At 39.9% G+C, this 288,358-nt stretch overlaps 1 protein-coding gene, 1 long non-coding RNA gene, 1 other non-coding gene and 2 pseudogenes across 3 annotated transcripts in view; 4 read left to right on the top strand and 1 right to left on the bottom strand.

Moving 5' to 3' along the window:
* LOC128563625 (uncharacterized) overlaps positions 1 to 7,814 on the top strand; it is an 8,130-nt gene extending 316 nt beyond the window's left edge. Inside the window, exons 1-3 of the long non-coding RNA XR_008373842.1 lie at positions 1 to 167; positions 266 to 366; positions 7,378 to 7,814. The exon at positions 1 to 167 is cut by the window's left edge and continues 316 nt beyond it. This is a non-coding gene — a long non-coding RNA (uncharacterized LOC128563625). The remainder of the gene's footprint in view (positions 168 to 265; positions 367 to 7,377) is intronic.
* Positions 7,815 to 43,711: 35,897 nt separating this feature from the next.
* Positions 43,712 to 44,488, bottom strand: LOC128564024 (eukaryotic translation initiation factor 1A, X-chromosomal-like; annotated as a pseudogene).
* Positions 44,489 to 60,232: 15,744 nt separating this feature from the next.
* LOC128564136 (uncharacterized) lies at positions 60,233 to 60,343 on the top strand (annotated as a pseudogene).
* A 1,858-nt stretch (positions 60,344 to 62,201) lies between these two features.
* LOC128564134 (U8 small nucleolar RNA) lies at positions 62,202 to 62,341 on the top strand. Its single transcript, XR_008374008.1, has one exon. It is a non-coding gene; the product is annotated as a U8 small nucleolar RNA (small nucleolar RNA).
* Positions 62,342 to 123,922: 61,581 nt separating this feature from the next.
* CA8 (carbonic anhydrase 8) lies at positions 123,923 to 242,955 on the top strand. Its single transcript, XM_053559306.1, has 9 exons — positions 123,923 to 124,217; positions 125,460 to 125,651; positions 137,556 to 137,680; positions 176,271 to 176,366; positions 192,003 to 192,065; positions 194,348 to 194,396; positions 195,689 to 195,801; positions 207,108 to 207,281; positions 242,511 to 242,955. Exons 1-8 carry the CDS (start codon positions 124,118 to 124,120, stop codon positions 207,240 to 207,242), a joined length of 873 nt encoding a protein of 290 aa, XP_053415281.1. The 5' UTR covers positions 123,923 to 124,117; the 3' UTR covers positions 207,243 to 207,281; positions 242,511 to 242,955.
* The last annotated feature ends 45,403 nt before the right edge of the window (positions 242,956 to 288,358 follow it).

The raw sequence follows: 288,358 nt of genomic DNA, 5'->3' as shown, positions 1-288,358 counted from the left end.
CTGTTCCCCGGGCACCCTGATGCTGTCTTTCATCTTGCTCCACTGAGCCTAGGCCCTAAGGCCCCAGGCCGGGTTCTGTTTCTCCCCCGTGGGGAAGGTGTGCTGTCGGGCTGTTGGACAGCACGCGGGTCCAGGGAGGGCCAGCTGGCTGACCTCTTTCATCTTCAGTGAGTTGATGGCCTAGAATTCTTAGCTAATGATGAGAAAGAGGGAGGGTAAAACAGAGCATACTGGAAACGCGGGATCCTTGTTTGCTCGGCACTAGGCACCTTTCCCGAGGCCTGTTCTGTCCTGATCTGGTCTGGGGTCTCCCTGCTGCCTCGTTCCTGCCCCCGGACTGCAGAAAGAGCCGGGACCTGGGAAACCGTGAGTTCAGTGTCAACACAGATTTGGTGCATTGTGCACTGGTCCCCGTGCCTGGTACACGCGTGTCCCCCACCCGCCCCCACCTGCCATCTGGGACCAGCCTCCCCACCAAAAGGCGGCCAGGTGGGCCTTACCCAGCAGCTGAGCGTCCCCTGACCGGCACTGGGCATCCTCAGGGCTAGGGTCTGCTACTAGGGGGGGTCTGGGGTATAACTCCTGGACACTCCCAGATTTCTGCAGCACAGAAAGGTTTTCCTGGGGTGAGGGGACACTTTAAGGGCAGAGAAAACCCGCCGCAAACCCCCAGGGACGCGGCCAAGAGCAGCATCAGGTCTATGTTGCCCCCTCGTGGTCATCCTTTTTACTACGCTTGGCTAGCACGTGAAAAATTGCAATTCTTCGGTGTTCCCGTTATTGTCTTCTGTTGTACAGTCCGGAAATCTAGAGCTATGGAAGTTCAAGAAAGATTAAGCTTAAGGGTAGTAAAATTACAGATCCAAATCTTTTCATGGGATTGAAGACAAAGTTTTACTGTGAGAGCCATTCTGTATTTAATAATGAGCATGGACTGGTAAATAATAACAGAATAATAATAATGATAATAATAATAGTAATAAATGCCAGAATAAAAAAGAAAAAAAGATTTAAATTGATTTTGACAATGAATATTTGAAATTATGTTTCAAATTTTGACTTTTACCAAAGTTTTCTTTGGAATTCCACCTTATTTTCCCTTCTTATGTGGTTTGGGAAGAAGAGAAAGCTATGTTTTTAATCCTTATTTCATAGGCTTGGAAACAAGGACAGACACTTGAAGTCTTTTCAAAGTCAGTAGCAGACAGGCATCCTGGCTGCTGCTCCTAAATCAGAAATGGGACATGAGGTAGAGAGCTAGGTCTGGGCAAGGCTGGAGAGCTTTAATTTTGGATTAATGTTTTCTTCTTTACTTTTCCTCATTCTCATCACAGCTCTCTTGGAACAGTTTTAGTCAGCTGTGTATGCTATGGTAGGCATTTCAAATATGTTTCTGGAAGTTGTCAATGCTGTTCTCTATGAGGCCTGAAGGCAAAATTCAATGTTTGTGGTAAACAAAGTACTAAAATTATATCAGCTATTAAGGGCATGGATTATTTCCAAGTTGCTTAGCCATATTGGCTGAGTGTTGATTTCAGCTGTGGTGCCAGTATATTAGGTGCAGGAATCTTGTATTCCTGGGTGATGAAAGTTACACTGAAGATGGTGGTGCAGGGGAGGCTGGGTGGGGATGTCACAGGGTGGTCAGCAGGATTCAAGAAGGGTTTATGGAGATCCATGAGAAGGTTCTGGAAACTTTGCTAGTATGGGCCCTCCACTGAACTAGTTCCCAGGGAGGCTGATTTGCAGGACACAGGCAGCACCAGAAGCTACACAAACAGCATTTTACAAACAGTGAACTTCCAAGGACTATATTGAAGGTGTATTTGTATGATTTTTTTACTCCCCTCTCTCTGAGTCTCTGTTATGGTCTGATTGTGTGTCTCCAAAATTCATATGCTGCAGCCCTAACCCTAGTATCTCAGAATGTGACTGCATTTGGAGACAGGGTCTTTACTGAGGTAATAAAAGTAAAATGAGGCTGTTAGGGTTGAGCCCTAACCCAGTATAATTTGTGTCCTCATAAAGAGAAGAAATCAGGACATGGACTCACCCCAAGGAAGGGCCATGTGAAGACACAGGGAGAAGATGGACATCTATAAGTTGAGGCTTCAGAAGAAATGGCCCTGTCAATATCTTGATTTTGAGCTTCTAGCCTCTGAAACATTGAGAAAATAATATTTCTGTTGTTTAAAACACCTGGTCTCTGGTACATTGTTACAGCAGCTCTAGCAAACTAATTCAGTCTCCTTTTGAATTTAGGGAGCATGAGATGGCCATCTACTCAGCATCAACACCAGCCAAGCAGAAACCATCAAAGCCCAGTCTAGAAGAACTGAAAGTCTTAAGAAACAGGCCAGTGCCTTATGTGAAAGGCATCCAGTATCTTTAACTAGACAAAGTATAGTAGCATGATTTCTGGAGCAAAACACAAATACATGCCCCCAAATGTCCACACCACAATTATGAGCAAATATAAACCATTTCCTTCTGCCTCTGTGGCATCCTGGGAAAGGAATCCAAATAGTATGAACAATGTGCTCACATCTAAATAAACCTTACAGCTTAGCTTTATGGCAACAAACTACAAAGTTATCAATTTTTACAAGAAAAAAGTGTTCACTTGTGTTACTCCTGCTTTTTCTATTTTTTTTTTAAACATATACATGTGTTTATTAGGTTTCCACTTTTGCCTTCACAGAATTAAAAAGGCTTAAAATTTAATAACAATAACAATGTTTAAGATAAGGACTAGAAACGAAAACCTCGTAAAGAATGAACAATAATATATTCAGAAAAGAAATCAGACAATTGCTGCATCAAAATATTAAGGAATAATAATAATAATCCAAAGAAAGTAACATTCACTTGTCAGATAAGAGTATGTCTATTATAGAATACTTTGACTCTGAAGTTCAAGTATGGAGTCATCAGTTAACTACTTCTTATTTTTTTCCCAAAGTCTCAAAAAATAGACAACTAATATTTATAAATAAAAGTAAAAGATAATTTCAAAAAACAGATCATGCCAAATCTTATAGAAAAAGAAGAAATACTTCAAAATCATTCTGCTTAATCTGGATACACCTGATATTAAAATTAGAGAAAATATATTATTATAAAGGGGAAATTACAAACATTTCACTTATAAATGAGAATACAATATCCTAAACAACATATTAACAAGTTGAATTAAAAATGAATGTTTAAGTAATGTACTTTGGTCAAAATTAAATCCAATTTATGTGAGAATTAGTCACTATTCTAAATGAGAATTAGTAACTATTCTAATGATTGAAGTCACTCCTGCTTTTTCTTTAGCTCTTCTGAGATTCTTGGGGTTTAGTCCATGCCTCACATGATTTGATGAAGCTCTACAAAGAGTTAGTGAAAACAGGGACCTCAGAGCTGAAGCCCTAGAATCCTGCTCATGCCTGTGTCCCGCAGGGCATCCATCATCCAAGGTGGTGAGGAGGCTGATGCTGGGGCGTGAGCTGTCCTCTGCCGAGCACTTCCTGAACACTTCGGTAGATCAGGTGACTATTTCCCCAAGGTGTCACAGAAACACTGGGAGATGAGTGTTTAAAGTAGCAGTTCACCTCTGATGACCTTGAACAAATCGCTTCGCTCTGTTTGCCTTGGTCTGCTCATTTGTAGAAAGGTTGTTGGTAAGTCACGTAAAGCCCTCCAAACAGTGTCCGGCACTGATGAAGGCTTTTGGTAAGTGTTAACTTCTAGTATTTGTGCTAATATATTCAAATGGGGGAAACAAAGAACAGTGGCCGTGTTAATACCTTGAATACTATCATGAAGGGAGAACCAGCCAGCACACTGGGCTGCTGCCTTCCTGAGGCTTCCCACTGCCTCCCACTGGGGCAGACTATCCTTGCAGAACCTTGTCACCTTCTTCCTGCTGAGGCTCACATGACGATGACTTTAGTATGTAGAACACAGGCTCTTTTACCTCCCAATATTTAGTGTGTGTTTTCTAAAAACGAGGACATTTTCTTACAGAATCCCCATAAAATGATCAAAATCAGGAAATTAACATACCTAATCTATGGATCTTATTTGAGTTTTACCAACTCATTTATGTCATTTATAAGAAAAGAAAATTATTGTTTCTCTGCTTCAGAACCTGATAGGCAATCCAGGGTCCTACGTTTCACTTAATTGTCTTTAGTCTTTTGCCTTATTTTTTTTTCTAACTTTTAAAAACTTGGATTTTAGAATATAGGCCATTTATTTTGTGGACTGCCCCTGAATTTGAAAATAAATTTTTTCTAGGTAAAGTGCCGTCATAGCTCACAGCAACCTCAAACTCTTGGGCTCAAGTGATCCTCTGGTCTCAGCTTCCCAAGTAGCTGGGACTACAGGCCATAACACCCAGCTGGTTTTTCTATTTTTAGTAACGATAGAGTCTCTCTCTTGCTCAGGCTGGTCTTGAACTCCTGAACTCAATGAATCCACTAGCCTCAGCCTCCAAGAGTACTAGGATTACAGGCACGAGCCACTATGCCCTGCTGAAAATAGATTTGTTTTTAACATGTACTTTCTGGAGATGTAATAACTTTACCCAAAGAAAGGAACAAATAAATCATGGGGACATAATAGACATTGTAACAGACACCAGGTGAGAATCTTTGCAACAGGCAGATCTTCTGAATAACATTTAACTCTGACTATATTTGTGGATATCATGGTTGACCCTGCTATTAAAGTTGTTTACAGTTTGTGCTAGCTAGTAAATCAGTTTCCTTACATGTAAGATCATGATTTACATGGTCTCTAATATTCTGCCAGAAATTCTTGTAACATGAAATTCTGACACCTCATTCATGATGCTATTTTTATGCTTTCTCTGTGTCAGCCTTCCCACACTGGCTGCCTGTGGCAAGGAACATCCCAGTATCACTCACCTACAGCTCTTCAAGTCCTTCCCTCTTTCTCTAACTTTTACAATTTTTATTTCACTTTTTTTTTTTTAACATACATGCCTTTTAAAAATCATGTTTCTAGGGACTTTACCTAACACATGCAAATATTATTCATCTGAAATTAAAAAAACAAAAACATGTTTCTGCCATGTGGTTGTTCTTGGAATGTAGGAAGCATATCACATGCTGCGACTGTGATTCCAAAGCTTTTCTCTGCAGAGGAAACTACAGCCACCGGGGAACAGCTCTGTGTGTGGAAGCCTCAGCTCACCATCATCGCCTAAGGGTGTTTCTTCCAAACTAAGCTGTAGTTTCTTCTTCCCCCAAATCAACTGTTCTATCTACATACCTGGCAGGAACTGACCCACCTGCTGAAAACCAAGGCAGGCAAGGGGTTGGCTTCCATGTCTGTGTCCCCCGAGTGGCAGTTCTCAGGTGCGCTTCAGACATCTTTCTCCCAAGGGGTTTGTCTGTTTGGTCCAAGTTTGCTTTTGGTGGGGGAGAAGAGATAGATAAAGGGCTCATTGTAATGTTACAGCTCAGAAGGGGGTCTGAGAGAAAAATTATGCTCAAAAAAAGACAACATTTTGCTGATAATTACATAGGGAAGATGTAGAGTTTCTACCTGTTATTGAAATGACAAAGAATTGGCTGCCTACTTGGAGGGCAAGGAGGATGGGGTCTGGGAAAAAAGGGAAATTTGTATGTGATCATTATAAAATGAATGGAAATGCACCTTACACAGCGCATTCCGCCATGCATGCATCATGCTACCGTCTGCTGTTTATTTATTCATCTCAGGTTTTATTCTAGGCCCTGAGAGTACACAGAGGTGGAAAGAGGAAGATCTCAGTCCATTTGGTGAGGCAAGCATCGCACAGGTGTGATGTTCTAAGAACTTTAAAGAGGCCTTTGTTAGGATAATAGGGGTACAGGAGCAGGACTGAGTCAGGAAACACAGAGAGAGGGAACATTTGGTCTGGATCTTGCAGAATGTGTAGGACTTTGCTCTGTGGAGAAGGGTAAGAGCTTGTTTTAGATATAAGCAAAGGCCTGTAGTTACGTACAAAAAGGAGCTGATGTTGGAGGTTGTGGGAGGCAAAGCTTTTGATTTTGACCAACTCTGTAGGCATCAGAAGCCCAACAACATCTGATTGGGCAGAATTAGCCCAGCTAAAATCAAGAGATGGGAGAAGAAACTCAGCTGAGCCCCCTTACTGTGCCTCCAAGGACTTTCATTTTTTTCAAAGAGGGACTTGGCTTGGAAAATGTTTAATGAGAGAGAAATACAAGTTAACAGTTTGAGAGAGTCGTTCTCTTCTATGGCTGTACCTCGGAATCTTTTGGGGCATTTGTGAAATTTACATAGCCAGGCTCGAGGTCCTGGCACTGGGAATCAGAGGCCCAGGGTGTACCCGTCACTGACATGCCCAGCTGGGCTTCTCCAGGCGTCCTCAGTCAGGTACATCTGTCTGTTTCCTCTGCATGGAGTAGCTGCCTGTTGCAAGAGCACAGGTGCCACACAGCAGTCTCTGAAGACAGAACCTGAGCGATCTCTCGGAGCAGCCACACCCTTTCTCCTGTCAAGCAGAACAGGAGCTCTAATGACAGGAGTGTCAGACAGTGTTCTCTGGAAGGCTGGCTCAATTTCAGGAGACACACTTTTTTTTTTTTTTTTCGAGACAGAGTCTCACTTTGTCGCCCTCATAGCCCACAGCAACCTTGGGCTCAATGTGATTCTTTTGCCTCAGCCTCTGGCTCAGGCTGGTCTGGAACTCCTGAGCTCAAGCAATCCACCCACCTTGGCCTCCCAGAGTGCTAGGATTATGGGTGTGAGCCACTGCTCCTGGTCAGGAGACACTTTAGGAGATTTTCTGGTCTCCCCTAGAGTCCCAGAAGACTATTTACACTATATTCCTTTGATAATTTTTATAGTCCATTTTATCATCATGTGAGACATGGAGGTATGTGCTGAGGACCCTGGGGTGCAGGCAGCAGTTTCTTGGCCGGATATTTATTCCATGAGATAAGCTCACACTGTATACACTCATTGAGCTGCTCACTGAGCAATTGTGTACTTTTCAGTAAATATACAATACTTCATTAAAAAAGTCGATTTAAAAATAAGTGAATATTTTTAAGAGTTGAAATTATAGCATAACGAATGCAGAGAACATTTTCCCCTTGGCTGAATCCCTTAAGGCCGGCATACCCCTAGGATGGCTAGCACGGTGGCTCTGCCCTTTGCCAAGAATGCAGTTTAGGGCCTAAGCCGGGACACAGGGTCACCTGTGTGTGGAGAGCTTCAGTGGGCTGTGGGAATGGCAATCTTGGATTTCCTGACTTTTGTGCATTGATGGCTTTGCTCACAGAGTCACATTAACCCAGTTCCTTAGACTGAATGAGACCATTGGCAACTTTCTGATTTGTTTTTCAGCAGGACTTGAAGCTAGTAAAGCAGCCAAGAATTCCCAAGCTTTCCCAGGCAAGCGTGGAGGAACACTGGGACGCCTTTTTCTTCTCCTCTGTCCATCTGCGGGCCAAGTGTGCATCGGTCACAGGCAAACTCTGAATCGAGCTTTGTGCAAGTCTCTGGAAAGAAACCCAAGATCGTGTGATGAGCAAAAGTTACAGTGATGGTGGCCGCGACATCTGCAGAGTAGCCCTATCCCTATCTGCAGCAGAATGCGTGTGGGCATCTTTCATGAGAACAATCCACCCAAGTTAGAATGGGGCATTTGACATCAGCTGAGACCCACGCTGCCTGACAATGAGAAGCCTGTTGGTCAAAGGGAGGACTGTCTAATGAACTGAGAATCAGAGGCCAGCTCTGGCCATCTGTACTTACAATCATTAGAGCAACTCTTTACTGTAATTCACCACGTTGAATGGTATAATAAACTCATATTTCAAAATTGTGTACTTTAAAGTTTACTTGTATGTGTAATGAAAAACATATAATGTTATACACTACCATTTCATTAGTAAGCAAGCCTAAAAAAGTATCCCTCTTTTGGCTCTGAGGTCAATAATGATAATGGTTTTCTCCTTACACCAGAAAGCAATGTTCTGTCAAGGATATGAAAGCAGTTTATGAAAATGAAATTCATTAATAATCGGGTAAGGACAGCAGGTGCTCACGATTGTCACCCCTTGGTGAGTGAACACACTCAGGCTCAGGGAGGACAATGACTCAGGAACAAGGTCAAATTGCAGGTGGGAGGTGGAGCTGATATTTAATGGTGTCCTCCAGCCCCCGGCACCGGGGAAGGACACACGAGGCTTACGCTGCCTTTTCCTGGCAAGCTTGTGATTTCCAGCCAGAATGCAGGTGGCAATGTTGTGATTCCTGGCGTAACCTTCAATGCTTCAATGATAATCTCTGCCAGTGCCAGACACCAGCTGAGTGTCACTGCACAACTCCCAGGCTTAAGTGATGCATGCCAGGGTTTTCAGAGCAGCCTCTCATTAGCTGTGTTGGAAAGAAATCTCTAACACCTAACTAGATACCTCTGGATTTTAACAGCTGTGGTTTATAAAAATTTGGGAGGGAGATTGTTTTCAAAGTGCCTTTCAGAAAGTCTCACCTTAGATTTGAGTTTCTGTTCTGTTCCAGTAGGATAGCTTGCAACGCTTCTATGCTCAGAAACCCAATTGTGCAAAAAAAGGCAGGTTGTGTTTAAATACACCCTGTTTTGGCACATGTGCCTTCACACCACTTTCCTTCCTCCTTGTCCTTTATTGGCAATGGTTCCCACGGAGGAGTCTTATGTCAAATATGGAGTATTTTGGAAGGTGTCTCACAAAGACATGACTTCTTGGCTGGGTGCTGGAGAGTTGTCATTGGACTGGGAGACTCTGAAGGTCCCTTCCAGTCTGAGATGTTATGATTCCAGAACTAATTAGTCTTAACTCATAACCCAAAATGATAATTGCTACCATTTATTGGGTGATTTTATGTTCCAGGTTCTGTGCTAAGATCTTAGCATCATTGTTCTGATTGCTAACAGAACCCCTGCCAATACTATTTCCATTATACACATGAAGAAACTGGGGTTTAGGGAAATTAAAATTGGCATAAATTTAAGATTCAGTAACTGATGCCCATCTGGAAATCAATTATAGATCTTTCTAATTCTATGCTCTAAACCACAATTTAATCAGAATAAAATTTGGATGCCTTCTGGTTTCCCTCTTCCTGGATTAGCTCACCACTCTCAGGGTGGCTGGTACTGATTCTCTGGTCAGATTCAAGTGCTAGCCTGTCCAGGCTGTGACCATCTCCCCTAGTCAGAGAACCCAAGAATTAATGTCAGTTGCCGGTTAGAGAGCCCCAAATTCTAAGCAAGACAAATGCCCTTGAAGAGATAATGCATTGTTACCTATTAGCAGCACTGTGTGATTTAGCAAATGCCCAGAGGCAAGAGACTCAAGCTCCTAGGATCCTCCTTACTCCCAGGGGGCATCCCCAGGTACAGCTCTGGGAGCTCCTAGGAAGTCTTTCTCAATGCCTTGCATACAACTCCCGTTCCATAACTGTGTATTGACTTGTTAGTTCACAGTCTTGCTTTCTAGTGGGTCAAAGTGTGATGTTTATAAGAAAATATTCAAAATTCTGACTTGCGTGTATACTGAACACATACAATAAGAAGACTATTATCTATTTTTAAAATGTAAATAAGTCATTATTTATAGTTTTACAGCAGATAAATAATATAAATATATATCCCCCCTTTTGCAGAAAATTACTCTTACAATTTGATCCCAAGGGGTTCTTATATTTTTTCATATCCAGTGTATGGCTAAATGTCTTAGAAAGGAATGCTTTCTGTCTTTCCAGAGGCAGGCACAGTAGCCCTCTGTACTCACTGGTTTAAAATTTTTTTTTTTTTTTGTTAAGGGAAGACTTTATTTGAATAGATTATTATAAGGTGGGGAGGGGAAGAGTTACTGCAATAGGAGGGGACTTTTTTTCTTAGCCTGGGTGAATTGGAATGTAAGGGTGACTTGATTGGGTAAGGTGATAGGGCATTTCACCCTGAGGCCAGCCTGTTCTCAGGAGGGACTAGTAAGGGGGGGCGACATCCTGGCTCAGGGTGATGGTGGGTTAAACTTCAGAGGCCTGGGGGAAGGTGAGAAACTTAACTCAAATTTCTTAACATGCATTTTGTTCCAATCTGTCAGCTGGACCAGCAGTTCAGGCAATCATTTATATGATGAAGAAAGAGAGATTGGGGAATCTGTGTCCAGCCTTGATTTAGGTAAAAAAGGGGAGCATTCTTGGGGGCCTTTCTAAGTCATATGGGGAAGGTGTTTGTTTGCACTTTGCCATTTATAGGAACACAAAAGGGTGGGAGATTTCCTAGGTGGCAGGGTGGGGAGCACCCACAGTCCCAGCTACATGGGAGGCTGAGGCAGGGGATCCCTGATTTAGAGCCCAGAGTTCAAGGCCAACCTGGGAAACATAATGAGACCTGTCTCCTAAAAAAAAAAGGAGGAGGTTTCTTATCATTCTGTTTCACTATTTTCCAGTAGTACAGGACTCAGGTAAAATTAAACACTGTAAATAGGCAGGGTTTAATTAGTTGTTTGCTTTACAAAAATGACATGATATTAAATGTGCTTCTAATGTCCTCAAGTTTCATGATGTGGTCGTACCATAACATACTATCAGTCCTCTAGGGATACCATGTTCTTAGCTTTCAGGTTTTTTTCCCTCCCGCATTTCACTTCAATAATTTTCAAAAAATAATTTCTTTTTTCTTTTCTTCTTCTTTGTTTTTTTAGAGACAGAGTCTTATTTTATTGCCCTCGGTAGAGTGCTGTGGTGTGACAGCTCACAGCAACCTCCAGATCTTGGGCTTAGGCGATTCTCTTGCCTCAACCTCCCAAGTAGCTGTGACCACAGGCACCCGCCACAATGCCCGGCTATTTTTTTGTTGCAGTTTGGCTGTTCAAACCCACCACCCTTGGTATATGGGGCCCAAGCCCTACTCAGTGAGCCACAGACGCAGCCCATCAAAAAAAATTTTCATTTAAACATTGGGGTTCCTGTAGTTGCTAAATTTGGGGTTTCTAAAGCTACTTTTGTTTTCAGAACCTACTTTTTTTCTTAGAATCTTCTTACAGAACTGCCAACTGGTCTGCAGTGGCTGTCTTCTCCAACACCTGTCCATTTCATGTCCCTATTCCCTCACCTCCTTCCCCAAGGAGGTGGCCAGGATAAAAAAAAAACTGGTCCCAGCATCTTTCCTTTTGTCTTCTGCATCTCCTTTTCTGGAAGCAGGGGAACAACCAGACCCACTGACTTCCTTCTGTCAGGGATAGTCAGGAACTTTTGGACCCCAGCTTCTCATCCCTCTCTGGTCCATGGGAGCAAGCAGAAGGTGTGGCCCAGGCAGGGATCCAGGCTGAGCTCTGGGTTGGCACCTGGTCCCTCTCTCCACTGCCGAGACAGCTCTGAGCGCTGAAAGGCTCAGCGAATGCTCCTAGTGGGTTACACGGCCCACTGCGTACCACGAAGACACACCTCCAGGATCTTACCCATTTTTAGGGAGAAAAAGAACAGAACTGAAGGGCCTTCAGTCTTTTGCACTCGCTGTTTTTAACCTATAAATGTCTTGAGGTTTTGGAAGTTACTTATCTTCCATGATAGGTCCTCAATGTTTTATTTAAAAAAGAAAACATCCTGGCTAGGCACCTGTAGCTCAGCGGCTAGAGTGCCAGCCACATGCACCGGAGCTGGTGGGTTCGAATCCAGCATGGCCTGCCAGCAACAATGACAATTACAACCAAAAAACAGCCGGCATTGTGGCAGGCACCTGTAGTCCCAGCTACCTGGGCGGCTGAGGCAAGAGAATCACTTGAGTCCAAGAGTTTGAGGTTGCTGTGAGCTGTGATGTCAAGGCACTCTACCCAGGGTGACAGCTTGAGACTGTGTCTCCAAAAAAAAAAAAAAACATCCTTTTGATAAATGAGATGCCAGTACCTGCACAGTTATGTGAAACATACAAGGGGAATCTCACAGGGTGAAAAATACAGTAAGGACATTTTGAGTTTTTCAGTTTGTTTTAACTTTGGATTTAAAATCAACTCAAAAGTCAAATAAATGGAAAATGGCTTTATTCTATGTCAGGATATTGAGATAAATGTACCAGACATGGCAAGAAAATATGCTTCATCCTGTCACTCAATGCCTATTAAAAATAAATACTAAATGCATATTTCATCCAGTAAGCTAATATTTTCTCTAATATTGTATGAGGACATTTTTTTTCAACTCTGATAGTTTCAAAAATTACCTGGGGCTCAGTGGAAGCTGTGTGGTGACACTGCCTCCTGCTGGCCACCAAGATGATGGGTTGTTTGAGCGAACCAGGGACTGTGTCCGGTACCTCTGCGGAAGCGCGAGACCTGCCGGTGTAAAAGGGATGTGATCAAATGTTAACAGCTCGAGCCCTTCGGCTTCTGCAATGACATCACAGAAGCTCTACAGATCACGCTAACAAACTCCCGCATGTGTCTCTCTCGCTACTTTGCCATTTGAAAAACGTCATCATAAAAACTTCAAATGGATGTGCAGAAAGGAGTGTTATTCCTTCTTTGAGATCTATGAACTGTTTTGAGTTTTTTTTTCAACAAGCAAGGGGAGCATTTATAAAATGGCAAAAATTATTTTGAATAACATCCTTACTAGTAGACGTGCCTCATTATATAGGGAGTGGCAAAAGGTGAGGGGTCTTAGGGGGGTCAGGGTTGAGATAGCATCTGACCCCACTCTCACTCTGTCTTGCCAGTCCTTAAGCTGTGCTGGCTCATCAGAGCCTCCTCCTCCTGCAGGGCAAGCAGCCAGCAGCATTTTAAGGCAGCTGTGTGCTCTGAGGCCAGTGCTGGTGGGTGGCAGTTCCACAATTTCAGCTCTCCTCAGTATCTGCAGACCATTTCTAGACCTATTGCTCTTCCCTTATCCTTTACTCAGTTTGAATCTTGGCTGCCTTCCCAAGCACTAAGACTGCCTCAGTGTATAGGAAGGGGTAAGTTTCAGAGATGATGTCAATCCATCAGCCAATCACCAAATCAATGTTGAATTTATAGAATAAAATGTTCACTGCAAGAGAGGCTAGCTAAAATGGGATTTTGAAGGGGTTATTTCTGAAATTTAACTACTAATCTGTGTATCTCCAACACTGATATGTTAATGCACGTATCAGTTCAATGTCTCTAATGCTTGTTGTGTTGCTTGTTTTTATTTCTTTATGCTTATTATCTTATTAAGGTTACAGTGTAAGTCTTCCAAAAGTATTTGGAGCTGATAGGGTGAGTAAATCCTAAATTAGGGAAAGCACATATATTTATACTTGTAGTTCTGTCATATCAAACCCAGCAAATTCCATATCAAACTTATGTAGTAGCTACTCCCTTCTCAGTTCTGTTTATGATTTTTCTTCTTTTTTTAATTAAAAAAAATTCTTTTGAGGGGAAGAGCAAGATGGTGGACCATCTAAATGAAGGGTCATTTATCTGAGCTCTCCAAGAATGACTGGGGAAAAAGAGAATCCAGCCATACCTGGTGCAGGGACCTTATGCAGGGTTCTAGCTCAGGGAGCATAGTGAGGAGGTGGTGAGCTGGATACAGTGTATGATTCAGAGGGGTGGAAATCTGATGAATAAGGCAAGTGTTTGTGACTGGCTAGGATCAGCTGCTATCCCCCTCCCCATGGAGGTCTGGGATGTGAGGAAGCCTTTCCAGAATTTTCAGTAGTTGGAGGAAGCTGTGTGTTGAGTGGAAAGCTTGGAAGAGTGGGCAGACTTGAACAGTATATAGCAATCAGGTTTGAATGCTGGTTGGACTGGATTTGCCATAGGTTTGGTGACTGGAGAGGCAACCATACTAAGGTCTTGGTGGCCAGGGAGCTGCCACTGTGGGGAAGGTTGTGAGAAGGTCTTAGCAGGGGCCTAAAGCACAGCTGTCTTAATTACACCTGCCAGGATCAGAACTCCCTCTTGGGAAAGGCTGGGGAACTCCCACACCCCACTGGAACTGGGGGCATTGTGAAACCTGCCCCTGAAGGATTCTTGTGAGCTTTAAGATTGCAACCTGACAGGGTCTGAATACTGAGGGAACAATTAGGCAATCACCAAAGGCAACTAAATTTGGAATAAGGACCACAGAGGTTGCTAGCTGTGTTCTCTGTCTCCTAAAAACCCACAGTGCCACGTGGTGTCCCGGCAACGTATTGCAACATATTGTCACCAAGTGGAAGGACTTCTGTTTGTTTGCCCTCGAGGAAGAATTTGTCTTTGCTCAGGCTGAGGCCACTTGAAGACCTAAGCTCTGAGACAAGGTAATTTGAAGCAAAATAGGCAGTGATAAGGTAAAAGGAGGACAAGGAGTTGAACAAGAAGAACGAGCACATGAGGAGGAACCAACAGAAAAATTCGAGCAACATGAATTCAGGCAACATGGATGATAAAGACAATAAAAGGGCAGGAGGCAGAGCACGATGGTGGACGGGATAGATGTTTAGCTCAGCTCTCCAAGAACAACAGAATAAGGGGGTGTGGGGGATGATGGCTGACTAGAGCCAGCTTTCTAAGCTCCAGTCTAGAGGGAGAGATAATGGCCAGAAAGAACCCACCAAAGCTGAAGGGTGGGAGCTGAGCTGAGAGAAGAGACAAATAATTACATGTCTTCTCTGCTGAGGCAAGCTGCGACTCCAAGGAAACAGCTGAGACTTTGACCCAGAGTCACTGATTCACACAGATCAGCTGAATACAAGATAGAGCCACCTAGCCCCACCACACCGAGCAGGTCCCCAGTCTCAGGTGGTAGTACTGTATGAGTCCTTTGAAAAGCTGTAGGGGAAAAGCTGCAGTCACCAGTCCCAGCTCTTTGGCAAAGGGCTGGTTAACCTCAACCCCATAAGCCCCCAATCCAGCTTCACCTTACCTGCTTATCTAGCCAAAAAACATTCATGGGGTGGAATCAGCAGAAAAACTCTGGCAACATGAATAATCAGAGTAGATCAACAACCCCAAAGGAATGACAAAGCAGCCACACCAGAAGATCCCATTCATAAAAAAAATGGCTGAGATGCCAGAAATTGAGTTTAGAATTTGGATGGCAAATAAGATTAACAGAATGGAAGTAAAGTTGGAAATATAAATTCGAGGAATAATTCAAAAGTTGTCTCAAGAATTCAATGAATTCAAAGACAAAATCATCAAAGATTTTGACACATTGAGAAAAGAAGTTGCAGCCCCCGAAGATATGAGAGATATAGTAGAATCCCTCAGTAACAGAATTGAGCAGGCAGAAGAAAGGATTTCTGATAATTGAAGACAGAGCTTTTGAATGCTCCCAAACACACAAAGAGGAAGAAAAGTGGAGAGCAAAAACGGATCATTCTCTCAGAGAGCTGTGGGATAATTCAAAAAAAGAAAACATTTGCCTTATAGGAATTCCTGAAGGTGATGAGATTGTGTTGAAAGGCCCAGATGCTATACTCCAAGAGATAATCAAGGACTTCCCAAACATGGCAAGAGATTCTGAAATTCAGATAGCAGACAGTTTCAGAACCCCAGCATGACTCAATCCAAATAAAACATCTCCCAGACACATTATAATTAACTTTGCCAAAGTTAATATGGATAAAATACTGCAAATAGCCAGATGTAAAAAAACCATCACCTACAAGGGGAAGAATATTAGAATGACTGCAGATCTCTCTGCTGAAACTTTTCAAGCCAGAAGAGGTTGGTTGTCTACCTTCAACCTCCCAAAACAAAATAATTTTCAACCCAGGATCCTTTATACAGCTAAACTGAGCTTCATTTATGGTAGAGAAATTAAACACTTTAATGACATTTACATGTTGAAGACATTTGTCATAACTAAACCAGCTCCTCCAGGATATTCTCAGACTCATCCTCCACAATGGCAAGCACGATGTTCTACCACCAAAGTAAACTCACTTAGAATCTTTTGATCAAATTCCAACTTCCACAGTGGTGAAAGGATTAATAATGTCCACTGGACTTTTGAAAAACTCTACACCCCAAATACTACCAGGCTTATTAATACTCTCAATTAGTGTGAATGGCTTAAATTGTCCTCTAAAGAGTTACATATTGGCTGACTGGATACGAAAGCTCAGGCCGGATATCTTGCTAAATACAAGAATCTCATCTTACCTTAAAAGATAATTATAGACTCAGGGTGAAGGGATGGTCATCTATAATTCAGGCAAATGGAAATAAAAAAAAGCAGGTGTTTTAATTTTATTTGCAGATACGATAGGCTTTAAACCAACAAAAGTAAGGAAAGATAAGGATGGTCACTTCATATTTGTTAAGGGAAACACTCAACATGATGAGATTTCAATTATTAACATTTATGCACCCAACCAGAATGCGCGTCAATTTATGAGAGACTCTAACAGACATGAGCAACTTGATTTCCTACAGCACCATAATAGTCAGAGGTATTGACACCCCTTTGGCAGTGTGGAGTAGATCCTCCAATAAGAAACTAAGCAAAGAAATTTTAGATTTAAAATTAATCATTCAACCATTGGATTTAACAGATATCTATAGAACATTTCATCCTACCAAAACTGAACACACATTTTTCTCATCAGCCCATGGAACATCCTCCAAAATTGATCACATCTTAGGTCACAATTATAACCTCAGCAAATTAAAAAAAATAGAAATTATTCCTTGAATCTTCTTGGACCATCTTGGAATAAAAGTTGAGCTCAGTAACAACAGGAATATGCAAACTCACACAAAGACATGGAAACTAAATAATCTTATTTAGTTATAAGGTTATAAGTTAGGGTTATAGATGAGATTAAGAAAGAAATTATCACATTTTTGGAACAAAAAGATAATGAGGACATGAACTACCAGAACCTGTGGGATACTGCAAAGGCAGTCATCAGAGGGAAATTTATAGCACTGCAAGCCTTCCTCAAGAGAATGGAAAGAGAGGAAATCAACAACTTAATGGGACATCTCAAGCAACTGGAAAAGGAGTAAGACTCCAAACCCAAGCCCAGCAGAAGAAAAGAAATAACCAAAATTAGAGCAGAATTAAATGAAATTGAAAACAAAAGGATTATATAACAGATCAATAAATTAAAAAGTTGGTTTTTTGAAAAGGTCAATAAAATAGATAAACCTTTGGCTAACCTAACCAGAAATAAAAGAGTAAAATCTCTATTTTCATCAATCAAAAATGACAGAGATGAGATAAAGACAGACTCCTCAGAAATTTAAAAAATCCTTAATGAATATTACAAAAACCTCTATTCTCAGAAATATGAAAATATTAAGGAAATAGACTAATACTTGGAAGTGTGCCACCTTCCTAGACTTAGCTAGAATGGTGGAAGTAATGAACAGGCCTATATCAAGTTCTGAATAGCATAAACTATACAAAATCTCCCCAAAAAGAAAAGTCCAGGACTAGATGGCTTTACATCAGAATTCTACCCAACCTTTAAAGAAGAACTAGTACCTATATTACTTAACCTTTTCCAAAACATCGAAAAGGAAGGAATACTTCCCAACACATTCTATGAAGCAAATATCACCCTGATTCCCAAACCAGGTAAAGACCCAACAAGAAAAGAAAATTATAGACCAAATATCTCTTATGAATATTGATGCAAAAATATTCAATAAGATCCTAGCAAACAGAATGCAGCAACAAATCAAACAAATTATTCATCACGACCAAGTAGGTTTTATCCCAGGGTCTCAAGGTTGGTTCAATATATGTAAATCTGTAAGTATAATACATCACATAAACAGAAAAGCAAAGACCATATGATTCTCTCAAATGATGCAGAAAAGGCTTTTGATAATATCCAGCATCCTTTAATGAACAGAGCACTTAAGGAAATGCGTATAGAAGGGACATTTCTTAAACTGATAGAGGCTATCTACAGCAAACCCACAGCCAATATTATATTGAATGGAGTAAAATTGAAATCATTTCCACTCAGATCTGGAACCAGGAAAGGCTGCCCACTGTCTCCACTGCTTTTTAACATTCTAATGGAAATCTTAGCCATTGCAATCAGGCAAGAGAAGGAGATCAAGGGTATCCATATAGGATCAGAGGAGATCAAACTTTCACTCTTCACAGATGATATGATTGTATAAATAGAAAACCCCAGGGACTCAATTTCAAAACTCTTAGACATGATCAAGGAATACAGTAGTGTCGCAGGCTACAAAATCAAGACTCACAAGTCAGCAGCATTCATATATACCAACAATAGTCAAGCTGAAAAAAACAGTCAAGGACTCTATTCCTTTTACAACAGTGCCAAAGAAAATGAAATATCTGGGAGTGTACCTAACAAAACATGTGAAAGATCTCTATAAAGAGAACTATGAAACTCTGAGAAAAGAAATAGCTGAAGATGTTAACAAATGGAAAAACATAATAACCATGCTGATAGCTGGGAAGAATCAACATTGTTAAAATGTCCATACTACTCAAAGCAATCTACAGATTTAATGCAATCCCTATTAAAGCACCTCTGTCATACTTTAAAGATCTGGAAAAACTAGTACTTCATTTTATATGGAAACAGAAAAAACCTTGAATAGCCAAGACATTACTCAGAAATAAAAACAAATCAGTGGGAACCATGCTACCATAATTCAGACTATACTATGAATCTATAGTGATCAAAATAGCATGGTACTGGCACAAAAAAAGAGAGGTAGATGTATGGAATAGAATTGAGAACCACATGATAAATCCAGACACTTATCATCATTTGATCTTTGATAAGCCTATCAAAAATATAAATTGAGGGAAAGATTCCTTATTTAACAAATGGTGCTGGGTCAACTGTCTGGTGACTTGTAGAAGACTGAAACTGGACCCACACCTTTCTCCTCTAACACAAATTGACTCTCACTGGATAAAAGACTTAAAATTAAGACATGAAACTATAAAAATTCTTGGAGAGTGTGCAGAGGAAATACTTGAAGAAATTGGCCTGGGAAAAAACTTTATGAGGAAGACCCCCTGGGCAATTGAAGCAATACTAAAAATACATTACTGGGATCTGATCAAACTAAGAAGCTTCTGCACTGCCAAGAACACAGTAAGTAAAGCAAGTAGACAGCCTCATACTGGAAGAGGATATTTGCACGTTATGTTTCTGGAAAAGGTCTGATAACCAGAATCCACAGAGAACTCAAACTTATTAATAAGAAAAGAACAAGTGATCCCATTTCATTGTGGGCAAGAGACTTGAACAGAAGCTTCTCTGAAAAAGACAGGTGCATGGTCTACAGGAACATGAAAAAATGCTCATCATCTTTAATCATCAGAGAAATGCAAATCGAAATCACTTTGAGATATCATCTAACTTCAGTAAGAGTAGCCCACATGACAAAATCCCAAAACTATAGATGTTGGCATTGATGTGGAGAAAAGGGAACACTTCTGCACTACTGGTGGGGATTCAAGCTAATACATTCCTTTTGGAAAGAAGTTTGGAGAACACTCAGGGATCTAAAGATAGACCTGCAGTTTGATTCTGCAATTCCTCTACTAGGAGTATATCCAAAAGATCAAAAATCACTTTGCAACGAAGCTATTTGCACCAGATTATTCATTGCAGCTCAATTCATAATTGCCAAGCTATGGAAGAACCCCAAGGCCCACTGACCTGTGAATGAATTAATAAATTGTGGTATATGTATACCATGGAATACTATGCAGCCTTAAAAAAGATAAAGACTTTACCTCTTTTATGTTTAGATGGATGGAGCTGGAAAATATTCTTCTTAGTATAGTATCTCAAGAATGGAAGAAAAAGTATCCAATATACTCAGTACTTTTATGAAACCAATTTATATTTACTCACACTTTCTTATGAAAGATAGATCACAATAACCCAGGATGAAGGAACGAAATGGAGGGAGAAGGGAGGGGTGAGGGGAGGTTTGATAGAGGGAGGGTAAATGGTGAGACAACACCTATGGAGCATATTGCAAGGGTACAAGTCAAATCTATCAAGTAAAGAACATAAATGTCTTAACACAATAATTAAGTAAATGAGGTGAAAGCTATATTAATTAGTTTTATGTAAGCACTCCAAATTGCATTAAAAAATCAACACATTGAACCCCACATATACATAAATGTATTCATGATCTACATGTATATGACTTCATAAAAGGGAAAAAAAAAGACAATAAAAGGAATGGACAAGAAAATGGAAAGACAGAACCAAAAGTTGGATGAGAGATATGTAGAATATACAAAGGATATGGTGACGCTTAAGGAAATGAAGGAGACAAACGTGGAATGTAAAGATGCAGTATAAAGTATCAAAAATAGGTTAGAGCAGGAAGAAGAAAGAACCTCAGAACTATAGGATAAAGTTTTTGAGTTAACCCAGGTAGTTAAAGAAGCAGAAAAGAAGAGAGAGAAAGCAGAATGGATGATTAGAGTACTATGAGACTCCATGAAGTGTTCAAATATATGAATAATAGTGATTCCTGAAGGGGAAGAAGATTGTCCCAAAGGAACAGAAGCCCTACTGGAGATCATCATAAGGAAAATTTCCCAAGTTTTACTAAAGACCCTGACACACTCCTTTCAGATGGATATCAAATCCTGGGTCATCTCAAACAGAGCCTCTCCAAGACACATTGTAACAAACCTGTCCAAAGTCAAGATGAAAAAAAAAATTCTGCAAGCAGCCCGGAGTAAGTGTCAACTGACCTATAGAGGCAGAGCCATTAGCATGACAGCGGAGTTTTCAACTGAAACCTTCCAAGCATCCACCTTCAACAATCTTAAACAAAATAATTTCTAGCCAAGAATTCTGTATCCTACTAAACTAAGCTTCAAAACTGATGGAGAGGCTAGGTGCCCGTAGCTCAGTTGGTATGGTGCCAGTCACATACACTAGAGCTGGCGGATTCAAACCCATCCTGGGCCTGCCAAACAACAACAACAACAACAAAGCCGGGTGTTGTGGTGGGTGCCTGTAGTCCAAGCTTCTTGAGAGGCTGAGGCAAGAGAATTACTTAAGCCCAAGAGTTTGAGGTTGCTGTGAGTTGTGACGCCACGGCACTCTACCAAGGGCGACATAGTGAGACTCTGTCTCAAAAAAAAAAAAAAAATTGATGGAGAAATCAAATCTTTTGCATATATGAGCACTGAGGAAATTAGCCACAACAAGATCAGCCCTACAGGAAATACTTAGACCTATCTATTCTCAACACTGATCATTAGAATGGACCACTAGCAATGTAAACATCCAGAAGCTAAAGGTTGAAACATAGCTTCCACAATGGTGCAAAGGATAAAACTACACAACTTTCACAAAATAAGACAAGTAGAATTCCACCACACTTATTAATTCTCTCAATAAATATCAATGGACTGAATTCACCACTGAAGAGGCACAGGCTGGCTGACTGGATAAAAAAGCACAAGCCATTCATATGCTGTCTCCAGGAGACACACCTAGCCTTGAAGGACAAATCAAGACTCAGGGTTAAGGGATGGAAAATAGTGTTTCAAAAAAATGGAAATCAGAAGAAAGGAAAGGTTGCAATCTTATTTTCAGATACAAGTGGATTTAAAGCAGCTAAAGTTAAAAAAGACAAAAATGGGCACTTTATACTGGTCAAGGGAACAATACAAGAAGATATTTCAATTTTAAATATTTATGCACCCAACTTAAATGCTCCCAGATTTATAAAACAGATTTTGATGGGTCTCAGCAGTATGATATCCCATAACACCATAATTGCTGTGACTTTAACACTTCTCTGACAGGACTGGACAGATACGCTAACAAGAAACTAAACAAAGGTATGCAGGACTTAAATGTGACGCTAGAACAAATGAGATTAATAGACATATACAAAACACATGATCCCAAAGCTAAAGAATATGTATTTTCACGTCAGCCCATGGTACATACTCCAAAATCAACCACATGTCAGGATACAAATCAAACCTCAGCAAAATTAAAAGAATAGAAATTATACCTTGTCTCTTCTCAGACCACAACACAATAAGGTGGAACTCAACTCCAACCAAAAACGTTCATCACAAAGACTTGGAACTTAAACAAACTTATGCTGAATGATAGTTGGGTTCAGGAAGAGATAAAAGAGGAAATCCTTAAATTCCTCAAACATAACAATGATGATACAAGTTACCAAAATTTGTAGGGTATAGCAAAAGCAGTTTTAAGAGGAAAATTTATCACATTAGATGACTACATTAAAAAAATAGAAAGAGAGAGCATCAACAAAATCATAAACCATCTTGTGGAATTGGAAAAAGAAGAACAATCTAGTCCCAAACATAGAAAAAGAAAAGAAATAACCAACATTAAATCAGAGATTAATGAAATTAAAAACAGAAGAATCATTCAGAAAATTAACTAAACAGGGCAGCGCCAGTGGCTCAGTGAGTAGGGTGCCGGGCCCATATACTGAGGGTGGTAGGTTCAAACCTGGCCCTGGCCAAATGGCAACAAAAAATAGCCAGGCGTTGTGGCAGGTGCCTGTAGTTCCAGCTACTCAGGAGGCTGAGGCAAGAGAATCGCTTAAGCCTAAGAGCTGGAGGTTGCTGTAAATTGTGATGCCACGACACTCTACCAAGGGCGACAAAGTGAAACTCTATCTCTAAAAACAACAACAACAACAAAAAAAAGAAAATTAACTAAACAAAGAGTTGGTTCTTCAAAAAAAAAAAATAAAATTGATAAATCTTTGGCCAGATTAACTAGAAACAGAAAAGTAAAATCTCTAATAACCTCAATCAGAAATGATAAAGGGGAGTAACAATAGATGCTGCAGAGATACAAGAGATCATCTCTGAATACTACAAGAAACTTTATACCCAGAAATTTGACAATGAGAAGGAAATGGATCAATATTTGGATTCACACCCTCTTTATAGACTTAATCAAGAAGAAATAGATCTCTTAAACAGACCAATTTCAAGAACTGAGATCAAAGAAACAAACAAAAAAAATCTCCCAACCAAAAAAAGCCCTGGTCCAGATGGCTTCACACCAGAATTCTATTAAATCTTCAAAGAAGAGATCATACTTATACTGCAGATATTATTCCAAAAAATTGAGAAGGAAAGAATCTTCCCTAATGTTCTCTGAAGCAAACATCACCCTTATACCAGGAAAAGACCCAACTAAAAAGGAGAATTTCAGACCAATTTCACTAGTGAATATAGATGCAAAATTTTTAAATAAAATTCTAGCCAATAGATTATAGCTACACATTAAAAACATCATTCATCACGATCAAATAGGTTTCATTCCAGGGATGTAAGTCTGGTTTAACATATGGAAGTCCAATAACGTAATTCACCATATCAACAGAAGCAAAAATGAAGATCATATGATCTTCTCAATAGATGCAGAAAAAGCATTTGATAAAATTCAGCATCTTTTACTAATTAGAACACTTAAGAATATAGGCATAGGTGGCACATTTTAAAATTTTTCTTTTTTTGAGATAGTGTCTCACTATGTTGCCCTCAGTAGAGTGCTGTGGCATCTTAGCTCACAGCAATCTCAAACTCTTGGGCTTAAGCAATTCTCTCACCTCAGCCTCTCAAGTAGCTGGGACTATAGGTGCTTGCCACAATGCCTGGCTATTTACATTTCTTAATCTTGATTGAAGTCATGTACAACAACTAACTGCTAATATCATACTGAATGGAGTAAAACTGAGTTTTTCCACTTAGAACTGGAACCAGACAAGGATGCTATCACCACTACTGTTCAACAAAGTGCTAGAAGTTCAAGCCAATATCATCAGGCAAGAGAAAGAAATAAAGGGCATCCAAATGGGTGTAGAGTAGGTCTAACTCTCGCTCTTTGCTGACAATGTGATCTTATACTTATAGAACCCCAAAGACTCAACCACAAGACTTTTCGAAGTGATCAAAAAATATGGCAGTGTCTCAGGATATAAAATCTATGTCCACTAATCACTAGCCTTTGTATATGCCAATAATAGCCAAGATGAGAAGCTAATCAAGGACACAATTCCCTTCACAGTAGTTTCAAAGAAAATGAAATACCTAGGATATACATACAAAAGAGGTAAATAACCTCTATAAAGAAAATTATGAATCCTTAAGAAAAGAAATAGCAGAAGATATTAACAAATGGAAGAACATACCATTCTCATGGCTGGGAAAAGTCAACATTGTGAAAATGTTTAAGCTACCCAAAGCAATCTACTGACTCAATGTAATCCCCATTAAAATACCATCATCAGGGCGGCGCCTATGGCTCAAAGGAGTAGGGCACTGCTCCATATGCCGGAGGTGGTGCGTTCAAACCCAGCTCCGGCCAAAACTGCAAAAAAACAAACAAACAAAAAAAAAAAACCATAATCATACTTTCAAGATTTGGAAAAAACAATTCTTCATTTTGTATGGAACCAGAAGAAACCCCATATAGCCAAGGCAATTCTTAGTAATAAAAATAAAGCTGGAGGGCAGCGCCTGTGGCTTAAGGAGTAGGGCGCTGGCCTCATATACCGGAGGTGGTGGGTTCAAACCCAACCCAGCCAAACACTGCCAAAAATAAAAAATGAAAAAATAAAAAAAAAAATAAAGCTGGCAGTGTCAACCTACCAGACTTTCAGCTCTACCCCAAGACCACAGTGATCAAAACAGCATGGTATTGGCACGAAAATAGAGACACTGACATTTGGAACTGAATAGAAAACCATGAAATGAAACTAACATCTTACAGCCACCTGATATTTGATAAATCAAGCAAGAACATACACTGGGGGAATAAATCCGAGAACTGGATATCCACATGTAGAAGACTGAAACTGGACCTGCACCTTTCTCCACTTACAAAAATTGATTCAAGATGGATAAAAGACCTAAATTAACACATGTAGATGTATAGAGAAAATAAAAAAGGGAATATTGGAAAAAATATATTATTATAAAGGGAAATTACAAATATATTTCACTTAAAAATGAGGATGCAATATCCTAAACAACATATTAACAAGTTGAATTAAAAATTAATGTTCGAGTAATGTACTTTTGTCAAAATTAAATCCAATTTATGTGAGAATTAGTCACTAGTTTCTTTTCTTTTTTTTTCTAAAAAATATTATTATTTATTTTTCAAAAAATATTTTTTGTTCTAGATGCTGGGAATACAGCAATGAACAAAACTGATAAAAACATCTGCTTTCTTTAGCTTACAGATTAGTAGAGCAGACCATCAACAAGCATGATAAATAAATTTTATATTGGATAGTGATATATCTTTTGCTGTTATTTTTCTTTTATTACTGTTTTTAATTGACACATTAAGTTTGATACATTGTGATTCAATATTTGGAATCACACCCTCTTCCTAGAGTAATTATACATATTTATGGATACTGTTTAATATATATTTTTTCAGGGTGAGACAATCATTTATTTTTTGGATAGAGCAAGGCCATTTAGAGAAGAAACACTTCCCCCCCAAAACGTGTTTAGCTTTGTGTTTCAGGCATCAATGTTCACAACACACAACACTAGTCAATACATCATGGAAACAGGACACGTACAGCCAGGAAGATGTTGTCATGCCACTCAGAGAAAAAAAGCTACAGTGCTTAGGAAACACTCATTGGGAAGGTACAGAGTATAACAGTACCGATAATTCACTTATCTGCGTTTTCTGCAGCTGGGCCATTAGCCCATACTATTTGGCTAGTTCCTTGGTTAAAAGTGAATCTTCCCATATTTTAGAGAGCTGCAATTTATACACACTTCTCAATGTCACTGAAATCATAGTCAACCGCAGTGTTAACTAGCTCACTTCACTTATTTTCTTTAACTACCTTAGGCAGTAATAGACTTTCATAGTACTGCAAATAAAATTCTGTACTTAATACATTTAGCAGTGCTACAATCAGACTATATGTACTCAAATCATTTTTAGTCCTATGATACATACTTGAAAAAAATAGCACAAATTCAGTGAAGTCAATTAAAAAACATTGAGTTCACCTGATATACAAAACAGGTAGCAAAGGTAGACACACTTGACAACTAACATGTCAATTATTTGACAAATTATTTGGCATCATTTTTAGCAGGACTTTCTTTTCTGACCAAGCAGGATTAACCTTTATTTTTTTGTTTGTTTTTTTTTAGAAATGGAGTCTTGCTCTGTTGCCCAGGCAGGTCTCATGCTCCTGGCCTCAAGCAATCCTCCCACCTCAACCTCCTGAATAGCTAGGATTACAGGCCACCACATCTGGCTTAGCCAAAATGTTCTAAGGAGCAGTACATCATGAATGTTTGGCTAGGATTACAGGCCACCACATCCGGCTTAGCCAAAATGTTCTAAGGAGCAGTACATCATGAATGTTTGGCTGGGATTACAGGCCACCACATCTGGCTTAGCCAAAATGTTCTAAGGAGCAGTACATCATGAATGTTTGGCTAGGATTACAGGCCACCACATCCGGCTTAGCCAAAATGTTCTAAGGAGCAGTACATCATGAATGTTTGGCTTTGAGGAGAAATTATTCAGCATAAGATAAACTGAGAAACCTGTTAGGTATCTGGCTCTCCCTCAAGTCTATTGATTTTACCAACTACTTCCTTTCACAGCAACAAGCATTCTCAAGATAGGAAGAAAAGTCTGTCACTCCACATAGAGTTCTGTTTATCTGAAGTGACTACAACAGACAAACCTACAGAGATAACTATAATAGATTAGTGGTTCCCAGGGGCTAAAGCCCATTGGGAGGAAGGTAGAGGTGACTGCTAAGGGTTAAGGGGCTTCTTTTCTGTGTAATAAAATGTTCTAAAATTGTGGTCATGGTTTCACAACTTTGTGAATATTCTAAAAACCACTGAATCGTACCCTTTAATTGCATGAATCATAAGCTATATGAATTACAGCTGGATAACATTGTTAAAAAAACACATTAGGAAAGGAAAACAACCTCCCCAACAGCAAACACGAGGCTCTCTCCAATCAAGTCATACCTGAGGAAATGGTAGATAAGCCTGATGGGAGGAGCTTGTTTTTCACATGTATTTTCATTGTCATCATTTTAACCCCTGATTTCACACGTTTAATTCATTCCTAAGTCATTTTAGGTTATCCAATTTCTAACTTTGTTCTCATTAGAGACCATAGTCAGTGTTCCACAGACAGACTGTGTTGGCAAAACAAAATTAAACTAAACAACAGTAAAAACCCAATGACAACAATCTTGTGCTTTGGGGCTATGTGTTACCAGGCAGCATTGAAGAGCTGAGGTTCATCTCTAACATGTGCCATTAAGTGTCATTAAGTACGGGTATAAGGCCATTTTATGACTCTTGCCTAAAGCATATTTCCTTTTCAAATCGGTGTGCAGTTATTCCCTTAAGACTTACACAATTTGACAAAAGCAATGTTTTTATACCTGTACAATTCAACAAGAGCAATATTCTCTATAAAGAAATGTTGAGTTCCCTGCAGCTTCCTAACTCAAAGAACTAGCCAAAATTTCCTACGGTAAAATTAACGTTTCAAAAAAAATTCATCTTTGTATCCTCATCACCACCTTCGGTAACATAAAGTGAAGATGGGAAACTAAGTCTGCTACAAATTAGTACTACCAATTTCTTTTTTTTTTTTTTTTTTTTTTTTTTTTGTAGAGACAGAGTCTCACTTTATGGCCCTTGGTAGAGTGCCGTGGCCTCACACAGCTCACAGCAACCTCCAATTCCTGGGCTTAAGCGATTCTCTTGCCTCAGCCTCCCGAATAGCTGGGACTACAGGCGCCCGCCACAACGCCCGGCTATTTTTTGGTTGCAGTTTGGCCGGGGCTGGGTCTGAACCCGCCACCCTCGGTATATGGGGCCGGCGCCCTACCGACTGAGCCACAGGCGCCGCCCAGTACTACCAATTTCTTAAATGACCTTAATTTCCTAAGTAAAAAATATCATTTAGTTCCAAATATTTAGAACATATTTGGCCCAGTTTTTTTGAAGTCTGTCTTTAGATTAAAGAGAAGTTTCCTTATTTTCACTAACACTTTTTCACTAACATTATTTCAGTGTGAAAGAAATAGAGACTTTGAATAAGTTATACTTGTTAATGACAGACAAGTAATCAGTTCTTCTCCATGATTATTATTCTTTTACATAGGCGGATAATGAAATCACAAATGGCCTTTTTAGTTTATCTCCCACTATTTTCACACTACATAATCAATTAGGGAAAATTTTTATAGATAAATTGAGAACACATGTAGCTTTACATCAAGTTGAGCTTGTTAAGTATATTTGTTATGACCAAGAATTTCTGACACAAAATTGCTCACTATAAAGAACATGAGAAGTACTGAAACAAGACAGCCGATGTTAGAATTTATATAGGAGTGGGGTAGGGTGAGAAGTCATGGATAAATTAAAAGCTGGCAAGTATCTGCTGAAGCAGAGCCACTTTTTAGGGAGATACAAGAAAAACTGATAAATCACCATTTTGGTCTCATTAGGGAAATTCGTATGGTGAGAAGTAAAGACCATTTTGCTACAATTCATGCTGCAAAATGCAGTAGTCACACAGTATAAAGAATTCCAAAAGCTGTGGTGCAAAAGGAAAGAAATCTAAGAAAAGAAATAATTGCAATAATTGCAAAAACCAACATTTTCTAAGAAAATGTGCTCAAAAGAGTGTTTTACAAAAGATGTAAATTTGATTTAAATGAAAAAAAAATTACGTGAAATACCAAAAACTCATTTCATGGATAATGTAAACTCCATTAATTATTTGATTAACTGTGTATAAATAAGTGCCATAGTTTTTTTAAAAATTAGGTCTAAAAAATCAGTAAAAATACTGATGGGGGGAGTGCTTTATACCCCAAGCTCCAATATTCCAGCTCTGTGTCCTGTCCTGTTATTATAATTTGTAAAAATCTTAACGATGCAGTGATTCATGTTTGCATAACTTCAATGATGTGTTAGAGTGATACTGGAATTTCCTCTTCAGTAGGTTCTTGGTCTCCGTGATTTGAAGAATAAATCCTTACACCACAGATTAGTGGTAAGACAGGACTTATTTACAGAAAAGAATACAAAAACACCAGAGCTCCTGGCAGAGTGGGAAAACTCGAGTCAGGAGAGAAAAGTGCTCTCTCTCCCTTTCTGTCCCGGGCTCTTTGTCTAGGGGTATAGTCCCACGCGGCTCTCTGTAGTTACTTACATTTAGAGGGACTCGGTAGTTACATTTAGCGTATCTGGGACCCTCTGTGATGTATTTGGGACACTCAATAATTACATTTAGTATGTCTGGGACCCTCTGTGACGCATTTGGATACTCTGTAGTTACATTTAACGTGTCTGGGACATGTCTGGGACCTGGAATGGCTACAATGCCTTTCATTCCCAGGCCTAGGAGACTTACGTGAAATTGACCAGGCCTACAAAATGGGGTTCCCTGTTCAGCCATAAATGCAAGGGGAGGGAAACCTAAGGTGCTGGTGTCTCCCCAGCAGTTGTCTGGCCCCTCTGGCTACTGGAGCCTCCCGCAGGGCCCCTGCTTACCCTCCAGTCTGCTGGTTCCTCTGCTCGCTGCCACCGCATCAACACGGCCCAGGCAGAGGCAGCCATCTGCGCCCCCACCAGCTCCACAAGCTGGCTGGGACGCCGCTTGTCCTTTACCAAGAGGACAATGCATCTTGGTTTGAAGAATTCGATGTATCTGAAGGCCGGAACAGTACTTGACCACGATGATTAAATACATAAAAGGATGGGTGATTCCTTACTGTCTCAAATGTCTTATTTTTTAGCTCTGAAGTGGCATCCATGTCTTTAAACTCCCCTGCAATATGAACTATACCATAACAGGTAACTGCGAAGGCCAGAAGTGTCTGAAGGACTATATCTACTGGCAGTGATTCATCTTCCTTTTCTGTTAATCGCATATAAGAATGATGCTGAGCAGCAGAAAAGGCGACGTGGGCTAGGGCAAAGAGGCCAAGGCCCACCAGCCCCTTCCACAGCCACGGCGCCATGATTCCGAAGGAGCTGCACCCAACAAAACAAGCCAAGGGCGGCGGAGCTGCTGCCACCGCCCGGTGTCCGCGCGGCGCAGGAAGATGACGTCAGCGTAGCCCTGAGCCTGTTTAATATTTTAATACGTGAATACAATGCATAATTATCAATTCAGAGTAATTAGCATATCTATCACCTCAAACATTTATCCCTACTTCATGATGAAAACCTTCATAAGTGCTCTTCTAGCATTTGAAAATATACAGCAAATTGTCGTTGATTATACCAAGTCTGTAAATAGTGATATATTTTTAAAAAAATAGTGATATATTTTTGCATGGCCATCTTCACATAGCCTCATCTTTTGGACTTGTTTGTTTTGCTTTTTTTTTTTTTGCAGTTTTTGGTCGGGGCTGGGTTTGAACCCACCACCTCCGGTATATGGGGCTGGCGCCCTACTCCTCTGAGCCACAGGTGCCGCCCTTTGCTTTTGTTTTTTGAGACAAACTCTTTTTCTGTTGCCCATGATCATAGCTCCCTACAGCTTCAAACTTCTCGGCTCAAGCAAATCTCTTGCCTCAGCCTCCCAATTAACTGGGAACACAGGTACCCATTACTCTGTTATATGAGGACACTTGTCATTGGATTTAGAGCCCCCCTGGTAATTCAAGATGATCTTAAGACCCATAGCTTAATTAAATTTACAAAGGCCCTCTTCCCAAATAAGGGCCCAATCACAGATTCTGGGGGGCAGAACATACATCCTGGGGGGAGGGGACGCTATTCAACTCATCATAAGGGAGAATAGTAGGATTATTTTATTTCTTCTTCTTTTTTTGTTTTTTGAGACAGAGTCTCATTTTGTTCCTTCGGTACTAGAGTACCAGGGCATCATAGCTCACAGCAGCCTCAAACTCTTGGGCTCAAGCATTTCTCTTGCTTCAGTCTCCCAAGTAGCTTGGGGCTACAGGTTCCCGCCACAATATCTAGCTATTTTTTTTTTTGTAGAGACAGGGTTTCACGTTATCGCCCTTGGTAGAGTGTGGTGGCGTCACAGCTCACAGCAACCTCCAACTCCTGGGCTTAGGCAATTCTATTGCCTCAGCCTCCCAAGTATCTGGGACTACAGGTGCCCACCACAATGCCGGGCTATTTTTTGTTGCAGTTTGGCCAGGGCTGGGTTTGAAACTGCCACCGTTGGTATATGGGGCCAGCCCCCTACCCACTGAGCCATAGGCCCCTCCCCCTGCCCAGCTATTTTTTAAAGAAGGGGTCTCACCCTTGCTCAGGCTGGTCTCCAACTCTTGAGCTCAAGCAATCCACCTGCCTTGGCCTCCCAGAATGCTAGGATTACAGGCATGAGCCACCTTGCCCAGCCACTATTTTCTTCAGTTTTAAATTAGGTGTTTTATAGGAAAGGCCTTTCTGAAAAAGTCACATTTGAATAAAGAGATGAGGGAGGAAACCTGCAGACCTCTGGGGCAGAGTAGTCAGGAAGCAGGAAGTACGGGTGTGAAGGCCTCACCTGTGCTGTTCAGGAACAAAGAGACCAGGTCTGGCCAGTGTCGGGGCCCAGGTCACAGTCTGGCTTTTTACCATGAGCGTTCTGGGGAACCAGCGTAGGGCTATAACAGGGAAGTGTCATGACCTGACTTCTGCCTTAGCCTTGAGATGTTGGCTGTGGCGTGAATGGACAGGAGGGGCAGGGGCAGAGACAAGGAGACTGGTTTCACACAGGAGTGGATGGTGACTCAAACCACAGGGCTGCTATGGGAATGGTGAGAAGTGGTTGGATTCTGGACATGTTTTAAAGATGTTGCTGAGAGGATTTGCTTATGGATCAGATGGGGGTGAGATGGAAAGAGAGGTCTACAGAGACTTTATGCTTTCGGTCTGAGCAACTAGAAAAAATAAAGTTATCATTTACTGAGGTACAGGGGAGCTTCATTGCGGACCACTGAATTGGGAGATTCCTACTTGTCCTCCAGATTGGGTACAAGTCTCAAAGACAGGGCAGGGCCGAGCTGGAGATGTAAATTTGGGATTTACAAGCGCACAGAAGATTAGAGAAGACCCTTACAGCTTCAAGACAGGTGACACCACGGGGCATGAGAGAGAAAGATAAGTGGTTCACAGGCTGGACTCTGCCACAGGCCGCGCGCTGAGAAGTCCAGGAAGGGAGGAGTCAAAGGAGTCGGAGCCGAAGCAGAGGCAGGTGGGAGTCAGAACCATGGTGCGTGGCAGGCAAGTGGAGAAAACTTTTGATTTTCTGCTTACTCGTTTTTTAATCCAGATTACCCTGACTCACACCCCCTGGCGTCCCCCACAGCGGCTCTTTCCTTCTTTTGTTTCTTATTGCTCCCCTGTCCCTCCTCTTCTCATTCTCTTCCTCATTTCGTGACCTCCCCTTGAGGTCATAGTGCCAGGATCAGTCTGGGTGGGATTTTAGAAGCCCATTCGCTCCCCGGCGTGCGCGGGCCTCCCCTCCCAGCACAGCTGCGCGCTGTGGGCTGGGATGGGGGGAGGGGAGGGGAGGGGCCGCGGGGACGGCCCTAACCAGGCAGGGAAGGCCGAGCTGAGCTCCAGGTTGGAGCAAGCTGAAGCTATTCTGGGACCGCTGCGGCACTCGGTCCCAGTTGGCTGGCCCTGAACCACAGCGGGACGGGCTCCCGGGGGCCATCGCTGGGGTGCGTCCAATCTTTCTCTGTGCGGGAGGGAAAATGGCACGTGGGTTCAGGAGCAGGGCACCCGGCCACGCGGCGCTCACAGGCTCGGAAAAAGTCTGGAGATCTCCAGGGCTGAGCAGGCTGGAGTGGGAGCAAGCCGGTGGACACCGGCGTGCAGGTCCACTTTGTTTCTCGCTCTAGAGCCTCCCGCACGCCCGGAGCGCCGACCACGCCAGAAGAAAAGCAGCAGCCAGCTTTGCCCTGGCCACTCCCGTGCCATGGTGTCCGAGTCGAGGTCACGGGGCTCCACTCACCAAGGCTACTGTGCTTTGAGTGTCCATCTAAGACCAGGGCTGAACCCCAACACCACACGATTCCTCCCAGCGGCCACCTCTGGCAGACAGATCCCACTGGTCTCTGTTCTCCTGGGTCACACAGTTCAGCTGGCCCTGCCCTCAATCCCTCTCGGGTGTCCTTGCTGAAAGCACCCCAGATTAACCTTCTGCCGGCAAATATCCGCCTCCAGTCCTTCCTGAGAAACCTGCCCTAAGTCAGGAGAGAGAGCCACTCTGAGACATCACCTGACTCCAGTAAGATTAGCCCACGTCACAGTCCCAAAACTGCAGACGCTGGCGGGGATGTGGAGAGAAGGGAACACTTCTGTGCTGCTGGTGGGATTACAAACCAATACAACCTTTTTAGAAAGAAGTATGGAGAATTCTTAAAGAACCAAAAGTCAACCTTCCATTTGATCCTGCAATTTCATTAATAGGTTATCTATTCAGAAGAACAAAAATCATTTAACCGCAAAGACATTTACACCTGGATGTTTATTGCAGCTCAAGTCATAATTGCCAAGTCCCGGATGCAACCTAAATTCCCATCACACCTTGAAAGGATCAACAAACTGTGGCATATGTGTACCATGGAGTACTATTCAGCCATAAAAGAAGATGGAGATTTTACATCTTTTATATTTATCTGGATGGAGTTGAAATACATTCTTCTTAGTAAAGTATCTCAAGAATGGGGAACAACTCCAATGTGTTCAATACTGATTTGAAACCATTATATCAACAATCGCATGACCATATGCATGATGAAACACAAATATAGTCTAGCCAGGGAAGAGGGGAGAGGACAGAGAGGAATGGGGGATAGAGGGAAGGCAGTTGGCAGGATCTCACCTAAGGTGCACAATGTGAGGGTGTTCAGCACACCCCTGGGTGAAGGGCTCAACTTGAAAGTGAGAACAATGTAACCTAAAAATTTGTACCCTCATATTAAGTTAAAATAAAAAAAAAAAAAAGAGAGAGAGACACAAAAGGAAAAATAGGAAAGAAGAAAGATTGAGCATTCCAGAGGACGGGCATCACTGATTAACTTACACAACGCTTACCCCTTCTCTCTGTCTGTTTCTCTTCCTCTCTGTCAGCATTGTAAACACGTGTGCACATTTTGGATTTTATTTCACAGTTTCCAAAACACTCACTAGGTGGAGAACTTGCATCAAGTTTGCCGCTGAAATCATGCAGCTGGTCTAGACTGGTGGGAGGAGCTGTATTTATTTATTTATTTAGCCATTATTGGAATAAAATCAGAGGTTCTAACAACAGTGACATGCATTTGTAACTCTTCGTGGCCTAAGCTTTTCATACATTTTTGGCCAGAAAACCTTACATAGAATTACATATCTCTTGTGATTGACTATTACTGTGGAACGGTTTAAGCAGAAAGAGATGAACTGTCTGAGGACATGGCTAACATGATAACATCGCTATGTAATCATTTTTCCTGAACACTGCCTCTCAATTAGTTTATTGTGATTTATTCTGAGCTATTTGCAATTTGTGATTTTTTTAAAATTCTGGAAGTGAGTATTGATTGGAAGATAATTGCAGATTCAGAAAACAATTTTATTCATTAAAAAGCCTTATCCATGGAAATGCCTTTACATTTTAATTTTTAAACATTGGATAAAAGAATTTCTTTCCACATGTGTTCTTATTCTTGCTGATTATTGAGAAGGTTTTATTGAGGTCATAGAATGTAGGTTAATAGAATTTAGTATACTCTGCATTCCCAGTCACAGCTCCAAGCAATAGGAATGTGGCCCCAATTCAGCAGCCAGTCCTGCTTCAGGGACATTACACCAGGACCTTGCTGCATTTGGGGATGTCCACTCTGTGGGCTTGTTTTCTGTCATCAGGGTCCAGAGCCTTCAGTAGCATCTAGCAGTGGTCAGCCTCGTGCACAGTCCCAGGAGGGTTTCCAGAAGATAGTCTAGACTGGAGTCTCTAGTTCTTTAGAACAGAGGTTAGCAAACCTTGGGCCGTGGGCCAAATACAGCCCACTGCCTCTGCTTGTAAGACCCTTAGACTAAGAATGATTTCTGCAAACAAACATCTGCAATTAATCTGCTGACCGGGAATGCTAACTTGGAATCACAGTTCAGTGAAATGCTCTCCCCCAACCTCCATTCTTCTTGTGAGACCTGTATAACCAAAAAAAAAAAAAAAAAAATCCTCAACTAATATTATTATATTTTGAATTTTATCAATTAAAATTTGCAAGAATTTCTCTTTTGTTACATATATAGCTACATAATATCCATTATTTTGCCTCTTCGCCCACAAAGCCAAGAGTTTGAGGCTGTGGTGTGCTGTGATAGCACTGGTGGTTCCAGCCTGGGAGACTCCATCTCTACAAACAAAAACCAAAAACTCCACAACATACCCTTCATTTCTGGTGCTGGCTCAGATTCATCCTTTCTGCAATGATGGCTGGAAACCCTGGACATTTATCCCACCTGTCCATTGGCATGAACTAGGGCAGAAAGGAAAAGAGTTAAAACCATTACTTGGAATCAAAGGCAGCATATTCTTGCCCAGCAACCCAGGAAGTGCTGTTTCAAATGACTCTCTTTTTCCCCCCCTTTTCCTCAAACAGGATACTTGCTTCATTTTATAAAAAGAAGGAGATTTGCACAACTTTTTTGATTGAGCTGTTTATGTTGGTATGAATTCTGGCAAATGTCTCTCAGGGCTTAGCTGAGTGACTTGGTTACAACATCATAGGCTGTTCCCATTGAGGAAACTCTCATGAGATTGCATTAAGAAAAACAATCTGCAGACAGGTGCAGCCCTGTAGTGCTCCAGTGCTCTAATCTGAGTTCTGCTTGGCAAAGCTCTGCTAATCCTCTTGTACCCTGCGGTGGCTAGCAGTCTAGGAAGGGCAGCAAGAGCAGAAGCTGCAGGATACAGATTTAATTCAATCTAGCAAACATTTTCTGAGCATCTCTGGTGTGCCAGACCCTGGGCCAGGTTCTGGGGATACGAGGATTAATAGGATGTGGTTCCACAACTCCAGGAGGTTGCCTTTTACAGGCAGAGAAGCACAACCATGGAAATAAGAGAACAGAAAGAGGAGGAAAGGGAATTCATTCCTGAAGGAATGACACGGACATGCCTTCAATGATAAGGAGAACTTAACGGGTAGAGAAGGGCAGGTGGCCATTTCAGGCAGAGGGAAAGTTAAGTTAAATATCAGCAAAGTTAAGAAGGTATCAAAGTCCATGGTCTTTGGGGTGAGAGCTGAAATAACTTTGGCGGAAAGGTAGGAGAAAATGCTAGCAATGCGGACTGAGGCACAATTGTTGATTCATTCAACAAACGTTTGTTTACTGCTAGAGATACAACAGCAAAAATAAACAAACAAATCCCTGTGTAAGTGGAGCTCACCTTGAGAGGTGGGAGGTGGGTGGAGTAAAGACAGATAATAAATACAAAAATTCAGGCAATAGTGTATGTTTTCATTTTCTAGGACATAACAAACTAGGTCATTTAAACAACAAAAATTTATTGTCCAGTTCCTGAAGCTGGCAGTCCCAGATCTCTGGTGTTTCTCGTGTGGTAGCCGCGTAACCCTGATCTCTATCTTCCTTTTCACACGGCTTTCTCCATGTATGTGTGTCTCTGTGTCCCTGGTTCCTTTCTTATTTAATAGTTACACTAGCTACATGAGTTACAATAGTACACGATTGCATTGGATTAGGGCTTGTTCACTCTAATGACCTCATCTTGATCACTTGCAAAGACTGCCTTTTCAAATAAGGTCACATTCACAGGTACTGGGGTTAGGACTTCATTGTCTTTCAGAGGGGACTGGTTCAGCCCAGAGCAGGGTGCTAGAGGTTAATAATGCTTTGGAGAAACATGAAGCAGCGTGCGTCGAGGAGGGCTCTGCGTGTGGCACAGGGAAGGGGGAGGTTTGCAATGTTCCATAAGGGCCCCTCTGATATGACTCACTGGGGAGGAAAAATTTGAACACAATCTGGGAAGAGATGAGTACAGGCACTCATTGTGGTGGGCGCCTGTAGTCTCAGCTACTGGGGAGGCTGAGGCAAGAGGGTTGCTTGAGCCCAAGAGTTTGAGGTTGCTACGCGTTATGATGCCACGGCACTCTACACAGGGCAACAAGTGAGACTATGTCTCAAGCAAACAGACAAAAATTTTTTTTAAAAGTTATTTTTAGGGTATTTCCCCTAAAATATGAAACTGATGATAGATATCACTCCTTGGTTCTCCTCGAAACCCTTTGACGACACTGTGATGTTTTGAGGCAGCTGCTTTCTCTGTCCTGGACCATGAAGCTGTCTCGTCCTGGCCCAGAACTGCCTTCCTGGCCTCCCCTACACTCTGTTGACCTCATAACCTGTCCCTTTCTATACCAAGAAGAAAACTCTTAAATCATGATAGGGAGCAGCTACCATGATTTTTAATGTCCTGCCTTTCTATTGATGCTCGTCATGCTGGTATCACAGTGAAAAGAGCATGGATTTCTGCACCAGCAAGAATTAAGCCTTTGGCAATGACCAGCTGAGTGACGCTGACCACACTTTGATCTCCAACCACACAAGGGAAATGATGATGTTTACCTTGCAGGAGTGTCATAAAGGTGGAGATGATGGTGTTAAATTCACTGCTCAGAGTCAGATTTGTCAGGAGTCCCCCGTGAGTGGCAGCTATTGGTACTAAATATACATGTGGAGTTCAGGGGAGAATCTATCTGGACTTTCAGGAGTTGTGAATATCTGGGGAAGCTTTGGGCAATTTACAATTTCCTGGGTAGATGGTGCAGGGAAAGAGACAATGACCCCAGATAGAACATGCACAATTAATTGACATTATGTTTTAATTGAAAGTGTACTCACACTTCACCCATTTTAATTCAACTAATTTAGATTTTATGATATTGCAGGCAAAACTGGGTTGCCCCTTACTTTTGTGCTACTTATGAGAAAATTAATAGGGAGAACATGATTCAGAGCTCTGAATGTGGGGATGTTTAACCTACTTAAGCAAATAAACTTGAAAGTTTTGTGAGAATCCATTTAGCAGGATCAGTTTATGGAGAGGCCACGTGCTACTTGAAATGATTTAGAGATGTAAAATTAGAATTTTGGAGTCAGAAAGAATACAAAGGTCATTAGCACATTTCCCTCATTCTACAGAAGTGAAAACAGAGGAATAAAAAGGTCAACTTATGTAGAAAAACCCACACAGAATAAACAAGAAAACCAGGATGAGAATACAGGCCATCTGACTCCTAAACAATGTTCATTTGGATATGCTGGACATCAACTTCTATCTTAAAAGTCGTGTTATTTTTCCCTAGGTCACACCTGGCTACTAATTAGTGTTTTAGCAAATGCTTATTAGCAATTAAGGAAGTGCTATTTACAAGATACTGTGTAGTTCAGATTTAATTCATGCTGGTGCTCCCAGGGTGGCTCTGGAATGGACCAAAGGATTTGGCTGGTTTACTTGGGCAGAGCTGTAAAAGAGAGACCCTGTACGATGAGTAGAATCCTGATGGCAGCATCACACTGAACAAATCTTCTTTATTTAAAATCAAAAAAGAAATTGGCCTCTAAGCACTCAATTTAAATCACTGGTCCTTCATTAGGGCCATTAGAAGTATAAGATTTGTGTCCTGAATAGATTTTCTGAATCCTAAGGTCTGGCTTGTTTAGCAACTCAGTCTCGGCTAAGACTGACTATATTTTACTGACAACACATCGCCCTCCCCTAAGGAGCTGACAGCAGAGTGCTTTGGTGGACATATTTTTCAGCATCGAACCTATTTAGATTTCCTCACTGGCTGAAACATGAGCATGTACACATTTAACTCACTGGGTGTGTTCTGAGAAAAATTAGCTCACTGAGGCAAATGGCCTTAAAGGATGAATAGTTTATGCAAATTACTGATGGCCATAAAACTTTTTTGGCCAAGCATGGGTGGTCCCCAGAATTCTCATTACCCGGCTTCAAGAAAATCAGAAGAAGGAATCTAGTGTGATTCATTTTCATTCATTTTCTGTGGTCTGTTTACTTCTTTGATGTAAAAATTTGTACCCTCAGCACCATTGCTCCAGACTACCAAAACAAAATAAATCAGTGTGTTAATTATTTGACTAAAATAACATAGAAAAACAGCTACAATGAATGGAAAGAAAACAAATGGAAGCTGGAAGTATTTTTCCACTATGGAAGATTACAAAGTAGGCTGACATTATATACATTTATTTTTGACATGGAATCTCACTCTGTTGTCCAGGCTAGAGTGCTGTGGTGTCAGCCTAGCTCACAGCAACCTCAAACTCTGGGTTCAAGCAATCTTCCTGCATCAGCCCCTACCCTCCCTCCATAGCTGGGACTGCAAGCCCTTGCCTGGGCAATTTTTTCTGTTTTTAGTGGAAAGGGGATGCTGCTTTTGCTGAGGCTGGTCTCAAACTCCCATCATGGGATCCTCCTATCTTTCCTCTCAGATGCCAGGATTACAGTCTTGAGCCACCACACCTGGCATGAAATTATATACATTAAGAAATTGACAAAAGTGGACATTTCCCACCTCTGCAAACCGCATAATCACAGTTAAATCCTTTAGTTTTTTTTACTAGAGATGAAGCAGACAAATTACCACTTACCTTTAACATGTACTGCTTTCTCATCCCCCCCCTTTGCCTTTATTAATTATACTTGGAAGAAGAATGCAAATAAGATTTAGACGTATATTTTTGGTCAGAAGGACAAAAAGCATGTGCAAGATGCTGGCATGAACCCTACTGCACTCATAGTTTTTACAAACTCGCTCACACTTTAGCATGTGGCTAGGAGGCTGTGGATGCTCCAGATGCCCTGTGGCCAACCTCTCCTGCTGTGGGATATTCGAACTTGTGTTCCCTCTGCGTGGAACCCTGCCCTTTCCTTGGCGGGGTAACTCTGACTCATGATCCAGAACTCAGTTTACGGGAGACTGTCCAGTGACCCTCCGCATAGCTCAGGTCCCCCGATGTGTGTTGCTGTTGTTTACTGTACTTTCCCTTTGTAGCCCTTCTGAGACATTGTAATGATGGATTTGTGTGATGGTTTGATCACTGTCTGTCTCTTCCTCTGGATTGTAAGGTACATAGGGCAAGGTTTAGGGTTGCTTCCATGACTTGGAAATTATGAATTGAGCTACAATAAACTTTCTGGTGCAAATGTCATTGTAGTAAAATGATTTTTGTTTTTCTGGGTAGATACCTAGTGATGGGATTGTGGGATCAAATGGAAAACTGATTTTAGTTCAGTCAGGGGTCTGAAATGCAGATTTATGCCCTTCTCCTAGAAAACTCCAGATTCAGCATTTTGTTCTCAGTGTTCTGTTTTACTTACAGAAATCATATTGAGTCTATTTCTGTAAGTCATTTCTAGGACATCCCTATTTAACCGTGTTTGTTCTCTACCTTTGATCATGAGGGACAGGACTGTGTTGATTACAAGAAGCAGAGACATCTTCTCATCGTGGGTGTCTATTTCCACACTAGCTCCTAAGGAGCTGAGGACGGGGGGTGCTGTGGTTAGGGCCCAGGGCCCAACACATAATAGGTACGTAGGAAGCTTTGCTGGGCGCTAAACGAACACTTGGGGGCTCTCTTCTGGGTTATTTGGGGACCCACAATGGACCCTGGCAACTATTTCTTCCCTTTGGCTAATTACTTAGGAAATTATGCTAATTATGAGAGATGCTAATAGGTTTCACCTGTAAAATTAGTTACTCAACTCTGCCATGGATTTCAGGACCAACAGGACTACAGGAGCAAACTGTTTATAAGTAAACTCTAGCTAGGCAAAATGGAAAGTTTTCAGAACATTATTGAAACATTTTGGAAACAAGACCTAAGAGCACATTCACAGGAACATGTTTTAGTTTATAAAATGATTCATAAAGTTCATGATTCTTTTTTACTTCCCGTTACTTCAGTTTGAAGACTGTCTTTTGCACAATCACTGGGAGTATTCATGGAAATACTGAATCTCGGTTGTCAGGACTTGGCCTGCTCTAGATATCTTTTGTTGTGTACAGTATTCCATTTAGCACATTAATGGCCATGTGAGTTGTATTTAACTCACACTAGTTTTTAGCCCACGGCCTTGTGTAGCATGTGGAACTGGTGGATAGGCAGGGAGGTCCATAGTGTGCTGCTCCTTGAAACCTCTGCTCATTGTGTTTGCTGTCAATCGGCATGACTCCCCCACCTCCTGTCACCCTGCTCCAGCCACCCACCTAAGTACCCCACATGTGCTGGACTGTGTGTCTAATTACCTTAACTTCTGATTCTGCATTTTACCTTGAATGTTTGTCTGGCCTTTGAACAAAATCAATAAGATTGTAAGCAGCGATATGAATTTTTTCACATACTTAGGGGGTATGATTCAGAGGTGATTACCCAGGACCACCCAAGGTCCACTCCAGACACAACTGAATACTTGTGGAACAACTAAAGACCCAAATCTCAGAAACAAATTCGATAAGTATGTCATCAGTCACATACAACTCACGCATCATGGATTCTAGTGCCACGTGAGTTGCATATAACTCAGGAACGAAAACAATAAAAAACCCCAAGTTTTCATTAATTAGAAGGATCATTTGTTTTTGAAGCTTTTATTTTATTTTCATAATTAAACACTGTGGCCCCAAGAGAAAAGTGTTTTTTTTGGCGTAGCAAGTCAATGTATGAACAAGCCTGGTACTTCAGCTAGAGGTCTGCAGCTGATAGGGACAAGGATTCTTAACAGTGAGTTCTGACCTCTGCTCCTTATATACCTGCTGGAAGTAGGTTCAATTTTGCAGACTTCTATTTGGCATTTCAGCCACGTCTTCCTGTACTCTCCCAAATGTCAATTGTTCTCTTTGTAAAACTTACAATGAATTTTTTACTGGCACACAAGTGTAGAGTCAACCTTTTTGCTTTTTTCTCCAATCTCTATCAGCAAAATGAGGTTTGGAATTGGATGGGGTCGTGGCAGAATCAAATTCCCTTAATTCAGATTCTAATGCAGTGTTCCATCTAGTCGAAAGGTCTTCTGCTCTCCTGGCATTTATATCTTCCACATGAGATGTAGCTGAGAAGGAAGTGTTAGTCTCAGGTTTTACACACCAGTCTGAACTCTGTCTGGCAGGGTTGGCCATGTTACCTTCCCTTCTACCGTCATAGATTTTTAGCTGTAGTATATGAGTTGGAAGTTGTAATTATTGAATGACAATTTAAAATGACTTTATAAGTATCAAGTGTTAATTCTATTTCCAGCTTTCATTTGTATTTCAATGAAGTTTTTTGTAAATTGAGAGACAGGGTATCACTCTGTTGCCCAGGCTGGAGTGCAGTGGCACAATCAGAGCTCACTGAACCCTAGAACTCCTGGGCTCGAGCAACCCTCCCACCTCAGCCTCTGAAGTAGCTGAGACTATAGGCACTTGCCACCATGCCAACTAATTAAAATTTTTTTTTGCATTAGACATGGGATCTTGCTACCTTGCCCAGGCTGGTCTTAAACTCTTGGTTTCATGCAATCTTCCCACTTCAGCCCTTCAGTCTCCCAAAGTGCTGGGGTTACGAGTGGGAGCCACCATACCTGGTTTTATTTCAGCCAGGGTTATTGTTTCGTCTTGTAATACATATTTTACAGTAGCGCGATTATACTGTCAATCTCAAGTTTACAGTTCGATGATTCACTTATTCAAAGGAACAGTATTATTTGCTATTTCATCATTGATTTTCTGATGTTTTTAGGACCCATTTTGGTGGCTTTATTCTGGATTGTCTTGGAAATGTTTTTTGGGGGGATCTGGAGAAAGAGCATGAATTTTTCTTACCTCAGTGTCTTCTCTGGCAAGAGTAAGATTATACCTAGAGTACTTGGACTAAATTATTTGATTTCTCCTTCTTAAGCCACAAACCGTAAATGATGTTGAAATCATCTGTTATGGAAACAAAGTTCATAGTGCAAAAATCTGGCTCTAATGGTCAAATAATAAATGAAACTGAGATAAGGGGGTGGGACTGTGTGAGATGAATGGAAATTTGGCTCCAGAGTTGACGCCGGAATGAAAGAGTTTACAGATACAAAACACAGTTCAAGGGTCAATTTCCATTTTTTTCTATTTTATTCTTTCCCAGGACATTATATTATAGGCATCTATAGAATTAGGCATTTTTCTTGTTTTGCATTGGTAAAGAGGAACAGATGATGAAAGGAGGCCCATTAATAGAAAGTTGACATTGCTTTTCCCTAAACAGTTTAGTGGGTTTATATATTAAAGATAACACTCCCCTCTCCCCAGTCTTCATCAACCCTGACTTTGGGCCATGGATGTGTTGAAATTGGGGAGGAGGCTGTCTAACCGCAGATAGACATGGCTCTGAGCTCTTCACCAAAGAAACATTCCTCTCTGCTGAAACAGATAGGAAGAGACAAATAAGCAGCCCCTCAGTGCCCAGGAACTAGCCTGCTCTTTTTGTTTACTTAAGCACAAAATAAAATCACAGTATCTCACCAGAACCTTCAAATGGGGTTTGTTATTGTTTTTCTTTTAAAGTGGAATTTTGAAATTTGTTTTTTTCTCATGCTAATGAAATTTTACTCTTCTTTAAGGGTCATGGCAAAAATTGAAGCCATAGGACAATCTTTAGAAAAATTTGAGTATAAAATGCTGAGTTCTATTTAGATATCATTAATGTCTTCCCCATCATCTCCAATGTCATCATCGTCTCCAGGACCAAATGCATCAGTCCCTGGCTTTTTAGCACACTCTGGAAGTTCACCATGTGACTTCAGACCTCTAGCTTCAACTCTATTGTATTTTAAAATTTCATCAGCTTTGTTATCCTGGTAGTCTCAGAGACCAACAAATATAGTTAACGTCTGAAGTATTTATCCAAACCATGTTTCTCAATTTCCCTCTGATGTGACATAACTTCTTTTTTTTTTTTTGAGATAGAGCCTCAAGCTGTCACTCTGGGTAGAGTGCCGTGACATCACAGCTCACAGCAACCTCCAACTCCTGGGCGCAACTGAGTCTCCTGCCTCTGCCTCTGCCTCCCAAGTAGCTGGGACTACAATGACCTCCAACTCCTGGGCTCAAGTGAGTCTCCTGCCTCCGCCTCCCCAGTAGCTGGGACTGCAAGTGCCCACCACAACGCCTGGGTATATTTTTTGGTTGCAGCCCTTATTGTTGTTTGGCGGGCCTAGGCTGGATTCAAACCCGCCAGCTCAGGTGTATGTGGCTGGTGCCTTAGCCGCTTGAGCCACCGGCACCGAGCCGATATAACCTCTTTACATCATCAAAACACATCGATTCTGAATGTCCATTTCCTAACATTTTAATTACCTGAGCACACTCGTGTCCACCTTCTAGAAATACTAGCTCTCTTTTCTCAGATTCATTCTCGTTCTTACCTCCACATCTATTTTACCTCCTTTACCATTATTCTTGAGCATGGTGGAGATGGTGGCCTCATGGCGGAGATGGTGACCTCATGGTGTCTCTGATTTCTTTGGGGGTGGTGGTGGTGGCACTAAGTCCTCCTAGGGGTAACAAGAACTTTTACTTTTGAATTTTTTCTTTTTGAGACAGTCTTACTCTGTCAGCTGGTCTAGAGTGCCGTGGCATCAGCCTAGCTTACTGCAATCTCAAACTCCTTGGCTCTAGTGATCTTCCTGACTTAGTCTGCTGAGCAGCTGAGCACCCACCACAACACCTGGCTAATTTTTCTATTTTGAGGAGAGACGTGGTCTTGCTTTTGCTCAGGCTGGTATCAAACTCCTGAGCTCAGGTAATCCTCCCGCCTCAGTCTCCCAGAATGCTAGGATTACAGGCTACGTTTGAATTATTCATGTACTTCTTTTAAAAAAGTAATGAATTTCTACTGGGTTTGCAAGGGGTCTACATTTTTTGGAAAGTTTACACAGGAATAGCATGGTTGCTTTTTACCTGAATACACCTAAACTGAGACTCAATAAAATTCCCACCCTGAGACTTTGAAAGTAAATATAAGCATTTTACCACATGCAGATCACTTGGTTTAGTTTTATGAGTGAGTTTAATTGACAAGTGGCTTTACTTTGGAAGTATTTTCAGAAAAAAAGACTTCAGAAATAAAAAACTCTTAATTTTTAATAGACTCCTTCAACCTACAACTAGCTAGTAGGTAACAACCCCATAAAACAGGTAGATCCAGTTAATTAGGTTGTAGTTCATTCAGCCCACAATCTCGGGAGTTCAATAGATAGTTATACTACTTAAAGTTGGATGGTCAATAGATACTTTCATGAAGTTTTGTTGTTGTTATTATTTATTTATTTTTGCTGAGCTTTTGGTAAATAATTTTCTGTGCAAAGATTATTGTCAACATGTTCTAAATAACAGAACTTTGGGACTTGGGGAACCTTCAGCCTCAAGGCCATCCATGGCCTTCCAGATCCTTTATTAAAAAGATCTCTTCTGTAAAATTTGGACTCAGTCAAAAGGCAGCACTCAAGGATCCAGAAGGCCACATGTGGCCCCATGGCCACAGGTTCCCCACCCCTCTCTCAGCACACCTCGGTGCCTCAGTGGAGGGCTTCTGTTTTGTCTGTGATACTTTAGGGGCCTAAGCTTTTAAAAACCTGTCAACCTTACTTCCTACTCAGCTGACTGTGGAAGCACATGTGTTGGCTTTTAGACGGCAACACACAAACTTGCACTTCTAAGTCAGGACTTGCCAAGAAGGTTTACGCTGCCTCCAGGATGTTCTGAAACAGAATTATGGAGATGCGCCTGAAAAATACACAGACCGTTTTCTAGATATTCACTTTTATTTCTTCTTCGCACCTAAGCCACATGATTTCTCCTACATCAAAATTACTGAACTCAGTTTATACAATATGTCATAAATACGCTTTGAAGGAATATTCAAATGACCTATGAATATTTGTATTTATTTATTTATTTTTCAGTAACAGGGTCTAGCTCTGTTGCCGTGGCTGAAATGCAGTGGTGTGATTATTGCTCATTGCAACCTCAAACCTGGGCTCAAGCCATCCTTCTGCCTCAACCTCCAGAGTACTAGGACTATAGGGACATGCTACTCTGCCTGCTTATTTTTTTTATTTTTTATTTTTTGTAGAGACAGGGTCTTGGTATATTGCCCAGCCTCCCCTCAAGCTCCTTGGCTCAAGCGATCCTTCCTACTTGGTTTCCAAAAGTGCTTGGACTGTAGGTGTGAGTCACTTCACTCAACCTAATATTCTTGTTTTTACTAACCTGTTTTCTGAAAATAAGACATCCTCCGAAAATAAGACCTACTTATAGGAATGATAAGACGTCCCCTGAAAATAAGACCTAGCTCATCTTTGGAGCACACCTTAAAATAAGACAGTCTTATTTTCAGGGAACCGGTATTATACAGTAGAACCTCTGTAAGCTGACCACCCCAGGGACTGCAACAAACTAGTCAACGTACAGAGGTGGTCGATATAAAGAACTAGGCATACTGTGCTGATAGGGACATGTGCCACATGTTCCATCTATGAATAGTAGGTCAACTTAAGGAGGTGGTCATGTAGAGAAGTGGTTAACTATGGAGGCTTTACTACCCTGTTTTCCCGAAAATAAGACATCCTCCGAAAATAAGACCTACTTACAGGAAAGATAGGACATCCCCTGAAAATAAGACCTAGCGCATCTTTGGGAGCACACCTTAAAATAAGACACTGTCTTATTTTTGGGGAAACAGGGTACAAGAATAATGGGGAAGGTAAAAGGTACTTAATTAAAAATAAACTCCCTTACAAAGATCTAACCATAAGGAACATGTCTCCTAAATTTTAGAAACTGAGACTATAATAAATTTTATGATTCACTTTTTGTAGTGACTGCTTGATTGCTCAGAGTCAAATATTGAGGCCACCTCGAGAAAGTGTACATGATCATATGGCATGTGCTTTATGCGTTGATTTACCTGTAGTTTTATTTTGATCTTTCTGACATTATGTTTCTGTAAACTCACTTCTTACTTGTTATCTGGTCTCACTGTATATATTTCTAAACTTTAAATCCTTTTGGAAGTAGATAGGGTACAAGTAAGGAAATAGGGCAGAACTAATTATACCTTTTGGGGTTTAGAAACAATTAAAATGTCTGCAGGGTACAATCCCAGTGGCAGGAGGTGGCTCCAGTATTCATGGCAGTGGGTGAGACCTTTGACAGCTTGGAAGGCAGCAGGCCATGGCCCTCACTAAAGGGGATGGGAGCAAAATAACAATAAAATGGCAGGTGCAGACAGGATATTAGCCCCCACACCCCAACGCAAAACCGCCCAGAGATAACTGGGGAGGGGGTTTCTCATGGGGGATGGTACAAACACAGATGGATTGAGAAGTCGGGGACACACATGTAACTATTATATATATAAACACACAATATATGTATATATATATAGAGAGAGAATAAAAATATAATATATATATTATATATATATATTTTTAGAGAGAGTCTCAAGCTGTTACCCTGGGTAGAGTGCCACGGCATCATAGCTCATAGCAACCTCAAACTATTGGGATCAAATGATCCTCTTGCCTCAGTTTTTCTATTTTTTAGTAGAGACGGAGTCTCAGGCTGGTCTCAAACTCGTGAGCTCAAGCTATCCACCCACCTTGGCCTCCCAGAGTGAGCCACCATGCCTGGCTGGAAAGTTCTTTTCTGAACCCCAAATCAGGCTAAAGAGACATAGGAGACACCAGTGAAGTAAGAAATTCTTCATAGTGGATTTTGAGGGAAACTCCATCTTCTCCCACCTGCTACGACGACTGACAGACCATGATTAAAACTTATTCTTGGGATCAAAAGTTGCATATTTTCAGGAGTCTCTTGTTAAGGACCAGATGTGTCTGAAGGTAACATGGTGAGATTTGGCTATACCACTGGGACAAGGGAAGGAGCCTATCAGATTGTTTCATGTCTGAGAAGGAATATGAGACAAAGTGTGTTGTAGAGGAAAGTATTTGGGACATAAAGCCTAGGTAGGAGAAACAGGAAGTAGTCCACTTCTAGGAGAGACAAGAAATACCATGAGAATAGAAGACAGGATTTTTTTTTTTTTTGGGTGGCGCCTGTGGCTCAGTGAGTAGGGCGCCGGCCCCATATGCCGAAGGTGGCAGGTTCAAAGCCAGCCCCGGCCAAACTGCAACAAAAACAAAAACAAAAAAAAAAAAAAGAAGACAGGATTTTTTTTACTGTGTAGTATGGTTAAAAACCTGTTCCAGAACTGAGGAAGCTGTAAGTCCTCTGCTGGGGCAGTTGGCCCTTGGTTTTGAGTTCTCGTTTCTTCTAACAATGCCTCAACCTTGTTTTTAGTGATGGTAACCCTCACTCGGCTCACCGTCTTCCTTTACTTTCCCTGCCTTTTATCTGCTTTTGAGAGCACATGGCTCTTTTCTGTACTAACGCATCTCTATAACTGGCCACCTCTGCAGAGATCCAGCACCCAGACCTCCATGCCTGTGAAGCTGAGGGAGGCAGCCACCCCCTTGACTACCGCACCTTGGCGACATGCTCTGTCACTGCGCCTGTGCATGTAGTCCCAGCTACTTTCGGAAGTAGATAGGGTACAAGTAAGGAAATAGGGCAGAACTAATTATACCTTTTGGTGAGGCCAAGCCACACGCCTCATTCTATATTTGTCAGGAGAGTGTTAAAAGAATGCACCTGGGGCTCCAGGGCGCCCTCTATCTTTTTCTGATTTCAGCCCCTTGTTCCCAGGGTCTCACATATTTCATCATAAAGTCTGAGCCCTGAGTCAGAATAGACACAGATCTTTTTCCAAATAATATCTTGGGGTCCACAGTCAGTTCTCCCTGAAAGAAAACTTGCATTTCACCTTGAAGCTTTGACTATAGGCACAGAAATCCACCCCATGGACCTGTTTTAGTTGTGATCAAAATGGCACACAGGTCTGTCTTCCAAGGCCTGCAGCCCAGGGCTTGTCGTTGGCCCAGTATGCTGACCACAGTGCTCCTCCATATGTGGTCAGGCTGACTGCTGCCTTTTATTTTTGCAAATCAATTTGCCAGATGATTATCCAGTGTGATATTTAATCTGTAGGGAGCTCTTTCAATTATTGCAAACTGATGTGTAGGTTCTCTAGCGGTTTCCTACATAGTGCCAGCAGCCCAGTTTTTCAGAAGAGGAATCTGTTTACTTGTAATCACTTGTAAATGAGTCCCAGATGCTGTATAAAGAATGTCAGCGCATCATTTTAATTTTGACTTTACAGGACAATGGGCGGAGGTCGCATGCGTCTGCCAGATATTCTTAGCATCCGGCATCATAAAAATTCTTGCTGAATACTCTCTTTTGCTTCCCAGTGGTCCCTGTCTACTCTCCTTCTCAGGGAAAGCAATTAAATTGACTAATGCCTGTCTTAGTCTGTTTGAGCTGCTCTAACAAAATACTATAAACTGGGTGACTTATAAACAATAGAAATTTATTTCTCATAATTCTGGAGATGGAAATTCCAAGATCAAGGTACCAGCAGATTTTGTGTTTGATGGGGACCTCACATTATGTCCTTACAAGGTGGGAGGGATAAATGAGGGTCCTTTGGCCTGTTTTATAATCACACTAATCCTGTGAGAGCAAAGTCCTTATGACTTAATCACTTCCCCAAAGTTGCCACCTCCTTATACCATCACCTTAGAGCTTAGAATTTCAATAAGTGGCTTTGTGGGGGTGCAAATATTCAGAGCTATAGAAATTGTTAAGACTTTATTTTTACTTTTGATGCTTAAATTTCTGGTGATGGTGGCCCTGTCCTGTTAGCCATTCTCCTGACACAGACTCTAGAGTGTTTAAAGGCCGGGCAGCTCCTCTTCTATTTCTGAGTGTGGGTTGTTGTTGACAGAGCTGGGAGCTTCGGGAAGCCAGGCTCCCTCCATTAGAGCCCATGAGACCACCCAGATGATGATGATGCTGAACTAACCAAATGATTACGGGACCCTGGGGAACACTGTGAAATGTCACTTTTGGGATATCCCAAGGAAGCAAATGATACCTGTTTGAGCCATCCAAGTGCCCACAGGTAAAGGAATGCAGCCGTGAGTAACCTTTAGAGCTCCTTTTCATCCTCTGACTATGACAGTGAGACAACTCAGATGAATCATTGCTATTTAAATAACGGGAATCTTTGTTCTTTGAAGGAAAAAACCCGTATCCTTGTTTTTGATATTCAAGGGATATTAGTTGATAACATATTGTCTCTAAAATCCCATCTGCTAACTGCACAGTTAATGAGTCTTTCATAGTTGACATTTGTCAGGAATTCTCTACAGCCACCTGTAATAAGTTTATCTTGAACAAGAATCTATTTGATATCATACAAACTCATTACAATTACACTTGCTGTTACATGGGATTTAGAGCCATCAATATTCATATAATTTGGGACCCAAAGCCATATTCTATTTCGGATGCTGCCTTAAAAAAACAATTTATAATCCCCACAGTTATGGGGCACAGGAGGGGGTGTTGATCCTGGGCTCCAGAAAGTGCTTTGTTTGTTAAGCATTGTGAAGATTATGTTTGAAGATAGAAGATAGAGATGGGGCAAGGTGGACTTGTTCCGTGTAACAAAGAGGGGAGGCATTTGAGGTTGGGGGAATAAAGCCAGGAGGAAGGAAAGAAGAATCACTGAAGCTGGGTCCTGAGCAGGGAAGAAGTGAAGAAAAACTACCCTCATGGGTGACCTGGGCGAGGACTGAACTTCTTTGGAGAATGATGATTTTTCTTAAGTAGTATATTTTGCAGCATGGGTTTTGATCTTTCTCTCCCATTTCTTCAGTGAAATCATCATGATTTCAGTATAACTACAGTGTTTTCTGGACTTGTGAGGACTGCTGAGTTCAGAAATAAGATTGGCACAAAGAAAAACAGGTGGTTCAAGGGGTAGAGCTCACACTTGGGCCCAGAGTGAGAAGACTTGGTGGATGGGTTGTGGTGTATGGTAGGGGACCAGGAAAGAACCTTTAAGGACGGACCATGCATGTAGCTGATATGTATTCTAGAACACATTCAAAACCAGAATTAGGAGACATAGTCTTTAGATTGAAATTAGTTGTACAGGAGGCATGAACCACGTAGAAAGAGTTGATAGGGGACAGAGTTACTGTCATGTTTGGTGTGTGAGTGAGCAGGAAAAGCTGAGCGAGTTTCTGCGTGGAAAAACACTACACTGAAGAAGGTCTTAGCTTGTCGCACCACATTCCCTATTACTACACCGCAGAGGAAGCAAAAAGGAACCACCTACCTCTAGAATCAAAAGGAACAGTGTAAACACACTGAGATAGTATCCTAGGTGTTTCCGTCGAATACAATAGTAGCGTAAACCAGAATCTCAAATTTATCACAGGAATCACATGGTGCTATTTGTGTGGTGTGTGTGTTTGTTGGATGGTCTAGGATAAGGGAGGGTTCTAATAAGCAGGAGGCACCAGGCTGGCTCAGAGAGAATGGATTTAAATCAACAGAAGTGTAGGCAAGAGCGTGAGAGTTAGTTTTCTTCCTCTACTTTCATATGTTTTGTTTTGGAGACAGAGTCTTATTCTGTCATGCTCGCTAGAGTGCGGTGGCATCATCGTAGCTCACAGCAACCTCAAACTCCTGGGCTCAGGCTATCCTTTTGCTCAGCTTCCTGAGTAGCTGGGACTATAAGGACCTGCCACAATGCCTGGCTAATTTTGAGACAGGGTCTCACTTTTGCTCAGACTCATCTTAAACTTCTGAGCTCAAGTGATCCTCCCTCCTTGGCCTTCCAAAGTGCTAGGATTACAGGTCTGCACCACTAAGCTCAGCCTAAGCGTTTTCTGTAAAAGAAATCTCATGAATGCTAGATAATTCATAAAACTGATCCAAATAAAGCTTTTCTGTTTGAAATGGCCAATAATGAGGCCCCCATAGCCAAGGGCCCTCTTTCACCAGACTTTTCTCTGCCTCCTGTGTTCCGCCAAATCCAGGCCCCTTTAAAACTCCTTGAATCTGGGGAACTATTAATGTCTTCAGAATTGTTTTGTATATAGGTTAGTCAGACCTTCAAGAGTTTCCACTTCCAACCCCAGTGGTTACACATGTATGCAGAAATGAATGTCACGATGTAGCAACTACTTCAGAAGCTTAATTACCACGTGATTCTGGCTTGTTGGTTATTATACTTAGAACATGAAGTGATTTCTGGCTCTGAATGGTCTTCTTGAATCAGAGAGTCACCCAGGCTACCTGGCCCTGAGCACACTATAAGGCTACAGGTCATTTTCTTGTTCGTTTTATTGATGCTCAGTTTTCTGTATTAAACTATTGCCTGAAGGACCATGAACCAAGCATAACCATGATGGAGCAAAAAATATACATTAATAAAATAAATAGAGACTATTAATCTGGTCTTCTGGCAGTGAGTCTGTGCTATGAATTTTTTTCTGGTTGTCAAATCCTACAAGTTATATTTTAAATAATAGTTCAACATGTTGAAGCATATTCCACTTCATTATGTCAAATAATTATTTGTCTGTCATCTGTTACATCTGTGTGACAACTACATGTCCAAATCTGGCAACACATCTTAACTTCTTCAATTCTCTGGAATTCAGCGTCATTACCCCTCAACATGCTCCATACTTTTGTTCCAAAAAAGATATCTGTATTTTTGTTAAAATATGTTATTCTGCATGTAAGAGGTACTATTGGGATATTATTAGATGGTAAAAGCATGTTAGTTGCTGGGTGAGGTGGCTCACGCCTATACTCCTAGCACTCTGGGAGGCCCAGGTGGGTAGATTGCCTGAGCTCACTGATTTGAGACCAGCCTGAGCAAGAGCGAGACCTCGTCTCTAAAAAATAGCCAGGTGTTGTGAGGTGCTTGTAGTCCTAGCTACTCTGGAGGCCGAGGCAAGAGAATCACTTGAGCCCAAGTGTTCGAGGTTGCTGTGAGCTAGGATGCCAGAGAACTCTACCAGGGGTGACAAAGTGAGACCCTGTCTCAAAAAGAAAAAAAGTATGTTAGTAACATTAGATCACTTATACATTGTCTTCAGAATCCCATCTGGCCATTAAAGTAAGGAGGTTAGTTAAAGATATTATCCATATTACCTTTGGATCCCATCATTCAGCATTTTGGTGCACAGAGACAGCCAGTCAGGGTTAAAAGTGATTCAGCACCTCAAAGTGCCATCTATTTTTTAATGTGGCCGTGTGTGTGTGTACATGGAATGTAATCTATAGTAACAGAGAGTTTATTGCATTTAGATAGTGTAAAAAAATAGCGTGCACCCATCCTTAGAACTGTGCTGTGTGGCGCTTATGAAATATCTAAATTTTATATTCTGGATCTTTCTAGTTCTCTCCATCCTTACTCTGTAAACATGTATCGGGGTGTGGAGCTCTCCAGTATGCAAATGTTACTTAGTCTCAGCTCCTGACTTCCAGGATGTCTAAGGAAGGAAAAGGATGTGTAAACAGAGTTATGTAATGGGGAGAAAAACTCTAAGAGAGGTTTGTGCAGAGCTATGGAATAATGCATTTTGGTCCCTAAGAGCCATCTTTCTTTGTTGGTTTGTAGTAGTTTCCTATTACTGCTGTAACAAGTATCCACAAATTCAGCGGCTGCACACATTCCGGAGGCTCTGCTGGAGAAACCACATCCTTGCCTTTTCTGCTTTCGAAGGGTACCCCGTTCCTCGGCTGGGGGCTCCTTCCATCTTCAGAGCTGGACGTGGCCTTACCCTGACCTGTGCTTCCTTTCCTTCTGACTGTAACTGCCCTCCCTCTCTTTTCCACTTACAAGGACCCTTGAGAAGACACTGGACCCACCCAGATAATCCAGAATGATCCCTCTCTCTCTCAAGGTCAGCTGTTTAGCAACATGAATCCTACCTGCATCCTTAATCCCTCATCTATATGACATAACACACTCATGGGTTCTGAAATCAGGTCGTTGACAACTTCCGAGGCCATTATTGTCCATCTACCCCAGGGTTACTTCCTCCAATTCATATTTTATATCTTTAGTGTCCATATCCTTAAAAAAATAGCAATTCTTTGATACCATCAATTATATAATCAGCATTCCCATTTCCCAGGTTGCCCTGTAAACACATATTTGTAAGGTTTTTCCCCTGGCAATTTATTGTCTTGTTACTGAAGAAACCAGATGGCTTCTGTAAATTTTCTAGTCCGGCTTTTGCTCGGTTACCTTTCTGTGGTATGAGAAATGTGTGTATGTTTCTCTGCTCCCTGTATTTCTTGTAAATGGGTCTCTAAATATTTCCTTAGATTCAGATGCAGTATTTTGGCAAAGCTTTAATAGGTAGTATTGTCTACTTGCACAGCATTTGGGGTTCAATTTTGGCAAGAAGACGTTCTTCACAGGAAGTGAGTACATCCAGTGAGGAGGCAGAAGCCACCCACGACTGAGAATTTAGCTTGAACGATAGTTAACGAGTAAAATGTTAACAGGTAAGTGCACAGATAAGCAGAGAACCTGAAGTATCACAGAGTGACAACCACAGAAACAAGCTACACTCTTAAAACTGGAGAGAAGAAAAGAAACAGGTTAGAGTTGTTAACACTTAGGAGGAGCCGACAGGAACCCTGAGAAGTGAAGCTCTGAGCGGGGAGAGGAAGTCCGGCCTTGGGTGTCTGAGCTTGGAAACTGCATCTGTTAGTATTTCATTTCTTTCTGTTGCCAAACAATATTCCATTTTATTTATACTACTGTGAACATTTATATACAAGTTTTTGAGTGGAACTAGATTTTCATTTCTCTCACAGATATCCTAGGGGTGGGACATCTGGGTCATCTGGTAACTCTATGGTTAACGTTTTGAGGAATTGCCAGACCATTTTCCAAAGTGCTTTTACCATTTTACATCCTCACCAGCCATGGATGAGGGTTCTAATTTCTCCACATCCTTGTCAACACTGGTTGTTATATACATTTCTGATTAGAGCCAAACTAGTGGGTATAAAGTGGCATTAAATTTTGATTTCAGGCGGCACCTGTGGCTCAGTGAGCAGGGCGCTGGCCCCATATGCCGAGGGTGGCGGGTTCAAACACAGCCCTGGCCAAATTGCAACAAAAAAATAGCCGGGCGTTGTGGCGGGTGCCTGTAGTCCCAGCTACTCGGGAGGCTGAGGCAAGAGAATCGCGTAAGCCCAAGAGTTAGAGGTTGCTGTGAGCTGTGTGACGCCACGGCACTCTACCCGAGGGCGGTATAGTGACACTCTGTCTCTACAAAAATAAAAAAAATTTTTGATTTCGATTTGCATTTCCCCGATGGCTAGTAATGTTGAACATCTTTTCGTGTGCTTAATGGACATTTCTGTATCATCTATAGGGAAATGTTTATTCTAACGCTTTGTTAATTTTAAAATTAAGTTGTCTTTTTATTGTTGAATTATACGAGTTTTTTGTATACTCTAGAAAAAGTCCTTTACAAACCCATGGTCTGCAAAAATGAGTTGGGAAGTATTCCCTTGTTTGCCCCTTTTCTATTTCTGGGAAGAATTTTTTAAGGATTGGTACTAATACTTCTTAAAATGTTTGGTAGAATACACCTGTGAAGCTATCTGTTCTGGGCTTTTTATTGTGGGAAGTGTTTGATTATTACCTCAATCTCTTTGTTAAAGGCTTGTTCGTATTTTCTATTTCTCCTGAGTCAGTTTTGGTAGTTTGTGTCTTTCTTGGAATGTGTCTATTTCATCCAATTTATTTAATTTGTTGGTATACAGTTGTTGATAGTGTGCACTTGTGATTATTTTTATTTCTGAAATGTTGGCAGTAATGTCCTCTCATTAATACCTACAGTAATTAGAGTCTTCTCTTTTTCTGTTGTTCAGCCTAGCTAAAGGTTTGTCAATTTTGATCTTTTCAATGAACCGGCACTTGATTTAGCTGCTTTTCTTTATTGTTTTTTCTATTATTTAATCTTCACTCTAATCCTTATTATTTCCTTTCTCACATTTGCTCTGTGATTATTTGCTTTTCCTTTTCTGGTATTTTGGTTCCATTCTTCCTTTACTGCATCCTTTTACATTAACCTAATATATTTTATTGTAGCATTTTAATTCCTTTAATAAAGCTTTCACTTTTAAAACTTTCCTTAGGGGTGGCTGCAGGGCTTACCATATACACCTTAATTTATTAGAATCTACATTATATTTAGATTAATAGTTACACAGAGAAATATAGATGTCAATTCTATGTAGTTTTATTATCTCTTCCTGTTTTTTCCTGATATTATTATATTATGGATAATAATAGTATATACTAGTAATGTAATAGCATTATATTATATATATTAATAGCAATATATTATATATTAATATATTAATATTATCATAATATTATATATTATTATAATACATATTACATCTTTTTATTTTATAAACCCATAATACTTTGCTTTAAGTGTTACTTTATATAATTTTATGGCTATTAAGAAAAGGAAGAGGAAGTACATGTTTATAGTTTGTTAGATTTGCCCCCAATTTACAATTTCTGATTCACTTAATTTGTTTCTTTATGTTTAATTTGTTTCCCCTGAGTGTCATTTCCTTACTCCAATACAACTATGCCACCACCCACTTCCTTCCTGTTGTCATTTATCAATATATTACATTTATATATGCCATGAACACAACAAAACAATATGTATCTACTGTTTTATACAATTGGCTTTTAGATCAGTTAAGAGAAGAAAGGAAAATGATTAAGCATTTATACTGTCTTTTATAATTATTTAATTAAAAAATTTTAAATTTACTATTACTGTGTGTGTGTGTGTTCAGATTACTGTCTGGGGTCATTTGATTTCAGCCTGAAAATTTTGCTTTAATATTTCATGTAAGTTAAGTCTGCTAGCAACAAATTCTCTCAGATTTTTTTTTAACCTGGTGATATCTTTATTTTGATTTCATTTATGAAGATGTTTTTGCTGGAAAAGGTTCTTGGCTGACAGTTCCCACACCTCCACCACTTTGAACGGGACACCCCATTGCTTTGTAGGCACTGTTGTTTCTGGGAATTTAGTTGTAATCTTATTGGAGATTTATTGCATATGATAAATCATTTTTCTCTTCTCCTTTAAAAATTTTCTGCTTAATTTTATCTTGTAGTATATTTACTATGATGCGTCTCGGTGTGGACCTCTTTGGATTTATTCTATTTGGAGGTTGTTGAGCTTCTTGAATGTGTAGATTAATGTTTTTCAGCAAAATTGGCAAGTTTTCAGCTATTATTTTTCTCCCCCTTTTTCTTTCTCCTTTCCTTCTGGTACTCATGTTATACATATGTTGGTACACCTAAAGATGTCTAGCATTTCTCTGAGGCTCCGTTCACTTTTTTTTATTCTTTTTTTCCTCTCTGTTATTTAGATAGTGTGAGCTAGAGATAACCAAAATGAAAATTGATCTGTAGCTCTGCTTTCTTTCCCATGTTTATCTGGACTGCCCCTTTCTTTGTTCCACATGTCCTTGGCCTGCTCGACTTAGCAATTTCTCCTCAGTGAAATTTAATTTCTCCTCAGTGAGGGTTCTATAGACTGAATTATGTCCCCTTCTTGCAAATCCATATATTGAAGCCCAGTTCTCTATGTGGCTATGTTGGAGACAGTGCCTTTAAGATTGTGATTAAGATTGAACGGGATCATAAGAATGGAGCCCTATTGGGGATTCTCAGAGAAATAAACCAAATAGGATAGATGTAAATAGGATATACATAAAATAAAGTATTTGTTCATGTGATTATAAAGGCTGAAAACTCCTGCGATCTGATTTCTGCAAGCTGAAGACCCAAGAGAGCAGATTGTAGTTAACTCTTTGACTGGAGAGCGCTCAGAAATGATGCATATCAATTGAGGGGTGCAGTGATTGCAACAACCATTATAATACAGCAAGCATGCAAGCAAAGAACTAGATGTTCTTTGGTTTTTTACTAGTCAAAATAATTCAGTATGTTATATTTATACTTATAAAAAAGTAATATGCAAAAATGTTAAATTTTAAATAGGATCTACATTTAGGTTTTTAAATCAGATTCTGAAGTACTTGGCAGTTTATGTTTTTCTATGAGAAGGTTTTTTTTTTTCTTTTTTTCAGTTTTTGGCTGGGGCTGGGTTTGAACCCACCACCTCCGGGCTGGTGCCCTACTCCTTTGAGCCACAGGCGCCACCCGAGAAGTATTTTTAAAGCTACCTTTGCATCCAAATTCTCCAACAATGATCAAGTCTTTTGAACTTGATGACTCTTAAAATTACTGTACTCCATATTTATATGTATTGCCAGAAGAATCCACTATTTGTACAATGTATTTCAGGCACGACTGTGATAAAATATTGTGACCGAAGGGTATGATGTTTATAGACTCAACTCAGGTAACATAATAGTAACACATGTCCTCAAGGTTTTGTTTGTAAAATGAACAACATCTACGTGTCATTGGCACCAAAGGAACATCTCATTTGAATGCCTAAAGGCATGCTCATTATTTACAGTCAAAAGGTTAAAAGGTCTGAAAGCTAGGGAGTCAATGATGTAGATTCCTACCTGGGACTACAGCTTTGAGAATCAGAAGTACCTGGGGAAGAAGACTGATGTTCCAGCTCAACAATCAGATAGAGAGAAAATTCAACCTCCTCCACCTTTTTTGTTCTATTCAAGCCCCGAATAGATTGGATCATGCCCACCCACACTGACAAGGGTGACCGTCTTTACTCAGTCTGCTGATGTGAATGTTTTTGTCTTCTGGAAACATCTTCACAGACATAGACAATGTTTTACCAGCTACCTAAGCATTCTGTTGCCTAGTCAAGTTGACACATAACAAAACCAACTGTCCATAAGCCTTGATCAGATAGAAGTGGAATCCTTTGAAGAAGGCCCTCACCAGAAACTGAGTTGTCTGGAAGCTTGACCTTGGGCTTTTCAGCCTCCATAACTGTGAGAAATCAGATTTTGCTGTTTTAGCTACCAAGTCTGTGGGATTTTGTTATGCTAGCCTAAGCAGACTAAGACAGAAGGGTTTGCTCTAGAAGTGACCTCAGGATTGCAAGTTTTGAGAACTCCTAGGACCAAGACCATTTCATCACCTGCTGGCCTTCCCAAGTGTCCTTGCTGTCGCCTGTGCATGAGAGTTTGTATAATCCTCTCTGGTGCAATTGCTATGCTTAGGCAGTTACTACTGTTGGTGATTTCAGATGTTCTGGTTCTCAGGGTACTCACATGTCCATTTCCCTCTTTTCCCTTTCTCTCACATGAATGTGGACACCACGTGGGACTTGTCACTGTTAGTGGTTCATCCTCACTTCTCATTATTTGGGGTTCCTACCCACCAGTATTCTGTTTTTTTTTGGCCGGGGCTGGGTTTGAACCCGCCACCTCCAGTATATGGGGCTGGTGCCCTACTCCTTTGAGCCTCAGGTGCTGCCCTATTCTTATGTCCTTTTGATGGTGTTTTTACCCTAGAGACCACTATGTGAATAAATGTGTGACTTCCTTGGACTTCTTAGATCACACCTAGAAACCATTTTGTACTTTTAAATCTTCATGTGAATTGCATAATACCACTTCTCCCTCAGAAGGGCGATAACAGGCTGTCTAGGAGTTTTCTCAGAGTGGGGGTCCTCTAAATCTGGTAAACCTGATGAGCTAGTTTATCTAAAGTTTATTGTATTTGAACTTCATTTCCGAGCCAGTTCTAATGAGTATCAAAAAGGAGAAATGGGAGTGTGGGATGATTTCATTTCTGTGTTAAAAATTATTCTCTCAACGTAAGAAAATATATGTCTATATCCAATGAAATTCTTAGCCTCTTGATATTACTCTATTAGCTAACTAGGCCTTGGTCCTCCATTAGAACTAAAATTTACAATTTTTTAACTGTAGAAGTGTCTGATGATTTATTTTCAAGATAAGTCTAAAGTTATAAGTTAATCATATAAATAAGGAAAGAAATCACAGTTGAATCATAGTCAATTTTTCAGAGAAAAGTCATAAAATTTATACTGGTTCTCTAAGTTGGTGACTTTATGTGTGTATGGGTTTAATATAGTGGACATTTCTTTCTGAAATACCAATGCATAAATCTGGGGCATATTCCTACTTTAGGAAGTTATTATGTAATAAAACATAAGGCTTGGAGCTATTAAAAAATTAATGCTCAATCATCGTGTGGGATAACCCTTACCTATTTCTCCTTATGAAGAACAGATTAGAAAATGATGATTGAAAGACTGAAACTGGACCCACACCTTTCCCCACTCACAAAAATTGATTCAAGATGGATAAAGGACTTAAATTTAAGGCATGAAACAATAAAAACCCTCAAAGAAAGCATAGGAAAAACACTGGAAGATATTGGCCTGGGGAAAGACTTCATGAAGAAGACTGCCATGGCAATTGCAACAACAACAAAAATAAACAAATGGGACTTCATTAAACTGAAAAGTTTCTGTACAGCTAAGGAGACAACAACCAAAGCAAAGAGACAACCTACACAATGGGAAAGGATATTTGCATATTTTCAATCAGACAAAAGCTTGATAACTAGGATCTATAGAGAACTCAAATTAATCCACATGAAAAAAGCCAACAGGATGCGGAGAAAAGGGAACACTTCTGCACTGCTGGTGGGAATGCAAATTAATACATTCCTTTTGGAGGGATATATGGAGAACACTCAGAGATCTAAAAATAGATCTGCCATTCAATCCTGTAATTCCTCTGCTGGGCATATACCCAGAAGACCAAAAATCACAACATAACAAAGATATTTGTACCAGAATGTTTATTGCAGCCCAATTCATAATTGCTAAGTCATGGAAAAAGCCGAAGTGCCCATCCATCCACGAATGGATTAATAAATTGTGGTATATGTATACCATGGAATACTATGCAGCCTTAAAGAAAGATGGAGACTTTACCTCTTTCATGTTTACATGGATGGAGCTGGAACATATTCTTCTTAGTAAAGTATCCCAAGAATGGAAGAAAAAATACCCAATGTACATAGCCCTACTATGAAACTAATTTGGGACTCTCACATGAAAGCTATAACCCAGCTACAACTTAACAATAGGGGGAAGTGGGAAAGGGGGGGGATGGGTAGAGGGAGGGGAATCGGTGGGATCACACCTGTGGTGCATATTACAGGGGTATTTGCGAAACTTGGTAAATGTAGAATATAAATGTTTTGGCACAGTAACTGAGATAACGCCGGAAAGGCTATGTTAACCACTGGGATAAAAATGTGTCAAATGGTTTATGAAGTGAGTGTATGATGCCCCATAATCATATCATTGTATACACTTATGATTTAATAAAAAAATTAAAAAAAAAAAAGCCAACAATCCCATATATCAATGGGCAAGAGACATGAATAGAACTTTCTCTAAAGATGACAGACGAATGGCTAACAAACACATGAAAAAATGTTCATCGTCTCTATATATTAGAGAAATACAAATCAAAACAACCCTGAGATACCATCTAACCCCAGTGAGAATGGCCCACATCAGAAAATCTCAAAACTGCAGATGCTGGCGTGGATGTGGAGAGAAGGGAACACTTTTACACTGCTGGTGGGACTGCAAACTAGTACAACCTTTCTGGAAGGAGGTATGGAGAAACCTCAAAGCACTCAAGCTAGACCTCCCATTTGATCCTGCAATCCCATTACTGGGCATCTACCCAGAAGGAAAAAAATCCTTTTATCATAAGGACACTTGTACTAGACTGTTTATTGCAGCTCAATTTATAATCGCCAAAATGTGGAAACAGCCTAAATGCCCACCAACCCAGGAATGGATTAACAAGCTGTGGTATATGTATACCATGGAATACTATTCAGCCATTAAAAAAAATGGAGACTTTACATCCTTCGTATTAACCTGGATGGAAGTGGAAGACATTATTCTTAGTAAAGCATCACAAGAATGGAGAAGCATGAATCCTATGTACTCAATCTTGATATGAGGACAATTAATGACAATTAAGGTTATGGGGGGGGAGCAGAAAGAGGGATGGAGGGAGGGGGGTGGGGCCTTGGTGTGTGTCACACTTTATGGGGGCAAGACATGATTGCAAGAGGGACTTTACCTAACAAATGCAATCAGTGTAACCTGGCTTATTGTAGCCTCAGTGAATCCCCAACAATAAAAAAATAAATAAATAAATAAAATAAAAAAGAAAATGATGATTGGAGATCTTATGATACGTGATTATAAGTGTCTGTGTAACCAGGACTTGCAACACCCTGGTTACTCTTATCTGATTTTTCCTGACGATCTGTTTAAAAAAAAAAAAAATTAATGCCTGAGTATAATTGAAAGCTTCATTTTTTCAGGGACAGAATAAGTGATGGGGCTTAAAAAATCAGATTCATAGTTTCTTTTGTCCACTTATTAATTACTTTAAATGTCACTTAGACTTTTCTCTGTATTTCTCTATCCAGTAAAAGCTTTCGATGTGGAATCATGTAGGGACAAAGATTAAAAAACAGAAAAAAATGAAAGAAAACAGAAAATGAAAATTAGAAAAAGATTTGCTTTTCTATACAGTAGAACTTCCATAGTTGACCACCTCCTTAGGTTGACCTGATTTTCACAGACATACACCACATGTTCCTATCAGTACAGTAGTCCCTAGTCCCAACCTTCGTATGTTGACCAGTTTGTTACAGTTCCCTGGGTGGCCAACTTAATGAGGTTCTACTGTATTTTAAATACTTGAATTCATATATCCTAGTAAACTGTGTTTCTTTGAAGACTTAGAAAAATGGCAACTTAATGGTACTTAAGTCTATATAAATAGAGTGTTTTATTCAATTCTGTGTGTTTTATAGGATTTTTCTCCTTTAGTAATCTAAAAGTTTCTAATTTGGTCCCCAAATTCTTTAGTGATGTGTCTACGATGCTCCTAATATCTGCTGAGGTAGAGAATAAAGGGAAGTGAGGAAAGTAAGATTCAGGATCTCTGCATCACATGGGAGAATTATCACCACGGGAAGGGAGCACAAAGGGTGCCAGGAGTAGCTCATCACTGGGGACAGCCCCAGCCCCTCTCGTGAGAGCGCCCTCAGCCTTGTGTCCTAAGTTGTGAGTCTCCAATATCCATTAATATCATGCTGCATGCCTTGTGGAGCCATAGTCTAGCTCCCACTGATAAGTGAGAACATGCTGCGTTAATTTTTCTGTTCCTGAGTTATTTCACTTAGGATAATGGCCTCCATTTTCATACAAGTTGCTGAAAAAGACATTATTTCTTTCTTTCTTATCACTGAGTAGTACTCCACAATATGTGTGTATCCCATTTTCTTAATCTGCTCATCATTTGATGAGTATTTGGACCGATTCTATATCTTTATCATTGTGAATTGTGCTATGATAAGTGTATAAGTGCAGGTATCTTTTTGCTATAATCTTTTCTTTTCCTCCTGATAGATATCCAGTAGTGGGATCCCAAGATTGAATGACAGATCTATTTCAGTTCTTGGAGAAATCTCTATACTAATTTCCATAGAGGTTCTAGTAACTTACATTTTCACCAATAGTGTATAAGTGTTCCCTTTTTTTATTTTATTTCGTTGCTTATTTTTTATTTCTTCACTTTTTTTTTTTTTTTTTTTTTTGTTGAGACAGGGTCCCACCCTATGCCCCTGAGCAGAGTGCAGTGGGCGTGGTAGCTCACCACAACCTCGGACTCGGGCTGCGGGCACCCCGCTGCCTCAGCCTCCGGAAGCCGCTGGGATTACAGGCGCTCGCCGCGGCGCCCGGCTGGGTTTTTCCATTTTTTTCACGAGTCGGGGTCTCACTGTTCCCTTTTTCACTGCATTCACACCAACATCCCTTGTTTCTGACTTTTTATTTAGTGGCTATACTGATTGGAGTAAGATGCTATCTCATTGTGGTTTTAGTTTGCATTTCTCTGATAATTAGTGATGTTGAGCATTTTTTATATGCTTCTTAGCCATTTGTATGTCTTTTGAAAAATGCCTGTTCATGGGGTGGCTTAGTATTCAAATGACAGGATCTACCTTTATAGAGTTACTGCTATAGGGGGGAAGACTGTATGTATTTGCCAGCTCAGAACTTGGGTTATTTTCTCTGTAGTATTTACCCTAAGGGAGGGCTTTGGCCTCTAACTTTTAATCCTCTCCTGACTAATGCGCATCTTCTGGCCCTCCTTGATCCCACCGTGTATGCTCATTGGTTTATTAGGACAGATTCTACCCGGTTTTCCCGAAAATAAGACATCCTCCGAAAATAAGACCTACTTATAGGAAAGATCAGACATCCCCTGAAAATAAGACCTAGCGTATCTTTGGGAGCACACCTTAAAATAAGACACTGTCTTATTTTTGGGGAAACAGGGTACCAACAGCACTGAAGCTTTAGTTCCCTCATCATTTTCTTTCAGATACTGTTTTTATTACATTTCTCTACTACAGAGACTGCCTTACTGAACCACAGGATCAATAATAGTCAGAGAATGGCAATTTTCCCTGAGTAATTGCTGGGTAACTGAAATAAGCAATATTAATCATTCCCCAATAAGCAGTAAGTTTCTTTTGCCTCAAAAAAAATTTTTTTTTATTACATAAGCAATACGTGGTTGTGAGAAGTCAGGCTTAACTGGGTTGATAATAGATGGTATTTGATTAAGGGATACAAATTCCTGAATCCTTTGTTTTGTTCCATCTACCTCATTTCCTCCTGGGTTACTGAGAGAGATTTAATCTCAGGGGATAAGGGCATATCGAGTTGCAAAGAGATGCCTTTTCTTTAGTTGAGACGTTAGCTACAAACATTTGTGTAGACAGCAGGAAGCCAGGCTGGACCCTTTGGAGAGCTCTGCCTCCCTCAGGCTATGACACTGATGGGGGAGGACCAAGGAAAGATGAAGGCTTGCCCTCTTTAACTTGCACTTTTGCATATATACAAGTCTAGGACTTACAGTTCAATGGGATAAAGACCCACCCTGCCAGCCAGACATAAAAGAGTAGGAAACATATTTTCTCCTTATCAGCTCATTTAAACTCCCTTGTAACCATCTCTAAGATCTGAGCAGTCTTCTTTTTAGAATAAAGGGGGTGGGATGGCAAGGGAAAGACTGCCAGGGCAGGGTTCTCAGCCCAGCCTGCTCATGAGAAGGGCTTTAAAGCCTGGGAAATTGGATAGCCACATGTAGAAGATTGAAACAGGATCCATATTTCTCACCACTCTGAAAAGTTAACTCAAGATGGATAACAGGCTGAAATCTAAGGCATGAAACCATAAGAATTCTAGAAGAAAAATTTGGAAAAACTCTTCTACATACTGGCCCAGGCAAAGAATTTATGAAGAAGACCCCAATGGAAATCTCAGCAACAACAAAATAAATAATTGGGACTTGATGAAATTAAAAAATTTCTGTGAGGCCAAGGAAACAATCAACAGAGCAAATAGACAACCTACAGAACAGGAGAAATATTCATACACTCTACAAGGCTATAGTATAAAGGGCTCTTTCACTCTTTTTCACCCTCTCTTTGCCCTTCCAGTCTGGAAATACACAGCAAAAAGGTTCTCACTGGATGCTGGCCCCTCAGTCTTGGACTTCTCAGACTCTAGAACCATGGGCCAATAAATTTCTGCTTGTCATATATTATGTGGTCTCAGATATTCGTTATAGTGCAACTCTCAGACATGTGGCTCTGTATTTAAATCCTTTTCCCATCTTGTCCTTTTTATATAACATGTTGCCCATGAGCTGGAGCTGGAGTTTGAGTTCTCTGACACGCATGGGATTACCTTACCCTGAGCATCTCAGGTCTCATGTTCCAGCCATGTGGTTCCCTCCTGAAACAAAGATGATCTTTCTACCACACTGTGTCCTTACCCTAAACTCTTTTATTAGGAATCCTTCAGTTTTGTAGCTGTGATGTTTTCAGAGCCCAAACATAATTTTCCATTTTATCTAAAATATCTTCCTTTTATGGATTAAAAATTATCTTCTAAGAGATTGGGGGACCATTGTCCTTCAGTTCCCTTGTAGAAAATGATTGCCTGAAGATAAGAAAAGGTTGGAAGATGATTACTAAAGAAAAGACCCTCTGTTGTTCTTCCCCAGAGCACTCTCAGGATATATTTGATATCTCTCTACTCCAAATTTCATTCCTTTTGAATGTTTCATTTCTCATTTCCCATCCGCAATGTATGAAAAAGTCTCTATTCACCCGGTTGAAGAATCTCATGCTATTAATAAGATATCTCTACTACAACAAAGCAAGGCTACAATGAGCAGGGCTCAGAGGGTGCACTTTGGCCTCAGGAGGAAAGTCAGCTGTGGGAGCCTGAATTAGAAGAGGTGTCAGGGAGCAGGTGGCATTTGAGTTGGGCCTGCAATGAACTTTTTTAGCAGTGGAGCACCCAAGAGTTAGGGCAAAGAAAAATGTAAGCAGGAGGAAGGTAGTAGGAGAGGGACAAAGTCAGGATTTCAGGCTGCAAGGACAGACAGCTACAAAAGGTTGCTTTTGCCTGGCCCAGGTTTCAGGAAAGACAATAGTGAGAAATGCGGCTGTGAAGGAGAATTGTGGACAGGTGCGTGAAGAGTCTCACTGCCAAGCAGAGAAGTGGCACTTTATTCTGCGGGTACTAAGAAGCTATTGAAGAATTCTGAGCAGGGTGTGATAATAAAAAAGTCCTTTATAGAGATGAACTTGGTGGTGGTTATATATAAAACCATTGCCTTGGCTCAGGCAGTAAGACCTGAGAGCCTCAACTAGGAAAAGGGCAATGGGAACGGAGAAACGAGGATGGATGTAATGAGCAGGGCAAATGCAGTCTCATCAAGTATGAAGTAATTGGATGAGTTTGGCATGTGGCAATAAAGAGGAAGAAAAAAAGGGGAACCCAAGGTGGTAAACCTGGGCATCTGTGAGAATGGTCACCCCATAAGGGAAACCAGGAATGTTGGAAGAGTAGGTTTATGAGTTGAAACAGTTATAGGATGTTAGAGATCCTACACAGAGACTATTACAAGTGTCTTAGATAACTTCAAACCTCAAAGAGTTCACCAAAGTTTTGAACTTCAAACCCTGCAGAGAATGTCATATTGTGAAGATGAGTTGGAAGGAAATGCCAACCCAGCCAACATTTAGAAGTTACTTTAATTTTTAAATCACCTCAATCCATTTGTCTCAGGCAGGTAAACTTCCCCAAAAGTCTCTCAGGAAATTGTTTATATCTCCTTATATAATCATCAAATACTTACTTTCTGGCAAGAAAATTTTATGCTGAATAAAGGAGATCCCTTGTGTTTACTGTTATAGCAAAATAAATTCCAAATAAGGTGGCTCTTAAAGTAAAAATAAACTGTGAAACACCATTTAACGAGTCCTAGTAATATTTTGAGGAAATAACACTGTTTACTTCTGAGTAAAGGGTGTTAGGGATTAGGGACCATTTTTATCGCAAAACTATTTGCTCCCCTTTCCCCATCCTGGTCTCCTGGAGGTCTTAATTTTAACTCAAATAACCTGCTATGAAAAACATGTAGGTAGTTTTATTTTACGTGTTTTTTTAAAAGTTAATTTTAAAAAGTCATGGCAAAAATTGAACTTGTTTATCAGGTAATTTTATCATTAGGCTGTTTTCATAGTCTTCTTTCTAGAGTGTTCATTTACAGTATATGTCACTATGTATAATTATATACTCAACACCTCAATATGGGCTTCAAATATTTTGCAAAAACAGCTATTTTTTCAGTACATATTTGATGCATCTGTACCACGTGCTGTGTTAAATGTTTGACATGAATTATTTCATTTATCTTCATTATGATTTGCTGAGGTAGCTAATGTTATTATTATTTTTTTTTTTTTAGAGACAGGGTCTTGTTCTGTTGTGCAGGCTAGAGTGTAGTAGCTTGATCATAGCTCATTGTGACTCTAAACTCCAGGGTTCAAAGGATCTTCCCACTTCAGCCTCCCAAGTCTGGGACTACAGGCATGCACCACCATGCCCAACTAAGTTTTTGTTTTTTGTAGAGGTGGGGTCTCCCTATGTTGCCCAGGCTGGCCTCAAACTCTTGGCCTTAAGCGATCCTCCTGCCTCAGCCTCCCAAAGTGCTGGAACTACAGGCCTGAGCCACCATGTCCAGCCAGTAGATACTATTATTACACTACTACAATAAATCATCATTATTCATTACTTCTGCATTTGCAAATTTACATATTTGAAAAAATTTATTTCTAACCCCCAAATCAGTACCAGTGGCATGTTTACAGTCATTCCTGAACATGCACAGAGCAGCAAAAAATGAGAGTGACTGGGCATCCATGTCCCCTGCTTAGGGGAACAAGGCATTGCTGTGCCTTTTAGCTTATCTTCCTACAATCTATTCAGTGCTATGGTTTCCACATTTTTGTGGTTTCTTTGGTGATTTTTCTGTTTAATATGGTTCCCAAGCATAATGTTGGTTAGCATTCCTAAGCACAAAAGGCACAGCAATGTGCCTTGCAGAGAAAATACAAACATTAGGCAAGCTTCCTTCAGGCAGGGGTTATAATGCTGGTGGCGGTGGGTTTGCTGTTAGTAAATCAATGACATGCTGTCTGCTCAATATGGCATCTTTAAACAGAAACACACAAAAAACAAGATTGTGGATACATCAGATGATGAAAGTGTTGTGATGAAGGGCTTGCAGGAAACTAACCTGTATTTCCCTTGGAAGCAGTGGTTCAGAATTCCTGGATTCAGTGTTTGCTGCAATTTAGAGTAAAACTACTGCAAATGACAAGAATCAACCGTCATCTTCATTTTATGGATGAGGGAGCTGAGACCTAGAGTCATATGCCCAAAGGCTTTTGTATGTAAGTGGGATCTACCTCAGTTCAATTGAACAACATTGATGCCCCGATGCCTCCAAAAATCTAGCCTAAAACTGTTCTTTTGTTCCTTTCATGATTTCTTGTTGTTTTCTATCTTCTATTTCAGCTGTTTGAATTTGGAGGAACATTTTTTTCCACTTCAAGTGTGCAGGTTTCACTTCCCTAGCCACCATGGTGCACAGGAACTGGAGCTGCCCCAATGAGAGCCTGTGGTTCGGTGTTGGGACTCGTCAGCTGCAGTGTCACCTGCTTACCCCAGTCCACAGGGCAAGGACTCCTAGATTGCCTTGAGGTATGGGGAGTGGCACAGCAGGGGCAGAGGGAGCTCAGTCCTCATGTTGAGGTCAAAGGATTTGTCAGTCTTTGTTCTTATTCCCAGGAATTCTGGTTACTGCATCTTCATCCCTGATGTTATTGTTAGCAGCCTCTGAGGGAAGGGTCTCTCACCTCCCCCGCCCACCTCCAGCATCCATGGTATCTGGTGTTCCACTCCTTACTTCTATGAGATCAATGCTCTTTGCTTCAACTCGCCAAAACCATTCAGTGCTTATCCATAACTTCCTGAAAAAACTTGTCTGTCCGAATCACTTGAGGGAATTGAAGCATTACATGTTAAAAGCACAAATGTGTTAGCAACAGCACACATTTCTGCCTAACATGTTACCAAGGTGGCACACACACATCTTAATTTGAAATACTCTGCTCTTCTGGAGCTCTGAGCTCTCAGTGACTGACATCTGCACTCCTCTCACTTCACTTCTTGTTTTAAAAATTAATTACTTTTTTCTGAATACAAAATTAATACATATTCCTTGTAGACTGCTCGAGAAATACAGAAAAACAAAGAGAAGACTATAAAAGGTATTTGTCAGTTCCATTACTAATATTTTAGCATGAGCTGTGCCCTTTCAGTTTTTTCTCCCCTATGGTTTATATAATATATATAAGCTTTTTTATTTAATGTTAAACTACAAATATTTCACTATTTTATTAGGTATAGTTAATACTATTTAAATGACAGCAAAATATTCTAGTGTATGGGTTCATCACGAATTATTTAAGAATTCCACATTGCTGTATAATTATGTTGTTTGCTTACTTTTGGTATTATGCAATAACTCCACAGGGAGAATCCTTGTAGCAAAATGTCTGGTTATTTTTTTGGAAGTATTATTAGAAATAAAGTCGATAGATTATGCACATTTTTGAGGACTTTGAAAGACTTACACCCACTTGCACTGTAAATATTGGTTGGCATCCAAACATCTTCTACTGTTTAACTAAATTTCCTACACGCAGCAAACATCTTTGTGGTATAGTGGACAGGCAGGGTGAAGCCTAGAGAAATAAACTTCAAGGACAGTGTTTTAGAAGAGAAATCACTTCTTAAGTGTTGATGGACAAAGATAAGGGGAAGTTACAACCAGATTTGGGCTGGGACCTATGTCTGTTTGGGTAGCTGTCATAGAGACCCTTTTTTTTCCCCACAGCAAGTTCCAGATCATACTGACATAGGACGCATAGTTGAACTTGCCTAGAATAGCTGCTATAATGGAATAGTGACTTTTGAACACCTTATACTGATTTTTTAATCAAACCTGCCTTCTCACCTTTAACTAAGCATATCCCCAAACAATACTGGGTCAGGAGTCTGGAACACAAAGGAACTTTTGCAGGTGTGGTTGCCACAGGGTAGGGCTCGGGTGAGTAAATTCTCTTTAGTGATGAAACACAATCACTTAGTACAGCCGGTATGTATCTGCAGCTGCAAGTATCTATTTTCATTTCTTGGAAAAATAGCCATTGCATCACCAGTGGCTGATATTATTCACTTGTGACCAGTATGCCTAAAGAAAAACCACCACCACATTTGTCTTCCTACAGAGGCAGAAATTAAAGATCACTGCCTGGGAAGGGATATGTGTTGCTTACCTGTGGCAATAAGGAAGTAGCCAGGCCCACTCAGCTGCCTCTTCTCTAGTGTGTGAAGTGAATTAGAAAGTATTATGTAGGGTTTATATGCTAGATCAAAAGTTCTTTTGGGGGGTACTGACAAATCAGATGGCAGAGATATCAAAAGTTCTTTTTGGGGTACAGACAAATCAGATGGCAGAGGTGACCAAGGAAACTTTTACTGCTTACATTCTTAGTTCATGCTTGCGCGAATTTATCACAAGGACAAGAATTTGGTCCTTCCCTGTCTTCTGAGGAGCTGGTGGTGGCCACAAATGATATTTACTCTGGGAATTGTGCTTGTGATAAAACTCATTTATGTGCCAATGAATGAACCATTCAAATGCTGGCTGTTAAGGGCTGGCAGAGCAGTAGGCTGTTTGTCTCTAAGGTCACTATTCTCCTTTCTTGGACACTTTCTTCACTTTCTATTTTTCCCACTTCTTGCAACCTATTTCACAGAGAAGGATCTGATAAACAATTTTCAGTAGGATGATCATAATGTATATCACCCCTTCTAGGAATATTTTAATTTTAAAGTAGGACTACAAGAAAAAGAACACCCTTAACAAAAACTAATTTATTTCCAATGTGTGCTTCTATGATATTGTGATGTGTACATGTACGTTTGCAGAGATGCATATTTATTTTAGTGGTAAGAGGCATGTGAGGAATGTCAAAATCAAGACTAGAAGAATGTATCTCTATAATTCATTTGTTTTTATTTTGCCAAAGGGATTGTTGATTAGCCTGATAAATTGTTCATGTAAATAGCCAGGTGGTTGGTGGAAGATTCATGCCTTTTTCATTTATAGTTCACACTGTATCCACTGTCCTGCTATTACAAGAGCAGAATTTAGAAGCTGTAAAGATTTGATTACTATTAAAATCACCGATGCTCTTGCCTACCACATTTATGCCTGATTATACTGAATATGTTTCCATAGCTCATTGTTTTCTTTTTGAACTAGGGACAAATATGTGTACTTCAATTTAATTTGCTACAATTCCTAGTCAGTAGTGAAGCATATAGGATTTTAGAAATGATGAACAAGATATATGTATCTGGTCCTCCATGTCTGCTCCAGCTCATACTCGTTTTTTAGAATTCAGATTTCTTTTTAGGTACAAGTATGTACTTGTAAAAGGCGTGAAAGATCAAAGAGATTGCACACAAATAATTTGGACCTTTCCTAGGACGTATCTTTTAAATTACTTCATTTGTTTTATTAAGAAAGAAATCTCATTTTATCTTTTTGGAAATAAGCAGCAAACATTTGAATCTACCCGGACATAGGAAGCATTACCTGTGTGCAGGTTTATTTGCTTTTATTTATTTATTTATTTTAGAGCTGGGCTCTTGCTATGCTACCCAGGGTCTGGAGTGCAGTGGTTATTCACAGGTATAATCATTGCATGCTGTAGCCTTGAACTCCTGAGCTCAAGTGATCCTTCTGCCTCAGCCTCCCGAGTAGCTGGGACTATAGGTACATACCAGTGTGCCTGGACCCTTTTATGTGTCTTTGTTTTTAATTTTGTTTAGAGGAATAAAGTCTCAAAAATAACTTAAAATAAGTTCTTTGTCCTTTTAGGACAGTTGCTGGTACATATTGTAGAGAAAAGGCTCCATGCATGTTTTCATTTTATTGTTTGGCCATTGTTAATGATGATATTGAATGTTGGTGTACTAGGAGCTTCTCTTAGGATGGATTAAGCCATTCAAGTTCTTCATCATAAGGAAATATTTCAGTGCTACAGAAGAGAATGTGCCTTAAAGATTTTGTTATGTTTACCTTACATAATTCAGTAGCTAAAAATCAGTCACAGTAATACAGTTATGTCCTGGATGACTGTGTTTGGTCCACAATGGCCCAAATGGATGGATATAAGATGGTGGCCGCCTAAGATTGTAATGGAGCTAAAAAATTCCAATCACCTAGTGACACTGTAGCCATTACGACATCATAGCAGAAGACGCTACTCATGTTTGTGGGGATGTCAGTGTAAGCAAACGTAGTGGGCTATTATGTAAAAGTATAGCACGTACAATTATGTATAGTACACAGTACTTGATAATGATGATAAACATCTGTGAAGTTAGATAATTAAGTTCATAAACTCATCCTAGAATAAGTACTATATACCTCATAGACTATTACTATGGTCGCCTTTGAAGTACTCCGGTTGGCCATATGGTGACTGTAGTGGACATTTAGCAAAGAGGTATGTAGCACTTTTTCTAGGATGAGTTTTCAAACTTAATTATCCAAACTTGTATGTTACTTGTTTACGTATTTACTACATTATACTTTTTATTATTATTTTAGAGTGTACTTTATCTACTTATTAAAAAAAAACTTAATTGTAAAACAGCCTGGGGCAGGCCTTTCAGGAGGTATCTAGAGGAAGGCATTATTATCACAGGAGGGGACAGCTCCATGCCCACTATTGCCCCTGAAGAGCTTCCAGTGGGACAAGATGTGAAGTGGAAGACAGTGATTCTGATGGTCCTGACCCTGTGTAGAACTAGGCGAGTGTGTGTTTGTGGCTTACTTTTTAACAAAAAAATTAAAATATAAAAAATTAAAGATTTTAAAAGTAGAAAAAGCTTATGGAATAAACATATAAAAAATATTTTAATATAATCATATGATGAGTTTGTTTTTTAAGCTCAGTGTTATACAAGAGTCAAAAAGTTTTTAAAAAGTTAGAAGTTGATAAAGTCAAAAAGTTATAGTAAGCTAAGGTTAATTCATGACTGAAGAAAGAAAAATAATTTTTTATAAATTTAATGTGACGGAATTGCACAGTGTCTAGGAAGTCTACAGCAGTGTCCTTGGCCTTCATGCTCCCTCCCACCTCACTCACCGACTCATCCAGAGCAACTTCCAGTCCTGAAAGCCCCATTTCTGCATGGTCTGTGTCCTGTACAGGTATATAATTTTTACTGTACTTTTTAAAGTTTAGATACACTCGTACTTACCACTGTTATAATTGCCTACAGAATTCAGTACAGAAACAAGCTGTACAGGTTTGTGGCCCAGGAGCAGTAGGTTGTACCATACTGGCTAGGTGCGTAGCAGGCTGTAGCCTCTAGGTTTGTGTTAAGTGTGCTCCGTGATGTTTGCACAACAACAAAATCACCTGAAGATGCATTTCTCAGAACTCATCCCCATGGCTAAGAGATGCATAAGTATAAATATCACACATTAGGCCAGGACTCTGGTTAGAGCTTCTTAGTTTCCTAGGTTGTTTCTGAAAAATTCATAGGATGACTGTCTATGGGTGAGACTCAGATTGCTACACCTGGCCCATGTGGAAAGTGCCCAGATGACTGCCATCTCCCAAGTTCCAAAACAATGGCCTCTTTCTATCTGGGATCATTTCCGTCTGAGTGTCTCTCCCGCCACCTAACTGAGGTGCTGCTGCACCAGCTGACACCCCACTCTGGCTGCCTAATTCCATTCAGGAGTCCACACTTCACCAATCTTTCCACAGAATACCTAGTTTCTCCACGAACTGGGAATTGCAACCCTCCGTGGTGGGGCTGGTTGTTGCCACTGCCACCGGCAGCCTCTGCGGGCCAGAATCTTTCCTGGCAGTCTCACAGATTGAGATTATACTCCAGGTCCAGCAATCCACCACCTCACTACACACCCTGAACTGCCGCTCCACACCAATATTCCACACTGGGAAAGATCTAGCCCACTCACTCTCACTTGTTGTTCCAGGAGAGCTGAACTAAACACCCTTCCCATCTGCCATCATGCTCCGCCTCCTTTTGTTTATCTTTTCAAAGAATCAATTTTATGTTTCATTAATTTTCTGAAGGATTCTTTTGGTTTCAATTTCATTTCTTTCTTTCTTTTTATTTTTTTTTTATCAAATCATAACTTTGTACATTGATGCATTTATGGAGTTCAGTGTACTGCTTTGATATACAATGTGAAGTGCTTACATTGAATGAAGTAACACATCCATCACAATTATACTCATTTCTTAATAGTTTTGAAATGTGCCATTGCATCATGCACATTAGGTGAGGTCCCCACTAAAACTCTTCCTCCTCCCATATCCCTTGTCCTCTTCCCCTCTCTCTCCTCTTCCCTTCTACTTTAAGGACTATAGTTATGTTTTGCCTTTCATATGAATGTATGGGTGATTAAATATTGATTTCATAGTAGTATTGAGTACATTGGATAATTTTTTTTCCATTCTTGAGATATTTTATTAAGAAGAATATGTTCTAGCTCCGTCCAGGTAAACATAAAAGATATGAAGTCTCCATTCTGCATAGTATTCCATGGTGTACATATACCACAATTTGTTAATCCATTCATGGGTTCATGGGCAGTTGGGCTGTTTCCATGCCTTGAAAATTATGAATTGAGCTACAATAAATATTCTGGTGCAAATGTCTTTGTTGTAAAATAAGTTTTGATCATCTAGGTATATTCCTAGTAGAGGAATTGCGAAATTGAACAGTAGGTCAACTTTTAGTTCCTTGAGTGTTCTTCAAACTTCTTTCCAAAAAGGTTGTATTAGCTTGCATTCCCACTAGCAATGTAGAAGTGTTACCTTCTCACTGCATCCATCCCAACATCTGTAGTTTTGGGATTTTGTGATGTGGGCTAATCTTACTGGAATTAGATGATATCTCAAAGTGATTTGCATTTCTCTGATGATTAAGGATGATGAGCATTTATTCATGTGTTTGTAGGCCATGTGCCTGTCTTCATCAGAGAAGTTTCTGTTCAAGTCTCTTGTCCACAAAGAAATGAGGTTATTTGTTCTTTCCTCATTGATTAGTTTGAGTTCTCTGTGGATTCTAGTTATCAGACCTTTGTCAGAAACATAACCTGCAAAAATCTTCTCTCATTCTGAAGGTTGTCTATTTGCTTTACTTACTGTGCTCTTGGCTGTGCAAAAGCTTTTTAGTTTGATCAGAACCCAGTAATGTATTTTTGGTATTGTTTCAATTGCCTGGGGAGTCCTCCTCAAAAAATATTCTTCCAGGCCAATTTCTTCAAGTGTTTTCCCTTTACTCTCTTCTAGTATCTTTCTAGTTTCATGTCTTAAGTTTAAATCTTTTATCCAGTGAGAATCAATTATTGTTAATGGTGAAAGGTGGGGGTCCTGTTTCAGTCTTCTACAGGTTGCCAGCCAGTTCACCCAGCACCATTTGTTAAATAGGGAGTCTTTCCCCCACTGAATATTTTTGATAGGCTTGTTGAAGATCAAAGGGCGATAAGTAGCTGGGTTCATCTCTTGGTTCTTTATTCTATTCCATAAATCTACTTCCTTGTTTTTGTGCCAATACCATGCTATTTTGATCACTATAAATTTATAATATAGCCTAGAGTCTGGTAAAGTGATAATTCCTCATTTGTTCTTATTTCTGAGTAATGTGTTTGCTATTCGAGGTTTTTTCTGATTCCATATAAAATGAAGTACTATTTTTTATAGTTCTTTAAAGTATGACAATAGTGCTTTAATAGGGATTACATTATATCTGTAGATTGCTTTGGGTAGTGGACATTTTAATAACGTTAATGTTCCCAGCCATGAGCATGGTATGTTTTTCCATTTGTTTACGTCTTTAGCTATTTCTTTTCTCAGAGTTTCATAGTTTTCTTTATAGAGATCTTTCACATCCTTTGTTAGGTAAATTCCCAGATAGTTCATCTTCCTTGGCACTACTGTAAAAGGAATATAGTGCTTGACTATATTTTCAGCTTGACTATTGTTGGCATATAAAAAAGCTACTGATTTGTAAGTATTGATTTTATACCCTGAGATGCTGCTGTATTTCTTGATCACTTCTAAGAGTTTTCAAGTTGAGTCCCTGGGATTTTCCAGGTATAGGATCATATCATTAGCAGAGTGAGATTTTGATCTCCTCTGACCCTATTTGGATACACTTGATCGCCTTCTCTTGCCTTATTGCTATAGCTAGGACTTCCATTACTATGCTGAATAGCAGTGGAGACAGTGGGCATCCTTGCCTCATTCCTGATCTGAGTGGAAATGTTTTAATTTTTACCCCATTCAATATGATACTGGTTGTGGGTTTGCTGTAGATGACCTCTGTCAGTTTAATAAATGACCCTTCCATGCCTATTTTCTTAAGTGTTCTGATCAAGAAAGGATGCTGGATATTATCATAGACTTTTTTGTATCTATTGAGATAATCATATGGTCTTTTTTTTTTTTAAATAACTAAGGAACCATTTTTTTTTTTATTGTTGGGGATTCATTGAGGGTACAATAAGCCAGGTTACACTGATTGCATTTGTTAGGTAAAGTCCCTCTTGCAATCATGTCTTGCCCCTAGAAGGTGTGGCATGCACCAAGGCCCCGCCCCCCTCCCTCCTTCCCTCTCTCTACTTTCCCTCCCCCCACATCTTTGTTTTTTATTTTATTGATGTGATGTATTATAGTTATAGATTTGTGTATGTTGAACCAACCCTGTAACACTGGAATAAAACCAACTTGATCATGGTGTATATATTTTTTGATGTGTTGTTGAATTCTTTTGCTAAGATCTTATTGAATATTTTTACATCGATATTCATTAATGATATTGGTCCATAATTTTCTTTCTTTGTTGTATCCTTTCCCGTTTGGGTATCAGGGTGATATTTGCTTCATAGAATGTTTTGGGAAGTATTCCTTCTTTTTCTATGCTTTGGAAAATGTATAATATAGGTGCTAGTTCCTCTTGAAAGGTTTGATGGAATTTGGATGTGAAGCCATCTGGTCCCAGAATTTTCTTTCTTGGGAGATTTTGTATTGTTGATGCTATTTCAGTGGTTGATATAGGTCTATTCAAGATTTCTGATTCTTTCTGGTTGAGTCTAGGAAGGTGGCGTGCTTCCAGGTATTGGTCCATTTCCTTCAGATTTTCATATTTCTGAGAATAGAGATTTTTGTAGTAATCATTGAGGATTTTTTAAATTTCTGAGGTGTCTGTTGTTATTTCTCCTTTATCATTTCTGATAGGCAATATTAGAGATTTTACTTTTCTGTTTCTGGTTAGGTTGGCCAAAGATTTATCAATTTTATTAATCTTTTCTTTTTTTTTTTTTTTTTTTTATTGTTGGGGATTCATTGAGGGTACAATAAGCCAGTTACACTGATTGCAATTGTTAGGTAAAGTCCCTCTTGCAATCATGTCTTGCCCCCATAAAGTGTGACACACACCAAGGCCCCACCCTCCTCCCTCCATCCCTCTTTCTGCTTCCCTCCCCATAAACTTAATTGTCATTAATTGTCCTCATATCAAGATTGAGTACATAGGATTCATGCTTCTCCATTTTTGTGATGCTTTACTAAGAATAATGTCTTCCACTTCCATCCAGGTTAATACGAAGGATGTAAAGTCTCCATTTTTTTTAATGGCTGAATAGTATTCCATGGTATACATATACCACAGCTTGTTAATCCATTCCTGGGTTGGTGGGCATTTAGGCTGTTTCCACATTTTGGCAATGGTAAATTGAGCTGCCATAAACAGTCTAGTACAAGTGTCCTTATGATAAAAGGATTTTTTTCCTTCTGGGTAGATGCCCAGTAATGGGATTGCAGGATCGAATGGGAGGTCTAGGTTGAGTGCTTTGAGGTTTCTCCATACTTCCTTCCAGAAGGGTTGTACTAGTTTGCAGTCCCACCAGCAGTGTAAAAGTGTTCCCTTCTCTCCACATCCACGCCAGCATCTGCAGTTTTGAGATTTTGTGATGTGGGCCATTCTCACTGGGGTTAGATGATATCTCAGGGTTGTTTTGATTTGCATTTCTCTAATATATAGAGATGATGAACATTTTTTCATATGTTTGTTAGCCATTCGTCTGTCATCTTTAGAGAAAGTTCTATTCATGTCTCTTGCCCATTGATATAAGGGATTGTTGGCTTTTTTCATGTGGATTAATTTGAGTTCTCTATAGATCCTGGTTATCAAGCTTTTGTCTGATTGAAAATATGCAAATATCCTTTCCCATTGTGTAGGTTGTCTCTTTGCTTTGGTTATTGTCTCCTTAGCTGTACAGAAGCTTTTCAGTTTAATGAAGTCCCATTTGTTTATTTTTGTTGTTGTTGCAATTGCCATGGCAGTCTTCTTCATGAAGTCTTCCCCCAGGCCAATATCTTCCAGTGTTTTTCCTATGCTTTCTTTGAGGATTTTTATTGTTTCATGCCTTAAATTTAAGTCCTTTATCCATCTTGAATCAATTTTTGTGAGTGGGGAAAGGTGTGGGTCCAGTTTCAGTCTTTTACATGTAGACATCCAGTTCTCCCAACACCATTTATTGAATAGGGAGTCTTTCCCCCAAGGTAAGTTCTTGTTTGGTTTATCAAAGATTAGGTGGTTGTAAGATGTTAGTTTCATTTCTTGGTGTTCAATTCGATTCCAAGTGTCTATGTCTCTGTTTTTGTGCCAGTACCATGCTGTCTTGACCACTATGGCTTTGTAGTACAGACTAAAATCTGGTATGCTGATGCCCCCAGCTTTATTTTTGTTACTAAGAACTGCCTTAGCTATACGGGGTTTTTTCCGGTTCCATACAAAACACAGAATCATTTTTTCCAAATCTTGAAAGTACGATGTAGGTACCTTGATAGGAATGGCATTGAATAGGTAGATAGCTTTGGGAAGTATAGACATTTTAACAATGTTGATTCTTCCCATCCATGAGCATGGTATGTTCTTCCATTTGTTAATATCCTCTGCTATTTCCTTTCTGAGGATTTCATAGTTTTCTTTATAGAGGTCCTTCACCTCCTTCGTTAGGTATATTCCTAGGTATTTCATTTTCTTTGAAACTATGGTGAAGGGAGTTGTGTCCTTAATTAGCTTCTCATCTTGACTGTTATTGGTGTATACAAAGGCTACTGACTTGTGGACATTGATTTTATATCCTGAAACATTACTGTATTTTTTGATGACTTCTAGGAGTCTTGTGGTTGAGTCTTTGGGGTTCTCTAAGTATAAGATCATGTCGTCAGCAAAGAGGGAGAGTTTGACCTCCTCTTCTCCCATTTGGATGCCCTTTATTTCCTTGTCTTGCCTAATTGTATTGGCTAGAACTTCCAGCACTACGTTGAATAGTAAAGGTGACAGAGGACAACCTTGTCTGGTTCCAGTTCTAAGAGGAAAAGCTTTCAGTTTTACTCCATTCAGTAAAATATTGGCTGTGGGTTTGTCATAGATAGCTTCAATCAGTTTTAGAAATGTGCCACCTATGCCTATACTCTTCAGAGTTCTAATTAGAAAAGGATGCTGGATTTTATCAAATGCTTTTTCTGCATCTATTGAGAGGATCATGTGATCTTTATTTTTGCCTCTGTTAATATGGTGGATAACGTTTATAGACTTGCGTATGTTAAACCAGCCTTGCATCCCTGGGATGAAGCCTACTTGATCATGATGAATGACTTTTTTGATGATAAGCTGTAATCTATTGGCTAGGATTTTGTTGAGAATTTTTGCGTCTATGTTCATGAGTGAGATTGGTCTGAAATTCTCCTTTTTGTTTGGGTCTTTTCCTGGTTTTGGTATCAGAGTGATGTTTGCTTCATAGAATGTGTTGGGGAAGATTCCTTCTTCCTCAGTTTTTTGGAATAATTTCTGCAGTACAGGAATAAGCTCTTCCTTGAAGGTTTGATAGAATTCTGGAGTGAAGCCATCTGGACCAGGGCATTTTTTAGTTGGAAGCTTTTTTATTGTTTCTTTGATCTCAGTGCTTGAAATTGGTCTGTTCAGGAGGTCTATTTCATCCTGGCTAAGTCTAGGGAGAGGGTGTGATTCCAAATATTGATCCATTTCCTTCACATTGTCAAATTTCTGGGCATAGAGTTTCTGGTAGTATTCAGAGATGATCTCTTGTATCTCTGTGGGATCAGTTGTTATTTCCCCTTTATCGTTTCTGATTGAGGTTATTAGAGATTTTACTTTTCTATTTCTAGTTAGTCTGGCTAATGGTTTATCTATTTTATTTATTTTTTCAAAAAACCAACTCCTTGTTTCATTAATTTTCTGAATGATTCTTTTGTTTTCAATTTCATTGATCTCTGATTTGATTTTGGATATTTCTTTTCTTCTACTGGGTTTAGGCTTAGATTGTTCTTCTTTTTCCAATTCCATACGATCTCTTGTGAGATTGTTGATGTGCTCTCTTTCTGTTTTTCGAATGTAGGCATCTAAAGCGATGAATTTTCCTCTCAAAACTGCTTTTGCAGTATCCCACAGGTTTTGGTAGCTTGTGTCTTCATTGTTGTTATGCTCAAGGAAGTTAATGATTTCCTGTTTTATTTCTTCCTTCACCATCTGTTATTCAACAGAAGATTGTTTAATTTCCATGCCTTTGGGTGGGCTTGAGCATTTTTGTTAGAGTTGAGTTCCACCTTTAGTGCCTTATGGTCTGAAAAGATACAAGGTAAAATTTCAATTCTTTTGATTCTGTTGATATTTGTTTTGTGTCCCAGGATATGATCAATTTTGGAGAATGTTCCATGGGGTGATGAGAAGAATGTATATTCTTTATCTTTGGGGTGGAGTGTTCTATATGCATCTATCAAGCATAGTTGTTCTAGGGTCTCATTTAAATCTCTTACATCTTTGTTTAATTTCTGTTTAGAGGATCTGTCCAGCTCTGTAAGAGGTGTGTTAAAGTCCCCTGTTATGATGGTATTATCAGATATCATATTGTTCAGACTGAGTAAGGTGTGCTTCAGGAATCTGGGAGCATTTAAATTGGGTGCATAAATATTTAGAATGGAAATGTCTTCTTGTTGTAGTTTTCCCTTGACCAATATAAAGTGACCATCTTTGTCTTTTTTGACTTTAGTTGCTTTAAATGCACATGTATCTGAAAATAAGATTGCAACTCCTCTTTTCTTCTGAATTCCGTTTGCCTGAAAAATTGTCTTCCAACCCTTGACTCGGAGCTTTAATTTGTCTTTTGAGGCCAGGTGTGTTTCTTACAGACAGCAAATGGATGGCTTGTGTTTTTTAATCCAGTCAGCCAATCTATGTCTCTTCAGTGGGGAATTCAAGCCATTAACATTTATTGAGATAATTGATAAGTGTGGTAGTATTCTATTCGTCTTATTTGGTGAGAGTCCATTGCTTAGTTTTATCTTTTGCATCAGTGTGGAGGTTAGGTTTTGTCCTTTGATTTCTGAGTTCTTACTTTGCTGCTGATCCATTGTGGTGGTCAGTGTGCAGAACAGGTTGAAGTATTTCCTGTAGAGCTGGTCTTGTTGTGGCGAATTTCCTCAATGTTTGTATATCCGTAAATGATTTGATTTCTCCGTCAATTTTGAAGCTTAGCTTAGCAGGGTACAGAATTCTGGGCTGAAAATTGTTCTGTTTAAGTAGATTAAAGGTAGATGACCATTGTCTTCTTGCTTGGAAAGTTTCATTAGAGAAGTCTGCGGTAACTCTGATGGATTTGCCCCTGTAGGTCAACTGGCGCTTACTCCTGGCAGCTTGCAGAATCTTTTCTTTTGTCTTGACTTTGGACAGGTTCATCACAATGTGTCTTGGAGAAGCTCGGTTAGAGTTGAGGCGACCTGGGGTCCGATATCCCTCTGAAAGCGGTGTGTCAGACTCTTTGGTGATGTTTGGGAAATTTTCTTTTATAATATTCTCTAGTATGGCTTCCATTCCTCTGGGGCATTCTTCTTCCCCTTCTGGAATTCCTATAATTCGTATGTTGGAACGCTTCATAAAGTCCCATAATTCTGACAGTGAACATTCTGCTTTCTCTCTCTTCTTTTCTGCCTCTTTTACTGTCTGAGTTATCTCAAGAACTTTGTCTTCTACCTCTGAAATTCTTTCTTCTGCATGGTCTAACCTGTTGCTGATACTTTCCATTGTATCTTTAAGTTCCCTAATTGACTGTTTCAGTTCCTTCAGGTCTGCTATATCCTTTTTATATTCTTCATATCGTTCATCTCTTATTTGATTCTGTTTTTGGATTTCCTTTTGGTTATTTTCCACTTTATTAGCAATTTCCTTCATTGTTTCCATCATTTCTTTCATTGTTTTCAACATATGTATTCTAAATTCCCTTTCTGTCATTCCTAACATTTCTATACTGGTGGAATCATCTGTAGTAGCTACCTCATGGTCCCTTGGTGGGGTTGTTCTAGACTGGTTCTTCATGTTGCCTGGAGTTTTCTGCTGATTCTTCCTCATGAGTGATTTCTTTTATCTGTTTCCTTGCCCTAATTTTCCTTTCACTTCCTCTTGCTCTTTAAGTTCTTGTGCCTGTGGAGTAAGGGTTACAGGACCAGAACGGTGAGAAGGTTGAAGAGCAAAAAAAGGGGATGAAAGAAAGGAGTACCGAGTGATAAGAAAAAAAGAAAGATAGAGAAAGGAGAGGGGGTGGGTATAAGGAATATTGACAAAAAGAAGAGAGGCACAGAAAGAGGGAGACAGGGCAATATAGATGTACAGTAGGGTACTTTGACACAACCTTAAAAAACCCCACCTTCTGGGGGTGCCCAGTTGCGTGGTTCCCTTGAGGTCAGCAGCTCTTTGCTAACCTGATCAGACACAGTACCCCACCTCCACCAAGTAGAGAGAAAAGACAAAAATGCTATAAATCAAACCAAAAGAAGCAAACAGGAAACTTTACGGGGATCAAATTGGGTGAAAAACCAAATTATATCGGTAGAAACACTAGCAAAAATGAAGTTGAAGTTATTTAGAAAGGCAGCAATGGGAAATTATAATTAAACTAGGAAAATTGAGAAAGAAAAAGGGATCTGTGTGGAAAAGATTGAAATTAAAAAAACAAAAGAACATCAGCAACGTCAAAATAAACAAACAAAAAAAAAAAACAACCAAACCAAAAAAAAAAAAGAAGAAAAAAATACCCCACCAAAAACAAAGCAGTTTGTATATGTTATTGAATATTGTCTGGGCAACACGTGGTCTTCTGGGGTATGAGATGTTAGTCACAGTTCTGATACGACTGGAGGCTGCTGATTTCTCAAACCCCAGCAGGTAGGCACCCTAAATCTCTCTTCAGCCTACTTAAAAGGCACTTTGAACTTGTAAACTTGCTGAGTAGAAGCTTTCCCAGCTTTCTCGCTGGAATCGCTGCTGAAGTGGCTATCCACTTACTCAGTGTGCCAAAACCGGTCTCACTCTGCCCCCGAAGGTCAGGGCTGCAAGGCGGCTCAGACCCCACCCTTAGGCTACTTGGTTGCTGGGTTACCAGCTCCCACCCGTTTCTAGCTCTGCGACCCTGAGGGCGGAGCTTGCTGGGGCAGATCACTGACAATGGATCCGTGTGACCCACCGCCAAACACTATTAGCTCCGTCTGGCTCAGCGGCTCAGACTGGGGCCCTAGACAACGGCCAGAGTTCTCCGCACTCCCGCTCAGGCCTTCCCCAAGGCAGTTCAACTCAGTGCCAAGTCCAGGGACATCAAAACAGTTCACAGGTAAGGCCTTTCTGGTTTGCAGTCTCGCTGCTACTGAACTTACAGTTGTGGGCGGGTTTAGACGGATTGAACACACGCGACCACTTGCCGGTTTTCCACTGTTTTAGTCCTCCTCTTGGGGTCCAGAAGTCTCTCGCTGACTCCCTGTATCTTCATAGGAGTGATGATAGGCAGTTCCCACCAGCCAGAGATGCCTGGAGTCCTATCTCCCCAGACTCATGGTGCCCAGATGCAAGGAAGCTGTTACTCGGCTGCCATCTTGCTCCGCCTATCTTTGTCATGATTTTTCTTTGAGTACCACCCATGAATTTTCTCATTTCAGCTTCTTCTTATAGCTCAGACATGGTTTGGAGGAGTTCTGGAGGCTGGAAGTTCAGTATCACAATGTCAACAGTGTTGGTTTTGGCTTGTGGATGGCCGCTTTCCTACTGTGTCCTCACGTGATCTTGCTGTAAGCAGTAGGTTCCCTGGTGTCTAATTTTATTAATCTTTTCAAAAAACCAACTTTTTGTTTCATCTTCTGAAAGATTCTTTTGTTTTCAATTTCATTTAATTTTGCCCTGATTTTGGTTATTTCTTTTCTTCTGCTGGGTTTGGGGTTGAAATGTTCTTTGTTTTCCTGTTTCTTGAGATGATCCATTAAGTTGTTGGCTTCCTCTCTGTTTTCTTGATGAAGGCTTCCAAAGGTATAAATTTCCCTCTTATGACTGCCTTTGCAGTATTCCACAGGTTTGGATAATTTGTGTCTTCATTATCATTTTGTTCCAAAAATTTGGTGATTTCCTTCTTAATCTTGCCTTTGACCCAGCTATCATTCAGCCTAAGATTAGTTTCCATGTCTTTGTTTGAGTATGAAGATTCCTGTTGCTGTTGAGTTCAACTTTTATTCCATGGTGGTCTGAGAGGATACAAGGAATCATTTCTATTCTTTTAAATTTGCTGAGGTTAGACTTGTGTCCTAGGACATGATCTATTTTGGAGGATGATTCATGGGCTGATGAGAAGAATGTACATTCAGTTTTATTAGGATGAAATGTTCTGTAGAGGTCTATAAGGTCCATTTGTTCTAGGGTCAGGTTTAAGTCTAATATTTCTTGGTTTAATTTCTTCTTGGAGGATCTATCTGTCAAAGGGGTGTTAAAATCTCCAACTATTGTAGGGCAGGGTGTTATCACGTTGTTCATATCCATTAGGGTTTGCTTTATGAATTGAGGAGTATTCTGGTAGGGTGCATAAATGTTAATTATCAAAATGTCTTCATGATGGGTGTTTCCCTTGACAAATATGTAGTGACCATCCTTTTGTTGGTTTAAAGCCAATTGTGTCTGCAACTAAAATTGCAACTCCTGCTTTTTTTCTGGTTTCCATTTGCCTGTATTATAGAAGTTCATCCCTTCACCCTGAGTCTATTTTTATCCTTTAAGGTAAGATGAGATTCTTGTATACAGTGGATATCTGGTCTGAGCTTATGTATCCAGTCAGCCAGCTTGTGCTTCTTTGGAGGACAATTTAAACCATTCACATTAATTGAGAGAATTGATAAGCCTGGTTGTGTTTTGGGTGTCATGATTTTTGGATGTCCAATGGGCATTTTTAATCCTTTCACCACTGTGGAAGTTGGGGTTTGTTAAAAAATTTCTGGGTGAGTTTAGTTTGGAGGTAGAAAATTGAGCTGGTCATTGTGAAGGATGGGTCTGAGAATATCCTGGAGAGCTGGTTTAGTTATGGCAAATTTCTTCAACATGTGTATGTCATTAAAGTATTTGATTTCCCCATCACAAATGAAACTCAGTTTAGCTGTATAGAGAATCCTGGGCTGCCAGTTGTTTTGTTTTAGGAGGTTGAAGGTTGATGACCATCCTCTTCTGGTTTGAAATGTTGTGGCTGAGCGATCTACTGTCATTCTGATATTTCTCCCTTTGTAGGTGATGCTTTTCTTATGTCTGGCTGCTTGCAGCATCTTCTCCTTCTTAAATTTGGCAAAGTTAATCACAATGTGTCTAGGAGATGCTTTATTTGGACTGAGTCTTGCTGGGGTTCTAAAACCTTCTACTATCTGAAGTTCTGTATCTCTCACAATGCTTGGGAATTTCTCCTCCAAAATCGCTGGGAGTAGAGCATTGGTTCCTTTAGAACCGTTCTCTTCTCCTTCAGGAATTCCTATGAGACGAATGTTTGATCTTTTGGAGTGATTCCTCAACTCTCCCTGGGAATGATCAGTTTTTGCTCTTCATTTGTATGCCTCTTTGAGCATTTGGGAACATTCAAAACTTTGTCTTCAGTTTCAGAGATCCTTTCTTCTGTCTGGTTAATGGTATTACTGAGGGATTCTACTGTATTTTGGAGCTCCTCAGCTAACTTTTTCATTTCCTTGAGCTCTGCTATCTCTTTTCTCATTATGTCCATATCTTTGGTGACTTTGTCTTTGAATTCATTAATTTCTTGAGACAATCTCTGGAATTCAATTTCTATCCTTTCTTCCATTCTGTTTTTTTTTTTTATTTGCAATCCATATTCTGAATTCTATTTCTGACATTGTTGTCATTTGTCTATGCATGGCATCTTCAGTTGTATCTTGTTTGTCGTATCTTGGGGTGGGGGGGGCGTTGATCTACTCTGGTTATTTATGTTGCCAGAGTTCTTTTTTGGATCCACACCATTTTTATGTTCCACCATTTGGTTATTAGAATGGGTAGCGTGAGATTGAATAGGGGTTCCCAGGTACTAGAGATAGCCCCTTACCAAACCACTAGGCTTTGTAATTGTGGCTTAACTCCTACAAATTTACAAAGGCCCGTTTCAGAGTTTTGGCCAGAGACTCTGAGGACCTCATTGGCAAGATAGCACAAGCTAGCTCTGTTTTGATATCAGCCAACCTCTACCCTATCCTAAGAAGCCATGGCATTAGGTTTAAATCTCGGCTGTGAAGAGATACAAACAGCTGTAGCACCTAGCCCACACCCTTCAGTTATTTTTTGCTACAGAACTTTGAAGGTCAACCTCAGAATGCCCCATGTGGACAGCCCCAGACACAAGTTCCAATTAATTTGTCTCAGGCAGTACAAACCCTGTTCAACAGAGAGGGATTCAAGGGTTTCCAATAGCACAACTGGAGCCAGGGATTGTTACCCCGTCCTTCCAGATTCAGTCCACACTGTTCTTAGCTTCTCTGCTCACAGGCCCAGTTGGATCCAGGGCCCATGCCCCTGCCCACCTGTCTCAGTCCATACTCAGCTAGCCTCTGCTTGCCAGATCAGTTGGAGTCAGGGAACCATGCCCCCACCTGCCAGTTTCAGTCCACTGCTTGGCAAGTGTCTGTTCACAGGCTCTGTTGGAGTCAGGGCACCACACCCTGCCTGCAGGTCTCAGTCCTCTCCTGGTAAGCCTCTTCTCACCAGTCATTGGAGACAGAGGACCACGCCCTTGCCCTCAGGTCTCAGTAAGCCTCCGCTCACAGGCTCAGAAGGGGCTGGGTACAGGTCTGCCTGCCAAACTCAGTCCACATGGGGCAACCACTCTCCCACAGTGGGTGCTGTCAGAGCCAGCGGTTCTGCACCCTGACCCACCAGACACAGTTCGAACCGAGGGTCAACACCACCATTGGCTGGGCAAAATCATAACCAGGGGACTGCTCCTCCTTCCACTAAGTGTCCCTTTCTTCCTGCACCCTCTTTCTTCCCCATTAGTCACAGATTCTGTCCTGATGGTTGGCAGTCCACATTATGCCCAGATCTCTCAGGAAAAGACCAAACACTCTGCATTCTCCTGGGGGCAGAACCGGGAATGGGAAAAGGTGGACTGGGAGTTTGGACTTGTGGGGGGAAATATCTGTTCAATTTTATGCTGGTAGGGTGGTGTCTGCGTTCATAAGTGGGATGTCCCTGGAGAAAGAGACCTGGTGTTTAGCAGCTCTCTCCAGCGAGGTAAAATGAGAGGTATTTTGTTCCCTGCTCACTCGCAGATAGCCTGCGATGGGCCTCTTGCTTGGGGGAGGGGTTTCCTGTCCTCTGGTCCATAGGCTTTGTATCTGCAATTTGTTTTCTTGAATGCTCTTCCTTGGAGTTACAGCCTGCCAAACTTCTTTCTTGGCTCAGTTCCCCACTTTGACTTCATGGAGTCTGATTCTATCCAGTTTTTCTCCCTCTGGTCAGGAGCCTCTGCTGAGGCTTGCTACCAGTCAGCCATCTTCCCAGAATTCAATTTCATTTATTTCTGATTGAATTTTCATTATTTCTTTTCTTCTGCTAGGTTTGTGATTAGATTACTCTTCCTTTTCCATTTCTTTAAGGTGATTCATTAGTTTGTTGATTTGCTCTCTTTTTGATGTGTTTTTTGGATGTAAGCATCTAATGTGATAAATTTTCCTCTTAGGACTGCTTTTTCAGTGTCCCACCAGTTTTGGTGGCTTGTGTCTTCGTTGTTGTTATGCTCAAGGAAGTTAATTATTTCCTCCTTTATCTCTTCCTTGACCCAACTGTCATTCAGCATAAAGCTTGTTTAGTTGTCATGTCTTTTTGTGGGGATGAACATTTATTTTTGGAGTTGAGTTCACTTTCCTTTCCTTGTAGTCTGAAAAGATACAAGGTATAATTTAATTTTTTTGATTTTGATTTGTGTCTTAGGATATCATCTATTTTGGAGAATGTTCTATGGGCTGATGAGAAGGACGTATATTTCTTAGCTTTGGGATGGTGTGTTCTGTATATGTCTATTAAGCCCAATTATTCTAGGGTCACATTTAAATCCCTTGTATCTTTGTTTTGAGGATCTGTCTAGCTCTGTAAGAGGAGTGTTAACATTTCCAGCCATTATGGTGTTTTAGGATATCATAGTACTCAGACCTATTAAGGTCTGTTTCATAAATCTAAGAGCATTAAAGTTGGGTGTGTAAATATTTAGAATTGAAATGTCCTCCTGTTGTGTTGTTCCCTTGACCAGTATGAAGTGACCAAGAAGTATCTTAAGAACCATTGTATCCAGCATCCAAACCACTTGAAGAATACCTGATCCACATGTGTTTTTTGTTGCTTTATTCCTCTATAGTTTGTTTGTTAAAATTCATAAGTATTTTTTCAGTTGGGTCAAACTTTATTTATTAATAAATACTTGAAATCTGTTATGTGCTTTTAGAAGTGAAATAATAATATTATTGCTGTCTAATCCCAGTTCAGTTCCTCTAAAGCATAGTTCAGGCACTGTTATTAATGACTTAAGAAACGCTCTGGAAGAAGACCAGGCTGTTTATAGAGACTGCAATTTTGCAGACATGTGGCCTATCTCAAGCCAGCAAAAGCCACAATGCAGGATTAAACGAAGGTACAGAAATGAACACAGGATATATTTCCAATGTTATAACTTCTCCCGTAATGAAGGGATCTTTGGAAAGCACCTTGTAATACAGTGTGTACGTCTATTTCCATGTTTATATTTCTCAACACGTAAAAATAAGGAACTGCAGCAAACTGAAAACCCTCAGATGCTAAACTAAGTAAGCTGGAAATGTGTAACATCTATACCTGTGGTTTTCTAATTTCGTAATTTGTAATAAACTTGTCAGTGTTTGGTACAAGCACTGGCAAAATGTTTTAGTCCAGACACTGCTGCATAAACTAAATCGCTGGTCTGCAGAGGAGAGTGGAACTTGGGAGTACTTCAAATGAATGGCTTGTGTGTGGGGAGTTCCACCTTCTCCACACAGTGAACCCCTGCTACCCAAGTTTAGCAACTGTTTACATAAAATGAAACTAAATCCTGAATTTTTCAGATGTGCAACCCAAATTAAACAACACTAATGACACACACTGAGGGAAAAGGCTGTTACTCTTCTCTGAAATAGGCTGTTTTGTGTAAATAAAAATAGATGATCTTTTTCTAAGTTAAACTTTGCTTCATTTTAATTTAAGGATGATTAATTTAATATTTGTTCCTAATATTTGTTCACCATTTCTCAGCTTTATCATATTTTCGGAGTCTTCTTAGAAACCAAAGGTCCAGACATCTTCACTCTAGTGAAAAGACAGCAATCCAGAATGGGGATTTTCCATGCATAAGCCCATATTTTGAATTCTGGAAGGAGAGCCTCACAGGCTTTCTTCTCCAATTTCTTCATCATCAAGTCTTATACATTTTTCTAAGACCAGAACAATGAAGTAGAAATGTAGTGTGAGCTGGCCATGTGAATTTATTTAGTTTGACTGACTGACTTAGAACTAGGGTCATTTGAGGAAAGGGAAAATTCTCTCTGTGTTATCTCTGATGATAAATCACAGAGGATTGCAGCTTCTTCCTGTTCCCTTGAACCATCTGACAAGATCATCTTTCTGGGCTTACACAAGCTTTTCTACTTTCAGTCTATTTTTCTTGAGCCTTCTCCTTTGCAACTTTGGAGCCACTATAGCTCTTGACTCTGGTCTTTAAATGATTCTGTATGTATTGTAAACTCTTGACCACATCATAATTTGATAAGCATCTTTCTTATCAGAATGATAGCATAACAGTTAAAAGTGCCATCTCTGGAGATAAACTGCAGTAGATGCAAAACTTGATTCCACTACTTACCATTGGTGTGAATGATGGAAAGTTACTTCCCCCTTTCCAAGCTTCTGTTTCATCATCTCTAAAAGGGAGATAATAATTGAACATCTCTCCTAGGGTTGTTGCAAGGCTAAATGAGATAGCATTTATAGACACCTTAGCACAGTGTCTGCTAGACAGTGCTCAGTAAATGTTAGCTATTGTTTATAAGTGGGTTACCATTACTACACAATCTTCTAATTTTTAGAATTCTACAGGGAATATTATCCTATCCGGCCCTTCATTATAATCATAACTGGGTCATCCTAAGTTATCTCTGCCCAAGAGGTGCTTCAGGCCTCACCTTGCAGAGCACTGCTATTAATTCATTTCTTTTTAATTTATCAAGGGACTCTCACTAGCTACTAATTTAGCAGAGCTCAGAGTATCCCTGTATGTCCTTGAGCTGAGATGTAGGAGATCAAGTATGAAGAAAAAAAATACTAATTGCTTAGCCTCCAGCTGTTCATTTTCTTGTTTTCCAAAATGGTTCTCAGTAGCAAGTAGGAGACAGGAAAAAGCTTGTTCTAAATTGAAGGTTGATATAATGTGCTCTGGACACAAAACTTTCACTTTTAGCCTTCCTCAAATCCGAAAAGGGTAAAATACAACCTGTAATCTGTTTAGTAAATCACTAGTGGTTGAGAAGTCAAAGTCAATCTGGCATTAGGGAAAAATCTGATATTACTCAAATGTCGCTTTTGTAGGTTGGCTTTGGACTGGGTGTGTGAGGTGGTCCCCTCAGTTCTGGGCAGGCAGTGACAGAGAGATTAAAATTTTCCCCTTTGGAAAAGTCAGAGAAAAGCCTGCCCTGATTCCTTTCTTTGTCCTTAACAGAGAGTAGGGAGAAATGATGACTTCCATTTTGTTTGGAGGGAAATTTGTTTCTCAATCTTTTTTTTTTTTTTTGAGACAGTCTCACTATGTCATCCTTGGTAGCGTGCTGTGACGTCACAGCTCACAGCAACCTCAAACTCTTGAGACTACAGGTGTCCCCCACAATGCCCAGATATTTTTTGTTGTAGTTGTCATTATTGTTTAGCAGGCTCAGGCTGAGTTCAAACCCACCAGCCCTGGTGTACGTGGCTGGGCCCTAACCACTGAGCTGCAAGCGCCAAGCCTCTGTCGTGTTTTTTAACTTCATTGACTTTTATTATAATTAAGACTCACCAAGGCGTAAAATCTAAAAAAGTATAAAGGATTTTTTTTTAATGGAAAATAATTAAGGGTAAAATCTCTTTCTTTTCCACCCTGTCTTTATTTAGGAAAAAATTATGTGAAATGTACTTAAGTGGAAACAGGGATTTTTAACTGCTGAACTTGTCATTCTGATACTCAATAGTTGCTTTCCTTTAGACCCTTAATATTTCTGGATGTTTGCTTCTTCAGATCAGAAATGAAGGGCTTGAAATAGATGAGCTATAAAGTCTGTCAGATTTGAAAACTTCATGGTTCTGCTAGATGCTTAATTTATAAAGAAATACACTGTCCCTCTCCCCAGTCAGCTCCAGAGAATGTGCTATTCTTCACAAACATGGCTGATATAGCATCTATTTTCAGTTTCGAATGAAATCGAGGACAATGTGACCCATTTAAAAGCTGGCTCATGAGAGAATATTAACCACCAGTTATCAATCCTTCTATTTAATTTTCGTGATAAGGACTGCTTGTAGAAACATTTCTTTGCTGCAAAACTAATAGCAGTCTAGACTACAATTGATGATACTGTACATATACTCTGTAAGAGCTCTGAAAAATATTTTTCATATTTGTTGCTAATTTAATTTGATGAGTCAAGTAAAAAGAAGAAAATGCTCTCTTGTGCTTACCTGTCCTGAGTGGCTAAACAGTTAAAAAGACATGAGGTGTCTCCAGATCATTAGAAAACTTTGTTGTTTTCCATGTAGATTACTCGTGGGTTTAGGATCCGGAAATGATTGCTATTAAGATCATAAGAAATTTGTTTTTTAGTTTTAAGAAAATAATCACTATTCTTCTGTTCATATACACGCTTTCTCAGAATGAGTAAAACATGTTTACTAAGAAAGATGTTTAGCAATAGTAAGTGGGAAGCAGCATTATTTCAATGAATTACTCAGTTCATGAATGCAATTTTTAAAATCTCACCTATTTAACAGCAGTATGGCTAATGTCTGTCCGTGGTAATTAAAAGAGATTTTAAACCTTCGTCTCCTTAGATAAAGAAAGACTTGGGAATATCGGGTAAGTGATGTCATGGTTCCTCATGTTTATATTTGATTTTAGAAACAAAATTCCTACTTCTGAGTCACAGACAACAACAGAGTATATAACAGCTTTAATGATGTTAATTTCTTTTTTTAATTTATTTAATTTAATTTATTTTTTTTATTAAATCATAGCTGTATGCACACTGATTTTATAGACCGTTTGACACATTTTCATTACACTGGTTAACATGGCCTTCCTGGCATAATGATGTTAATTTCTAAATGCATAATTTAAAAAAACAATCACAAAGAGATGATCATTCACCAAAACATTTCTGCACACAAGAGATACTTAAGGAGTGCTTTTCAAAAACAAAAATCAACCCACCAGTCCTGAGTGTATTGCTTCGAATCCGTTCTAACTGCTGATACTCTGGAGTGGAACACTTCATATACACATAGACACACACAGAAACAGAAACACATAGGCACCCAGGCATAGATGCACACACATACATACACCACAGAGAGGCACACACATGCACACTCAGGTCTGTGCACACAAACATACACATCACACACATGCATAAATATACACATATACCACACATATATGTGCATATACATATATACCACAGACACACAGACCACACAGACACATGGGTGCACACTCACACCACACTCTGAGGCACACACACAAACACATATGCATTCCTGTGACACACAAACCTCTTGATGGTTGATGGTGCAGGGAGGACACCCCTGCAGTGGCAGAAGTGTCAGGTAGGCTGCAGCAGGGCAGGGCTGAGGGGGCCTGGACAACAAGCCCTAGAAGGGAGCAGAGCATGTGCTGCTCCCCAACCTTCAAGGGGGCCATAGAAAAGGTGTCCACGAAAGGGGAAGGGTAACACATGCTACCCACTGGGGGAGCAGGGCCAGCAGGATGCTTGGGGGACACCTATAAGTCCAACTGGTCTCTGGAAGAGTGGTGTGGAGAGCAGTGAGGAGGGAACATGAAGGAAGAAAGAACAGAAGTGAGGTGGAGGGTGAGGGACAGAGAAGGGTGGAGGGTGGGCAGAAGGAAAGGACTGTTTGAAGATGGATTTGGCAAGCAGGAGGGTGATCATGCATCCTGGTTTGTCTGTTGGCCCAGGAGAATTAGAAATAGTGTCTTTTCTCTCTCCGTCCATCCCAATATGGACAATTAATGGCCCCCCACATGGACACATGCCCTAGATGCTGACAGCATACCTAACAACAGGGCACCACTCCTGGGACACTGACAGGTCAGACGGTGCAACCAGGAAGGAAAGTTGCTGAGGATTTGCAGATAACGTGGACAAGAGGTGGTAGGTACCTCTAGGAAGAAAATGTCGCTGCATTTGTGTGTGTGTGTGTGTGTGTACGTATTTGTATTATTGAATGGACAGACTTGTGCAGCTTAGATATGCAGAGAAGGGATTTTGTATCAAGAATCATGATCTTAGGTTGGATGAGACTTTTCCATCATCAGGTTTCTATCTCTGCCTCTGTCTTCCTTTGCCGCTGAGATGCCGCAGCAGTGTGCACACCCCATGCTGTCCCTTGAGGGTAGCTTCTGTGACTCACTTCCAGCCAACAGGATGGGGCTGAGGTGATGAGGTGCCTCTTTTGACATTAAGTCATAGAAGGCCTCAGGATTCATTCCCACTTTTTCTCTGAGGGAACCTGGCTCCATGTCATGAGCTGCCCTGTGAAAGGTCACGGGAAAGGACTGATGTACCCAGTGAAGACTCACCAGGGATTGAGGCTGTCAACAGCCATGGAGTGAACTTGGCAGAAGACCTTCTCCCAGTTGAGCCTGAAGAGGACACAGCCCCAGCCCAGGCCCTGTTCAGAGCCTGGTGAGAAACCCTGAGCCAGACGGTCACACTCAAGATTCCTGACCTATGGAAACTGCAAGATGACAATTGTTTTAAGCTCCTGTATTGTGGAGTGGTTTAAACAGCTAAGACAAACACCATTTTTTGTCTCTTGTGGGGTTCCTGGATTGGTCTTCCTACCTCCCATGGACCAAACATGACTAAAGCAAAATTCTACAACTAGCTATCGCTGAACAACATTAATTGAATGCCTACTGTTTACTAGCATGGCAGGAGGACAGGAATTCAAAAGAGTTTACGAGGGAAATGGTGAGAGAGAGAAGAGTTATATGCAGGGGATGCTTCACCCCCACAAATTTACTCAGGGAAGACCTCGCCTTATCCAGTGTAAAATTTCCAGCTGTTAAAGCTCTATGGGAGTCCTCAAATGTAGCCATTTCCATTTCTTATGGGGTTCCCCTCAGTTTCTACTCCAGAGCCCAGCTCTTGTCCTGGGTCCTTCCATTCTGGGCAGAGGCAGAGACTGGGTGTGATGCTCTCACTCCTACCGTGCTTATGAAAGGAATGGCCCCATTTGCCTGTCTCTGAAGAGTAAACTTTTGGCTGACTTATTAAGCATTTTACTTTTGCTGGTTTTAAAGCATAGCCTATCTATTAACAAGGCCATCATTTCTCTTTTTGGTAAGAATTCTTGTCTGGTTTCATGAAATAGTTAACTTTTTTTTTAAACAGAGTCTCTGTCGCCCCGGATCGAGTGTCGTGGCATCATAGCTCACAGCAACCTCAAACTCCTGGGTTCAGCAGTCCTCTTGCCTCAGCCTCCTAATTTCTCCACATTCTTTCCTACCAATTCCTTAGTCCCCCTTCCAGGCTGCCTCTGAGTTGTGCACAAAGCTCTGTGGTTATTTACCGTATAGTGTAATTGTTTATTGCTCTGTCTGCCACTCTAGACTCTGAGCTCTTGGGAACAAGGATGATTATCTTAGTCTTTTTGGTATCCTGCCAGTGGTATCCTGTAGTAGGAACTATAAGCACTCACCACAATGCCTGGCTGTTTTTTCTATTAAGTAGAGATGGAGTCTTGTTCTTGCACAGGATGGTCTTGAACTCTTGAGCTCAAGCAATCCAGCCACCTCAGCCTCCCAGAGTGCTGAGATTATAGGACTGAGCCACTGTGCCTGGCCCATAGTTCACTCTTTTTTTTTTGAGACAGAGTCTCACTACGTTGCCCTGGGTAGAGTGCCATGGCATCACAGCTCACAGCAACTTCAAACTCTTGGGCTCAAGTGATTCTCTTGCCTCAGCCTCCCAAGTAGCTGGGACTACAAATGCCTGCCATAACGCCTGGCTATTTTTTGTTGCAGTTGTCATTGTTGTTTAGCTGGCCCAGGCCTGGTTCGAACCCACCAGCCCCAGTGTATGTGGCCAGCGTCCTAATCACTGAGATATGGGTGCCAAGCCCCATATTTCACTATTGAGAGACAACAAAACATAGTGGTGAAGTGGTTGGCTCTGGATCTCAGCCTTTTGGTTTCAGGGTTTTACCAGGAGCTTCACCTTTCTGTGCCTCTATTGGATAATAAGGACTGTAACTGTGGATTAAGCAACATGGGTCCCTTCTTGGAAGGAATAGAAATGGTTAGCCATTTTAGAAGCCAAAAATCAGGGACAAATGGACCACAGTCCTGCAGGTGTTAGGCATAGGGAAGGTATTACGTGCAAAGGGCTTATTAGCGTAGCACCGGACTCCAGGTGGGCACTTAGCTACTACGGTATTATAACGCTGTTATTTACAACAAATATAAAACAATCATTTTTTACATAAAAATGCTTTCTTGATCTAGGACTATACTCTTTGATTTAAAGTTTTGGAATTTTCCATGAGTTGTGAAATAACCAGCCAGCATAGACTAGCTTCTTAGAGAGTGATCCATGTCTCCAATCTTGCAAATGAGGGAAGACCCTCTCAGCAAAGCACTAAGAAGTCATTTTTAGTCAGAGAATGAGGAAAAGTCTTGTATTACTCAGGAAAAGAGAGACTGCCTACTGAGCAGGAGAGATGAGGATCCTATAGAATTGTTTATTGAACATCCAAAGATTCACAGTTTGTTAGATAACCAAGACAGTGAGGGAGAGTCATTTCTGTTAAAGGAGAATGCAACTTAAGTTTTAGTACATCGTGTAAAGAAGATGAATACATGCCCAGTGATGGTGCACAGATGTCCACAACAACCTCAATAACACAATAGATGTCATCAACAGCAATCCTTTTCCTGAGAAACATGTATACATACTACGCTTTGTTTATAAAGAGTGGAAATGGATTATCTGTTTTGGGATAAAAACCCAGAAGGGGTCCATAAGAGCTGCGCTGGGACCCGCGATCAGCACCCTCCCAGACTTCCGGAACAGCTGCACCAGGACCCGTAATAGGCACCCTCCTGGACCTCCAGAAGAGCTGCACCATGACCCATGATCGGCACCTGCCCAGACCTCAGGAAGAGCTGTGCTGGCACCTGTGATGGCACCCTCCCGGACCTCAGGAAGAGCTGTGCCTGCCTGGACCTGGTAAGAGTTGCATGGGAACTGCTACCCCGCCTGCTGGGCCTCCCCACGCCCTGACCAGGAACTCCAGGAGCCACACAACCCGGCATCCTCCCTCCTGTACCCTCCCTGCCTCCACACCACCAGCTCGTCTGGCCAGGGACTCTGGTAGCTACGTGCCCTCTGGAGCCCTCCCTGCCTCTGTGCGGAGCCCTTCTCCTGGCCAGAGACTGCTGGAGCCATGGGCCCTCTGGGCCAAAGTCACTGGGCGCCGGGTACCCCCAGAACCATGTGCACCACCCCCCGCCCTGTTGCTGGATCCAGGGGTGTCACACTTGGGAGCTGCTTCCACAACCAGAACTCCCTGACTGGGGCAGCCCCAGAAGACCTACACAGGGTCACTCCCTACAAAGATCCAGCAACAATAGTGTGATCCCCCCAGGGTCTAATCTTGGAGAGATACTACCCCAACTCTGAGGATGGCCAGAGGCAATGGTGAAAAACAATCATGAGACAAAATCAAAGGAAAAACTCTGGCAATATGAATAATCAGAGTAGATCAAATCCCCCAAGGAAAAATGGGGCAGACACAGCACAAGGTCCCATGCACAAACAAATAGCTGAGATGTCAGAAATCAAATTCAGAATCTGGATAGCAAATAAGATCGAATTAGAATTCCAAGCAGTAACCCAAAAGATGTCTCAAGAATTCAACAAATTCAAAGACCAAATGAGCAAAGATTTTGACACATTGAGACAAGAAGTTGCATCCCTCAAAGATCTGAGAAACACAGTAGAATCCCTCAGTAACAGAATGGAGCAAGCAGAAGAAAGGATTTCTGACATTGAAGACAAAGCTTTAGAAAGCTCCCAAACTCTTAGAGAGGAAGAGAAATGGAGGGCAAAAACAGATTGCTCTCTCAGAGAGCTCTGGGATAATTCTAAGAAAATCAATATTCGTCTTATAGGGATCCCCGAAAGTGACGAAGTGGCTTCACAAGGCACGGAGTCTCTTGTCCATGAGATTATGAAGGAGAATTTTCCAGACGTGCCAAAAGATTCTGAAATTCAGATAGCTGACAGTTTCAGAATTCCAGCACAAGTCAACCTGAATAAGACATCCCCCAGACACATCATAATCAATTTGACTAAAGTTAATATAAAGGAGAAAATTCTGAAAACAGCCAGACAAAAGAAAACCATTACCTACAAGGGGAAGAATATTAGAATAACTGTAGATCTCTCTGCTGAAACATTTGAAGCTAGAAGAGAATGGTCATCGACTTTTAATCTCCTAAAACAAAATAACTTTCAACCCAGGATCCTGTACCCAGCTAAACTGAGTTTCATTTATGATGGAGAAATTAAATACTTTAATGACATTCACATGTTGAAGAAATTTGCCACAACTAAACCAGCTCTCCAGGATATTCTCAGACCTATCCTCCATAAAGACCAGCATAATCCTCCACCACAAAAGAAAACCACACAGAAAATTTTGATCAAATTCCAACTTCAACAGTGGCAAAAGGATTAAAAATGTCCACCAGACTCTTGAAAGGCTTATCGATATTCTCAATTAATGTGAATGGTTTAAATTGTCCTCTAAAGAGGCACAGATTGGCTGACTGGTTACAAAAAGTCAACCCAGACATCTGCTACATACAAGAATCTAATCTTACATTAAAAGAAAAATACAGACTTAAGGTGAAGGGATGGTCATCTGTACTCCAGGCAGATGGAAAGCAGAAAAAAGCAGGCATTGCAATCCTATTCACAGATGCAATAGGCTTTAAACCAACCAAAATAAGGAAGGATAACGATGGACACTTCATATTTGTTAAAGATAATACACAATATGATGAGATTTCAATTATTAATATTTATGCACCCAACCAGAGCGCACCTCAATTTATAAGAGCAACTCTAACAGACATGAGCAACTTGATTTCCTCCAGTTAGATAGTAGTTGAGATTTTAACATCCCTTTAGCAGTGCTGGATAGATCCTCCAAAAAGAAGCCAAGCAAAGAAATTTTAGATTTAAACTTAACCATTCAACACCTGGACATAACAGACACCTACAGAACATTTCAGCCCAACAAAACTGAATACACATTCTTCTCATCAGCCGATGGAACATACTCCAAAATTGACCACATCCTTGGCTACAAATCTAACCTCAGCAAATTTAAAAAAATAGAAATTATTCCTTGCATCTTCTCAGATCATCATGGAATAAAAGTTGAACTCAATAACAACAGAAATCTGCATACCCATACAAAAACATAGAAGCTAAATAACCTTATGCTGAAGGATAGATGGGTGATAGACGAGATTAAGAAGGAAATCACCAAATTTTTGGAACAAAACAACAATGAAGACACAAATTATCAGAACCTCTGGGATACTGCAAAGGCAGTCCTATGAGGGAAATTTATACCACTGCAAGCCTTCCTCAAGAAAACGGAAAGAGAAGAAGTTAATAACTTAATGGGACATCTCAAGCAACTGGAGAAGAAAGAGAATTCCAACCCCAAACCCAACAGAAGAAAAGAAAGAACCAAAATCAGAGCAGAATTAAATTAAATTGAAAACAAAAGAATTATACAACAGAGCAATAAATCCAAAAGTTGGATTTTTGAAAATATTAATAAAATAGGTAAACCTTTGGCCAACCTAACCAGGAGAAAAAGAGTAAAATCTCTAATTTCATCAATCAGAAATGGTAATGATGAAATAACAACAGACCCTTCAGAAATTCAAAAAATCCTTAATGAATACTACAAGAAACTCTACTCTCAGAAATATGAAAATCTGAATGAATACCTGTAAGTACACCATCTACCAAGACTTAGCCAGAATGAAGTGGAAATGTTGAACAGGCCTATATCAAGTTCTGAAATAGCATCAACTATACAAAATCTCCCTAAAAAGAAAAGCCCAGGACCAGATGGTTTTACTTCAGAATTCTACCAAAGCTTTAAAGAAGAACTAGTACCTATATTGCTAAACCTCTTCCAAAATATAGAAAAAGAAAGAATACTACCCACACATTCTATGAAGCAAACATCACCTTGATACCTAAACCAGGGAAAGACCCAACAAGAAAAGAAAATTATAGACCAATATCACTAATGAATATTGATGCAAAAATACTCAATAAGATCCTAACAAACAGAATCCAACAACACATCAAAAAAAAATATACACCATGACCAATTGGGATTTATCCCAAGGTCTCAAGGCTGGTTCAATATACATAAATCCATAAATGTAATTCAGCACATAAATAAACTAAAAAATAAAGACCATATGATTCTCTCAATTGATACAGAAAAAGCTTTTGGTAATATCCAGCATCCCTTTATGACCACTTAAGAAAATTGGTATAGAAGGGACATTTCTTAAACTAATAGAGGTCATCTATAGCAAACCCACAGCCAATATCGTATTGAATGGACTTAAATTGAAATCATTTCCACTGAGATCAGGAACCAGGCAAGGTTGCCCATTGTCTCCATTGCTCTTTAACATTGTAATGGAAGTTTTAGCCATTGCAATTAGGGAAGAAAAGGCAATCAAGGGTATCCACGTAGGGTCGGAAGAGATCAAACTTTGACTCTTCGCAGATGACATGATCGTATTATCTGGAAAACACTAGGGATTCTACAAAACTTTTAGAAGTGATCAAGGAATACAGCAATGTCTCAGGCTTCAAAGTCAACACCCATAAATCTGTAGCCTTTATATATACCAACAATAGCCAAGCCAAAAAAAACTGTCAAGGACTCGATTCCTGTCACAGTAATGCCAAAGACGATGAAATATTTGGGAGTTTATCTAAAAAAGGATGCGAAAGATATCTATAAAGAGAACTATGAAACTTTAAGAAAAGAAATAGCTGAAGATGTTAACAAATGGAAAAACATACCATGCTCATGGCTGGGAAGAATCAACATTGTTAAAATGTCTATACTAGCCAAAGCAATATATAATTTTAATGCAATTCCTATCAAAGCTCCATTGTCATATTTTAAATATCTTGAAAAAATAATACTTCATTTTATATGGAATCAGAAAAAACCCTTGAATATCCAAAACATTACTCAGAAATAAAAACAAAGCAGGAGGACTCATTCTACCAGACCTGAGACTACTATAAATCGATAGTGATCAAAACAGCATGGTACTGGCACAAAAACAGAGAAGTAGATGTCTGGAACAGAATAGAGAACCAAGAGATGAATTCAGCTACTTACTGTTATTTGATCTTTGACAAGCCAATTAAAAACATTCAGTGGGGAAAAGATTCTCTATTTAACAAATGGTGTGGAGTGAACTGGCTGGCGATTTGTAAAAGATTGAAACTGGAACCACACCTTTCACCATTAACTAAGATAGACTCTCACTGGATAAAAGATTTAAACTTAAGACATGAAACTATAAAAAGAATTAAAGAAAGGACAGGGAAAACTCTTGAAGGAATCGGCCTGGGTGAATATTTTATGAGGAGGACTCCCCAGGCATTTGATGCAGTATCAAAAATACATTACTGGGACCTGATCAAACTAAAAAGCACAGCCAAGAACATAGTAAGTAAAGCAAGCAGACAGCCCTCAGAACAGGAGAAAATATTTGCAGGTTATACCTCTGATAAAGGTTTAATAACCAGAATCCACAGAGAACACAAATGTATTAGTAAGAAAAGAACAAGTGATCCCATCTCAGGGTGGGCAAAGGACTTGAAGAGAAAATTCTCTAAAGAAGACAGGCACATGGTCTACAGACATATGAAAAAAAGCTCATCATCCTTAATCATCAGAGAAATGCAAATCAAAACTACTTTTAGATATCACCTAACCCCAGTAAGAGTAGCCCACATAACAAAATCCCAAAGCCAGAGATGTTGGCATGGATGTGGAGAAAAGGGCACACTTCTACACTGCTGGTGGGAATGCACACTAATACCTTCCTTTTGGAAGGATGTTTGAAGAATACTTAGAGATCTAAAAATAGACCTGCCATTCAATCCTATAATTCCTTTACTAGGTATATACCCAGAAGACCAAAAATCACAATATAACAAAGACATCTGTACCAGAATGTTTATTGCAGCCCAATTCAAATTGCTAAGTCATGGAAGAAGCCCAAGTGCCCATCGACCCACAAATGGACTAGCAAATTGTGGTACATGTATACCATGGAATATTATGCAGCCTTAAAGAAAGATGGAGACTTTACCTCTTTCATGTTTACATGGATGGAGCTGGAACATATTCTTCTTAGCAAAGTATCTCAAGAATGGAAGAAAAAGTATCCAATGTAATCAGCCCTACTATGAAGCTAATTTATAGCTTTCATATGAAGGCTATAACCCAACTATAGCACAAGAATAGGGGGAAAGGGCCAAGGGAAGGGAAGGGAGGGGGGAGGTTAGGGTGGAGGGAGGGTAATGGGTGGGGCCACACCTACGGTGCATCTTAGAATGGGTACAGGCAAAACCTACTAAAGGCAGAATACAAATGTCTACATACAATAACTAAGAAAATGCCATGAAGGCTACGTTGAACAGTTTGATGAGAATATTTCAGATTGCATATGAAAGCAGCACATTGTACCCCTTGATTGCACAAATCCACACAGCTATGATTTAACAATAAAAATAAATAAATAAATAAATAAATATAAATAAAGAAAAAAGAAAAAAAAAACAGAAGGGAATATACACATACACATACTCCCCCCAACTTCCCCAAGAAGTTTGGGTGTGTCTTCTGCTTCCAGGCTTCTTTCTTCTGCTTCTCTGGTCTTCTTCCCACTCCCTCGACTCCCTGCTTGCTGCTTTGCATGGCCCCAGCAGTCTGCCTTGGTCTGCCCTCTGTTCCATTCACATTCTTTATACAAACATAAACCAGTGCTGGAGGGTGTGGGTGGAGCCACCCAAAGCTCATGGTAACGATGAGAATGTGAAGTCTGTGCGTGATTTATTTTCACAAACACACGAGTAGTCATGGAGAGAAAAATCTGTTAATATGGATCAGAATATGAGATTAAAAAACACAAAGCAAACAACAGCATATGCTAGAGCCTTGAAACTCAAAGTGCAGTCCTTGGAACACCAGCGTTGGCATCTCTGGGGAGCTTGTTGGAAATGTAGAATTTCAGACCCCAGGCCAGTGTACTGAATCCAAATATGCTTTTTAACAAGAGCCTCAGGGGTTTCCACAAATATTAATGTTTTCTAGCACATTAGGTTAAAATTCATGCTCTTCTAGCAGCATGGCACAGCTGTTGCTGTAGAAACTGCAAGTAGAATGCTGGGTTTAAATCCTCTGTCCACTACCTACCCTCTGAATCACACATTCTTAACCTTATGGAGACTTGGTTTTCTCATCTAGAATGATAACAATACTATCCTGCTGTATTAACTGAATTGACAAATGTCGAACACTTTAGAACAGTGACTGGCATACAATAGTTAAATACATTTAAGTGATGGTTTTCTAAAGCTCAGTGTAATATAATTAAAAAGATTCTTTAAGAATGAATTTATGGAAACGACTCTCAAAGTCCACTTGACCAATTTCTCCACATTCTTTCCTACCAATTCTTTAGTCCCCCTTCCAGGCTGCCTCTGAGCCGTGCACAAAGCACCTTACAGTGTAATTGTTTATTGCTCTGTCTGCCACTCTAGACTCTGAGCTCTTGGGAACAAGGACGATTATCTTAGTCTTTTTGGTATCCTGCCAGTGTCTGGCACAAGCAGGTGATCAGCAAATGCTTGTAAAATGAATAAATAGATGTTTAGTTTATCACTATTTCCTGACCTTTCTGGAGGCTGAGACTTTTTTTTTTATTTTTCTCATGAATTTGTCTTATATTGTTAAGAGACCAAAATATACTGAGGACATGCTACCCCTAAATATGGGACTTACAGATTCTTTTAAGCTAAGGCACTTAAAAAACAACAAATACATGGAGAGGCTGTCTCTGAAGCCCCCTTATCTGCCTAAGGACAGACCCTTCAGAAAGAGCTAAATTGTTATAAATCTTCTCTCTGGAAGCTTCATCAATTGGGGAAGACTGACTCTTCTCATAGGAGCGGAGACTAGAAGTTGACACCAAATCTAGGCAAACTTTGTCCCAAACTGTCTTTTCTCTCATCTAGTCTTCCAAACCCTACTCATCTTTCCCCCAAATCATTTAGTCTCTCCTAAGTGGCCTACCTCCCCTGCTTCCCCGTCAAGATGACATGTTATAAGCTTTCAAATCTCACTGCTTTTGGGGATATATACTTTTCTTTCTGTGATGCCCCCAATGCATGTAATATTAAAAGTTAATAAATTTAGGCAGCGGCGCCTGTGGCTCAGTCAGTAGGGCGCTGGCCCCATATACCGAGGGTGACAGGTTCAAACCAGGCCCCGGCTGAACTGTAACCAAAAAATAGCTGGGCGTTGTGGCGGGCGCCTGTAGTCCCAGCTACTCGGGAGGCTGAGGCAAGAGAATCGCTTAAGCCCAGGAGTTGGAGGTTGCTGTGAGCTGTGTGATGCCATGGCACTCTACTGAGGGCCATAAAGTGAGATTCTGTCTCTACAAAAAAAAAAAAAAAGTTAACAAATTTATATACATTTTCCCTTGTTAATCTACCTGCAGTCAGTTTATCTTGTAGACTCACCTATCAAACCTAGGAGGGTAGAGGAAAATATTTTCTCCTCTACAATATCATTTTGTCACCATCAACCAAGGTTTATAAAGAACCCATATATATTATTGTATATATTTCTTAGTTTATGAAATACCCTTTTACATTATTTACACCATGCTTCAAACTGGTACCTGGTAGTCTTGATGCCAAACTCAGTAGATTTCTACAAACTAATTACTCCAGTGAGTAATTTCTGCTATAGGTTGGTTTGGTCTCGGTATACTCCATTGAGAATAAGTTGTGACTTCTCCGAATTGTAGCCCCTCTGGATAAATGTTACAGCATGTGTTATACACCTAGCTATTGGACATAATTAGTTTTATAATCCTATCTTTGAATCCTTGACAAAGTTCCAGACCACCCCCACAACATACAAAAATGATTATATACAATAAGAAAGTGAGATTTATTCCAGGAATGCAAGGTTGGCTTAACATCAGAAAATCAATGTAATATACCACATTAAAAGGATAAAAGACAAAAACCACATGATCTTCTAATTGATACAGGAAAATTTCTGGCAAACTTTACTACTCAACACTCAACAAACTAGGAATAGAAGGAAAGTCCCCCAAATTGATAAAAAGAATCTATCACCATTTTCTATACAGTAAAAAGATGGAATGCATTCCCCTTAAGATTGAGAATAAGACAAGGATGTCTACTCTCACCACTTCTTTTTTTTTTTATTAAATCATAGCTGTGTACATTGATATAGTCATGGGGCATCATTCACTAGCTTCACAGACCATTTACCAAGTTTCACATATACCCTTGTAAGATGCACTGCTGGTGTTACTCTCACCACTTCTATCCAATATTGTACTGGAAGTTCCTCCAGGCTGGAAATGGGAGTGACTGCTAATAGATATAATGTTCTAAAATTACATTGTAGAGATAGCTGCAGACTCCAAAAAACCACTGAATTGCATATAACATAAACTTTAAGTTACACAAATTATATTTCAATATAAGTGGTAGAAAATCATTACAATACAAAAATGACACGTGATAATAGCAGTTAGCCTTTTCCTAGGCACTGAGAGTGTGCCGGGCAGGAACTAGCTTATTAAATATATTGTCTCCACAATCACATACAAGATAAATACTGCTATTACTGATGTTTTGCAAATGGGGAAGTTGAGGCTGAGGCTTAGAAAGCTTAAGTAATCTGCCAGTGTTACATAGGTACCAAGTGGTGGAGCTGGAACTCGGTTCTAAATTCTGCCAGGCTATGAGGTATAGTGGGACCAAAGGGGAAGGACCTTCCAGATTCTACTGTTATTGAACATATGCTCTGATTATTAAATCTTTATGTCATAATTATGTGGATGAGCTCAATTCCCTTTGTGTGAGGTAGGGGGACTGTACGCGAAAGAGGGGGTTGCCTGAGTCATATTTAGCCCTGATGAGACCACACACCCATTCATTCACTCTGTAGAAATTATACTGTTTTGCTCAAATCATTATTGACACGTGTACACATACATGACAGTAAGACCATTCTTATTCTTCATCTCACACAAAGAGACAGATTTATTGCACTCTACTCCAGCTCTTATGAAGCATCTTCACCTGAGAAGACTCAGCCTTGGTGACAGCTAAGGTTGTCAGGTGGAAAGAAGCTGGAGGGGTGGTTCCCTCCTGGTGCTAAAAGGCCAGGGGCTGACATGGGCGCTGACTTCTGGTCTTTTCTTCCATGGAGGCAAAGGGGTACCTCTCCCGGCTCCCTTTCTCACTTCCTCCAGCCTCCCTCTAGTGACCTGTCTTCATTTCAAGGGACCTTAGACATTTTTTTTTCATCTGTTTTAAAATGTTGAATTGAAAGGTGAAATAGATAGGACAGGGCGAGAGAGGTCAGATTTCTGGGCTTATCATTGCCCCGCATGTTCCTGAGGATGGAACCTCCCAGGGAAGAGGACATGACTCCTGCCCCACCCTCCATCAAGGGCTTGGAATCAGTTTATTTTGAAAACTCTTCTTAGTATTTTTTTTAATAACTAAAGGAAAATATCTTTTATTTTTTAATAAATTTGATCCTCAGTTGGATTTATCTTTGATTTCAGAGCAATTTCTCCAAGGTTTCACTCTGGAAAACAGTCCATGTAACCTTCAGGCATCTGAAAAAAATAGGTATTATTAAAGAAAAAATTACATAATGACCCTTGTTAAAGCACAGTGGGGCAGACTTTATTCAGGACCATTACAATAGGTATAGAGGCCACTGCAGTGGGGGAGAGATGGCAAATACAGAATGGGCAAGAGGGACACAGCGGCCAAGGAGCAGAGTAGGGGTCAGAGAATGAAAAATTATATTAGGAAACCTCAAGGGTAAGGAGGATTATGGCTACACTGCCTTAGCAGCGTTCCTGCTGAAACTGGATATCATAAGGAAGTGCACAGAGGAGCCTAGGAAAAGGTTTAGGAGTCTAAGTAAAGCTCTATCAAGCAGAAAATCTTGAGGGCATCTAAGAAAAGAAAATAAAACCACCAAGGCTGGGCACAGTGACTCACACCGTAATCCTAGCACTTTGGGCAGCTGAGGTGGGAGGGTTCCTTGAGACTGAGGGTTCAAGACTAACTTGAGCAAGAGCCAGAACCTGTCTCTACAAAAAATAGTGGTAGATGCCTGTAGTCCCAGCTACTCAGGAGGCTGAGGCAGGAGGATCACTTGAGTCCAGGAATTTGAGGCTGCAATGAGCTATGATGATGTCACCAGAGTCTAGCCAGGACCACAGAGAGAGAATTTGTCTCAAAAATAAGTAACTAAATAAATAAATGGGGAAACAATAAGCTCAGAATAATTTTTCGATAAGTCTAAAATACAGGTGCAAGGAAAGGAGATTTTTATAAAGATCAATGGTTTTGAAGGTTCATCTTCTTTCTTAGAATTGAGATTGTCATTTCCCCAGATTATCTCTAAGATATAAGAAGTCATAGGTCTGAAGGATAATAATAATGATAATGATAAATGCTCATCCAAAAAATAGGTGCACAGAGTCTTGCACATTTTTTTTTCTTTTTTGAGACAGAGTCTCACTCTGTCAACCTGGGTAGAGTGTTGTGGCATTTTTGTAGCTCACAGCAAATTCTTGGGCTCAAGTGATACTTCTACCTCAGCCTCCTGAGTAGCTGGCACCTGCTTCAATGTCTGGCTAATTTTTTTCTATTTTTAGTAGAGAAGGGGTCTCTTGCTCAGGCTGGTGTCCTACTCCTGAGCTCAAGGAATATGTCCACCTCAGGCTCCCAGAGGGCTAGGATTACAGACAGGTCAGAGCCATCCTGCCCGGCCTCTTGCACATCTCTTTTGTAAAGAGGTAGAGAGTCACAGAAATGAATGACATAAAAATTGGGATCTGTGCATGAAATCAGCACTCCCAGGTAGCGAGGATGTGCTGGGGCGGGCACATCAGCAGAATCTTGAGAGTGGTTACTGGGGAAGCCAAAGAATCAGGCTCACTCCCTCACTGCCGTGGGGTTCCTTACAAGGCTCTTGGAAGGACGCTAGCAATTTTCTATTCTTAATTTTGATGTCAGTAATTTTATTGAAGTACATGTAACATTACATAAAGGAAAGTGGACAATTTTGCATTATTCTTCTCAGAGGGGTTCTTCTACCTCTCACAGCAATCGTACCAGCCTCTGCTGGGCCCCACTTCTCGAGAGAAGCCCTGTCACTCCCTCCTTTCTCCCATCCCAGGTGTGGAAACATGTTGCTTCCTAAAGGCATTCCTGAGTTCTGAGTGGTTTAGGCATCTGCTCTGCATTTTGATAAAGACATAAAAGCCATGATGATGGTTTCCTTAGGCTGGAATAATGAGCTCAAATTCTCATCATTAAATTTAGAAGACATAAATGTAAAGGATATCTAATGTTTGTGCTACAAAACAAAAGGTACTTGACAGGGAAACTTGGCCAGAGTGTCATCTCTGAAGAAAAGAATTAAGTATTTTGTTTCCCCGTAAACTCAAGTTTATGATTCAGCAGACATACGGAATCATCAGGCAAGCACAGAGGGTCCACAGGGCTCAGACCACATATGTGTATCACACTGTCTTAGGAATCATAATCACATGTTGAGTGTTTTATTCAACTCATTAGTTAAAATTCACTCAAAATGAGATTTTGACTTATGGAGATTTATATTCTCTGTCAGATAAAGTTAATTTGTGTTGTCACACATAGAATCGTTTGCATTGTTATGGGCAGAAGACTTTTCACTGTTATCCAATTTCTATAACCTAAACTCTGTTCCTACAGACTTGTAGAACTGCCTAGTCATCAAAGGCAATCAAAAGTGCACACCTTATAGAATTAGGTAATTCCCAGAGGGCCTGCTAACAGTGCCCTGCTCTCCATGGGAAGGACACCAGGAATCACTTTGACCTATTTCAGAATTGTGGACCATTTTTCTTACATGAAAGGTATTATTGAAGGGGAAAATGTTTAGCAGAGGGTGACTGGGAACACAGAAGCTCTTGAAATCATGCACTATGTGGATAAATGTATTCCAGGGACATTTTGAGCCTTGCAAAGATAAAACACATTGTTGACTGTGATCCAAGATATAAAATACTGAAGAAATGTCATAATGCAAAGGGCTAGCCTTATTATGTGCCGTTCCAGAAGTAAGCACCAGGATAAAAGGGGGAAAAAAGAGGAAGTCACAGCAAAGCAGACCTTAATATACGAAAGATCTGGTCAGACACGAAGGTGCTGATTTGTGGGTTCCCTGTCACTGAAAATGCCAAGGGAAAACTATGTATGTTTCTATAGAAATTTTGTGGAGGGCAATTTTACATTTTTAAGTTGTTTGGAATAAAGTAGGGGTTGTTCTATAGAGAAATAATGCAAATCATATGTAACTTTAAATTTCCTTATAGAAAAAAACGTAAAAAGAAATGGGTTAAATTGTTTTAACAATATGTCTTGTTTAACCCAATATACTCCAATCACTATTAGTTCATTGTAATCAATATAAAACATTAATAAAATTATTTACCTTCTTTTTTGATGCTAAGTTTCTGAAATCCAGTGTACATCATATACCTACCAGCATGTCTCAATTTGGACTAGTCATGTTTCAAATACCCTGTGGTATTTGAAAATGGTTACCAGTGACTATCTTATTGGATAGCACAGATGTAGGTCACTGGTTCTCAAACGTTAGCCTGGAGGGCTTGTTGTTGTTAAGCCACATTGCTGGCTCCACCCCCAGAACTTCTGATTGCCTGGGTCTGGGGTGCAGCCCAGGAATCTGCAATTCTAACGACTTTTCAAGTGATGCCTAGACTGCTTGGTCCAGGGAACACATTGATAAAACCATTGGTTTGAACAAAAAACAAAACAAAACAAAAACAAAAATCCCACCCACCTTCTTCTTACAATGGGGATACATTTTGGACATTTGTCTTATTTTTGTGAGAGAAGGGCATTTGTGCAGTGAAACTGACATTTTTGCATTAACTCCAAATGATGCAGAATTTATCAGTGTTTATTGAATATTTCTTCTGCATCCTTATCTTATTCTTGAGTTTCTAGTGTTGAATTTGCATTTGACTTTTGTAGGAGCAGGAAAAGGGTAATGCTTTCCCTCATCCATCATAAGGGTCATGGCCAACGTTCCTACAACACAAGACAGGTTAACAAAAGAAAAGTATAACAAATTTATTTACTTAAAGTTTTATGTGCCATACAGCCATCAGAAAACCCAAATACCCAGGGAAAACTGTCTATTTTTATGCAAAGCCTCAATGAAGAATGGACCTCTGCGTAGAAATGTAACTGGAAGAAAGGGCCTGACCTAATGGGAGCAGAGTGGGGGGGACCAGCAAGGCCTGTCTGTCTTTCTGGATTCTTCTTGGCCAGCCTGCAGAGCATTCCATCCTCCTGTGTATGGGATAGACACCTCTGGAATGACGGTCTTTAGGCAGAGGGAGAGAGTGACCTTTCTAGATGTTATGGTTTACTTTAGGAGAGAGAGGGTCTAGTTTGTATGACCTGTCTTGGGGAAGAGGAATTCTCATTTTTATGACTCACTTTGGGGAAGAGAAAAGGGCAAGAAACAGGAGGGCGAGAGAAGGTCAGAGTCTTTGTCTCTGAAGTTCCTTCTGAGGCTTCCAGTCTTCTTTGGTTCAAAGTACTCAGCATGCCAAAACGCTATCCTTTGGGGTATCATTTTCTGGGCCCCAATTATTCGAATAAAGGTACATTAACAAATTTCACTGAGCATATACAAACAACTATCAGTGTAAGACTGGCTGTGATGGTTCACTCTGGAAGGCCAAGGTGGGTGGATTGCTTGTTCTAAGGAGTTTGAGGCCAGCCTGAGCAAGAGCAAAATCCCATCTCTACAACAAAAAACAGAAAAATTAGCTAGGTGTCCTGTTGCATGCCAGTCCGACTACTTGGGAGGTTGAGACAAGAGGATCATTTGAGTCCAAGAGTTTGAGGTTGCTGTGAGCTATGGTGCTATTGCACTCTACCCAGGGAGACAGAGTGAGATTCTGTCTCAAAAACAAACAAACAAAAACAAATATCAATGTAAGAATAAGTTAGAAGTGGTGTTTAAGATTCTTATACCCTCATAAAGGGCACTCAGTAATAGGACACAATATTCCAATGTCTTAGATCCCAGAGGTATAAATATCCCTACCTTGTTCTTTTGTTAACACGTAGCCTTTGGCTACTGAACCCATGAGTTTATCTAAATCTTTTTTGAAACTATGAATTTGCTAAAGCTATATTGTAGTTTTTCTAAGCTACTACTTGTGTAAAGTAGGCCTTTTTTTTTTTTTAAATTTCTCAATGTTGTATCTTTTATTTTCCAAAAGGAGTTTTCTTAATTTTATTATTCCAGGATTTGGTAAATACATCTATATCTAATGTATTGATCCATCATTTCCCAACTACATTGTCTCTGGTTATCTTCTTGCAAACTTTTGAGTCTTGTCTGTTGGTGCTTATCCATTGGCTATATCTGTAAGGAACTCTTTTTTCAACTTATATTATCAAAACTCACATTGCTTGCAAAAATTATTTTTGTTCAGACCCTTAAAAATATTCTTTTAGTGCTACAGCAGATATGAAAGGGAAAAAAAAAAGGGTGGGGTGGGTGAAATTGCATTTCAGTTGATTGGAAAAGGAGACAGGTCTGGATATTCTCAGTAGCCAAAAAGACAAAAGTTTCTTCTCAGTCGATGCAAAGATCTTTATTTTGGTGTAACTAAGAAACAAAAGTTTCCTCTTCATAGGATCTTCTGGAATATAGGCCTTTTTTTCACAGTCATCACAAAGGCACAAGGTTTCCATCAACTCCAAATATGCATGGCTTGGACATGACTGTGAGTCAGAAGCACAAGGTCTTCATCAGGCTCCTGTTATAGTGGGGAATTACTCAGGCTGGAGTAAATCTCAATACAGATAAAAATTAATAGTTTAAAATATAAAATATATGGCTGGGCAAGGTGGCTCATACCTCAGTAATCCCTGCACTTTGGGAGGTCAAGATGGGTAGATCACTTGAGCACAAGAGTTTAAGACCGGCCTAAGCAACACAGTGAGACTCCATCTCTAAAAAGAGAAAAATTAGCTGGGCATGGTGACACTTGCCAAGTAGTCTCAGCTACATGAGAAACTGAGGCAGGAGGATGACTTGAGCCCAAGATGTGAAGTTGCAGTGAGCTATGAGCCACTGCAACTTTAACTGGGGGCAACATGGTGAGACCCAGTCTCTAAAAAAATGTATATTCAAAATAGTTTCAAATATTAATTAAAATTGTATAATGGTATTTTCCAGAAAAATGAATAAATTCAGATCTATTGCAGCTCATAACTACTGTGAAAAAAATACGACTTTGGACTTCAAAATAGAGAGCATGTGAGGCAATATGGTTTAGTTAACTTTTGTTTGAAAACTTTCTAAATAATTCTTAGCAGATTGAGAATTTTCATTTTAGGAGTCAAACTTATGGTGTTTTCGAAATGTTTTTTGTAGGTTAATTTTAAAAAGATTAGGATCTGGTTATGTGTATTAGTCATGAAGCATTTATTTATTATCTACTCTGAGCCTACTCTTACTAGGTCTTGGGGATTTAAGGAGGAATAAAATGTAGTCTTTGTCTTTTGGAAGCTTGTACTGAAGTGGTGGAGAAAGACATGGAAGAAATTATCATGATGCAAATGCTTCCTTAATAGCAAGTGCCTTGCAAAGTGTGGGAGCTGGGGAAGGCTTCATGGGAAGAAATAATTTGAGTGGAGTTTTGCAGACGATGAAGGACAAGGGTGGTCTGAGAAGGGGAGAAGAAAGAGGGAAGTGAAAGGGGTTCTGTACTGGGCTGCAGGAGCATTCTGTGCAATACACACAACTGTACTGTGCAGCTGAGGGGGCAGGGAGTGTGTGGTTATAGAAGGGGTGAGTTCAATTCAAGTGCGGTAGATGTTGTGTGGAAGACGTGGACATTTGGAGACATTTAGAATGTTGAGAATCTGGTTAATAACAATTGCAATAGACTGGGTGAGACATATGGTCTCATGAGGTAGCATCCTGATATTCTACAGGTATCTGATATATTTTGAATGTGCAAATAATTTTTTAAAAAGACATATTTTAGCTTGTCAACAATTAATAATCAACACCTAGTTAGTAATTGTCCATCATGTTTCTGGAACCACAAAATTCTGTTATTGGAGCAATGGAAATGACACCTCTTAATAGGCAGACCTTGTGCCTATTCTAATGTCACCATTTATTGGTTCTGTTATGTCGGATAAATGACATAAATTTTCTGAGCCTTCGTTACCTCCTCTCTGAAATGGAGATAATAACACATCACAGAGTCCCTGTGAGGGTTCTGTGAGTGAGTAAGCCCGGTGTACGTGGCTCATACAGTATGTGCTCCTGGCCTGACCACTTCCACTAACTGGGTGTGAAGTGTGGTTTTTCCACATCTTTCTATAGCAGTGTTTTTCAACTCTTTTTTTTTTAATCTCCTGGCACACTTGTACCTATGGTTGAACTTCATGGCACACTTAAATTATGTTGATCCAAAAATAAAAAACAGTAAAAAAAAGGATATACTTATTGTGCTTTGAACTTCTTTTGAAAATAATTCAATGAATGATCTTTAAAAAATTCCACAGCACACCTAAGATCCTCTCATGGCACACTAGTGTGCTATGGTATGCCAGGTGAAAATCACTGATTTATAGGCTTAACATTGAATTTATTTAAATCATCTTTAGAATTTTGTGGCATCTTGGAAGAAATGGAAGACATCTGTGGGATGGATTGAGGTGAGCTCTAGCCCAGTGATTCTTAGCTCTGGTATATATTAACATCATCTAGAAGAACTCTTCAAACTATAATGCTTGGCTCAGCTTCTTCCATGGCTTCTGTCACTGAAAATTCATTTAAAGGCATTCTAAAGATCAAATTGATTTGGGGCTGTTGTTTTAATGTTGTACCCAGACTATAGACACTGATCTTGATAATCTGAATAAGGTCCATTTTCATAATCTGTGCTGAATTTTCAGAATCATGTTGGGAATTTAGAATAGCATTAAAGTTGTCTGAAGACTGTATGAAGCGACCTTTGTGTGTGGTTCTTGTTAGAATGAAGGCACGCACAGGTGTCTCTGCATTTGTGACAGATATTATTACCATCAGCATACTGTAACACGTGGAGAGGCAGTGCAGCATAATGGCTTTGTTGCTTAATAAGTTTTGATCGAATCTTCTGTACATCAGTCTGTCCTTGTTGATGGTTCTGTGTGAAGCTCAAAAGCTCTTCAGCTCTCAGGCCTTCTCCAATGGTCCCCCAGACGATCTTAATGTCAGATACCCAGAGTTCCTAGTTTTGTCTCTGGTTCTCCAGTTCTATGGTCATGTTACTGGTGTAGATTTAGAATGTTTGAAATCCTACATGGTGGATGATTCTTGTATTGTTTCATACACTTTAAGCAATCTCACAAATGTGTGAATCATAAAGACATTGCTGAATATGAATACAATAATGGTAACATGCACAGTATTCAAAGTAATAATGATAATTAAATTAACTCAAATACAAAATTACCTAAGAAAATATATAGGTCATCTATGTGGGGACAGGCTAGAAAAATTATAAAAGGAAAAAAAGCAGTAAAGTGTTTGTGAGGGGTTCAAACAGCAAGATCCTGGCTCCTTATCTTGAAAGCTGAACATAGCCACAGGAATAAAATGCTTAACCGGTTTTGAACAAGTAAAAAGATTAGATTAGAAAGCAGCCCTTTGGGCTGGATGGAATAGATTAGCAGTGCAGATTAAAAGCTAACATGTCCTTCTTTCTACAGTATGTTTCCTTTAAAAGTTAATTCTAACCCAGATCCTTTGTTTACTCCCTTGTACACTTTTTACCTTTATGCCTTATGCAAGACCACCCACATGTCACGTCTGGGGACATAGTTTCCTTGACTCCTAGATAATTGTGATGAATCAGCTAATGCTATACTGTAAATGATTATTGAAAACACAATAAAGGGCCTGGTGAGATTTAGTGATCACCCAGCAATAGCTGAACGTGAGAATCTTTATTTGTCATGGCGACGTCCTCCCCTTTGGTCGGGTTCCAAGGAAGTCAACGGGGGCCAACAGCAACACATATACACCAATTATTTCTTATAATAATTTTAACAATATTTATATTATTTGAGTGCTTATCGCATGCCAGGTACAGTCCATTTTGCTGTTATGTAACACATTCCTAAAACACACGCATTCCTAAAAACCACTGTGCAATGCAAAATCAGCCGAATCAGTGCTAACAAGCACAGGGCTTACGGGACAATGGGTTGAGGGGCACAACACTCAGAAACCCCTTTAGTGACACGTTAAAAAACATCTGAGGAAACTAATGAAAAGACAGCAGTTTGTCACATGTGTTCAGTGGTACAATGTACATCATTTGGGTGATGGATACACTAAAAGCCCAGACCTCACCACTATACAACATGTACTTATTAAGTGACAAATACTACATCTTCTTTCAACATGTTATATTGTAATAACAATGCTAATACGATTGATAAGTGTTTCCACCAGACTTTGGAGTTATTTATTTAGAGAGGTTCACTTTAAATAATTCTTAATACCTGACAATTATGGTCTTAAATGTCTGATGTTATAGTTTTAGTCTGTTTTTATGTTGCTATGTCCTCGGACAGGCTGGGGACCTGCCTGTTGTGTGTCACTGCCCCTTTGATAACTGAGGACAAGATGAGACGAGGGTAGTCAGTCTTGTTTACTGCTCAGTGTGTACCCGGCACCAAGCCTGACATTCTCTTCTATCATTGATAATTATGCAAAAAGTAATATTCAGTGATGCTAATCAATGGGGTTCTAATCATAATGTAAACATGCTGCGCTCCATTAGCATTATAAATGTTTATTGCCTTGTGTATTTCATTAGTGTCCCAGGTTCCTCCTCATTACACAAACACTTTATGGAATAGAAATATTTAACATAAAACATCTTGAATGCTTTTTCTTTTGGAGGAGCAGCATTTTACATTGCTAAGTAGGCACTTAACAATTCACATCCCATTGAGAGTTGGCTGTGAATGTGAATGGATGAATAACTAATGACAGTCTGAATGGGTTTTTTTGGTACAATAGTGACTAAAACCTGACAGTGAGGTTGGAGGTGGGAAGGAGCTATGGGATTTGCTCTGGCTTTAGAGCTGATTGGACCTGGGTTCAAATCTTAATTCTTCCATTTGTTAGCTGTGTGATCATGGACAGAGTATTTCCTTCTCTGAATTTCAGTTTCTTTATCTATAAAAAAAACCTTTGGTTGTATTATGATAAATTAATGAGCTAAATCATGTTATACACATAATAGATAATTAGTAAATTATCAGCCAATGCAAGACAACTCTCTGTCCCATCAAGAGACACCAAATCTAGGGTTGCTGGACAAGCCCAAGGGTGAAGATTAGTAGTGGACGGGGAGCTGGTGATGTAAGACATCAAGACTAGAGAATGGGCTAAACAGGGGCCAGGCACAAAGGCAGAGAGGGGAGGGTCAGATTCGCAGCAAGCAGAGATGGACCACACCATGGTTGCCGAGAAGGGGTGGTTTAGGCCACTGTTTCCTTTTTCTGTACCTAAGCACAGTCTTAAAGTTACACATAGATGGTACAACCCACACAGTGAACACTATGTAAGCTACTGGACTTCAGTTAATAATAATGCAACATAGTATTTGTTACATCGATTGTAAGAAATGTACCACATAAATGCTAATAACAGGGAAACTGGTGAGTGGGTATGTGAGAATTCTCTGTACTTCCCCTTCGATTTTTCTGTAAGAGGAAACTACTCAAAAAGAACAAAAGTTTACTCATTAAAAAAAGTTTCCACTGTACTTTTTTATTTTAGCATCTTTTATTCTTTCCTTTTGGACAAACCTTTTTTTTCTGTAGAGACAGAGTCTCACTGTACCACCCTCGGTAGAGTGCCGTGGCGTCACACAGCTCATAGCAACCTCCAACTCTTGGGCTTACGCGATTCTCCTGCCTCAGCCTCCCAAGCAGCTGGGACTACAGGCGCCCGCCACAACACTCGGCTATTTTTTTGTTGCAGTTTGGCCAGGGCTGGGTTTGAACCCACCACCCTTGGCATATGGGGCCGGCGCCCTACTCACTGAGCCACAGGCACTGCCTGGACAAACCTTCTAACTTCAGCTGTCAAGACTAGTCCCACATAATTCCTGCTGTGCCCCAAGGAGGCGGCACTAGGGCTGGAGTGGGTGCTTACATAGGTGTTTGGATCTCGACAGTGTTCCTATGATCCTGTCCCAGTCAAGAGGACGGAGTGCGCTGGCTGAGTTTGCCATCTGAAGGCAGGAGGGTTTGGTAGCTCAGAGCACAGGTTCTGGACTGAGACAGATCTCAAATGCTTAGTAGCCTAAGACACTGATTTATTATTTCTTATGACTTTGAGGAACTCAGGCAGCACCCAGATGGCATTTTTTCCTGCTTCATGTAGTGTCAGCTGGGGTCACCCACTCAGATGCATTCAGCTGGTGGCTCAGCGGGGCTGGAAGGCCTGAAGGGCAAGACGCACATGTCTGTGTTCCACGCTCTTCCATGCAGTCTCTCTCTGCATGTGGCTAGCCTGGGCTCGCTCAAAGCCTGCCTAGGGCAGTAGGCTTCCTTACATGAAGAGTGGTGTCTGAGAGCAAAGAGGAAAAGGCCAGCTTGCTTAAAGGCTCAACTCAAAACTGGAAAGGGTCGCTCTACCAGAGTCTATTGGACAAAGCAAGTAACAAAACCAGCCCTGATTCAGGAGGAGGGGAAATAATTTCCCCGCTTGATGGGAAGAACAACATCACTAACAAGAATCATGGTTACAACCTCTGGGGGTGTCCAGAGTGCTCACGTCATTCCTGCAGGGCAGGGTGGGGTGTCACAGCTGCTGTGGGAAGGAGAGGATGGGTGTGGCCAAGGCCATTGCCTCTTCTCTGAACGTGGACCTGGGCTCCATGAATTTTCGGTATTGTTCTGTCAGCAAAGTACATTCACTTAAGCTTTCCACCTGCTTTTTTATTTTATCTTGTGTCAGTATTATTTTGAGACTTAAAAAAAGTCATCTACCTACTTTTAAAATATGTCATTTTACGCTTTTATTGGCACCATAGGAAAAAAGAAAATAAATTTGGTCAAAAGTTTATTGACCAAGTGCACTTTTTATTTTCCATTTTCCTTTCCCCCCCCTTACCTCCCTTTCTTTCTCTTCTGTGGGCAAAGGAGCACTTCTTTATCTTTTAAGACCCATCTTTCATGTAACTGCCATTATGAAGCCCCTAATGACACATCTGCCACCAGATAAACTTGATCACTCCCTTTTTTGTGGCCTTTCTGCACCCTGAGAGCTTCCATCTTAGTAACCAAGTCTTTTATTGGAGTAGTATATTTACAAAGGCCAATCAGGTCAGTGTACGTCTGGTAGCACCAGGGAATAATTCCTATGTGCCTACCACGTGCTACATGGGGGATGTAAAGGATAAGATGAACCCCTTACACATGAGGAGCTCATTGTCTAGTGGAGGAGAAGGTCATAAAATATATTTAAAATGTAATCATAATTTCATGGCTAGAGATCTGTACAAGTATTATGAAAATAATAGGAAGAAACATTTTAATCATTAAGGGAGGGACTTTTGCTTGGCAGAAGGCTCCCTGAAGACAGTTTTATTTGTTGTCACAGTAGACTTAGGAGGAATCTTATTGTTTGAGGTCATCAATATAATCAATATAATGACCTCAAACATCCTAACTGCAGCACAGATCACTATTGTGGTGAAGCGAGTGTAGAGCCCCAGGCATGATTAGAGTGGTCTCAGAGAAGTGAACTGTGGCCTGTGTCTGCTTAGAGAAAATGGGGGTTTTCTATAGCTAAGGACTTTTTCACTATGTCATGAAGGTGGGAAGGTCTAGGTAGGGCCAGGGCTTCTAAGAAATGTGTAAAGTGGAGACAAAGGTCCTGTTTTAGAATGTTCAGTTTCTTTGCAGGACAAAGAGGTACATTTCTACTTTGAAGAAAAAGATACAGGCAAAAAAAAAAAAAAAAAGCAAGCATTTGAGCAAATTAAAATTATCCTTGAACTCACCTTTACCCTCTGGGTTACTGTATCTGTCAGGTTTGATAACTCCTGACTTTTAGAAAGTGGCACTTGCCTCTTTGGTCAACGCTAGTCAAATGGCCAAGGAGCTGAGTGGCAGCCAAGATAGGAACAAAAACATAATGATACCATAGCTACACCAACCCACAGCTGATGGTTCTGAAGACAAAAGAACAAGAAGAGATTAAGCAAAAGGACGTTTATAAATATTAACTTTAAGCAGGTGTAACATAAGATTAATCTGTTGAAGAAAGAAATTTAAAAGGAAGAATCAAAATGTCTTTTCTTAGAAACCAAGCACAAAGCCTACAGAAATAAAAGTGTACATAATGAGGAAACTTTTGATGTCCTTCCTAACATACAAAAAATCAGACCTAATGACTCACAGGAGGAGTGTCTTCCTTGGGCATAAGCCTATTGGAGCTCAAGTTTTCAGTGTGTCTGGATTGTTTCTGGCAGCTCACAGAAGGTTTGTAAAGGAGAAAAACAGAACCACAATGAGCTTGGCTGTGATTCAACATCATTGTTCACACCTGGAATGCTATTTGCTCACTTGTTGCTCCTCCAAATCCTACTCATTTGCCTCCAACACCATCGTTTCAAAGAAACCTTTTTAGAACATTCCCATCAGTATGTACTACGCTACCTTTGATGTAGTGGTCCTTGCATTTCTACTTAACCTATTTCATTCTGCCTGTATTATGATGAAGTGTTTACTCTGCCCTGCTCCAGAGAACTGTCAATTCCTTGAGGACGGAAACCGTGTTCCACTCCTTCTTGGGTCTCCCACAGGGCCTGGTGCAGGGCAGTGCATAGGAAAGACCACAATTCATTGTTGCTGCCATTCATGGATTACGATCTGTATAGAAGCCATTTGATACGCATGCCTCAGCTCTCTTTTCAAGGTGACCCACAGTAGCATAAGATACACAAAGGAGGAGAAGGTAATGATCCCGCTTGATGACTGCAGGGCCCAAGCTCACCCACACAGGAAGAGAGCCCTGGTAAGTGAGGGGAGCAATGAGACACAGTGGGAAGCAGAGGGCAGCACAGGTACGGGTGCACGGGAGCAATCTCAGTTCCTCTCATATCTAGAGTAGTTTGTCTTTTTTAGGTATTTATTTATATTCCATTAGTATCAAAAGCTCATGAGTTATACAGGTCTTGGTTTTAATAAAATGTTCTACTGATGTAGTTTGGCCTTAGTTATGCAAACACTAAAAGCGAACAATATAAAACTAATTTAATCAAATTTGGGATTAGGTTGAAAGGCAATCATAAATCGTATAGGGGGATATATGGAGTATGAAACACACAGTGTGAATATTTTTAGATTCTCTGATATTGGATTTAGATGTGCTTGTTCTATTTTGCAAACCAAAGAATTTGGCCTATATTTTGGATCAGTGTGTTTAGGTTCTATAGTGACAGACACCTTAGAATAACTAGAAATAGAAATTCCATCTTTGGTGGTAATACAGTCCAGGGACTTGAGAAGAGAAGGTCTTCAGGTGCTGTTAATTAGCAGAAATTTGAAGCACACAGTCTCAAAGCAATTAAGGCTGCTAATTGAATATTTGGATGCACAGCAGAAGGGCTCATAGCTGGACAGGGAACCCTGGGGTTCTTTCTTTCTTTCTTTTTTTTTTTTTTAGATAGTGTCTCACTATGTCACCCTCAGTAGAGTGCTATGGCATCACAACTCACAGCAACCTCAAACTCTTGGGCTTAAGCAATTCTTTTGCCTCAGCCTCCCAAGTAGCTGGGACTACAAGCACCAGCCACAATGCCCAGCTATTTTTTTTGTTGCAGCTGTCATTGTTGTTTAACTGGCCTGGGCTGAGTTTGAACCTGCCAGCCTCCGCGTATGTGGCTGGCACCCTAACCACTGTGCTACGGGCGCTGAGCCTGTCAGCCACATTTTTGAATGGTAGTACATTGTAGGCTGTATGAAAAATTATCTATTCACTGTATAATTCAATATTAATAATTCAGTCTTTTGTAAAAATGGCACACCATTTATTCATGGAAGACTCAGGTTTATTTTTTTTTGCCACAGTGATTTTGTTGTCCTCTGGCTTGATAAACATGTCTATGATTCAAGTGATACTTTAAATGCAATTCGTGGTCACACAGTAGTTACAATGTCACCCGTAGCACATTTGGGGAGAAAAGGCATTGCTGATAAGCTCTGAGGGCAAACTGATTTTTTTTTTAGAGACAGAGTCTCACTTTATGGCCCTCGGTAGAGTGCCGTGGGATCACACAGCTCACAGCAACCTCCAACTCCTGGGCTTAAGCGATACGCCCGGCTATTTTTTGGTTGCAGTTCTGCCGGGGCTGGGTTTGAACCCACAACCCTCGGTATATGGGGCTGGCGCCTTACCGACTGAGCCACAGGCGCCACCCTAGGGCAAAGTGATTTTACTACTGTAGTCCTTCATAGCCTTCATTAGCAGTGGGATTTGATTAATGCATGAACATACTTCTAAAATGGACCTTAAACTGAAGATGTGAACGTTTTCAATAAATGAAATGTTCCTTTTAGAAGAGCTTCAGTGGAAAGTGGTTAATATGTTCAGCGGTGTTTGTTGTTTTTAATGGCCAGGGCTTTTGGGAAGGCCGCTGCTTCTGCCAATCACAGGCCTACAAAGATACAAAGAGTGTCCTCTCAAGAACACTTGGGAGGCAGCGAGTGAAGAATGACTGGGCTTTCTCATCCGAGTTCAGTATGAGCTCTGGACAGTATGGCCAGCTTTCTGATCTTTGTGTTAAGGGGAAAGGGAAATTACACAAATGTTGAAACCCACAGCTTATCATCAAAACTAATGTTGGCCAAACGTTTTCACCTGTTTTGCACAGAAAGTGGAAGGTTTGATGATATGAGGTTGTTTTTTCCTTTGTTTGTAATAGCCTGTGAAGTGGCTTTTTAAGAAAGTGGAGGTGCTGAGTTGGCAGTGGAAAATAGGGGCATAGACCCTAAACTTTCCTGATCATTTCGTCCATATTTGAAGAATTGAATGTTCATAAGGACTGTATGATTTGGGAACAGACTATTCAAACTAACAGACATCCTGGGATGTGCACAGGGCACGTACAAAACAAATTGGACTTTAGGTCCAAATCTGAGCTTGTTGTGCACATACACCTAAAAATGTAGCGTTAACCTGCTTAGGGATCCCTGCCTAGGGCTTGTCAATGGCCCGGGGACAGAGGGCTGAGGTCATTAACACTGGATTGGGAAGCATGTTTAAGAGGTAACAATGCGACCTCTTTGGATCAGGAAAGTTCCTGTTATGCAACGTGTGTTTCATTATTTACACATCTCACTAGGTGACTGGGAGCTGTGTACACAGCAAGGTGAGCCTGGCCTAGCCCCCTGGACTCCGAAACCACAACTGCCTCTCACTACCTTTGCCTTTGAAACACTGCCTTTTCATGAAAAAAAAAAATCTCCCTAAATTATATCTACTTCTCTAGATGGAAACAATTTTTTTCCTTAAATATTTTTAGGAACTACAAGTGCTTGGAAATTTTTCCATTTTGCTGGTAAGGATGAAATATAAAGTAAATACACAGTAGTAAGATTCGGCTAGGGAACTCTTTTTTATTTTGGTGTGGGGGTTTCCCAGCCCTCCCTTTTCTCCTTCCCCTGGCAGCCTTTCTCTTCTAGACCCCTTTTTGGTATTTCCTGGAGGAGGGAGGAAAATAAATACCGGGAGAAAGCCTTAATTATTTTCCAGGCCGGGCACGGGGGTCCTTAGGGTGGCCGACGGTGACTTGCGGGGTTCCGGGCCGTAGGTGCTGCAGGCGGGGCAGTGGCAGCCACCGTGGGGGCCGCCGGGGGTGGGGCGACCTCCGGACCGGCGGGCGGGGGGTGCCGTTACCATTTCCGCGGCTTTGGCCGGGCAACCCCAGGTCCGTTTCCCGCCGTCGGCTCCCGTGGTCCCCAGCCGGGAGCGGAGGGGGCGGATCCTCGCGCGGCAGACACGCCCTGGCCGGGTTTATAACTGGCCCCGCGCCGGCTCCGCCGCGGACTCGGGACTGGCTCTCCGCGCTGGTCGCTGCAGACTCCGGCCGGACGCCCGCCCGGCGCCCGCTCCACGCGCGCTCAGGCCCCACGCGCGCCCGCACTCGCGCCGCCCGTGGTCCCCGCGGCTGCACCCGCGCGCGCTCCCACGTCCACTCCGGCCCGCAGGCCCCGCCGGCCAGCGACCCCAGGGTCCCGCGGCCTCCCCATGGCTGACCTGAGCTTCATGGAAGATTCCGTCCCCTTCCCCGAGAAGGAGGATGATGATGAGGAAGAGGAGGAGGGTGTGGAGTGGGGCTACGAGGAAGGTAACCGGCCACGTGTCGGGGTGTCCGGGGTACCGGACGGCGCGTTGGTGCCCCTCCAAGCTTCGGGGCTCGGAGTCCTGCTGCTTTGCGTGTTCTGAGCACCACCACGTCCCCTCTTTCCCACCCGGTCCCCGGCACTTTTCCCACTCCTGGCGCGCTTCGGGGCGGGAGGCGCTCCTGGGAGGCGTGCCCGCCGCCTGCGATCTCCCGCCGCCTGCGTTCGCACCTCGGGGGTGCCTGCTCTGGGCTGCGGTTCGCACCTGCTGCCGCCTCAAGCCTCGGCTGTCCCTTCTCTGTCTTTCAGTACCCAAGAACCTTAACGGTGCCTTTCACTCAGCACCTTGAATAGGCAGTGCTAGTGAAAGGATTGGTTTCTTGCTTGGTTTGAGGACACAGCGGACAAAAAGTGTTTCTGCCTGTAGTCTTTTGGGGAAGGTTACTCTCAACGCTTAGCTTTCCAAAACTTGTCTCTAATTGGAGACTGAATCAGTGGGTTCAGCGAGGAGTTGCTTTTAAAACACTTAGTTTCCCAGTGGTTCCCTGAAAATTTAGGGCTTCTAATAGAGCTCAACGTTATTGAGATGTTTATGACATATATTAAGACAAATGTAGACTATATTATTTTAATTATAAAAGTTTGGGAAGAGTACATGTGTATATGCACATACATACACTTTAAAATAGTGTATTTGCATTTCTGATAAGAGGCAATTATCAGAATTAGCATCAGAGTTGTTTTTGGCTCACAGGGAGCATGTTGAAGTTACAGCAACCAGTATTTCCCAAGTACTTAGCATAATTGAACTAATGAGCAGAGGAAATTTTTGTGGTATCATTGTTTTCTAATCACTTAAAGATGACTTGAATTTCCTAGAATCATAAATTATTATTACATCTATGTGGACAAGTACAAATTGAATATTTTGTTAGTCCAGGTTTTTTTTTTTTGGCTGGGGCTGGGTTTGAACCCTCCACCTCCAGCAAATGGGGCCAGCGCCCTACCCCTTTGAGCCACAGGTGCTGCCCTAGTCCAGGGTTTTGTATGTGGTATTCACTACCAGATCATTCAAATAACAAACACAAACTCACATGCATTTACCATATTTCATCCCTATAGTGATGGTAGTCATAACCCTCTTCATAATGTCAAGGGTCGTGAAAGTGTTTATACTAGTTTGTACATGTTAAATTGTACTGTAGTTTTGTTTTAATTTGTTTTAATTTATTTCATTTTGTCTTTAGGTGTTGAGTGGGGTTTGGTGTTCCCTGATGCTAATGGGGAATACCAGTCTCCTATTAATTTAAACTCAAGAGAAGCCAGGTATGACCCCTCGCTGCTGGACGTCCGCCTCTCCCCAAATTATGTGGTCTGCCGAGACTGTGAGGTCACCAATGATGGACATACCATTCAGGTCATCCTGAAGTCAAAATCAGGTATTGTAGAAGATAAGTTTGTACACTCTCATAAACTAGAACTCAGCATGGAGTTATGGAACTCTGATTAACTTGGATGATGTTAAAGGTACAACTAACATAGCCCTTTTTTCAGAATACCCTTTATATGTTATAAAGTGCATTTTGGGGGAATTATTTTTTAAAAGTTTGAAATTATGAAAATATCAGTTTGTTGTTCTCCTTCATATGATGTTACTGGAATAACCTTGATTGGGTCATCTTGCACTTTGTGGAATATGAAGAAATTATATGTGAGTATACTCATCCACGTCTCGTCCTAAATTGTTGCTTAGCATAGACCATTTAAATAACCATAATTCTCTCTTTACAACTTTGTAAAACTAGAGAATTATGATTTATTGACATATCTGACATTCCAGTTAGATTTTTCAAGTTAATTTTGTCTTCTATATTAACATGCAAGGAGAATTTTAACTAATAACCATCAAAAACATTTGCTAGACTCAGTCGGAGATTTGAAGGGCAAACAAAACTCTTGCTTTTTTTTTTTTTTTTTACACTCATTTAAGTCTCTCTACTCCCCCAGAACCTATTTGAAATGGATCTGAAATGTCTTATGGAAAAGGTATTGGATAATTATCTGGGAAATTGGTTTTAGCTTAATGAGCTTAAGAAACTTAGAAGAGAGGAAAGCAGATTTTTTTTTTTAAATTAGCATTACTATGATCCTTTTCATGAGAATGATAATTACCTTTCTTGATACGAAGGTAAAATTAGAGTATGTTTAAATATTAGGTAGGACATGCTTAATAAATAGAGACTGGGTGTGCAAATTAATTCCAAATCAATAAAATCGATGTTTTAGACCATAACATCTTTAGGTTTATTGTTACATAAGGCAAGTGTGGATTTACAACTCTGCATTTTTTCATTCACTGTGGATCTTTCTGAACTTTAATTTAGAATACATGAGCTAGTCATAGATTCATGTATTCTTCCTTACTGTTCTGAGGTTAGCCAAGGTGTGGGCATCACCCAAAAGAGATTATGGGTTTTATACATACTTGTGTAGAGTCAAATAGATGTTTCAGATGTAAACTTCCAAACTTAAATTCGATTTTTTTTTGTGGGGGGGGAGGGAGTTTCGCTATGATGGGAAATTATTTATTATTTTATGTATTTATTTATTTATTGTTGGGGATTCATTGAGGGTACAATACAGCAGATTACACAGATTGCATTTGTTAGGCAAAGTCCCTCTTTATTATTTTAAAACTACATTGTAAAATTATTGAATGTTGGCTGTTCTGGCTTATAAAAAACATTTTAGGGAAGTGTGTGTTAATATTTTGATATACCTTTGTACTTCTGGAAATAAATGTTTACCTATCCATACGACAAAAATGGCATTTCGTGTCAGGCAGCCTGGTGAGTGTTGGTTGTACACAGGTGGAGAAGACAGATCTTGAAAATTCATCGTCGAGTGAAAATGCAGTTCTTTGAAGTTCTTGTGTACGTGTGGGAGGCAGGGGTTGTAAAGGACCGCGAGGCACAGAGGAGTGACTGAGGATGAGCACTCGTGCTCCAGTGCCGGCTGGAACTGTTCCTTTGATGTCATTGCTGTTGGACGTCATTTCTGTGTTGTGGGCTCGCTTCCAGTGTTGCTGCTCAAAGACCAAGTGGCGTTCTGCATTCCAGCCTCCCCTGTGTGTCTTATTTTCTTTTTCCTTCGGTTCCTTTTACACTTTTCTCTTTACAGCTGTTGTTTTGATGTTTTGCAGCCATATGCTTTGGCGGGCTCTTTGTTTTAACTCTGTGCTGGGTACTCAATGGCTTCTTTTAATGAGGATACTTGCATCTTTTATTTATCAGAAATGTTCTTATATTTCTTAGATTAATTCACAGATAAATTTTCTGGATTTTCCTCTCCTTTTTCAATAATTCCTACGTTCTCTTTGCCCCTTTCTTCTACTTTCTCTTAGATTTCCTCATATTATAATCTTTCAGTCTTTCCATTATTGAACGCTTAGTTTCTGCTCTTGTAGTTTTAATTTCTAAAAAAGTCATGTTTATTCTATGAATTTTTAAAAGTTTTAAAAACTTAGCATCTAGTATTTATTTCATGGATGTGGGATCTTTCCACACTATGTTTTTATTGCTTTTTTTTTTTTTTTTTCCTGTTACCTGCCTGTCTCTATTTATTCTGGGTTTCCTTTTTCTATTCGTTTTTGTCTCATTTATTTTGGAAATTCTCTTCAAATGGCTAGTGATCTTTGGCTCTTTGTTCATCTTTAAAATGAGTCTAAGGTGCCGATCAGAAGCTCTGTGCACATGGGCAGTGATTGAAATCTGATGGGCTTCCCAGGGACATCGTTAGACAAAGGCCCGCCCGTGTTGTTTGAGCCCTTTTTGTGATTCATCCCAATTCCTCTGGGGTTTGCCTGTCTCCTATTTGTATTTTCTTTTTTGCTTGGGGGCTCAGGGTGGGGTGGGTCACAGCTGGCTTGCTGGTTGTTGGCCACAGTCAGGAGAGCGTCAGCGTTTGGCACATGCACATTCCCTTCATCTTCTGCCAGGGAAGGTAAAAGGTAGCTTCCTGTCCCTGGGGGATGGGATCCGGAGCCTTCATGCTGCCTGTACAGACGTAGTGTCTGCATTTCCTCTGCGCCTCCACATTCAGAGATACTGAATGCTTCCACCTCCTGGGTCTTTCCTGGTGTCTTGCGCTGTTCAGCTGCTATAATAAAATATCTTGGACTGGGAAATTTATAAATAATAGGAATTGATTTCTCACAGTTCTGGAAGCTGGGAAGTCCGTGATCAGGTGCTGGCAGATCTGGTGTCTGGTCAGGCTGCTCTCTGCTCCATAGGTGGCACCTGGCTGCTGTGTCCTCACACATGTCAGACGACTGTGTTGCCTGCCAGCTGGAGGGACCAAAAATGGGTTCCCTCCAGCTCTTTCATAAGAGCCCCAATCCCACTGATAGAGCAGAGCCCTCATCCCTTTCATCTGGCCACCTCCTAAGACCCAGGGGTGAAGTTTCAGCATGAATCTTGGAGGGAACACAAGCATTCAGCCCTAGCACCTGGGTTCTGTGGCAGGAATTGCTTGCCTCTTGTGGCCTTCCTCTTCCTGTAGCTAGTGAGCTTTAGTTTTCTCTCTCTCTCTTTTTTTTTTCTTTTTTTGCAGTTTTTGGCCAGGGCTGGATTTGAACCTGCCACCTCTGGCATTTGGGGCTGGTGCCCTACCACTTTGAGCCACAGTCCCACCCTAGTTTTCTCTTTTTTAATCATCTTTCTAGCCTTCTCCTCCTTATGAATTTTTTTTTTTTTGTTTGTTTGGCATTTCTCTTGTGCGGTTCCCCACCTTCTTATTTATTTTGCCCTGGCAAATTTGTGCCCTTTTTATTCAGTGAGAGTTGAGAGGGGAGAGATCAACCTGTGAGTGCTGTCCTTGGCTAACTAGAGGTGCTCAATAACAGCATGCTGTCTTTGTCTTGAACTTGTGAGCTCAGGTGATCCATCTGCCTCCCAGAGTGCTGGGATTAGAGGCGTGCGCCCCTGCACCAGCTGTCTTTGTAAACAAAAGAAATTCTTTCAAGAAGCACAATTTTTTTTTTTTTAAAGAAATGAAATCTGACTTCACACCACCACTGTGCTGAAACTTAGGCCTCTCTGAGACTGTCAATGACCTGGGCTACAGAGTTTCTTTTTTCTTCTCTTTTTTTTTCTTTACTCCTCATATATAATTTAAATGCTTAGGCTCATCAAGCTAAAGCTTTTAACATCATCTCAATGATGTTATTCTTATATGTTTATCCTATCTGGAGATAATTGCCTTCAAGCCGAGGCTCTTCGTGACCAGGAGTGAGCCCCCTGCCCCTGTTCTACTAGTCCTGCAACTCTGATGGAACTTCTCAGGCTTATCACGCAGATCCAATGGGCACTTTAAAATTCTTACGGTTCTTTAACTCTGTTGCATTTGAAATGAATCTTTGGAAACTCTCCTGTTGGTCTGTGTGCCAAGCAGTCTTCTGACGTTTCTTTCTAATTTCGGCTGCCTTTCTCTGCCAGTTCGTCATGCTCCACTATCCTTAAATAATGGGGTCTCTCATTGTTTCCTCTTGGACCCTTTTCCTATGTGGCATGCACCCACAGACTGCATGCTCCTTTGCCCGGTGCTCTATGTTCCCATAAGACAGCAAATAAGCTTAGGAAAAGGACGGCGGTGGTGGGTTCTCTGAGTGGAATGGGCCCCTGGGGGCAGCCAGTCAGCCTGCCCTGTCAGATCCTCTGCAGCAAGTTGGGCAGTCTTGGCTAGAACAGCTCAGGGAAGGACATTTATTCTTCATAAGGAAATCCATTTGCTTGTAAGTAATTCTAAAAGTCAGAAAGTTCTGTGTTCTCACCCATTGTTTCTGTTTTAGTTCCCATGACCTACACAGAACAGATATCCAGCAAATACTTTCCTTGCACTTGAGAGCCTTTAAAATACTGTCGTCTATCAGGAAGTTGCCATTTTTCCTTGCAGACTTGTTTAGTTTTTCACCTGTTGGTCATGGGATAGTCCTTCATCCTTTAATACTTTATTGATCATTTACTACAGAGTCATTTACTCTCAGGATTTACTTGTCTGTGAGAGCCAGACAAATACTGTCAATGAGAGTGACTCAGAGAGCAAAAGATTGTAAGTAGCTATTGACTCTCTGCTTCACTTGCAGTGTTGAGGGGCAATAGGGCCTGGCGGTGACTGTGAGAAACCAGCAAACTGCAGAAAGTGTGTCTGGTTGGTCAGATATTGAATATGTCAGGAGAAGCTGGATCTATGTACCTGTGAACCAAACATAAGTATTCATTCACTCGTATTATTTGGCCTGCAGGGTGTAGTTGGCAATGTTGGCTTTGCTTTATGCTGGACAGGGTAAATATAGATCAGATCCAAGGCTTGCCCTCAAAGAGGTTACAATGGTAGGTCATAGAAGGTAGGTGTGTAAGGAGAGATTATTTTTGGCGGAAATTATTAGGGAAGGATTTATGAAGGGAGTAGCATTTGGAATAATATTGAAGCATGAATAGCATTTGGATGTGAGGAGCCTGGGATGGGTGGGAAAGGGGTACAGGGTGCAAAAAGACATGGATGTGGAAAGTCCTAGAGATTATCTAAGGAAACACAAATCCTTCACTATAGCTGGAAGGGAAGATTTGTTCATGATAAAGGGAGCTAATGAGAAATATAATAGAAAGGATATGTTGGAGCAAATTCATGAGGGACCCTGAGCAGAGTCTAAAGAGTGTATAACCTTTTTCTTATAGGATAAGGTCATGATTAGCATATTGTTTTAGGAAAATTAACTTGTGGCACTGAATGAGATGGGATCTGAGAGAGACTGAAAGACAGTTTGAAGGTTGGAATAAGAGATTCCATTAACCAAGACCGCAGCCATTGCAGTGTTATTGGAAAAGGAGGAGTGACACAAGAGAGAGGTCTCAGATGCAATCCATAGAACTTCAGAGGTGGTTATGTAGGGCCGGGGAGAGGGAGAAGATATCAGAGAGATGCCCAGGGTGGCGTCCCCACGACTGGACCCTGTCTTGGGTCCTGTCACTGTCCTACCTCTGCGCTGTGTGTGTTTCAGGGTGGCAGAATCCCTCCACATAAGAAGTTGTCCATTGCATTCCAGGTGAATGGAATGGACAACTGGACCAGATTATGGGCCTATTATTTTGAGTATGGAGAATTTATGAAGGCTGCCACATAGATCATTAAATTTCTTAGGAGGAAAAATGGATTACTGTACCTTAGGAATATTAATATTTAAGGTACACAGACAAATTAAAATTGAACATCTTTACAGTGGTATACAGAGTAGTGTAAATTTAAAAATGTGATTATAATTTCTAGCCTGAGTGGTTTGATACTTAAGTATTGAGAATGTGGGTGACTGCCTGGGCTTGTAGCGTAGAATCGGACTACAAGCCGTGTCTTAAATGGAATTTTTAATGGATCATCATTATGAGAGAAATTGCTAATCAAGATGGGTCATATGTGCCCTTTGCTGTCACTTATTACAGAAACATTAATTAGGATATTTTACTTCTGGGTCTCTTACAATTCTTAATACTAATTTTAGGCTAAGTGATTATTGCCATTAATCATCTCTCCCCCACCCCAAATGTGACAACTCTTTATAGTGTTTCTTAGCAACCTTGATGATTTGAAGATGAAATTTTCAAAAGTATCTTAAAATTATTTTCACTGAAGGAGAGGCTCTGTTTTTTATTTATATGACATGACCGGGCTGAATTTCTTTGTGATTATTTTTATTATTGGATGACTCTGAATTACCTGGGCCGTTGCTGAAACTTGCTTTGCTCACGTTCCACTTTGCCCAGCTTGACTGCTCTGCTTGCTGTGCTGTCGCTGTGATCTCTACCCTGGAGAGCTGAAGATATTTATTTAATATGAAATAAAGCTGTAGGTTAAAACCACAAGACAGTAAAAACTAATTGAAAAATTTTTACTTTTAATTTTAAGGCTTTAAATGTTAAAAAGAACTGATGAATATTATTTTTGGAAGGTTTTAAAATGCATTTGGGATTCCTTAAATGTGAATCAAAAAATCTTCAAGCATATTAAGAATGAACTGTGTGGGCTGTGGGTCTTTCGCAGGATGTGTCAGGGACCCGCTGGTGCTGGCCTCCCTCTGTGGAGGGGTGCGGCTCTCACTGTCTCTCTCTGGGCTGGGACAGCAGCTGGGTGGACTTGCCCGTTGTTATTCTGTCACCTGCGCCAATTCCCTGTAGGGTCAACTCCAGCTCCTTAGTGTAGGCTACACGTCTCCTGATGCCCCTGCTGAACCTGCCTTTGATCATCGGTAATTCTGAGTTTTTCTCTTGGACGACACTTACATTGCAGAGCCTCTCTCAGCTTGTTTGCTCTGCTCTGAATGCATTTTCCACTATTCGGAGCAGACTCCTCTGGACTCAGCTCAGCTCTCGTCTTCTCGGGGCAGTCCTCTCCGACGCTGTGATCCCTGCTCCTTCCTGGCTTGTCCCTTGCTGGCCGGCCTCTCATTACCTGCGCACTTTCCTCTCCGCTCCGGGTGTGTTCTGTTTACACACTGAGTTTGGTTTCTGGAGAACTGAGAGTGCCCAGCCTGCTCCCACACTGGGTTCCTCTCACTTTATACAGTCAGTGGTCAGCACATGGCCAGGCGTGGAGTTGTTTGCACAATGTGTGTGTTGAGCTCACCTGAAATGAGGGGAATAAGCCTTGAACCGATTTGCCAGCCTTTAATTATCTGGTAAATGTGTTTTCAGCAAAGAATTGTAGCAGCTTAGATGGACTAGAGAAATGTATATACATGTCAAGTCTTTACGGGGTTCTCAGAACCCGCAGGAGCTTCCTCAGGGAACACTTTATGTATCTCCTGTGCCTATTAAATAGCATTAAAGAAATGCTTTTCTCAATGGCATCAACTTATTTTTTATTCTTTTCACAAGTTTGTTATTCTAAGGAAATTCAGCTTGTCATCTAATTTCATGTTGTTTCACTGTGATTTTATTGAACCTAATGACATCACAACTAATAAACCTGCCTGGTAACGGCCAAATGTCACTCAGCAAAATTTGATCTTCATAAATGTAGGAAACTGTACCCTTTTTTTTTTAGTATGACTGGATTCCTCATAAAAAGTATGTAAGCTGTAAAAAGGGAGAATAATGCCTTAAGAGGATGTTGCCAAGTGGATAAAACAGAGTGATTATTTATTTTTAGTCTATAAACAATCATTCTTGGGGGATGAACAGGTAATGCTTTTACCTGGCACTTCGTAAAACTCTTAGTTCAGCATTTGGGCATTTTTTATGGCTTTGTATGGCCACATGACTTTAGTGTGGTTTAACTTTGGATTATTCATCTGCAGCAAAAGTGAAAGGTACCCAGAGCCTGACTCAGGCTGGAAGCGGCCTCTTTGTCACCTCTCCCTGGAGAACCAGGCCTGGGCAGAATGCCTCCCTGTCTATGTTCCTTTCTTATATTCTGTTTCCTCAGAATCTAAGATCCATGAGGATCTTCTTGTGTTTCACTGTAATTTTATTCAATCTAATGATGTCACATCTAATACACCTGCCATGTCATGGCCAAATCGCTTAGAAAAATCTGATGTTCATAAATGTATGAATGTACATTTCAGCCTAAAAGAATGTAAGGTACAAGGCCAGGGAATTTTGCCTATTTTGTCAAAATCAATGTGTCCTAAGTATTTAATCCAGGACCTGGTACAATGTAATAGAAAATATCTATTGGAGGGATGAGTAAATGGACTCCCAGGGGCCTTGAACTCTGCCAAAATATGGATTTGTACAGTTTGAATTTCTAGGGCATTTACAAGATAACCTCTATATCCATCATTTTCAAGGAAAAGACTTCATTGCTGTTAAATTGGGCATTGATCATGTGGGGAGTATTTTTTCAGGCATGAATCCTTTTAGTCTCTCTCTTTTTTTTTTTTTTTGCAGTTTTTGGCCAGGGCTGGGTTTGAACCCGCCACCTCTGGCATATGGGGCCAGCGCCCTACCCCTTTGAGCCACAGGCACCGCCCTCCTTTTAGTCTCTTAAAATTACTGTCAAGACCAACTGTGTCATCCATTTCCATGAGAAAATAATGATTTGCTTTGTAACAGTTTCAGAAACACTGTGTGTATGTGTGTGTTGGGAGAGCCTGTGACGAAGAGGTTTTGGGGAAAGATCTTTTTTTTCCTTCTTTTTTTTTTTTGTGACAGAGTCTCTCTTTGTCACCCTTGATTGAGTGTTGTAGCATCATAGCTCACAGCAACCTCAAACTCTTGGGCTCCAGTGATCTTTTGCCTCAGCCTCCCTAGTAGCGGGGACTACAGGCGCCTGCCACGAAACCTGGCTATTTTTAGAGATTGTGTCTCTTGCTCAGGCTGGTCTAGAACTCCTGAGCTCACCTACCTCAGCCTCCCAGAGTGCTAGGATTATTGGTGTGAGCCACTGTGCCCGGCCTTGGGAAAGATCTTTTAAATCCTCTTTTTTATTTTACATGTGCTTTATCTCATGATAGTCCTTTTCCTAGCAATGTGGAGCTAGGCCTTCTCTGAGTCAATTTTATCACCTTGTTTTAAACACAAAGTGTTACAGAGCTCGCCCACTGAAGCCTTGGGTTAGGCTTTTGCTGCACCTGGTGAGGGGTGTATTCTCTATTATAGGAGGGTCACTACAAAAGTTTCGAGACAGACTGTGTTATGGTGCATTATTCTACTTCTTCTTTTTTTGTTTTTTTTTTGTGGTTTTTGGCCGGGGCTGGGTTTGAACCCATCACCTCCGGCATATGGGACCGGCGCCCTACTCCTTGAGCCACAGGTGTGGCCCTGTTCCACTTCTAAGAAAACACAGTTGACAGCGTCCTTCCTGATTGATCTGTGCAGGTTTCAACTTGCTCTGCTTATCGGTGTTGCTGGGAGGGCAGCGTTTCTGTCCATGCAGGTTTTATGTTTCTTGATTTTTGTATATCTCAGAACTTTCGTAATGTCATTTTGATGACACAGGCTGGGGTGTCGTGTGGGACTTAGAAGAATCTTTCCCCCTTTTTTTCTTTCTGGCTTGGAAGGTGAGGTACATAGTGGGTAGACTCCCAGCTCCTTCCTGGTTTTTCTTAAGACCAAACTTGGACAGCCAAGGGACGGAGCGAGTTGCGAGGTTATTTAGAAATTGTGGCACTCAGGTTGGAATAAAAACATTTTCTACATTCTGAAATCCCCAGACTGGATGTTTACTGAAGAGGGAGAAAGAGTGAGCCTGCACTGCTATTCTAAATCTCTCTAAGCCTTTTTGATCCATGTATCAAACGAATTTTTTTTTTTTTAATTGTATTTCTCCCAGGAGGAACTGCAGCTTAGAATCTAGGCTTAGAGATTCATCATTTTTTAGTTCATTCTTGCAGATATTGAAATTTGGGTTTCCCTTTACCCCTGAGATGTGGGTCAGGAGATTGGGGTTCCAGGTAGTGTCCTTGTGAGCAGGGGTGACTGGCAGATCATGCCGAGCCCCCCCATCCCACTCTCCTGCCCTGGCAGTGGGGATGACAGCACTGACCTGGCAGACTTGCAGTGTGACCCACGTCAGTCCAAGCCTGAGAAAGAACACTAAAGTCACGTGAGACGGTCTTATCTTAAAAGCCACACGTCTTGCCTCCCCTTCCCCTCAATGGGAAGTTTATCCACTTGAAAAATTAAATTTGCTGTTTGCTGCAGACGCTCTTCTTCTTCTTTGTTTGAGCTGGTGGAAAGCTTAGAACCAGATTTGTAGGGCTCCTAGCAAGGACTTCACGTCCTCCATCGTGTACAATAGCCTAATTTTTCCATCTGTTTCTCTGATTCTCTTTATTCTTCCTAGTTTATGCTGTCTGACTGTTTATTGTAACACATGTACCTTAACATAGCAGTCTTAAATACTGTTTGGAACATGTTATTAGATGAAAAACCAATCAAACAAATAAATAATGCCATATTAGTTCGCTTTCTTCTTTGAATTTTAGGGTAAGGATGAGTGATCAAACTCTTTCTCCAGAGAGCTTGGGACTCTCTTATGTCCTCCTCAAAGGAACCTAAGTGTGAACAATAATCTGTTTCTTTTCTTTTCTTTTTTTTCTGAGACAGAGTCTCACTCTGTCTCCGTGTGTAGCATGCTGTGGCATTGTTGTAGCTCACGGCAACCTCAAACTCTTAGGTTTAAGCAATCCTCTTGCCTCAGTCTTCCAAATGGCTGGGAATATAGGCACCCGCCACAAAGCCCAGCTAGTTTTTCTATTTTTAATAGAGACGGGCTCGCTCTCTTGCTCAAGCCGGTCTCAAATTCCTGAGCTCAGGCTATTCACCTGTCTGGGCCTCTTAGAGTGCTAGGATTATAGGCATGAACCACTGTGTGGGGCCTAATCTGTTTCAAAGAGCCTGCTTCTAGGGTGAGGGAAGATTTTGTTAGCTAAATAACCTAAAATTCTTAGCTGATACTGTTTAGAATTGGGAGTTGCTAGAGGGAAAGTGCCCTAAATTAAATAACATTCAATTGTGTTGAATTTGGCCATTTGATTATCGTAAACTGTGTTTCAAGTTTGTATGTACACATGCTATCAGGAGGTTTTTAACTAACGAGTCTTACTGCTTGAAGATTGGTTCTTGTGCAAATGTATTTTTCATCAATCTTAGTGTGTCTCTGGGATAAAGACACATAACTTTGGGATGAAGTTCTGGATCTCACTCAGAAATGAGAAAAAAAACTGGGCCTTGTGGGACTGATGTTAATGACTTTGAGTATCATTAATATTTTGTCACAATTTTATTTTGTTTGCATTGTTTGTGATGCTGAACGGTTATCTACTTTTGAGGAGTGGTTTCATTGTTGATTGAGTTAACACTAATCAGTCCTCGTCAAGGATAATTTTGTTAATCTGCACACCTATTCTCTAAATTGAAAGACTACTAGTACAAATGGATGATCTGCAAACATGGTTTAATTTATTGACCGACAGGTCTATAAATAGCAAACTCTTGGTTAGTTTGAGTGTAAACCGTATCTTGTCTCCTTATCAGTGCTAGGCTTAACTCTGAGGAGTTTGTCTCCTTTATCTACTAGTGAGCTGAAAACACACAGGAAGTTAAAAATATACATATCAGTACTAAGTTTTTCAGTTTTTTAATTTCCATTATATCTGAATGGCTAGTACCAGAATTTCTGCCAAACTCAGTTTAAATTTACTTCAAAGTCATGATACAGTTCTCATTTTGGCATTGTGAATTTAATTTATAGAGCTCATGAGAGCTTTTATAGCCAGGGGGGAAAAAAGGCTATAATGTTCTAATAAATTTGGAACGTAATTCAATAAAATTTATTTTCTTTTTCAGTGCTATCGGGAGGACCCCTGCCTCAAGGGCATGAGTTTGAACTGTATGAAGTTAGATTTCATTGGGGAAGAGAAAACCAGCGTGGTTCGGAGCACACGGTTAATTTCAAAGCTTTTCCCATGGAGGTAAGAATAACAAATCATCTTATAAAAATTTTGTTCAAATAAACTGTTAGTGATTTACTGAAAATGATTTAGTGTAAAAGTAGATACATATCTCTTTAATTTTATCGATTTATACTAAAATAAAGTGCTTCGTGCAATGTAAGCCTGGGGCAGCGGTGAAGATTCTCATTTACTTTAATGGGCTTTGAGCAGCGTGTTTCACGGCACACTTGAACCTATAGTTTAGCTTCTGTAGAACACTTAAATTATGTTGATCAAAAAAATAGTAAAAAATAAGAATATATTTACTGTGCTTTGAACTTCTTTCAAAAATAATTTAATTAATGATCTTTAAAATATTTTGTGGCACACCTAAGATCCTGGTGAGCCAGGGTACACGGATTGAAAAATCACTGGCTTAAAGTGCGTGCATGAGCACTTGGCCAAAATGGTAATCTACAAAGTTTCATCCCGGTATTATTATTATTATTGTAAAAATCCCGCTTCTCTGCAAACTCAGTAGGCCACCTTTGTGGGTGTGTGTTATGGGCTGGAAATAAGCTGAAAACAAGTAACTGCTGGAAAAACCTCAAGAATCATTAAAAGTATAGGTTAGCTAGTTTAAAATTGGTAGTTTGGTTTATTTTACCCTGTGCCATGAGGGGAAGGGAGGGAGAAAGGATGAAAGAGAAATGTGTTTATTTTTATTATTATTATTATTGTTTTGGTTGGGGCTTGAACCGGCCACCTCCGGCATATGGGGTCAGAATCCTACTCCTTTGAGCCACAAGTGCCACCCCGAGAAATGTTTTTAGAGTGACTCTTTTGTATGAAGAATTCCCTTTTCCCCCGTTTACCTGTTCAATTATCTCTGCTCTTTCATCAATATCCTGTTAAACTATGATGTCTTCTATGGGACTTGTCTGAGTTTCTTCCTGAACTCGTTTCTCCCTTTCTGTTCCCGATGTGCTCCTTAGGTCACTCCTATTGTCCTGGCCCCAGGGACTGTAACCTTTATTGCCCAGGGTGTCTTTCTCACTGACTGTGTGCTGCTAAAGGCGGGGTCTCCCTCCCCCTCCTTCCTCGATGCCCATCACGTGGCCCACTGCCTGGCACATTGTAGACAAATGATGCGTGTTGGTGAAATTGAGGTGGCCCTGCTGGTCCAGGGCTTGTTGATATTTCCGTCTATAAGGGACCTCAGTTCACCCTAGAAAATAGCCCTTTGCTGGCAGGAAAGAGCATATTTTGGGGGTGCTGGATGCCAGTTTCCTTCTCTGTCATTCTCAACTGCACATATGCTTACTATTAAATATAGAATTATAATTATTAAAAATATAGATCAATAATAATATAATTAATATAATATTAATTAATATTAATATAATTAATAATATTCTATATTAATAATATAGATTAATAATTATTTAATTATTATATCGTGGCCAGATACCATATCCTCTACCTTCTCAGTGCCTGGAAATCACCACTATTCAATTGTACACAAGTGATACATGTACTTTGGAGAATTAAGTTGAAGCGCTTTTCAGTACTACTTTATAATTAAAAAAAAAAGACCCTCTTTGGAAATTCAGGGTATTCTTTTCATTCAAAACATCTCACTTAAAAAAGTGAGATGTTATATATTTTAAGCCTGGAGAGAGAAAAACACTGTTGTAACCGGTTTGTTGAAGAGTATGGGACGGTGAAACAGAAAGAGGAGGCAGCTTCTTAAAGGCCTTGATGGGAAGACCTTCCGATGGGGCCTTTCCGGGAGCTGGTTTCCCGATGCCTACAGTTAGCTGCTCCTTTCTCCCTTCTCATGACAATTCTGTGTCACCTCTGACTTCTGCCCCATCCTTAGCCAGCCTGAGAAGGAAAAGTTAACACCAGAATGCATCCAGGAGAGAGGACACAAAAGAATTCAGAACAATGAATCCTCCTGAGTGGTGGAGGAGCAGAATGAGGGGCAGGATCAGCCTGGAAGGCTGGGGCCTCCATCCTGCCGTCTTCTTGGGGTCCGAAAGGCCATTTCCTCGGTTCATCTCAGTCAGACAGACCCTAGTAATGCAGAGATTTAGCGAGAGTTGAGCATAATTGCATGGGCAAGAACTTCTGCACAGAAATTTTTTGGCTTTGCTTGTAACACCCAGATTTACAGCCTTGGAAAGTTTAATTAGGTTAGGGAGTCAGCCATCTGTGCTCTTGCCTCTGCAGTCAGATAGTACTTTTCTGGACTAAATGTCCAGCCTGGTCTGGCTACTTGGTGGCATTTTTAACTGGTCTGGTCCATTAAGCACAGGTCATGGTTTGTTTTGAGTGAAGATTAAATTCTGGTAGTGAGGCTTTGTTTCTACAGAAATATTTATATTTAGGATAATGGAATTGCTGAACGCATTTTTTCTAAAATAGGCGATGAATAATATTTGTACTCTTTGTTATCCCAGATTATCCCTGAGGCAATCCCAGAGACAATCATCCCATGTTTGTTTTAGGCTCTATCAAGTTTGTAAATGGTATGGGTGTGCGGAATTAGAGGAAAAGCTCTCCAAGCCAGGATTGTTTAATTTTTTATGGAGACTGTGAATGCTGAGCTGGGTTTTAAGGATGAGAGGGCCTTTGTGATGTGGCGAAAGAGAGGAGAGAGGGTGTCCACCTGGATGAACATTTGGGAGTGACTAATGCAGAGTTAGGCAAATAACTTAGTACTGGCCCCTTGGTCCTGGTCCTGAACTGCTACCCGGGGCCACCCCTCAGACACAAAGTCGTGACCAAAAGGGCAGTAGAGAGTAAGAGCAGGTACCCTTTGGGTAAAATTTTTTTTTTCTGAGCACATATTTAGTTTACATTTTAAGATCAACTTTAATCTCAAAATCACATGTCCTTGCATCTAATTTCTTTTGTTGATTTCACTTTAAATGGATGGTTTGTGAAAAACAAACACTGTAAGTACATATTTACCATGTCTGTTACATATAACACACAAGATCAACTTTTAACAAAGAGTCACTGACCTCTTTCCTCTCACCAAAGTTACAAAGGTTTAAACCCCCCCCCGAATATATTTTTGATACCCTTAGTAGTGAGCACTAAGACTGCTTCAAAATTGACACAATTTATGACTTTAAACTATTTAAACTGAGGCTCTTTCAATAAGCAAGGTGGCTAAAGCATGCCATTTGTGTTTTCCTTCTTGAGACCTTCAGTTTTCAGACACACACATGCTTCCCCAGCCGTATGATGCTCAGCACACGTTCATCTTGTAAACCTGAATTCCAGCATGAATACTCCAGGGTATGCTTCAATGACGCTGCCTTAACAAGAGAGAAACTGTTACCCCCAAGTACATATATTAGCATATTCTTATAAATGTCCGGCTGATGTTCGCAAGCTGGAATTCTTTTACTTAATGTGTAGATTTTTTGCATTGTGGGAGTCAATCAAAGAGAACATTGTAGGTTTAAGACATATTTGAGAGCCACTAAAATTAATTCTTGGGGTGGCGCCTGTGGCTCAAGGAGTAGGGCGCCGGTCCCATATGCCGGAGGTGGCGGGTTCAAACCCAGCCCCGGCCAAAAACCGCACAAAAACAAAAAAAAAATGTAAAAAAAAAAAAAAAATAAAATAAAATTAATTCTTGTATGTTTATTTTTCTGGTAGCTGTGGAGTCTTGTCATTCTCTTTGGACATTATTAGATGTCTTAGCTCATGAAGTCCAACTTTAATGCTACATGAATTTTTTGCCATTTTGCTGATACTGGTATGCTCCCTGAGCTCATCATTTCATTGAAATTTTTTATTCCATTCACATTAAACCTCAAACTCTTGGGCACAAGAGTTCTTTTTTTTTTTGCAGCCTTTGATCGGGGCCGGGTTTGAACCTGCCACCTCCTGTACATGGGGCTGGCACCCCACTCCTTTGAGCCACAGGCACTGCCCTATTCCATTCACATTAAATTTTGTTGCAAACCTGAGGCTTCTGGGTATTTAGGCGCACCCACATTCTACAGGGTGTCCCAAAGATCACCTTACATACATAGGGAAAGTGGAAAATTGTAGCTGAATGTACCTTTATTTACAAAATAACCATTACAAAGTTTTAAAGAATATTTCTCTATGTGTTGGTATATAAATATAAAATATAATATGAGTTTGTTAATTTTTCCCATGTATGGCAACTTTTGATACACCCTGTACTTTCAGGCAATATATACTTTTTTTGTAATTTGTGGACACTCCTTCAAAGCAGCCTAACTCTGTGGTCTGTGTAATTCTTGGTAAATTATTACAAATACTTACACTTGAATAGCTTCTCTCATAATTCCAGGGGAGAGTACTTTCCAGGCATTTAGGCTTTATGCTGGGTCAGTAAAATTTAAAAAAAGGGAAATGATGAGGAGACCAACAAAGTGGCCAAGTTTTAATTTTTCTAAATAAGAACATTACTTACTCTCTGCTGTCCCATCATTTTATAAAGAGAGAATCTTCTGGCTGGACGTGGTGGCTCACGCCTGTAATCCTAGCACTTCAGAGGCCGAGGTGGGCGCATTGCCTGAGCTCACAGGTTCGAGACCAGCCTGAGCCAGAGCAAGACCTCACCTCTAAAAACAACAGGGTGTTGTGGCAGGCACCCATAGTCCCAGATACTCGGGAGGCTGAGAATTGCTTGAGGCCTGGAGTTTGAGGTTGCTGTGAGCTGTGATGCCATAGCACTCTACCCAGGTGACATAGGGAAACTCTGTCTCATAAAAAAAAAAAAAAAAAAAAAAGAAAAAAGAATCTTCCACAGCCAAATGTAGGAAGGATATCACCTCAGACTAAAGCTTGGACCCATAAATTGAATAGTTTAGCTTGTTAAAAAGCTACATCATTTCACCGTAGATGAATGACAGTTTTGTCAGGGGTAGTCACTGATACTGACCACTGCCTGTGGGCATGTGTGCTGCATCCAACTTTCTTGTCCTTTGGGCCTAAAAGTCTATGATTTAAGAGTGAATTGCCATTTTCATATTATGGGCCAGAACCTTATGTCTTTAGATTGTATTTATAAAGCGGCTATTGGCTCTGTGAACTCAGAAAGGGCTCAGTGATAATTGAGCTATGTACCAGCTGATTATAGAAAGTTCAGTACATTAAGTAATTAGAAAGAACAATGTTCATTGTACAGAACAAGATTCTTTAATTGTGAGGAGTCCAGGCCTTGGTCACAAAATAGGCCAACAAAAATATTTTGAAGACTGTGTCTTTAATGTGCCAATCTTGAAAGTTACATTTTCCCATTTTGAAATCCCCTCCCCTCAAAGTTTACTAGATCTCCAGATACCCTACATTTTTTCTTTCTTTTCAGGCATGTGGTAATGTCTGCCAGGTAACTGTTCTCTTAGTAAAAATGAACTGGACTTTAATGTTGCGGCCTCCCAGGTCAATTACATATTCACCTGACAGAAAGACATTTATCTTTATTCACTTATTTTACTGTACTGGGGAGATTCTAAGTAGCATTTTCCTAGTTAGTAGTGAAATGATGACTTTTTCTGGTTAGTTTACTTCCAAAAACACCTCAAATAGAGCTTCATGTTCGCAAATCTCTTCTAACATAGGGACTTCCATTGACTTTCTAAGGAAATGAAATTGATGACGTTAGTGAGACCGAATGTTATGAAGATTAGACATAGAGGATATATTGTTAAAGAAGTTTAAATTTAGGGTGGCTCCTGTGGCTCAAAGGAGTAGGGCGCCAGCCCCGTATGCCGGAGGTGGTGGGTTCAAACCCAGCGCCTGGCCAGAAACTGCAAAAAAAAAAAAAGAAGTTTAAATTTACAACGAACTTTCGAGATCTAGTCCAAACCCCTACTTAACATAGGAGAAATCTGAGGGTTCAAAAGGTTAAGGGTTTCAGGGTAACTTATAGGAAACTATATGCATGGCACGGATGAAGAAGAGTATAGTTTTTTAATTGAATATTTGTTTTATTTTTTATTTTTATTTTTTGGCTGGGGCCAGGTTTGAACCCTTCACCTCTGGCATATGGGGCCGGCACCCTACTCCTTGAGCCACAGGCACTGTCCTAAGTATTTGTTTTAAGAAAGAATTTTTGGTCGGGCATGGTGGCTCACACGTGTAATCCCAGCACTCTGGGAGGCTGAGGCAGGTGCATTGCTTGAGCTCAGGAGTTCAAGACCAGCCTTAGCACAAGCAAGATCCTGCCTCTACTAAAAGAAAAATTAACTGGGCCCTGTGGCAGACTCCTGAGTGGTTCTAGCTCCTTGGGAGGCTGAGGCAAGAGGATTGCTTGAACCCAGGAGTTTGAGGTTGCTGTGAGTTATGATGCCATGGCACTCGATATAAGGTGACCAGTCGAGAGTGAGACTTTTGTCTCAGAGGGAAAAAAAAGGACTTTCTTCTATTAGTGCTCTTTTTGCTAATAGTTTAGAGAGTGGTTCTCAACCTTCCTAATGCCGGGACCCTTTAATACATTTCTTCATGTTGTGGTGACTCCCAACCATAACATTATTTTCATTGCTACTTCATAACTGTCATTTTGCTACTGCTATGAATCGTAATGTAAATATCTGATAGGCAGGATGGTGTTGGGCGACCTCTGTGAAAGGGTCGTTGGACCCCCAAAGGGGTTGTGACCCGTAGGTTGAGAACTGCTGGTTTAGAGGAAAGAGAGACACGATGGGCTTTGTCTTTGCGCCCTCTGTCCCTGCAAGCTGCCCAGCTTCAGAGGGAGGCATATTTTTGCCTCGCATAGGAGGGTACTAGTGAGACTGGCACTCTTCCCTTACTTTACAGGCTCTGAAGCCAAAAATCGATGTGGCATCATGAAGGTAAAGGAATGGACATTGAGAAGGTGGAACCTTTGCTGTTTCCTGAGAACTGGTGGGATTTAATGGATGGCCTAGTTCTGCCCACTTTAGGGATGCACTCACCTGGTCTGGAGAGAAAGATACCCAGCTCAGGCTCACACACCTCAGAAGTATCCCATGACCTGACTTCTGTTCTAGGAAGTGCTTTTTTCACCTTCCAAAGCCAATTTTTTTTGGTTTTTATTGTTGGGGATTCATTGAAGGTACACAGAACCAGGTTACATTGATTGCTTTTGTTAGATAAGGACCCTCTTATAAGAGTGTCCTGTCCTTAAAAGGTGAACTACACCCCTTGTTTTCCCACCTCTTCCCTTTCTCTGCTCTCCCCGTCCCCCACTCACCATATACTAGGACCTTAATTGTCCTCATATCAGAACTGAGTACATAGGATTCTTGTTTTTCCATTCTTGTGATGCTTCACTAAGAATAATGTGTTCCACATCCATCCAGGTTATTATATAAGAGGTAAAGTCTCCATCTTTTGTAGTGGCTGAGTATTATTCCATGGTATACAGGTTCCACAGCTTATTAATCCATTCCTGGTTTGGTGGGCTTTTAGGCTGTTTCCACATTTTGGCAATTGTAAATTGAGCTTTAACGAGGAAAATCAACTCTAGTTTGAGGCTTTATTTGCAACTGTACTTAATACTTGGATTAAGGTTGCTTTAGAGGTTTAAAAGAAAGATTTCCATTAAGAGGAGTTAGCCCTGATGTTAAAGGAAATGATTTGAAATTTGACTGTTTAGCTTCTCTGGGAGATTTTATTATTTTGACCAGGAAAACGACTATCTTGTCTCTAAATATAATAATTATTATGGTTATTATCATTCAGTACCCTGGAATCTCCTACAGGGCTAGCAGATAGAGCCTTATGGATAAACAGATGAAGGAATTAGAATCTTGTATAATGGTCTCTTCAGTGCTCATAACTTGGAAACTCCCTCTCACATCCTGGCAATACAATGAAATCAAAAGAAAACAAATTTTATGTTTCCTGAATTCTAATGAACCCTTGCATTTTTTACTCTATAAAAGTCATGGTTTCTTCTTTGATTCAGCATTTTTATTTTTTCATTTATTAAAATCTATCTAGTCCAGAAACCTAGTGAATAGAAAATATAATGTTGGACAAACAGGAATGTTCTTTTAGCTACTAAAAACTTACCATTCCCACTTAGAAATAGAAGTGTGTAAAGCCAACTTTACCTTTGAGAAGTCACTGTGAGCCTGCCTACCTTTGATTATGTAAGTATTTCTTTTAGTAGATTATTCTTTATCACTGAAGATAAGAAAAAGGTTGTATTGGTCAACTAAATTTGAAAGAAGCATTTATATTATAACTGATTTTATGATGTAAAGAAAATTTGTGGAAAAATTAAAAATTAGTTCCTATAAATGAGTACTATATGTATTATAATTAGTGTATGGGTAGTTATAGACTTGCTACAAGTTTAGCCTCAGAAATGGCCCATAAAAATATTTTTAATTGAGTTCTAGTAGAGCTAAATTCTACAATAAAATGAATTCCCTCTCAATAGTACTTCAGACAATAGTCTCTGATTTGCATATGTAGTATGTTAATATATAGTATGTTTAGGGTAGCCATCTCTAAATAACTCGTATCCATCAATTCATCCTTTTTTAAACCTGTCCGTCCATCCATATGTTCATCAGAAAGTATTTCATGAGAATTGGCTGTTAAGGTCCTGGATGTGCTAAGGAGAAATATCTATCTTTGTGCCCCAGGGTGGGGCACACAGGTATCTGTGTTGGTAATGACTGGTGGGTCAATTCTTGGGCCTCCATGTGGCTTGCGTGGATGTCAGTAATGTCAGTGGTGGACCAGGCGAGTGGGCAGGGTCGTTGGCCCCTGGGAAGTTGGAATGACATGAGCAATTGGAGAGTGGCAGGACATTTCTTTGGGTTCCAAGTGGTGTGCATTGATGTTGGCCGTGTCTGTCACGGACTGGGTGGGACAGTGTTTATGCCTGCAGGTGATGCTTGCAGATAAGTGCTAGCTGAAATGGTAGTAGACAGGAGTTTGGGCCCAATCTCAGGACCCTCGGAGCAGTGATTGAGCACCCAAAGTGATAAATCGGTTTGGAAATCTCCAGGACTCTGGTATTACATATGTGCTCTGTCTCATAAGGGTGAACAACACATGTGTTTTAGGATACCCAGTTGATGCCTAAAGCTATGGGTAGTACTTTATATACAGGCGATCCCTGAGTTACAAACAGATGAGTCTGACTTATGTATGACTCACACTTATGAACAGAGGCTATTACTGTAAGTCTCTGAGTTAGAAACATCCTACTTACATTTGAATTGCACTTATAAATGGAGGCTCTCACAGGTGTTGGATAAATGTACCTGTTCCAACTTACATACAAATTCAACATAAGGGGAAACCTATAGAACGTATCTCAATCATAACCTGGAGAGTGCCTGTACTGTTCTTTTCTGACATAGATATATACTGACATAGATATATATGATAGATATATATGATAAGGTTTAATTTATAAATTGGGCATAGTAAGAGATTATAATAACTAACAAAATAATAAGACAGAACAACTATAACAACATGCCAGCATCATTACTCTTGCACTTTGGGAACAGTGGTAAGGAAAATAAGGATTCCTCGACCATTAGTGCTACGATACCACAACAGTGGATCTGATAACCAAGCTGCCTGCTAAGTAACTAATGTGTGTGGAGTGTTTATAGCATGGGGTAATTTATTGCTCAGTAGGGGCAGAGTATGTGGGGGAAAGATTTCATCAGGCTACTCAGAGTTTAAAACTTATGACTTTTTTATTTCTGGAATTTTCCATTTAATATTTTGGACCAATGTTCACTGAAAACGTGGAAAATAAAACCTCAGCTAAAGGGGGGACTACTGTATTTGAGTGTTTCTGTGGCACTGAAGGACTACAGTCCCTCTAATCTGTCTGTGCAGTACTCAGATTCAGGCCGTTAGAAGCTGTTGAGGGGAAGATGGTGAAGGCACATATTAGAATGCAGACCTGTCATTTGAGGTGTAAATCATTGTGCCACACAAAATGTGCCATTATCACACAGAATGTTTGTTATGAGTATGTGAAAGGCCTTATGAGAGGTAATAAGCCCAGGCATAGGTCATGGTAGCCTAAATTAACTTTAGTAACCAAACAAAATTAGAATCAGTGAGGCACTGGAAAGTTTTCATGATGGGAAAGAGTTAAGAGAGGTGTCACTTCTGGAACGCTGCGAGAGAACATGAGACCTGGGTTGCCACTTCCTCCCCGAGAACAGTGTGGCAGTGTGGGAGGGATTCAGGATGGTGCAGTTGGTAAGAGTTCAGGTTCTCAAGTTAGAAAAACCTGGATTTAAGTCCATGCTCTGCAATCTTGGGCAAGTTAGTAAATCTCTTCCAACTTTATGTTTCTACTTATAAACAAGAGCAAAAAATTAGCTCAGAGGTTGGCAAAGAGTAAATCTCTCTGTATTTCTTATCATTAGGAAGAGATTGGGGGACATCAAAGGCATAATTCTGGTTGTATTGATAAAAATATGATGAAAATATCCTGGGGGCGGGGGGAGATGGAAAACTTTTTGTTCTTATAAGTAAGAAATGCAGAGTATGAATGGAAGAGGGAATTGGAAGTCTTTCTTTTTCAACTCCTCCTTCCTGGAGTTGACTATGATGTTTTTTATAAGTCTAATCCATATGATATTTTCTGGTCATTTTATTATGACTATTGTACTTGCAAATACAGTAAAATTTAATTTATGTTCTCAGCTTATTTTAAATGAAAATGAAGTAAATATTGCCTTGAGAAAGATAACTGGATAACAGTATATTAAAACTTATATTGGAACCAAAGCATGTTAATAGATTTAATTCCCTAAGTTCTCAACCTGTATAGAAAAATGATATACTTTTGCTTTTGTTTGATATCCCCACTTAAAATGGCATAGGGATGTTAGTAAGATAATTGTGTCTTTGCAACTGCCTGCTGGGCTCAAATACTTCTCTTTTTGCTTTGTGGGGCTCCACGCAACAAAAACTCATTGTGAAATCCTAGAAGTACATACTGGGAGTTCTATGAGAAGCCAGACTTGTTTTGTGACATGGTTCTGTAGGAGGCAACTTGCTCTGGTGATGTAGATTAGTAGTCAGGGGGAGCTCCATTCTGATTCCAGTTCACTGTGGTGTATGCTGTCCGACTTTTGTGTTGTTGTTTAACCTCAATTTCTTCATTGGTACACAAGGATAAAGGAATAGTACCTACCTTTATGAAATTTAGGAGGATACTGTAAAAATTAATCGTGTAATGTTTGTTGGAAGCACTGTACACTGATTTTCTTATATGGTGGTAGAAAACGATGTTATTAAACAAAATCTGGTATTCACTGGAAGTGCTTTCTAGAAGCATTTTAAAGGCATGTTTAGATGTATTGGATGTAAATGTTGCAGATTAGTGTAATATAGATGTGTTGTTTTTTAAGACGTCTTGAGATGAAGAGAAAAAAAGAAATCAAGATTTTAAATTGTTGAATATAATCATTAAGTATAAAAGGCAGACATTTATTCTAAGACCTGACAAATGAAATGTAGACTTCTTTTTATCAATTAAGGTCTTCAGTTGGGGACCCAAAGACAAATAAATTCTCTAAACCCACTTTAATGAATTGCTTAAGCCTCTAGATGAGCGAGTTTATTCAGCAGAACCAATTTATTTGGTTCCAGAGTTAATGTACGTACTACTTCCCCTGAATATTCATTGAGAGCTATAAATTGGTGAGTTCTCTGAGGAGTCTCAATAAAGAGATCCCTTTTCCATGACCTGAATTCTGAACAAACTAGGGAATAAGGCTTTCTTAGAGTCATCGTGTGGAGAACAAAACCTTACCTCTGTAGCAGAAAGAACAATGTGGGAGGCAGAGCTTAGTGTGAGAGGGGAGTGCATGTCCAGAATGAGGCAGGTGTGAGAGGGGAGTGCATGTCCAGAATGAGGCAGGTGTGAGAGGGGAGTGCATGTCCAGAATGAGGCAGGTGTGAGAGGGGAGTGCATGTCCAGAAGGAGGCAGGTGTGAGAGGGGAGTGCATGTCCAGAATGAGGCAGGTGTGAGAGGGGAGTGCATGTCCAGAAGGAGGCAGGTGTGAGAGGGGAGTGCATGTCCAGAATCAGGCAGGTGCACTTACAGGCAGTGATGGGGGGAGTGGAGGGACTGTCATTCCAGGGAGAATTTATTAGTCTGCTCCCTAAGAGTAGGTCAGATTTCACAAGAGTTAAAAAAAAAAAATAGAGGGAGGAGTTGGTTGAAGGAGTGGAGAGCAAAGCCAGCTTTGCTTAGGGAAAATCCCTCTTTGTAGAAACCAGGAAGAGGGAAGAAGCACTTCCTGTTAGTAAGACTAACTCTTCAACATTCTCCCACTTACCTTTTAAAATTTTATGGCCCTAGACACTAGCAAGAGGACGGCCACATCTGGGAGTCAGGAAAGGAAAGCCCACTTCCTTCTTGCCCGTTTATTCATTTTGAGAGTCCAGGATCACGTGTACCCCTTTCTGCTGGCTGTGTTGATGCTAAGATAGTCACACAGTTTCCTACCTTCTAAGACAGCGGTTCTCAACCGTCCTAATGCCTCAGCTCTTTAATACGTTTCTGTGGATCATGACCCACAGGTTGAGAACCCATGTTCTAAAAGGATATGGGATTGGCTGGAGTGAGCAGGGATTTTGAATCACCCTGGGGTTTACCTTAAAGAGTTTTTTTTTTTGTTCTTTTTTTCTAATTTCCTTGGGTGGGTTTTGCCCCATTCACCATCTCGGCCTGGGCCAATCACTGCTGGAACTTTGGTAAAAGGCGAAAGATTTGTGCGATCTGAAGAGAAACCAGAGTATTACTGCTGGAACTTTGGATAGGGTGATGTCTGAAAGATCCACTTTTGAAAAATGGTGACCTTAGTCCAGGATTTAAATCCTTAATCCTCTTTCAAATTTGGGTTGTAAGGCACTAGAAATGTTTTGCAATAATTAAAAAAAAAAAACAAATATCACTTACCCACCTTGTTATGGAAAACAAATCTGATAGATTTTTATCAGTGGGTGTTGCTCCTGATTAACTTCTCAGCCCTGATGTTCATTGTTCAATTGTGTTACCAAGCTTGCTGTTTTCTAATCTGCTGATCTAGAGCTGGACTATATTAAAGGCACCTACATATGGGCAGTGGTGTGGGTCATAGCAGAAACCAGGCTCTTCCAGTAGAGTGGTCTGTCTCCTTCTCCTCCATCGAGCTCCACTGGGCTTGTCCATTGTAGCCATTTCTCTTTCACAGACTGTTTTCCCCAGGAGCAAGTGAGAAGAACAATATTGCAGAAAGTCTGTTAGGGAGGCAAGGTGGTGGAGCAGTATATCCCATTCAGTTAACAAAGCCAAACCCTGTGAGAAATATAAAGTGTAAGGACATAGGATTTATTTATCATGATTCTGAAGTCTGGTTGAGAGGAGAGAAAGTAAAACAGAAACGTGAAAAGATAATGGATGAAGGGTTGGATAACGACGTAAGTCAATTCCAAATTTACTCAGGAAGCAACGGCTGTGTGCATACATGTGTCTGCTGCCCAGGCTGGTGCTGAAGGTATGCTGAGGAATGAGAACAAATCAGGGTTAGAAGTTGTTCACCTCTCCACAGGGTGGCAGACCTATTAAAAAACCCAGGTATTCAGTCTGAAAAAAGCTTTAGGGGATGGACCTGAAGGTTCATGGATACAGATCACAGAATAACAGATTTCTGCCAGGCTCAGAGGAAACTGTACAAAGGAATGGATATTGGAGCTGGGTCTCGACAGTGGGTAGGAGTTTGATGGATAAACAACACGGGGAGGCCATTCCGGGCAGGGAGAGTGGCTTGAGCCAGCCTGGGAATCCTGGGCTCCTCATGTGTGGAAGGAACTGGAGGTCACCCCAGGGCTCCAGAGTCAGATTGGGGAGAATTCTCTGCCTGAGAATTAGACTCCACCTTCCAGAGCAGCAGGGAGGCATAGATGGTGTCAGGGGCTGGATCAAAGTGGTGGCATGGGAGCAGGGAGAAAAGACTTGGGTGGGACTAGAAAGGCTGGATGTAAGAGGCGAAGTTGAGACAACGGACAGGGCTGGCTGACTGATTGGAAAAGGCCAAGGAAATAGACACTGAGAAGTGGACTTGAGAAATGAAATGTCATTGGAATAATGATTGTACAATTAATAGGGGAAAAAAGAAATCAGAAAGTGAGATACCAAAGTGCCAGGAAGCTGATGAATTTTGGTTGATACAGTTTTAACAAATAGTGTCGCTCTGTCCTGTTTCTATCCACATTGCTTTTAGTTCCAACCACTTCCGAATTAGGTAAAGGACAGTAGAGACTGAATGTTCTTTATCCAGAATTCGTGGGACCAGAAGGGTTTTAGATTTTGGATTTTTTTTTTCGTGTTTTAGAATATTTGCATTACATATTAGATGGCTTAGCATCTCAAATCAAAAATCCCTTAAATCTGACATACTCTAGCAAGCATTTCCTTTGAGCATCTTGTCAGCACTCAAAAACGTTCAGACTTTGGAGCCTTTCAGATTGCATCTCTTTGGATTGGGGATGTCCAACCTCTACTAATTGGGGTCACATTTCCTTGAAAAGTTATAAAGATGTCCTTGGCTTGGGGATAGAGTGTAGAGACTAAATGTTTAACACTATACTAGCCCTTATACAATTGGAGTCTTAGGATGGTCTTTGTCCACACAACAGTAGAGTGAATTTAACAATTAGTAGATTTTAATTTTTACTTATTGATAATTGGAATTACATATTCTCGAGAGAAAAAGTTCAGCTATGAAATTTCCACCCCCCTTTTTAGCCTAATGGTCTTCATTTATTACTCTTCACAGGATAATGTGTATTTTTGCCTGTGTTTCCTGGGAACACCCAGAAGAACTTCTTCTTTCTGGTGGTGTTTTTTCAGGGTTTTGTCTTGATATCTGCTCCTTGGAATTGATACGGTTTGCTGTTGTCAATGCCTATACCCAGACCCTTTCCTTTTCTTTGTCAGATCCTTCCTATTTCCTGTGTTGTTTTTTCAGAATATCTGTCCACACCCTGCCGTGCATGTGGGGGCTTTCATAAATTTATGTATTTTTATAAATTAAGAAAAATGGCATAAAACAAATGTAAGGAATATTGACTGTGAAAGCAACAAATGAAAGTGCATCAAATTACATGGTATTTTACATTTTTATATATCTAAACTTTAATTATTATGACTTTGATGTGAAAATAATCACATTTGTGCAAGCAATACAGAATTAACTTTAGAGTATCAGAATTTTTCCTCCCAGCATTACTGATCTGGGGTGAGATAAAAGCCTTTGCTGAACTAGACTTTTGATTCTTGATTCTGTTTAACTTTGAGCTCTCCTTTTGGGAGGAAACATACTTGGCTGCTTATAGCAGCCCGTATAGCCTATGGCTAGGAGGAGTTATAGTTATAAGAATTAGAATTACCTGTATATGGGTGGCGCCTGTGGCTCAGCGGGTAGGGCGCCGGTCCCATATGCCGGAGGTGGCGGGTTCAAACCCAGCCCCGGCCAAAAAAAAAAAAAAAAAAAAAAAAAAAGGAATTACCTGTATAGCTCAATAATGGAACACCTTGGTGGAAAGGGCATGGAGAGGGATTTAGCTCTCCTAACAAGCATGAGAGCTCGCGAGATGAGAGTAATGGTGAATTGGCAGTCTCTACACCTGTGGTGTTGAGAGGCACGAGATCAGCCTTATATATTAGGATGGAGCAGGCAGTCGGGAGCATGCCCATTCTATCACGGACCAGCTTGCTCTGACTCTATCTCCTCTCCTGCCTGCAGAACGCCAGCACGGCGTTTCTCTGCTGAAGATCACCAAGCTTTGCTAAAGACTAAAATCTATCTTTCTAAGAAGACTGCTTTACTTTCTCTAAGACACACTCTCTCTCTTTCCAGCTAAAGTAGATAGCCCTCAGGCACCTAAGAGAAGAAACTGTACCTGAGCAAAGAAACTTAGCGGTCCACGTCCAGAACTTAGTTAAGCCAGGCCCCAGTCCTGGGCCCTGACAAGTGGTGTCAGAAGTGAGATGTGACAGTTGCTTAAATGTAATTTCAGAAGCATTTCGATTGTCTCGTATTAAATGAATATTGAATTCCAGGTGGCGGTGGAATCTGAGATGGCAAATTGCTTTGCCCTTCTCTCCCAACTTTCTTTTTGGAGGTCTGGAAGAAGATAGTAGGTATAAAAGTGGGCTGACCAAATACTATAACTTTTTTCCTGAATAACATTTAGTGAGCACATATTTAGTATTTATTATACATGAATTGAGATTTTGAGCATGAGGCTCATTGTTGAAAACTGGGTGTGATTCATATGACCAGAAATGATATGAGGGCCTTGACAAAGAAAAATATTAGAAGAATATTAGAAGCTGCATCGGGAGAGAAGAACATTCAGAATCTACCAAGGGCTTTAAATGTTTAGAAAATAAGAAAAGAGGAGCTTTTAATTACTCTTGGAATCAAGATCTTGGTGACTGGAAGTATAGTGGTGCTCTCAGGGAATGTCAGAATGAGGCACTCTTTTTTTTTTTCATTGTTTGGGATTCATTCAGGGTACAAAGAATTAGATTACACTGATTGCATTTGTTAGATAAAGTCCATCTTATAGTTGTGTCTCACCCACAAGAGGTGTGGCACCTGTGAGCCCCCATCTCCCTCTCTCCTCCCCTCTCTCTGCTAGAATGAGGGACTCTTTAGGAGGGAAATTGTGGTGTATAGTTTGACATATTTTGAATTTGAAAGTTGCCATTCATCCTGTGCAGAAATGCTCAGAAAGGGGCTAGAAATGCACATAGAAACTCAGAAAAGAGATCAAAGACAAGGAATTATTGCAACACTGATATTTACTTATGTATCTATTTAAATCTGGCTCTAGTTAAATGAGTTAATATGAGAACACAGAGTATCTTTTTCTTCATTCAGTGTCATGGGATAATAACAGTTGAAATTTTAATTTGGTATCCTATCACCAATGCTTATTGGTATCACAGAAGTATGTAATGTTCCTGAGTAAGCCTAATAATGCTGTACTTTACCAAAAGGAAGTTATATTATTGATCCTAGGTAACAGCTGTTTTATGCCTCTAGTTGACACAAGATGATTGTAGGTGTAATAGCAGCACATGTTGTCCTTATCCACAGCAATAATTAACCTATTGTTGAAACTTATTAAGCTATTCATAATAATAAACTACTACTAATAAAATTTACTGCTTGATTATTAGGAAAATTGGCATGAGTATAAGACATTTGAGATTAGGTTTAATCTCTCTCTCTCTTTTAATTTGAGACAGAATCTCACTCCATTGCCCTGGGTGGAGTGCTGTGGTATCAGCCTCGCTCAGAGCAACCTCAAACTCTTGGGCTCAAGTGACCCTCCTGCCTCAGCCTTCTGAGTAGCTGAGACTACATATGCCTGTCACATTGTGTGGCTAACTTTTCTATTTTTGGTAGAGATGGGGTCTTCTTCTTGCTTAGGCTTAGCCACATGATGTGGCAGGCATGTGTAGTCTCAGCTACTCAGGAGCTGAGGTCTTTACCGTCTGGTCTCAAGATGTCCTCCTGCCTTGGCCTCCCAGAACGCTAGGATTATAGGCACGAGCCACAATGCCCTGCCGGGTTTATACTCTTAAAATTCACTTTAGCTAATGATAACATTTGATGGTCACTGGTTATCAGTTTACATTCTTCTTGTCTTTATTTTTTAGGACATTATAACACAATGATATAGAAAATACCTTTTAGAACATTTTTGTGAAAAGCTCTAAATCAGAACAAAAAGCTCAATCCACTTGTCTCCTCTTAGACACAACTTTATTTTCAAGAAGCATCGCATTTTGTCTACTAGACACCTATATTTATTTATTTATTTATTTTTTGGAGGCAGAGTCTTACTATATCACCGTTGGTAAGTGCTGTGGTGTCACAGCTCACAGCAACCTCAAACTCTTGGGCTTAAGTGATTCTCTTGCCTTAGCCTCCCAAAGTAGCTGGGACAACAGGCTCCCACCACAATGCCGGCTATCTTTTTTTTGTTGTATTTGTCATTGTTGTTTGGCAGGCCTGGGCTGGGTTCGAACCTGCCAGCCCCGGTGTATGTGGCCAGTGCAATAACTGCTGAGCTCCAGGCGCTGAGCCAGAAGCCTGCATTTAGATTATAATGAAAATGTGTAATGAAAATGTTCTTTTATATATTAAGTGATTTATGCTATGTATAAGTAAGTGATTTGATGTAAGTAAGTAACGGAGTGTTTTGCCCACCATCCCATATCACTTTCACAGAGTGCCCTAGTTCCAGGTAAGTAACAGAGGGCATAACTATGAAATAATAGGAAATATTTCCTCCCGCTTTACGAGAACTCCCAAAGGGAAGTTCTGGGGTTGGTTAATTCAGCTAGTTGTTCAGGCCTATTTCTAAAGACCAGTTTCTTACTGGTTTTCTGCTAAGCCATTTCAGCATTTTAGCTTTTCCCCTTTGCTTTGTTCCCTGTTGGCAACAATATGGCTGCTTCATCTGTGAGCTTCGAATCCTCACAGATTAATAGTTAAAGGTTGGAAGAGGAGGGACTTAATTTTCTTCTGTTAAAAAGAAATAGCTTTGTTGAGATACCATTTACATACCATAAAATTTACTAATTTGAAAGGGTACAAATCAATGGTTTTATTCTCTTTACAGTGTTGTGCTACTATCACTCTAGAACATTTCCATCACCCCAAGGAGAAAGGGTCGCTACCCAGCCCTTCTCCCTTCAGCCCAAAGCAACCACTAACCTGTTTTCTGTCTCTATAGATTGGCCCGTTTAGACATTTCCTGTAAGTGGAGTCATGCTATATGTGGTATTTTCTGACTGACTTATTCTTACACCTAGCATAAAATGTTCATGGTTGGTTCATTCAGGCAAGGTCTCAGCACATACTGATTCCATGTGGTTTGGGAGTATTCTGCTGTACGCCATATATTGTTTACCCCTTCATAGGTTATTAGATAGTTGGTTTGTTTTCATTTTGGGGCTATTATGGATAGTATGACTATTATGAATAATATGGCTATGCATGTTGGTGTATAGTTTTTGAGTAGATGTATGTTTTCATTTCTCCTGGGTATCTTCCTAGGAGAGGAATTGCTGGGTCAGATGGTAACCTTGTGTTTAACATTTTAGAAATTGATAGTCTGTTTTCCAAAGACTATATCATTTTTTTATTCCACCAGAGATGTAGAAGAGTTCCAAATTCTCCACGTCCTAGCCAACACTTTTTATTGCCTGCCTGTTTGATTATAACTATTCTAATAGGAGTGAAGTGTTTTCTCATTGTGGTTTTGATACACGTTTCCTGATTCTTCCTGTTCACTCAGAGCTCTTTCTATCCAAATCCTCTGCCAATTTAAAGAATAAGAAAAAAATATTTTTCTTATTATTGAATTGTAAGAATTCTTTATTCTGGATATAAGTACTTTATCAGATCTCTGACTTGCAAATATTTTCTCTAATTCTGGGGGTTATCTTTTCACTTTCTTGAGTGTGTTGTTTGAAATGCAAAAGATGAAGTCAAATTTGTCAATTTTTCTCTTATTGGTTGTGGTTTTGGTGCTGCCTTTATTGTCTTTATTTTTTAAAGTAAATTTTTTATAGTTAAATAACAGACAGAAAAGTGCTGAAATCAAGACTGTACAATTTGTTGCATTTTCACAAAGTGAGCAAAGCATTCAGATTCATAAACAGGACATAACCAAATGTTTCAGAAGCTCCCTGGCTGGATTCTCCAAAGTTAACTACAGTTTTGACTTACAGCATCATAGATAAGTGTTGCCTGTTTGGGGATTTTATATAAATTGAATCATACAGTATGTATTATTTTGTGTCTGACTTTTTTTTCTGTTCAGTTTACATTCAGAGATTAATCTACGTTGAGGTATGTACTTTTCATATGTGAATTTTCATGTATTCCATTATGGGAAATATTTTGCAGTATATTTATTGTCCTATTGATAGGAATTTAGACTACACTGAGGTCCGGTCTGTTAGAATAGAGCTTCTTTATTGTCCTACTCTTTTTTACTTCTTTTATTATTATTTTTAATTGACATACAATGATTGTACTTATTCATGGGGTACATGTGATATTTTGATACATCTATATAATGTATAAGGATCAAATCAGGGTAATTAGCACATCCATCACCCTAAACATTAAACATTTACCATTTCTTTGTGTTTAGAACATTCAAAAGCCGCTTCTCTAGCTATTTATTTATTAAAAAAAAAAATTTTTTTTTGAGACAAAGTCTCAAGCTGTCACCCTGGGTAGAGCGCTGTGGTGTCACAGCTCACAGCAATCTCCAACTCTTGGGCTTAAACAATTCTCTTGCCTCAGCCTCACAAGTAGCTGGGACTACAAGTCACCTGCCACAATGCCTGGCTAATTTTTTTTTTTAAGAGACAGAGTCTCAGTTTTTTGCCCTCAGTAGAGTGCTGTCGCATCCCAGCTCACAGCAACCTCCAACTCTTGGGCTTAGGTGATTCTCTTGCCTCAGCCTCCCGAGTAGCTGGGACTACAGGTGCCACAACGCCCGGCCACAACGCCCGGCTATTTTTTGTTGCAGTTTGGCCATGGCCAGGTTTGAACTCAGCACCTATATGGGGCAGAATAGAGCTTCTTTAACTTGTGTGACCTTTTGATGAACATTTGGCTTTCCAGAGCTGAAGCTAGATTCCATGACAGGCATGGTTCAGGTCTAGTGGATACTAACAAATACCAGTACCTGCACCAATCCTAGTTGCTACCAATTTTATGAATTTCTTTTTAAGAATTAGGAAACATTTTTCCCTTAACCCACCCGTTTTGCCCCCATCTGTCGGCAGAATTCCCCTTCTATACAATGGGTCACTATGAAAGTTTTGAAACACATTGTGTTATGGTCCGCTATTATTTCACTTCCAAGAGACACAGTCAACAGTGTCTTATCTTATTACCCCGTGCAAGTTTCAACTTATTGGGCTTACAGGTGCTGAGAGGGGTTCATTTGTTTCTGTCTGCACGAATTTTACATTTCTTGATTTTTGTGTATCTTAAAACTTTTGTAATGGCCTCATGTAGAATTGGCCAGGATTTCTGTACTTGCAGGTTCCTAAAACAGTGGTTTCAAGGGAAGTGACAAGGCTGTAACTGTCCTAATAAAGATGCAGCCTGTGGAACTGAGCAGGGGTCTGACATTCAGAACCCACGTACCCAGGAGGCCTCTTGATGTATAAATGCGGATGGGCTTCTGTTAGCGGGGAGGGTTGGGAAGGGGAAGGGCGGTGGGTGGACATCAGCTGCTTGTGCAGAACCAGAGACCATCCAGTTAAACCAATTAGATGCCTGTCTGGAAAGGTGGCATCTCTCTTCCACTATTCTTTTGAAAATTACCTGGCCTTTTAGTTTCAGGGTAGCTGAATGTAGTAAATGCTGAATAAATATTTTCTATAGCAATTAATATTTTTCTTGTTTTAATTTGCACTTTTCTAGCGTTATATTTTTCCTAGGCCTGCCAGTGTAAATTGAATATCTGCCTTTGTGCTCAGATGTTTATGGCTGGTCCTCACTTTCATCTTCCTCACCACATGTTATTGAAAATGTGCTTCAAAGTGGTCTCTGGAAAGTGGTTACTGTTTCCCCCACAGAAAACAGTGCTTTTATTAAGCTTCCATTCCTGTTAAAGGCTTGGTAGGGCGTTAATTAGATAAATCTAATGCTGTTATATAAAAGCAAAGATAATAAAATAACCGTACCTATGTCTGTACTATGTCTATAATAATTTTAGACAGCAGATTATCTTCTGTGTTACATTATAGTACAGCAAAGAAATGTCCTTATTTTTTTAAGGGGTCTATATACTTAAAAATGTTTTAGTCTTTGTATTTTTTTCTGTTATTCATAATAAAATCTTTCAGATAACAACAATTTTGTTTCTGTTATTTGAATTTTCACAAGATTTTGAGAATGCTCTGGATGGACGAGGTGATAAAGGTTGAGCAGTGCAGTGTGGGTACGAGTTAGGGACCTGGGGCTCTACAGATGCCAGGAGTGTGTGTTGGGGAGAAGAGCCCCTGGCCAGTCCTGGAGAAGCAAGCTCAGGGTCAGGCACAATGCTGGGATTATAGGCGTGAGCCACCGGGCCCTGCTGGGTTTATATTCTTAAAATTCACTTTAGCTAATGCTAAGTTTGATGATCGTTGGTTATTGGCTTACATTCTTCCTGCCTTTATTTTTTAGGACATTATAAAATAGTGATGTAGAAAATACCTGTTGGCAGGATTGGGTATAAGTGAAGTCCTCATTTTCTAACTGGTACTTGCCTACACGCCCTCTGAACATTTAAAGTACTTTTGTCATTGATGATTATTTATCAGGATTAACACAAAAGGCAATCATCCTGCCTTAGAAGTGTTTTCTCCTGTTTGGAATTGTGTCAATATGAGCTGTACAGAACTGGCATGTTACTATGTAAACATAGGTAAAACTTCCTATCTGAATTGTTAGGCATTTTCTAGTTCACACCCATTGATGGCTTTCCTGTTTCTAGTTGACCTTTTTTTTTTTAACCCGAGATGTTTTGGTACAAGTTTCACCTCACTTAAGGAAAGTGATACTTCACCTTGTCATGGCATTGAAAGGACTTGAGTGCCGTTTTATAGGTCACTAGTGTGCTAAAATCCAGGTTTTCTAGACTGTTTTTTAACACACTACTTGTTTGCCTGTAGCACTGTTAGGGTGTAAGTGGGAGAGTCTTCCACAAACCTCAGGGAAGCTCGGTCCCCTTTAATTAATGCTGGAAGTAATGTGGTTTGTGATGAGTTTGCTAACGAATGGTTCTTTGTGTAACTCTTGAGCAACAAATGAGTTGGATTAGTTTCTTATGATTTTAAAGTAAATTATAAAACTATATAAATAAGGAAGTACTGTATGGGAAAAGCAAAGGTGTAGATTTTTACAGAGCTTCTTGTCTTCCAAAATTAGGGCAGTTTCACTTAGTTGTACAGGGAGAAACAATCCTTGATTTCGGGGAATGTGTTTTGTAGAATTCTGTTACATATATATATATATTTCTGTAGCCTGTCAAAGTTCATTCTTCTCACAATATTTTGAAGATAACACTGTTTCTGTTGTTGAGTTAGTTTTATGTCCCTTGTATGGTGTTAATGCAAGATGCATTTTACTGCAGTCCCCAGGGAGTGGTGGGAATGCTTGTGACAACCATCTCTGTGCCATGACTTATTTAATCATTAGAATATCCCTTAGTGGAAGAGACCTTTATGATTGTTTTTCAGCTGAATAATCAGGTCAAGAGATATTAAATAAGTTGCCCAAGGTTACTTAGATAATAGCTGAGGCCTGGATCAAGCACCCTTCTTATCTCTCTATACCCTCTGCCTTCTCATACTTCTAATAAAATGACTGTGAATTTTGCTTTACATAATTGCATTTCAGAAAGTGAAAGGCTTTGAGGATGCAGAGTTGATAGACAACTACCTTTTCAGGTGTAGTGAGAGTTAAAATAGAAAGCTTTAAAAAACATTTTCCGGTAAATACATCTTACTCTAAATTTTTATATTTTGAGTTTTGTTATTGGACTTAAAAAATATTATTCCTGAAAACTAAGTTATTAGACAATGTGTTCGGTATATGAGGTCAGACAATTAAGTTCGAGAACTCATTCTAAAAAGTGCTACATACCTCCTTGATGAATATCACTATGGTCATCAGATGGCCTCGGGGAGCACTTTGGAGGTGACTGTAGGGATGTTCAGCAATGAGATCTATAGCACTGTTTCTAGAATGAGTTCTCAAACTTAATTGTCTGACCTTATATAAAGTTGGAGTATAAAAACAGACCATGGTTTTTCACAGAGAAATGAAATAGTGCTGAATGTTAATCCAGTTAAATTTTGCTGTATATGCATTCTTATTATTTAAAAGTAATTGTTGCCACCAACGTACCTGAAACAGTTAATACATAATATACCATGTCCCTTGCATGGCATTAATGCAAGGTGCATTTTTCCACACTTATAAAGACTGTAGAAAGACATTCTTTTGGTGCGTTGGGTGTTAAGGAGTCTGGACCAGGCCCTGTGAGCAGCAGAGAACATCCTATGAGCAGATTCGCACTATAACCGCAAGAGGGGGAGGGAACTGGAGGTGCCAGTTTTGGAGGCAGGGAGACTGGTTAAGAGCTTTGGGAGGAGTGTCTAGAATGGATTTATTCCTCTAAACTAAGGAATTGGTGATGGGAATTGGCCAACTGGATGAATTTAGGAGCTTTTATGGAGGTAGAAACGATGGGCTGTAGCTTCTGGTTGTTCATAAGGGAAGAGGCTCATGGAAGAGGTTTCTGGCTGGGTTCCATCACCAGGGCTGGGGAGCGAATAGAGAGACATTGTCTGAGAGGTGGTGTCGGGAATTCAGCTGTGAAGTGCTAACCTTGAAACATCTCACGGGAGGTGGGCAGGTTGGCTCACGCCTGTAATCCTAACACTTTGGTACTTTGGGAGGTTGCGGGGGGAGGAATGCTTGAGCCCAGAAGGTTGAGGCTGCAGTGAGCTAACACCACTGCACTCCAGCCCAGAGAACAGGAGACCCTGCATCAAAGAAACAAACAAATAAATAACTAAATATTCCATTGGCGATATCTCAGTAGGTGGTTTAATAAGGGATCTAGCCTCTTTGTGCTTGTTAGTTTTAGTTTTTGTTCTTTTGAGACAAAGTCTCACTATATTGCCCAGGGTAGAGTGCCATGGCATTAGCCTAGCTCACAGCAAACTCAAACTCCTGGATTTAATCAGTCTTCCTGCCTCAGGCTCCAAGTAGCTGGGACTCCAGGCGTGTCTGCCACAATGCCCGGCTACTTTTTGTATTTTAAGTAGAGACAGGGTCTCGCTCTTATTCAGGCTGGTCTCAAACTCCTGAGCTCAGGGATCGTCCACCTCCCAAAGTGCCCAAAGTGTTAGAATTGCAGACGGGAGTCACCTTGGCTGGACTCCGTGGGCCTCCCAGAGGGCTAGGGTTAGGCATGAGTCACTGTGCCCAGCCTCAGGAAAGAGATTTTGATTAAAGGTGTTGATTTTAGAGTTATGGCCATCTTGGTGACAATTGAAGATGTGGGACTAGATAGGGTCAGCCAATAAGAATATGCTCAGTGAGAGGAGGAGTGAGGTGGAACACCCAACACAACCACCTTTGTCGGGGTATCAGGGGAAGGGAACCAATAGAGGAGGCTGAGAAGGCTGTCAGAGGAGGAGGAAACCAGGAGAGGATGAAGCCGTGGAACCCACAGGAAGGAGGTGTTCTTGAGAAGGGCAGGTGGGACATTCTGAGCTGCACATTAGGCAGTCAGGCCCAGGCAAGTGGTTTAGTGGAAGGTCCCTGGTGGACCTGGTGAGCAGTTTCCCTAAAGTGATTAGTGGTGAGAGACAGATTTCAGCAGGTGGTAGGGGAAATGGGCTGGGAGGTGATGGCAGATGAGTTTTTGAAAGAGTTTGCTGTCAAGAAAAATAGTACGAGGGGGTGTGAGGTCAGGGAGGTACTTTTTTTTGAAGAGTAAAGTCTACCCATGTAAATGGTAGTGAGGAGGGACTAGCAAAAGGGGGGGCTCGGGAAAGGAAAGGCTCAGAACAAGAAAGAACTGGTGGACCCAAGACTTGTGAGTGGGTGGGGGCAGAGCAGGAACAGAAGTTTGCACCTAGAACAGGGGTGTACAACCTGACCTGATCAGGAAGAGGGAGGAAGGATGGGTGCAAAGTCCTGTCAGGAAGCAGGGACAGTCCCTTCGGAGGGTTTCATTTACTCCAGGAGGCCGGTGACCTTAGTGTTAGAATGTTAATGATGTGGCTGACAGTTGCCCACTGGTGGGCCTTTGGGGCTGGATTTGAGGATGGGTCCAGCTGCCACTGTGTTTGGTATGTGGTGGGACTTCAACACCTGGGGGCAGGGAACAGCTTCCTCCCATTTTTTTTGCAGGTCTCTCTGTTCCTATTTCCTGTTCCCACTTGGTAGAATCCTTTCAAGTTGACTATGATGGAGGTGATCTGGGGTTCTTACGATAAGCATTATTAGTTGCCTCTAAATCTTAAGAAAATAAGTAGGTGAGTTCAGACAGCATGATGAGAAAATAACACCACCTAAAACAAGTGAGCACAGCTGTGTTTCCCAAGACAGGTGCTAGACTGCACAGCCCTGCCGTGTTTCTCTGCCGGCGTCTACTTCTCCCCACTCCGATGCTGTGCTAGCCAGCAGGCACTTACTCTGTATTTTCTAGGAGCTTTCCAGAGACTATTCCTGGCCCTTGTTATGACTTTACACAACAGGTGGTCTGACCTGTCTTACAGCTGAGGCTCAGAGGGCTCAGGGTGCTCCCAGGCGCTGGAGTCCGAGTGTCCACCAGCACCAGGTGTGCGGTGGTGGCCTGCCCAGCCCTACTGCCCCACGAGTCGTATCCTGGGTTGCCACTCTCCATTCCTTTACCTGGTTCTTTTTGTCTCTGCAGAGAACTTTCTTCACTGTTCCTCCAAGCTTTGTGTGAACAAACATTCACACTGGGAGAGGTGGCGTGGGGTGGTGGAGCCACACCACCTGGGTCCGCACTGTGGCTCTGTCCAATGTTAGTTATTTGACCCAGGCAGGTTACTTCACCTTTTTTACCTCCATTTCCTTCTCGTTAAAATGGGGTGTTAATGATAAGCATAGAATCTACCATTATTAAGATGTTAGTAATGAGGCTTGAGGGAAGTAATATTTGTACAGAACAGAGCTTGGTAGATAACATAACATCAGTGCTTAATAAACCAGTAAAAATACCCATAGTCTCCTCTATCATTTTTCTTATGCACCAGCCCTTTTCACTCATCTTTTTCTTTTATTGGGCTATAAATTCCCTGTTTTTATTTATTCACATCCTAGATTCCTTTACAATAAGATTTGAAGTCTTTGTATTTCCAATGTCAGAAGCAGTGGACACTGAATCCCTAGACACTGTCAGGGCTCAATAAATGTTGAGATGAATGCAGCCATTATTCTGAATTCTTATGTCAATTGTGGTTCTCATTTGGGGATGAGGGTGGAGGATTACAGCCATTATTCATGATTCATTGTATAGGATGAATGTATCCAATCTATAAATGACTTATCTTCTATGACTTATCTTCTTATCTTCTTTGCCTCTTTTTTTTTTTTTTTTTTTTTGTAGAGACAGAGTCTCACTTTATCACCCTCGGTAGAGTGCCGTGGTGTCACACAGCTCACAGGAACCTCCAACTCCTGGGCTTTGTTGATTCTCTTGCCTCAGCCTCCTGAGTAGCTGGGACTATAGGCGCCTGTCACAATGCCTGGCTATTTTTTTCATTGCAGTTTGGCTGGGGCTGGGTTTGAACCTGCCACCCTCGGTATATGGAGCCGGCACCCTTCCCATAGAGCCATAGGCATCAACTGCCTCTTTTTTTTTACAAAATAATGAATGAAGTATAAAGGGTTTAAGTTACAGCAACTTAATTGTAGCCATAACTTACAATTCAGATTTTTTTTTTTTTTTTAAGGAAAATAAGAAGTAGGCTGTTTCTTGGAAAACCAAGAACCCAGTATCAAAGAATTAGCTGTCATGGCTTCTGCTCTTACATTAAAAATAAAATATACAAAAAGGATGTGTTTTTTTCTTTCTTTTACTCACATGTCAACTCCAACAAGCCTTTCATAACCTTTCATAGTAAATTTCCCAAAAGAAGCTTTGCTTTTGGGAGAGGAGCCCCCCAGTGTTGTGATGCTCCATTCTTAAGACGGCAGCAGTATTAAACGAAGGGAAATTAATCAGCGTGTAAAGAGATCATTCTGCTTTGAAAGAAAACCCTTTTATTACATAGAACTAGTACCTTTTCAATTGAAGATTCTGAACCTGAGAAATACTATCAATATGTGTTGGTGTTAATCATGAATGAAGTTGCTCGGAAACACTCTTTAACATCCTCTTCTGTTTCTCTTCCACTTTGGAGGATGACGTGTCATTAAGCGTCGGCAAACATAACATTATAACAAGGAGTTATAATTTCAAATGATTTAGTTTCCATTCCATGCCGTACAGCACTTTGCCCCTGTTGTCTGTCTACACCTTGAATGTTCTTCCCTGAGTTGCCCTGTGTATGACAGTGCCGTCTTAAAGATCAGAGCAGCTGAAAAAACACACACTGAATCTCGATTTCTCTGAAGGGGCCGCGTCTTACAATTGAGAATGAATCTGGGGAGAGATGTGCCTTCCTTGTTAACCTCTTTTTCAGCTATTTAATGTCATTTTGTTTCCCAAATGTTTCACTTCGTTTTCTTTTATCTTTTTTTGACACATTAAAATTTGCTTTAATACTTCTTTGGGGAAAAAAATACCACACTTTTAGTGAGTGATTGAGAAATGTTTTTACAGTAGCAGTAGGCTATTATTTTTATCTACCATGTCATGAATTCATAGGGAAGAGGTTCCAGTAGCTGAGGGAGGCACCTTGCCATTGAATGTGACAAAGCGTTGACTGACTTTTGAATTCATGGGAAATAGGTTCCAGCACTTTGTATCACTATTACATGGGGTCTGTTGGTTAGCCTGTGTGCTGTGTTGTATACCTGTTATGCCATGAGCTCATGGGGAATAAATAGGTTCTTGCACCTAAAAACATGGGTCACTGGTACTCCTGTGTGCTATGTTATATGCTTATTATGCCATGAATTTATAGGGAATGGGTTCCAGGAGCTCAGGCTCCTTTCCGTTGGTTCTCGCAAAGTGGACTTCTCTGGGTGGCACAGGCTGGCGCTTCAGTTGAACCCAGGTACCTTTCTCTTTGGCTTCCTTCTTTTTCTGATCATTTTCCTTCACACATTTCAGGAAGCTATCTCGGCTCTTAGAGTGCTTAATATGCTCAATACGAACATTAATCCTCTTCTCAAGGATCTTATCCTTGTTTGTTTACAACAATGCCAACAGCATGCTGGGTGACATTGTAGACTCTTATAGTTTTGCCCTGGTAACATTTGTGTGGCATGCCTTTTTGAACAGTACCCATTCCCTTGATGTCTACAATATCACCTTTCTTGTAGATTCGCATATATGTGGCCAAAGGAACAACTCCATGTTTTCTAAAAGGCCTACAGAACATGTATCAGGGGACCCTCCTCTTTCCCTTTGTGTTTGTCATTTTGGTGAATTACTGGAAGATGGCGTCTCTGGCCAAAAGTTGAGACATAATTCTTTTTTTTTTTTTTTTGCAGTTTTGGCTGAGGCTGGGTTTGAACCCACCATCCCTGGTATATGGGGCTGGCACCCTACTCCTTGAACCATGGGCACCGCCCCTGTTTTTGTTTTTTTTTTGAGACAGTTGCCCTGAGTAGAGTGCTGTAGTGTCATAAGTCACAGCAATCTCAAACTCTGAGCTTGAGTGATCCTCTTGTCTCAGACTCCTGGAGCTGGGACAACAGGCACCCACCATAATGCCCAGCTGGTTTTTCTATTTTTATTAAACACAGGGTTTTGCTCTTGCTCAGGCTGGTCTCAAACTTGTGAGCTCAGGTGATGCACCCATCTTGGCCTCCCAGAGTGCTAGCAGTACAGCTGTAAGCCACCGTGCCTGGCTGTTTTTCTTTTTCTAATTCATAGTTCTGAGTGTTCTGTGAATGGATATTTTGGGTGTGGTAGAGCATGGACGAGTGAGATATTTGGATTCCAAAACTCAAAATTTGTTGAGACCTGCTACAATTGTCTAGAGTTGGATTTCTCCGGGGCTGGGGAAAGCAATTAAGCAAAATCAGGACACAGAAATGAGGACCTGTTCTAGATACTGCCCTTTCCTCCGTGATTCTGCACTACGTAATGGCCTAGCTCGGAGGAAAGTCCTTAATGACTATAGCTTGGTAGAAAAATGGTTTTCAGGTTTAGTTATATCTGAACTCAGGGGTTGCATTGAATACTTAGGATTTATCAGAATTTACAGTAGCCTGTGATTCTTTCAGGTTTCACTTTTGACCACTAAAGGATAGACGAAAAGAATATTAAATGTCAGAGGTGCACTTCGCTCACATTCAAGCTTACTGGTTTTAGTTACCTGGTGGTTTCTGTTTCCTGATACCACGGCTGACTTTATCGGCTGATTGGCTTCGGCCCCCTTGTTTTATACTGACGCCTCTGCATTTTGCCTCTGTGCCTTCTGCTGTATTGAGACCGCCATCTCAGTCGTCTTCAAAGCAGTGGGTCCGAGGTCTCTCTGTCCTCATAGTCCTTCGTTTCTCTGCAGCTGTCTTGGCCTTGGGGCCTGGGCATCATTGATGGCCATGCTTCATTTATGAAAGCCTTTCTCTTCTGTCCTAACAGCACTCTGGAATTTTCTGAGTTTTCTCCTGCAGACTTGGTAGTTTCCCTTTTCTTCATCTCATCATTTTCCAAAGCTCAGTCCTTGTCCCTCTGTCAGTTTCTCTCGACAGTCCACTGTCGCCAGGCGCGCGACTCCTGCCTGTAATCCCAGCGCTCTGGGACGCCCAGGCTGGAGGAGAGCCTGAGCTCAGGAGTTCCAGACCCGCCTGAGCACAAGCGAGTGAGAAATGGTAGTCTATTGCTACTAAAAATAGAAAAACTAGCCAGGCGTTGAGGGAGGCACCTGTAGACCCAGCTACTCGGGCCTACTCAGAGACAAGAGGATCCCTTAAGCCCAAGAATTTGAGGTTGCTGTGAGCTGTGACGCCACGGCACTCCACCCAGGGCCACAGAGTGAGACTCTTTTTCTCAGGAAAACAAAACAAAAAGCAAACCAAAACAAGACAATCCACTGGTGAACTAACTCTCTTCAGCTGCGTCTCTCCTGGGATATCTGTTACTTGCACCTATAGCCTTTCTCAAGGCAGCTCTGGTTCTCCATCTCTCAGGGAAGGGACCCCAGTTTCACTGGTGTAGGTTCAAGCTCCTCTCTGAAATTGAACTTACCTTTTGATAAATGACTTTGGTGGAATCCCACCTGTCCTTTTTCTCCCCTTCCTTTTCCTTCATATCTTTTTGTTCCAGTTCTCTCTCTTGGTCTCCACCTCCCATCCTCCTGGGTTCCCCACCCCCACCTCTTATCCCTGTCACCTTTGGTCTCCATCTCCAGTCTGTCTGTCTGTCTACCAAATGCCTGTCGAGGGGGAGGAGGAGAGGTAGGATCTGGATGTGTGTCCACACAAGGTGGGGAAAGGCGATCTAGGCGAGTGAAACAGAAACAGAGCAGGGAGGTCATTGTGAAGAGTCAGGGCCCCACTTGGTTTGAACATTTGGGGAATAGTTAGGGTGGGGAAGGATGAGGTTAGAGACATGTAAGGCTGATGTGGGGAAGAAATAGGGGAAGTTAGAGATTTTTGAACAGAGGAAGTGTGGTAGAAATGTTGTATTCAAGAGATGTTAGTTGGGCTTTGCTACTATGAAACTTTGGGGGCCAGGAGAGGCCTGGGTGAGTCGAGGATAGGGAATGGAGGTCCAAGATCTCAAGCCTGGGCGGCTGGGGGTGCTACTGAGAGTCGGCAAAGGGGCTCCTCTGAGGGGAGTTGCTGCTATTTCTAGAAATCATCTTGAGGAGATAAGACATTTGAAAGGAAATATCCATTAAGCATTTGCAGATAGGAGACTTGACAGAACTTGTGTCAGTGCCCAGGGCTGGGGAAACACATTCATGAATCATAATTGCCTTTTCAATTTTTACTGCTTTTTCCATTCCTCATGTTTCAGTTTTTGGTACTTTCATGCTGTCATGTTATTTATGTTAATAATAAACCTCATTTATCTGAAAGATAGCTTTCTGTTAAGCTGCCATGAAATCTTCAAACTTATTTTCCTGGTGACAAATAAATTATCATAAGGCTGTGGCTTGTCAAAATTTCATAATTTTGGTCAAATTTATCTATTGCTGTGAGTTAAGTACGTTAAGATGAATGTTTCACAAATACGAATGGTAAAGCAGCATGATCAATTGCAGGAAATAGGAATTTGTGAGCCCTTAGCAATAGCTCAGCCAAAGGTTATCTCTAACACTATAAAAGGGAATCCTTGCAGTTGTTTTACTGTAGTCTGAGTTTTTTTTTGTTCTTGTTGTTGAGACAGGAGTCTCACTATCTCACCCTGGGTAAAGATAGAGTACTGTGGCATCATAGCTCACAGCAGCCTCAAACTCTTGGGCTCAAGAGATCCCCTTGTCTCAGTCTCCCAAGTAATTGGGACATACAGGCAGGTGTCACCATGCCTAGCTTATTTTTCTATTTTAGGTAGAGATGAGGTGGGGTCTCAATCTTGCTTACTCAGGCTCCTCTCCAACTCCTGAGCTCGGGTGAGCCACCTGAGTGGGTGTGAGCCTTTGCCTTTTGAGGGAGAGCCACTGAGTGGAGGCTGCGGACTGCGCATTGTTTTAGCAGAGGGAAGGGGAAGGATTCTCTAGCCCCCCCGTTTTTACCTGCTGTTGTTGGTAGCCATAGCAGGAGTTTTGAGCTCAAATGGCAAGAGGGAGCACCTCGGCCCCTGCTGTGCCGTGTGTTTACAAGGAAAAGCAGGTACTGGCTACTGAAGACCTCAGGAGGCTGAGTCCTGCCTGGGGCCACCTTCAGTCCTGTGGATGCTTAAGGAGTTGGTTGACCTCACACGCTGGGGCTGGGTCGTCTGCATCTGGGTGCATATATGGTACTAATACCATCTGGCCCTTGCCCTCCAAAGCAGCATTTGTACACAGTATACTCGGTAACCAGCAAGCCGCTGTCCATTTGAAGCTTCATCCCCCCGCTTCTGCGCCTTTGCTGGCAGTCAGTAGCTACTGCTAGTGACAGCAAAGTGTGATGAGTATACAGGAAGAAAGAGAATGCTATGGGAGGACAGAGAGAGGCCTGAATAAGCCAAGCCTTTAAGATGCAGCTTCCCTGCGTTACAGAGACTGATACTCAAAGAAGTTAGTGACTTTTGAAGTTCAGGGAGGTATAGAGCTGTGGAGCTGAAACAAGAATATCAGACTTGTGACTTGCGCTCAGAAGTCTTTTGTGCAAGCAGGTCGCCTCTAAGAGTTTATCGTGATCATGGTATCTCCCCTGCCAGGTAAGTATGAGAATTTATTAATAGAGCTGCGGAAGTGCACGGTGCTGCCGCCTCTCCTGTCTGCCCTCTCCGCAGATGGACACACCCAGAGCACATCTGTGCCCACAGGCTTTGAAGTGAGTCTTCTGTGCCCCTCAGCGGATACTAGCTGTCTACTTGGACCTCTTTTAAGCCAGTTCATAAGATGATTGGGAAAGGCTGCTTCCCTCCCTTGGACTCCGAGGGCGGCTTCATGGCTTCTCACCCACATCCTTACCAGCATATGCTCGTCCCTGCGGACCCACGGGGCTCCAAGTGTCTTTGTGTGACCATCCCCGTTAGAACAAACTTCGGAGCACATACCCTTCTTATGTGTGTATTTGTTAACAAATTATATTCATGTACTGTTTCATAATATGTATTGTTTATATGTTGGAAAGCATCGAAAAAAAGACAAAAAGACATTAGATAAAAATACATGTAAGTTGAAGTCCTAATATGTTTCTTCTGGTTATCAGAGATAGTTTCGTTCCCATCTCTCGTCATCAGAGGAACCATGTTTAAGTCTTAGAAGAATAAATCCCAAATCTTACCGCTTTAGTTTTTAAGGTCCTTTATTAGTCTTCTTCCAATTTAAGCTTCCATTGGTCTCTATACTTTTTCGTTTGTACAGAGGGAGAGAGGGAAGGGCGGGGGAGAAAAAAGAGAAGAGCTTGGGATTTAATTTAAGGAATTGGCTCATGTGATTGTGGGAGTTGGCAAGTTTGAAATCTGCAGGACAGGCTGAAGCCTGGAAATTCATGCAAAAGTTGAAGGTCAAGTTTGAAGGCAGGAAACACAGGTGGAATTTTTATCTTGCACTCTGGAGGCAGCATTTCTTCTCCTTTGGGGGACCTCAACCTTTGCTATTAGACGAGGCCCACCCACCTTATTCCTTCTCCTTTGGGGAACCTCAACTGATTAGATGAGGCCCACCCACCTTATGGTGGGTAATCAGCTTTACTGAAAGTCTGTTGGTTTAAATGTTAATTGTATCTAAAAACACATTCACAGCAGCTCTCTACACTGGTGTTTGACTAAACTTCTGGGCACCATGGCTTAGCCAGGTTGAGATTCAAAATTAACCAGCCCACATCCTATCACAATTTTTTAGCTGGAACTTTTGTAGCAGCCTCCTAGCTTACACTAGATCTTATCCAAAAGGTTGAGGAGTGATGCCTCCTAGTTTATATTCCAGCCTCCACTGTCTGCTACTTCCCATCCACATCCTATATTGTCAAAAGGACCTTTGAAGGAAAGAGAGTATCGTGGGGAATCTGATTGATTTCAGGCAGCGTGGTAATAATTATCATAGCAATGATATGTTGCTTTTGTGTTTCCTAAAACATAGTTAAGATAAAATTTAAAACTCTGTGCAGACTGACCCCTGTATCTTTCCAGCCTCACCTCTTGCCTTTGCCAGACTTTCATACCCTCTGGCTACCCACAGAGTTACCCTTAGTTCTTTACATACACTGATAACTCTCTCGCCTCTATGGCTTTGCTTTATGGAGTAGAATCAGCACCAATTTATATACAGCAAAATATGATATGATTATAGAAAGAAAGAAGGGCCTGTGACAGAACAGAATTCAATGTGAATACTTCACTTTTTGAGATCCCCCAAATTTTCATATTATGATGGTGAGGGAGGGTGAGATAGGTGGTGTTGTGGGCTGAATTGTGTCTTCTCCAAATCAGTATGTTGAAGTCCTGACTCCCAGTACATCAGAAAAAGTGTACAGATGTAGTTGTATTAAAATGAGATCATTGGCTTGGCAACGGTAGCTCAGTGGCTAGGGTGCCAGCCACATACACCAGAGCTGGTGGATTTGAATCCAGTCTGGGCCTGCTAAACAACAATGATAACTACAACCAAAAAATAGACAGGCGTTGTGGTGGGCTCCTGTAGTCCCAGCTACTTGGGAGGCTGAGGCAAGAGAATCGCGTAAGCCCAAGAGTTTGAGGTTGTTGTGAGCTGTGACGCCACAGCACTCTACCAAGAGTGACACAGTGAGACTGCCTCAAAAAAAAAAAAAAAAAAAATGAGGTCATTAGGGTGGGCCCTAATCCAGTGTGACTGACTGGTGTCCTTATGGGAAGAGGAAATTTAGACACAGACTTGTGGAGAGGCAAGGCTTTGTGAAGACAAAGGGGGAGGTGCCTTCTCCAAGCCAGGGAAGCAAACCTTGACTTCCAGCCTGCAGAACAGTGAGCAAACACATTTTTGTTTTTTAAGCCCCCTGGTCTGCAGCTCTAGCAGACCATTACAGATGGGCTGGGAAAGCTCTCAGGAGCAGCTCAAGCTAAATCTGTGAGGCAGAGCGATGCAGAAAGTGTTTGCTTGTGTGTCATGCACCTCGGTTACTACTACTAGGTTGCTGCAGTTTGGCCAAATTCCAGAATGTATTGAAAATTTGTCTGGTACTTGAATTAACCATCTTCTCAAGGTGTGAAAAGAAGGTCTTTGATGTTTTGTTTGGTCCTAAAATGAATTAAAGCACCTTCAAGAGAAGAAGGCCTCCATACCAGTACAGAGCTTTGTGTCTTAAAGCTTGGGTCACTTGTCATCTGTGAGGGAAGGAATCCCTCCTGCTCCTGAACCACCAAGTCTTGGTGATTGTTGAAGACCCCTGGAGTAGGTGGTGGGGGTTCTCTTGCTGCTTTGACTTCATTTCTATTATTTTGCTATTATTTCTATTATCCTGGAATGGATGCTGTTTCGACATTTTAATTTTTCTTTTCTTTCTTTTTTTAAAATAGACTAATTTTTAGAGCAGTTTTATTTATGGAAAAATTATGAAGATAGTACAGAAAATTCTCTTGCCCCATAGCCAATTTCTCCTATTATTAGCATTTCACATTAGCATGGTATATTGGTTACATTTAATGGACCAGTATTGATACATTATTAAATCTATATTTTATTAGTATTAACTTAGTTTTTACTTACTGCCCTTCTTCTGTTCCGGGATCTCACTGGAGACACCATGTTATATTTAGTCCCCCTGGGCCCCTCTAGACAGTGACATTTTCTTAGGCTTTTCTTGTTTCGATGACCCCAACAATTTTAGGGAGTACTGGTCAGGTGTTTTGTGGTGTCCCTCACTGAGGTTTGTCTGATGTTTTTCTTATGACTAGACATAAATATGGGTTACTGGGGTAAAGAACACAGCAGCAAAGTGCCATTTTTAATCCTGCAGCAAGGATGTGTGCTATCCACGTGACAAATCGCTGCTGATAGTAACCTTGATTGGATAATGTTTGCTAGGTCTCTCCACGGTAACGTCACTGTTTTTATTCCCTTTGGGGACTGTACTGTTTGAAACAAAGTCAGCATGCACAACACACATATGCTAAGGAGAATCAATTTTTTTTAAACACACAAAAATGTGAAGCTCTTTTGGAAGAGCCTGTGTGAGCAAGGACATTTTTGAATTGTGAGGAGTGGGAGAAAGAAAAACTCATGTTTTTTTGTATGTTTTGTTTTCTAAAAAAAAAGTGTCCCGTAATGTTTCTATGAGAAGGAAAAAGAAATGTCAGTTAGAATGTCGAGTCTTCTTTGTTTTAATTATTTTTTATTAAATCCTAACTTTATGCATTGATGTGTTTATGGGTTTCATGGTACTGCTTCCATATACAATGTGAGTTTACATTGAACTAAGTGACACATCCATCACAATTATACTCATTTCTTAATAGTTTTGAAATGTACCATTGCATCATGCACATTAGGTGAAGAGTTTCAGTTTTTATCTCTACCACTAGGACTATGCTATTGTTGCAGACAGAGAAGGAAAGATTAAAATTACTCTGTGTTTTGTGATTAATTGAAAGGTTACGGTTTTCTTAAAATCAGTGGCTTGACAGTTACATTTGCTGGACAGTTATGGTCTGTGCTGAGTTTTTCACAGCCTGAGTTGGCCGGCCTTGGCTGCCATCTTTTTTCTAGATTCCTGGTTCTATTATTGGCAGAGAACTTTCTTACCTCCCTCTAGTGGTCAGTTTTATAATCTCAAATTCTACCTGGACAAATTCATCTGAGGAAAAATCCAATTAGTGGCAGTTCTTGTGACAAATTTCCTGAATATTTTCGCATAGATGATAAAGTAAATAGTGATTAAATTTGAGACATGTCCTTTTGGATTAGAACTATTTTTTAAATGAGGCATCGTTTTAAGGTGGTAGGTAATTATAACTTGATTAAAGCTGTAGTGATAAGAGATAGTATTCTAGGCAGAAGGTTTACCTAGCTACTGTTTTACTAAGAACTTCAGCAGGCGTTTGAGTTTTAACCAGGGAATTGAATTTAGCTTCTCGCAAGTGTTTTATCAGTGCCGTAGGAGCAAGTGCATATTCTAGATAAACTTGAAAGCTGCAAAGCTTTATGAAGCTATTGAGTGAGGGAGTCCTCTGAGCATTGTTTGCCATTTTTTCACAGATAAAATTTTATCGCCAATGCAGAAAATAGCCATCTTTTAGAGATTTACATCAGCATTCATTATTTTACCATTGTTTAAAAAAAATGCAGAAGTTTTTATAGGGTGCTATCTCTAGATATTCTTAGAAAGTTGAAATAATTTACCGGAACTGGAGACTGGCTTTGTACATTTCCTGATGGAAATACTGGGTGACACAGTATTTAATTCGGCAGGTACTAATCCTTTCAATGAATTCTAGTGTTTGTGCCCAGACCTGGAGTTGGTTTATTTTTAATTGAAATCCTGAGGGGATAGACATTTAAGGAAAGGCAAGTAAATTCATGGGAAACCCGTGAGTCCTCCTAGATGTGTTCCTCCGGATCAGGAATAAACTGAACTTGACAGGCAGTAATGCCCTAAGCATTGCTTCTGTCTGGAATAGGAAGGAAGGAATTCCTGCAGGGAACTCATATGAAGGCAGTTCTAGTGATTTTCAACTCGTTTGCTGTGAGGGGACCTTAGGTGTGCCACGAAAAGTTTTAAAGATCATTATTAGATTATTTTCAAAAGAAGTTCAAAGCATACTAAGTATATTCTTTTCTCTCTCTTTTTTTTTTTTTTTTTGAGACAAGAGTCTCACTATGTCGTCCTTGGTAGAGTGCTGTGGTGTCACAGCTCACAGCAACCTCAAACTCTTGGGCTTAAGCAATTCTCTTGCCTCAGCCTCCCAAGTAGCTGGGACTACAGGCGCCCACCAGAACATCCAGCTATTTTTTGGTTGCAGTTGTTTAGCTGGCCCAGGCCAGGTTCGAACCCGCCACCCTTGGTGTATGTGGCTGGCGCCGTGACCCCTGTGCTATGGGTGCCGAGCCTTTTCCTCTTACTTTTGATCATAATTTAAGTGTGCTATGGAAGTTTAACTATGGGATCCAGTGTGCTGTGAGATAAAAAAGGTTGAAAAACACTGTGGTAGTCTATGTGCGTCTTTCCTGAACATGATAACTATGTAGATATAGTGAAGAACTTGAGGCACCTTTGTTTCTCTGAATAGAAGTAGCACATGAGAAATGATGTGCTGTGTCTCTTGCTGCCCATCCAGCTCCATCTGATCCACTGGAACTCCACTCTGTTCAGCAGTATTGACGAGGCTGTGGGGAAGCCACACGGAATTGCCATCGTTGCTTTGTTTGTTCAGGTGAGTGGTCTGCTGTGACGGTTGTAGCATTTAGAGACGCTTATTTTGAAATCATTAAAAAAATTTTTTATTCTCTCTCAATTTCATTACTTAGATGTAAAATTAAAAACATATACAGAGAAGCCCCAAAATAGAAAACTTGATCTTTATAGTTCAAGAGTATTCTACCATGTTCATTGGTATAAAATCATTCATGTACTTATTAGAATTTTTCTTCCGAGTGGTGTTCAAGGCCTTTGGAGAAATAATGTAGAAAATGTGTCCTGGAGGAAGAGTTCATTTATCTATGAAAAATAATTTCAGAAAATGTTTTTAGACCCAGGCTTAATGCAAAAATCTGACAAAAATCAATAATGTAATCATGTGGTAGATAACTTTTTAGCTCTTTTATTAATCATTTTCACTCCAACGGGATTTGAAGTGCCTTCTAGAAAATGTTGATAAAATAAGACTAGCAAAGACCTTGGCCAATACTGTCAATATGAGATTGAGATTTGAGCTCTGTGGTAGGCAAAGGATATTACATAAATTTAGCCAAACATATGAAGGCAGGCCACAGTCTTTCAAAGATAAAAATTTAATTCATTTTCTAAGGTGAATCTTTTGAATTTTGTTTTATCTACTTATTTTAATAAAAGATTTAGAGGTGAAAGAGACCCTAGAAATTTTAGTCTCTTCCAGCCCCCACTCCCCTTATAGCATAAAAACCAAGGCCCAGAGAGGACAAGAAATTATTTATACTCACTTCAGCAATTTGTCTCTCAGCAATTTAATGCTTCCAGTTGGCACCTTTTGGATGACCTGGAATTAGTCATGTTAGCGCAGTGTTTTTCGGTAACTTCATTTTCCAAGTCAGGTAACAAGTCTGTTTTAAACTTGCCTTTTGTGGTATGTCTATCAAAAATGTTATTGATTACAATAGTTTTTTATTACATATATCTCTGTTTCTTTATTGATATTTAAAAGTAGCCATCCAGGTTTAGCCTTTTAATGTTTTAAAGTCAGCATCTTGAAAGAAAGACAAATGGCACAGAATCTGAAAGCAGATCCTGGCATTTTTAAATGAACCCTCTTCTCTCTGTTTCATGGCTGCTTCATAGGCAGGGCCTTTATTCCTTCTGTTTTATATAAATAGAAAGGAATCAAAAAATATTGATGAAAACATGTTTTTTTGCTTGTTTTATTTAAAATTAATGTGAGGGTATACATGTTTAGTTTACACTGTTTTCAATTCTACGGTAAAGTTACAAGTTGCAGTTGAGCCCTTCACCCAGGAGGTGTGCTGAACACTTCACTTGAGATTGAGATTCCCACCAATCCCCTCCTTTCCTCCTTTCTCCCCTCTCCTTTCTCCCTCCAAAATATATATGTATATATACATATATATGTTTTAATTGCACATGAACTTTATGGCCACCCTGTGGCACATTTGATAATCTTTAGTATATTGCCATAACAATTACTAAAGATTACATATATAACCCAGGAAAGTTAATAAAGAATCCACATCTGAGAAGTCAAAACAGTAGAAGGCAGTATCTCATTATTAAAAATAAGAATAAAAACAGTAAAATAAAAATAAGAATACAAATAAACACATAGTCATGTATAGATGGGAAGGAAACATGTTTGTTTTATCTTTGGAGAAATAAATACTATTTATTCATTCTTATTTATTTAAAGAGGAAAAACTCACAATAAATATTTGCCAGTGATATTAGATATGATGAGTTAGTATTTTCACTTACTGATTTTTAGCCAATCACAGGTGCCCTGGACTCTAAGATGCCTGGACTGAAAGCCTGGTCTCCTGGACCTGGCATCAGTATTTGCAGGAACGAGCTGTGTCACTGTAGACAAGGGAGAGCCTTTAGAGCAGGCACCCTTGTTCTAACTTTCCATCGCTTTTGTGAGGAAAAATTCAGGTTGTATGCGTGAAAATGCTTTTTTCAAGAGAGAGTAACTGAGAGAAAAATTTCGAGAAGGAAAGTCAAGGAGAGGGGCTGAGAGCCATTGGGGGTCTGGCACTCAGGCTGGAGGAGGGAAAACTGGAGGGGGATGTAGGAAGCAGTGAGTGTCGACTTCCCTTCCAAGAAGCTCAGCTGAAGGAAGGAAGGACAGATGGGCAAAAGCTGGTGGTGACGTACAGTGAATCATTTTGAGATCTGAGATCTGCCTGTGTTTTTATTCTGAGCGAAAAGAGCTAGTACAGATACAGAGTATTTAAAAATACCGGAAAGAGAATGTGTCACTGATGTAGAGACGTCCTGGAGGAGGCAGGAGGGCCTGGGGAGAGAGCTTATGAGGATGGCCCAACCTTGGGTAGGAGGAGACGACCCTTTCTCTGAAATCGAGGGTTGGGCTCAAGTGGGGATGATTTGAAAGTGGGGAAAGGCAGGAAATGAGGGAATTCACACCTGATGACCTTTATTATCTCTGAGACATACAAAGCAAAGGATTTATAGAGCAAAGGAAATGGGTGTGGGATTGGGTCTTGAAATAGCCCAGGAGGGAAGAATAACAGACTTGACGGTCAGTGAGGGAGCTCTGCTTGGGATCAGGCATCCCAGAACATGTGGGCCAGATGGGTTTTTCATCTAGGTAAAGGAGTGGAGAATTGTAGTGAATTGTGGTATTGATCCATTGGAGAGCAGATGACTCAGGAGGATAGAGGGTATAAAACATTGAGAGGGGCTAAAGAGTTACCATGCATCTAGCCAGGACAGGGAGGAGGGAAAGCGGTGAAGGCCCAAGAGCCCTGGCTCCTGGCAGTCTGAGAGGGGTGAGCAGAATAAGCTGGAGAGCTGGGGGGTGAGGGCATCTGGTCAGAGAGGATGGTCTTCTGCAGTTGAAGTTTGCAGAGTGAAAGCTGGTATAGATGAGTTTGCTGAGTGGAATGTGGTGGAAGGCCAGGAACTGAGAGCTGAAGAGACTTAGGGGGGGACCCTGGGTGTGGTGGGTGTGGGAGTTGTCCAGGTGGCAGCAGGAGGCGATGCTGGGGACGGGGGAGTGTCTAGTGGGTTGTAAAGGGACAAGGAGGGCTTGACAGTGCGAGAGGGAGACAGTCCACTCAGGAGGGCAGCTTGTGAATGTGGATCAGGAAGTACCAAACTTCAGGGGACAGCAGAGTGCTGACCAAGGCTCCCAGTTTGTCTCTCTGGGAGGCTGCCCAGTGTGCACTCAGAAGGCCCTCGAGAGGCTGTGCCCCTGGACAGGCCTGAGGGTGCCACACACAGCAGGAGGTGGTGGGAGAGCTTGTTGTAGATGTGGAGTTGTCCTATATGGGAGCACACAGTGGGGAAGAAGGGGAGACTGAGTTAGAAGTGTCAGTGGACACAGGTACCACAGGGCTGAGATTCCAGGGTAGGGGAACCAACCAGAGTGGTTTGTATTTTCAGTGGCGGTGACAGATGGCAAAGGTGAGAGTGAAGAAATTACCTGGTCTCACAGTTCCTGGTGAACTCTTGGCACCGGGTTGTGTTACCTAAACTGTTGCAGGATTTTAGCAATCAGGACATGTCACTGGTACTTGCTTTCCATTGGTTATAACCTCTTTATACACAAAATTTAGAAAGGAGGAAAGAGAAGAGATGGTGTGATAGTTTGAGTTTTTTGTGGAATATGAGGTTGTGCCAGTAAAGTGAAGAGTCTTTATAGATAGGAGGATCCAGCATATTAAATGCTACTATGTGTAAAAACTGTATTTGATGCTGTAAGGCAGGGATGTCCAACCTGTGTCCAATGGGGCCACATGCTGATGTTGTGAGGACTTTTTTTTTTTTTTTGCTTATCTGTGGTGTCAGAGATCTGGAAAAGCATACATGGACTTTTCTTTTGGCTAATCAGTTTTTGTTAGTGTTTGTGTATTTAAAGTATGGCCTAAGACAACATCTATTCTTCCAGTATACTGCAGGAAAAAAAAGGGTTGGATGCTCCTGCTTAACTTAAGTCATTCAAATCAAGAGTAATATTGGATAATATTAATCTAATTAGGGTGATTGAAATCCTCTTCTAAATTCTTTGGTTTAATCTTATCTTCAACCATATCATTTTTATTCTCCCCAGTAAATAGATGAGGAAGCAGAAGCACGCAGAGGTTAAATAAACTTGCTCAAGGTCACACAGCTCAGAAGGGGCAGGAGCATCAAGGTCAGAACCCAGGCAGCCTAACTCAGAGTGAGCTTGCTCCTGAACTGCTACATTGTGTGGCCTCACGGTGTTCAGATGTGGACTCCAAAGAGTTTCTAATCTGGCGGGAGATCATCAAAGAACAACAGACGGCAACTGTGGGTGTAGGCATCCAAATACCTTGACAGGGCTAAACCACTATGGAGGGGGTATTTCTCCTGAAGTTTGGGTAAGGCCTGAAAATCCAGGTTCTTTCACTCACAGATATATATGCATTAAGTTTTCTTTTTTTTTTTTTTTTTAACTTTGGGAGAATTTTTTTTTTTTTTAAGAGCCTACTCTGGAATTGGAAACATTTGAAAAATAAAGTCTTGATTGTTTGGACTTGATTGGCCTATCTTAGTTAAGTGTTTCTAGCCTCTTCTTTCCTCTGGATATTTCTCACCTGGCATTTTTCACAGTTGGTTAATGTGGAGAGAAAGAGAATATGAACATGTTGCCAGCTGCTCTCCTTTCTTTTAAGTCAATCTCCAAACATTTATGCAGAAGAAACAAAGCTAATGTAACAGTAATTCTTTATCTTACAGGTTGTAAGTTATCTCTATTACTCTCCTTCATTATTGTAGACCATAGAAAGTAGGTCAGATGGCACTTACAACTGCTAAAGTTAAGAATACTAAATATTAGATTTTTTTGAGTCTCACTTTTCTTTGGAGCATTTTATACACTAAAAACATATGTAGGGGGGCGGAGGCAAGATGGCCGACTAGAGCCAGCTTTCCACAGAGGCTCCCATCCAGAAGGACAGTTAAAGGACAGTAGCTTAGCAAGTAAGCCGATGGTTTGGAGCTGAGCCAAGAGAACACACATCAACCCTGCTGAGGCGAGCTGCGACCCCAAGAAAACAAACAATAAGTACAAAATCCATCACCAAGCAGATGGGACTCTCCTCTCCCATGAGAAGGGCTCACAGTATACTCCATACAAACAAGCAAGCAGAGTTCAGATCCCCTCCTATTTTATCCCATGGAAGAGACCCTGTAAGAACTGGAACTCCTTCCCTTGAGAGGACTTACGAATGTGCCCTGGCACTCTCCCACTAGGCATAAAACTATATAAAACTGAATGCATTCTCCACCTGCAATTTTGAACTCCCAGCTCTCCCCTCCACTCTCACTCTGAGGTATGGAGGCCTGTCCCTCATGGAATCCATTCTTGGGCATGTTCTTGAGAGGTGTGGACAGGGCATGGGTTGTTGCAGGTCTGTGCTGATTCTGTGGCATGGGAGTAAGGAGAAGATGGTGAATTGAGGCCGAGGGAACCCTATGGGAGAGGGAAAGGCCGTGCCCTGCAGCAAAGAGCAGCAGCAGCGGCAGCAGGAATAATAGGACTCACGCCCTTGGGGATATATTGAAGAGACACTCCCTGCATCTCTGGGCAACCAGAGGAAGCAAGGCATCTTCTCTGGTGGCAGCCACTGGCAGAACAAATCTGGAACGGAAACGCAGGCCGCGTGAGTAAAGGGTATGCCTGAGGCAGTACCTGCCTGGGTGGAGCGCGGAGACTAGAATACACGTGCGCAGAGATGGCATACTCCCAGGGCAGAGCTGAGCAGAAGGACTGCTTTAGTGACCCTAAGACGTACCCAGCCATCAGGGGATCATAGCTGAGATGAAAGCAGGCAGGAAACCAAAAGCTGAGTGTGACCTCTAACCGCACCGGCCCCAACACAGACTGAAGCTGAGACAGATACCCCAGCTCCAGGCAGTGGCACAGACCAGGGCTGAGTTGCATTTTCTGTGAACTCAAACAGCATCTGATCTACAGGGAAATATAGCTGGGACAGAAACAAATTCTGTGAAATTGTTCTGTTTTGTCAGCAACATCAATCAGGGACAGGGCTGGAACTGAGTGAACTGTCCCAGCCTCCATTAAATACCCGAGATTGTCAGGCCTCAGCTCCCCCTGCAGGATAGTGGCAGAGAGTGGTGGCCTGGCAGAGGAGACATAGATTTCCCTGTGACTCAGGCAGGTGCAAACCCCTGGAGCATCAGTTCATTGGAGGGAACTGGGTCAAAGCCCTGTGGGGTTACCAGTGATGGGGTATGACAGAGGTGCAAGGTGGGGCAGGAGGCATCAATCTCCCTAGACGAATTCATTTGCTAGGTGGGTCCTTCTGACCTCATGGAGCTGGAGCAAGTCATATTTGGGCTGTCAGCAGACCCGTGCTATCTAGTTGCTGGAGACCTTTTGAACTCTCCCACCTGAGACCGGTGCTGACTTGGACAATTGATTTGGACCTCTTGAACTGGGCCAATCACCCGAGGACTATCCAAAGTGGAACCCTGGGTATGTGGTTGTGGGAAGGTTTGATTTTCCTTTTCCAGTTGTTGCCTGTGGGGGGCGGGGTGACTTAATTGCTGGTATTTCTCCACAGCTGAGACTTCAACCCAGAGTAACAGATTCACTAGGCTAGGACAGAGACCAGCTGAAAACAAGACAGAGCCACTTAGCCCCACCACACCGAGCAGGTCCCCAGTTTCTCAGGCCGTAGCACTGTAAGGGTCCTTTGCAAAGCTCTAGGGGAAAAGGTACAGACACCAGTCCCAGCTCTTTGGCAAAGGGCTAGTTAATCAATACTCCAGGAGCCCCCAACCCAACTTCACCTTATCTGCTCATCTAGCCAAATGGTATAAAATAATCATGGGACGGAATCAGCAGAAAAACTCCAGTAACATGAATAACCAGAGTAGATCAACTCCCCCCAGGAACAACATGGCAGACACAACTGAAGATCCCATTCATAAACAGATGGCTGAGATGTGAGAAATCAAATTCAGAATTTGGATTGCAAATAAGATTAATAGAATGGAGGTAAAGTTGGAATTAGAAATTCAAGGAGCATTTCAAAAGTTGTCTCAAGAATTCAATGAATTCAAAGACAAAATCACCAAAGATTTTGACACATTGAGACAAGAATTTGCAGGCCTCAAAGATCTGAGAAATACGGTAGAATCCCTTGGCAACAGAATGGAGCAGGCAGAAGAAAAGATTCCTGACATTGAAGACAAAGCTTTTGAATGCTCCCAAATAGTCAAAGAGGAAGAGAAGTGGAGAGCAAAAACGGATCATTCTCTCAGAGAGCTCTGGGATAGTTCAAAGAAAACTAATATTTTCCTTATAGGAATTCCTGAAGATGACGAGGTGGCTTTGAAAGGCACAGAGGCTTTTCTTCGTGAGATAATGAGTGAGAACTTTCAGACATGCCAAGAAATTCTGAAATTAAGATAGCAGATAGTTTCAGAACTCCAGCATGACTCAACCCATACAAGACATCTCCTAGACACATTATAATTAACTTCACCAAAGTTAAAATGAAGGAGAAAATTCTGCAAGCAGCCAGATGTAAGAAAACCATAACCTTCAAAAGGAAGAATATTAGAATGACTGCAGATCTGTCTGCTGAAACCTTTCAAGATAGAAGAGGGTGGTCAACTTTTAATCCCCTAAAACAAAATAACTTTCATCCAGAATCCTGTATCCAGCTAAACTGAGTTTCATTTATGATGGAGAAATTAAATACTGTAATGACATTCCCACGTTGAAGAAATTTGCCATAACTAAACCAGCTCTCCAGAACATTCTTAGACCTATCTTCCATAATGACCAGGACAATTTGACCAGGACAATTGTCTACCACAAAAGTAAACTCACTCAGAAATTTTTGATCAAATTACAACTTCTACAGGGATGAAAGGATTAAAAATGTCCACTGGACTTTTGAAAAACTTGAGACCCAAAATTCTACCAGGCTTATCAATATTCTCAATTAATGTGAATGGTTTAAATTGTCCTCTAAAGAGAAACAGGTTGGCTGACTGGGTACAAAAACTCAGGCCAGATATCTGCTGCATACAAGAATCTCATCTTGCCTTAAAAGATAATTATAGACTCAGGGTGAAGGGATGGTCATCTATATTTCAAACAAATGGAAACCAGAAAAAGGCAGGTGTTGCAATTTTATTCGCAGATACAATAGGCTTTAAACCAACAAAAGTAAGGAAGGACAAGGACGGTCACTTCATACGTGTTAAGGGCAATGCTCAACATGATGAGATTTCAATTATTAACATTTATGCACCCAACCAGAATGCACCTCAATTTATAAGAGAGACTCTAACATACATGAGCAACTTGATTTCCTCCAGCACCATAATAGTGGGAGATTTTAACACTCCTTTGGCAGTGTTGGATAGATCCTCCAAAAAGAAGCTAAGCAAAGAAATTTTAGACTTAAACTTAACCATTCAACAGTTGGATTTAACAGACATATACAGAACATTTCATCTTAACAAAACTAAATACACATTCTTCTCATCAGTCCATGGAACATGCTCCAAAATTGAGCATATCTTAGGTCACAAATCTAACCTCAGCAAATTTAAAGGAATAGAAATTATTCCTTGCATCATCTTGGACCATCATGAAATAAAAGTTGTACTCAATAAAAACAGGAATCTGCATACTAGTACAAAAACATGAAAATTAAATAACCTTATACTGAAAAATAGCTGGGTCATAGATGAGATTTAGAAGGACATTACCAAATTTTGTAACAAAACAACAATGAAGACATCAATTATCAGAACCTTTGGGATACCACAAAGGTAGTCCTAAGAGGGAAATTTATAGCACTGCAAGCCTTCCTCAAGAGAACGGAAAGAGAGGAAGTTAACAACTTAATGGGACATCTCAAGCAACTGGAAAAGGAAGAACATTCTAACCCAAAACCCAGCAGAAGAAAAGAAATAACCAAAACTAGAGCAGAATTAAATGAAAGTGAAAACAAAAAGATTATACAACAGATAAATAAATCAAAAAGTTATTTTATTGAAAAGGTCAATAAATAGACAAACCTTTGGCTAACCTAATCAGTAAAAAAAAGAAAAAATCTCTAATTTCATCAATCAGAAATGGTGAAGATGAAATAGTAGACTCAGAAATTCAAAAAATCCTTAATGAATATTACAAAAAACTCTATTCTCAGAAATACGAAAATCTGAAGGAAATAGACCAATACTTGGAAGCATGCCACCTTTCCAGACTTAGCCAGGATGAAGTGGAAATGTTGAACAGGCGTATATCAAGTTCTGAAATAGCATCAACTATACAAAATCTCCCTAAAAAGAAAAGCCCAGGACCAGATGGCTTCACATCAGAATTCTACCAAACCTTTAAAGAGGAACTAGTACCCATATTACTCAACCTTTTTCAAAATATAGAAAAAGAAGAAATACTACCCAACATATTCTATGAAGCAAACATCACCTTGATCCCCAAACCAGGAAAAGACCCAATAAATAAAGGAAATTATAGACCAATGTCACTAATGAGTATTGATGCAAAAATATTCAACAAGCAATCAGAATCCAGCAACACATCAAACAAATTATACACCATGACCAAGTGGGTTTTATCCCAGGGTCTCAAGGATGTTTCAATATATGTAAATCTATAAATATAATTTATCACATAAACAAATTAAAAAACAAAGACTATATGATTCTCTCAATTGATGCTGAAAAAGCTTTTGACAAAATCCAGCATCCTTTCATGATCAGAACACTTAAAGACATGGGTGTAGAAGGGACATTTCTTAAACTGATAGAGGCCATCTATAGCAAACCCATAGCCCAATATCATATTGAATGGAGTTAAATTGAAATCATTTCCACTCAGATCAGGAACCAGGCAATGTTGTCCATTGTCTCCACTATTTTTTTGAACATTGTAATGGAAGTATTAACAATTGCAATTAGGCATGAAAAGGTGAAAGGGTATCTACATAGGGTCAGAGGAGATCAAACTTTCACTCTTCACAGATTATATGACTGTATATCTCAAAAACACCAGGGATTCTTCTACAAAAGTCTTAGAAGTGATCAAGGAATATAGCAGTGTCTCAGGTTACAAAATCAACACTCATAAATCAGTAGCCTTTATATATACCAACAATAGTCAAGCTGAAAACAATCAAGGACTCTATTCCTTTTACAGTAGTGCCAAACAAGATGAAATATTTGAGAGTTTACCTAACAAAGGACGTGAAAGATCTCTATAAAGAGAACTATGCAGCTCTAAGAAAAGAAATAGCTGAAGATGTTAACAAATGGAAAAACATACCATGCTCATGGCAGGGAAGAATCAACATTGTTAAAATTTCCATACTACCCAAAGCTATATACAATTTTAATGCATTCCCTATTAAATCTCCACTGTCATACTTTAAAGATCTCGAAAAAATACTTCATTTTATATGGAATCAGAAAAAACCTAGAATAGCCAAGACATTACTCAGAAATAAAAACAAGGAGGAATCACACTACCAGACCTCAGACTATACTATAAATTGATAGTGACCAAAACAGCATGGTACTGGCACAAAACAGAGAGGTAGATGTATGGAACAGAATAGAGAACCAAGAGATGAACACAGCTACTTACCGTTATTTGATCTTTGACAAGCCAATTAAAAACATTCAGTGGGGAAAAGATTCCCTATTTAACAAATGGTGTTGGATGAACTGGCTGGCGATCTGTAAAAGACTGAAACTGGACCCACACCTTTCACCATTAACTAAGATAGATTCTCACCAGATAAAAGATTTAAACTTAAGACATGAAACTATAAAAGTACTAGAAGAAAGTGCAGGGAAAACTCTTGAAGAAATAGGCCTGGGAGAATATTTTATGAGGACTCCCCCCTAGGCAATTGAAGCAGTTTCAAAAATACATTACTGGGATCTGATCAAGCTAAAAAGCTTCCACACAGCCAAGAACACAGTAAGTAAAGTAAGCAGACAGCCCTCAGAATGGAAGAAGATATTTACAGATTATGTCTCTGACAAAGGTTTAATAACCAGAATCCACAGAGAATTCAAACGTATTAGCAAGAAAAGAACAAGAGATTCCATCTCAGGGTGGGCAAGAGACTTGAAGAGAAACCTTTCTGAAGAAGACCGGTGCACAGTCTACACACATTTGAAAAAATGCTCATCATCCTTAATTATCAGAGAAATACAAATCAAAACTACTTTGAGATATCATTTAACTTCAGTAAGATTAGCCCACATCACAAAATCCCAAGACCAGAGATGTTGGCGTGAATGTAGAGAAAAGGAATACTTCTACACTGCTGGTGGGAATGCAAACTAATATGTTCCTTTTGGAAAGATCTTTGAAGAACACTCAGGGATCTAAAAATTGACCTGCTATTTGATCCTACAATTCCTCTACTAGGTATATACCCAGAAGACCAAAAATCACATTATAACATAGATATTTGTACCATAATGTTTATTACAGCCCAATTCATAATTGCTAAGTCAAGAAAGAAGCCCATTGACCCATGAATGGATTAATAAATTGTGGTGTATGTATACCATGGAATATTATTCAGCCTTAAAAAATGTGGAGACTTTACCTTTTTCATGTTTACATGGATGGAGCTGGAACATATTCTTCTTAGAAAAGTATCTCAAGAATGTAATAAAAAGTATCCAATATACTCAGCCCTACTATGAAACCAATTTATAGTTTTCATATGAAAGCTAGAACCCAATTATAGCCCAGGAAGATGGAGAAAGGGGATAGGGAGGGGAGGGGAGAGGGGAGAATGGGTGGAGGGAGGATTATTGGTGGGACCACACCTATGATGTATCTTATAAGGGTACATGTGAAATTTACTAAATGTAGAATACAAATGTCTTAGCACAATAATTAAGAAAAGAACGTGAAGACTATGTTAACCTGTTTGAGGAAAATATTTCAAATTGTATATAAAACCAGCACATTGTACCCCACGATTGCATTAATGTACATAGCTATGATTTAATAAAATAAAATCTAAAAAAAATTGTAGTGATATGTAATGTTTTAAAATAGAAGGCTATAAAAAACATACTCTTATTTGTTGAAGAACAGAAAAATTGCTATAGAATTATAGTCTATGGTAATTAAGAAAATGTCCTGATTTTACATACAAAATCATATATCCACTTTAATGAGTTAATACATTTTTTTAACATAGATAAAATCTTTATAACAATGCTCTATAAAAGTCAAAGATAAAAATGAAAGGGTTAGGAATGTCCTGAATAGTTTTAATTCAAAAATATTCTTGACATTTTTATATAACGTTATTTTATATTTTTATAATTATATGTAACACATATATAAAGTCTGACAATTAAGTTTGAGAACTCTTCCTAGAAAGTGCTACATACCTCATTGCTGACTATCGCTGTGGTCCACTGATGGCCAAGGGGAGGACTTCAAAGGTAACCATGGTGATATTCAGTAATGAGGTAGTAACACTTTTTCTAGGATGAGTTCATGAACTTGCCATACCTCATATGAGGACAGTTCTGATGGCCATTTCAGGAAAGGAGTTCCAAAATTGCTTTGAATGGTCGACTAGGTGCTGGCATCAGTGCTCACCTTCCCAAGGGGGTTACCTTGAAGGTGGCCATAGTGATATTCAGCAATGAGGTTTGTAGCACTTCTTCTAAAATGAGTTCATGAACTTAATTGTCCAATTTTGTAGTAGCACGGTGAGCGATACCTGTACACAGCAAGAATTTAGAATGGATTCTTATATAACATGTCTAATACTTTATTGTACTAGATTTGCTTACTACTATAATTACCTTTAGTAGATGCTGACTTCATTATTATTTTTTTTATTGTTAAAACATAACTGTGTACATTAGTGCAATCAAGGGGTACAATGTGCTGGTTTCATATACAATCTGAAATATTCTCATCAAACTGTTCAACGTAGCCTTCGTGGCATTTTCTTAGTTATTGTATGTAGACATTTGTATTTTTGCATTTAGTAGGTTTTGCCTGTACCCATTCTAAGATGCACTGTAGGTGTGGCCCCACCAATTAACCTCCCTCTACCCTGACCTCCCCCCTCCCTTCCCTTCCCTTGGCCCTTTCCCCATATTCTTGTCCTATAGTTGGGTTATAGCCTTCATGTGAAAGCTGTAAATTAGCTTCATAGTAGAGCTGAGTACATTGGATACTTTTTCTTCCATTCCTGAGATACTTTGCTAAGAAGAATATGTTCCAGCTCTATCCATGTAAACATGAAAGAGGTAAAGTCTCCATCTTTCTTTAAGGCTGCATAATATTCCATGGTATACATGTACCACAATTTATTCGTGGGTTGATGGGCACTTGGGCTTCTTCCATGACTTAGCAATTATGAATTGGGCTGCAATAAACATTCTGGTACAGATGTCTCTGTTATATTGTGATTTTTGGTCTTCTGGGTATATACCTAGTAAAGGAATTATAGGATCGAATGGCAGGTCTATTTTTAGGTCTCTATGTATTCTCCAAACATCTTTCCAGAAGGAACATATTAGTGTGCATTCCCACCAGCAGTGTAGAAGTGTGCCATTTTCTCCACATCCACGCCAACATCTCTGGTTTTGGGATTTTGTTATGTGGGCTACTCTTAGTGGGGTTAGGTGATATCTCAAAGTAGTTTTGATTTGCATTTCTCTGTTGATTAAAGATGATGAGCTTTTTTTCATGTGTTAGTAGATCGCGTGTCTGTCTTCTTTAGAGAACTTTCTCTTCAACTCCCTTGCCCACCCTGAGATGGGATCACTTATTCTTTTCTTGCTAATACATTTGAGTTCTCTGTGGATTCTGGTTATTAAACCTTTATCGGAGGTATAACCTGCAAATATTTTCTCCCATTCTGAGGGCTGTCTGCTTGCTTTACTTACTATGTTCTTGGCTGTGCAGAAGCTTTTTAGTTTGATCAGGTCCCAGTAGTGTATTTTTGATACTGCTTTCAATTGCCTGGGGAGTCCTCCTCATAAAATATTCACCCAGGCCAATTCCTTCAAGAGTTTTCCCTGTACTTTCTTCAAGTATTTTTATAGTTTCATGTCTTAAGTTTAAATCTTTTATCCAGTGAGAGTCTATCTTAGTTAATGGTGAAAGGTGTGGGTCCAGTTTCAATCTTCTACAGGTTGCCAGCCAGTTCACCCAGCACCATTTGTTAAATAGGAAATCTTTTCCCCATTGAATGTTTTTAATTGGCTTGTCAAAGATCAAATAACGGTAAGTAGCTGGATTCATCTCTTGGTTCTCTATTCTGTTCCAGACATCTACTTCTCTGTTTTTGTGCCAGTACCATGCTGTTTTGATCACTATCAATTTATAGTACAGTCTCAGGTCTGGTAGCGTGATTCCTCCTGCTTTGTTTTTATTTCTGAGTAATGCTTTGGCTTTTTGAGGTTTTTTCTAATTCCATATGAAATGAAGTATTATTTTTTCAAGATTTTTAAAATATGACAATGGAACTTTAATTGGAATTGCATTAAAATTATATATTGCTTTGTGTAGTATAGACATTTTAACAATGTTGATTCTTCCCAGCCATGCGCATGGTATGTTTTTCCATTTGTTAACATCTTTAGCTATTTCTTTTCTTTTTTTTTTTTTTTTTTTTGCTATTTCTTTTCTTAAAGTTTCATAGTTTTCTTTATAGTGATCTTTCACGTCCTTTGTTAGATAAACTCTGATATTTCATTTTCTTCAGCACTACTGTGAGAGGAATAGAGTCCTTGACTGTTTTTTTGGCTTGGTTATTGTTGGTATATATATAAAGACTACAGATTTATGGGTGTTGTTTTTGTAGCCTGAGACATTGCTGTATTCCTTGATCACTTCTAAAAGTTTTGTAGCAGAATCCCTAGTGTTTTCCAGATATACGATCATGTCATCTGCGAAGAGTGAAAGTTTGATCTCTTCTGACCCTATGTGTATACCCTTGATCGCCTTTTCTTCCCTAATTGCAATGGCTAAAACTTCCATTACAATGTTAAAGAGCAATGGAGACAATGGGCAACCTTGCCTGGTTCCTGATCTCAGTGGAAATGATTTCAATTTAACTCCATTCAATATGATATTGGCTATGGGTTTGCTCTGGATGGCCTCTATTAGTTTAAGAAATGTCCCTTCTATACCAGTTTTCTTAAGTGTTCTGATCATGAAGGGATGCTGGATATTATCAAAAGCTTTTTCTGCATCAATTGAGAGAATCATATGGTCTTTATTTTTTAGTTTGTTTATGTGCTGAATTACATTTTTAGATTGACATATATTGAACCAGCCTTGAGACCCTGGGATAAATCCCACTTGGTCATGATGTATAATTTTTTTGATGTGTTGTTGGATTCTGTTTGTTAGGATCTTATTGAGTATTTTTGCATCAATATTCATTAGTGATATTGGTCTATAATTTTCTTTTCTTGTTGGGTCTTTCCCTGGTTTAGGGATCAAGGTGATACCTTATTTGTTTTTTTAAAAAGGTGATTTAATTGTTAATTGTGTTGAAAGGACATTCAGGTGGATTTGATTCTGTGACTTTGACTACAAGCTGAGCATTAAAAAATGTTGAGGTTTATGCTTTGTATTTTTCAGATAGGAAAAGAACATGTTGGCTTGAAGGCTGTGACTGAAATCCTCCAGGATATTCAGTATAAGGTAAACCAGCATTTACAATAAAATAAAAATGTTGGTTGTATATGTGGTCCCCATGACTGTCTACGGGCTTGATGATTCTCTAGGACTCGCAAGACTCAGAACACCTGCTGTCTTTACGGAAAGGGTTTGTTGGAGTGGGAAGATACGGGTCACAGGGCAAGGGTATGTGGAGTGTAGTCCAAGGCAGACAAGGCAGCAGCATCCAGATGTCCCTTCACAGTGGAGGCATGAGGGGATGCTCCTGTAGTCAACCAGTACAACCGTGCAGTGATGCCTAGCCTTGGGGTCCGGGACTTTATTAGGGGTCAGTCAGGCAAGCACAAATGGTGCATCAACCTTAGCTGCTCAAACTTAGCAGCAACACCTTCTGTCCCATTGGCCCAAATCAGGCCTTCACCATAAACTACACTGTGGGGATAAACTTCTCTGGTCAGACTGGCTCTGTAAGTCCCAAGGCCTCAGGTGCAGCAGGAGTTCACCACCATGAAGGCCTCAGACATATAGAAACACTCTTATCCTATAGAGTATTCCAGCCTCAGACAGGAGGAGTGAGTCCTGAAGATAAGCCTTTATACGGGATGTGCAGGGCATAGGAACCTAGGCCCTCTGATTAATTCTTTCCTGCCCACTGGCTACAGAAAGTTGTATAAACAAAAAACAAAAATTTGGGGGACCATACTTCAAAGTATTTATGTACAATAAGTTTTTTTTAAAAAGGAGACAAGTACGCCTGTGCCATAAGATAATATTCCAGAGAAGATGTCTCAGGTGGATATGACAGCCCAGCATTGCCAGGGAGCCGAGTTCTATCACAGACAGTACCTTCTAGGCTCTCGCTGTGTCTGCTGAATCTGAATGGCCTCAGGGAAGGGAGGAGTTCAGTCTGGGGGGGCTGCTGGAGGTGCAGAGCTGCAGTTGAACTTGCTTGATTGAAAGGGTTCCACAGCCAGTTGTAAGAAAGATCAGTCTGGGAATTAAGCCCCATTAGCTCTATACTAGCACAGCCCTGGGTGTCTTGAATCTGGCAGCACCTTACGGAAGACCCTCCTGAGCAGGTTCTAAATCAGCGGTTCTCAACCTGTGGGTTGTGACCCATTTTTTAACAATGAAAATACATTGCGGTATTAGGAGGGTTGAGAACCACTCCTCTGAATGAACCCACACCCCAGGGAAGTCTAGCCGGGTAAAGAAGCTGATAAAAAGGGGGTGGGGTAGGGTGGGGACACATTTTGATTGACCATTGTTCAATAGCATTGAGCCCAGAAAATGTCTCTTCATTCCTTAGCTGATAGCACATCAATCATTGTGAAATACAGAAGGATGGGGGTGGGGAGGTGAGTAATTTGGATTCTTAAATGAAAAACAGTCCCAGGAAGTAAGGAGGAGACTTAGAAGTTACACAATAACTTTCCCTATTGCCTCTGTGTCAACAGAATGATCTTCTAAGAGAAGTTTGAATCACATGACAAGTCTGTCTGCTTCTAAGGCTTGAATGACATGATTTGAAAGAAATATCTTAAATGTGTGTTGTTGAATAAGGGGACAGATATTGCCCTTGGAATTTAACAACACACATTTAAGATCTTTCTTTCAAATCATGTCATTCAAGCCTTAGAAGCAGACTTGTCATTCTAATCAGCTTTGAGAAAAGTTGATTAGAATAGAGCAGTGGTTCTCAACCTTCCTAATGCCACGGCCCTTTAATACACTTCCTGTGGGTTGCGACCCACAGGTTGAGAACCGCAGAATAGAGCATTTTCACCTGACTTTGAGATCTCCCTTTCTGGAGGAGGAGAGCATAGATCCTAGAGCTGAATTACCAGATCCAAATGGGTTAGATGAGAAGTTGGGTGATTGTCATGCCAAGAAGATTAGATGAAATAGAAAGTAAGCGGGAAACAAGGCATTTGGAAAGAGCTTGAGTTCAGGAGCTTTACCCCGAGGCATTCAGGCCCAGTCTCTGGTATGAATGTGCTAAGAGCAGAAAAGTCACTGGTATGGGGCAGATGGACACCAGCTGTAAGTTCCATGCCAGGACGTGGAGCATTGAACTGTAGTGGCAAAGAAAATAGCCACAGAACCAGAACAGGGTTCCTTCCAATAGCTTGTTGGAAGCCTCCAGTGCTGCTCCAGTGAGAAGACAGAAGGCAACACCCATTGAATGGGACCCCGGGAGGCCGTTCAGAGGCCACTTCATTTTAGATTTTTAGTTCTCACAAATTTCTTATTCTAAAATTTAAAAATCTTACAAAAACATGGGATCAATGTTTTTCCTTTTCCAGGGGAAGTCCAAAACAATACCCTGCTTTAATCCTAACACTTTATTACCAGGTAAGTATTTATCTCATTCCACTAAATGAATTTTACCTCTGGCTATAGCTGCTGAATATGGAAGTAAAGATTTTGAAGTAACAGAGACACTTTGCCACCAATTCCATTAATCCATGAAGAGGTTTCTCAGGATTGTCCTTTTTAAAAATTGCTACCTCTCTGTAAACCACCAACATAATAAAATAACCTTGATATGCTTTTAAGATTGATCAGTGAAGTTCTTATTAATTTCTATAGTGAAATAAATTTTATGTCTTATTTTACTAGGTTATGTCTTTGCAGGAATATTGTTAATTAGATATTCTAAATTGTGTTTAGGTACAGGTAATAATTATGCATAAAATACTCAGCATAAGGAATTAAAGGTTAGTTTATATAAGATTTGGTCTGCCTAAGTTGTGTGCTGTTTCTTGGTGTTTCAAACAAAACCAAATAAGTTGATGCATTGGATCCTCCAGTAGTGACATTTTACTGCTCTACAAACAAGCCAGTTTCTATCACATGTTAAGCATTTATGCATCATACTAAGGGCTAAATAATTTCATAAGTGTTTTATTCTATCATAATATGGTTTAAAATACTTTACTATTGAAGGAGCAATATAGAGGTAGCAGGAACTGAATGGTTACAAATATAAGCTTTGAAGTCAGATTGCATGGGTTCAAATCTGGCTCTGTCAGTAACTAGCTGAGTGACTGGCCAATTATTAACCTTCTGTAATTAGCTTCCCCATCAAAAAAATGGGGCCAATGATACTACTTATCTCATTGGTTTGTTGTGAAGGTTAAATGAATTAACATAAAATGCTTAGATAGAAGAGTGCTTGGCATATAGTAAGTAGTTAATAAATATTAGTTATTGGGCAGCGCCTGTGGCTCAAAGGAGTAGGGCGCTGGCCCCATATGCCGGAGGTGGCAAGGTTCAAACCCTGGCCAAAACTGCAAAAAAATAAAAAATAAAAAAATAAGTTATCATTAGGTAAATCCTCTCATGAAGTGAGAGGACAAAACATGGATATGTCCTTTTAAAGTGCTTAAACTCAACAGATATAGTGATTGATTAATAGCAACGACACAAATAATAGAAAGGTTCATCATGGTTTTCATTATTTTCTAGATGATGATTAGTTTAAGGATATATATACATATGTGTGTGTATCTAGTTTAAAAGTAATGTCTTTCTGAGAGGTGCCATTTGGACGGTTTGTGATTTTGAACATTGTTGGCATCTTCTGGATTACTATTAATATGAATTAACTTGCTTTTTTGTGACATGTCCACATGGTTGCACAGATCCTCTGCTTCGAGATTACTGGGTGTATGAAGGCTCTCTTACCATCCCACCTTGCAGCGAAGGTGTTACCTGGATATTATTCCGATACCCTTTAACTATATCCCAGCTACAGGTGAGTGCGCTACATGTGAAGTTCTGAGTTAAAGGTTAAATAGTGTTTCTGTGAAAGGAAAATGTCTGTTTTTATGTCTTAGCTCCCCCTAGAGCAGTCATGCCTTTTCAGAGGAAAGTTGAAAGTGCTGAGCCAGTGAAGGCAATTGTGAAAGGTCAATTCACACAAACAAAACCCATTTATAATCTCTATTTTAAATGTCAGTCTTTAGAGAGTAAATAGAAGTCTGTGAAAGAGCTGAACTTTTGATTAGTCTAGGTATTTTTTTTTTTTTTTTTGTAGAGACGGAGTCTCACTGTACCGCCCTCGGTAGAGTGCCGTGGCGTCACACGGCTCACAGCAACCTCCAACTCCTGGGCTTACGCGATTCTCCTGCCTCAGCCTCCCGAATAGCTGGGACTACAGGCGCCTGCCACAACACCCGGCTATTTTTTGGTTGCAGTTTGGCCGGGGCCGGGTTTGAACCCGCCACCCTCAGCATATGGGGCCGGCGCCCTACTCACTGAGCCACAGGCGTCGCCCATAGTCTAGGTATTTTTTAATGTGGATTTTCCCAGGTGTGGAGAATAGAACGGCCTGGAAGTGAAGTAGGAATTACAGGATGCTGGCTAGTCCTCTAAGTGACATGTCCACGTTGTAATACAGCCAAGTTGTGTGCGTGGAGGGGTGAGGGAGATAGAATGAAAGCCCTGGAAAGTTCTGGATTGTTCTCTAGCTCTACTTTTAATCACCTTCCCCCAGCCTTGGGCTTTGCACAGGTGTCTTAAATGCGGCCGCATAGTGGCAGGAGGGCCTGAAAGAATTGTCACCGGGACGTCAGGAGGTGAAATAGGAAGCATCACTACAGTGTACTGAGACAGCAATTCCGATATTATAATGAGGTGCTTTAAATGTCTCCTGTCCCTCAGGGATCTGTTCTTGAAAGCTGTATTGTCCCTTTCTGACCCACCTCAGAAGGCTTGGGCAGTACCGTCGGCAAACCAAGTTTTCTTTAGTAATTTCTTACAATTTTTTAAATATGCTCTGTTATTTCTTGAAGTAAAAAGCTCAATTTTACTAACTTCTCCGTAAAGCTTTCTTTTGTTTATTTTTAAATCCGCAAATATCCGTATTTAAAAATGTAACAGTTTATCTTTGTTCCTAATTTTCTAGAGACTAGTTTTTATTGGAATTCTTTTTTTTTTTTTGGTGGTTTTTGGCCGGGGCTGGGTTTGAACCCACCACCTCCGGCATATGGGACCAGCGCCCTACTCCTTGAGCCACAGGCGCTGCCCTAGAGACTAGTTTTTAAATTTCCCCACTTAGCCTCTCCTCTCCATACCTTTCATTATTTTATAAACTTTGATCACGTGATGTTTGGGCCTTTGTATTTTTTCTATGACAAAAATGGTAGCTGCTACAAATAAACCTCAAAAATTCAGTGACTTAACATAATAGACATTTATTTCACACTCACATAAAATCCAACATATGTGTTTCTGATTCACAGCAAAGGCTTTTCTCTGTGCGGTCACTCAGAAAACCAGGCTGAAAGAAACTCTTGTGTCCTCACTGTCATCTTCCCAAGGTTGTGCTAGGTGGGGTCCTGTAGTGAGCAGGGAGGGGAAAGTGTGATGGATGTCCAGGGGGAATTTTTTTTTTAAGGTCAGCCCAAGAGATAATGAGCTTCACTTATGCTCACTTCCTGTTAGTGAATGTTGGTCACATGACCACACTTGACTGCAGGGGAAGATGGGAAGTGCATTTGAGCATCATACTCAAGAAGAAAAATGAATTTGGTGATGAGGTGAGCTAGCAGTCACTGCCACCATAGCCCAGGTTGAGGAGCAAGACAAGATAGCCCCAGCTGAGTGCACCACTGTAGTGCAAGTGGGGGAGTCGGCCCCCACTTGGGAACGGAGAAAGACCAAGGTGCTTGCAAAGAACCAGGAGGGAGTGACTTCCTGGATCCAGGACAGGAGGGAGTATTTCCACGACTTCATAGTGACAAATCCTATGGAGAATTTAAGTAGGTTGGGTGCACCTACCTACACCTTATAAAAATGGGCCCAGATGCCCAGAGTCCTTTGCTCTGAACCACTGGCCTTCCTCTGGCTTTCATTCTGGATCTTTGTTTTTAATTTTTTGGCACCCGATGTTTTCCTTGGCAGCTTGATTCTGGGGTTCACGTCCTGGTCCTGGTGCTTCTCTGTGCTGTGCCTTCCCCACTTGCACCTCTCCTGTCTCTTCCATAATGCTTTTACTGGTGCCTCCAGATAAACCATTGAACCAGTTTGCCTGGAAGTGCCCAGCATGAAGGAGACAGTCATGTCTGATTTACCTCCTCATTGCAAACAAGGTGCTTGAACAAGAGGTATAATTGCCAATTAGGCCATCGTCAACCCAAGGAAGAAATTTCCATAGAATGTGGAGCTGAAAGAGAGAACCAAGCTGAATGCAGACCTAGACTATCTTTCTAGAAGTTCTATGGGAAGACTAGGAGAGATTTGGGACTTATTGGAGAATAGAAAAGTGCCTTTTAAAAAAAAAAAAATTAAGATTTAGAAATCACTTGATACTTTGTAGGCATATTGGGGAAAAAAAATCAGTGAATAAAACAGTCATCTCCATGATATAGCGACTGTTGTTATCATTTCCAGTTTTTAAATGAGGGACTGGGACTTCGGAAGATGAAGGAACCTTTGCCTCCGTCACACAGGTAGTGACGGATGAGTTTTGGGGTCCTGCGTGATGTCAGTGCTGGGTAGGTAACTTTGCCCCCTTTCAACTCTTGCCCTTCTCATCATTATAGTTCCTTATCAGGAAGACCTAAACAGTATTAGAGAAGATTTCTACCTTTTCATGAGTTTTGTTTCGAGTTTTATTTTTTCAGTCAGGTGGAAACACAAAATAAGAGCTTCAGAGGCTGAGGCCTATTGTACAGATTTAGGGGTGGTGTCATAGAAGGTGTCAAATGACAAAACAAATAAAATGTTCAAGAGAAGTGTCTGGTCAGAGACCAGCAGAGAAGATGGGAGCAGGCTGGCGCCCTGGGATACCTTTCTGGGGCCGACCTTCCTTTTATAAGGAGACCCTTTTAAACTGGTAGGATCCCAGGGGACCCTGCTTTATATTGGCCATCTGGTTACTCCAGGTGACTCCTCTTGCTGACACTGTATTTCTGAAGCAAAAATAAGTTCTGGGATTATCCGTGCTTGCTGCTGGCTGCCTCTCCAGGTCAGACTAAGAGATTGCAGCCTGAGCTGTCCTGAGCCAGGGTCGTGGGGGATACAGCAGCCATTGTTCTGTGAATGAAAAATGTACAAGATCATACATTAGTCTGCATTTACTTTTCCTACAGTTTGCCTCTAGGGCATTTCTTTGCTGTTTCTGCAGGTAGCCCAGAGTGTTAGATGCCCAAATTGCAAGGCCTCAAGGCTTACAAGGCTAATACAGGATATTTTGTGATGTTGGCATACATTCATTGGCTTTTACATGTCATTAGCCCTGTTAGTACAAGCCATGCACTGGTATGTTAAGGTAATATGTCCTAGTTTCTGTCATAGTTTTATCTTCCTCTTTTCTTTCCTTCCTTCCTTCCTTCCTTCCTTCCTTCCTTCCTTCCTTCCTTCCTTCCTTCCTTCCTTCCTTCCTTCCTTCCTTCCTTCCTTCCTTCCTTCCCTCCTTCCCTCCCTCCCTCCCTCCCTCCCTCCCTCCCTTTCTTGTGTTATGGTGACATAGCTCACAGCAACCTCAAATTCTTGGGCTCAAGTGATCCTCCTGTCTCTAGCTTCCCAAGTAGCTGGGATAACCAGTGCCCGCCACAATGCCTGGCTAGTTTTTCTATTTTTAGTAGAGATGGGGGTCTCACTCTTGCTCAGACTGGTCCACCCGCCTCAGCCTCCCAGAGTGCTAGGATTACAGGTATGAGCCACCCTGCTGGCCTATCTTCCTTTCTTTTATCCTTCCCGTAGGCAGATATTAGCACGTGCAGTTGTTCCATTGAGATAGATACAGGTAACTTACTAATTCATGCATTTATTTATTTGTTTGGAAATTAGTTGACATTTGCCAGGCACTGTAATTGGTACTGATAATGAAAGACCAATAAGACAAGACCCTATCCTCAAGAAATTCACCTTCCAGCAGGAAAGGCCAAGTAAATAGGTTTACATTAAAAAACCAATAATCTCCTGTGTCCCAGTACCATAGTATGCAGTGAACATGGCCATATATGGTAGCACATAGGAAAGTTGCCTGGATGAGATTTAGTTATCTAGAAGACCTTCACGGTGCCAGGTGAAGGGGTATTGAATGGGTGTTAGTGGGTATTGCCAACAGGGAAAAAGCATCTTCAAGCTTGAGCCTTGCAAGGAGGTAAGAGCATGCAGAGTGCCTTGGAGAATGGTTAGCATGAAGGGCCTGTGCGTGAGGTGGGGTTGGAGAGGGGAGGGGGGCCCACCTTTCATCAGTGAGTCTCAGTGCTGGGCTGTAGAGGTGGGGCTCTTTCCTAAAGGGGGCCAAAAATCACTGGAATGTTGTAAGGAGGAGAGAGACATGACCATGTTTGAATTCAGGAAACTTCTGTGTGGCTGCAGTATGAAGATGTGGGTCTGAGTTAAGGCCATGGAGGTAGGAGAAAGGGAAGGTATTAACTTTAGAAATGATAAGGAAAGAGAATCAGCACTTGGTGACTGGTGACACAGGAGGGATTGGGGGAGAAAAAGACCTCTGAGTTATCAAACATCCCTATATTTGACTTGGGTGATGGGCAGATGTAAGGTATTGCTCTTTACCAGGATAAGAAGTTGGGGAGGAAGAGCAGACTTTCTGGAGAAGATTATGAGTTTCTGGTTGTGAATAGTGAGAGTCAAAGATACCTTTAAGGCATCCAAGAATTCTGAGTTTAGTGTGTGGGTGGTGGGTGGTGTGGAAGAGGAGATTCTGAGAGGCAGGTACAAAGTGATCCAGAGGACTGGGCAGTGGCAGCTGCCAGGGGTGTGTGCAGCAGCAGGTGTCCCCGGGAATGGCTCGAGACTTGTGGAAAGTCAGGAGGCTCGTGGAGTGTCTAGAACCGGGTGTCCAACTCTTTTTCTTTTCTGCTGCACATTGGAAGAATAAGAGTTGTCTTGGGTCACACATTAAATATGCAAATACTAATGACAGCTGATAAACAAAAGAAAAGGCCCAACATACCTCTGGCAATATCTGAAACCACAGGTAATAGAACAGGTCTCAGATAATCTGCACGCAGCCTGCAGGCCACAGGTTGACCATTTCTGGTTTAGAAGCTAAAAGAGACGTGAATTTTAGGAAGAAGGGAGCAGAGAGATCGTGAGTATCAGATTCTGCACACACATGCAGTTAAGGACTGAAAAGCATTAGTTGGATTTAGCCACCAGGAGAGGCTATCGACTCGAAAGAGAAGTAGAAGAGTTAGATTTGCTGAGCATAACTTTGTTGAGGGGGATTTTCTAAAGATAGATAAAATCTAATGAAAAGTAAAATTTTTGTTTACAATCCCAACAAATTTCAATTTATTGAAAGTTAGTCAGGCTGAACCTTATTGACCCCCAGATTCTCAGTTGCACTAGAATTCCATGAGGGGTTTCCTTTCCAGTTAATGTTGAACTGAGAATGTCACTGAGGTACTATAGTCATGATACAATATTTTACTATCATGTTGATCAGTATGTTAAGCTGAGATCCAGAGATACACCATTGCGCCTTTGGGTCTTTGTATTTTTCCTCTGCTTACAGCCACTGACAAAGTCTAACCCTAACTTACTAAAGTTATGGTCCTTGGTTATTGGAAGATAAAACATACCCTTCTAATGGGGGAACTAAAGCTAAAGGAATGTTTATTGGAAAGAATAATCTCAACTATTCTTGAAAATAAATGACTTTCCATTTAGCTATACTTTTCAAGGCAGAAGATTTAGGTACTATTAGCACATAGCTCTGTGACAACGTCTGCTCAGAGGGTAGCAGTGTAAAAATGTATGCACACACAGACAGACCCACATTTACATGCATTTTAAAATGCAGTTTCCAGAAATTAAAAAAAATTATAATCTTAGAAAATAGGTCAGTTTCTTTTTAACTTGAATGTTTCTTTTGGTGCTGCTCATATAATTTCAGAGAAATTGGCAAAAATTAAAAAGGTCTAGAGAAGACAGAAAAGATGAGAGGAACCCAAGGAATAGGGTGTGATTCTGGGATTTTGACCAAGAAAAATTAAGAGCCTTGAATTGTTGCATTTTAAGGGGATCAGAGAGAGAAAGAGGCGTGTTATATAAAATAACAAAATGAATAGGGAATGGCAAGTGAGTCTCCACTGAACTGATTATATTGAGAAATGTAAAACTTTGCATTGAATTAAAGAAAAAACATTTCCTTCTATATAATAAGGTTAATGTATTTAAATAAGCTGCTGGGTGTTATTGTGGAAACCATTGTTATCTTGCAATGTATCATCTGCCCTGGGATCATAGTGTCTGCATTAGCAACATGAAAAAAAAAGGTCTGGGCAGTGCCTGCAGCTCAGTGGGTAGGGCGCCGGCCACATACACCAAGGCTGGCGGGTTAGAACCCAGCCGGGGCGACCTAAAAAACAACAATGACAACAACAACATAGCTGGATGTTGTGGCAGGTGCCTATAGTCCCAGCCACTTGAGAGGCTGAGTCAAGAGAATCGCTTAAGCCCAAGAGTGTGAGGTTGCTGTAAGCTGTGACTCCATGGCACTCTACCCAGGGTGATAGCTTGAGACTCTGTCCACCCCCCCCAACAAAAAAACAAAAAAAAAAAAAAGAAAAGAAAAAGGAAAAAATGAAAAAAAAAAAAAAAAAGGTCCGAATCATAAGGTGGCTGTGGTTCTAGGAGTAGGCCTCAGTTGGAACGTGATGTTGACTGGTAAGCCCACCGTGGAGCATTTACATCATCATGATTCATAAGAATTCTAGAATATGGGATGGGAGGCCCCACTTAGTTGAATTTTTCACATTACTCTTAGGGTTAATGTATTAGGAGGAGAAAAACAACAGTGATTGGATAGATTTGAATGAGTGTATTTTATTTTTTAAAAAATGACATGTAACCATCAAAAACTTTAAGATGAGTAATAGTCTAAGCATTAGGAAGCCAAAGTTAAAAAAAATTTCAGTTAGATTGTTGTGTTTGAAAATGAGATTTTAAGAACAAAATAAAAATACTGAACTTTATCAAACAGGACAATAAAAAATTGTAAGATACATTCTGGTCTTGTGAATAATAATGTGAATAACATTCATCTTAGAGTTGATGAAGCATGATAGAATGGTATAAGGGTATTTGTGCAAATAGTTATGCGCACACACACACACAGACACACACAGAGACTGGGCGATTATTATGCTTTTTTCCAGCCTTCTTTACTCCCTCTCTTTCTGCATTTCCCCCTTACTTACATATTTCTGTTTCCAAACTTATCTACATTCTCATATTAAATGTGTGTCTTTGTTTCTTTCTTTTCTCTTTCAACTTAAAGGAACACCCGTGAAAGGCAGGAATATGGTTGGGTTTATTGTTTGTTTACCGTGTGGATATGTGTCTCTTAAAACATTGAAAACTGTTTTAAATTTCTTTTCTTCTCAGCCTTGCCTCCCTTTTATGCCTTCCTGCTCCTGTATTTCCTATGGGTGAGATCCCTCATAGTCCCAGCAGCCTGAGTGCTTGGCCTGCAGGATTGGAATCAGGTCTGACCCTCGACTGGGAGCTTGAGCCCCCCTAGGATGGCAGCAGGCCTTTCTCAAGAGTCTTTTGCTCTCTGTGCGATAGGAGGGGCTGTTTCTCTGAAGTCCAGGTTGCTGTAGCACCATAGAATGGTCATATTTGAAACTGATTTCACATAGATCCTACCATCTTTGTCTTTCTGTGCCTGAAGTACTTCCACTTCTGGGTACATAGATCCCAAGCAATTGAAATCAGTAGCTTGAAAAGACCTCTGCTCTCCCATGTTCATTACAGTCAAGACACGGAAAACCACATAAATGCCCATAGATGAATGAATGGGCAGAGCACGGTTACTTTCATGCGATATATTTCTCTGTTAATGCAAAAACACACAAAATGAAAGTCAAGATAAGTCCATCAGAGGATGGGGTAGAACTTGAGAACTCCTGAAAGTTAAGCAGCACCAAACTATAAACTCTAGAAATTAGTTCTTTGAATGCACTTGTAAAAGAATCAGCTTTAAAATTGGTCTTCAACCGAACTTTTTATGAACAGTTTGATTTGTAAGTTTGTAATAAATACCTTGGACCAATTGGAGTGCATCTCTGATTCAGAAGATAGGACTTCTTTCTGAAATGTTGGCTCTTTGTAACCCTCCCCCCGTTCTCTTTTAAATTGTTTAAAAATAAATGCCACATTTAAGTAGAGTAGCATGAAAAATCGATGCAATCATACATTCAAGATATATGATAATGATGGTCTCTGTGATGTCCTGATATTTAAATTTTGTTGAAGGTTTTTATCTTGAAATATTATTCTGTTCGTTTATGACAATCTCTCCTATCAGTGTGGGCTGATTTCAGTACACACTTGAAACGATTTGAAGTTACTAAAAGGCTATGAGGGGTAGTTACTTCAAAAAAATCGGCCTTTTCCAAAGACACATTTACCCCCTCAATCTGTTGATGTTTGAAGTCCTCAAAGTGTTGCTGTGATAGAGAAAAAATTCTTCTTATGAGTGGTTTTCTCTGAGAGTACAGTGATTTGAGACTGGCTGGCTGTTGGTTCAGATCCCTTCTGGAAGAAGTTGTTTTCACAGAATGTGCTTCAAGGCTGAGGCCCAGTGCTTGAAAAGGTTTATCTTCAGTTCAGAATACATAAATATAAAATCAACCCAGCTTTAAAATAAGCTTGTAAGTCAGTAAAAAAACAGAATATTTTTCAAAATATGTTTAGGCAGTCAGGTTCCTAGACCACATCGCTCATCAGAGACCCTGTCCACGGTGTGTTATGTGTGATCACACGTAAGTGAATGCGGCAGAGAGGACTTTAAGTTTTCTCAGTGAATTGGTTTATTATCTACCTCATGCATATACAATTGTAACTAAATTTTTATCTCAAAATGCTAAAGGTTTGACTTCAAAAAAAAGTGTGATTAAAAGTGCTCATATTTATCAGATACTTCCTATGTGCTCGGAACCATGCTGGGTGATTGTGATGAGTTTTACTTCTCAGACCATCCTTGTGACTTCTGTTCGTATCATCTCTGTTGTACACATGTGGAAATTGAGGGTTAAAGAGATGAAGTCATTGGTCATTGGGTTTTAGGTGCAGAGCCCACGGCCTGCACAGTCATTTCTTCTTTTTGAAAAAGTGCAGGACTATCCACTGACCAGGTTCCTTCCCACTTTGTTAGCTAGGAACAACTTTGAGGTGAAAACAAGTTCGCAGGTGATTCTCATTCAGCCTTGGCTCCAGAAATTTTCCAGGTGCAGTGAGCAAGCAGTGCTACCCATGTCCACCTACTTAAGACCTAAAGAAGAGGCCAGGCCTGGTGGCTCATGCCTGTAATCCTAGCGCTCTGGGAGGCCGAGGCAGGTGGAGTTTGCCTGAGCTCAGAAGTTCGAAACCATCCTGAGCTAGAGTGAGCAAGAGTGGGAAAAAAAAAAAAAAAAAGGCCAGTAATTGTGGTGGGCTCCTATAGTCTCAATTACTTGGGAGGCTAACGGCAAGAGAATCGCTAAAAGAAGAAAAGAAAAAAAAATATTAAAACAAAAAACAACAAACTTCAAACTAAAATGATTGAAAGCTAGTTGAAAGCAAAATTAAAAAAAAAAAAAAAGACCCAAAGAGGACCGCCTGGAGAAGAGCCATCATGTAGATTAAACAGCTAATTGCTCATCTGACTGGCAGCTCTGTATAAACACAGCAAGTAGGGGTTATAAAAGGCAAAACAGGACAATTCTAGGTGGGTAGAGAAGTCAGCTTTCTTAACCTGGATTCTACCTAACAAACTGTTTCATTTTTCCTCAACTCTGTGTATGAGTGGATTGAATCAGAATCTTGTGGGATTCAGCTCTTGGAGTCAGGGAGCCTCTCCTTAGGAAAATGCACATGTAAAATTCTACATATCATTCAGGGTTCATGGGCCTCTAAGTCTCTAGATGTTCCTAGACTCAGTTTAGAACCCCTGAATCAGCTGATCTCTTGCATTTCATTTCTCTTCATGAGTTGCAGAATTCCATGGCTGCGTTATGTTCAGGACTTATGTGGATAAAATCCTTTGATACACAGATGGTGAACTTTTGGTGGATTAATGCTGCTCATCACATTTGCCCAGTTCATGCAGGATATAGATTACATTGGTTTGACTTGAATTCTTAAAGAGGTGGCCAGGGAGCTGGGAGATGAGCAGTTGGACTTGAAACTGTCAGATTTCTATCACTCGTTTATTTGGAAACTTTTTAAACCTCTTAAGTCTTAGTTTCCCCTTCTGTGTAAGGAATTAAAAATGTCATTGTCATGTGACTGTGGCACTTAAACAACAATGAACCCTGTAAGGAAATCAACTAATAGATGGGAATGAGCTCGGGGAACACTCATCCCAAGTTTGATTGTTGCTTAAATACTTCCCAGGGAGTCATGGCTGGCAGGCTGCGGGTTGTCAGGAGGATATGACCAGGAAGTCAGATGAACTGTTTTGTGACTGATGAAAAAGATCTCTTGGGACTCTGGGAGCCTGTTCACACGTAATGGGCAAGCCACGGGACCTGGACAGGTCACCCAAGAAAGGGAGATGAACTTGAAAATCAGTATTGCTGAGAGAGGAAGCTTAAGAACGTTGGAAAATCCTAAGTATTCTTTGGACCTGTGTTCTTCAAAGTGCTAGATAAACAGCAAAGAAAGCCTTTGATGATGGAAATCTTTCATCCATCTAATGTCTAATCAATATTAATACCCAAATCCATTGATTAAGAATATACTTCGGAAGCATTTAAGAACACTTACACATTTGTTCACCCTTTCTTACTATGTTTCAGATGGGCATAAAACCTTTTTGAGAGTGATGTGTATCATTTTCACATTAACAGCAGGTTTCTATCACTGTTTGGGTTGTCTGGAGATCTGGATGTCTTCTGTCGTCATCTTCTGAAAGTGTCTTATCTAATGTACTTAGGTCTGAAACAATTAAGTCTGTTTTTCTCTTTTTGAAGTTAAATTTTAACTTTCTCTTTTGTAATTGTAATTCACACATATTTTAAGCCATTTATGAAACTATAATCTTGTTAATGTCTGATCATGGACTAATCTATTTTGTTCTGCTTTTATTTTCAGATAGAAGAATTTCGAAGACTGAGGACACATGTTAAGGGGGCAGAACTTGTGGAAGGCTGTGATGGGATTTTGGGAGACAACTTTCGACCCACTCAACCACTCAGTGACAGAGTCATTAGAGCTGCATTTCAGTAGTCGAAGAGACCAGGAACGAGTCTAAGAATCTTCATCAGGGTATGTGCAGATTAAGTAAGGAAAACGAGGTGTACAGTTACATATACGTAGCATACTAAAGTTGATCTCATAACGATCCTGATACTTTAGCAATAGAACATTATTCTTCATTTTGAAAAAATTTCTGACACATTCACAAGTCCTCTTTATTACAGGTCAAGTAGTTATTTTAATTTCATGCAGTATTGAAAAAAGTCTATGATTCTTATATTTTTCCACCAGACCAGCCTTTAATTCTATGTTTTGCTTTCAGGAGGCAGAGATATAGTGATATGCAAGAAGCTCTTAGTAGCTTACCACAATTCCCCCTGGACACTGCTGCAGTGACCTCCTAATGACGGACAGGCATGCGAGTCTCAAGGTTGACTCTCCTTGTCTAATGCAGAATTAATCCTCTTGTTTTTCAGGATAGGTGGGGGAAGATCTGGAATTAATTGAAATACAGGGAGTCCACAACGTTCATGTGCAATTTAAAATAGACAGTTTTGTGGACACCCTGTACTTGTCTTATGGAAGTCTTCTTTATTTGATAGGTCACAAAGCACCTAATAGTGATCTGAATATTGATTGAAACACAATCAATATATTTTAATATATTGAATTCAATGTATGTATTTCTTATCTTTAAGGAACGAACAATAAAACATTATAAACGTGGAAAAGATAAAATATTTTTTAGAAGTCTCTGTATTAGATTATTTGTTTATCTTGCACATTGCGGGAGAGTACATAGGCCTGTACATCTCTGGAAAACCACCGTTTTCATAAGGAGAGAGCTTCTGTTGGAATGGGGCCTCGGTAAGCAGGACAGAGCTCTGTCTGTGTGGTAGACTCTTGTGTGGAAATGTGAATGGGTGAGTCGCAGTTGAACAAAGATCCCTAGTCTTAAGGAGCTCACAGTTTCATGAGCTAAACAACTGACATAGGAATTTTGAAAGGTGGGTCATTTCATTCACATGCTTCCCAATCCATTTTTCATTTCTCTTTATTATGTAGCGTCTGTGTGCCCAGACTTCAGCCTGCCTTTTTCCTTCTGTGGATGTGCTCTGCTCACCTGGTACTCCCTGGCCTGTCTTCTTCCAGTTGAAATCCTTATCACCCTAGAGGTCCAGCTCAAACTCTGCTCTCCCGGTTGCCCCTCTGCGTCTGCCTTGACTCGTACCTCCCATTTCACATATTTTATTCCATTCCAGCAAGTTCTTGTACTTGTTATTTTTCTGTCATCTTTCAAGCTTCCTAAGGGTCGAATTGTGTTAACTTTACTTCAAATCTGTCATAACAGTCATCACACCTCTGCCTTGAGTGACTCTGGGCAAATTAGAAGTTCTTTAGAGCTATACATGTTGTGTATCAGCCAGCCTTGTTTAGTCATTCATTCATTCTCAGGTTCTAACTTAGCCTGTTCAGCTAATCTCCCATCCCCTTTTTTAAATTTTGAAGACGATGAGGGTCAGGCAAAGTCACCTTTGATAGGAAAGAGAAGAACTTGCATGAATCTACTTATGGGAGCAAGGGAAAAAACTAGGAGGACATTAAGCTAAACTTTATAATGGGTGAACTGAAGAACTAAAATGCTGCTCAGTCAGAAGTTATTACTGAGCATCTACTGTGATGGTTTGTGGGTATACAGAGGTGAGAAGAGCTGAGAGATGTGGTCTCTTCCCTCAAAGACCTCAGTGTCTGAAGTGGGGAGCCTGACTGTGAATTGAAATAAAGTCTTAAGCTCTCTAGATGACTGAATGGATCCTCTCTTGTCCAAAGGGACCCTAGAAATACCCTACAGTTGAGTTGCTGACCTTGAGAAGGGAGGACAACGTGCCTTCTAATGCCCCCCCTGCCTTCTTGGAGATATTTGTGATTCGTACAAGAGTCGAGCTTAAGGTTATATAAGACAAAGCTTAAATCACACCTGTAGACCATCAGTTTATTCAATAGATTGCTTGATTTTCAGTAAATGTCTGGTGGGGCGGCTTGTCTCTGATTAGCAGACATCCTTATTGTAAGTTAAAACATTAAGCCTTTAGACAAAGCTTCCTTTAGGTAACCAATTACAAATCAAAGAATCTTTAAACTCACCTATAGCTTGTAAGACCTCCCACCCCTCCTCCCCTGACATGTGTCCCTTTTTCAGACCACCCTCCACATATTGACTTAGGGTCTTACATATATTAATCATTCCTGTCTTTATGAATGTATAAAACCAAACCGTAACCAGGCCACTGTAGACACATTATCTCAGTGCCTCTTGAGGCCATGTACTCCAGGCTGGTCACACACATTCGGCTCATAATAAACCTCTTTATTTTGCAAGAGTTTTTTCTGTTAACAGGATAATGGAAATAAAACACTTAAAATGTATAATTATAAGGTATAATAATTGTCACAGTGATAAGACTGAAGCAGTGCAGGGAAGGAGATTTCAGGTAGATGGAGTATCTTTTGCAAAGGCCCTACAAGGCTGCTCCCTGTGGAGGGAGTGAGACTTTGATGCTTTGAGGCACCTCGGGAAGACCTGATGAGTCTAGGATATAGAAATTGAAGGGGAGAGGTAGGCAGGGCCTGCATCTTGTACCCATGTTGGCATCCTCATTTTGTTGGTAGGCTTTGTAAACGTTTAAACACTGTCACTCAGGGGAGGGACCTGATCCCATGAATATTTTTATTTTATTTAATTAATTTTTATTATTAAATCATAGCTGTGTACATTAATGTGATCATGGGGCACCATACACTGGTTTTATAGACGGTTTGACGTATTTTTATCACACTGGTTAACATAGCCTTCCTGGCATTTTCTTAGTTATTGTGTTCAGACATTTATATTCTACATTTACTAAGTTTCACATGTACCCTTGTAAGATGCACCGTAGGTGTAATCCCACCAATCACCCTCCCTCTGCCCATCCTCCCATCTCCCTCTCCTCCCTCTCCCCCTTCCCCATATTCTTAGGTTATAACTGGGTTATAGCTTTCATATGAAAGCCATAAATTAGTTTCATAGTAGGGCTGAGTACATTGGATACTTTTTCTTCCATTCTTGAGATACTTTACTAAGAAGAATATGTTGCAGCTTCATCCATGTAAACATGAACGAGGTAAAGTCTCCATCTTTCTTTAAGGCTGCATAATATTCCATGGTGTACATATACCACAATTTATTAATACAATTCATGGATCGATGGGCACTTGGGCTTTTTCCATGACTTAGCAATTATTAACTGGGCTGCAATAAACATTCTGGTACAAATATCTTTGTTATAATGTGATTTTTGGTCTTCTAGGTATATACCTAGTAGAGGAATTATAGGATTGAATGGCAGATCTATTTTTAGATCTCTCTAAGTGTTCTCCAAACATCTTTCCAAAAGGAATGTATTAATTTGCATTCCCACCAGCAGTGTAGAAGTGTTCCCCTTTCTCCACATCCACACCAACATCTCTGGTCTTGGGATTTTGTGATATGGGTTAATCTTACTGGAGTTAGATGATATCTCAAAGTAGTTTTGATTTGCATTTCTCTGATGATTAAGGATGATGAGCATTTTTTCATATGTCTATAGATTGTGCACCTGTCTTCTTTAGAGAAGTTTCTCTTCAAGTCCCTTGCCCAGCCTGCGATGGGATCACTTGTTCTTTTCTTGCTTATATGTTTGAGTTCTCTGTGGATTCTGGTTATTAAATCTTTGTTGGAGACATAATATTTTTAATAGCTTACTCCAGCTGGACAATGAGTAGATTGGATTCCAGTCGGCCGGGGCAGGAGTAGAGAAATATTTTAGAAGTCTGCTGGACAGCCAAGGAGATAGATATGGAGGACTGGACACTAGAATAGAAGCAGTGGTAACAGAGAGAAGTTAAGGAATATGAAACAGAAATTGCAGGTGGCACACGTATCTTGTGATGAATTGGGTGAGAGTGGAGGGAGATGGAAGTGTCAAAGGTAACTTCCATGGTTTGGGGCTTTAGAAACAGCAGTGGACTTCTGGCCATGAAGTGGAGATCAGAAAAGAGGTCTGGGCTGAAATATGCAAGTATTTGGCATACTGATTATATAGTATATGTACATATAACATTCTAATGGATTTAATGGGTTTACCTGAGTGTTCACATAATCTTGTGTGAGGCTCTACAAATGAGTTGACCAGGACACATAGAAGTTAGGTCAGAGCCCAAAATAATGCAGTTATTGAGCAGCCAAGCTGAAAGTCAGACCCTGGTGCCTGACTGCCAGAGGGGCAACTGGCTGCTACGCTAGAAAAAAATTATTTTCCTTGGAGTCATGGTGTTTTATTATGAAAATAGAATGAAAACTTTGAAAAGAAAATTATCCTTTCTAATTTAATGAAAACTGTGTTATTTTCTATTTTCTGTGCATGAGTTATATGCAGCTCTCTCAAACTAGAATCAATTTTTACACCACACACTACATGAGTTCTGTGTGACTGATGACATACTGAATTTGTTTCTGAGAATTGAGTCTTTTGTCAGTCTACAACTATTTAGTTGTGTCTGGGGTGGATCTTGGATGGTCTTGGATGATGACTTCTGAATCATACCTAACTATGTGCAACAATGTTACCTGGCCACATACTGTTTGGTTCAAAAAGCCGCCAGGCAAAATGTTCAAGGGGAAATATTTATTTAGAAGTTATAGTAATCAGAGAATAGTCTAGGCTCGGGCAGGTCAGAATAGGGTGACAGGAGATGGGGGAGACAAGTTGATTGACTGTGTACACAATAATGATGTTTCATAGCCACACCTATGCACCAGTTCCATATGCTTTATGAGGTTCCAGGCCCAAAGGTAGTATGAGTTATATGCAACTCATACATAAGTTAATGCATTAACAACTGGATGGACAGAGGTCAAAGAGGGTCCTCATGCTGTGGCAGAGCAGTGAGAGCACATATTACAGCAGACCCCTGGTGAACAGGAAGGGTGGGGCCAGAGGCCCCTCTCAAGGCTACTCAGGGAGGGCTAGGCAGGGGCAGGAGGCCCCCAAAAGAGAAAGAGTGTGGGATTGAAGGAGACCTCTTTTTTGTTTGTTTGTTTGTTTGTTTTTGAGTCAGAGTCTTACTATGTCACCCTTGGTAGAGTGCCATGGAGACACAGCTCACAGAAACTTCAAACACTTGGGCTTAAGTGATTCTGTTGCTTCAGCCTCCCAAGTAGCTGGGATTACTGGCTGGATTAGTAGTCCACCACAATGCCCAGCTATTTTGTTGTTGCACTTAACATTGTTGTTTAGCTGGCCTGGGCTGGGTTCTAACCCACCAGCCTGGGTGTATATGGCTGGCCCCCTACCCATTGAGGTATGGGCACCACCCTTGTTTTGTTTTTTAACAAAAGTACTAAAACTTGTTAAGAGCTGTGCCGTGACCGCTATCTGAGCCTGCCCGGACCTCGGTAAGAGCTGCCCCATGACACTTGACACACGACCCGCAGCCGCCGGGCCTCCGCACACCCTGACCAGGAACTGCGGGAGCTGTGCAACCCGGTGTCCTCCCTCCTGTATACTCCCTGCCTCCACACTGGCCCGCTCGTCTGGCCAGGGACTCTGGTAGCTGTGTACCCTCGGAAACCCTCCCTGCCTCTGCATGGAACCCTTCTCCTGGCCAGAGACTTCTGGAGCCCTGGGATCACTGTGCCAAAGTCACTGGGTGCCAGGCACTCCCAGAACCGTGTGCACGACCTATCCCACACCCTGTTGCTAGATCCAGGTGTGTCACACTGCAGAGCTGCTTCCACAACCAGAACTCCCTGACTGGGGCAGCCCCAGAGGAACTACGCAGGGTCACTCCCTACAAAGATCCAGCAACAATAGAGTGATCCCACTGGGGTCTAATCTTGGACAGACACCTCCCTACTCTGAGGACGGCTAGCGGCAATAGTGAAAAAAAATCATGAGGCAAAATCAACAGAAAACCTCTGGCAATATGAATAATCAGAGTAGATCAACTCCCCCAAGGATCAATGGTGCTGACACAAAACAAGATCCCATGCACAAACAGATAGCTGAGATGTCAAATCGAATTCAGAATCTGGATAGCAAATAAGATCGAATTAGAATTCCAAGCAGTAACCCAAAAGATATCTCAAGAATTCAACAACTTCAAAGACCAAATGACCAAAGATTCTGACACATTGAGACAAGAAGTTACAGCCCTCAAAGATCTGAGAAATACAGTAGAATCCCTCAGTAACAGAATGGAGCAAGCAGAAGAAAGGATTTCTGACATTGAAGACAAAGCTTTTGAATGCTCCCAAACACTCCAAGAGGAAAAGAAATGGAGGGAAAAAACAGATCACTCTCTCAGAGAGCTCTGGGATAATTCGAAGAAAACTAATGTTTGTCTTATAGGGATCCCCAAAAGCGAAGAAGTGGCTTCACAAGGCACAGAGTCTCTTCTCCATGAGATTATGAAGGAGAACTTTCCAGACATGCCAAGAGATTCTGAAATTCAGATAGCAGACAGTTTCAGAACTCCAGCACAACTCAAGCTGAATAAGACATCCCCCAGACACATCATAATCAATTTCATTAAAGTTAATATGGAGGAGAAAATTCTGAAAGCAGCCAGAAGAAGAAAAACCATTACCTACAAAGGGAAGAATATTAGAATAACTGCAGATCTGTCTGCTGAAACCTTTCAAGCTAGAAGAAGATGCTCATTGACTTTTAATCTCCTAAAACAAAATAACTTTCAACCCAGGATCCTGTACCCAGCTAAACTGAGTTTCATTTATGACGGAGAAATTAAATACTTTAATGACATTCACATGTTGAAGAAATTTTCCATAACTAAACCAGCTTCCAGGATATTCTCAGACCTATCCTTCATAAAGACCAGCATAACCCTCCACCACAGAAGTAAACCCACCCAGAAAATTTTTATCAAATTCCAACTTCCACAGTTCCAAAAGGATTAAAAATGTCCACCGGACACTGAAAAGGCTTATCAATATTCTCAATTAATGTGAATGGTTTAAATTGTCCTCTAAAGAGCCACAGGTTGTCTGACTGGATAACAAAAACTCAAGCCAGATATCTGCTGCATACGAGAATCTCATCTTACATTAAAAGACAAATATAGACTCACGGTGAAGGGATGGTCATCTATACTGCAGGCAAATGGAAAGCAGAAAAAAGCATGCATTGCAATCCTATTCACAGATGCAATAGGCTTTAAACCAACCAAAATAAGGAAGGATAAGGATGGACACCTTGTATTTGCAATTATTAATATTTATGCACCAACCAGAATGCACCTCAATTCATAAGAGAAACTCTTAACAGACATGAGCAACTTGATTTCCTCTAGTTCCATAGTAGTTGGAGATTTGAACACCCCTTTATCAGTGCTGGATAGATCCTCCAATAAGAAGCTAAGCAAAGAAATTTTAGATTTAAACTTACCCATTCAACATCTGGACTTAACAGACATCTACAGAACATTTCATCCCAACAAAACTGAATGCACATTCTTCTCATCAGCCCATGGAACATACTCCAAAATCGACCACATCCTAGGCCACAAATCTAACCTCAGAAAATTAAAAAAAATAGAAATTATTCCTTGCATCCTCTTAGACCATCATGGAATAAAAGTTGAACTCAATAACAACAGGAACCTGCATACCCATACAAAAACATGGAAGCTAAACAACCTTATGCTGAAGGATAGATGGGTTATAGATGAGATTAACAAGGAAATCACCAAATTTTTGAAACAAAACAACAATGAAGACACGAATTATCAGAACCTCTGGGATACTGCAAAGGCAGTCCTAAGAGGGAAATTTATAGCACTGCAGGCCTTCCTCAAGAAAACGGAAAGAGAGGAAGTTAATAACTTAATGGGAAATCTCAAGCAACTGGATAAGGAAGAACATTCCAACCCAAAAACCAACAGAATAAAAGAAATAACCAAAATCAGAGCAGAATTAAATGAAATTGAAAACAAAAGAATTATACAACAGATCAATAATTCCAAAAGTTGGTTTTTCGAAAAGGTCAATAAAATAGATAAACCTTTGGCCAACTTAGCCAGGAAAAAAAGAGTAAAATCTCTAATTTCATCAATCAGAAATGGTAATGATGAAATAACAACAGACCCTTCAGAAATTCAAAAAATCCTTTACGAATATTACAAGAAACTCTACTCTCAGAAATATGAAAATATGAAAGAAATCGACCAATACCTGGAAGTATGCCACCTACCAAGACTTAGCTAGAACGAAGTGGAAATGTTGAACAGGCCTATATCAAGTACTGGAATAGCATCAACTATACAAAATCTCCCTAAAAAGAAAAGCCCAGGGCCAGATGGCTTTACGTCATCATTCTCCTAAAACTTTAAAGAAGAACTAGTACCTATATTACTAAACCTTTTCCAAAATATAGAAAAAGAAGGAATATTACCCAACACATTCTACAAAGCAAACATCACCTTGATCCCCAAACCAGGGAAAGACCCAACAAGAAAAGAAAATTATAGACCAATATCACTAATGAATATTGATGCAAAAATATTCAATAAGATCCTAACAAACAGAATCTAACAACACATCAAAAAAATTATACACCACTACCAAATGGGATTTATCCCAGGGTCTCAAGGCTGGTTCAATATACGTAAATCTGTAAATGTAATTCAGCACCTGAACAAACTAAAAATAAAGACCATATGATTCTCTCAATTGACGCAGAAAAAGCTTTTGATAATATCCAGCATCCCTTCATGATCAGAGCACTTAAGAAAATTGGTATAGAAGGGACATTTCTTAAACTGATAGAGGCCATCTACAGCAAACCCACAGCCAATATCATATTGAATGGAGTTAAAAAGGTTGCCCATTGTCTCCCTTGCTCTTTAACATCATAATGGAAGTTTTAGCCATTGCAATTAAGGAAGAAAAGGCGATCAAGGGTATCCACACAGGGTCAGAAGAGATCAAGCTTTCACCCTTCACAGATGATATGATCGTATATCTGGAAAACACTAGGGATTCTACTACAAAACTTTTAGAAGTGATCAAGGAATACAGCAATGTCTTAGGCTACAAAATCAAGACATAAATCTGTAGCGTTTATATATACCAACAATAACCAAGCTGAAAAAACAGTCAAGGACTCTGTTTCTTTCACAGTAGTGCCGAAGAAGATGAAATATTTCAGAGTTTATCTAACAAAGGACGTGAAAGATCACTATACAGAGAACTATGAAATTTTAAGAAAAGAAATAGTTGAAGATTTTAACAAATGGAAAAACTTACCATGCTCATGGCTGAGAAGAATCAACATTTTTTAATATGTCTATACTACTCAAAGCAATATATAATTTTAACACAATTCCTATAAATGCTCCATTGTCATATTTTAAAGATATTGAAAAAATAATACTTCTTTTTATATGGAATCAGAAAAAACCTCAAAAACCAAAACATTACTCAGAAATAAAAACAAAGCAGGAGGAATCACGCTACCAGACCTGAGACTGTACTATAAATTGATAGTGATCAAAACAGCATGGTACTGGCACAAAAACAGAGAAGTAGACGTCTGGAACAGAATAGAGAACCAAGAGATGAATCCAGCTACTTACTGTTATTTGATCTTTGACAAGCCCATTAAAAACATTCAGTGGGGAAAAGATTCCCTATTTAACAAATGGTGCTGGGTGAACTGGCTGGTGATCTGTAAAAGACTGAAACTGGACCCACACCTTTCACCAATAATTAAGATAGACTCTCACTGGATAAAAGATTTAAACTTAAGACATGAAAGTATAAAAATACTTGAAGAAAGTACCGGGAAAACTCTTGAAGGAATCGGCCTGGGTGAATATTTTATGAGGAGGACTCCCCAGGCAATTGAAGCAGTATCAGAAATACATTACTGGGACCTGATCAAACTAAAAAGCTTCTGCACAGCCAAGAACATAGTAAGTAAAGCAAGCAGACAGCCCTCAGAATGGGAGAAAATTTTGCAGGTTATGCCTTCGATAAAGGTCTAATAACCAGAATCCACAGAGAACTCTAACATATTAGCAAGAAAAGAACAAGTGATCCCATCTCAGGGTGGGCAAGGGAGTTGAAGAGAAAGTTCTCTAAAGAAGACAGACACACGATCTACTAACACATGAAAAAAAGCTCATCATCTTTAATCAACAGAGAAATGCAAATCAAAACTACTTTGAGATATCACCTAACCCCAGTAAGAGTAGCCCACATAACAAAATCCCAAAACCAGAGATGTTGGCGTGGATGTGTAGAAAAGGGCACACTTCTACACTGCTGGTGGGAATGCACACTAATACATTCCTTCTGGAAGGATGTTTGGAGAATACATAGAGACCTAAAAATAGACCTGCCATTCGATCCTATAATTCCTTTACTAGGTATATACCCAGAAGACCAAAAATCACAATATAACAAAGACATGTGTACCAGAATGTTTATTGCAGCCCACTTTATAATTGCTAAGTCATGGAAGAAGCCCAAGTGCCCATCAACCTTGTGGTACATGTATACCATGGAATATTATGCAGCCTTAAAGAAAGATGGAGACTTTACCTCTTTCATGTTTACATGGATGGAGCTGGAACATATTCTTTTTAGCAAAGTATCTCAGGAATGGAAGAAAAAGTATCCAGTGTACTCAGCCCTACTATGAAGCTAATTTATAGCTTTCACATGTAGGGTATAACCCAACTATAGCACAAGAATATGGGGAAGGGGAAGGGAGGGGGGAGGTTTGGATGGAGGGAGGGTAAATGGTGGGCTACACCTATGGTGCATCTTAGAACGAGACTGGCGAAACTTACCAAATGCAGAATACAAATGTCTACATACAATAACTAAGAAAATGCCATGAAGGCTATGTTCAACAGTTTGATGAGAATATTTCAGATTGTACATGAAACAAGCACATGTACCCCTTGATTGCACTAATGTACACAGCTATGATTTAACAATAAAAAAAATAAAAAACAAAAAAACCCCGCAAAAGTACTAAAACTTGACTATGTGCTGGGGGGTGGGGTGCGGTAGTGGATGGAAACAGGCTGAGGTGCTGTTTCTGGGTGGGGCTAGAGCAGTGGAAAGTTGAAAAATGTGAAACCCTGAGTGCCCAGAGGGACGGTTTTGTGAAGGGGATGGACACTTTCCGCTATAACAGGAAGGGAAAAGGAGATAGTTGTGACCTGTGTGTCCACATCCTCCTCTTATGATTTAATGCGGAATGGAGTGGAAGGTAGGAGGGGCAGGCAGCAGGAAAGTTGGGACTAGACAGAGAGGGAAGGGGAAGGACGGGCTCCCAGAGCCCCAGAGAGGGCGGGCGGCGACTGCACTGAGGCCGGAGGGAGAGCGTGGAGCTGTGCTGTCCAGTCTGGGCTGGTTAGGCCAGTCTCCATGAAGGCCACTACAAACGACACTTCTCATAAAGGAAGATTGTTGCTTCGAATAGTTAATTCCTATCTGCCCGTGGACCAGAGTTGCTATTGTGTAAGTATCAAAATAACATCATTATTTTACCTTCCGTTTCACATGTACACAATGATCGAAGTGGTGGTTACAAGATTTTGTGTATTTCAGATACTTCATATTCCTTATATGATAGATGATGTGTCATTTTTCAAAGTTTTAAATTATAATTTAGCTACTATTTAAAAATATGGCTGCATATGTGTTATGAAGAATGGGGCAGGAATTCTAAGGTGACTCCAATTTGGATTTCATTCTTTTATGAATACATTTTCGTTTCTTTTATCTTGAAATGTGTAATACAAATCTAGTCATAGTGCTACATCAAAATTACGTTGGAAATCAGATTTATGGATGTGTGCTTTTTATTTGATATTTAATAATGCCCTAAGGCTGGTCATTCAAATTTTTATTAAAGTGAAATGATTTGACAGTCAGACTTTGAATTTAATGCATGAATGTTTCATTTAAGCTCCTGGAACTAAAAAGGAAAAAAAATTCTCTGGTAGTTGTTCTCTAAAAAAATCTTTAAAATTATTCAGATTTATTTTACTGAAATAACTTTAGTTTTTGGAGTTAAGATGACTTTTTTTGTTTTGAATGTCATGTCTGGACACCTGGAGAACTTTGATAACCAAGACTTATTATTTTCATGAATAATCTGTGACTTTTTATATTACCATTTAAGAAGTGTGAACTAAGGTTTTGCACTTGTTTAATGAATTAGCATGTAACTCACCCTGGTGCGGGAAATTCTTTGGTTCAGCAGTGCTAGTTCAGATTTTTAGGAGCCAATTGGTATTAAATGTTCCTTTACCCATTCAATTTTCTGTAGGATGCAGGAGAACCAAGTCTATTATGATAACAACAAATAAGACCAAGCTTAGAGTCCAATTTACTTGTTGCTCTTGGTCTTGCAATATCGGTGCTATCCTTCCAACAAAGTAATTATTTTCCTATTTATTTCGTTAAAGATTAGCCCATTTTTAAAGGTTATTCTGATTGTTCAAAGACTATCTTGCTTGTAACACAAATATTGTTCAACTATGCACAGGTTTACAGTAATGCTAACAAATTATAATTCTGTAAAAAATCAATGCCAGTCAGTCTTTTTAGTTTTCTTTTTTTCCCCTTTAAAAGGTAGAAAAACAAGTATGCCACAAATAGATCAGAAAAGAGAAACAGAAAAACAGAAGAAGGAAAATGAGGGATTATATCTCTGAATAATCTGTTTGTCAGACCTGCCCCCATTCTTCTTTTTGGGTCTTTGAAGTCATCCTTGACTATATATATTGAACTCTTTTTTACTTGTACTTTTGCAATTAATGATATTTTTTCTAGCTTTAATAAAGCAATAGATAGCATCAAGTTCATAGGAGTTTTATTTTATAACTTAAAAGAGTTACAGGTTAGGAAATGATAAGGCATTATAGAAAAGGAGGGAGCTGTGTAGGGAATTGAAGAATGTCAACTCTGAATGACTAAGTGCGTGAAAGCTATTTATTGTCCATCCAAGGTAAATGAAAAGCTCGGAGCTGTATTTTCAGTTGGTAGAACTTGGACTCTTCTCCCTCTAATACTTTAACGTGATGTCAGCATTAGGGTGAAAATTCAAACCTCTGTAGTTAGAGCTGCTTTCTATTTACTGTATCATAGAATTTCCTCAAAATAGAATGAATTTCCTACAAGATCTCAGAGTTCTCCAAACACGAAGGATGCTCAAACTACCTATTATGTCCTCATTATGTGTTGTAAAAATTATTATTAACCCAGGAATGAAAAATACCAAAGATGTATGAGTTTTCGTCAAGATTATTGAGTAAAGAAAAATAATACCTGCTTTGAAATAGGTCTCTTTTACTTTTTATGTTTTAGAAATGTTTATAATGTATTGTGAATAAAATTTCAGAACGATTTCTTTTTTCTTCTCCCCCAGGAATTCAAACAAAATTGGGTGTGGGAAGAACAAAAGGCAACATTTTGCAGTCATGGGTCAACTTTTATGGTGAACATTGATATATTTTGACACATGAAATAGAGTGATTTCACAAATTGAAATCCAAAGAATGTGTTTTTCCGTAAGAAAACCATAGTGACCAGTATATGTCATCTAAACTTGTTCTATTATGTTTTTTACCTCGTGGATGCTCAAAGAGTATGTGCTGACATCAAAAAATGGTTTTTAAAGTACCACAGGCTACCAGGAAGACTTTTCTTGTAGATAGGTGTTTTCTGGGAAGACTAAGGCATTATATACCTCACTTCTGGGTGGTTTAGGTGGGAATCTACAGGCAAGAGGGATGTTCCCACAGACCTCCCAAAGTCCCTTTGAGCACCGGGCTTTTATAGTTCTCTGGTTCTATGAAGAATATGCTTAAGTCTCTATTACTCTTATCATGGAAAAGAGAAAAGAGAGAGACTAGGCACCAGATAAGTGAGGAGGAAAATGAAACAAATGCTTCTTTAAGAATAAGTTTCTCTTAGTCTCCAACCAAAAAGGTAGAGCTAAAAATTATTTGGAAATTGCTAAAAATGCTAAAAATAAGTACAGAAATCATTGGAAATAACATACACTTTAATTATGAGTTTAAGAAGATACTTTTTTTAGGTATGGAATAAATGTTTTTATATCATATGCATCTCTTAAAACAGTATTATAGAAGCAATAGTATCAAAAGAACCTTTATATAAGCATTTCACTATGACCCAAAATCTTAAAAATAAGTGGAAAATACAGTCAAAATATGATTTGTACTTAGATTATTATTATTTTTGTTTGTTTTGAGACAAGGTCTTGCTCTATTGCTCAGGTTAGAGTACAGTGGTGTCATCATAGCTCACAGCAGTCTTGAACACTTGGGCCCAACCAATCCTCCTGCTTTAGCCTCCCAAGTAGCTGAGACTACAGGTGTATACTACCACACCTGGCTAACATTACTTGTCTCCCACTCATGACCTCAAGCAATTCACCTGCCTCAACCTCCCAAAGTGCTAGGATTACAGAGATTAATATCTTTTACTATTGACAAAACTCAGAAAATTGCCTACAGATATATCTTAGTTAGATTAAAATAGGGAGTTAAGGAATTGAGTCTCTATTAAAGACTAGATTGTTTTTAGGCAGATTGAGCATTCAAATTAGGCTGTAAAGTATTACGCAGAAGCCACTGCTGTTTCAATTGTACAGGAGGGCAGCAATCAGGGTAATTACCACCTTCTCTTTCTGTAAAATTTTACCTAACCTTCAGCTTTCTATTTTTTAAGCATCTCATTTTTCTCTTTTGTTTCTCTGATTTCTTAGCACCGTGATAATTGTCTGTATTTGTTTAGCTGTGTGCCTGTTTAGTGTTAAGTGCTGTTGATAGTTGAAGGAGCAGTTTTTACCTCCATGAAGTGCTTTCCCAAGTAACCTGACCTTACTAATCTTTCTGTCTTTGCCCTCTGAGTTTAGCACCATGTTGGTTTAGTTTTTACTTTTGATTTTCTAGTGCTCTTAGCAATAGGTATTAATCTAGTGTCTTCCACCAAACTATAAATTTCTATGTAGTAGAGTTGAACAAGTTTGTAATTTCTGCATGAAGCAGGTTTTCTTCATGCAAAACTTCAATCAACCCTTAATAGGCTAGGGTCCTACATGAATGTCCAATAGAGTATGGTATAGTATGTGGCATTTCACAAATTAAGCCAGAGAGCGACACAGGAATGCAGAATAGGTTTGGTAAATGTGTGGTGATCCAAAGCATTCATTGTGATATTGGAGGGCCTGATGTGGGGAGGAGTGGGCTGAGCCTACCGGTGTGGGCCAGAGCCCACAGACAGCCCCGCCTTTCCTCCAGTGCTCTTTCGGGATGGAAGGGCAGATCCTGGAGGTGTCCTGACACATGGTCAGACTATCGTGGACACCACCTGAAGTTAGAGTAAGTAAAAGGCTAACAAACCCTTCATCAAAACCTTTTAGTAGAAATAATCTTTTTCAATAAGTGTTAAGCTATGTCTATGAGAGATGGTGCACATATGTCTCATTTCATCTCAAAACAACTCTTCAAGATGGACATTGCTTTCTAAAAATTTTATCAATAGGGTGGCGCCTGTGGCTCAAAGGGGTAGGGTGCTGGCCCCATATGCCGGAGGTGGCAGGTTCAAGCCCAGCCCCAGCAAAAACCAAACAAACAAAAAAATTTTATCAATAGAGAAACTGAGGTCCAGAAAATTTGTCTTTCCTAAGTATATAAAGCTATTAAACGTACAACCAATGCAATTGCTAGAAGTAGTCATTTACATATAATGCCCCTAAAAATGTACTAATACGCATATATTTATTTTGTTTTATAAATCGATTCTGATTCTGCCTGAACAGTTTTCAAGGAGATTATTATAGTTTCACTGAAGTACAACATGACATTTAAAATTCCTAGGGTAGGAAATAATGAAGTAAACCAAACCGTCTAGGACCTGATCTACTGCCTTGTAAATAGTAAACATTTGTCAATGAAATCAAAGTATTTACTTTCTCCTGTGAGCTTTACATTTAACTTTAAATTATTTGGAAATTATAAGTTACAGTGTGACCTTTTGTGTGCTGTCTTTCACGTATTTTAGATATTTTATTGTTATTTGATGACATGACAAAATGAGTGTCTAAGCTTTTTTCTCACCAATAAATGGTAAATTTCTTTTTTTTTTTTTATTGTTGGGGATTCATTGAGGGCACAATAAGCGGTTACACTGATTGCAATTGTTAGGTAAAGTCCCCCTTGCAATCATGTCTTGCCCCCATAACGTGTGACACACACCAAGGCCCCACCCCCCTCCCTAGGTCCCTCTTTCTGCTTTTCCTCCCCTCCCCCCATAACCTTAATTGTCATTAATTGTCCTCATATCAAGATTGAGTACATAGGATTCATGCTTCTCCATTCCTGTGATGCTTTACTAAGAATAATGTCTTCCACTTCCATCCAGGTTAATACGAAGGATGTAAAGTCTCCATTTTTTTTAATGGCTGAATAGTATTCCATGGTATACATATACCACAGTTTGTTAATCCATTCCTGGGTTGGTGGGCATTTAGGCTGTTTCCACATTTTGGCGATTGTAAATTGAGCTGCAATAAACAATCTAGTACAAGTGTCCTTATGATAAAAAGATTTTTTTCCTTCTGGGTAGATGCCCAGTAAAGGGATTGCAGGATCAAATGGGAGGTCTAGCTTGAGTGCTTTGAGGTTTCTCCATACTTCCTTCCAGAAAGGTTGTACTAGTTTGCAGTCCCACCAGCAGTGTAAAAGTGTTCCCTTCTCTCCACATCCACGCCAGCATCTGCAGTTTTGAGATTTTGTGATGTGGGCTATTCTCACTGGGGTTAGATGATATCTCAGGGTTGTTTTGATTTGCATTTCTCTAATATATAGAGATGATGAACATTTTTTCATGTGTTTGTTAGCCATTCGTCTGTCATCTTTAGAGAAAGATCTATTCATGTCTCTTGCCCATTGATATATGGGATTGTTGGCTTTTTTCATGTGGATTAATTTGAGTTCTCTATAGATCCTAGTTATCAAGCTTTTGTCTGATTGAAAATATGCAAATATCCTTTCCCATTGTGTAGGTTGTCTCTTTGTTTTGGTTGTTGTCTCCTTAGCTGTACAGAAGCTTTTCAGTTTAATGAAGTCCCATTTGTTTATTTTTGTTGTTGTTGCAATTGCCATGGCAGTCTTCTTCATGAAGTCTTTCCCCAGGCCAATATCTTCCAGTGTTTTTCCTATGCTTTCTTGGAGGATTTTTATTGTTTCATGCCTTAAATTTAAGTCCTTTATCCATCTTGAGTCAATTTTTGTGAGTGGGGAAAGGTGTGGGTCCAGTTTCAGTCTTTTACATGTAGACATCCAGTTCTCCCAACACCGTTTATTGAATAGGGAGTCTTTCCCCCAAGGTATGTTCTTGTTTGGTTTATCAAAGATTAGGTGGTTGTAAGATGTTAGCTTCATTTCTTGGTTTTCAATTCGATTCCAAGTGTCTATGTCTCTGTTTTTGTGCCAGTACCATGCTGTCTTGACCACTATGGCTTTGTAGTACAGACTAAGATCTGGTATGCTGATGCCCCCAGCTTTATTTTTATTACTAAGAACTGCCTTAGCTATACGGGGTTTTTTCCGGTTCCATACAAAACGCAGAATCATTTTCTCCAAATCTTGAAAGTACGATGTTGGTATTTTGATAGGAATGGCATTGAATAGGTAGATTGCTTTGGGAAATATAGACATTTTAACAATGTTGATTCTTCCCATCCATGAGCATGGTGTGTTCTTCCATTTGTTAATATCCTCTGCTATTTCCTTTCTGAGGAGTTCATAGTTTTCTTTATAGAGGTCCTTCACCTCCTTCGTTAGGTATATTCCTAGGTATTTCATTTTCTTTGAAACTATGCTGAAGGGAGTTGTGTCCTTAATTAGCTTCTCATCTTGACTGTTACTGGTGTATACAAAGGCTACTGACTTGTGGACCTTGATTTTATATCCTGAAACATTACTGTATTTTTTGATGACTTCTAGGAATCTTGTGGTTGAGTCTTTGGGGTTCTCTAAGTATAAGATAATGTCGTCAGCAAAGAGGGAGAGTTTGACCTCCTCTGCTCCCATTTGGATTCCCTTTATTTCCTTGTCTTGCCTAATTATATTGGCTAGAACTTCCAGCACTATGTTGAATAGTAAAGGTGACAGAGGACAACCTTGTCTGGTTCCAGTTCTAAGAGGAAAAGCTTTCAGTTTTACTCCATTCAGTAAAATATTAGCTGGGGGTTTGTCATAGATAGCTTCAATCAGTTTTAGAAATGTGCCACCTATGCCTATACTCCTCAGTGTTCTAATTAGAAAAGGATGCTGGATTTTATCAAATGCTTTTTCTGCATCTATTGAGAGGATCATGTGATCTTTATTTTTGCCTCTGTTAATATGGTGGATAACGTTTATGGACTTACATATGTTAAACCAGCCTTGCATCCCTGGGATGAAGCCTACTTGATCATGATGAATGACTTTTTTGATGATAAGCTGTAATCTATTGGCTAGGATTTTGTTGAGAATTTTTGCATTTATATTCATGAGTGAGATTGGTCTGAAATTCTCCTTTTTGTTTGGGTCTTTTCCTGGTTTTGGTATCAGGGTGATGTTTGCGTCATAGAATGTGTTGGGGAAGATTCCTTCTTCCTCAATTTTTTGGAATAATTTCTGCAGTACAGGAATAAGCTCTTCCTTGAAGGTTTGATAGAATTCTGGTGTGAAGCCATCTGGACCAGGGCATTTTTTGGTTGGAAGATTTTTTATTGTTTCTTTGATCTCAGTGCTTGAAATTGGTCTGTTCAGGAGCTCTATTTCTTCCTGGCTAAGTCTAGGGAGAGGGTGTGATTCCAAATATTGATCCATTTCCTTCACATTGTCAAATTTCTGGGCATAGAGTTTCTGGTAGTGTTCAGAGATTATCTCTTGTATCTCTGTGGGATCAGTTGTTATTTCCCCTTTATCATTTCTGATTGAGGTTACTAGAGATTTTACTTTTCTATTTCTGGTAGTCTGGCCAATGGTTTATCTATTTTATTAATTTTTTGAAAAAACCAACTCCTTGTTTCATTAATTTTCTGAATGATTCTTTTATTTTCAATTTCATTGATCTCTGATTTGATTTTGGATATTTCTTTTCTTCTACTGAGTTTAGGCTTAGATTGTTCTTCTTTTTCCAATTCCATAAGATGGCTTGTGAGATTGTTGATGCACTCTCTTTCTGTTTTTCAAATGTAGGCGTCTAAAGCGATGAATTTTCCTCTCAAAACTGCTTTTGCAGTATCCCACAGGTTTTGGTAGCTTGTGTCTTCATTGTTGTTCTGCTCAATGAAGTTAATGATTTCCTGTTTTATTTCTTCCTGCACCCATCTGTTATTCAACAGAAGATTGTTTAATTTCCATGCCTTTGGGTGGGGTCGAGCATTTTTGTTAGAGTTGAGTTCCACCTTTAGTGCCTTATGGTCTGAGAAGATACAAGGTAAAATTTCAATTCTTTTGATACTGTTGATATTTGTTTCGTGTCCCAGGATATGATCAATTTTGGAGAATGTTCCATGGGGTGATGAGAAGAATGTATATTCTTTATCTTTGGGATGGAGTGTTCTATATGCGTCTATCAAGCACAGTTGTTCTGTGGTCTCATTTAAATCTCTTATATCTTTGTTTAATTTCTGTTTAGAGGATCTGTCCAGCTCTGTAAGAGGAGTGTTAAAGTCCCCTTTTATTATGGTATTATCAGATATCATATTGCTCAGACTGAGTAAGGTCTGTTTCAAGAATCTGGGAGCATTTAAATTGGGTGCATAAATATTTAGAATTGAAACGTCTTCTTGTTGTATTTTTCCCTTGACCAATATAAAGTGACCATCTTTGTTTTTTTTTGACTTTAGTTGCTTTAAATCCACATGTATCTGAAAATAAGATTGCAACTCCTCTTTTCTTCTGAATTCCATTTGCCTGAAAAATTGTTTTCCAACCCTTGACTTGGAGCTTTAATTTGTCTTTTGAAGCCAGGTGTGTTTCTTGCAGACAGCAAATGGATGATGGTTTGTGTTTTTTAATCAAGTCAGCCAATCTGTGTCTCTTCAGTGGGGAGTTCAAGCCATTAACATTTATTGAGATAATTGATAAGTGTGGTAGTATTCTATTCGCCTTATTTTGTGACAGTCCATTGCTTAGTTTTATCTTTTGCATCAGTGTGGAGGTTAGGTTCTGTCCTTTAATTTCTGAGTTCTTACTTTGCTGCTGATCCATTGTGGTGGTCAGTGTGCAGAACAGGTTGAAGTATTTCCTGTAGAGCTGGTCTTGTTGTGGCGAATTTCCTCAATGTTTGTATATCCGTAAATGATTTGATTTCTCCGTCAATTTTGAAGCTTAGCTTAGCAGGGTACAGAATTCTGGGCTGAAAATTGTTCTGTTTAAGTAGATTAAAGGTAGATGACCATTGTCTTCTTGCTTGGAAAGTTTCATTAGAGAAGTCTGTGGTCACTCTGATGGATTTGCCCCTATAGGTCAACTGGCGCTTACTCCTGGCTGCTTGCAGAATCTTTTCTTTTGTCTTGACTTTGGACAGGTTCATCACAATGTGTCTTGGAGAAGCTCGGTTAGAATTGAGGTGACCTGGGGTCCGATATCCCTCTGAAAGCAGTGTGTAAGCATCTTTGGTGATATTTGGGAAATTTTCTTTTAGAATATTCTCTAGTATGGCTTCCATTCCTCTGGGGCAGTCTTCTTCCCCTTGTGGGATTCCTATAACTCGTATGTTGGAACGCTTCATAAAGTCCCATAATTCTGACAGTGAACATTCTGCTTTCTCTCTCCTTTTCTGCCTCTTTTACTATCTGAGTTATCTCAAGAACTTTGTCTTCTACCTCTGAAATTCTTTCTTCTGCATGGTCTAACCTGTTGCTGATACTTTCCATTGCATCTTTAAGTTCCCTAATTGACTGTTTCAGATCCTTCAGCTCTGCTATATCCTTTTTATATTCTTCATATCGTTCATCTCTTATTTGATTCTGTTTTTGGATTTCCTTTTGGTTATTTTCCACTTTATTAGCAGTTTCCTTCATTGTTTCCATCATTTCTTTCATTGTTTTCAACATGTGTATTCTAAATTCCCTTTCTGTTATTCCTAACATTTTTTTATAGGTGTAATCCTCTGCAGTAGCTACCTCATGGTCCCTTGGCGGGGTTGTTCTGGACTGGTTCTTCATGTTGCCTGGAGTTTTCTGCTAATTCTTCCTCATGAATGATTTCTTTTATCTGTTTCCTTGCCCAAATTTTCCTTTCACTTCCTCTTGCTCTTTAAGTTCCTGTGCCTGTGGACTAATGGTTCAATGAGTCCTTATGGTACAGGACCAGAAAGGTGAGAAGGTTGAAGAGCAAGAAAGGGATGAAAGAAAGGAGGACCAAGTGATAAGAAAAAATAAAATAGAGAAAGGAGAGGGGGTGGGTAAAAGGAAAATTGACAAAAAGAAGAGAGGCACAGAAAGAGGGAGACAGAGCAATATAGGTATACAGTAGGGTACTTTGTCACAACTTGAAAGAAAACCCACCTTCTGGGGGTGCCCAGTTGGGTGGTTCCCTTGAGGTCAGCAGCTCTTTGCTAACCTGGTCAGACACAGTACCCCACCTCCACCAAGTAGAGAGGAAAGACAAAAATGGTATAAATCAAACCAAAACAAGCAAACAGAAAACTTTATGGGATAAAATTGGATGAAAAACCAAATAATAGCAGTAGAAACACTAGCAAAAATGATGTTCTAGTTATTGAAAAAGGCAGCAATGGGAAATTATAATTAAACTAGAAAAATTGAGAAAGAAAAAAGATCTGTATGGAAAAGGTTGAAATTGAAAAACAAAACAACATCAACAACATCAAAATAAACAAAAAAACAACGAAACCAAAAAAAAACAAGACAAAAAAAAAAGACACAACCAAAAACAAAGCAGTTTTCATATGTTGTTGAATATTGTCTGGGCAACACGTGGTCTTCTGGGGTATGAGATGTTAATCACAGTTCTGATACGGCTGGAGGCTGCTGATTTCTCAAACTCCAGTAGGTAGACACCTTAAATCTCTCTTCAGCCCACTTAAAAGGCACTTTGAACTTGTAAACTTGCTGAGCAGAAGCTTTCCCAGGAAAGTGCTTGTCGCTGGAATCACTGCTGAAGTGGCTATCCGCTTACCCAGTGTGCCAAAACCAGTCTCACTCTGCCCCTGAGGGTTAGGGCTGCAAGGCAGCTCAGACCCCACCCTTAGGCTACTCGGTTGCTAGGTTACCAGCTCCCACCCGGTTTCTAGCTCTGTGACCCCGAGGGTGGAGCTTGCCGGGGCAGATCACTCACAATGGCTCCCTGTGGCCCACAGCCAAACACTATTAGCTCCGTCTCGGTCAGCGGCTCAGACTGGGGCCCTAGACATCAGCCAAAGTTCTCTGCACTCCCACTCAGGCTCTCTCCAAGGCAGTTCAACTGAGTGCCAAGTGCAAAGACACCAAAACAGTTCATAGGTAAGGCCTTTCCGGTTTGCCGTCTCTCTGCTACTGAACTTACAGTTGTGGGCGGGTTTAGACCGATTGAACACACGCGACCACTTGCCATTTTTCCACTGTTTTAGTCCTCCTCTTGGGGTCCAGAAGTCTCTCGCTGACTCCCTGTATCCTCACAGGGGTGATGATAGGTAGATCCCACCAGCCAGAGATGCCTGGAGTCCTATCTCCCCAGACTCACGGTGCCCAGATGCAAGGAAGCTGTTACTTGGCTGCCATCTTGCTCTCCCCTGGCAAATGGTAAATTTCTTAAGGGAAGTAAATTTCAGTCATTTTACTGGATCCCTTAGGGGCTTTTGACACTGGGGTCCTTCTTTTCACATTCTATTTTTGGTGTCCATAATATAGACTTTCTTTTATATTTTTACCTGTATGACCTCTGCCTCTCCTGTGTGTGTGAATATCCTTTTAGGAGGCCACTTAATGTTGGAGTCATTACAGCTCGGCCTTTGAGGCCTACTATCTTTGTAGGTGAACTCATATAAGCTGTAGGTTGCTCACAGATTGTCACTGCTAAATGAACAGGACTTATTTATATTTCTAGATCAAGTTAGAACTGAATGCCCAACTGTCTGTAAACTTTTCTTTTGGGCATGTCAAACGCATCTTAAACCCAGCATATACAAGACTGCATTTATGATCGTCCTTCACAGACCTGACTTTTCTGGTTTTCTTTGAAACCAAGTCGTGTCTGACAACTCTCTTCCTCACTTCACCCGTGTTTGCAATTTCTTATCCAGCTCTGCAAATTAGCCCTTTTCCAGCTCCCAATGCAATCTCTGTGTCTCTGTCTTCACATTACAGATGTGGAATTAGCATCATCTCCTCTAGACTGTTGCCAGAGCATTTCCCTTCTCTTTTACATAGGACTGTTAAGGAAAGATTTATAAAGAAAAAAGGCACAATGACATACAGAACTAAAACTTGTATGCCAACTCTGGCTGTCTGAATATTAGCTCTCAGGAGAGTGTTGAGAAAAATTCTGAATCTACATCTGAGCATAGTGGGAATGAGTGATGTAACTGATGGGTGCTATCTCCCCTTTTGGGGAGGGGTATTGTGGTTTGTTATTGCTGTTCACCGTGTAAGATATTGGCATCTGATTTTAATGTCTTGGCTATTAAGTATGAAGTCTTTTGAAAAATGGGCCTTGAAAAATTGATCTGTGTTAGATCTGCAACACATAGGTAGGTGTTAGCAATTATCAAGGAAATATAGAAACATGATAAAATGGTTGTTGTCCCATAATCTACCTTCTTGTTAATTTTTTACCTCATTTATGTATAAGTTATCTTGATGTTTATACATAGCAAATTGCCTGCATTTGGAGATATCCAGAGAATCCAAAATCTCAGAATGGAAATGAAATAGCATAAGAGTGAGGGAAAGGATTGTGTCATGTGGAAGTATTTACTCAGACTCTTTTGTCAGAGATGGAAGCCATCTCCTGAAGAAGGGAAAGGGTTATGCGTCTTCCATTGGACTGGACTAACAAAATACCATAATCTGGGTAGTTTCCAAGCAACAGAAATTCCTTTCTCACAGTGCTGGAGGCTGGGAAGTCCAAGATCAAGGTGCTGGCAGATTCTGTGTCTGGTGAGGGCCCTCTTCTGAGTGGCAGAACTGTGCCTCTCACTGAGTACTCATGCAGGGGAGGGGGCTAGCTGTTTTCTGGAATCTCTTTTATAAAGACACTACTCCTAATCATGAGGGCCCACCTCTCACAGCCTTACCTCTGTCACCTTCAGACAAAGCATAAGAATTTTCATGCGTTAGATTTTTTCAGAATTTTTATGCTTCAGATTCCAGCATAAGAATTTTGTGAGGAGAGTAGGTTAGAGAATAAACCATGTAAAAGAATGCTAGAAGGTGACATGACCCTCATAAGAGTGAGAAACAATCTATTGTAAAATATTTTTTCTTGTTATTGTGTTAAGACAGTTATATTCTACATTTACTAAGTTTCACATGTACCCATGTCAAATGGTCTGTAAAACCAGTGTATGGTGCCCCATGATTGCATTAATGTACACAGCTATGATTTAATAATAATAAAGATAAAAAAATATTTTTTAACAGAAATATATCATACACAAGCATCTTCATTTGATTGTAGGCCTTTGAGATATTTTCATGTTGGCACATGTAGGTCATTCTTTTGGCTACTTCATTTTTACTTAAACATTTCAGTTAAAACTTGTTTTGATAACATACAAAAGTAAGATAATACAGATAATGGTCAGTACTTTAGGCAGAATCTGAAATATTTGTTAGATAGTGTAAAGGCTTCTCTAGTCAAGAAATTTGCCACTAGGTGGCAAATAAATAAATTGGTAAAACAATTCAGCAAGTGTTACCTGCTTCTTGAAAACCCCTTTAAAATTTCTGAACTCTTACTGTTCTTATTGCTGTGAATTCTTCCTGCTCACTCTTTTATGAGTTTTATTAAAAACTAATAAAGGTCTTTAGGGCTTGTCCACAGAAAAATATTTTCAGAGACATCTTAAAAGCAGAGTTTAATTGGATCTCAAACTCTTAAGTCTTTTGCTGGAAGAGATTTTCTTTTTTTTTTTTTTTTTTGAGACCGAGTCTCCCTGTGTCTCCTTTGGTAGAGTGCTATAACGTTAACATAGCTCACAGCAACCTCAGTCCCCTGGACTCCAGCCATCCTCTTGCCTCACAGCTGGGGCTACCAGCACCTGCTGTGATGCATGGCTAGTTTTTCTATTTTTAGTAGAGATGGGGTCACACTCTTGCTCAGGCTGGTCTCCAACTCATAAGCTTAAGCAATCCATCTGCCTCTGCCTCTCAGAGTGGTACGGTTACAGGCATGAACTACTGCGCCCAGCCTGAGATCTTCAACTAAATTATTCCAGGTGGTTACTTCTCATACCTAGGAAAAGAAGTAAGCAAGTAAACCTTTGTTGTTTGAGAACATCTACTTCAGTATTTCCTTACCCCTTCATAATGCAAAAAGGACAGAAAAGAACTTAAATAACTTCATGATTTTTTTTTTAATAGAGGCATAGTCTCATTTTGTCACCCTTGGTAGAGTGCTGTGGTGTCACAGCTCACAGCAACCTCCATCTCTACCTCCAGCTCTTGGGCTTAGGCAATTCTCTTGCCTCAGCTTCTTGAGTAGCTGGGACTACTGACACCTGCCACAATGCTCAGCTATTTTTAGTTGCAGTTTGGCTGGGGCTGGGTTTGAACCCACCACCCTCGGTATATGGGGCCAGCGTCCTACTCACTGAACCACAGGTGCCACCCCTTAAATAACTTCATGAAAGAAGTTCTGTGAAGTGATAACTGAGTTGGAATGCTATTAATATTTTGATGATATTATTGTATTTTTATAGCTTTTTATAAATAAATGCTTTTTTTTTGCTGTTTTTGGCTGGGGCCGGGTTTGAACCCGCCACCTCCAGTATATGGGGCCAGCACCCTACCCTTTTGAGCCACAGGCACCACCCATAAATATTTTTGATGAACGTAACTGTTGCATTCCAGAATTTTTGTTTTCTTTCTCTTAGTGGCATGTGAAAATTCCTATAATCTTTATGTTTCAGAAAAACTCATGTCATTGTTTTGCAGATATAAATGTTTTTATTTTAATATGAGTACAACCAATGTTTCTCTAATGGTATGTGTTTTTTGAAGAACTATTATATGTAGTAGGTCCCAGCAATAAAATCATTGTAATGAGGACAAAAAAATCATAAATAACAATGTTATTAATCATCTAAATTAGTCATTGATAGCTCATTCCTGTACCTGAAATATTTCCATGGGAAATAAAGCTAAAACACACATTTACTTATAATTAGATGTAATACAAAACTTCTCTCGTAATAGTTGCCCGAATCCCAATTCAACTTAATTTCATTGACTTTGATTTCTGGACTAAAAGTGTTAAGCTTGAACTAGTGAAAAATGTATAATGTATGCATTCAATTAAGAAGTAATTAGATACTCAATCACCCTTACAACACACCAGGGATTAGGGAAGAAGGAAGAAAAATGTGACTCACTGTAGTGTGTAAAACAGTTCTGTTAAATAGTTTAGTGCTAATTGAGATTAAGAAAGCGTCAAAGTATCACAACATAGGTTTCCTTCTGAATAACTTTAAAGCTAAGCTTAGTGTTTCATACTTCAGTGCAAAATTATGTAGCAATAACCACGTTTGATGGTTTATCCTAGAGTTTTGATCAAAGTTTATGTATTCATTCTAAGTTATACACATTAGTGAGTGATGGGAAGGAAAAGAACCAGTGGGTTTTCATAATTCAGACACTATGCCGTGTTTGTCTCATTTCATCCTCACCACCATCCTGTGAGGCAGGATTTTTATTTTCATTTTAGAAATAAAGAAACTCAGGTTGAGAGGGATTGAGTAACTTGCTCAAGGGCACAGCCAGTAACGTGCAAAGCCAGGATTCAGACCCAGGTAGGTTCAACTACAGATACTGAGCTATTCACTGGATGACCTTTCACAATAACAAATGGCAGACAATTATGAATGTTCTTGTGGATCTTAGCCTCTTGATCTCATTTGGATAAGTTCCTGGCAATGAGATTTCTGGGAAAAACAAACATGCCTGCTTTCACTTTTTTGGTAATGTACTACTGAAGTGCCCTTTCAGAGGATTATGCTAATTTGTCCTCGCACCATTGATTGAACATTTTATAGAAGGTATTTTTGCCACTTTTTGTCAGTCATTGAGTATACTTTACACCTTTTTGTTTTAATCTCCTTTTTACTCTTCAGCTTATTGAAGTGTGTTTATCTCCATCTGTCCATTGAAATTGCTGTGGCAAAGGTCACTTTTATTTTCTTTCTTTTTGCTTTTTCTTCTCTTGTCTCCAAATAGAAGACATATTCATGGTAGAATATTCAAACAATTCAGAACAAAACAAAGCAGCAGCAAACATCTCTTAACCCTTCTTCTCAGTGACAGCATCGCCGGCACCAGTGGACATGGGTACCCCTGAGCACAGTGGGAACGGCTTGAGTTCTGTCCTAACTCTACCACTAATTGGTTGTGTGACCTTGGAAAGTTACTAATACCTCTAAGCCTCTCTATTTGTCACTTAAAGGAAGGCCATAATATTATCTACCTCATAGAATTGCTTGTGAGGATAACAATGAAATGATCTACTTAAAGTGCTTACCATGTTTCTGGTTCACAGTGTAAGTACCAAATAAATGTTATCTCTATCGTTATTTTTGTCTTTACATATGTATCTCATATGGATATGTAGCTCTATGATGTTCCTTATGAGATAATACTATGCATGCTGTTATTTTATCAGCTTGATGATACATCTTTTCATGTCATCTACAATGCTTTATAGTTTTAAATGGTTTTATTTATGTTGCTTTTAATTTATTGGGCTGTTTATCTCTTATTGTACATTTAGATAATTTCCAGTGTTTTGCTATAATCAACAATACTGTGGTTAACTAACTCACTTTTTCCTTAAAAAATTCTCAGTAATGAGATTACTGAATCAAAAAGTCTTATTTTCTTGCATATTGCTGAACCCAAGAATGGTACAGCGGGCCCACTAACCATCTATCAAACGACACTTTCCACCTTCACCAACATTGAGTGTGTTGAGGTTTCTCTTTTTTATTCTTGCCAATCTCATTTAAAATGGCTCCTTTAGATTAGATTCAGTCCTGTGAATACTTGGTCCGATTTCTGATCTTCCTGTTTTGCTCCACTCGTGTGTACTCACGTGCATCAGTAGCAGTGTGTGTGGCATGAGTGTATATTTCAGGGTTTGGTAGGACAACACTCTTAACTGATCTCTTCCACATACTTTTCCTGGCTATTCTCAGATAAACTACTTTAGCAGAAGGATAGAAATAAAGAACAAAAGAAAAGGGAGTGAGAAAAAGGAAGTGAGGGAAAAATAAGGAAAAAGGATTTTGCTAGAATTTTTAAGTTTGCATTTATGCGAATTTATAGAGTAAGGAGAATGGATACCTTTATAATGTTAAATCTCTCTGTCAAGGGACAATAGATCATCTGTGTTTATTAAAGTTTTTAAAATGATTTTTATATGCTTTATAATTTTCTCTTCTCACTAAACTTAATCCAAGTCATACGTGGGCTCTGGACTAAGCTGGGGTGTGGCTCGCTGGGGACACAGCACCTCCACTTCCTGCTCCACACTGGGGCCAATGGTTGATGTTCTTTTAGCCTTAGTTTCCTCATCTATGAAGTGGTGATATTGAGAGTCATCCCCTCCTAGGGATATTGTGAGGATTAAATGAGATATGGTAAAATGCACAGCATGGTGCTTCACAGAGTGTTAACATTCACTACTTGTGAACACTTATTATTACTGACATTGATTTTGCCTAGTGTCTTTTTCCATTGCATTTTTATGTTGGAAAATATTTTTTCATTCAAAGTATAATTGATTAGATTTATCACTGGCTTTCTTACTAACCTTTTATAAAGTTTCCAGTAAGATTTCAGCTGATTATTTTGAGTTTTCTAGGCAGACCGTGCTGACATCTGTAAATAGTGGCAATTTCATTTCCTCCTTTATAATTTCAGTATTTCTTATTTCATTGTACCATCAGTAACTCCAGAGACATGTTAAATATTTAATAAGGACATCTGGCACGCTGGTATTATTTCTGATGTGCTTGGATTTCTATTTCTGAATCCATTGGCATGACTCCCACTCTCTCCCCTTGGATTTTCCAAAGCCTTTCAGTCTTGACCTCTTCCTTTCTTTTTCAGCTTTCTCTTTTTACTTTCCTTCCGCATGACCTGCTTCTGTCTTTAGTGAGTATATTGAAAAAGAAGGTGTCTATATTCCCTCCATCTAATGGAAGGGCATTTATTTTTAACCTGTTTTGTGTATGGCAGCTCTGTAGGGAATGTGAAAATATGAAGAAAACCAACATCGACTCTTCCATGAAGAGGCAAGTTCACAGCCTGGTGCTGGGGGTAAATCAGGTACACAACTAACTCCAGGTCAGGGTGGCGTGGGCAAACTGACCGAGGTGGTGTTCCCCTAGACCAGTGCTTTTCAGCCTTTTTAATCTCATGGCACACTTGAATTTGTAGTTAAACTTCTGTAGCACACTTAAATGATGTTGATTAAAAAAAAAAAAAAAAGAACTTCTTTTGAAAATAACTTAAATGATATTTTAAAAATGTTTGCAGGATATCTAAGATCCTCTCACAGCACACAAGTGTATTGTGGCACACCAGTTGAAAAATCACTGCAGTAGTGTATACAAGAAAACCCCCACTCTGAAGTAGAAGTCTCATTTCTAACCTCTTGCTATTTCTTAAAAGACTCTTATTTTGGAGATTTTACAGTGGATTGTTGTATTTTAAGAAGGATGTTTCAGAGTGGGCTATCGTAAGCTGAGCCAAACTCACTAGAACTTAGGCCAGTTCTTTGACCTGCAGTGGCCTCTGGGGAGCAGAACATGTGTGCACACGTGCTTACTTATTTTTGGTAGCTTTTCAGGAAATTCTCCAGTCATGATTTGATTTGCACTCATTCCCTCGGGTCTGGTCATAGAAGATAATGCAAGGTTCAGAAATAGTCACCTGAAAGATAGCATCTGTTATTATTATACTGAAACAGGATGATTTAGAAGACTTCAGGATGTGGCCATATTTCAAGGTTATTATGAACAATGACCATTGTGTAATAGAAAATCTCCCTTTATTATTAAGCTTTCTTATTATTGAGATATAGATAAATAGGAATGTGGAGGAAACCTCAAAAGGGGTAAAGTCAACCTTGTTGCCTTTGAATATTCAAAGTGTCACTGCTGTAGGTTGCTTTACCAAATACATTTACATTCTGGTTACCATGTAATACAGTTATTGCAGAAACTGCACAAACAGGAAATGCACAAATGCATCAAAAGGAACTTCTGTTTCAAGTAATGATCTTGGACTAAAGATAGGCAGTTGATTTTGTGTCTACCACAGACTAAAGTAACAGGAAAGAGAATTTTTTTAAGTGATCAACACACAAGGATATAGAAAGCAAGAGCGGAGACAATAGCAACAATATTTTGGAAGTTGGAACCAGATGGTCATGTGGCAATAGACTTAGCAGATGTGAGGAAAAAGCCTGTGGACATGATAGAATCTCTCAAAGTTCCAGGAACTGGTGACAACAGACATCTCTGGAGGTTGGAGTGAAAGGAGGCTAAAATTATTCATATTGGTTGAGAGCTGTTTGAGGAGCAGTTATATCTGATAGTCTCCTCCCAAGGCTTGGTGGACGTCTGGAGATACTTATCTTCTGGAGATGACAGAGATTCTCTGAAGTAGGGAACATAAACACCACTGAGCGAATAAATAATATTCTCGTACTTCAAGTCCCCCTCCAGCATCCTGGCAGAAAGGGCCCTACTCTGAAGTTAGGGACTGGAAGGAAGGGTCTTCTGTGGAGGATCTGACCAACCCAGGGGACTTCTTACAGAGGTGGACCAATGGGTCCTCCTGTGGTGAGGGTGTGACCGCTGGGACAGGCCTGGGCCCTCATCCTCCCCTCTGGTGTTGTGGCAGTTGTTCCTCGCTCTGAGGTGTAAGCCGTGAAGGATATTTGAAGAAAGCCTGTAATATCAAAGAGCCCCAAACAAATAGAATACCCTGAGTTAAAAGAAATAAATAGGAAGAGGGGAAAGTTGTCAGGAAGTCATTCCTGTCTTTGGCAAGGCGAGGAACAAAATTGCAACCATGAGACAAGAACACGATATTTAGGAAAGGAATATATGGAAAACAGAGAGCTTTCAGAAATTAAAACATGGTAGCAGAAATGAAATATTTTATGTAAGAATCAGGAGGCAGAAGTGAAGAAATTTCTCAGAAAATAGAGCAAAAGGCAAAAAGATGAAAAATAGAATAAGGTAAGAAAATTAGAAGACCAGTCCAGGGGGCTTATTATCCACATAAGAAAGCTAGAGAGACAAAAGGGAAATGGGGCAAAGGAACCTAGCAATAAAATTGTTCAAAGCATCTTCCCAGGACTCGAGCATAGACATAGAGATTGAAAGGACCCCCTGAATTCCCAGCAGGGTAGACCGAGATATACCCATACCAAGAAACCATACTTGTGAAACTTCAGAACACTAAGGGAGAAATTATAGAAAAGCAAAACCCAAAATGACAGGCAGGTCCAAATCAACCTGCAAAGTTTTTTTTGTTTTATTAATTATTTATTTTTGAGATAGAGTTTTTCTCTATTACCCAGGCTAGAGTACAGTGGCATCACCACAGATTGATGCTGACTCCATGTCCTCCTGGACTCAAAGGATCCTCCTACCTCAGCTTCCCCAGTAGCTGGGACTATAGGCCCCTGCCACAATTCTCAGCTGATCTTGTTAGTGGAGACAGGGTCTCACTCCTGCTCAGGCTGGTCTTAAACTCCTGACCTCAAACTATCCTTCCTCCTCAGCCTTCCAGAGTGCTAGGATTATAGGCCTGAGCCACCGAACCTGGTCAGAATCTGGCATTTCAGTCCCAGACTTCTCAAGAGCATCACTGGAAGCTAAAAGTCTGTGATTTTAACCATCAGAATTCTGAGGAAAAATTATTACCAACCTACAATTCCTTATTCAGTCAAACTTGCAGCCAAATGTTTTGATAGAATAGCCATTTTCAGACATCGAGGTTCTCAAATATTTATTTCCCTGGAAGCTACGAGATATACCTCATCCAAATGGAGGAAGCCAAGAAAAAAGATGTGGGATCCAGGAAACAGGAGACTGAGCAAAAAAGAAAGGCAAAAGGGAAGCCCACAGTGATGGTGGAGTCAGGTCCTAAGCGTAGCGGGTGTGCAGTCCAGATGTGTGCAGGTGAGAAGGTTCTAGACAAGCTTTCTCCACGAGCGTGAAGTTGATACAATGCATAATATGTCAACTATGTGAGGGGAGAGTAAGGCAATGGGTTATAAGTACATAGACTACTCAAAATGAAAAAACCCAAGGTGTTTTATTTACTCTGGAGACAACAAAATATTATGGAGAAAAGGAGAGTTAATATGTGTATTTCTGGTCTGAATAATATTTACATTATTATAGTAATAGAAAGTGAATATTGATCCAACCAAAATTTACTATATAACCATATTTGGTGGGTGGGATGAGGGGAAGAGGTGTTGTGTGTATGAGATAGCGTGCGCGTGTGTGTGTTTGAGTGTGTGTGTGTGTGAAATGCCGACAGAATGAGAGTCAGTTCCTCATTCTCAATAGGGAAAACTGATACACTAATACAGAAAATTGAAATGGAGCAATACAATCATGCCACTTAGCTCTTAGTACTATGTAAATAATTGGCTAAAAGAGTTGAAGAGGTGGTAATTAGTGATGTGTAGAACAGAGGACTGATAGTTTTCATAACAAACATTTTACAGCTGTTTAACGCGTTAAACCATGTGCATGTATAACTTTGATAGGAATGAAAACATTAAATAGAAATTGCTATCTCATTTTATTACACTTTTTTTTAAGAGGTAGGGTCTCACTCTGTCACCCAGCTCACTGCAGCCTCAAGTGATCCTCCCACATCTGCCTCCTGAGTAGCTGGGAGTACAGATGTACACCACTAGACCTGGCTAATTTTTAAAAATTTTAAAGAGATGAGGTCTCGCTGTGTTGCCCTGGCTGGCCTTGAATTCTTGGGCTCTGGGCTTAGGTGACTCTCTTGCCTCAGCCTCCCGGGTAGCTGGGACTATGGGCGCCCGTCACAACACCCAGCTGTTTTATTTGTTGTTGTTACAGGTTGGCTAGGGCTGGGTTTGAACCCACCATCCTCAGTACATGGAGCCAGTGCCCTACTCACAGGCACCACCCTCCTCGCTCTTTGTTATACTTTAATGCATGCACACACACACATTTTCTGAGTGTTCATGTTGGGTCAGGTATCCAGAGGTGACTATCTACAGAGGTCTGCAGAATCCTGGATATAATATCCTCCATATGGAGAATTCACAATGTGTATTAATGTAATAGAGACTCTGAGATGGTTTTGAATTAAAGAAATATATTTATCAGTCTTTGATTTTTTTGAACGTGGATTCAGTTTTTCTACCACTAGACTGCAGGTTATTTCCTTTTGTGAAAATTCAAACATTATGACCTGTAGGCCCCATCAACTCTGAAATGTTGTGAATTTACAATTTGATCATCAGTTTCATGTTGTTTTGATTTATAGTTTGTGGCTTTATAATTGTCAGATATAGACATGAACAATTTCTTGTTGTACCTTTGGAATCCTGTGTTTGGAGAATAATTGTAAAGATTTGATGAATGAGGTAGTTGGGGAGATGTTGGTGAAAGATTATATGAAATTTGAGTTAGAAAGTATAAGAGCTCTATTATATTTCATGGGGACATGTAATTAACAATATATTGTATTCTTGAAAAGTGCTAAGAGATTTTATGTGTTCTAACCACAAAAAATGACAACTATGTGAGGTAACATATATGTTAATTAGCTTGATTTAGCCATATCACATCATGTTGTACACAGTAAATATACAATTTTATCTGTCAATTCAAAAAACTAAAAAAAGTAAAAATTTTAAAAAAGGTTTGGATGTGTCTATCTTATTTGAAATTTAATTTGGAAATATACAACCTAGAATTACAGATATTTTCTAGTAGATTGTCCAGAAATTCTACTTATTTATATATGGACATATGTATCTATGTATGAACATGTATATATCTACAGATGTGTACAAAGGCATATTCACAGACACGTACCCACCATGTATGGATAATTCTTACATATTCTATCGTATTATATAATAATTTATTAAGGAAAGGAGGCCATTTAGTTTGTTTCCAGTGTCTTGTTGCAGTGAATATCCCTAAACATAAGATCTTTGTATGATTTGATGATTATATCTGTATTATAGGTTCCTAGAAGTGTAACTCTGAGTGTAACATTATATGCATTCCTAATTTTTATGGATATTTATTGGCTTACCTTATTGATGAAAGTGCCAATTCCCATTGCCGTTACTGGCAATGCTAGTTTTACGTCAGCTAGTTTAGTATCATTGCTCTAAAATCTTAGCCGATGTCATTTTCCTGTAAGAGAAGCTTGTTGTTTGTTACTTCGTAAAAGTGCTATTGTCTCATGTAGCCATTTAAATTTGTTATTTAGCTATTTATTTAATAGCATTGTAAAGTTGCTTGGAAACTAGAAAGAACTGATCAGTGTGCTCTTGAGTTACCCTCCTTCTGTGCTTATTACAAAGGAAATTAATGACCATAACTTATTTTACTTTTTTATTATTAGACATGCGGTACAAATTTATTGTTTATAAAATAGTTTCATGTATTATAAAATGTATTTTTTTATATAGTGTAAATATGAATTTATTTATTTTGGTTGAAATAGATTTGTTTCTGTGAAATTTTGCATTGAGGGGTTTTGCCCTAAGAAAGAAATTATGGTAAACTTTGGAGAAAAATTGCAGAGATAACTACTTATGTATGAAGCTATTTTTGAATTTCCACATTTTCTTATCATGAAATTTTTAGTTTTTGCTATTTCCTGTTTGAGCGTAAAAAGGCTTTTCAGTCTGCTGTGGAAGAATGTCAGTAACACAATTGATTCATTCTTTTTTTGCCTAAAGGAGGAAGACAATGGTCCTCCAGTGCCATGGGATGAGAAACGGAAGCTTTTGGGCTGCAGCTTCATTTTATCCTCAAAGCCTGCATTGTTTGTCTTCATCTAATCCAGCTTTGATGGACATCTGTGACAGTTGCCTGTACACATGCTGTAATGAAATATTAGAAATGGCTGTACATTCCAAAGAAACCCCCTATTATATATCCACATCACTGCTGCTAGGATCCATATTTTTGCACATGCTGTTTATTCCTGTGTGCAGAAGGAATGAAACTAGTTTCCAGAACTGTTATTAATATGAATATGTATCATGTGTTAATACTGAGAACAGGAAAAATACATTCCCGGTGTTATTAGTTCTTCATTTCCTGTCTCCAACTGAAAATTCACTCATTCAGAGACCAGTGTAATTCTTCATAATAAAACAAGAGTTTTGATCATGAATAGCACAGAGTCTCACAATGCAACATGAAGTCTTAGTAAAAATCAAGTCTCGCTATTTTTCAGTGCCCATGTCACAATTAATGTCAGGCTGGTTTGTGATGGAAATCATTTTGGGAGTTAATGCAACAACATAATACTTACTTATTGCTTTCTTAGTTAAAGGATTTAAGTTAATATATGAATCTAATCATATTTATTCTACATTATTTGAAGCTGTGTTTTTTAGGAATTTGAGAATGGTAAAAGAAGTCAATGGGATAAAACATACCAGGAATAGCCATCAGTAGCAGTAAAAATTTAATAGTATCTTATATTCATTTAGTGTTGTACACTTTGCAAGACCTTAAAATATTTTATTCCATGGACTCCTTTAGTATGTTAAGACATTTCTTTGAAAGATGACTCAAATATCCTTATTTTAAGTGCTGCTAGCAAATTTAAGTATATAGTTAGTTACAATTTGATGTGACAGAATGAGATAATTTATGAAAAGTGGCGGAGTGCCTGGAACTAAAGCAAACACTCAATAAATATTATTGTTATAATTGTTGTAGAACTAATGACTTCAGTAACAGTCACAATTTGAAGGGATTTTATGATGCAAAATATCTAATTTAGAAAATAGAAAACGGATCGAGTAAGTATGTGTTCGGAGGTTTTAGTTGTGTTGAGTAGAGGTTGTTAATAACGAAAATATTAGATGAAAATAAAAATCATACCGGTATCCCTGAAAATGGAAGCAAAGAAGGTTCAACGTGGAGCCTTGGCTGGCAGAGCTAGGCCTAGAGGTGTGGGAAAGGAGGAAGGACAGGTGCTGTCATAGCTCTGTACCATAATGGGGCAGCATCGGGCACAGTCCCCGAGGCACACTTCCTCTGTGTAATTCCTACTGTTCAGCAACGAGGAGATGGCAAAGTGTGACTACAAAACTGTGACAGAAACATTTACATCTTACAGACCTGCTTTATATCTTACCCTTCACATGCCAAAAATTGGCTATAGGTGTAGCCTCATTTGTAGTAAGTGTTAAAGACTAGATCTGAAGTCATCTGTGAGTGAGACACTAGTCACATGGTGCTCCTGCATTCCTTTGGTGGACCCTGTGTTTAGGCCCTGGCACAAAACAGTGCACAGATACCCAGCCTCTCCACTCCTGTCCGGGCTGGTACTGAGCAGCCATTCACTGTTCTTGGACTGAACTTCTGATGCTTCTGGAAGTCTCCTACCATCTTTACTTGAAATATACAACCCCTCCCGGCCCCAATACAACAATAATTAATTCATATGGCTTTCAGGGTAATATCTAGTTGGTTTTTTTTTTTTTTTTTTAATATTTTGCCCTTTCAAAATGTGTGTGTGTGTGTGTGTGTACTGAAGGAATCAAATTTCTTTACTATATACTTTCCAAATAAAATTTGGTGAGATTGTACGGAGGCTTAGTATTCTTTAATATGGAAAATGCTTCCATCCCACAATTAGGTACCTCAGACTAAAAAATTGAGTGCTGTTTATGGTATGTTTTTATAGGAAGGAATTTGAAAGGGTAGCAGTCAATAAAAGTATAAATAACTGATCTCCAATCTATCCTGTTTTGATAGTGTTAGGGGAAGAAAAAGTATCAAAGTTATGCAACGGACCCTGTAATTGGGGAAGGAGCTTCCCAGAGCAAAATTGGGGAGGATTAATGACATGTTTCATAGATCTTGAAATTTAGAGTAGATTTTATTTACAAAACACAATTTAAGAAAGCAACAAACTGAGGTGACTTTTCACATGACTTACAAACTTGTAAGTGCCTCTAATTCATGGCGACTCATCACCATCAGTTGATGTACTGGTGGTGTGCAAAGTAATGCTGTTGTAGGAAGCTTTGCCAATTAAAATCCCATGAGTATTCTCTTTTTGGTTTGTCAGTATAGCTAAAGTCTTGCCAATTTTGTTGACCTTTCCAAAGAAACAAAATTTGATTTTGTGGGTTTTCCCTATCGTGTTTCTTTTCTCTATGTCTTTATTCTGTGCTATAATCTTTAGTATTTCCTACCTTCTGTATGCTTTGGATTAAGTTTATGCTTTTTCTAGTATTTTAAGATGGAAGATTAGGTTATTAATTTGAGATTTTATTTTTTAATGAAAGTATTTTAAGTTACAAATTTTTCTCTAATCATGGCTTGAGCTGCATCCTGTAAGTTTTGGTATACTATGTTTTTATTTTCATTCAGTATTTTCTAATTTGCCTTATGATTTTTTTGACCCAATATCAAATTTAGGAGTGTATTATTTAATTAAAAAATGAATACTTATGAATTCCTAGATTTCTGTTATTGATTTATACTTTCCCTCCATTGTGGTCAGAGTATGCCCTATTTAATCTCAGTCTTTGTAAATTTTTGAGACTTGCTTTATGGTTTAGCATATGGTTTATCCTGTAGAATGTTCCATGTGCACTTGAGAAGAATGTGTATTGTGTGCTTTTGTTGGATGATATCTTCTGTAAATGTCTGTTGGGTCACATTTACTTACAGTGTTGTTCAAATCTTCTGTTTCCTTGTTGATCTTCTGCCCATTTTCATCTATTATTGAAAGTGGGGTACTGAAGTCTGTGACTATTATCTTTCTTCCTTCAGTTCTATCAGTTCTTTTCTTCATGTGTTTTGGCATTTGTGTTGGGTGTATATATGTATGCTTACAATGGTTATGTCTTTCTGTAGGAATTATCCTTTCATAAGGATTACTAGTAGCATCCGTTGCTTTAGTACATACTTTGTCATGTGTTAGTATAGCCACTCTGTATCTTTTTCTATCATTTTCAACTTACTTATATTTTTGAGTCTAAAATGTGTCTCTTGAAGACAATTTATAGTTTATAGTTGACTCCTGCTTTTTAATTCAGCCTCATAATCTCTTTGCCTTTTAGTTGGATTATTTAACCCATTCACGTTTAATATTATTGTTAGGTCTGCCATTTTACTTTTTGTTTTCAACACATCTTGATTTTTTTGTTGTTGCTGTTGCTGTTCCTTTATTCCTACTCTATTTCTTTATTTTGCATTAAGTGAATGTTTTCTAGTATTATATTTAAATTGTTTTAATGATTTTTTTCAATTTTGTTGACTTTAACTTCTTTGTGGTGGCTATAGGGCTTATTATGTACATGTTAATTTATCAGAATTTACTTCATATTTATACTAACTTGATTACAGTGAGTTCTTTAGTTTATTCCTCTATATTTCAATTTTTCTCTTCACCCTTTTGATGCCATTATTATTATACAGATGTCCATAAAACTCATGTACAATTTAAAATAGACAACTGTTTTATACATACATACATATATGTATATATATACACACACACAAACATGTGTGTGTGTATATATATACACATACATATACATACATATGGGACATCCTGTATATATTACATCTGTACATGCTACCAACCCAACAACACATAGTTATAATTTTTACTTTAGACAATTGTAGTATATTAAAGAAGCTGAACAATGAAAGAACAAACCATATTTATGAAATTTATTCTATTAACTTTACTGTTTCTATATTCACTTTGTCTTATGGATTTTGGTTATCATCTGGTGTCATTTCTTACTCAAAAACAGTTGTCATGTGTCTTCTCTATGTTGTCATTGTCACATATGTCACATTTATATATATTCCAGGCCTAAAGCACAATTATATAATATTGTTTCATGCAATTGCCTTTAAAACAAGAAAAGGGAGAAAAATGCATTTGTACTCTGTTTTATAATTACATAGTTACATTTACTAGCACTCTTTGGTTTTGGTGTGGATTTAAATTAAAGGCAGTCTTTGAGTTACAAATATCTGACGGACATATGAATTGCATTTATGAAGGGAGGCTATTACAGGTAATAGTAAATGCACCTGCTTCAAACTTACATTCAAATTCATCTTAAGAACAAACCTAAAGAACCTATCTCATTCACAACCTGGGGCTGCCTATAGTGTTTGAGGTCACTTGGTTTCAGGTTAGAAATCTTTCTTGTAGTGTTCTTTATAAGGCAAGTCTATTACCAACAAATCCTCTTAGATTTTTTTTTTATTTCACCTTTATTTTATTTATTTATTTATTTTTGAGACAGAGTTTCACTCCATTGCCCTCCATTGAGTGCTGTGGCATCACAGCTCACAGCAACTTCCAGCTCTTGGGCTTATGCAATTCTCTTGCCTCAGCCTCCCAGTAGCTGGGACTACAGGCACCTGCCACAATGCCCAGCTATTTTTTTGTTGCAGTTTGGCCGGGGTCAGGTTTGAACCTGCCACCCTCAGTATATGGGGCTGGCACGCTACTCACTGAGCCACAGATGCTGTCCTTACCTTTATTTTAAAAGATAGTTTTGCTGGATATAAAATTTGGGGTCAATATATATGTATTTTTCTTTTGGCATTTTGAATATTACATCTCCCGTTTTTTTCTTTTATCATTTCAAATATTACATCCCGTTGCCTCTGGCTTCCATGGTTTCTGATGAGATGTCAGCTATTAAATTTAATGAGATTCTCTTCTGCATGACAAATAATTTTTCAGTTACTGCTTTCAAAAATTTTCTTTTGAACCCAGCATACGTACTATGATGTATTTGGGTGTGAATCTGTGTTTATCCTGTTTGGGGTTTCTTGAGTTTCTTAGGCATTTAGATGAATTTTTTTTTAATCAAATTTGGGATTTTTGAGGCATTATTTTTTGAATATTTTCTTCACTTCTTTCTCTGGCTGTTCTCCTTCTGGAGCTCTCATTATACATATATTAATGTACTTAACAGAGTCCTATATTTAACTAAACTTTTGTGTTCATTTTTGCCTCATCCTCTACTGCCCATCTGGGGATTTTTGTTGTTACTATTTGTTTATTTGTTCAATGCCTTGTCTATACTATTTTAATCAAGTATATTACTCCCGTAGTATGAAGTATGATTCCTCAGAGATTGCAGCCCTGGGCATGTGTGCAGTCTACATGAGATGACAATAATTTAACAGGGCTTTCTTCCTTTGATTTCTCTGGTAAGCATTTTTTTTCTCCTCTATTGATTGGTATTACACCTAGCTGTTACATTGATTGTGGCTGATTAGTATTTTGTTTCTGGAAATACTTTGGGGCATAAGTTGCTCCACATTTGACTCAATATTTGGGCCTTTTTGCAGATTTTTTTTGAGATAGAGTCTCACTCCATTGCCCTGCTAGGGTGTCATCAAAGCTCACAGCAACCTCACACTCTCTGGCTCAGGAGATCCTCTTGACTCAGCCTCCTAAGTACCTGGGACTATAGGTATGCACCACTATGTCCAGGTATTTTTTCTATTTTTCAGTACAAACGGGATATCACTCTTTCTTAAGTTGGTCTCAAACTTCTGAACTCAAGCAATCCACCTATCTCAGCCTCCCTGAGTGCTAGGATTATAGGTACGAGCCACCTCACCTGGCCTTTACAAGGGTTTTTTTTTTTTTTAACAATTAATATAACATATGTGACACCTTTTTGTCTTGCTCTGTCACCCAGGCTGCAATACAGTGGCCCAATCATATCTCACTGCAGCCTCCTGCCTCAGTCTATTTTTCTTTGTATTTTTTATTTTAAATTAATATGAGGGTATAAATTTTTAGGTTACAGTGTTCTCACTTCCAAGGTAAAGTACCAGTTGGAGAAGAGCCCTTCGCCCAAGCAGTGTGTTGAATACCCTCTCGTTGTGCACATTAGGTGAAATCCTGCCGAATGTCCTCCCTCATCCCTCCAATGGCCCTCTCCCTTCACATTAGGTGAAATCCTGCCAAATGTCCTCCCTCCTCCCTCTCCCTAACCCTCTCCCTCCTCACTTCACCCCAAATGCTAGTGAAACTAGTATATAAACAATTACAAGCACATATGAATGATAAAACACAAAAATAGTCTTGCAAGCATATTTTTGAGGCCAGTCCTTAAGGTTTGTTCTGACCCCAGGAGGGTACTTATTTGTCACTTTCCTTCGTTCTGTCTGATAAACCAGTTGGCTTACAATTTTAACTTTTTGGCTTTATGCAGCTAATAGTCTCCTCTTTCTTACTTGCCACAAAATTTTCCATTGTTTTCCAGGGTACCCATAGACTTGAACTTCCTAATACTTTCTTACTAATAATGTCAGTTATTTTGGGTAGATATTTGTTGTTCTTCCTTCTTATTGACTGCTTCATGCCTTGGAAAAAAAATCTTTGAGCCATAGCTTCAGAATTGTGGTTGGGAACAGTGGCTTGCTTCCCATGGAGTAACATTCATCTTTGTAAATGGAATTCTGAGTGGAGGCTGCTGCCTCTGGTCTTTGTGGTTTGTCTCTCCTAGCCTGAAACCTACACCATAGGAGTCAGGGTAAAGGTGATTAAGGCCCCAGTATTCTTACTCTGCCATACCTTGTGTAGAACCTCTGCTCTATTAGTAGAGGCTGGGTGAATGAAGGAGGCCACAGAGTCTGGTCACAGTACCCAGAGATTCAGATTTTGCAACCCTTTTAGTATCCTTTGACTAGGAGCTGAGGAAAGAGAGGGCTGTGTCTTAGTCATATCCACCAACTAGTGGAGTTTTAATCATTCTAAGTTGAGGTCAGGGAAGGGATGAAGTGCATTTGAGGCTCAAATTTCAAATCAAGTACTCTCACTGTTCTTACTAAGAGTTAGTAGATTTTCTTGAATGAATGTTTCTCCATTTGCTGTATGCTCTTAGGATAATATTCAGATACTTATTTTATAATTTCCACCAGTGCTGATTGTTCACCAGGAGCAAGTCTGCAGAGGTCCCTCATGCTGTCATCCTGGACATAATTCTCTGTCATGTAAGATCAGACATTACTCAAAGTGTCAGGCTTTCACTTATTTTTTGGAATTTTCACTTGAATAAGTATATTTCTCAAGATGTATCAGATATCATTATGATTAAGGGTAAGATCATGCTTTTTGATAGCTTAAAGTTGAAATGGGATACTTCTTAAAATGGAAACGAAGCTTACATTATGTAGTGTTATTCATCAACTTATTGAATTAATTACTCTGAAATTTTCTTTTTTTATTTCTCTGTTTTAATTAATTAATGAAAAGTAATTAATTATTATATGCTGATTAATGATATTTAAGTCTTAAATTCACAGAAAACCCCAAGATGGCATGTATATAAATAGGCATCTATATAAACCTCATTTTATTTAGGATATTGTTCGCTTCTATTAAAACATATTAATATAGCAAATATTGACACAATGTAAAGGAAGCTATTAATTAAATGTGCTTTATAATCTTGGGTCATAGCCTAGAGAATTATGAAGAAGATGAAGTATTATCCACCGATGATGTAAGGCAGCTTTAAGGATATGTACAAGGAATGGCCTTTCCTTTTTTTTCTGTTTCCATTTTTTGTGTACAGTTGTTTCCTGCAGTACTTTGGTATAAAACTCTTACCTGGCAGGCATTCACTGAGGACGTGAGGTGAGGAGACATGACTGATCCTTCAGATAATTTTAGGAAATACAGAAACAATACAGATGGGAAGTCTTGTGCTGTGTTAGACTTAGACTTAGATTATGTTTCAGTGAACCGTACTAGAAGCTTAACACTTTAGGTCATATGGGAATGGCCACTTGGAAATGATGCTATTGAGTTTGAAGAAACTTTAACATTTTTGACATGTAGGGAGCCAGTGATACTTACACTCTGGTCGTAATGAATCAGTAGCCTCAAGAAAATTCTTAAAGTCACAACAAAGACCTAGACACACTTGTTTTATTCCCTTTGGATCTGATTCATTTCCACAATAACTCTGTTGTACAATTCCTTTGCTAACATTTAATTGCTTTCAAATTACTAGATTGGAATTCAGTCAGCCTCAGGAATTTTCCTGTGAAAATACATAGTACATTAGAATCTTATCCAAAGGTGTTGGTGTGAATACCAATGCTGCAGAAGGACAGCCCTGCAGCCTTCAGGGGTAAGCTCACTCCTGTAATTTTAAGAAATAAGGGCAAGAAACAGACTACACAGCATGGGATGGCGTGTAGCAAAGTTCTTTATTCAAGGATCCAATTTTATATACTTCTGGTCACGTATACACTTAATCTATCATCAGTTAGTTTCACCATTACCTAATTTTACCTATCTGAAATTAACTTGTAAGGAAATATTATGTTACCACATCAACACAATCACTTCTGCAGTAAACATCCTTTTCTAGACACTGACTAATCTCTTGGGCAGGTATCTAAATAAAGATCACAAAGAAGAAAGCAGCCACAGGGGAACAGAGTTAATAGAAGAGTACCTTCAAGTATTCACTCAGTTTACTCAGCATGAAGTATTGACTGTGTCTCTCCTCAGGGCAGAGCATCTATAGACCTCTGACAATATGTTTTTAACATACATCAACCCTCTGGCCTGTATATCTGAGGAAGGGCAGCATGCCCTTTGGCCAGGCTTAATAGGGTGCACAACTTCAGAGAATTGGCTTGTGGAATTTTAACTCTAAGCAAGTTAACTCTGCGCGTGCCTCAGGGGAGCCCAGGTCCCTTAAGCCTCTGTAAGAATAGCAAGCTGTTTTAAACTCACACTGAGTTCACTTTGTGTGCTTGATGTAGGATATGTTTATTTCTAAATATTATCCTACACAAAGGGATTTTTTTCAAAAATGCAGATTAAAGTCCATACCTTAAATGAAAATTTTTGTATAACGTGAAGATACTTCTTTATGACATGTCAGGAGTTTACAGTATTATCATAGCACAAGAGTAAAATGGAAATTGACCCCTTGCAATTTCAGTTACATAAATTTCCTTGCAAAATTTTTTGTGTGTATGTGGCAAAGTGTAATTTGAAGTGGAGTTAGAGTAGTTGTAAATCTATATTGCAAACTCTTGGGTAATGAGTCAAAATGTTTTCAAAGAAAATTGATTTGGTGTTTTTAATTTTTTTTTATTGTTGGGGAATCACTGAGGGTACAAAGAAACAGTTTACAGTGATTGCATTTGTTAGGTATAGTCCCTCTTATAATTATGTCCTGCCTTCAAGAGGTGTGTCACACACTGTGACCTCTTCACCCCCTCCTTTCTTCCCTCTCTCTGCTCCCCCATTCCCCCACCTCCCACCATGTACTAGGTCATCAATTGTCCTCATATCAGAATTGAGTATATTGGATTCTTCCTTCTCCATTCCTGTGATGCTTTACTAAGAAGAATGTGTTTCAACTCCATCCAGGTTAATACAAAAGATGTAAAGCCTCCATCTTTTTTAATGGCTTAATTGTATTCCATAGTATACATATACCATAGCTTGTGTTAATCTATTCCTGGATTGGTGGGCATTTAGATTGTTTCCATAGTTTGGCAATTGTAAATTGAGCTGTGATAAACAGTCTTGTGCAAATGTCCTTATGATAAAATTATATTTTTCTTCTGGGTAGATGCCCAGTAATGGGATTACAGGATCAAATGGGAGGTCTAATTTGAGTTCTTTGAGGGTTCTCCATACTTCCTTCCAAAAAGGCTATATTAGTTTGCAGTCCCACCAACAGTGTAAAAGTTTTCCCTTCTCTCCTCATCCACACCAGCATCTGCAGTTTTGAGATTTTGTGATGTGGGCTATTCTCCCTGGTGTTAGGCTTTTTTGATTTGAATTTCTCTGATAATTAGGGATGATAAGCACTTACTTTTTAAACAAATCTCATTGGAGGAAATAATCTTAATATAAAATACCTATAATATACATGATTTCTTCTTCTTTTCCTCTCTTGCTTATAGCAATAATCTTTATATGAAATAGTTCTAAATAGTCAAGAAGTGTATTTGGAATTCTATTAAAAAATTATACTCTAGTTCAGTGCAGTCTGTTTAAATAATTATGGTTTTGCAGACAGGGAACAGCCTCTATTTTTACACTCAGGAGTTGTGATGTTCAAGCTTCACCTTACATATACTCAGAAACATGAAGCCCTTTGGGAACAATAAGGAGGAAACACATAAGAAGAGTCTTTAATTGTACAGATTTTTTTTTTTTTTGCAGTTTTTGGCCGGGCTGGGTTTGAACCCACCACCTCTGGCATATGGGGCTGGCTCCCTACCCCTTTGAGCCACAGGCACCACCTGTAATTCTACAGATTTTTATTTTCTGCGTCCACAGACAGGAAATGTGAACACAGTTCTTGTGGGTAAATTGGTCTTCCTAGGAAGAGGAATTAATGCTTGTAGAGCACAAGGAGGTGATTTTCCTATTTATACAAGTGAGAGAAAATGTCCTAAGTGCCACTCTGTTGTGAGAAGACAAGTAGCAGGTGAGCAGTGAACTCCAAGGAACAGCACCATTATTGCTGTTAGTGCTTGGTTGCACAAAACTATGTATTTAAAACATTTCTCGGACATTGATTACATGTGTCATATCTCAATGCTGTTCCGCCCTTGGGCTCCAGCCTTGTGTTCCTCTGCTCTCAGAGCCTCCCTGAGAAGAGTATTAAGTCCATTACTGCTAGAACTTACACATCTTTAGCCAGAGAACACATTTTTATATTTTCAGTACTGTCCTTGGAGGCCTTCCTAACTTAATTTTACCATCACATGTATTTTTATTATTCAAATACATTTAATTAGCATAATTGCTATAGTATGGAAATTGGTCCAAAGAAAGTAGATAATATTTGAGCCCCAAATCAGTTTTTTTCTTTCTTTCTAAATTACTTTTTAAAAAACTGGCCAAATAGGATGACATACATGGATTTGAAATCTGGGCTTTCTTCATTCTTTCCTCCCTCTAATTTAGCCTAAGGAAACCTTTTTCTCTTTTTCACTAGAATGAATAATATTTAACATGTGTGGTCAAAGAATAATTGCTTATATTTTGAATTCCTATGGGTTGCACAATACTGTTAACAAAACAAACTTTCCCCAATACTGTTAGTTTCCACCCTCGCCTTGTAAGGCAGGAAAATAAGTAACAAGAAGCTATGGTGCATCTTCTCCAGCTGAAAGGTGGAGGAGGTATATATAACAAGAGAGTGCTCCTGCCAGAGACGCAGAAAACCAAGAGGCCGCAGAGACTTCACAAAGGGAGAGGGGATTTCCATGCCGCCAGCCCCCATTTGAGACATGACTGGGAAGGTATGGGTCAGTTCCTTAGAGGAATCAAGGTCGTATTCGTAACACTGTTCTCTGGGTGCAGTTTTGTGACTAACTCCAACCAGGTAACGCGGTCACATCCTGTGATTCAGTCAGATGGACGGGACTATGGAGACTCAAGGCACAGAGTAGAGCCAGACTGCTTGATTCAAATCCTGGCCGTGAGTCCCCCACCCCGTGATGTGTGACCTCAGGCAATGTGCTCAATCTCGTTGGACATATGCAAAAAGCCTCTCAAATACAGAGGTGGATTTTTAGTTGCCCTTCAGCTGCCAAGATAATATCCAACAATAATAGAACTTTTCAAAGTTTCTGCTTGAAAATTCTTGTCCTATATGATGACAGTAAGAAGATGTTCAACATACTTATGAATCACATAGTTTATTGCCAAACAAAGAGAACCTTTTTGTTCGGGTTCACGATGCTTAAGGAGGGAGAGGATAATATGAACAAACCTCACAGGAAACACACTTACTAGATTAGCTGCATTAACACATAGTGAGTTCCAAAATTATTAAAGCCTCATTGCTCAATTAGCATGGAAGCAGATCTCTGTGGAAAATAAAGTCTAATTAAAGATTAACAGTCAGCAACTCACATGTGGCATCTGATAAGATCTGAAGTCATATTCTGAGCAAAGGAAGGAGTTCACTCCAAGTTGTCACATTTGGAGTTTGAGAAGACGTCATATTTTCAAACGGAGGAGAGAATACACTCCAAATTCTCGTTATAGCAAAACATACATCGTTCACTTAGCAAAACTATGTAAGTGTTTAGAATCATTTCAAATCTACTTAACACTCCAGAAAGAGAATCTAACAGCAGACAAATAGATGGTCTTTTGATTCGTTTGAACCGTAGCCTACTAACGTCGATCTAGTTCTCGTACATTAAAATTTTAATAGCTTTGTTTAAACTGAATTTTAAAGAGGTTCTTTCACTGCTTAAAAAAACCTCCGACAATTACTGAAAGATTTAATTGCATAGTTAGGAAATGGGCAGGGTTTTTTGTAGCAGCACATTGAGTACAGAATTAAGTGACAAGGAGACTTGAGGGTCACTCAGGGACTAAAGCTCTCATTCACTTACACAATGGACAAGTCCTTTCTTGGACAGGATGCCAGTTTGTGGGAGGTGATCCAGGATTCAGTGTGGTTAACAGTAGTCCTTTTAATTCTATTCCCACCTTCTTAATTAATCTCACTCTATTGGACCACTACTTTATTTTACATGTATATACCACAAAGCTTCACCACTTTATAAATGTATATACCACAAAGCTTCACCACTGATGCACTTTCTCAGTGAATATCTTCCCATTTATTTTCACACCAACCCTCCAGTCAGGGCCAGTGACAAACATTTTTGCAGCACTATATGATTATATGCCTTTCAATTTCAACCCATAAGACATACTTGACAAATGTCCTCATCTAATAATTGAAACTATTCCTGAAGAAAGTATCTTTATGAACCCATTAATCGACGCATTGTCCCTTTTTAGCGATGTAGAGGAATAGTGCCACTAATGGGGGTCCCTAAACGAAAGAGAGTCAAGTGCTGTTGCTTACTGACATGACTCTTGGAATGACAGAGAAACAGAAAATAGAATAAAATTGACTGCTTGGGATCAGAAAAGCCAATAGGGTGATTTTATCTAGCACTTGCCATGTACTCTGTTGTGGTCTTTAATATGATGCACATCCTGATACTTTGTTTTAGCAAGCAGGTTTCTGCAACCGCCAGGCAGTGGGCTGTTGGACAGGAGGGAGGTTATGTGGAGGATGGCTGTGCTCAGGAAGAGAAAGGTGGACACACCAAATGTAGTCATGAAGCTCTCCTACCTGACTCGTTTTTTTCTTCCCCTTCTATTGCTGTAGGGTAAATGTGATTGCTAACATTTTGACATTTCTTCTTTGGCAGTGAAGAGGACAGGATACAATGCATTCATTATTCATCAAATGATTATTGAATTCTTGCTGTGTGTAATTACTATGCTGGTGCTAATGAAAACACAATCCTTGCCCTAAACACACCTAATCATAATCAGGGTATGTTTTTTAAATCCCTGTGGATGGCACAAACCATAGGTTCAAAAAAAGAAAAAAAAGTATCTTCTGAGGTCATCAGGGAAGGTTTCATAGAGGAGGTGATATATGATTAGAGAGGTAGTGAGGAAAGTTGGAGAGGCAGGTGAGGGAAGGGATCCAGTCTGCTAGTGCAGACTAGCAGGAGGAAAGATTGAAAAGGAAAATGGGAAGACCTGTTACAGAGCCGATGAATGGACCATTTTAGCCCAATCTAAATACGTACAAGAGAGTGGAAAGAGGTTATAATAAAAAGCAGGATGAAGGAACCAGATGGAATACATGGAGAGGTAGATTATGAAATCAGAACTTTGTCTGTTTATAAGAGATAATGATCAAGTTAATCACTGAGCGCCTGAGCAGCAGACACTGCACCAGACATTGGAGCTGGGAGAGGATGAGTGAGACTGAAACCAGGGCAGGAAGAATTATGAACATGAGATTTCTGGAAATTAGTCTCACACATTATTCATGGTGGCCTGAAATGGAGAAAAACGGGGGGTGGAATCCTGTCTCCCAGAGGAGGAAAGATGTCAGGGCTGAGAGGCTAACTGGAGAAACAGACAAGGAAGAACTAGAGCCCGCTCCATCTCCAGGCCCGAGAGCTGCGGTCTGAGGCTGCCTCCCTCCCTCCCCACACCCGAGGCTTTTCTCTTCGTTAAGTTGTTCTTATCACAAAAACACAAGTTAGAATGTGAGTCAGCTTCTGATCTTCATCTTACTTTCTGAGGGGAGTTATTTCCAACTTTTCCCATAGGCAACAAGAAATAGAACACATCCTTCTATCTTTAAATATCTTGCTTATAAATGGTCCTTAAAAGACTGTGTCCACGGCCGACTCTCCTAGGTATAGTTGAAGGAGCACCCAGGTGAGTAAGAAGTGTTTGATCTTTCCGACAGTTCCCCCTGCACGTTGTGTCTCCAGCAACCTCTGTGTTGGACAGATTTCCCAATGAGATAAAAGTTGCTGAGCTTATTACCAGACACGAACCAACCCCAGGAACAACTAAACACAAATGTACTTACTTTTTGAAAATGTAAAATGTGACTTCTCTGTGTGTGTGTATACATCCCCCCCTTTTCTCAGCAACCATTGCAAAATCCACAATTTCATGGTAAAAATAGTTGTAATCTGGAAAATACCCCAAAGCTTTCTAGCCTTTAATATTATCCTAAAGCCATATCATCCTTTTTTCTCCCCCAACCTGTTCACAGCGCAGTTGTTTGGGATTACACACTCAGGATGGAGTGTCTTATTGGTAAAGAATAATGGATATGTGGTTGTCCTGGTAGCTTCTGACCTTGTTTCTAGTTACTAAGTGCTCTCTAAGAGGATGCATGGGTCAGCTCTAGCACACCCCATGCCCTTCTCAGCTCTTCCTGAGCATCATGCCACCGTGTGGGGCTCCATTTTCTCCAGGCCCACACAGTGTTAATCTGTGCAGTATGAGACACATCTTTCAGATGTGTCCGAAGATGGGCAATCTACAGGGTAAAGGTGAGGAGGTGGGCACAGGATGTTGCCGCCTAGGATGAGCCTGCAGCAGCAACAGCTGCTTAGATAGCAAAGCACAGGGGCCCTGGGAAACGGGAGCCTGTCTGGGCCGAAGGAGGCTCACTTTTTAGACCCACCAGCAAGAGTTAGCAAACCCTCCCAGGGCGCTGGCCCCACCCTTCTCCTGCCCTGTAACTTCATTCTTCAATCAAATATTCTTTCTCTTTTTGTTTTAAACAGCACTCCCTTTGAGTATTTGTGTTCCTTTTAAAAAATTGAGTCATTTCACTGGCTTTCTGCCATACGAATGATTTTTCATGTCATGTGAGCTAGAGTGCACTGTTTCTCATTTTGAAGGGGATTTGTCTTAAGAATTAATTCCAGTCGCTTCATATCTTTAGCAACTTACACAAACATAACTTTGAAAGCTTAGTTTATATGACTCATTGGATCTTTAAAAATCATTAACATTTCTTCCTGCTTCCTTTATTTAAAACTATAAAGTTGTATTTTTTCTTATTTAGAAGTGAACATAAAAAGTGTTATTTTGTTTCCATGTTAGACATCATGACGTAAAATTTAAAAATACCAGGGTTAGGTTATGCCCACACGTTTCCATAGGTTTTCTTCAGCTTTTGTAAATGTAAGAGCAATATGATTATTTTTCTTTTACTTTGAACCTACCAGGGAAAAGATAGAACCCCAAGTCATTTTCTAATTACCTTAGTCTTTTTACAGTCAAGGTTGTAACAAGAGGGTTGCCCGAAAGCCTTCTCCATTCGTGTTGGAGTGATAAACCATGCCTGGTGCAATGCACTCTTTGCCATGAAATCTTTTTCTGTGCAAGTATTCTGAAATGACTGGGTGGGTAAACTGTCTTATAAGGATGGCCTACTGTGATTCCTAGTCCTGGTACTGCAACAGTGGGCTTAGCTGCATAAAACAAAAAGGCTTTTTTCGGCTTTGTGTGAATCTTCGCTCAAGCATTTAAAAACATGGACTCTGTTCTTTCAGTGGGAAGCACTTCCATTAATGTTAATGAAAGTGACACACTTCATAGCCAGAAAGAATGCCTCCACCTTTCTCCAGGAATCCTACATTATTAAAAAAAAAAAAAAAAAGTATCTGTCCTTTTCTTTTTGTGGTGAAGTGGCATGGAATAATGGAGCCGAAGAGAACTGGCGACATTTAAAAAAAGCTCACCATTTATTGACACTAGAAAAATACCTTAGTGCCTGAGCATAAATGCAAATGTCTTCATCGGTGCTTGCTCCTTTACAGATTTGTCGCTTTCACATTGAAGGGAAAGTAAGAATCACTTTGATTTTTGAAAGATAAAATAGATTAGAAATTTTTATATATGCTAGTCATTCATTTTCTCACTGATTCAAATCGAGACTCCTTCTAGGATAGAACCTGAGAAAAGGAGAGGAGATGAATGAAACACAATAGATGAAAGACGCAGATAGAAATAGCAGCAGCATAATAGTCCTGTTCCTCATCTCTGAAGGGACCACCTTCCATCATTTTTATTGAGTAAAACTGCCTCTGATGTTAGTGAGCTGAGTGCACTGAAAATGCTTCATTTTCAAAGTATTAGCAAGATCAATTACCAAATTCTTACAACCAATACTAATAGAAAACATCGGACAATAGGGCGGTATTGTGGAGCATTGTTCTTGTAAGAATTACCTTTGTTTTTATTTTTTAATTTTTTGTGTCAATCCACATGGTGACTCCTATTCATTTGGAGAATTTGGGGGTAGTTCAGCATTTTGCTCAAAAAATGGGGTGACTACACATGTCGTGGAAAGGGCCTGAATTTGGGGTTTTAAAACACAAAGTTTCACATTCCTTAGCAAATATTTATGTGCTCTGAACTCAAGTGCTCAGCTTCCCCTGTCTATGGAATGCATGTGAAACTTAGTGTCTAAGAAGGTGTGGAGATCTATCACATTTAGTCTGCCCAGCAATTTTCTGTTAAGAATTACCTGTCTCCTACCTAACTATGTTGTCAATAAGTTACCTTACCTTAGTCTGCTTTGTGCTGCTATAATAGAATGCTACAATCTGGGTGATTTATTTAAAAAGAAATATATTTCTCACAGTTCTAGAGGCTGGAAAGTCCAGTCTCAAGTTGCCAGCATCTAGCGAGGGCCTTTGTGCTGTGTCATTCAATGGCAGAAGTCATAAGGGCACGACAGCATGAGAGCCAGAGAGTAAGAGGGGGCCAAATTCCCTTTTATAACAAGACCATTTTCCAGATAACTAATAGACTCCCGAGAAAATGACATTAATTCATTCATGAAGGTGGAGACTTTATGGCCTAATCACCCCTTAAAAGTCCCACCTCTAATACCATCTTAAATTTCAAGATAAGTTTTGGAGAGGCTATCACACCATGACATACCTTCTTCATAGTATGACTCCTGCAAAACAGTTGAAATTCCCAAGCCTAATGGCTATGGTGATTAGTTTGGAATGGATAAATCACCCTATCTGGGCCAATCTGTGAATTTTGCTGAAACATTCTAGAATGAAGAATTAGTGGTCTGTTTTCCACAATTACAAGCTGTAAGGATAGTATTAACTTAGAGTTTCCAGGTATGAGTTTCCCAAAAAGTAAGAAGGAAGCCCACAAGAGAGCTCTGTTTTAAGTCACTGCCTCTAAATTTACCTGGATTCAGCCCTGAACTAAATATATATAAAATTAAATGTTTTTCTCTTTCATATTTTTTGTTTCATTTTGTTTAGACTAGAGTCCTGGCAATAGTGCTTTGGGTACTCATTGATAAAGTTGGGATAATAGTGACCTTTACCTCAAAGATTTGTTGCAATGGTTGAATGAGATAAGACGGTTAAAGTGAAATATACACACTGCCCATGGTCTGCAGTGTTGAGCACAGGCAAGGGACAGGAGGGGCCCCATTAACCTTGACAGGGGGAATGTGGGAGTGAGGGATGTGTTTACAGTTGCATATGCTCTATGGAGCTTATCAGTTCTTAAGATGAATCTTGGCCATCTGCTCTAAGGTATCAATACTCCAAGTGAATTATGTTTATAGTTTATACTAACAGGCAAGGAATAAAACCCCATTCACTCAACAAACATCTATGAGCGCCTCTGTGTATCAGGCCGTGCTCACGGTGCTGGAGACACAGCAGTGCACACGGCAGATCAGCTTCTGGCCCCGTGTAGCCTACATGGTAATGTACATGCAACACCTTATGCAGAATACGCTCCACATGGATTCTCAGTCAGCATTTACTGTCGTAGAAATGTGAATAAGGATTTCAATTTCTTAGCTTAGTGGCTTATGTTCCTGGTAGGGGACACTGGGAGGTTAAGAACCAGGTTATTTGCTTTCTTTCTTCAATTATATGTTCTTCAACATATAATCAGATTTGATACAGAACTATCCCAATCTTTTTTCCCCTTAAATTGATATCTATGAATTATGTATATATCTCTTTCCACATTACCAAATTTATATATGTATGATATTTGCTTGTCTTCATGCTATCAGGGAGAATCTTGCTCGGAATAATGAAAAATGGTGCTCTACCGGGGTAACACATCAACTGATACATACAGGGTGGCCATAAAATTCATTGGCAATTTAAAGTAGTTAAAGTGAAAATAGTTGTCTATTTTAAATTGCACACACACTTTATGGTCACCCTGTATAGCTCCAAATTTTTCTTCTGATACAGTGATTATGTCCATATATTTGTCTCAAACCAGTTCCATTTGTTCACCTATCACTAGGAAAATGAACCCCAGGAGCATCACAATTTACTGCACCACACATTTTAAACTGTGTGTATTTGACTATGAGTGGGATCTCTAGTTTTATATTTTTTTGAGAAAATAGAATAATACAGAGAGTAAGGGGGGGGCAAAAACAAGTACAGGACACACATATGTACATACACAAACACATGGTCTGGCTAGTAATGTATGCGTGCCCAAAGTTAGGACCACATCAGAAAGAATTTTTATGTTCAGGACCTTAACAAACTGTATAGTTGGAAAGAATTAAAGAAGACTGAGAATGAGAAGGAAATTCCAAGAAATAGAGGAAAACAGCTCTTTCCTGTTTTTCTCTTTCTGTATTTCTCCCTTCCTGGATATACATTCTTCAAAAGCTTGGAGCTGTGAAACTACCACATATCTCAAATCGAACACCCTCCTAAAATAGTATGAGTCAATTTAATATGTTTTTCAGAAACAAAGCAAAACTTCATAGAAGGTAAGCACGAAAACTACCTTATTATTGGCTGGAAGTCATTAAAAAATAGAAATAATTTTAGCAAAATGGGAAGACAGGTTGACAGATGGTCTTAGGATGGAGGAGGGAGGTGCTGCCCAAAGCAGAAACATAAGACAGATATGAATACTGCCCCTCCACCATTGCCCCACCCAGATCTCTACAATATCACATTAAACTTACCAGCTTTATTTGATTATCCTCATAATATCAGAAATGAACTTGCTCGGGATAATGAAAAAGTAACTCTCTACCAATATAATACATCAACTGAGCTATTTAAAGCTTGTCTTTGCTTTAGGGCTTGTGTTGAGTTTGGCTTTGTGTTTTACTCATTCTAGTGTTGTGGAGAAAATATAGTGTTCAAAAAGCAATATGGTATGTTCAGTGGAATGAGTACAAGCTTTGGAATTAAACAGATTAACTTGAGTCCTAGCTCTGCCAATTAGCATTTAGAAAATAGACTTTATCTATTTCTAGGTCTAGTAAAAACTCTCCTGATCTTATTCTATAAATTTCTGTAGAGTTATTGGTTTTTCTTTTTATTATAGTTGCACTCAAGGTCCAAAGTTCTGTCTTTTGCTGTAACTGGATGGGAAGGGGACAAGAGCCCACAAGTTATTATAAGGGGCTCATACAACCCTGAAGTACTTCAAATATTGCCTATAAGCCAAATAAGTAATACTTTATATATATACCTGTATGCTACTATTTTTCAAATATATAAAGATAATCTTGGATAATGATTAAATGAAGCTCTTTTAGAAATATTATCTATTTGCTTTCTGTAATTTTTTAATCAAGTGATACATGTATAAATGATGAATCATGTGTGATTTATTGGATTTTTTAAAAACTTCAAAAGGTGATCTCTAAACAGCTATTGGTAGTTTTAAATGATATTTTCCTCTATTTATTTTGCTTTGATTACCTTGACCTTCTAAAGCCTTAGTTCCTCTTCTCTTTTCCTTCCCACTTTCTTTCTCAGAAAGGTTCACAATCTCCTGTGTCCAAAGTATCCATGGTTAATACTAAAAAAAGACTGAAGAAAAAAGTCGTCCAATGCTCCTTCCTTTCAAAGAGTCCTGTTCAGATATATAAATTGTATAAGCACTGCCATACCATGCTAAAGAAATTCTCCTTTAATATGTTTTTTTACCTCTCGGCTGAGGTTCTCCTTGGGGGTTCACAGCGTACATCTCAGTATAACAGTTTTGGTGTTCATATGTGTGGATGAGTAACAGCTTCATCTCCACAGATTCCAGGGTACCCAACACATTGAAATCCCTCCTGGCCACAGCTTGAGAGGCAGATTATATAAGGTCACAGTCACTCAGCTCTAACCCAATTGAGATTCCAATACCCTCTCTCCATCACTCCAAATAAACTACTGAACATTGATGCCAAGATCTCAGTCTTTGAGTATGTTTGTATTTCGTCTTTATTTTGAACATTAAATTTTGTAAATTTAAAATCTATAGAAAGTTAAAATAATAATAATAATAAAATCAAGAGCACTTATTTTCTAACCACCAAGAATTAACAACTGTAAAAAAAAATGTCGTATTTGCTTAACCTGTTTGTTGAAGATGTGAAAAAACAAAAATCTGAAGTTCCCTTTAACCACCATAACCAGTTGCATTCCTCAATCCATTTTTCAGAGGCAACTCTTTAAATAGTACGCAGCTTTTCAGTTTGTTTAAATGCACATATTTGACTACGTGATATGTACTGCTTTGCACACTTTTCTTGTTTTGTTTTGAGGCAGAATCTTGCTCTGTTCTCCTGAGCAGAGTCTTGCTCTCTTGCCTGTATTGTAGATTCCTGGGCTCAAGTCATCTTGCCTCAAACTCCGGAGTAGCTGGGACTGCAGGTGTGTGCTACCCCGCCCAGCTAGTTTTTGTATTTTTAGTGGACATGAGGTCTTGCTCTTGCTCAGGCTGTTCTCAAATTCCTGAGCTCAAGTGATCCACTCTCCTCAGCCTCCCAAAGTGCTAGGATTACAGGCATGAGCCACACCTGGCTTGCTTTGCATGTTTTACTCACTTATTATGATGTAAAGGATCATTTGATCTTGATTTTTCTTTCACTCAACAATTTTTTAGTACCTATTTATGCAATACATTGTTTATTTTATGGCTACATTTTGTTTATTTATTCCCAAATTGATGGTCATTTAGATTGCCTCCATCCCAAGATGTCATAATATATATCTTTGTCCCTGTGTGAGAACTTTTCCATATATGGGTCATTATGAAAGTTTTGTGATACACAAAAAGTAAGGAACAGAAAATCCACACGGATGGAAACAAATGAAGCCCTCCAAGCAACACGGATAAGCCGAGCAAGTTGAAACTTTCACGGATCAATCAGAAAGGATGCTGTCGGTTGTGTTTCTTGGAAACGAAATAATGAACTGTAGCACAATTTGTCTCAAAACTTTTGTAGTGACCTACGTATAACATTTAAAAATTTTATACTATAGAAGAGATTATGGTACAATGTTAAAACCTTGTGAATGTTCTGTGGTAGGGTTATATTGATGCTAAAATTTTATCTGTTTTTTAGCATGGATGATATTTATTTTGCAAAGTTTTCAAAGTTTCTTTCTCCATCTTTCCTTCAATTACCCCCACCTTTCATGAGCTCTCCATCCCACCCATGGGTCTATTCAGAGCCAACATCCCATTCCATTAAGGCCTTAACCAGAATGGTTACTCAGAGGATGTATGTACATATTGGTTTCCTGCTACACTTTCCTCAGAAATAGCAGAAATAAATCTGATGGAAAATAATTACAGAGAAAGATTCATTCTTTAAAATGCCAAATAACAGGCTCATATGAATGACTTAGATTCAGAAAATGACAAGTAATGTATTGTCACTTGGAAACAGAGATTGCTAATCAAACCCCTGACCATCATACACACAGATAAGAATTCCTAATTACTTTTGAAGTGGGGCCAGCAGGCAACCTATGGCATAAGATGCAAATCCATTCTGCCACATGTCAGACCTCATCACTGAATATTTAGTGATGGTAGCCAGGTAATTAAGCAAATATTTGAAGAAACCAAAACAGATAATAGTGACCAATGATAGGGTAAGGAGGAGAGAGGAAAACTTGGATGCCACAGTTTTTGTCAAAGAATTTGGTTAGATTAAAAACTCATAGACACAGATGGACAAAAATATATAAATCTCATATATGTAAAAATACAAATAGCCTTAAAAAAGATGGAGACTTTACCTCTTCTATGTTTACATGGATGGAGCTGTAACATATCTTACTTAGTAAAGTATCTCAAGAATGGAAGAAGAAATATTCAATGTACTTAGTACTATTATGAAACCAATTTACAATACTCACACTTTCATATGAAGAATCGATCACAACTATTGCCCAGGATGAAAGAGGGAGGAAGGGAGGATGAATGGTGGGATCACACCTATGGTGCACATTGCAAGGGTACATGTCGGATATATTAAGTATATTAAGTATAGAGTATAAATGTTTTAACACAATAATTAAGTAAATGAGATGAGGTATTATTATTATTATTTTTTTTTGTAGTTTTTGGCCGAGGCTGGGTTTGAACCCACCACCTCCAGCATATGGGACTGGAGCCCTATCCCTTTGAGCCACAGGCGCCACCCGAGATGAGGTATTATTAACGAGTAAGATGTTAGTGTTCCTAATTCTGTATGAAATCATCACATTGTACCCCATAAATGGATTAATGTATACATGATCTATGTGTTTATGATTTAACAAAAAAAATCTTTTAAATCTCATTACTCTGTTTATATCTGGTGTATGAAAGGGAAACTGAGACTGGCCACCCAAACCTTACCAGTGGCAGGTGGTGTTTGAGTGCATGTCAGCTGCTCCACACTCAGTGCTATCTCCACTGTGTGACCAGGGTGGGGGTGGGGAGTTGATTGTCAGTCATTGAAGCCGCGGAAGTGATGAAAAATAAACACTTTATTTATCTACGCTTGTTGTAAGTGCTAAATGTCATTGCAATGAATGGGACATCATTGGAGACAATGCAGTGGCTAGCAAGAGTTTAAATTTGCAGTCAGAATGACAGTGGCCTCTCATTAGCTATGTATCCTTGGGCAAGTGATACAGGGTTCCCAGTTCAGGGCCGGACAGGAACTCCCTCATTTTCTAGTTTGCCCAGGCCTTTCTAGACAGCATTCTCTGTACTCAAGCAAGATCAGAGAAAAGCAGCTTGATCTGTATTTCATCTGGGCAGCCCTTCCTAGAGGGAAAAACATATACGCCTCTGCCTCACTTGAGACAGGGAAGGTTAGGGCCACATTCATTTGCTAATCAGCATGGCCAGGATATTTTCTGCCTTCCTGCTCCTGGCCAAGTGTGGCACACATTCCCAAGACACCCTGCTTGCGGGCAGTATATGGGAATGGACAAAATGAACTGCTGGACAAAAGCCCATGTAGAGTTCCCACTGGGTTCCCCCACCTCCTTTACCAGAGGTTCAGTTGACCTTCTTTCCCTTCTATTCCTTTCCCTGTCCCTTATTTGCATAGTCTGTGGTTTCGTTCTTTGAACCCTGAGACAAATGGACCTAACACAGAGAAATTCTGGCAACACAAGTGCCCTATATCCCTATCAGTTAAGTTAGTTAGTATTTTACAAACATGAAATCTATAGGGTAATCCTCACATTTCATCATAGTCAGATATCAGTTTCCTTTCTTTTATCCTTTTTTTCCCCTTTCAGAACTCCAACAAATAGCAAATGTATGGACAAAAGTTTCAGACATTAAAAACTAGTGCTATTTAGAAAGGCAGTGTCTCAGTGAATGAACAAAAATCCTTAGAGGCTATTTCAAAAGAAAATTAGACACATTAAATCCAAAGAATACATTTGCACAAATAATAGAGTTCTGCTATATCTTTTACAGATGCTTGCCTAAGATGAAAACAATTATTTGTGGCTATTAATCCTGGAAATAAATATCTGTTAGTGTATGCTATTTCAATAGGTTTAAACATAGAGTGTATTTGCAATATCGATTACTAAGGCAACATTAAAATATGACACTGCAGGACTTTCTATCCTGCCCATGAAGGATAAAATGCTCTGGGAATTGCTTTCCTTCCATAAATCCTTAAAACTGGCCTGTGATTCTTGATAGAGGGGAAACAACAGAATAGGCTTTACAATAGCCTCAGTTTACCAGCTAGAGACCGTTTCTAGGTTGCTACACACGAAGGGGAACCCAAATAAGTCAGTGGCTTATTTGTAGGGCCAAAAGTTACAGTTTGGGAAGGCAGAAACAGTCCCAATATGTGGGTAGAGTACCGGAGACAAGGGATGTACAGCGAGCTGTGGAGATCTGCAGATGGTCACTTTTGGTGATGGTGATGCACACGTGGGGGATAAATCTTCCTAAGCCAGGAGTAGAGGTGTCAGGAAACAGTGAACCAAGCAATTCCCAGAACTCAGATAGGACTGGTGGTGGTTCACATTTTCACCAGCCTGAGTGAGGGAATCCTGTGCTGCATGGGATAGTTGCAGGATAAAATTAGCCCTAGAGGAAAACCTGCTCTGGATCCACCTCCATAAAGTTTAACAGCTGTCTGAGAAAGGGTCAATAAGATGTGCTGACAAAAATGCCATAACAAAGATGAATTCCCGTTAAAGGAGAACAACATTTAACATTCAATGACATGACATTCACAATGGCCAATAAGTAATAAAAAATAACTGCACTAGCAAATAAACAGGAAAATATGCCAGATAAGCAGGATGAAAATCAGTCATTAAAAAAGAACCAGAAATGACAGAGATGAAAGAATTATGAGACAAGGGTCTTAAAACAATTAAGTATGCTCAAGGATGTAAAAGGAATCATGGACACAATGAGGAACAGAAATGTTAGTCCTGATGAAGAACCAAACAACATCCCCAAAGAAAAATAGATTAGCAGATTAGGTTCTTTAGATGAAAAAAAGCAATGCACTTGAAGACAAAGCACAAGAAATGATTCCAAATGAAGTGCAGAGGGAAATAAAAAGACTGGACAAAATACACAAAGTCTCTCTCACTTATGATACAGTGTTAAACAGTCTAATATGTGTTTCATTAGAATTTTAGAATAAGAACAGAAAGAGTGAATGGTAAAGAAAATATTTTAAAATACAAGAAGACACCCCCCAAAACATTAAAATAAAGAAGAGCATAAAAAATTCAATGAGGGTCCAAATAGAGAGAGAGAATAGAACCCAAATTTTAATCAGATTGGAAAATGTAATATAAAGAATTAATTATTAACTGTAATGGGAGAGTTGGCTAGCAAAAGGTAACGGAAAGAGATCTCTATAGAATGCAGGAATAACAACTGTAAGAAGCAGTCACTCCCCCTAGGGCTGAGATAGAGTACTCAAGAGACCTCACTGGAAAGAGCAGAGCTGTGGCTCACTGATGGCAGAGAAGTCACTGTGGTGCCATATTGGTGGGACCTACTGGAAAATATGCCTTATAGAACTTCTGAAAATTCCATGTTCTAGGGAATGGGAGAAAGCTGCTCCCAGGAAGGTGTTTCACAGCAGGCATTCTGTTACAAAGCCACCTGAGGAAGAAGAGATAAAATGTTAGGGGAGGTTGCTGCATAGAGTGCTGCTGTCCACCATGCACTGCAGGAGTTAGGTGCTGAGAAGCCCCATATGATGCATGATCCTGCCAAGTGAGCACACTGTAATCAGGATGGAAAGAATTTTTCTCCTGCAGTGTCTCTCCAGTACCCTGAATTCACAACATTTATAGCCAGCTGGCAAAGGAAAAAAAAATACTAAAGGGCCAGATCTATTTTTAGCAACAGACATTGCAGTATGAATTTGGAACTGAGAGGTAATAAATTGATACCTGGTGCAGTTCACCAATCCATTACTCAGCCTCTAAATGCATTCTTTTACACACGGTTGGGCTTCTGTATGGATAACGACAAAACAATTCTACATTTGCACTTACTAAGATTTATCTATCTGACAAGTAAAAGTTCTCACCTTTTCCTGAAAAGAAACGAAATAGTTCCAAAACAGTGATTATATCCCTTGTTTACCATTTCAATTCCTCCTCAAATCTAGGCAGAGACTCACTGAATATTTTGTTACCTAAGTGCCAAAATTTAAAGTTAACTTCTAATAATTAGTATTAGAATTAAAACAAGAAGATACAGAGTGGCTAGAGCATACAAACATATGCACAGAAAAAAGAGAAAATACTCAAAGCTATTACAATTTTAACTTCTGTAATTGATCACAAGGTGGTAGTTAATATCTATGTCTTCCTTATCCAACTGCCCAGCCTATCTATAGTTACTCTAGAGTCTTTACCTGGGAAAGTAACATAAACTTGTATTTTTGAATGGTTTGAGAGCTCTCTCCCTTAAACATGGATGGCAAAAACAATGAAGGGATTGAAGAGAAAGTAGAAAATAATCAAAAAGAAATACAAAAACAGAGCCAAATAATGGATGAAAGATATGAAGACTATAGAAAGGATATAGCAGAGCTTAAGAAATTGAAGGATCAATTAAGGAACTTCAAGATGCAGTAGAAACTATTGATACCAGATTAGACCATGGAAAAGGAAGAATCTCAGAGCTAGAGGATGAGGCTTTTGAGTTAATTCAGGCATATGAAGAGACAGAAAAGAAGAGAGAAACAGAAAAGAAATCACTTAGAGAATTATGAAACTTCACAAAGCATTCAAAAATACAAGGTTTGTTTAGGTATTCCAGAAGGGGAAGAATACCTCAGAAGAATGGAACTATTTAACTGAACTGAAAATAGCTGTGCTTTTGACTCATGCAGCCATATACATATTTTTGTGTCAACTCTTCTGGATCATTTAACTTTCTAAAATTACTTTCACAATAATTCCTTCCAACTAAAGCATTCGTTATTTTAGATAAAAAATAGTCTTTCTCTTCTGGAAGAGTTTTTAGATGAGAGAGAGAGAGTGCAGACTTTTCTTGTTTTCAGTGACCATGAAAATTTTGAGAAATACCGGTTTGGTACTTTATAGAATTTCCCTCTTTTTGGATTTGCCTGATACTTTTCTCATGCTTGACTGGGCTTAGGGTTGGGGAAGAAAGTCATAGTGAGGAAGGGCCATTTTCACCCTATCATATCAAGGGTACATGCTGTCATCAAGACTCAAGATGACCACAACGATGGAGCACATTGCAAGTACAAGTTGGATCTATCATGTGTAGAACACAAATGTCCTAATGCTATAATTGGGTAAATGAGGTGAAAGCTATGTTGATTAGTATGATGTAAGCAGTCCAATTTGTACAAATAATCAACACACTGAAAATGGCATAAATGTATTTATGATCTATGTACAAAAGACTTAATTAAAAAAAAAAAGACTCATGATGATGTTAACTTTCATCACCTGAAGAATGGTTTAAAATAGGAAATGTTAGGTAGATCAGAGACTTGTAATTATACAATTTCTTTTTGTGTTTCTTCTGTAGAAATGGAACAATACTGTAACAAAAGCTGATTGGCACAAAAAAGAGAAATTGCAATATAGATAATTGAGTTTAATCCCAAGTAATTACATGTTAAATATTTATAAAGTCTGTTGTTTTTATGAGTTTATTTATGAAAAATGGATTTCATCCAGGAGAGAAAGGATTAGTTTGTATATTTTGTTTATAAGTAGTAAGTAATATTAATAATACATAATATGACAGGAGATAAACAGAATAATGAACAGTACAGCACATATTGCATTTATAATAGTATAAATTTGCAATTACATTTAATGACCAGCATTAAATACAGTGTATTAAATTATTCAAATTGCTCTTCCATACAAATTATGCCATTGATTAGATTTATGGTGGTAGCTATGAGATGTAAACTAAATATTGTGACATTCTGTAATTGAAATAAATGCTTGTACTTCAATTAATGGTAATTTTTTAGTTCATTAACTCTAGAAATTTGTTTTTACAGTCTATTCAGAATTCTATAATCACACAAATTGAGATATAGGCAGCATGAGTTTATTAAGAACAAATCAATGTCATATAAACTTGACAACTTTTTTTGATACAATGATAAGGTAGGACTTATAATTTGCAGTGTAAAACAGTGAAAATACCTATGTCTGTCCCTTCTAAATCTTGTTCTATTAACTACATCTACTTCTTCTCAAAGAATTATCTGGGAAAAAGATACCTTGCAGGCATCCTCAAACTTTTTAAACAGGGGGCCAGTTCACTGTCCCTCAGACCGTTGGAGGGCCAGACTATAGTTTAAAAAAAACAACAACTATGAACAAATTCCTATGCACACTGCACATATCTTATTTTGAAGTAAAAAAACAAAACGGGAACAAATACAATCACACCCCCTCATGTGGCCCACGGGCCGTAGGTTGAGGACCCCTACCTTAAGGTATGTACATTTTGCTCTTTTAAACTTATCTTAGATTTCTGCATCAGCCCTGGTTAAAAGTTAGCATAGTTGTGGCCAAATGCATGAGCGTCATCTAGAGTGAGGGCAGTATGTCTATCGAGTATTGTATGAGACTTCACTGAACTCTTTTTGCTTCACTTCAGCAATCTTGAAAGGGTTAAAACTTTGAAGGACATTGAAAAATATTAATGTCTAAATGATAATTCTCACAGTCTGGGCCAAGAATACATATCAAAATTACCTTGGATATACATTAAAATGTGACCTACCAAGTCAGATGTTGGGGATTTGGGGCAATGACTGTGTATTTACCATTTCTTTCATTACGTGTATGCAAACTGAAGCTTGATGACCACTAGTATAAAAGGTACCTGTTTTATTCATAACATGTCAGGGAGAATAAATATGAATACATGAAGTTCTCAGCTAGAAAGGTCTTCATACCAAATCAAAGTTCTGTGGGAAGCTCATCTGTGCTTCTGAGGAGATCACATTCCATACAGGTTATTTTTTTTTTTTTTGGCTCCTTTTAACACTCTGTGATTGACATGTGTGTAGCACTAGGCCTTGTATTTAGTTATGATATAGGGTAGGGTGAGGAGAAAGTTCCCCTTTCCTCCAAAAGTTCACTGAAAGATAAGCTCACAGTTAAGGCAGATTTATAAGAGAAAAGTTTATTTACCATGCTCATGGGGAGAATCATAGAGCTCTAATGGGGTCCAGATATTTTTATACACGGCTTTTGAAGGATATGGAGGATATAAAGAGTATAGGCAATTTTGTTTAGGAGCAGTAAAGGGTTGCCAGGGAGGATGAATGGATGAGGGACACAGATTGACATGTAAACTAACCTGAGGAACAGGTATGCTTAAAATTATGGTCTGATTGCATTCTTTTTTTTTTTTTTTTTGAGACAGAGTCTCACTATGACACCCTTGGTAGAATGCTATGTTGTCACAGCTCACAGAAACATCAAACTCTTGGGTTTAAGTGATTCTCTTGCCTCAGCCCTCCAAGTAGGTGGGACTACAGGTGCCTGCCACAATGCCCAGCCATTTTTTTGTTATAATTGTCATTGTTGTTTAGCAGGCCCCGGCTGGGTTCCAACTGCCAGCCCTTATGTATGTAGCTGGCTCCCTAAACACTGAACTGTGGGTGCTGAGCCTGATTGCATTCTTGAGCATTTTTTCCTGCAATATATTGAGGTAACAGGGAGAAGAAGGGATCTTTGGATCTTTGGATTGATTGATTTGTCCTATTTATGCACATAGAGAAGAAGCCTCTTCTAACGGGGGATGCTAGATCTCGAATGGCCTTTAATAAAATATTTTTTATACAAACTAGTCATATTTTGGGGTGAAATTTCCTGAGCTCCTTCTATAGCTCCCTAGAACTAGACCTCTTTGAGGGAAGTAATCACGCGACTTAATCTCTACATCCTATAACACCTATTTAGACCTGAGGGACACAAATACTTCACCATCTGAACTGGGAAAAAGTTAACTAATTAGACTGAAATAAAGTCTATTGTATTATTATCTGGCCTAATAATACATTGTGATAAATGATACTAAAAACAACAAGCCTAGTTTCCTTCCACTAGAAGTTAATACAATCAGTTCTCCTGAGTATTTCTTAATATTTTTACATGCTAGTGTATTTCAAGAGAAGCCTCTTCCATCACTTTGCTTTACATTTATACAGTGATTTCTCTCAGACTTTGAGGAACACTTTTTTCTGAGGCACATTTAACATGTTTGTTAGGCAATGTTGGATTAAATATATAATGGCTCTTGGAAATATTATTTATAGTTATTTAAATAATGACAATAAAGGTAATACAGCAAAACATGTTAAGGATATTTAATTCATTCTCACCTAGTAAAACAGGTGTTGATTTATACTTTTTACTTGCTAGATAATTATGAAATCTCCTTTCCTAAATCCCCTCCATGACCTCAAAATGCTTTTCCCTATCCCTGGTGCTGGGCAGGGTAGAGAGAGGAACCCTGAAGAAATAATGTGGTCATGTGTTTTTCTGACTCCATTAATCAAGCCATATGACTATCTAGTGAATGGCAGGATAATAGCTCCATTTTTCTAGGCCACCTGCCCTGTCATCATTTACTGATTTCTCCAATTTGCTGCTGGAAAAAAAGCAACAAAAAATGTCTCTGTGGAGTTTGCAGTTTTGAAGCAAGGCACCAAACCCACAATTGTGAGGTGAGGAAATTTATCACTGGACAGCTCATGTGGTCCAAGAGCTTTTATGAAATTTTAATTTTCATGTCAAATAAAACCAAACAATGTATTAATAATTTGCTTATCTTTGTGGACATTTGCAAAAAGGTATGGTATGGATTTTGCCTTTCTGAAACCAGATCTGTCGTGTGTTTTTACTTTTCACTTCCGGGTTTATACCTGTTGGTGGAAAAGACCAGAAAGCAGGTGCTGTGGAGAGAAGAATTTCCAGAGCACAACGACTGAAATAAGCGGCGGGCGGTTGTAACGCCTTCAGGGCAGCTTGTGTCTCCATTGGGAAGGTTTCCTGGGTCGTGTCAGCCCTGGGCAGCGCGGCCCAACCTCAGCGTGCACGCGTGGAAGCTGACGATTCCCGCTGTCACCACCAGAGGATGTCCTAGGCTCGTTATTGTCAGAGCCTTGCTCCTTGACTGAAGCAGCCTGCCCTGCCGACAGTGCAGAGGTAAGGAGAATGGCTCGGAGCATGTGGAAAATCTCAGCGCCTGCAGCAGCTCATAACACGGAAAAGAACGTGGCACCAGCTGTGTTTAAAAAAGTCGGAGGCAGTCAGCCTAAGTCTTCGAGCATCATTACTGTGAGACTGACTAGCCAAGTTATTGATTTCTGAGAAATCTGTCTCATGTATCCTTGACTGTATGCCTAACAGAGAAAACAGCTCGAGTATCCACACTAACCCCCCCCCTTTTTTTTTTGAGTTTTGGGAAAGCAGCCATTTTGGTTAGTAGGATTTTTTTTTTAATTTGTTATTATTATAATTCTTGTGTTGAGACTAGGGTAGTAGAGATACAGAGAAGAGAAAAAGATTTTTTGAAAGGGGTATTTTCATCTATGTTAACAGTGTTGCTTAGATAGGGATGGGGAAGAATAGAGAAAAATGTTTTACATTTATCCCCAAAGACACTAAACCGTATAATAGTATCAAAAGGATAGTAAGCGCACCTGTTGTAGATGATAGCTTTAAAAGCTGATATATTATAGCAAGTTTTGCTATGTCAAGTGTCAGAAACTTCTTAGAGATTGAATCTGTGTCAGCTTAAAGTAAAATGTATTTAAGCTGAAAAGCAACCTGTTTCCCATTCAATGACCTCATTATATAAACTATATTCTTTTTTTTTTTTTTTTTTTTTTTTGCAGTTTCTGGCCAGGGCTATGTTTGAACCTACCACCTCTGGAATATGGGGCCAGCGCCCTACTCCTTTGAGACACAGGTGCCGCCCAACTATATTCTTTTGTATGCTGCAAAAAGCAGATAGTCCCCAGAACGGGGGAGTATATTTGCTGGTTACGCTTCTGACAAAGGTTTGATAACCAGAATCCACAGAGAACTCAAACTTATTAATAAAAAAAGAACAAGTAATCCAATTTTATTGTGGGCAAGGGACTTGAACAGAAGCTTCTCTGAAGAAGATAGGTGCATGGCCTACAGACACATGAAAAAATGTTCATCATTTTTAATCATCGGAGAAATGCAAATCAAAACCACTTTGAGATATTATCTAACTCCAGGAAGAGTGGCTCACATAACAAAATCCCAAAACTACAGATGTTGGCATGGATGTGGAGAAAAGGGAACACTTCTGCACTGCTGGTGGGAGTGCAAGCTAATTTCTGAGAATAAAGTTTCTTGTAGTATTCATTAAGGATTCTTTGAATTTCTGAGGTATCTGTTGTTATTTTGCCTTTGTTATTTCTGATTGATGATATTAGGGACTTTAATTTTCTGTTTTTGGTTAGGTTGGCTAAAGGTTTATCAATTTTGTTGAATTTTTAAAAAAACCCAACTTTTTGATTCATTGATCTTTTGAATGTTTCTTTTGTTTTTGATTTCATTTAATTCTACTCTAGTTTTAGTTATTTCTTTTCTTCTACTGGGTTTGGGGTTGGAATGTTATTCCTTTCCAGTTGCTTAAGATGTCCCATTAAGTTATTGACTTCCTCTCTTTCTGTTCTCCTGAGGAAGGCTTGCAGCAGTATAAATTTCCCTCTCAGGACTGACTTTGCAGTATCCCACAGGTTCTGATAATTTGTGTCTTCATTATTGTTTTGTTCCAAAAATTTGGCATTTTCCATTTTAATCTCATCTATGACCCAGGTATCATTCAGCATAAGGTTATTTAGTGTCCATGACTTTGTATGAGTATGCAGATACCTATTATTGGTGAGTTCAACTTTTATTCCATGATGATCTGAGAAAATACAAGGAATAATTTCTATACTTTTAAATTTTCAGAGGTTAGACTTGTGACCTAAGATGTAATCAATTGTGGGGGATGTTCCATAGGCTGATGAGAAGAATGTGTATTCAGTTTTGTTAGGATGAAATGTTCTGTAGATGTCTGTTAAAATTCAATTGTTGTATGGTAAAGTTTAAGTACAAAATTTCTTTGCTTTGTTTCTTATTGGAGGATCTATGCAACACTGCCAAAGGGGTGTTAAAATCTCCAACTATTATGATGCTGGAAGATATTAAATTGCTCATGTCTGGTAGGGTCTCCCTTATAAATTGAGAAGCATTCTGGTTGGGTGCATAAATATTAATAATTGACATCTCATCATGTTGAGTGTTTACCTTAACAAATATAAAAGTGACCATCCTTGTCTTTCTTTACTTTTATTGGTTTAAAGCCAAATGTATCTGCAAATAAAATTGCCACCCCTAATTTTTTCTGATTGCTGTTTTCCTGGATTAGAGATGTCCACCCCTTCACCCTTAATCTATATTTATCTATTAAGCTAAGATGAAATTCTTGTATTCAGCAGATATCTGTCCTTGTTGTATCCAGTCAGCAAATCTGTGGCTCTTAAGAGGACAATTTAAGCCATTCACATTAATTGCGAGTATTGATAAGCCTGGTAATATTTTGGGTGTCACATTTTTTGAAAGTCCAGTAGACATTTTAAATCTTTTCACCACTGTGGAAATTGGGTTTTGGTCAAGAATTTCAGAGTGAGTTTACTGTGGTGGTAGAGCATTGTGCTGGTCATTATGCAGGATGGGTCTGAAAATATCCGAAGAGCTGGTTTGGTTATGGCAAATTTCTTCAACGTGCGTATGTCTTTAAAGTGTTTAACTTCTTGATCATAAATTAATCTCAATTTAGCTCGATACAGGATCCTGGGCTGAAAGTTGTTTTGTTTTAGGAGATTGAAGGTTGATGACCATCCTCTTCTGGCCTGAAAGGTTTCAGCAGAGAGATCTGCAGTCATTCTAATATTCTTCCCTTTGTAGGTTATGATTTTCTTACATCTGGCTGCTTGCAGGATTTTCTCCTTCATATTAACTTTGGTGAAGTTAATTACAATGTGTCTAGAGGATGCTTTATTTGGGTCCGGTCATGCTGGGGTTCTGAAACTGTCTGCTATCTGAATTTCAGTATCTCTTGCCATACTTGGGAAGTTCTCCTCAATTATCTCTTGGAGTAGAGTATCTGTACCTTTTGGACCATTCTCTTCTCCTTCAGGGATTCCTATAAGGCGAATGTTTGTTCTTTTGAAGTGGTCCCATAATTCTCTCAGGGAATGATCCGTTTTTGCTCTCTACTTCTCTTTCTCTTTGGGAGTGTTGAAAAGCTTTGTCTTCAATGTCAGAGATCCTTTCTTCTGCCTGCTCCATTCTGTTATCGAGGGATTTTACAGTATTTCTCATATCTTGGAGGGCTGCAAGTTCTTGCCTCATTGTGTCAAAATCTTTGGTGATTTTGTCTTTGAATTCATTGAATTCTTGAGACAACTTTTGAATTGCTCCTTGAATTTCTAATTCCATCTTTATCTCCATTCTGTTAAACTTATTTGCAATACAAATTCTGAATTTGATTTCTGACATCTCAGTCATTTGTTCATGAATGGGATCTTCTGTTTGGTCTCCTTTGTCATTCCTTGGGGGAGTTGATCCTCTCTGATTATTCATGTTACCAGAGTTTTTCCCGCTGATTCTACCCCATAATTATTTTTCACCATTTGGCCAGAGAAGCTGGTAAGGTGAAATTTATTTCAGGGCTCCTGGAGTTGTAATTAACCAGCCCTTTAGCAAAGAACTGGGACTGGTGATTGGGGCTTTTACCCTGGAGCTTTACAAAGGTCCCATTCAGTACTACAGCCTGAAATTCTGGGGACCTGCTTGGTGTGGTGGGTCTAGATGGCTCTGGCTAGTCTCTGTCCAATCCTAGTGAATCAGTGGCTTTGGGCTAAAATCTCAGCTGTAGAGATATATAAGCAACTAAGGCACCCCCTTCCCCCCACTGGCAACAACTGGAAGAGGAGAATCCCACACTCCCACAACAACACAACCAGGGTACAACCTTGGTGGGTCCCCAGGTGATTGGCCCAGGTCAAGAGTTCCGAATCAATTGTCCTTGTTAACACAAATCCCATCAGGTGGGAGAATTCAAAAGGTCTTCAGCATCTAGGCAGTGGGTGTCCAGTGGCAGGTCAAATGTAACTCACTCCAGTGCTCTATGGAGTCAGAAAGGCCTGCCCAACAAAATAGTCCAGGGGGGCAGATGCCTCCTTCCCCGCCTTGCACCCCTGTCACACCCAGGCACTGGTCGCCCTACAGGGCTGTGGCCCAGTTCTCTCCAATGAGCAAATGCGCCAGAGATTTGGGCCTGCCAGAGTCAGAGGGAAGTTAATGCCTCATCAGCCAAGCAACCACACTCTGCCACCAGCCAGCTTGGGAGTTGAAATCTGATTACCTTGGATGCTCAATTGAGACTGGGGAGTTTCACCTGAGCTTGTTCAAAACCAGAGGTTAACAAAGCAGCAAATGTTTTTCACCCTCAGAGTGTGCCTTTGCCCCAGCCACTCTGCTCCTCTGGTATCCCTGCAATGTGAGATCTAGCTCCCTCCGGCAGTCAACAGAATTGGGGAGGTGTCTCTCTGAAATTTGACCCTGGTAGGATTGCTCTATTAATGCCGCTCCTAGGTGGGAGGTGTCTCTACTCGGGTTCCCATGCCTCAGTGGTTCCTGAGCCTCCCCCTTGTTGTATGGAGACCCAAGCCTCTGCTCACTGCTGAGTTGCTCTTTCTCAGAGCCAAGCCAGACACCTTCCCTCCTGTGCCTTTCAGCACTGTTACCGGATTCACAGTTACATTGTTGCTGCATTACCTCAGACCATGCAATGCCCAGTCTTAACAAACAACCATAAACATTCTGTTCTCTGCTGGTGTTGGGCTTCTAGACTGCCAGTCCAGGGGGAAGGGTGGACTGGGAGTTCAAAGTGGCAGGGAAAATATTTGTTCAACCTTCATTCCAGGTAAGAGAATGTCCAGGCTCGCAGAAGGGACTCTCTGGAGAAGGAGTCCCAGCTTCCAGCAACTTGCTCCTGTGTGGTGAGAAAAGAGGACCTCAGTTCACTGCTTACTAGTAGAGATCTTACAGCAAGCCAGCAAGCAACTCTCTGTGGGGAGGCAATGGGTACCCATCCTCTTTGGGTTGGGTTATATACCTGAAATTTGTTTCCTTGGAGTTGCAGCTTGCCAAAGCAGAGAAGATGTGCAATTATCAATGTCTTCTCTCAGCTTGACTCCCACCCTTCAGCTTTGTTGGGTTATTTCTGGCTGTTATCTCTCCCTCTGGATGGGAGCTTCTGTTTAAAGCTGGCTTCAGTTGGCTATCATCCCCCACTCCCCTTTGCTCTTGTTACATGTAAAAATTGGAGCTAGGGAAAATAGCTAACCCGAGGTTTTAGCAGAACACAACGCACATTGAAACAAAATGAATAAACAAAGCAATCATACACAAAATAGACATACAAACAATCAAAATCAAAAACAAAAACAACCACACAGACACACACACAAACTTGAATAGCCTGATGTAAGTACTCTCAGCAATCATAAGAGAATGGGGCAGGCTCAGCACCCGTAGCCCAGCAGCCAGGGTACCAGCCATGCATACAGAGCTGGTGGGCTCAAACCCAGCCCAGGGCCCGCCAAACAACAATGACAGCCACAACCCAAAAAACCTGCAGCCTAAGCCACCTGGGAGTCTGAGGCAAGAGAACTGCTCAGCCCAAGAGAGTTAGAGGTTTCCGTGAGCTGTCACACCACAGCACTCCACTGAGGGTGAGATAGTGAAACTCTGTCAAAAAAAAAAAAAAATGGGGGGAAGCATGGAAAAACAAACAAACAAAAATAATAATAAAAAATTTTAATAATAACTCCTACAAGAATGAAAAAAGGGAAAAAAGCAAAAAGAATGAGCAAAGAGAGAAAAAAGGCAATAAAATTATATATAAATATACTATACATATATATATACATACGACTATATATGTGCCATAGGGATCGACTTTAGTAGGAATATATTTATGTTTCAATATACTTTCTCAACACCAGGTGGCGCCATGAGTGGTTCCCAGGCTTATACCTGTCTCCCAGCTTAAAAGTTCTTGGTGTTTGCCTGATTACCAGCTTGGCGCCTAGACTCTGCTGAACTGCTGATTCCACTGATTTCAAAAAATCTTCACAGGCAGGTTTCCCAAATTCTCCATGCAACAGTTCCTGTGAAGTGCAGGATGTCCTGGGCCAGTTTTGAGTGTAGGACGACTGTTTGCAGGTGAGACTTAAATCATTGCGCCTGGCCCACACGGAAAGGTGCTTGTGGCTACTGCCATCTCCCAGATTCAAAAACAATGGCCTCTTCCTATCAGGGATCTTTCCTATCTGAGTGTCTCTCCTGCTGCCTAACTCCGCTCCAGATTCCACAATTCACCAGTCTTTCCACACATTACCTAGTTTCCCCAGGAACTGGGAACCGCAATCCTCCGTGGTGGGGCTGGTCACCACGGCTGCTGCCTGCGGCCACTGCAGATGCAGGGCAGAACCTTTTCCTGGCAGTCTTTGCAGCTCTGGATTAAACTCCAAGTCGAGCAATCTACCACCTCGCTGCACATCCTGAGCTGTTACTCCACACCAGTATTCCATGCCAGGAATGATTTAGCCTACTCACTCTCACCTGTTGTTCTAGGAGAGCTGAGCTAAACATGCTTCTTGTCCACTATCATACTGGGCCTCCATGATATATATTAAAATGAGTAACTATAACACATTATTAAAGGCAAATCATATGTGTGTGTGTATACACCTAGATTGAAAAGCACAAAAAGTAGTTTTCTTTCAGGGCATATGTTTTAATGTCACACATATTTTAAAGGACATTCTCTGCTTTTATATAACAAGGTATATTTTTATATTTATTTATTTTATTGTAGTAAGAACACTTAACTACCCTTTTAACAGATTTCCCAGTGTGCAGTGCAGTGTCCTATAGGCACATCTTGACTAATGTAAGTGGTGCTACAACATGTTTATTTTTATAAGGTTCTTATTTATTTTTTATAAGGATTCTCTTAGTAAAATAAGTAAATAATTTGTGCAAATTTTGCTGATGGCTTCAGTTCTTAGGACAAAAAAAATTGGCAAATGGATTCCCACAGGTGTGGGGTGCAGCAGATCAGTGGACTTCTGGTACAGACTAAGGTCCTGGCTGCAGTTCTGTTGTACTGGAGAGCAGGACAAATCCTTCTTCCCCAGAAATGCTGGGAGACAGAGTGCACAGCAGAGCACAGGGTTCGGCTGCTGCAGTCACCTCCTGCCCAGGCTGTGTCCCTCATGGTGGGGCAGGCCCTCCAGGCAGAAGCAGGCTGTGGACTAGCTCACACGATTATTGTGCAAATGGCCAGAATTAATAAATGTAAAGTAAGTAGTCAATGCTGAGCCCATAGTAGGCATTTGATAAATATCAACTCTCATTATTTCATTATTTTTATTTCTTGTCGACCATAGTTGTACCCTACCAAGACCATGCTCAGAGCCACTCCACTGGGTTTGGTGTGAAGGGAAGAGAGGAGAGTGGAGACTCTCATCTTCAGAAAGTTTGAAGAATCTCCTGGATTATTTGAAAAGGAAATTCTATGAGAGGCCCTCTGGTTCTCTTCCTAGAGCACCTCCCCACAATCAATCACTGATTATATCTGTCACCACCTCAAAGATTCAGGAGAGGCTGGATTTTATGAAAGAGGTGAAGGTGACAGCAGCAGCAGTCAGTCCAGGTTTATTGGGGCTGGTGAGGGAAGTCCAAGGCAAAGCATGCCTGTCCTGCATTCCCTGGGAGGTGCTGGTTCCAGGCAGCAGGGCCTCAGGAGAGTGCACGACAGCCCCACCTGGATGGCAATGAAAGGAGGGGCCAGGTGGAGGGGGGAGATGACAGAGGAACCTCTCTCTGCCCAGTGCAGGTCTTCTATCCATGTTAGAACACCACGTTGCTATTTATCTTTGTGGAACAGGGTATATACACACACACACATATACACATTTGAAGAACCATCTGGGGGAAAATATGTGAACCTCTTCACTACTTACCAGAAACAAATGCATTTATCAAACCTTTCCCTTCACATCCCTCCTGAATGTATCTCCCCAAATTATGCTGGTTATCTAAAGTAACTATAGCTAACGTTGTCAGATCTTACAAGAACTGTATGTGAAGGTCGAGTTTCCAGTCAAATGCTATAACAAGGAGAATCTGGGCCTCAATGACAGATGTTACCACGTGTAAGTGTATTTTGGCAGGGGGTCAAACTTAAAATGTAATTTTTAACATAAACACATAAAATTTTGAAGGGAATTCCATACATGACGTCTTGATATATGTGTGTCTACATACGTGGGTTATTATGAATGTTTCGAGATACACAAAAGTCAAGAAATGTAAAATCCTCATAATGAAGCCCTCTCAGCAACACTGATAAGTCGAGCAAGTTGAAACTTGCACAGGTGAATCAGAAAGGATGCTGTCAACTGTGTTTCTTGGAAGTGAAATAGTGAACATAACATAGTCTGTCTCAAAACTTTTGTAGTGACCTAGGTACAAGAAGCAATTTCAGCTTACCGTCCGTCTACCAGCATCTGCTCTAACTTCCTCTCATGTCTTCCTTCAGTCACAATTCTAAGTCTAGACATTCTTCTTTGATGAAGTCTCCTCTTTTCTTGACTGAGTTCTCCTCTCTCCTCAAACTCTGTGGTCCGTCCTACTTCATTGGCTTTTTTCCCCTCACCCATCCATTATTCTCAAGGTGTCCACTCTAATTATCCTGGAATGTCTTCCTGAGATCTATGACTTCCCAGTTCTCTCCTAGCCGTCACCCTCTGACATGTTAGAATAGTGTTTAATGTGGGCTTACATTTCTGAACCGTGGAGTACTGAGGCTACAAAACCAATAGACACAGTCTCTGTCCTCAAGAAGCTCAGACGCAGGAGTGAGAGGTGGACATACATGCACTGAGGTGCTAAATGCTATCTGTGAACTGTCCGGGAGAACTCACCATACCCTGCAGTCCGGAGTGTCTTCTCAGAGGATGCGAGATTGAATGCATGCTGAGAGTTGAGTAGGCGTTTGCTGGTTGGACAGTAGTGGTGGTGAAGACAGTTCAGGCACAGAAACAAGTGAGATCCCATTTCCAGACCCCATTTGGAAGAAGTGTGAAGCACTTTCCCCAGTCACACAGGGGAAACTTTACAATTGTACCACTGGAGAATAACGTACAAAGGAAAGTAGGTGGCAAGAAATCAGGTTGAGAGGCATGACCAACTACTGTCTTTATCTGGGCATCTGGCAGATCTTCAAGTCTTTCTCATCTCAGCTGTTCCTTTTGCACTTTCCCATTTCCATCTCTATTGCCCAGTCAAATTTCTATACATTGTGCTTTTCCCTAAATCTTTTTTTCCCAACCCATTATACCTGTGGCTACAGGACTCTTTTAGTGACAGTCCGTCAATCAGGAAATGTTACTGTGTTGATGGTTTTTGGGTCAAGGACTGTCATGCGTCTACAATTCTCGCTGTTTCTAGTGATGAGACCGCAGGGTACAGGGGAACCTGCCAAAGACTGCATTTCCCAATGTCTCCTACAGGTTAGAGTGTTCATTGTGACTGAGTTAGGGGAGTGGGGTGTAAGGAGGAGTGATGCTGCCATATCTCCAGTTCATTTTTCTAAAAAGGCACATGTGCACACCTCTCTGGCCTTTTCCACTGGCTGGATGATAGCAAGACTGATCTGGATTTTGAGACAGGTGCCATGGGGTGAACAGCAGGGACACCCAACCAGTTCTACTTACAGCATGTTTGAGTCTCTTTGTTATAGCTTCATGGCCTAATTTGTAACTAATGTAGTCACAGAGTGTCATAATGGATTTTAAAGCATTGACTCAAGATAATATAAATGACTTAACAGAAATGTTCAAGAAAGGGTACCTCTCATCAAAGTAGCTATCCAGATATTGGGCACCCTAGATGCATGAGTATGCTGACAAGGCAGCTGTATTTAGGCAACTGGGGCCCTGGTCCTATAGAACTCCTCAAACTCGTCCTAAAAATGCTTTTGCATTTCAGAAAATACCAAGGGCAGGAAAAACAAAGCAAGCCTGAGGAACTATTTCAGATTAAAGGAGATGAAAGAGACAGACAACTAATGCAATGTATGGTCATAGACAAGGAAAACAAAGCTGTAAGGGACATTATTGGAACAATTGATAAAATTTGAACAAGGACTATCAACTAGATTTTTATTTTGATAACTGTATTATAGTTATGTAAGAAAATATTCTTGTTCTAAGAATAAGTAGTTAAGGTTAAAGGGTTGTGATGTCTACAATTTATTCTCAAATGTTTCTGGAAAAATATGCAAATGTATGTGTATACACAAGCACATGCATACATATATGAAGTCTGACAATTAAGTTCATGAACTCATCCTAGAAAAAATGCTACACACCTCATTGAGAATATCACCATGGTCACCTTCCAAGTACTCTCTTTGGGAAGCCTTGCACTGACATCAGTGCCTAGTTCACCCTTTAAAGCAATTTTGGAACTCTTTTTCTAGAATGATCAGCAGAGCTGTCATTATATTACTCTTGATGTCCTGAATGTTATCAAAATGTCTTCTTTTCAATATTTCCTTATGTTTGTGTAAAGAAAAAAAACTCATTTGGGGCCAGACTAGGTGATAAAGAAAGTGTTCCAATACAGTTATTTATTTACTGACTAAAAATTCCCTCATAGACAGTGCTGTATGAGCTGGTGCATTGTTGTGATGCAAGAGTCATGAGTCATTGGCAAAAAGTTCAGGTCACTTTTATCTAACATTTTCACATGGCCTTTTCACCACTTCCACATAATAAGCATAATTCACTGTCCAGTTGTTACAAATTCATAACAAATAATTCCTCTGATATCAAAAAGTTCAGCAATTGCATTTTGACTCTTGATTTGGACTGACAGAAATTTTTTGGTTGTGGAGAATTGTCTGGCTTCCATTGTGCACTTTGATGTTTTGTTTCAGAGTTGTATTGTTTCATCACTAGTGATAACATGGCCCAGAACATCATCTTACCTCTCCAAAAGGTCTTGGCAAACTTCAACTGTCCTTTACTTTTGTTCATCAGTGGACTCCTTCAGGGCCATTTTTGTACATAGTTTTCTCATGCCAAGGTTTTCAGTTAAGATTTTCCTGTTTTTCTATTGATATTTTCTTGGTCAGCTATGCTTCTCACAGTCAGCCAATTATTTTTTTTGGCCGGGGCTAGGTTTGAACCCGCCACCTCCGGCATATGGGACCGGCGCCCTACTCCTTGAGCCACAGGCGCTGCCCAGCCAATTATTTTTTTTTCAAAGATGCATTGTTGGCTGTTTTCTTTAAGTGAATTGAAGCATTTGAGAAAGAAGTGGTGTGACTTCATGAATGCTTACCCTTGTTAAAGACACACCACTCTTGGCCTGTATGCAACTATCAGACAAAATATATACCCTTCCACTCTCTGATACAAAATGGAAGCCATATGTGAAGAGATGTATCATTATGTGATTTCTCTGAATTAATTGAAGTGTTTGACAAAAGAGTCCCATTACATTACGATTCAACCTAGTTGGTGCAAAAACATGTGTCATTGCACATTAAGAGATTATAAGACCTAGCAGAATAAATATTTGTAAAAGACAAATGAAAGCATATTTTGAAAAGATGTATTGTAAGTGGTTTTCTTTCTTTAGTGATTGGAAGCACTTGAGAAGGTTGTGGTTTGGCAACATGAATGCACACCCTTGATGGGACTATGTGATCCTTGTTGCAACTGTCAGGCAAAATACACATTATCACACTCTTAAACTGAAGCCTTTTTGTGAAAAGATATGTCTTTATGTGACGTTGTAATTGAATTGAAGTATTTTACTAGGAAATACCATCACATCAGGATCCAAGTCTTTTGCTAAGAAAACTTGTGTCTTAGCACATTAGCAGCTTATAATGCTAGTAGAATAATTGGTTCTAAATCACATATGAAAGGATACATTCAACAGTTTAATTTTTAATTTGGGGTTAACATGAAGATACATGTGATTAGGTTTGTGTTTGTAAGGTAAAGCCTGCATTGTAGTGGAGTCCTTCACCAAGGAAATGTGCCTATATTATACCTGTTTGGTGGGAACTTACCCAAACCCCTCCTCTTTTCCTCCTTCTTGAACATAATTGTCTTTTTCTCTCTTGTGGGTGTGTAGTTGTTGATCTACTATTTTCATATTAGTACTGTGTACACAGGGTGCTTGCTTTTCCATTCTTGAGATATTTTACTTAGGAGAATGTTCCCCAAAATCTATCCAGGTAAGTAAGAAGGATGCAAAGTCTCTATCTTTTTTATGGTTGAATGGTATTCCATTGTGTACATATACCACAGTTTATTAATCCATTCATGGGTTGATGGACACTTGGGTTGTTTCCACATCTTTGCAATTGTGAATTGAGCTACTATAAACATTCAAGTGCAAATGTCCTCATGGTAATTTTTTTTTTTCTGGAAAGTTGCCTTGTAATGGAATTGCAGGATCCAATGGAAGGCCTACTTTTAGTTGTTTGAGGTTTATCCATACTTCGTTCCAAAAAGGCTGCATTGGTTTGCAATCCCATCAACAGTGTAAACATGTTCCCTTCTCTCTGCAACCACACCAGCATCTGCAACTTTTTGACCTTGTGATGTGGGTTATGCTCACTGGGATTAGGTGATGTCTCAAAGTTGTTTTGACCTGTATTTTCTAATGGTTAGTGATAATGAGCACTTTTTCATGAGTTTGTTGACCATTCATCTGTCTTCTTGGGGAAAAGTTCTGTTCAGGTCTCTTGCCCAGTGATTTAATGGGGTTGTTTGCTCTTGTAGATTTGCTTGAGTTCTTTGTAGATTCTGGTTATTATTCTTTTGTCCAATTTGATTTTGATGCACAATTAAATGAATTTTTGAAATGATTTTGTCAGTTTTGCTCTTCACTGGCCACTCTGACCTTTCTTCATCAGAGACGCTATTTATCCCCTCAGAAAAACATTTAATCCATTTGTTCACTGCTGTTTTCTTCATGGCATTATCTCCATAAACTTGGACTAACACATCCCTGATTTCACTTCCAATCTTGCCAAGTTTAACAAGAAATTTAAGGTTTGTTCACTGCTCTAATTCAAGCTCCAACGTTCTCATAATGGCACACAAAAACACACAACAACAATAATGAACACCACTTAGCAAGACACTGCCAGACTTATGAAAATAATTGTGAAATGAACTCATTTTTTAGAAATTGTCAAAACAGAACAACTCTTTATTTTTTATCTAAGGACAGATGTGATCTATGGGCATGGATATTCAGTGGAATTAGAAGCTCATTTTTGAGCATGAAGTAGAGTTCAATTTGTGTGGTTTTGATGGTGTATATATTCTCTCTATCCTAAATTGAGAACATTCTACCAAATACCTGCCCAAGCCAGGTGTAGTGGCTTATGCCTTTATCCCTACCCTAGTGGGAGGCAGAGATGGAAGAATCCCTTGAGCTCAGAAATTTGAGACAAGACTGGACAACAAGTGAGACCTCCATCTCTAAAAAAAATTTAAAACAACTATCTGTACATTTCAAAAATATCAAAAGTAAACTACACAAAGTAAGGCTGAGGGATTACTACTAGTGAAGGAATACTACAGTAAAATTCCATTAAAAAACTCCTTTTTTTGTCTTCCCTGTGTTTCTACCTACCTTAGTCTCACTGTAAGAATTATAGTAATTAAAAAAAAAAATCTAAGAGCCCAAATCTAACTGCTTTCCCTAAATTCAAAAAGAATTGCAATGGGGGCATTGCAATACTTGCCACTCCTTCAAATTACTGTAATAACATAATAATAAGCAATATTAATCATTTTAAATTATAATGAATTATTTTAATATTAAATAATGTTTTATTAAGTTAATAATACATAATAATATAATTAAATAATAACATTTATTATGAATAACCATCAAATAAGATAACATTAAATATTAATATTTAATACAATTCTTAATATTAAATAATATATTGTTCACTATGAAAGGTTTGAGACAGACTGTGTTGTGGTCCATCATTTCATTTCCAAAAAAACACAGTCAACAGCATCCTTTCTGGTTCACCATGCAAGTTTAAATTTGCTGGGCTTGTCGATGTTGCTGGATGGATTCATTTATTTCTGTCTGTGTGGATTTTATGTTTCTTGATTTTCGTGTATCTCAAAACTTTTGTAAGGACACGCATACTACATGTAATTTTGTATATATATTGAGAGAGTGATATGAATGCTTTGGGATATGCATAAAGCTCATCTCT

Source organism: Nycticebus coucang, chromosome 13 (assembly GCF_027406575.1).
Source record: "Nycticebus coucang isolate mNycCou1 chromosome 13, mNycCou1.pri, whole genome shotgun sequence".
Classification (NCBI taxonomy): Eukaryota; Metazoa; Chordata; class Mammalia; order Primates; family Lorisidae; genus Nycticebus; species Nycticebus coucang.
Note: the sequence above shows the minus strand (reverse complement) of the source record. Positions and strands in the feature narration are given on the sequence as shown.

Coding starts and splice junctions, on each gene's coding strand:
- CA8 (XM_053559306.1), top strand. CDS start 124,118: ATGGCTGACCTGAGCTTCATGGAAGATTCCGTCCCCTTCCCCGAGAAG. Junction 125,652..137,555: donor CATCCTGAAGTCAAAATCAG/GTATTGTAGAAG, acceptor TTTCTTTTTCAG/TGCTATCGGGAGGACCCCTG. Junction 195,802..207,107: donor TAACTATATCCCAGCTACAG/GTGAGTGCGCTA, acceptor TTTTATTTTCAG/ATAGAAGAATTTCGAAGACT.